Raw genomic sequence first — 288,358 nt, forward strand, 5'->3', positions numbered from 1 at the left:
TGAATGTTGAAATCTGATTGTAGTTCAGCAGAGAGAATGAGTCTGTATTTGTGTAAAATATTGTAATGTGAATGGCAGTTTTGTGTGAAGAATTCTAGTGATTGGAACGAGGATAATTGTATGCTAAAAGTTGTGAGGGCGTAGTATTACAGTTGGAGATTATGAGGGTGAATATATTGGTGGAAATAGCAGTTATTGGTATGATTGAATTGCTATAAAGAAGAGACCGATAAGGTGAAAGAAGAGATTATAGTTTCCTTCTGTGTTCAGATATTGGAAATAGAGACGATACATTCACGAGATATTTAATTGTGTGACCCTAACATGAACGCTTAAGCAACTAGTCATTTCTCGTGTTCGAATCTCCCTATATGGATTTATTTTGGGAAGTTTCTTCCAGAATAAATAAAACGAGTAATCACAATAGTTTATTATAAAATGAATTAGCTGAATTCAAAGAATATATTGAAGAAAATCTGGCTAAGAATTTTATACGCCATTCCAAATTACCAGCAAGAGCTCCAATCTTATTTGTGAAGAAGAAAAATGGATCATTGCGAAAGTATGTTAATTATCAAGGACTCAACAAGATCATTGTTAAGAATAGATATCCTCTATCTTTGATATCCGGACTTCTCGATCAATTGAATCAAGCTAAGATCTATACAAGAATAGATCTATGGAGAGTATGAAATCTAATACGTATTAAGGAAGGAGATGAATGCATTTTGAACTAGATATAGGCATTTTGAATACAACGTCATGCCTTTTAGACTTATAAATGTATCGACAGCTTTTCAACATTTAATGAATGATGTTTTTTTGAGAATTTTTAGATGATTTTGTTGCCTGTTATCTGGACAACATCTTGATCTATTCTAAAAATACATATGAATATGAACTTCATGCTCGACATGTGTTACAAAAATTAAGAGATGCACAGCTCTATGTCAAGATAGAAAAGTATGTATTTCACACTACTGAAGTTGACTTCTTTGTATACATTATTTTAAATGATGAACTTATGATGGATTCTAAAAAAGTTCAAACAATTATAGATTAGAAGATCCAAAAATGGTAAGAGATGTCTAATACTTTTTGGGCTTTGCCGACTATTTTCGAATCTTCATCAAAGACTTCTCTCGAGTTGCAGCTCCCTTTATATGTTTGACTTGCAAAGACAAACTTGAGTGGAGTAAAGAAGCTAAAGCATCTTTTGAAACTTTGAAGTTAGCCTTTACTTCTACACCAATCTTCTATTGTGTCAACTTTTTTAAGGCATTTTTAATGGAAACAGATGCAACAGACTTTGCTTTGGGTGTTGTATTATCACAAATGGAAGTAAATGATATACTTCATCTAGTAGCTTTTTATTCCTAAAAAATTTCAGCAATCGAGATTAATGATGAAATTGTAGAATAGATATTAATTTGTTTTTGAATTATATTGGTAAAATATACTAATAGTCCATAGAATAGGCAATTCAGGAGGATGGATGATTGATTTAGTTATTAAATGTGATTAATTGCAGAATTATGGTTAGAATCTAGAAAATCAGAAGAAATTATAAAGGAGTTGTAGAAGTTAGTTTAAGGACCAGATTGTGCTAGTCATGAGCCAAGGTAAGCTTGGTGCTACTTCTTTCTTTGTTTATTTTTTGGATTTTTTTTTCTTTATAAAAAAAGAGTTATAGATAGTTTCTCAAAAATGTGAAGTAATGTTTTGGAATGAAAAGAGATTTGATATTGTCAAAAGAAGAATTTAATTTATTGAATGTAGAGTTCTACAGTGGTAAATTAAAAGAGAATAATTAGAAATATTTGTGAAGAATAGATATGAATGGAAGGATTATAATACATTAAGTATTGAGAATTGAGAGTGATTCATTAGAAGGAGTCTGTAGAGTTTGGAATTCTGTGAAGAAGTGTATTGAGAAGGATAGTTAGTGGTGAAGGATTCTAGTGTTTGAATTATGAAACGATTATGTACTATCTTTTAGGATAATGCGGGGATACACATTGTTGTTATCAATGATGGTAGAGTACTATTAGGAAGTGGAAAACATTGTGGTGTTCCTTGGTATTTTTAGTGATTTGAAATATGGTTAATTGTATGATCTTAAGAAGTAAAATTCATGTGCTTAGTCTTTCCCTGCATTTGAATCTCCCTCTACAGGTTTATTTTGAAAGAAATTTGTAGAATAAGTAAAACGATAATTACATTTTGGCGCCATTGCAGGAGATTGACAATAATATTGAGCATTAAGAATTAGCTACCGATTGAATAGATAAAAAATAAAAAGTAGACTGAGTAGAATATAATGAAAGAGTATGATTATTAAGAATGAGAACTCAACAATAAAGAAAATACGATAGTCAAAAGAAAGAATATAAAGATCATAAGCAAGAAATTTGTTACGTAATGAGCAAGAACAAAAGTTAAAAAGGAATCATCGACAAAGTTAGATTAAGCCATGGTTGTATGCCTATCGGCATATCCAAGTATATCCAAAAGTTGATCGACATCTAATATTTCAGAAGTATGTACCGTTAGAGATATTGCTAAGAGTACTCGCAAAAAATTTGGTCAATAGTCTAGTGTTTCCCTTGAGGCTGTTAACTACAAGTGGGGGCATCATAGAAAAATTGGATACTCCATTGGGTATATTTTCAATAATAGAAGTTGTCGATTCTGTCAAAACTGGTTCTATAGAATGGCATAAATTACTGGTTAATAAGGGCCAATTCAATGGATTTCAAAATCCATCATTTTCATCCACAATTCGAGCAAATAACTTATTTAGAGATAATATTAGCAAATTAAGGAAACTTGAAAGTTTAGAACAAAGAATTGGAGAAGGTGTCAGTTATGTTAACAAAAGATTATATCATACATTATTCTCTTCAATAGCAATGGATGGTCAAGCGGTTCCAATAGCAGTATAAATGGATGACATGAGCGATTGTGTAACGAGCGTGGCTCCATTATTTATTTTTTGGAGCTTCCCGGATGCAGATTTTGATCAATATTTGTCTTAGTTTCTGACAGGAAGTATAGCCAATAATGGAAGAACCAAAGATATTTGGTTATGATGGTTGCTAGCAACCTTAAAGGACATGGCATTTGAATGGGACAACCGCCAACCAATGGATCAATTTTCGAATTAGAAAGTATTGAAGAATGTATTTTTAATCCATTTTTGGCATATTGGTTTTGAAGACCACCTTGCAAAGAGATTAATGAATTGTAAAATGATCCTGAGGGAGGCAATGGAATCGTACTATGGCCAAATGGTTGATATACTCAATAAAAAGGTCGAATCACCTAATGTCAGAGGTATTTATCTTATTCATATTAATCAATGGTTTGCACTTACTAGAGCTAAAAATGTTTGTAAAGGAAGCTCAACATGTTATGGTATCTGCATCCCTTAATAGAACCAAGGTTTGGGAGGAATGCCATTATGATCAGTTTTTAAATGTGGGAGCCATGATGATTCCAATTCAAGGTAGATATCAAAATCTAACTTAGAATGAATCAGTGGGTAGTTATCCATTGTTGTTAGAAACATGGGCCAATTACAGTGTCAATATTCAAGGGTCAGTTAATGTCACCTCATTGTAAGCTATACCACCAAACGTGACAACGGTGTATGCTCCATATTCTCTGTATCAACAACAAGCATTAACTACGATAAAAATATCAATAATAGCAGCTCTAAAAGATTTTAATGAAACCTTATTATTGAACCTGATGAAGAAAATAGAAGAAATGGCCATCTATATGGCCAAGGATAAGGAAAAGAGATAAAAGCCTACCAATACTAGGACCAATGTATGGTGTAGTAATTGTAAGGGCTACGGTCATTTGATAACAAAATGCCCTTCACCCTCACAAATAATGGATCAATGTACATTTTGTTGAGGACATCACTTAACAGCTAATTATTGGAATTAGCAAAGGCAACAACAATTCAATAATGAGACAATGATTCCACCAACTCAGTGAAACATCAATCAAGTTTAAATGAAAAATATATTTGGATGGAATGGAAATCAATTTAATTGATAAAATCAAGCATTTAATAACTTTCAAAGTTTCAATTTTAATGATGGATCTGCAACGAATTTCCAGAACTATGATAAGGAGCAGTAGAAGTATCAGCAATATGCTCTATTCATGCCATCAAATCAAGTTCCCTCTGTACCTATGGGACAACTAAAATTATTTTCTAACCCTACATAGAACAAGCATAGTAGGTATATACTGATGGAGACACCCAATATGCCTTATGGAGGTACAAGAAGACCACTTCATTGTTACCATTGTAGACAGATTGGTCATTATGCTAGTGAATGTCTCTATCCCAAAGCCAGTGAGAATTATGCACCAATTTGTGGGAATTGCAAGCAATCGGGGCATTTGTATCAGCAATATAATGCTCTATTGTCGTACTGTAAATACTTACAGTATGTAAAAATTAGTTAAAACATATTATATGTTAATAAATTTAGATGTGTATTAGAATGGCTAGTAGATTAAATTAAAAGGAATTGGTATAAGAAACTTTACTTTGTTTCTTTACTTGTTTTGATTTTGACATTAAAAAAAAATATAAGACCTAAATGTTTAATATGAAGCCTTAGGAGAAGGTGGAAGCCTAAGGATGAAAATCTAAACTAATAGGAAGCTAATTGGGAGAAATGAAAGCAAGGCCTGGTCGGATGAAGGTAAGGAATGGGGAACTTCATCCCTATTGATCGAATACCATGTTCAATGGGCTTTGAGGAGGCTAACTGCGATCTTAACAAGGATTTCAATGACTTCAAAGAAGGAACTCGAGCTTTGGAGGCTAGGATCAGTAAGTTTAGGATTTTGGGTATAATTTGGGTGAAGAGTTTGTGTGATTTCAAGTTTTTGTGAAGGAAATATAGGTATTCAAAGTTAAGGTATTAATTTAAGACATATTATTATTCTTTTGAGGATACGAGAAGTTATACGATAGTTTTTGAAGATCTAAAGGTGTGGTTGGAACAACGATTTTAAGGCCTACACTTTTTATAAAAGAATTAATGATTTTAGAGTTTATATGAAAGAGTTATAAGGAGTTGAAGGCTACGCTTTCAAATCAAAGGTAGTAAGTGAGTGGTTTTGTTTACAGTAATGGTTGGAGCCATAATTTGAGTTTTTGGACAAATTTTTGGCTCAAGCTTTTTTTGGAAAATATAAAATTTTGTGTTAAAAAGCTATACATATAAATTTTGTAGAATTTGAGCTTATATTTTGTGAGATATGAAGAAAATTGCACGTGGATATATAAAGATAAGGGTTTGAAGTGACTATTAGGGTTTTCAAGATATCTCAAGATCCACAATAAATTTGTAGTTGAAATTTGTTGTAGAAGTTAATAAAAATACATCAGTATCTCATGTAAAATTTGAGTTTGTTTGAATGGTCAGATTAGAAGATATGACGTGTTGAAGTTTGGAAAAATTTCCACATGAGGATATACAAGGTTTTAGAGGATTTTATCATATTTTGGGTATTGTTGGTTACTTGAGACTTGTGTATTTGGTATAATTGCTCAAAAGAAAAAATTTATATATAAACTTAGGGATTTTCTTATTTTAAAGCTTGATTGAATAATTAGTGACAATGAGAAGCTCAGCGTTTTCTTGAGGCAAATTCTCTCTACCCCGACAACGTTCAATTTCAATAATCAAGACGAGTAGATACCAAAGCCAAGTAAAAATTGAGGAGATAAATCAAAGTCCTCAAAATTCTCCAGTAAATCGAGTAGAATGTGTCTAAGCTATTATTACTAGAAGTCAGCAAAAAAAAAAAAGACCAATTCAACATTTGAGTGATCCTGATGCGAAGGGCCAATTTGATCCAATTACGGGGCCATCCAATCCAGCTCTTGTTATGGGCTTCTTACCTAATATGAGACTTGATTTGGTTGCGCAATCCAATGATGTCTCAATCATGGAGGCTTTGATTTTGTTCCAAGCAGTCTGGTTCTCTATGTAGTTTCAAGAAACATCCTATCTGTTGAAAAATCCTCTCAGGGGTGGAAATTCTAAGAATGCTCTGACTGTTGTTCTACTTCCAAGTCTAAGATGAAAGAATATCTTACCTCACGGAGTTAAACTCAAACCAATGAAAAGAAAGAGGGCCTTGGAAATTATCCTAAATATAAAATCTTATGACATTTTGAAGGATCTGGATACTATTTGGCCTTCTATTTCTATGAAGTAACTTCTAGCGGTTGCACAAGAGTGCCATTCTACATTGAATTCATTGTTAACACGGCATAGGCAACGTAATAAGAAAGTTTGTGAAGTCAGTTTGAACCTTGATCCAGGTGCACCAACCATCAATTTTCAATTGATGGTATTATGATCTCGGGTGTTCAAGTGGATGGTGGTTCTAGCATCAATTTAATAAACATTCATACAATAGATGCTTTAGATTTGGAACACTTAGTATCCACGATATTATTATTATGAATGGCAGATCATTGCCGGGTTAAATTAATGGATATTTTACGGAGTGTTCAAATTATAATTGTTAATATTGCATATGAAATCGACTATATCATCTTTCGGTTATAACATTTGATTTTATTGTATCCAATCTTATTAGAATGACCTTGGTTTTATCAAGTAAAGATCAATAATGATTAGGATCAAAGTACTTTGAGAATTGGCATGGGCGGAGATAAAATGGTATTACAAATGTATACAGTATACTATCACGGGGAGTCTCAATTACCAGCGTTTGAATTGGGGTTGGACGATAAGTTTAGCTCCAATAATGAAATAGTAGCACCAATTACGAAGGTGCTCATAGAGGCAACACAATACCGTGGAGTGATATATCAATGTGGAGGTACGGAGGAGTACGTGATATATCCAATGGATTCAAAAAACTTTGATTATGTTAATATTGATTAGATGACCAAATATAATGTGCATAATATCAGTGTTCGAGACATAAGATTCAGTACTTTGAACATGTCAGACTTATCAACTAATTTTAAACTAGTACGGAGATTGAAAAATAATATTGCCGTTGTACCTTTATGTCAAACTATCAACTTGGCGACCAAAAAAAATTCTTAGACAATTAAGGTCTATGAAGGTATTAAGGAGTAGGAGTTGACCTATTGGATAGAATTTTTTTTGTATCATAAATCTATTTTTGCTTGCACTTATAATAATTTAAAAGGCAGCCTTGTTAAGATCTATGAATATCATATGATTTTAGAGAAGATCCCTAATCCAGTATGGCAGAGGCAACATCGCCTTAATCCTAAATATTTCTTCATGGTGAAGGAAGAATTAGACAAGCTTCTTGTGGTTGGTTTTGTTTACTTAATACCATATAGTGAGTGGATTTCTCTAATTGTGATGGTGCTGAAAAAGAATAGAAAAATCCAAATTTGTCAGGATTTTTGGAAACTTAATGTAGCCACCAAAAAGAATTACTTCCCATTACCTTTCACAAATAGTATATTGGATGCCATAGCAGATCATGAATGTTATTCTTTCCTAGATGGATTTTTTGGATGTAATCAAGTTCAAATTGTAACAAAAGATCAGCTCAAGATGACCTTTATTATGAATTGGGGCACATTTGCCTATCGCTTGATGCCTTTTGGATTAGATAACACTCTACCACATTTCAAAGAGTGATGACTCGAGCCTTCCAAGACTATCTCTGGATATTTATGGAGATCTTTTTAGATGACTTTTGTGCATTCAGTACAAAACAAAATCATCTTAATTATCTAGGAAAATGTTTGATTAAGTGTGCTAAGTTTGGAATATTATTGAACTTGAATAATTATCAATTCAATGTTCCATCAAGAAAATTATTGGGACATATTGTCTCCAGTCATGATATTGCTACAGATCTTGAAGCATATAATAAACTTATTCACACTAGAGATGGTCTCTGGTGTTCGAGAGTTCTTCGATCATGTCAGTTATTATCGAAAATTTATTCATTTATTTACAATTATTTGTCAATCTTTGACAAACTTATTGAAGAAACCTCCATCAAATGGGACTAGTTCCATCTGGACCATGGAGTGTATTGTGGCCTTTAAAGCATTGAAATCAAAATTGGTCTCTAGACTAATATTGGTAGCCCCTCGTTAGATGGAGCCCTTTCATATATACATTGATACATGCAATGTGGCTATTGGATTGGTGCTAAGTCAGAAGGATGGCAAAGGTCTCGATCATCCTATCTATTATGCTAATTAGCAATTAGTGGCTGTCAAATGTAATTATACTATTACTCAAAAAGAAGCGTTAGATATGATATACTCAGTTAAAAAATTTCAGTACTATTTGCTTGGGTATCCGTTTGTATTTTATGTGAATCATGATGCCCTCAAATACATTATTAATAAGTCTCAATTAAATAGGTACATTGTTCGATGGATATTACTCCTACAAGAATTCAATTTTACGATTGTCATACAATCTAAGAAGAAACATGCAAATATTGATCATTTATCCTGGTTGTCTAATATTCTTGCCAACGAGCCTGTCCTTGATGCTTTTCTCAATGCCAAATTATTTGTGGTGGATGTGATTTCTTCCAAGTATAATATAATCATTCAGTTTTTGACCTTCTACACCTTTCCACGGACTTTCATTGACTAACTTAAGAAGCAACTCATTCTGAAGAGTGCTCCGTATATGATGATTCTTGATGCTTTACATAAACAAGGCAAAGATGGTATTTTAAAACGTTGTATCTTTCCAACTGAAGTACAATTGATACTAGAGGATTGCCATTTGGATAGTTGTAGTGGTTATTTTACGAAAGATATTCTTGCAAGGTTTTAATGACCAGATATTAGTGGTCCAAAATATTTTTTGATGTGCACCAATTTATTCATTGTTGTGATCCCTATCAATGAATTAGTCGACCCACGGGTACTTCAGTGATGCCGATAGTACCAATCTTGGCACATACATCATTTGAAAAATGGAGTATTAATTTTGTCAGTCCCATCGCTTTAGCATCAAAACTTGAGAAGAAGTAGTATATTTTAATTGCCACGGACTATGTAACAAAATGGGCAGAGGCTATTGCTACCCACAATAATAATACTAATATAGTAGCCACTTTTCTATACAAGAATATTATAACTTGATTTGGGTGTCTAAAGGAATTGGTTAGAGATTGCGGCACCCATTTCATAAATGCTACCATAGCAGCCTTGCCAAACACATATGAGATCACGCATCAAAAAATCACTCCATATCGTCCTCATACTAATGGACAAATAGAAAAGACCAATGGAATTTTGTGCAAAGTCTTGACTAAGACAATTTTGGGGGTAGGTACTGATTGGGAGACCAAACTCTTTGTGGCTTTGTAGGCATATTGTACCGCATATAAAGTAACTACCAAGTCTACCAATTAGTTTATGGGCAAGAGACAATTTTATCCATTGAGTTAGAGGTTAAAAGTTTACGGCTTGCCTTGGATGAACGACTCAGTGATAAAGAGTCAATACACTTTCGGTTGGCAAAATTGGAGGAATTGGATGAAATATGGGCTATAATTCTTTTCAATATGGAAGCAATTCAAAAATGGAAGAAAAATTACTATGATAGTAAACTGCGTCTAAAGAGTTTTATGCCCAATGATTTGGTATTACTGTATAATAGCCAGTTTAATTATTTTTTGGGTAAATTTTAAGTTCACTGGTATAGGCCGTATTGCATGGTTGAAGGTTTTTTCAATGATTTATTTAATTGAAGGATTTCATGGGCTTACGATTCAGTATCCACATTAATGGGAACCGATTATGGTTATATAATACATAAAACTCGAGACATGTTTTCATTTTTTTAGAGGAGGTGTCTTTGAATGGACTCATGGTAGACTTAATTATGGTATAAGTGCAGTAGGATATAGAGGCAATAGAAAGGATAGTTAGTAATTACTAATGTGTTAGATGGGACATAGGTGAGAAACAGATAGTATGTATAACATGTTGTCATTATCACCAAGTACTAAGAGAATAAGAATGGGGCACTAGTTAGTGATCATTCTGTGGTATCGTTTTGGGTTGTTTTTTTTAGATTGTCATTTCTTGTGTTTTTTGTATATTCAAGAGTAGTAGTTCTAGTTAAGAGCTTGACCGAGGGAGCATCATGGCAATTGAAAGTGTAAAGCAAGCTACAAACAAAGAAGACAGTGGCCAAAATGTGAGAGCTAAACGTCCATCAAAACCGCCTTCTATAATAATGGTTCAGCAATATGAGGCTTGGACAAAAGAAAAAGAACACATCTTATGAATTGTCAAAAGAAAATGGAACAAATTGATTCAGAATTGCAAGACATGGAATTTAGAACGGGAGAAACTCAAATGTCAGTTGCAAGCAAAAAAGGACAAGGTAAAGTTATTGGGAAAAGTGAAAGCGGTATTGAATGACCAATCTAGATGTAAAACAAAGAAATTGAGGTCTAAAATCAAAGTTTTACAAGTTGAGGTGCCAAATTGATGGAAGGGTTAATTGTGAGGAGTTAGTCACAAGTGTCGATTGAAAATATCTTAAAATAGATGAGTCAGCAATAACATTAGCTGGTTTTCTAGGATGCCCAGATCTTGAAATTAGAGGCTAAAGTCCGTGAATTGAGAGAATATAATGAAGATCTCTCAGCCCAGTTGACAAAGGAGTTGATGGAAGGATTGGAAGAGGAGGAAGATTTGCAATTAGAATTAGAATTGATGAAACCAATAACAAATAATACAGCAATTGATCAATTAGGAGGGCCAAAGAGGATAATAATTTTATAGAGTTTTATTAAGTAGTTTTTAGATAGGTATCAATTGTGTGTTTGTGAAGATGCTGCACAGATAGGAGTGGGGCTATGTAGAATCAATATTAATTTGTTTTTGAATTATATTGGTAAAATATACTAATAGTCCATAGAATAGGCAATTTAAGAGGATGGATGATTAATTTAGTTATTAAACGTGATTAATTAGAGAATTATGGTTAGAATCTAGAAAATCAGAGGAAATTATAAAGGAGTTGTAGAAGTTAGTTTAAGGACCAGATTGTGCTAGTCATGAGCGAAGGTAAGCTTGGTGCTACTTCTTTCTTTGCTTATTTCTTGGATTTTGTTTTCTTTGTAAAAAAAGAGTTATAGATAGTTTCTCAAAAATGTGAAGTAATATTTTGGAATGAAAAGAGATTTGATATTGTCAAAAAAAGAATTTGATTTATTGAATGTGGAGTTCTACAGTGGTGAATTAAAAGAAAATAATTAGAAATATGTGTGAAGAATAGATTTGAATGGAAGGATTATAATACATTAAGTATTGAGAATTGAGAGTGATTCATTAGAAGGAGTCTGTAGAGTTTGGAATTCTGTGAAGAAGTGTATTGAGAAGGATAGTTAGTAGTGAAGGATTCTAATGTTTGGATTATAGAATGATTATGTACTATCTTTTAGGATAATGCGGGCTTACACATTGTTATTATCAATAATGGTAGAGTACTATTAGGAAGTGGAAAACATTGTGGTGTTCCTTGGTATTTTCAGTGGTTCAAAATATGGTTAATTGTATGATCTTAAGAAGTAAAACTCATGCGCTTAGTCTTTCCTTGCATTAGAATCTCCTTCTACAGATTTATTCTGAAAGAAATTTGTAGAATAAGTAAAACAATAATTACAAAAATCCACGACAAAGAGCTTCTTGCAATTGTAGATTTATTTTGAGAATGGTGTCATCATCTAGAAGGTACTTCTAACAAAATCACCGTATATATGAATCACAAGAATCTCGAGTATATCATGTCAATACATATTTTAAATTATTGCCAAGTCCATTGGAGCATGTCTTTATCAAGATTTGATTTCAAGATCACATATCGACTCAAAAAACAACAAGGTTTGTTAGACGCCCTTTCTAAACATTCTTATTTTGTACCAAAAGAAGGAGATGCATCTTTTGATTAGCAAAGAACAATCTCTTGAAGCTAGAGCATTTTCATCTTCGAGTAATGAAATCAACATTGAATGTTGATTCGACCTTTATAAAATAAATCCAATCAAGTATGTCTTCTGATTCTCTTGTTTTGAATATTAAGAATCCTTCTTCTAAGTCCCAGGATACTTCTAAGTTTGAATTCAAAAATAACCTACTCTATTTTGAAGGTCAATTATATGTTCCAAAAGGAGAAGTACGATTACATTTTTGTGATGTGGTTTGGCTACTATATGAAAAAAATATAATTATGTACTTAATATATAATTCATTAAGTAACATGGTGAGAGCCATGTTAGTAGATTTTAGTTGATTGTAGAATATAATTTGATTATTATCTTAACAAGAGGTTGTTTAAAAAGATTACTATAGAATTTATACAACTTTAATTTCTTTTGTGATAGTCGCTTTTAAGATTGGTTTTGGTTGAAAGTAACTTCTAAATATTTAGAGTCACCTTTGTTAGACATTGGTGACCTTTGAAAACTTATATTGGTTCTTTTATTTGGTGTTTAGAGTATAAATTATATAAATCTTATAAAAAAAAGGATTGAAGAAGGATTTTGGTAGCAAAGGGAGTAACTAGGGCACCAATATAGATGAATGGAGATGGATGATGAAAATCTACATTCCTATTGGCCAAAAATCATGACTAATGGGCTTTGAGAAGGCTGCCTGAGGCCATATTAGAGATTAGGGTTAGTTTGTCGAGGCCATTTGAGCTTTGAAGGATAGGGTCAGCAAGTTTAGATTTTTGGCTATGGTTTTGGTACAAATCTTGTATGATTTGGAGTTTATATGAAGGAAATATAGGCACTCAAAGTTAAGGTATTAATTTGGGAGCTACTATCACTCTTTTTGACATAACTCACTGATACAGATGGCAATTATAGATCGGCGACTACGATTCCAAAGACCACTTTTGCGGCTATACTTTTTGCATACTATTTGCTGGATTTTAAGTTGGGGTAAAGGAGTTATAAGATTTTGAAGTCAGTGCATGCAATCTAAGGGTGGTAAGTTATCCAATTTACTAGTGGTTGTGTCTTGAGCTATATCTTGGGAATTTGAAAAGGTTTTGGCTCAAAATTTTAGAAAATGTGAAATTTTATGTAAGTAAACTTTGTACATAAGTTTGATGACATTTGAGTATTGGATTCTTAATATATTAAAAAAATAGTGCTCAGGTGCTTGTAAATTAGGATTTAGAGCATATGCTAGTGTTTCTTAGATGCCAAAAGTTTAGGAGTGAATTTACAATTAGCTATTTTTGTTGTAAAATTGAAGGGTTTTTTCTACCTATTCTATAAATTTGAGACAAGCTAAATAGCTAGATCAAGAATTATGAATTTTTAAAGTTCAGAAAGAAAAAACCTTTTGTGGAAAAAATATGTTTTGAAGGGATTCTGTTATATTTTGAGTTTTATGCAAATCAAAGGAGTTTTGAAGCTAAGACAAGATTCATATAAAGGTTTTAGCTAAACTCTCTACAACTAGATACCTAATGTATTCCCAAATATCAAATCACGCTGTACGACAACGTGTTCTTCAAGCATGTCATAACTTTTCAATAGCAAGATATTTTGAATACAATAAGACTTTGGAGCTTATATCTAGAGATTTTTGGAAGCCACAAATGTGAAAAGATGTGAAATACTTTGTTCATTCATGTGATATTTGTTCAAGATCAAGAACTCCTCCTCATCAAGCTTATAGACTTCATCAACCATTATCCATTCCAAAACAACAATGATCTTCAATTTCTATAGATTTCATCATGGATTATTCAATCTTAGATTTTTATGACTCTATATTCGTGATAGTAGATTGTTTTACTAAGATGGCATATTTTTTACCATGTATAAAATCTATTATATGTAAAGAAATAGCTAAGCTATTTCTTAACAACATCTATTGCTATCATGGATTATCCAAAGATATTATATTGAATAAGAAAACTCAATTTGTATTAAGATTTTGGTGGACTCTTTTTAAGTTTCTAAAAGTGGATATAAAACTATCTTCGACATTCCATCTTCAAACTGATAGACAAACGAAGTGTATTAATCAAGTTTTAGAGCAGTATTTAAGATGTACCATTAACTACCAACAAGATGATTGGACAACTCTTTTGCCATTGGCAGAGTTTGCTTACAATAACAGAATATATTCTTCTATAAAAAAAACATCTTTCTTTTCCAATTATGGTTATCATCTATGACTTGATACTTTTGACTTTTTAAAAGCTGATAATCTTACGGTGAAAGATTTGGTAAATCATTTATCAAAGCTACATGCAACAATAAAAGCGCAGTTAAAAGAAGCTCAAGAACAACAAAAGATCAATGTAGATGTCTATCAAAAGGAAAAACTACCATTCTATGCGGGTGATAAGGTATGGTTACTTTGTCACAATATCAAGACCACTCGTATTTGTGATAAGTTGGACTATCAAAGACTTGGACCAATTTCTATTTCTATACAAATCAATCCAGTTGCATATCGTTTACACCTATCGGAGTCAATAAAAATCCATCTAGTATTCCACGTGTCTCTTCTTGAATCATACAAGACAATGGACATATCAAGAAGAAGACAAGCTCTACCTCCTCCCATAGAAGTGGACAATAATGAAGAGTTTGAAGTGGAAGAAGTCTTAGATTCAAGGTGACACCGAAATAAATTAGAATATCTTGTTCATTGACACGGATATGATATTAGTGAACGCACATGGCAGCGAGTAAAGAATCTTACAAATGCAGCAAAGGCGATGGAGGCTTTTCATCGATGACATCCATCAAAATCAAGATGAAAACCTTCTCTATAAAAGAAAAAAGATCTAGGCAAGATAACATTCTACTTTCAATCCTTATTTGTAGCTTCTTTATAGTTGTGATGCTTAAGAGATGGAGAACCAACAACCAGTGGATTCAACTCAAGAGTCTTGATTTGTTGACTTGTCGAACGAAACATTGTGATTGTGATAACCTTCAAGATGATGCAATCAAGATGAAGATCCTCAAGAATAACATATTTTTCCTCGAATTGATGGCAAAATACAATGCGTTTGATATCACGACCTTAGAAGAGACTCCCAATGTTTGGTAATTTCATTAGAGGTATGAACAACTCCCAACTGTTTTTTAAATATTTTATTTGAAGAAAGTTATGAAGGCATCAACAATGATCTGATAACTGGGTGGTCTTCTCGCCCTGATATAGGATACTATCAATGGTTGAGAGGCCCTATCAACTATCTTCAAAGAGAATAAAAATCTAAATATGTAGTAAATATAATTTGTTGCATCATACATTTCCTCAATATATGATGACCACTCCTTGTGGAACTCGTCCCTAGAAGGAGTGGTAATGTCATGGACATATACATGTAAGCGAGTAATTACATGTATAAATAAATAGAAGTAAGTAGAAATAAATAAAAATAAATTAATTCTATAATATCTTCTACGAAAGCTTTTTAGAAGCTTTCTAAAAATTGCTTTGACTTTATAGGTATCTTTAATTGACTTTTTGGATAAGAAATATAATAAACAAGTTGGCCATGTGCCACACATGTTGTTGGATTGAAGACCAAGCTAACTATGTGGCCCACACATAAAAAAAGTTGCCTTGTAAGTCAAGATATGTGTCCTACTGTTAGGGATATAGTCCTTAGAGCCTTCTAGAGACAAGTTTCTAGAACCTTCTAGAAGCAAGTCTCTGGAACCTTCTAGAAGCTTCTTAGTTGGTAGAAGATATTAGGGACATAGTCCTTAGAACCTTCTAGAAGCAAGTCTCTGGAACCTTCTAGAAGCTTCCTAGTTGGTAGAAGTTGCTTGAAAAGCTTCCTAAATAAGAGTATATATTGGAATCGAGGCTGAAGAGTTCTTCAGTCTTGACAACACATCTCTTGGAGCTCTAGCTCACCTCTTTGGTGTTATTTTTGTATTCATTTGATTAATCTAGTTCTTGCGTGTTCTTCTTGAACTTCTTATTAGATCTCAAGTCTGTATTTTTGTGTCCGTGACAATTTATCGAGACTTCACTCACCTCAAATATAAGAGCTAGTTTCTTCCTCGTTAGAGTGCGGATTACCCCTCTGCTTGGAAGTGTACTAGCATTTTAGAGGTTGCGGATTACCCTCCTCTAAACTGATACTTCTTTTGTTATAATATTGGAGTCTTATTCTTCTTGGAGAGAGTGGATTACCCCTTTTCTTGAAGTTCTTAAGGCATTTTAGAGGTTGCGGAGTACCCTCCTCTAAACCAATATTGTCTTCTTGTAGAGTCATTTCTGTCCTTCTCTTAGAATGGCCGGAGGCCAAGACATTAGTATGATGGAAAGTTCGGAGTCCAAGTTGGATGCTATCATGAATGCCCTCGCTACGTTATCGCAAAGAACTGTAGAGATTGAAGGAGTTGTGGTAAGGCTTCATAATGATAGAGCATGTGGGATGGCACAATCTAGGTTACATCAGCCTCATACTTCTACACTTGGAGAAACAACTTTGCCTCACGTTTGACAAGCACCACTGGTTCTACAACATAATGAGTCGCGAGTTAGCCTTTCGGACAAGTTTGATGGTATGCATTCCAAGTTTCGAGGATTCGTCATTCAAATCAAGTTGATAACAATTTTACAGCCAGAACGCTATCCAACAGAGGAGTCACGTGTTGGGCTTGTTGGAACCTTACTTACAGGGCAAGCTCTATCATAATTTGCTCCTTTGTTTGAGAAACGATCGTCCATACTAAACAACTTTGAAATCTTTTTGGAGGCGTTTACGGAAGCATTTGGTAAACATGACAAGGTTCGATGGGCTACAACAAAGATCCGATCACTATGACAAGGGATGTGCTCTACATCAGTCTATGCATCGGACTTCACGCAATTAGCATACGACATCAATTGGAATGAAGAAGCGTTGATGAGTCAATTCTATTGGGATTTAAAAGACAATGTGAAGGATTTGCTGTTAACTCTTCTTGATCTGCAAACGCTCAACGAAGCTATTAGTCAAGCTGTAAAGTACAATAATCGCCTATTCCAACGCCGCCAAGACCAATGTTCAAGGCAACATACGGTTCACCACGTCCCAATTATGTGGGCAAGCAGCATGAATTCATATTCAGAAGTAGAAGACATGCAAATTGATGTAGCTAGTGTCAAATCCCTTACTCTAGAAGAAAAAAAGCGGTGCATGGAGGAAGGTCTATGCTTGTATTGCGGTGAAGAAGGCCACAAAGTTAGAAACTATTTTAAGAAGCAAAATCCACGTATTGTCAGGACTAAGGGCACATTTGTTCAAGAAAACGAAGATGCCCAGCCACAATAGGAACCGTGCGACTGGACAATGAAATATCGCAACAACAACTAGGTTCTTTTCTTTCCGCTCAACGTGCCCTTTGCTTTACAATCCTTTTGCTTATTAGTCCTCAAAAACTGAGAACCTTAGCATTATTAGATTCAGGAGCATCTGCTTGTTTCTTAGACGAAGAATTTGCGAAGCGTCATAAGATCCTTTTAGTACAAAAATCCAAACTTGTTCACGTCGAGGTCATAGATGGACGACTTTTATTGTCTGGTAGTGTCATCTATGAATTAGAATAAAGAAATCTTTATTCATTGGAGCAAGAGCGTTTATAAGATCATCTAAGGAAGGTACACTATTTGTCATTTATGTGGCTCCAACTATCGGGGAGAAGATCTCGACAGCAAGTATACCTGAGCAATATAAGGATTTTAAAGACGTGTTTTAAAAGAAGAATGCCGACATGCTACCGAAACACCAACCATATGATTGCGCCATAGATTTATAGGAAGAAGCACAACCACTTTTTGGCCCAATCTACAATCTATCGCACATGGAGTTGGCAGAATTGCGAAAGTACATCGATGAGAATCTAGCCAAGAACTTCATCCGTCATTCAAAATCGTCAGCTGGAGTACCCATCTTATTTGTGAAGAAGAAAGATGGTTCGTTGCGGATGTGCATGGACTATCGAGGCCTCAACAAGGTAACAAAGAAGAATCATTGTCCGTTACCCTTGATTTCTGGTCTCTTAGAACATCTTGGACATGCAAGGATCTTTACAAAAATTGATCTAAGAGGAGCTTACAACCTCGTAAAAATCAACGAAAGAGATGAAGGGAAGACAGCGTTTCGTATAAGGTATGGCCATTTTGAGTATAATGTCATGCCCTTTGGTCTTACCAATGCTCCAGCGGTCTTTCAACATATGATGAATGACATTTTCCGACAGCACCTTGACAATTTTGTTGTCATTTATTTGGATGATATTTTGATATTCTCCAATAACGAGGAAGAGCATGAAAAGCACGTTCGTTTGGTCTTAGAGAAACTACGCAAGCAAGGACTATATGCCAAGTTGGAGAAGTATTTATTTCACCAAATAGAGATGGAGTTTCTGGGATTCGTTGCGACTACGAAAGGCTTGAAGATGGACCCCAAGAAGGTGGAAGCAATTGTATCTAGGGAGGTTCTGAAGATGATTAGAGACGTACAATGCTTTCTTGATTTTGCCAACTTCTATCGGAACTTCATCAAGAATTACTCTCAAGTTGCTGCTCCTCTCACTCGGTTGACATGCAAGGATAAGCTGGAATGGGAACCTCTAGCAGAGAAGGCATTTCAAGACCTGAAGATCGCATTTATTATGGCTCCAATCTTGGTACATCCAGACTTTATAAAGGCCTTTTATTTGAAAATTGATGCTTCGGATTTAGCTTTGGGAGCTGTACTTTCACAAATGGGAGAAGACAAGAAGCTCCATCCAATTGCATTCTATTCTCGAAAGTTCTCTGCTGCTGAAATCAATTATGAGATCCACAATAAGGAACTTTTTGCTATAGTGGATTCTTTCCAAGAATGGCGTCACTTTCTTGAAGGAGCTGTACACCTAGTGATCATATACACAGATCACAAGAATTTGGAGTATTTCATGTCGACTTCAGTTTTAAATCGACGTCAAGCTCAGTGGAGTATGTTACTATCTAGGTTCGATTTTGTTATCACTTATCGACTTGGAAAGTAGTAAGGACTATCTAATGCCTTATCGAAGAGATCGTATCTTGTATCAAAGGCTGAAGAAGCAAAGTTTGATCAACAATATATGACATTGTTGAAGCCAGAGCAATTTTGGCTTTGTGCTACTATTGTGTCAATTGATGCTGGCTTCCTAAATCAAGTACATGTCGTGACTATTGAAGATTCAATAGCCATTGATATTAAGCAGTGTGCCAATGATGACAAGTTCAAGGTGGAGGAAGATCTTTTATACTTTGAGGAGCGGTTGTATATCCCAAAAAGACCAGCACAACTCCGAGTTCTTCAATCTCACCATGATTTTTCAACTGTGGGATATTTTGGATTCAATAAGATATTAGAGCTTATTTCTCGAGATTTTTGGTGGCCCCAAATGTAGAAGGATGTGAAAGATTTTGTCCTCTCCTACGACATCTGTTCAAAATCCAAGAATCCTCGATATCGCCTTTATGGACTCCTACAACCATTGTCGATTTTACGTCGACCATGGTCTTCTATTTCCATGGACTTCATCACGGACCTGCCTTCATCGAACTCATTTGACAGCATCGTTGTCGTGGTAGATCGGCTTACAAAGATGGCACACTTTATCCCTTGTAAGAAGACATCATCCAGTGAAGTCACAACAAGGTTCTTTCTCGATAATGTGTATCGATATCATGGACTATTAGATGATATCATATCAGATCGAGGAACCCAATTCGTATCAAAGTTTTGGAGATCTCTCTTTGAGATACTAAAGGTGGATATCAAGCTTTCTTTGACTTTTCATCCTCAAACTGATGGCCAAACGGAACGGGTGAACTAAGTCTTAGAACAATACTTATGATGCAGCATCAACTATCAATAAGATGATTGGACCACATATCTGCTGCTAGCCGAGTTTGCATATAACAACACCTTCCATGCGTCAACTCAATATACACCATTCTTTTCCAACTATGGGTATCATTCGAAGCTTGATTTATTGAGTCTATCAATAAATAACAATCCAGCAACTGAAGGATTTGTGAATCAACTATCAGAGCTTCAAAATATGTTGAAGCTTCAATTTCAATCCGCTCAAGAATCCTACAAGGCATCTGCAGATAGATTTCAAAATCAAGCACCTACTTTTAAAATTGGAGATAAAGCATGGCTTCTTTGACAAAATATCAAGACCAAGCGACCATGTGATAAGTTGGACTATCAAAGATTGGGACCATTTATCATCCAGAAGCAAATCAATCCAATGGCATACCGTTTAGAATTACCGGCTTCTATGAAGGTACATCCAATCTTTCATGTTTCTCTGTTAGAGCCTTATCAAGAGTCGTCTTTTTTTGGAAGAGTGCAATGTCTGCCACCTCGTATTGAGATCGAGAACCACAAGGAATATGAGGTTGAAAAGGTGCTGGATTCACGACAAAGGTGGGACAAGTTAGAGTATCTTGTTCATTGGTGCGGCTACGACATTAATGAGCAAACGTGAGAGCCAGCTGAAAATCTTGCCAATGCACTGCAAAAGGTACATGAGTTTTATCAACAACATCCTCATAAACCTAAGCCGGTTCGACGATAGCTTCTTTCTAAAACTTGCTCACCGAAGAATATAAGAAAGAAAAAGAGCACCACCAAAATTCACAGTTGATGTAGTTATTTTCTCTAAGATAAAGTAGAATTTTTTCAGTAGCCATAGTTTGGTCTTCTGATATGGATAGCCAAGAGATAGATACTATGCCAGTCAGATTATCTCAACCGACTAGCTCACGAAGGCGACCCCGAGATGAAGAACCGCCTATACCACGATGACGACGGAGGATATCGAGTAACTGATCACTGGTGATTGTATTTGAGTTCAAGGCTACTTACAATGGTTAGCCAGAAGGCATATTTATAGGACAATTTCACAATGAGGACACGGAAGTTCATACTTGGTCTAAAGTTGAAGAAGTGGGCCACTACCGTTGGCTTCAAGGACCGATGAACCACTAGCCTCGTGAACAACAGTTGGAATTCATAGCAGACGTTATGCGACAAATCTTCATTTTCTTGCATTGGTACTGATTAACAATAATATTGCTTCTCACAGACCTCGAAGTTAAAAGAAGAGGTGATGTTAGAGACATAGTCCTTAGAAACTTCTAGAGATAAGTTTCTAGAACCTTCTAGAAGCAAGTCTCTGGAACCTTCTAGAAGCTTCTTAGTTGATAGAAGATGTTAGGGACTTAGTCCTTAGAACCTTCTAGAAGTAAGTCTCTGGAACCTTCTAGAAGCTTCTTAGTTGATAGAAGATATTAGGGACATAGTCCTTAGAACCTTTTAGAGACAAGTTTCTAGAACCTTCTAGAAACAAGTCTCTGGAACCTTCTAGAAGCTTCGTAGTTAGTAGAAGTTATTTGAGAAGCTTCCTAAATAGGAGTTTATATTGGAATCGAGGTTGAAGAGTTCTTCAGTCTCGACAACACATCTCTTGGAGCTCTAGCTCACCTCTCTAGTGTTGTTCTTGTATTCATCTGATTAATCTAGTTCTTGCCACTTCTTCTTGAACTTCTTGTTAGATCTCGAGTCTGTATTTCTGTGTCCGTGACACCTACAAAGTCAACATATATTAGAGGTTCTATAAAATATCGCCATGTAGTCCCTAGTTAGATATTATATATAGAGAGAAGAGTGAAGCCTCCTTCACTCTTATAAACTCTTTTTTTGCTTCTAGTCCAGTTTCAAGAGTTCTAAGTTTCCTTGTCTTTGGGCAATAGGTGTCACAGACATATGCATCTAAGCCAATAATTACATATATAAATAGGTAGAAATAAGTAAAAGTAGATAAAAGTAAATTAAATCTATAGTATTTGATATGGAAGCTTCTTAGAAGCTTTATAGATACTACTTTGACTTTATAGGTATCTTTAATTAACTTTTAGGAATGAAAAACGTAGTGAACAAGTTGGCCATATGCCACACATATTATTAGCTTGAAGACCAAACTAATTATGTGGCCCATACGTAAAAAAACTTGCCTTGTAAGTCAAGGCATGTGTCCTATAAAGTCAACCTATATTGGAGGTTCTATAGAATGTCGCCACGTAGCCCTTATTAAGATAGTATATATAGAGATAAGAGTGAAGCCTTCTTCACTCTTGTCAACTTCTTTCTTACTTTAAATCTAGTTTCAAGGATCCCTAGTATTTTTGGCTTTTGGCAATAGCCATTCCAATTTCTTTCTTAATACACATATGAAGTTATTTCTATTTTGTTATCTTTCGTTGAAAAAAGTCTCACTTGTTTATTTATCTTTATCATATTCTTGTCCTTGACAGATTGATAAGAGTATACTTACAATATCAAAGCTTTGTCTAATCTTAATTAAGAAAAGATTACCCCTTTTTCTTAATAAGACACAAGTATATTAGAACTTACGGATTACCCTCTTCTAAACTGATATTGTCGTTAGTATTTTCTTTATTCTCAAGTCTTCTCTTCTATTTGTCTTGAGTGATATTAGACATCTTCTCTTTTCTAAGTGTTATCATGGCAGAACTTGCTGAAATGAAGAGTGCAATGGCACAAATACAAGAGCAATTGAGGGAATTAATGTTTGCGATGCATCAACTCAATTTACCACCATAAGAAGCAATAAGATTAACAGGAAGTGAAGATATAGAAATGATTGGAGCTACTTCAAGATCTGCACCAAATTATGTCCCTTCTCCTATGGTGGAACGTCCTTCTAGTGTTAGAGAACCAAGAATTATCCTACCCGAGAAGTTTGATGGTACCAGATCTAAGTTTCAAAGATTTATCAATCAAGTGTAACTTGTGATTGAACTTCAATCTCAAAGCTATCCAACTCCAAGATCACAAGTTAGATTGATTAGTATGCTTCTTTCAAATTCAATGCTATCATGGTTTTCATCTTTTTTTGAACGAGAAGATCTAATATTGGATAATCTAGAGATTTTTCTGGTAGAGTTTTCATCCATGTATGGAGAAAATGATGAAATTCATGTTGCAACCAATAAGATCTATATTTTACGACAAAATAATCGATTAGTAACGTTGTATGCTTCACAATTTCATCAACTTGTAAATGATATCAAGTGGGATGATGCCGCACTTATTAGCCAATTTCTCTACAGATTATAATATGAAGTAAAAAAATTAATGCTCAACTCACCTGATCCTCAAACATTGAGTCAAGCAATTCACTTTGCTATCAAGTGCAACAATCGCTTTTTTGAATTTCAATCTGAGAACCGTACAAGTAGACCTCAACATAACTATAATTCAATAGCAATACCAATATCTCTTTAATACATACATTTGGAAGTAGAGGATATGTAAATTGATGCGGTACGTTTCAAACCTCTTACTAAGCAAGAAAAGTCTCGTTGTCGTCAGGAAGGATAGTGCTTATATTGTTAAGAACCTAAGCACACTGCTCAACAATGCTCAAAGAAGCGATGTAACCATAAAATGAGGAGTATGGCGATCAAAAGAGATAGCATGTTGGAAAACGAGTTTATCTAGCTACAATAGGGACCGTGCGACTAGAACCTTATACAACACCTAGTCAAGGTCCTATCTTCTCTTCAGAATCCTCTCCATGTTTTATAATAAATATTATTCTAGGACCTAAACATCTCGAAGCCTCTACCTTGCTAGATTCAAGAGCCTCAGCATGTTTCTTAGATGAAAAATTTACTAAAAGATATAGCATATTTTTTAAAAAGAAAACTAAATCTTTTCATATAAAAATCATAGATGGTGGTGCGTTAACTTTAGGAGATGTTACTCATGAAATCCTTCCTATAGAAATAGCAACTAATGGTCATAGTAGCTTTGTAATATTTAATATCATTAGATTTCTTTCTAATCCAATCATTTGAGGTTTATCATGGCTAGAAAAATATAATCCTAAAATAGATTGGACTTCTCATAGTCTTAACTTTTCTGAAAGTATAACTAAGAGTGTAGTTAATCAAGTAAAAAGTCATAAGTCTAGTATAATTAAACCTAAATTTGTAGGTACAAGTGCTTTCTTGCATGCTTCAAAAGAAGGATCATCTTGTGTCATTTATGCCATACCTGTTTCTATTCGTGGAAAGACTTCAAGTAGCATTCCAAGCCAATATCAAGATTTTCAAAATGTATTTGAAAAAAAGAATGCAGATACTCTTCCAAAATATCGTTCCTATGACTGCTTAATTGATCTTCAAGAAGGAGCACAACTACCATTTGGACCAATTTCCAATTTATCTCAAAATGAGTTGGCTGTACTCAAAGAGTATATTGAAGAGAATTTGGCCAAGAACTTCATATGCCATTCCAAATGTCTAGCAGAAGCTCCAGTTTTATTTGTAAAGAAAAAAGATCGATCATTGAGGATGTGTGTTGATTATCAAGGACTCAACAAAACAACTATCAAAAATAGGTACCCGCTATCTTTGATATCTGGACTTCTTGATCAGTTGAATCAAGCTAGAATCTATACAAAAATAGATCTACAGAGAGCATACAATTTGGTACGCATCAAAGAAAGAGATGAATGAAACACTACATTTCAAATAAATTATGAATATTTTGAATACAACGTTGTAGAATAGATATTAATTTATTTTTGAAATATATTGGTAAAATATATTAATAGTCCATATAATAGGAAATTCAGGAGGACGGATGAGTGATTTAATTATTTAAAGAAGTTAATTACAGAATTACGATTAGAATCTGGATAATTAGGGGAAAGTATATAGGAGTTGTAGAAGTTAATTAAGGTGCCATCATTGTGATAGTTATGAGCCGGGGTAAGTTTGGTGCTACTTCTTTTCTTTTGTTTGTTATTTTCTTTGAATAAGAGGATTGAAAGTTTCAAAATATTGTGAAGTGAATTATGGAATGGAAATATGATTGGTATTATTTGAAAAGAAGAAAGATTGAATGCTGAAATCTAATTGTAGTTCAGCAGAGAGAATGAGTCTGTGTTTGTGTGAAACACCGTAATGTGAATAGCAGTTCTGTGTGAAGAATTCCAGTGATTAGAATGAAGGTAATTGTATGCTGAAAGCTGTGAGGGCACAGCATTACAGTTGGAGATTATGAGGGTAAATATATTGGTAGAAATAGCAGTTATTGGTATGATTGAATTGTTGTAAGGAAGAGATCGATAAGGTGAAGGAGGAGATTATAGTTTCCTTGTGTGTTCAGATATTAGAAATAGAGACAATACATTCAGGAGGTAATTGATTGTGTGATCCTAATGTGAAAGCTTAAGAAACTAGTCATTCTCCATGTTCGAATCCCCTATACAGGTTTATTTCCATTAGATTAATTTGAAATAAGTAAAACGAGCAATCACATTTTGGTGCTCGTGTCGAGGAGTGATAATAGCTGTGAGTATTAGGAATTAATTACCAAACATGTGAAAAAATTGGCAATAGAAGACGATTTCAGTAGTGTTTGAAGTAAGAGTATAGTTATTAAGAATGAGAATTTAACAGCAAAGAAAATAAAGCAATCAAAAAAAAGAATAGAGAGATCGCAAGTAAGAAATTTGTTGCGTAATGAGCGAGATCGCAAATTAAAAAAGAAGCATCGAAAAAGTTGGATTAAGCCATGGTTGCATGTTTGTCGGCATATTCGATGGTATCCAGAAGATAATCGACCTCTAATATTTCAGAAGTACATATCGTTAAAAAAATTGCCAAGAGCACTCGTGGGGAGCATTGTTAATAGTCCAGCATACCTCTCGAAGCCATTAACGAAAAGCAAGGAAGGCACAGAGGAAATAGGTATTCCATTGGGTATTTTTTCAATTGGAGATACGTCCAATTCTAACAAGACTGCTTCTGAAGATTAGCATAAATCACTTGCCAATAAAGACCAATTCAGAGTATATTTAAACTTATCATTTTCACCTCATATTCAACCAGTAAAATTATTTAGAGATAATAATAGTCAATCGAGAAGGCCTGGAAGTCTGAAAAAGACTTTTGCAAGAGATAATTTTTATTTTAATAAGGAATTGAACAAAACACCAACATCTTTAATGGGATCTAGAGGACCAGCAGTTCTAATTGCAGTTCAAATGAATGCAGTAGGCGTTCGTATGTCTAGTGTTGTGTCACTACCTACTTTTCAAGGATTTCTGGGTACAGATCCTGATAAACATTTATCTCGGTTTCTTATAGTATGTGTAGCTAATAATGGCAAAATTGAAGATATTTGGTTGCGATGGCTGCCAGTGACATTGAAAGACATAGTATTTGAGTGGTATAACTGCTAACCTGTGGGTCAATTTCTGAATTGGGAAGCATTGAAGAATGCATTTTTATCTCATTTTTGGCTAATTGATTTTAAGGACTGCCTTCCAGAGAAGTTAATAAACAGCAAAATGATCCTAGAGGAGGCGGTGGAATTGTACTATGGCCGAATGGCTGATATACTCAGTAAGTGGTCAAATCACCAAATACAGGAGGTATTTATCTTATCCATATTAATCAATGGTTTGCACCTACCAGAGCTAAAAATGTTTGTAAAGGAAGCTCAAATCATTACGGTGGTTGTGTCCCTTAATAGAGCCAAGGTTTGAGTAGAATGCCATTATGATCAGTTTTTAACCGCGGGAGCTACGATGATTCTAGTTCAAGGTAGATATTAAAATCCGACTTAGAACAAATGAGTGGGTAGTTATCCACGGATGTTAGAAACATGAGCCCATTCCAATACCAATATTCAAGGGCCAGTTAATGTCACCACATTACAAGCTATACCATCGAATGTGACAACAACATATGCTCCATATTATCCATATCAACAACAAGCATTAACTACGGCAGAGATACCAATAATGTCAGCGTTAAAAGATTCCAATGAAACCTTGTTATTGAATTTGATGAAGAAAATGGAAGAAATGGCCATCAATATGGCCAAAGATAAGGAGAATAGGCAAAAGCCTACCAATACTAGGACCAATGTATGGTGCAGTAATTGTGAGGGCCATGATCATTCTATAACACAATATCCATCATCCTCACAAATAATGGATCACTGTACATTTTGTAGAGGAAAGCACCTAATAGCAAATTGTTGGAATTGGCAAAGACAACAACAATAATTTAGTAATCAGACCATGATCCCACCAACCCAATGAGACGTCAATCAAGTACAAACAAAAAATACGTTTGGATGGAATAGAAATCGATTTAATCGATAAAATTGAGCATTCAATAACTTTCAAAGTTCCAATTTTAATCAGGAGTTTGCATCGAACCCTCAAAACTACGGTAAGGAGCAACAGAGGTATCAGCAATATGCTCCACCGACGTCATTAAACCAAGTTCTCTCAGTACCAACGGGACAACCAGGATCATTTTTTAATCCTACATGAAACAAGCCTAGTAGGTATATACCAGTGGAGGCACCCAATATGCCTGATGGGAGTGCAAGAAGACCACTTTGTTGTTTCCATTGCAGATAGATTGGTCATTATGCCAATGAATGTCTCAATTCCAGAGCCAGTGATGATTATGCACCAGTTTGTAGAAATTGCAAGCAGTAGAAGCATATGTATCAGCAATGTAATGCTCTATTCAATTTCAATAATCAGGATCAGCAAATCCAAAGCCTAGGAAATATTGAGGAGATAAATTGAGGTCCTCAAGATTCTCCAGTAAATTGGATGGAATGTGTCCAAACCGTTCTTACCCAGAGTCAGCAAAAGAGAAAAGGACCAATTCAATATTTGGATAATTGTAGAATAGATATTAATTCGTTTTTGAAAGACATTGATAAAATATATTAATAGTCTATATAATAAGAAATTCAGGAGAACAGATGAGTGATTTAGTTCTTAAAAGTGGTTAATTACAGAATTATAGTTAGAATGTGGAGAATCAGGAGAAAGTATATAGGAGTTGTAGAAGTTAATTAAGGTGCCATCACTGTGATAGTTGTGAGCCGGGGTAAGCTTGGTGCTACCTCTTTTCTTTTATTTGTTATTTTCTTTGAATAAGAGGATTGAAAGTTTTTGAATATTGTGAAGTGAATTATGGAATGGAAATATGATTGGTATTATTTGAAAAGAAGAAAGATTCAATGCTGAAATCTGATTGTAGTTCAGCAGAGAGAATGAGTCTGTATTTATGTGAAACACCGTAATGTGAATGGCAGTTTTGTGTGAAGAATTCCAGTGATTGGAATAAGGGTAATTATGTGCTGAAAGCTGTGAGGGCCCAGTATTACAATTGGAGATTATGAGGGTGAATATATTGGTGGAAATAGCAGTTATTGATTTTACTGAATTGCTGTAAAGAAGAGATCGATAAGATGAAGGAGGAGATTATAGTTTCCTTGTGTGTTCAGATATTAGAAATAGAGACAATACATTCAGGAGGTAATTGATTGTGTGACCCTAAAGTGAACGCTTAAGCAACTAGTCATTTTTCATGTTCAAATCTCCCTATATGGGTTTATTCTGGGAGATTTCTTCCAAAATAAGTAAAATAAAAACCACATTTTGGCACCGCTATCGGAGATTGATAACATAATTGAGTGTTAGGAATTAACTGTTGAAGCAGTAAAGGAGATTAAGAAGCAAATTCAGTAGAAATAATGAAAGAGTATGGTTATTAAGAAAATGAGAATTTAACAGCAAAGAGAATAAAGCAATCAAAGGAAAGAATAGAGCAATCGCAAGCAAGAAATTTATTGCGTAATGAGTGAGATTACAAATTAAAAAAAAAACATCGATAAAGTTGGATTAAGCTGTGGTTGCATGCTTGTCAACATATTTGATCGTACCCAGAAGATGATCGACCTCTAATATTTTAGAAGTATATACCATTAAAGAAATTACTAAGAGCACTCACGAGGAGCGCTGCTAATAGTCCAGCATACCTCTCGAAGCCGTTAATGAAAAGCAAGGAAGGCACAGAGGAAATAGGTACCCCATTGGATATTTTTTCAATTGAAGATACGTCCAATTTTAACAAGACTGGTTCTGAAGATTGGCATAAATTACTTGCCAATAAAGACCAATTCAAAGTATATCAAAACCTATCATTTTCACCTCATATTCAACCAGTAAAAATATCTGGGGATAATAATAGTGAATCGGGAAGGCTTGGAAGTCCGAAAAAGACTTTTGTGGGAGACAGTTTTTGTTTTAATAAGGAATTGAGCTGAACACCGGCATCTTTAATGACGTTCGGAGGACCAACAGTTTTGATTGTAGTTCAAATGGGTGTAGTAGGTGATCAATTGACTAGCGTCGCGCCATTACCTACTTTTTCGAGTTTACCTAGTCCGGATCCAGATCAATATTTTTCTCAATTCTTGACGACATTTGTATCCAATAATAGAAGAACAAAAGACATTTGGCTGAGATAGCTGCCAGTAACATTGAAAGACACAGTGTTTGAATAGTACAACTGCCAACCTGTGAGACAATTTATCAATTGGGAGGCATTGAAAAATATATTTTTAGCCCATTTTTGACCAATTGGTTTTGAAGAACGTCTTAGAGAAAAATTAATGACTAGCAGAATGGTACCAAGGGAAGCAGTACAATCATATTATGGTCGTGTAGCAAATATACTTCAAAAATGGCCAAATAACCAAATACTGGAATCGTTTGTGTTGTCTATATTGGTTAATAGACTACACCCACCAGAATTGAAGATGTTTGTAAAGGAGGCCCAATCAGCCACCATTGCATCATCTCTTGAGCGAGCGAAAGTATGGGAGGAATGTCACTATGACCAGAACTTAATAGTTGGAGCCAAGATGATTCCATCTCAAAGAGGTTATCAAATGACAACTTGGAATGACGCATCAAGAAGTTATCTGGGAAAGAATGAATATGGTACAATTCCACAGGGAATAGTAGAAGTCGTTCCATTGCAAGTTGTACCACCATCATCATCACATTCGTATGCGTCTTATTTCGCATATGAGAACCCAATACCTACAAAAGAATTGTCAAATGCATTAGTATCAAGAGATCCCAATGAGTCATTGCTGTTAATATTGACAAAAAAAATGAATGAATTGGTTGTGAATCTGGCCAAAGATAAAGAAAAAAAGCATAAATCAACTAATATGCGTCCCAATGTCTGGTGCAGTAATTGTAAGGGGCAAGGTCATTTAGTAACAGAATGTCCTTCACCACCCAATTGACTGTACAATGTACCTTTTGCTGGGGCAAGCATATTACCACCAACTGTTGGAATTTACGGAAGCAACAAAACCTGAATAACCAGATAATGACTCAACCAACTTCATGGGATGTCAATCAAGTACAAACGAATAATAGGTTTGGTTGGAATGGAAATCGAGTGAATAAACAAAACAAGAATTATTCTAGTTTCCTAAACTCTGAATTTCACCAAAAAGGTGTATCCAATACTCACAGATTGGCGATGAACCAAGCAAGATATCATCAATATCCATCCATGACGAAGCCAATGCCAGAATCTATAGTAACAATAGGTCAACCAAGATCCTTTACTCATCTAACATAGAACAGACCTAGCCGTTATATACCAGTAGAGACACCCATTATCCCTGAAGGAGTTGGCACGAGACCACTTGATTGCTATTGTTGCAGACAAATTGGACATTATGCAAATGAATGTCCTAAATCCAAGGGCCAGTGATGACTATGCTCGAATATGTGGAAATTGTAAGCAGTTTGGTCACACTTATCAATAGTGTAATGCATCCCTTATTTATAATAACCAGGATCAGCAAATACAAACAAGCCAATCGGTGGAGGACAAAGGCCTTCTTCAACGAGACTCACCAGTACATCGTGTCGAGATGGTGAATGCAGTGCTTACCAGAGGCCAACAAAAAGATAAGAATCTAATTCAGGACCTGGATGAACCAATTAAATGAGAGCAAGTAGCACCATCCATGAAGCTAAACGAACCCATATCAGTATTGGAACGTATCCCAATAATGAGACCTCAACAGACTAAGAAATTCAATTCGGTTCCACGTGCCAATTTGTCGAGACCATCAAGATCGATCCCAACTGACCAAGTACTAATACTTATACAATCCAATAAAAGATCTTACACATTAAAGGAACCTTTAGTGATAGAAAAGTTGATGAAGTTATTAGCGGTAATTTCAATCTCCAAGAAGAAATTGCTACCAAATGGAATAAAATCGAAACCAATGAAATGCAAAAGAGCATTGAGAATTACTCTCAATATGGAATTCTACAACATTTTGAAGGATTTGGATGTTATTCAGCCTTCAATTACAATGAAGCAACTTTTGGCTGAAGCACCGGAATGTCGATCTACATTGAATTCAGCGTTAATACGACGAAGATCTCACACTAAAAAAATTCATGAAATTAGCTTAAATCCAGATCTGGGAGCACCAACAATCGATGTATCAATTGATGGCATTTTAATTCCAGAGGTACAAGTTGATGGTGGCTCCAATGTGAATTTAATGAAAGCAGATACAATAGAGAACTTGGATCTAAAGCAATTGCTACCTATGACATTGGTCTTGCAAATGGCAGATCATAGTCGAGTAAAGCCAATGGAAATCTTATGCAATATTGCCACTGTAATCATGGGATTGACATATAAAATTGACTATATTATATTTCGATTACAGAATTCTACATTATCGTATCCCATTTTATTGAGCAAACCTTGGTTTTATCAAGCCAAAGCTAAGAACGATTGGAGCCGAGGTACATTGACAATTGGAAAAGGCCATGACCAAATTGTTCTACAGATGTACCCGGTACAATATCATGGAGAATCTCAATTGCTAGAATCAAAATTTACATCGGATAACGAGAGTCAATTGATTGAGGTAGATGACAATGCTATAGATTCAGTGCAATTTTGAGTAGGACAAAACACTTCAACAGTAAAGGCAGGAGTCTACCAATGTGAAAGTCTTAGCAAATATTTACTACATTAGGAGGATGCGACTAACTTAGATCATGCTATTGTCGAATGGATGAATAATTCTGCAGTCAATAGAGTCAGTACATTGGAACCAGATTTGAGTGGTTCCCATATGTCAGATAATACAAGATATTTAGATCAGGAGAAGACAATTAAATCAGAGGTTGTTGAAGATTCTGTGTGTCAATCTATAAACCTGGGCACCAACGAAACGCCACAGCTAATTAAAATATATGTCGGTATTATCGGTACAGAATTGGATGCTTGAAAATAGTTTTTTGTCCGTCACAAATCTGCCTTTGCATGGTCGTATGTGGATTTGAAAGGGATTCCAGCCAACGTGTGTGAGCACCAGATTATTCTGGAGGAGGGTGTTATATCAGTTCATCAAAGACAACATCAACTTAATCCAAAATATTCTCTTTTAGTGAAAGAGAAATTAGATAAACTTCTTGACGTGGGTTTTATTTATCCTGTTCTGTATAGTACATGGATGTCGTCAATCATGATGGTACCAAAGAAGAGTAGAGAAATCAAGATATATCAGGATTTCAAGAAACTTAATTTGGCCACCAAGAAAGTTTACTTTCCTTTACCTTTCACAGACAGTATGAGTAACATATTGTCATTATCACCAAGTAGTAAAAGAATAAGAGTGGGGCACCAGTTAAAGTCATTTTGTGGTATTATTTTGGGTTGGTTGGAGTGCCATTCTTTTGTATTTCTTGTGTTTTTGAGAGTAGTAGTTCTAGTTAAGAGTTAACAGTGAGGAGCCAGTCACAAATATTGATTGAAGATATTCCAACATGGATGAGTCAGCAGCAATAACAATTGGAACTTCGAGATGTCCAGATCTTGAAATTGGAAGCTCAAGTCCATGTACTAGATGAGTATAATGAAGATCTATCAAACCAGTTGAGGAAGGAGTCGATGGATTGGAGGAAGAAGAAGAAGATTTGTAATTCGAATCAGATTTGGTCGAACTTACATTCGATAATGCAACAAATGATTAATTAGGTGGGCCAGAGGAACTAGTAACTTCGTTGAGATTTATAAAGTAGTTATTAGTTAGGTATCAATTGAGTGTTTGCGAGGATGCTGCACAGATAAGAATGGGGCTATGTAGAATAGAAATTAATTCGTTTTTGAAAGATATTGATAAAATATATTAATAATCCATATAATAGAAAATTCAGGAAGACAGATGAGTGATTTAGTTCTTAAAAGGGATTAATTACAAAATTACGGTTAGAATTTGGAGAATCAAGGGAAAGTATATAGGAGTTGTAGAAGTTAATTAAGATGTTATTGCTGTGATAGTGTCAGCCGGGGTAAGCTTGGTGCTACCTCTTTTCTTTTGTTTGTTATTTTCTTTGAATAAGAAGATTGAGAATTTCTGAATATTGTGAAGTGAATTATGGAATGGAAATGTGATTGGTATTATTTGAAAAAAAAAAAGATTGAATGCTGAAATCTAATTGTAGTTCAGTAAAGAGAATGAATCTATATTTGTGTTAAACACCTTAATGTGAATGGCAGTTCTGTATGAAGAATTGTAATGATTGGAATGAAGGTAATTGTGTGCTGAAAGCTGTGGGGGCACAGTATTACAATTGGAGATTATGAAGGTGAATATATTGGTGGAAATAGCAGTTATTGGTATGACTGAATTGTTGTAAGGAAGAGATCGATAAGGTGAAGGAAGAGATTATAGTTTCTTTGTGTGCTCAGATATTGGAAATAGAGATGATACATTCAGGAGGTAATTGATTGTGTGACCCTAAAGTGAACGCTTAAGCAATTAGTTATTCTCCATGTTCGAATCTCCCTATACGGGTTTATTTTGGGAGGTTTCTTCCAGAATAAGTAAAACGAACAACCACAGTAATCTCGATGTGAAAGACCAATTTGATCCAATTAGGGGACCATCTAATCCAGGTCTTGTTACGAGCTTCGTATCCAGTATGAGGCCTGATTCAGTGGCACAATCCAATGAGGTCTCAATTACGGAGGCTTCGATTCCATTCCAAGCAGTTTCGATCTCTACGCAGTACTAAGAAATGTCCTATCCGTTGAAAGATCTTCTCGGAGGCGGGAATTTCAAAGAAACCCAAGCTATTGTTCCAATTCTGAGTCTAGGGTGGAAGAATATCTTACCTCACGGAGTTAAATTCAAACCAATGAAAAGAAAGAAAGCATTGAGAATTACCCTAAATATGGAATCCTATGATATTTTCAAGGATCTGGATGCTATTCGACCTTCTATTTCTATGAAGCAACTTCTAGCAGTCGCACCACAATACTGTTCTATATTGAATTCATCGTTAATACAACATAGGTACCATAATAAAGAAGTTTGTGAAGTTAGTTTGAACCGTGACTCACGTGCACCAACCATCGATGTTTTGATTGAGGGTATTATGATCTCAGGTATTCAGGTGGATGGTGGTTCCAGCGTCAATTTAATGAACGTTGATACAATGGATGCTTTAGATTTGGAACACTTAGTACCCACGACATTGGTATTATGGATGGAAGAGTCATAGTCGGGTTAAACCAATGGGTATATTACGGACTGTTCAAACTATGATTACCAATATTGCATATGAAATCAACTATATCGTCTTTTGGTTACAATGTTTAATTTTATCGTATCCAATATTATTGGGACGACCCTAGCTTTATCAAGCAAAGACCAAGAACGATTGGAATCGGAGTACTTTGATAATTGGCAAGGGCGGAAATAAAATGGTGTTACAAATGTACCCAGTATACTATCACGGGGAGTCTCAATTATCAGCATTTGAATTATCGTAGAACCATGAGTTTAGCTCTGATGACGACGAAGTAGCACCAATTACGGAGGCGCCCATGGAGGCAGCACTACACCCTGGAGTGATGTACCAATATGGAGGTCCGAGGGAGTACTTGATATACCTGGCGGACTCAAAAAACTCAAATTATGTTAACAGTGATTGGATGACTAAGTATGATGTGCACCATGTTAGTACCTTGGATACAGGATTCAGTACTTCGTACATGTCGAACTTACCGACTGACTTTAAACCAGTATAGAAATTGAAATAAAACATCACCGTTGCACCTTTATGTCAAACTATCAATTTGGTCACCATAGCAAAACTTTGGACAATTAAGATCTACGAAGGTATTAAGAAACAAAAGTTGACCTGCTGGACCAAATTTTTCTTGCATCATAAATCCACTTTTGCTTGAACTTATGATGATTTAAAAAATATTCCCGTTGAAGTCTGTGAGCATTGTATCATTTTAGAGGAGAACGCTAAACCGGTACGGCAGAGGCAACATTGCCTTAATCTTAAATATTTTCTCATGGTGAAGGAGAAATTGGACAAGCTTCTTGTAGTTGGTTTTATTTACCCAGTCTCAAATAGTGAGTGGGTTTCTCCAATCGTGATGGTGCCGAAAAAGAATGGAAAAATCCAAATTTGTCAGGATTTCTGAAAACTTAATGCGGCCACCAAGAAAGATTACTTTCCATTGCCCTTCACGGATAGTATATTGGACGATGTAGTAGGTCATAAATATTATTCGTTCCTAGATGGATTTTTTGGGTATAATCACGTTCAAATTATAATGGAAGATCAGATAAGGACCACCTTTACTACAAATTGAAGCACATTCACTTATCGCGTGATGCCTTTTGGATTATGTAACGCCCCAGCCATATTTTAGAGAAAGATGACTCAGGCCTTCCAAGACTATCTCTGGCTATTTATTGAGATCTTTTTAGATGACTTCTGTGCATTCAATACAAAATAAGATCATCTTAATTGTCTCGACAAATACTTGACTCAGTGCGCTAAGTTTGTGATATCGTTGAACTCAGATAAGTATCAATTCGGTGTTCCATTAAGAAGATTATTGAGACATATCGTCTCTAGCCATGGTATCGCTACGGATCTAGACAAAGTGACACATATCATGAACTTGCCTAGACCAGAGACGGTCTCCAGTGTTCGAGGGTTCGTCAGCCATGTCAGTTATTATCGACAATTTATTCATACATTTGTAGTTATTTGTTAACCTTTTACGAACTTACTAAAGAAACTTCCATTAGATAGGACTAGTCCCATCTAAACCATGGAGTGTACCGTGGCCTTTGAAGCATTGAAGTCAAAATTGGTTAGCGATCGCGGCACCCATTTCATAAATGCTACCATAGCAGCCTTGACAAACACATACAAAATCAAGCACAGGAAAACAACACCATATCATCCTCGGGCCAATGGGCAGACGAAAAAGACCAATGGTATTCTATGTAAGATTTTAACCAAAATAATTTTGAGCGCGAGAACGAATTGGGATACTAAATTGTTTGGAGCATTGTGGGCATATTGTACTGCATATAAAGTGACTACCAATTCCACACCATTCCAATTGGTGTACGGGCAAGAAGCAATATTACCAATTGAATTGGAAGTTCACAGTTTGTGCATTACGTTGAATGAATGTTTTGGAGATAAGGAATCACTCTAATATCAGTTGGCAAAGTTAGACAAATTGGATGAAATATGGGCTACAGCTCTTTTTAACATGGAAGCAACTCAAAAACGGTGGAAGAGTTACTATGATAGTAAACTGCGTTCGAAGAGTTTTATGCCCAATGATTTGGTATTGTTGTATGATAGCAGGTTTAATCATTTTCCAAGCAAATTTTAAGTTCGTTAGCATAGGCCATATTGTGTGATTGAAGGGTTTTTCAATGGGTCTGTTCAATTGGAGGATTTCATGGGTCATTGATTCAGTACCTGCATTAACGGGAATTGATTATGGTTATATCATACATAAAACTCGGGACGGGTTTTTAATTTCTGGAGGAGGTCACGTCGAATGTACTTAGGATAGACCTAATTAAGTGCGTTAGGATGCAGAGGCAGCTGAAAGGATAGTTAGTACTTACTATTGCGTCAGATGGGACGGAGATGAGAAACGGACAATAGGGGTAGTATGTTGTCGTTATCACCACTAGGTAAAAGAATAGGAGTGGGGCACCCATGTACGATCATTCTCAGGTGTCGCATTCTGTTATTGTTTCTTTTTGGTGTTACAATTTTGGGTGTTTCGGAGTAGTGGAGCATAGTATTGACGGTTAAAGCTTCAAAAAGTGTGCGTCATGACAATTGAGAGTGCGAAGAGAGCTACGGACAGAGAGGAAAGTGGCTGAAATGTGAAAGCTAAATGCAAATTAGGACTACCATCCATAGTAATTGTTACCAATATGGAGCCTATGAAGCTGGAGATTTGCTAGACGCTAAAGAGAATACGAGATTTTGAAAACGTACAAATGTTTCAATTTTTACGAAGGTCAAGTAGTTTGCCTTCAATTAATGTGGCATTAGTGGAAGAATACATCGTAAACTATGACCCACAGGATGGATCAAGTGTAGTACAAGGACGCGTTATCAGTATTGATGAGAAGATCTTCGAAAAAGTATTATTTCTTCCAGTTGGAGAGATTGCGGTGGGTGTTGAGGAGTCTAGTGACTTTTGACTGGGAAGTTATTTCAAAGGTGGCATGTCATCGTTTGAGAAGAACCAAGATTGACAAACGACTGAGACAATTACACCAGAGCTCATGGAATGGTTGCGCTTTGTATTGAGGCTTCTAGGATTGTATTGACACAACACATATATGTCAAGATGATTAATGTTTGCAGCGGTAGGGACGTTTGAAGGGATAGTATTCAATTGGGCAGCTTATGTAGCAACCCATATTCATGCGAAAATGGGACCCAAGCACAAAATAGGGAAGTTTACAGTGTTGCTATGTTCCAATTATGTGTATGCTGTGATTGCGTACACATTGCGACAAACATTGCCAGTAGAGGGAAGTTCTGAACCAGTGCCAGTACCTCCGTAGCGAGAATGGAATTCATTGGCACAGAATGTCAATACAATAGAGGTAATATATGAAATTGGAGAATCCAGTCGTCCAATGGCACCGAAATCGGATCCGATTCATTTGGTGGTGGAGGAAGAGAATGAAGTCTCAACGTTGTTAGATATCAATCAGTTAGCATTTCTACAAGGCCGACTATCATAAGACATACATCTTAAAAATGCTCTATTGAAGTACATTTCACAAATATATTACATGGTACGACCATTGGACATAGAGGGCAATGGTAAACAGGAATTAGAGGCAAGCAAAAAGGTGATATCTGAGCAGACCCAAAGAATTGAAAGATATTGATAAAATATATTAATAGTCCATATAATATGAAATTCAAAAGGACGAATGAGTGATTTAGTTCTTAAAAGCGATTAATTACAAAATTACGGTTAGAATCTGCAGAATCATGGAAAAGTATATAAGAGTTGTAGAAGTTAATTAAGGTGCCATCATTGTCATAGTTGTGAGCCGAGGTAAGCTTGGTGCTACCTCTTTTCTTCTGTTTGTTATTTTCTTTGAATAAGAGGATTGAAAGTTTCAGAATATTGTGAAGTGAATTATGGAATGGAAATGTGATTGGTATTATTTGAAAAGAAGAAAGATTGAATGCTGAAATCTGATTGTAGTTCAGCAGAGAGAATGAGTCTGTGTTTGTGTGAAACATCGTAATGTGAATGGCAATTCTGTGTGAAGAATTCCAGTGATTGGAATGAGGGTAATTGTGTGCTGAAAGCTGTGACGGCACAGCATTACAGTTGGAGATTATGAGGGTGAATATATTGGTAGAAATAGTAGTTATTGATATGACTGAATTGTTGTAAGGAAGAGACCAATAAGGTGAAGGAGGAGATTATAGTTTCCTTGTATGTTCAGATATTAGAAATAGAGACAATACATTCAGGAGGTAATTGATTGTATGATCCTAACATGAACGCTTAAGCAAGTAGTCATTTCCCATGTTCAAATCTCCCTATACAGGTTTATTTCCATTAGATTAATTTAGAATAAGTAAAACGAGCAATCACAAATCTCATATCTTTTGGACTTACAAATACACCAGCAGCATTCTAACATCTAATGAATGATGACTTTCGGGAGTTTTTAGTTGATTTTATTGTCTATTACCTAGATGATATCTTAATCTATTTTAAAAACTCAAAAGAATATGAACTTCATGTTCGCTAAGTATTACAAAAACTAAGAGATGCGGGACTCTATGCCAAGATAGAAAAGTGTGTATTTCACACTACTCAAGTCAATTTTTTAGGATACATCATTTCAAATGATGGACTTATGATGGATCCTAAAAAAGTTCAAACTATTATAGATTGGAAGATCCCAAAAACGGCAAGAGATGTCCAATACTTTTTGAGATTTGTCAACTATTATTGAAACTTCATCAAAGATTTCTCTCATCTTATAAGTCCACTTATATGTTTGACTTGCAAAGACAAACTTCAATGGAATCAAGAAGCAGAAGTAGCATTTGAAGCTTTGAAGATAATTTTTGTTTCTACACCAATCGTATATAGCGTCAATTTTTCTAAGTCAATTTTTATGGAAACAGACGCATCAAACTTCGCTTTGGGTGCTGTATTGTCATAAATGGGAATAAATAATAAACTTCATCTAATAGCTTCTCATTCCAAAAGAATTTCAGCAGCCAAGATCAACTACAAGATCCACGACAAAGAACTTTTTATAATTGTGGATTCATTTCAAGAATGGTACTATTATCTAGAAGGTACTTCTACCCAGTCACAATATATACGGATCACAAGAACCTTGAATATTTTATGTCAGTACATATTTTGAATCATCGCTAAGCTCGTTTGAGTATGTCTTTGTTAAGATTTGAATTCAAGATCACTTATTGACTAAAAAAATAATAAGATTTGTCAAATGCAATTTCTAGATGACCTTACCTTGCACCTAAGGAAGGAGATGCTGCATTTGATCAATAATGAACAATTCTCTTAAAACTAGAGCATCTTCATCTTCGAGTAATGAAATCAATACTAACTGTTGATTCAACATTCATTAAGCAAGTTCAGTCAAGTATGTCTTCTGATCCTCTTGTTAATGATATTAAGGAAAATCCTTCAAAGTCTTATGATACTTCCAAGTTTGAATTGAAGAAGAAACTACTATATTTTGAAGGACACCTATATATTCTAAAAGATGAAGCTTGATTACGTATTCTTCAAGCTCGTCATGACTTTGCAATAGTAGGACATTTTAGGTACAATAAAACTTTGGAGCTAATATCCATGGACTTTTGGTGGCTCCAAATGTAGAAAGCAATGAAAGATTTTGTACAATCTTATGATGTTTACTCGAGATCAAAAACTCCTCGTCATCGACCTAATGGACTTCTTCAGCCATTACCCATTCCAAAACAACCATGGTCTTCAATTTCTATGAATTTCATCATGGATCTTCCAATCTTAGGTTCTTATGACTCTATATTTGTGATAGTAGATCGTTTTACCAAGATGGCATATTTTGTACCATGTACAAAATCTATTATATGTAAAGAAATAGCTAAGCTATTTCTTAACAACATCTATTGCTATCATGGATTATCCAAAGATATTATATTGAATAAGAAAACTCAATTTGTATCAAGAATTTGGTAGATTCTTTTCAAGTTTTTAAAAGTGGATATAAAACTATCTTCGGCATCCCAACTTCAAACTGATAGACAAACGAAGCGTATTAATCAAGTTTTAGAGCAGTATTTAAGATGTACCATTAACTACCAACAAGATGATTGGACAACTCTTTTGCCATTGGCAGAGTTTGCTTACAATAACAGAATACATTCTTCTATAAAAAAAACATCTTTCTTTTCCAATTATGGTTATCATCTACAACTTGATACTTTTGACTTTTTAAAAGCTGATAATCTTACGGTGAAAGATTTGGCAAATCATTTATCAAAGCTACATGCAACAATAAAAGCGTAGTTAAAAGAAGCTCAAGAACAACAAAAGATCAATATAGATGTCTATCAAAAGAAAAAACTACCATTCTATGCAGGTGATAAGGTATGGTTACTTCGTCACAATATCAAGACCACTCATACTTGTGACAAATTGGACTATCGAAGACTTGGACCATTTTCTATTTCTACACAAATCAATCCAGTTGCATATCATTTACACCTACAAAAGTCAATAAAAATCCATCTAGTATTTCACGTGTCTCTCCTTGAATCATACAAGACAATGGACATATCAAAAAGAAGACAAGCTCCACCTCCTCCTATAGAAGTGGACAATAATGAAGAGTTTGAAGTGGAAGAAGTCTTAGATTCAAGACGACTCCAATATAAATTGGAATATCTTGTTCATTGATACAGATATGATATTAGTGAATGCACATGGGAGCGAATAAAGAATCTTGCAAATGCAGCAAAGGCGATGGATGCTTTTCATCAATGACATCCATCAAAATCAAGATGAAAACCTTCTTTATAAAAGAAACAAGATCTGGGCAAGATAACATTCTACTTTCAATCTTTGTTTATAGCTTCTTTGCAGTTGTGACGCTCAAGAGATGGAGAACCAACAACCAGTGGATTCAACTCAAGAGCCTTCATTTTTTGACTTGTCGGACGAAACATTGTGATTGTGACAACCTTCAAGACGATGCAATCAAGATGAAGAGCTTCAAGAACAACATATTTTTTCTCGAATTGATGGCAAAATACAACGTGTTTGATATCATGACCTTAGAAGAGACTCCCAATGTTTGATAATTTCATTAGAGGTATGAATAATTCCAGACTGTTTTTCAAATATTTTATTTGAAGAAAGTTATGAAGGCATCAACAATGATCTGATAACTAGGTGGTCTTTCCACCCTAGTATGGGACATTATCGATGGTTGAGAGGCCCTATCATTCATCTTCGAAGAGAACAAAGATCAGAGTATGTGGCGAATACAATTCGTTGCATCATAGATTTCCTTAATATATGATTACTGCTCGTTGTAGAACTCGTCCCTAGAAGGAGTGGTAATGTCATGGACATATGCATGTAAGCCAGTAATTACATGTATAAATAGGTAGAAGTAAGTAGAAGTAGATAAAAATAAATTAATTCTATAGTATTTGATATGCAAGCTTCTTAGAAGCTTTACAGATGCTGCTTTGACTTTATAGGTATCTTTCATTGAATTTTTGGATTAGAAACATAGTCAACAAGTTGGCCTTGTGCCACACATGTTGTTAGTTTGAAGACCAAGCTAACTATGTGGCCTACATGTAAAAAAACTTGTCTTGTAAGTCAAGGCATGTGTCGTACAAAGTCAACACATATTAGAGGTCCTATAGAACATTGCCACGTAGCCCCTAGTAAGATAGTATATATAGAGACAAGAATAAAGCCTTCTTCACTCTTATCAACTTCTTTCTTGCTTCCAGTCTAGTTTCAAGGGTCTCTAGTTTTCTTGGCTTTTGGCAATAGCCATTCCAATTTCTTTCTTAATATACATATCAAGTTATTTCTATTTTGTCAACTTTCATTGAAAGAAGTCTCACTTGTTTATTTGTCCTTATCATGTTTCAGTCCTTGACAATAAGCCATTTCAGTTTTTTTTAATATATGTACTTCTTTATTTTTATTTTGTCATTCTTTCTTTGACATGGATTTCATTGGTTTATGCATCATCTTTTAGTTCATGTCCTTGATAATGTGTCTTATTAATAAGATACATATTGGAAGTCTTATTGGATGTCACTACATAGCTCATAATTGAAGAGTATATATAGAGATAAGAGTAGAGCCTTCTTCACTCTTATCCATGCCTTACATATCCTTTCAAAAGACATTAATGACTTTCAGAACTTTTAGGTCTTCTTGATTTTGACAGTTATCATTTGAATTTAATATTATACCATATTTCAATATTTATCTAGTCTTTTTTGAATAACATAAGAATGTATTGATATTTTAATTCTTTAAAATTGATATCTTTAAGTATAGACAAAATCATAAGAATGATGAATATAGATTTATCAAAAATAGTTAATTTAATTTGAACAATAGTATCAAGGATAAACACTCAATGAAAGAAAATAAACAAGTCAGACTTTCTCAAAGAAGTATGGCAAAATAGAAATAGGAAAGTATATATATTATAAAAGAAACTAAAATGACTATTACTAAAAGACAAGGAAACTAGAGACTCTTGAAATTAGACTATAAGCAATAAAGGAGTTTACAAGAGTGAAGAAGGCTTCACTCTTGCATCTATATATATTAACTATGTAAGAGCTATGTAGAGATGTTCTATAGGACCTCCAAAATATATTGACTTTGCACAACACATATCTTAACTTGCAAGGCAAGTTTTCTACATGGGAGCTACATAGTTAGTTTATTTCGCAAGTTATCAATATATGTGATATGTGGTGATCTTGTTGACCAAGTTTCTAACCTACCAATCAACTACAAATACATGTTAAGTCAAAGTAGAGTTTATAAAGCTTCAAGGAAGTTTTCTTAGAAGATATTATGAAATTAATCTATTTTTATTTTCTTTTACTTATTCATATTATCTAAATAACAATTATAATAAATATATGTCAATGACAAATAGAGATTACAAAAGTAGGTTTGAATTGTGTAAAAAGAGCAAGAAAAATAACCTTTGCTGCTTGGTATTTCAAAAATATGTTTGCTATGATATAATATTGGACATATTGTTGATAAGAATAATCTTGAATCTCCTATTAAACAAGTCAATTTTAGAATCAAAGCTCTTCTAATAACATCATCGTTTTTGGAATTCATTGTCTAAGCATAAATTGTAGATATCCTACTACTGCTAGTATTTGAAAAAAACTAGAATCAAAGACTTTGATTGACCTAAACTTGGTGCTAATATTGTACTTAGATATGTAGATTCACTTGTGAAAATCTGAATTCAACTTATACCAAGAAGATTAGTTTGTTTCAATGGACATGAAGAATTTGATGCTAATAAGATTTTCAATGATAGTCTCACTAATACTCCATCAATATGAGATCTTTTCTAATCTTATTGAGTGAAACTTGTGGGTGCTTTATAAATATGATTTATAAATAGAAATCATAATAAGCTATTCATTTGAGATATTTGATAATATATATATTGAGTTTATTTATAAATTTTATATAATTACTTAAAATATATATATTATTTATATTGATATTTTAATTGGATTAAAATTATAAATAAAATAATTATTATATTTAAAATTTTATTTAATTTTTAAATTAATTTTTATTTAGGCTCATTTATATTATGAGCATAAAAACAAATAAAGTAGTTAAATTCATCTTACTCCAAGTATAAATCAAATGGATCATCTATCTTAAATTAATTATAATTAATAATTTTTAATAATTTTATTTCATTAAAATTTTCATATGAATATAACTTATTTTGAGATTTTAAAAAGAATCAACAAAAAAAAATGATGTTTAATTAAAGTATAATTAAAATTTTGATTAGATTTTTTGAATCTACTATTAAAATTTTAAATGATATTAAATATTTTATCATTATTCATATGCAATTTATGATTTTATTTGTGATAATTTCGTATTTAAAGATTATAAAAATATATAAAATAAAAATCTAATTTTATTTGAGTTTTAAATTTGAAGTAATAAGAATTTAATTTACATATATTTATTAATAGAATATATAAAAATAATATATTAAAAACTTTTTAGATATATTTAAAAATTATTTATAAAGTTGTATATAGAAACCTTATTGTTGAAGTATTAACAAAGAATTGATTTGCTTAAGAAAATAAAAATCAGTAGTAAAACTCTAATTTTATGGATAAACTAATTTTCTTGAAGATTGCAACTAAAATTACTAGATTTAAAAGAGTACATAAAATGTTTGAAACATTTACTCACATAATAAATTGAAATTGAATTGAAAATTTAAAATACACCTTTTAGATTATATTGACAAGATTTAGGATTAATATCTTTACAACATTAAAAATCAAACTAAATAATACAAAAGAATTAATATTGAATGTATTAAATTAAAGTATATTAAATTTAAAAATAAAAACTATTTTTATTTAATTTTTTTTAAAAATGATGATATGAGCTCTATTAAAATTTTAAATAGTAATATAATATTTTTTAGATAAAAACTTGAATCAAAATATTTTTTATTTTTAATTTATATATTAGTATAAAAAATGATTCTATAAGTCACAAGAGTCTTATCAAATAAAAAAATCATAAAATAAGAGTTTTATGAATTTTTAGAAGCATTATCCTAGTAAATTTAGTATCTTTGCAGTTTTCTCTTATTGATAATAATTTATATTTGATTCATGAAAATAACGTTAGAACTAGTCTCTTATATATGTATGAATTTATTTTTATAAATTTATAAATAATAATTAGTAGGTTGATGAATTATAATATTAAAATTATATTTTAATAATTTATGTTGAAAAAAAATGGCTAATTTAAATTAATTTTAGTGCAATATTTTGTAAAGTAGTTTTAGTTTATTATTACCATATTAAATATATATATATATATATATATATATATATATATATATATATTATGGATTGTTTTAGTAATTTTTAAAATAAATATTAAATATTTTTGTTAAAATATTACATTTTCTTTCAGAAATAGTTATAGTAAATTCGAGCAAGATTCGAAGGTTATTTAAGGGTATAATGTTAATTTGGTGTTTTTAAACATCATGGTATAGCCAAATTTTCTAAAAAAAAATAATTTTATTAAAAATCTAGAATTACCAACAACAAATCATAGAAATAGTAATAAATTAGGTGAATATGTCAAAATTGGTTGTAGCACCTTAGGGATAATTAAGAGGATATGATAAAGGCTTTATTAGTCTTTTATAATATCTTACTTATGACTTATATGCCTTGGAGAGATTAAAAATTTTTAGATACATAACTAAGTTATACGTGAAGTAAATCTCAATTACATAATTTTTCATTTTTAAATTATTATAATATTCTTATCATAATTTATATTTACTTTCTTTTCTATTTTATTAGAAAATATAAAAAATAATTTTATAAATATATAATTTCCTATTTTTATTTATATCATTTAGTAAATAAAAATATAACAAAATAATTGAATTTAGTTTTAGAATGTATTTAGTCGATTGTTCTTCTTAACTTGTTATTCTTCTTTCTTGTTCATTATACTTTGTAAATTCATGCTAGTATTTTTAAACAATTCTTAATTGAAACCACCTTATAATTAAGATTGAAAGACATATTTTACTATCACAAGTGATTCAAAAATAAACAATGGATGTTGAATCTAACTCAAGCAATAATAAATAAAAATCTAAAGTCATAGATTTGGACAATGACAATATTATAAAATAAAATATAATAAAATATAGAAAAAATTTCATACATGACACAAAAATTTGCCAAAATATGAAGAATACCCTTGTATTCTTGATAATATCAAATTTATCCCTACCTCTTGAGATAATTGCAAGTTTGCCTTTCAACTTGATAAGCTGTTTCTTCCTATTTTTTTAGTTGCAATTGGGGCCCAAAGTGCATGCGGCGCAGATTTAGGCCCTACATCTTTTGCTCACATCTTAAGCACCTCACGATATATACGCCGACCTCCGGACGTCTTCGGTGATGTTGTACCTTGAACGTGAGCGATATAAAGGTGAGTGGTACCAAGTCCATCGATGGCTTGAAGTAGAGAGTGTGGGCAATCAATTTCCTTGTTTTGGTAGGATTTCTGCGATAGCAGAGAGGGACGTTGTTCTCCTCGCCTGGTAATTGTCCGTTCGTAATCCATTTGCTCGTATCTGAACCGTAGTAGCTTGTTGTCAAGCGTCTAGGAAACGTTCACAATAATCAAGTTACCGTTTTCGTCAGAATTTCTTGTTCTTGCCTGGCTTCATCGATGGCTTTAAAAAGTGAACGTGCTATGCGTGGTGCCTCTGTTTGTGGCGTGATTGAGTTCTTTTTGCTCTTGAAGATTTTGCTGGCGTGGCTTCTGTGAATGCTGATCTTGCATGTCTGCTTATCACTGCAGAATGGAATGAGTTGAGTTCGCTGCTAGAAATCTTGTGTGCTTGCAATGATTTGGTTGAAACATATAACATTAAGGAAACATTCTCATAGAGACTGTCTGGACAATGTGGATCACTGCTGGAGATGTACTATCATCAAAATTCGAACTTTTTTTCGTTTGTAATTATTTGATTAAACAGTCTTGAAATGCAATAAACTGTGGTCGGCTGAACTGCGAAAACAATGTTGCGATGGTTTGAATAAACGATTCAGTCTAACCGTGGTCGGGCTGTAAGAATTGCTCAGGTTTAGAGAAAACTGGAACGATGCGGAACAAACCAACTTGTGATAATCAAATCCACACACCGTACAGTGAGATGGTCGGCGATGCAACCTCAGCTCTGAAGGACCGCCCAGGCTCTACTCAGAAAAACATCAACTCCTTACGTGAATGCATTATAATCTGCAGTTGGCAACCGCTGAGTCCACAAACTTGTCTCCAGGCGTGAGTGTTCAAATACAGAAACTGGCGAACTTGTCACAAGGCGTTGAAGTGAACTGAGATATTGAGAGATTCATTTTAGTTTGCGCTCAAGACAACACCACGCTCCTTGAAAAATGCTTTTGCTCCTCAATGTCCTTTTGCAGTAGGATTTCTTCCTCAACGCAAAACCGAAATACCATCATGCCGTAACTCAGTACACCCAACCTACAACACCCTAATGACATTATCACAAACATTGAGATGTATGGAACGATGAGATGCACCGAGGAAGCCAGATCCTTGGCGAGAAGCAACAAAATCCAGACCACCACGACGGCCGTGAAGATGCTGCAGATCTTCCACACCAGCTTCATGGCAATGCAGTGCAGAATTTGACCAATCTCGTGGAGGCGTCCATTTCGTGCGGTGCTCGAGATGTGTGAAAAAGATGTGGGGCCCAAATCTGCGCAGCATGCGCTTTTGGCCCGAGTTGGAACTGAAAAAACAGGAAGAATATAACTTATCAAGTTGAAGGGCAAATTTGCAATTATCACAAAAGGAGGGGTAGATTCGATATGATTCTTGATATATATTTTTAAATTTTAGGGGCATGTATGATATTTTTCCTTAAATATGTCTATTTATATACATTTTCTAATAAAGAAATTCAATCACATACTTGTATTATTAGATTTTTAAAATTAGAACAAAAAATCTTATTTCTTATCTATTTATAATTTTATTAGTATTAAATTATTCACAAATATAAAAATATATATGCAACTAATAAATCAATATTGATTTAGGTACTTTTTATGTCTTTTCTTACTTTTAAAAAACATAGATTTTTTTTGTTTTGTACAAAGATCAATTAATCAATTAATTTTACTTGGATTTTTAAAATAATAATACAAAAAGTTGGAAACTTCATAGATTGAATATTATAGATTTATATTATTCATTAAAATAGATAAATAAACGTCTAATTTTTTAAATTTATTGTAGAAGATTATATAAAAAATAAAGATTGTGATAAAAAAAATTGGTCTAATAGAAAAGACAATTTTAAAAGAAAGAAAATAAGTTTTTAAATAATACAATGATATTAGAGTTTCACAAAAAAAATTAGAACTATTATTAACATTAAATTTTACACTAACTACATTTGATTAATAGAATTATTTAGGTTAGCAATATTTGTCACTAAAAAAAGAGGATAAAACTTACTACTTAAAAGATTCAAAAGTCTGCATTCTAATAGATATAAGTAGTTCTAATATCTAAGAAATTTGAAGCTTCTTTATAAAATAAGCTCTAGCTCAAAGACGATGTGTTGTTACCTTAATAAAACATTATGTGATAATTCTTCTTGTTAAATATTAATATACTACTAGGACTCCAAAATTAATCTTTCTTATATTAAAGTTGATAAGTTATTAGAAATAATTCTTATTAAGAGAAATTTTGCACCAACCATTGATTTGAATTGGATTCCATGCAATTCAACTTTAATAGAGACTACAAAGTCTTAACTTGTATAAAATAACCATAAAAAAAAAAAAAAAAAAAAAAAAAAAAAAAAGTTTTAAGAAATAATTTGTTATACATATCAATGTTATATAAGTAAATAGGAATAAATAGAAATAAGTAGAAATATATAAAAACATATTGAAAAGATTATATCTTCTTTTAAAAGCTTTAAGAAAATTTTCTAAATATAGTTTAGATATTTAGATTTTTATAAATATGCCATGTGGCTATTGAACTTATGCCATAATTTTTTTATTTTTAAGAAGTTGTGTTGGAATCAACCTACAAATAGATGCTTGAGCCATATGTCTTGTATTTCTAAAACGTTTTTAATTATATCATTAAAAAGAGTCAAGAACTAAGATTTAGTTGAAGAATATATAATCATGTAATAAAAATAACTTCTAAGTTTTCAAAAATCTATTCATCAAGGTCAAAATTTATATGGTTTGATTGAAATTAATTCAAGCAAGCAATTAAGACTATAAGAAAAAACTAAGTACCATTATGAAAACTTATGTTAATATTACAAAAACATATGTTATATGGTATAAGATTGTTGCATCAAATCAAGTGAATTTAGGAAAAAGAGCACATATTTAAATATAAAAAATTTGAAAAAAAAAAAAGACATTTAGTTGTACTAAAGATCTTGCAATTGAATACCTTTAGACTACAACCATCATATATATGTTTTATACTACCATCAAATCCAATGATTTATTTTAAACTTCTTATTTTTGTTAAAACTTCAAGTTTAATTTTTTTTTAGCTTAAGTATTTATAGATATTAGAGCCTTAACATATTTTATAGACAAATTTTATATTGTAATAAAAATTAATCTTTTTAAAGACAATTTGATCCATTACAATGGAGATAATTTACAAAGAATTAATTGTATTTAATGATATCATAGAAGAAACTAACCTATTTAAATTGATGTTAAAAGATTAAGTATCTAATATTGTCTTTAATATAATTCTATGTTCTTCACATCTAGTAATACTTTCTATTCTTTGATTTAAATTATATATTTATTATATTTATTAAAAATTATCAAAGGTCACTTCATAAATTAGTCTAAATACAAGCAAAATATCATGATTTTAATTTTTAGAGATAAAAAATTTATATAAGGAATAAAATGAGATTTATTTTTTATTTATATAGCACCAAGTTTTTATTTAAATAAAAATTAGAGTAGAATTCAAAAGTAATATAAGAAATATTGAGATGTCTTTGAAAAAATATTTATTAATATGTCACTAAAAGACTAATCATATAGTTATATAATTTATCTTTAAAAAGAAGTTAAATTAGCATTTGGATCTAACTTATTGCAAAATGAAATTTTATTTTGATGGAATATATTAATGAAAATTGTGCAAAAAGTTTAATTTACACAAGATTAATTTATACAAAGTTATATAGAACTTTGTTGTGTATTGTTTAAACATAATTCTTATCTATTCCAAGAATATGGATGAACTCAAATAATATGTTTGCATTATATTTCAAAAACTTAGAAATGGAAGATAATACATTAAGATAGAGAAATGTGTATTTCACACATGTTAAGTAAAATTTTGTGATTATATTATATAAAATAATGATTTGCAAATAGTTTTTAAAAATATATAGATTATCATAGATGAGATAGTATGGTATACTTAAAGTTATTTTATATTCTATAACTATTATTAGATATTTATAAATAAATTATTATTTTACTTATATATATTTAGAATAGAATAAAGATACAAAAATAGAATTTAAAGGCTTAAAAATAGCTTTATCTTAGATCTTATTTTTATATTATCTCAATTTATCAAAATAAATTTTATATAGAAACTTTTGTTTTATTTTTATATTTAGTAAAATTCTATTATAAATAAATGCAAATAATAGACTCAATCTTTATGCCTTTTATTTAATTTTTTTTTAGTAATTAAGATTAAATATAAAATTAAAATTGACAAGTTTTTTTCTATTATAAATTAATTCTAAAATTAGAATTTTTTTTTGAAGAGGTGATTTTCATCCAATTTCAGTTTATACCAATCAAAAGAATCTTAAATATTTTATGCCAACTTGTACCTTTAATCACTACCAAGCTTATTGGAGTATGTCTTTATTAAGGTTTTTATTCAATACTATATATTACCTTAAAAAATAATAATGCTTATCAAATATCTTATTTAGACATTTTCATCTTGTATCTAAAGAAGATGTTGCATATGTTCAATAATGAATTGGTTTTTTGAATCCAAAGAAATTGCACCTTGGAGCCATTGAGTCAAAAATTCTAATTGATACTACTTTTTTTGATGAATTTTCTTTAAATATATTAATAGATTTTTATTATGTTAAAAATAAGTTTTATAATGACTCTAAAAAAATTGAATCTAAAATAAACCTATTTTATTATAAAATATATTTATATATTCCAAAAGATCAAATACAACTACATACATTATAAACACAATATGACTTTCTAACCACAAGATGTCTTAGGTACAATAAAACTTTGGATCTTATTTTAAGAGATTTTTGGTAGCTTTAAATGTAAAACGAAGTTAAACCATTTATTCAATCTTGTGAAACTTTTTGTAATACAAAGACTCTGTATCATTGATCCAAGAGAATTTTTTAGCATCTAATTAATGCAAAATAACTTTAATTATTTATTTTTATAAATTTTATTACTAATCCTGAAAACTCAAATTCTTACAAATCTATTTTTTGATGGTAGATTATTTAATCAAAATGGTACATTTTACAAATTTAAGTAAAAAAACAACCAAACTTTTCTTTAACAATGTCTATTAATATTATAGACTTTTAAATGATATTATATGTAATTCAGGATTCTAATTTATATTAATATTTTGGAAAAAAAGCTCTTTAATATATTAAAATTTTAAATTAAGTTATATTTTATTTTTTATCTTAAAATAGATGAATAAATAAACTATATTAATTAATTATTGGAGTAGCACTTGCAATGCCTTATCAACTTTCACTAATATAATTAGATAAATTTCTTATTATTAATTAAAATTTTCAAAATAATAATATAATATATTTTTTTTATTTAATAAAATTTAATTTTTTCTAATTATATATATTATCTATAATTTAATACTTTTATTTTTTAAAATTTAAAATTTAAGCAATAAAAATATTAGTAAGTAAAATAGAAGAATTTTATATTAAAATGAAGATACAACTAAATGAAGCTAAAGAACAACAAAAAGCTAATGCACATGTTTTTAGAAAAGAACAACCTTTATTCAAAGTTGGTGATAAGATATGGTTACTTTGTTACAATAACAAGACTAATTGATCAACTATTAACAATATAATGATATGAATTAAGGAGAAATAAGTTTATCAATTAATTTGTATAATTTCTTTGCAAAAATAGATAACCAATATCAAAGAGACTTAATTTAAGATTTTTTATTTATAAAATTGCTATATAAGCATTTAGCTCATCTAAACTTGTACAATGTCACAATTTTGATGAAGATTCTCAAAAGACACACATCATTTGAATAGATAGAAAGATAAAATATGTTAGACATCACAATCTTAGAAGAGATTCAAGATGCTGAATAATACTATTAGAAGTGGATCTTTGACATGATCAAGTGCAAAATATGTTGTTTGAAGATAGTTATAAAGACCTCAATAGTGATTAAATAACTAAGTGATCTTCTTTCCATACTATAGAATATTATCAATGTCTAATAGGATATATCAATAAACTTTGTAAAATCTAATACTATTCAATAGATCTTTGATTTCATAACTTTACAAATTAATTTTTTATTCTTAATAAAACTTGTTGCCTAAAAGAAAAAATAATGTAAAAAATATATTAATTAGTTAATTAATTAATTAATTAAAAATATATATATATATATATATATATATATACATAAAAAAAAGTAGAATTATGTTTGAAAGATAGTTTCTTTATTAAGAAGCTTCAAAGAAAAAAATTAATCAAAAATTTGATGTTTAGACTTTTATAGATATGCCACATATTATTAAAACTTGGGCCATAAGTTTTTTATTTTTAAAAAGTCATATTGGAAGCAATCTACAACTAGACACTTAGATCATAAGCCTTGTAATTCTTAGAAAGCTTCTACAAGACCTTCTTCATAGCTAACATACATGGAGGCAAGACTAAGATCATCTTTAATTTTATCAATACCTTTCTTAGGCTCTAGTTTGAGTACAAGACTATCTAGTATCTTTGTATTTGGAAATTATCATCTTAATTATTTTTAATCTTATAACTATATATATATATATATATATATATTTATAATTACATTATTTCCTTCTTTAGTATTATAAGAATATATTATCTTCTTTGTAATTTGTTTTTTAAACATATTCTTGATTAATAAAAAATTCAAAGAATTTTTTTTGTATTAAATAAAATAGTAATAATTGGATTAATTAACAATTTTTAGTAAAAATCAAAGATTTATTGTGGAAAAAACAAGTCCAATATTTTATGTTCATACTAAACAAATTAAAAAAAAATTATTATTTTGTAAAATTATAAATGATAAAAATATTAATTTAATTTTTTTATAAAATTAAAGATATGTTTGTAGATGTATTTATTACAAGTTTAACTCATAAAAATTATTTTAAGATCAAGGAAATAAATAAATAAATAAAAATTAATTTTAAAAAATATTTCATATATGTATAATTTTAAATTAGATGTTATATGAGTATATAAATAATTGATATTACTTATTTGCAAGTTGATAATTTGGTTGTTATAAGTCAATGCTAATATTATATAATTATATGGCTTACTAAAGTTGTTGTGTTGGCTAATACAAAAATAATTTCTAAATTAAGTAGATCCTTGGTAGTAGACTAATTACTAGTATCCTTAGACTAAAGAGTTATTATTATTGGACTACAAATTTATATTTTTATTACTTCTTTTTTATAGTTTGTAATTGAATTATAATATTATATATTTTTATTGTTTAAGTTATGGCAAAATTATTTAAAACATATAATTTCAAATAAAATTAAAATAATTTAAACAAATATATATATATATATATATATATAGTTTAATTTTTTTAATCAAATTAAAATTATTAAAAACCTAGTAATACTATCATTGCATATCAAAATTATTCTTATATTATACACATATACTAGCAAGAACTTGTTTTAGTAAGCATAAAAATTTTGTAATAGTTTAACTAATTGAGACAAAAACCGACTAATTTTCATGATATAAAAAAAATCAAATAAAAATATTTTGTATTTTTAGTATACTTGGTAATAGCAATTCTTATTTACTTCTATAACTAAAATAATTAGTTTAAAAAAAATCAATAAAAAAAACTACATTGAATGTGGTGTTTTTGATTTAACTATCTTTGGAGTAAATAATCTTGATTTTATTTTATTTGGAAAAGTGCATTTTGAAAGGTCAACATATGTAAAAAGAAAACATACATGAAAGGACAACATTTATTTATTTAATTTTACATTGTGAAAGGACATTTGTTTTTAGTGATTTTGGCATAATTTTTAGTTATTTTACCAGATAACAATTCTCTCTCTCTCTCTCTCTCTATATATATATATATATATTATGGATTTTTCTTTTGTTAAGCACACAGTATGGAAAATTATTCATATCTGAAAAAAAATTAAATTAAATACAGAAAAAAAAACTATAAGTTACAAATAAATGTTGTTGTATGAGGTCAAGAACCATTTACTATGTTGTAATTGTTTTGTAACATTATTAATTAGACTTCATAGTAAATCTCAATGCAAATACATCATTCCTGAATCAAAACAAGAAAGAGTTTTGTGTGAAGGAATATCATTCTCATATACAGTAAGAAAGAAACAATACTTTTCTTCGTCTGTTTCTATTTGGATAATTAGAATGAACAACCAGAATGAAGGAGTTGTGTGTGACTGCCTTACAAGAACTGAACGTAAGGAGGGTGGATGTGGGTGGAAGGACAAGACATGGTAGGGACCGACGTGCTGGAAACCCTAGTTCGCCTGGAAGGGGCCGGGGATTCGGGGAGAGTGTTGGGGGTTAATTGGAGAAGCTGGTCGCCCGCTTCCTTCTTTCGCCGTCGCGCTCTTCTCTGAGTGCTTGGGGCACCCAATCCCCGCAACCATGAAGGTACACGCATACGGGGGCTCCCTCTGCCCTCCCCTGTTTCCTTTCCATCTTCACATGCCAATCTTCGCATTCACTGCTCTCTGTGGGTCAGTTTCCTGTCTTTTTAATTTAGTTCAGTTCCTGGCTGCAGCTCAACATCGCCAACCCCACCACGGGGTGCCAAAAGAAGGTTGAGATCGATGACGACGCCAAGCTGTAAGTTGCTTGGTTCCCTGCGACCTCTTCAGTCAGACGGTGGATTGTCGCTTTGGATTTTACGTGCACTCTTGTTTATATCTGCGTTTTGCACTCTTTTTAGGGTATAGGGTTTACGATTTTGCAAACGAATCGTCCCTTACAGATAGGCAGTTGGGAATCAAGGTTGCTTCGCCTTTACACACACACACACTTAGCCCGACAGTTCTCTTATCGGTCGTCGATTTCCTTTGGTGTTTGTGTTTAGTCGTCAATTCTACGACAAGAGACTGGCTCAGGAAGTTAGCGGTGACCAGCTGGGAGATGAGTTTAAGGGGTATGTCTTCAAGATTATGGGAGGTTGCGACAAGCAGGGTTTCCCTATGAAGCAGGGAGTTCTCACACAAGGCCGTGTGCAGCTCTTGATGCACAGAGGTATGGATATAAACACAGCTGGTATGTCTGAGTAGATCATTTATCGCGTCACTGCCTCGCTGTGCAGAAAGCGATGAGTTGCGTTGAAGTACCTTTGATGCACTCAGTACGGCCGCGAGGTTATGATTTTCATCTGTAACGACTCTTGCCTGTTGTCGCAGGGGTCTCTTGCTTCAGGGGGTACGGGAGGCGCAACGGGGAGCGGAGGCGCAAGTCTGTGAGGGGATGCATCGTTAGCCCAGACCTCTCGGTTTTGAACCTGGTTATTGTCAAACAAGGTCAGTTAACTTCTCTGTTAGAATTAGTGATTAACGTCCACGGAGCGTGTCCGGGAGACACTGCTAATGTCCTTTCTCCGTTCGTGTTAAGGCATTGAGGAGGTTGGTGGTTTGTGGGTACATTGGGGCCATGTTGTTAATAGACAAGGTCTTGATTAGGATATGCGAGTTTGTTGAGTTGAAAATGCATTTTTTTGGAGGGATGACCATGCATCACTTCTGGCTATGGTTGTCGCAGGTGACAATGACCTGCCTGGACTCACTGATATCGAGAAGCCCAGAATGAGGGGTCCGAAGAGAGCTACCAAAATCCGAAAGCTCTTCAATCTCACCAAGGAGGACGATGTGAGGAAATACGTAAACACATATCGCCGCAGCTTTGTGTCTGCCACAGGTATGGTCTTGACTCTTAAAATGAGTGTTGTATTTTAATGTGTTTTCCTTCATTCAGTTGCTGGTTTAGAGCCAGGGGATGTGACTGCGAGGGGCTGACTACTGACGGACGCATGCGTGCTTTCAGGCAAGAAGAGGAGCAAAGCTCCGAAAATCCAGAGGCTTGTAACTCCCTTGACTTTGCAGAGGAAACGCCGAAGAGTGGCAATCAAGAAGGCACGCGTCGCCAAAGCCAAGTCTGAGGCAGCAGAGTACCAGAAACTCTTGGCTCTTCGCATCAAGGAGCAGCGGGAGCACCGCAGTGAGAGTTTGGCTAAGAAGCGTGCTTCTCGTGCGTCTGTCGCCAAGCCTGAGGCCTAGGCTAAATAGTCAGGCTATCTGGTTGTTTCGGCATGTAGACCCAAATTGAGTCAGGTGTTCAATTCCTTATATTCCATTTCTAGAGTTTGTTCACTGTTGTGAATACTGGGTATGACAGCGGGACTATGTCAAACTATGTTTTGAGGGCAATGTCTTCTCCTCTTGGATTCTAATGCTTGGAATGAGAGATGGCGGTGAGGTCGAATTCAAGGTTTTGTTCATTACTGAAAATAACGATATGTGACGAAATACGTCAACACAACGGCAAGCTACGTCAACACATATATCTTATGATATTATTAACGATGTCTTCCAATTGATGAGTAAAAGCACTTCACAATTCCACACTCAGTTTGTGCATTTATGTTACTGATAAGTACAATCTCACAAGTTGTTACTATTCTGACCATGTGTTTTTGGCAATAGAATACATAACGTCATATTTGTGTCGACGGGCTTCATAATAAGACTTTGTTTTTTGATTAGTGACTTCATGTTGAATATGCTAAATGTATTAACTGATCTCATTCAAGTACCCGATAATCACTTGAGTTAATGGAACTGTTAATTAAAGCTGCCAACTCTAACCAGAATTGACGTGTGGGGATTTCTTCCGCATGTCATGTACTTTATCAGCTTTTAAAGCCAGAATTGCACATTTTAAAATGCACAAATTGATACTAAAAATTCTCGAATAATATGATTTGATGTACCTTATTATACCGAATCATCACACTCGTTACCAGTATGTAATAAGTCCACTACTTCATAACAAAAGAATCAATACATAGTCTTTAAAGACTTGCATTGAAGCAGCTGATAGGTGGAAATTTGTTCTATCCAGTGAAGTGTAATCTGTGTTGTCAATGATATCACCATATGCATTAATACGCCAGAGGACACTGAAATACAGATTTAAGCACAAAGCTTTAATGCTATGTTTGGTAATAGTGCGAAAACAAAATTCTACTAATGTATCCTCGCTCCCTCAAATTGCACTTTCTTTGCGTCTCAACATTCGCGTGAGAGATCTCTGCGACAGTGGAGGTTGGAAAACTTCCCAATTTCGCTTGCAGCGCTTCACCAACCATCTCATCAACTCCCGAAATCAACTGGCATGGTTTAACTCAGTAACCGCGCTCAGGTACCAAGACACTTCCTCTCATGTCCTCTTTGCTACTCACGGATGTGGCGATTGTTGATGAGGAAAAAAATGAGACATTGCGCAGCTATGATCGCTCCTGTCAGACGGAACCACAAAACACATTGGCTGATTCACGCGGTCACCACAGACATGAGAAGGCAACCCGCGAATACCTCAGTAAACCTCAACGTGCCACTGCTGGTTCTTCTTGAGCTTGGCAGGCTTCTCTTCCCATTTCTCGCCCCGAGATTCCGCCACTCTCTGCAGGGTGTCCCGAATTCCGGCCATCATGCCCCTCAGTCCACAAAAGTAGATGTGTGCGCCCGTGTCGAGCAAGTTGAACAGCTCCTCGCTGTACTCCTCGATCTTGTCCTGGACGTACATCTTTCCTCCCTTGCTGATGGTCTGCTCTCGGCTCAATGCCACATCGTTTCTGAAGTTATCGGGATGATCCTTCAGGTACTTTGTGAACTCGTCGTGGTACAGTAGACTGTCGGAGTGGCCACACCCAGGAAGAGCCAGGTAAGGCCCGCGAATTTTAAAGTGGGGACATCCTCCATGAACATACGCCTCAAATACCCTCTGTATGGAGCAATCCCAGTGCCGGTGGCCACCATGATGTGGGTGGCATTGGGATCAGACTGGGGCAGGAGCATGACCTTCCCAGAAGGACCTGTGATTTGCACCTTGTCGCCAAGTTTGCACAAAAAGTTGCTGAAAATTCCCTTCTTGGCAGGGTCCTCGGCCTGCAATTCTGGGCACCAATACATGGCCCGGCGGACGCAAAGGCTGGCGGTCTTGCCATCGAATTCATCGTCCTACCTAGAGCATGCAATTGAGTAGAGACACACGGTGTTGGGCTTGTTGGCGGTAAACCCACACGTCAGCAAGAATGTCCACCTCAGTCATCACTTGCAAAATCTCTCCCATGTTGACAAGTAGATCGAGCAAGTAGAGACCTAGTTCAAATCTTCTTTGCACCCACTAGGTGTAGAATTACTCTAAATAAGTACAACATATAAGCACAAGGAAAGCATATTGTCACCAACATACTTCACTAAATTAGCAACTTATAAGAACATATAAATGCCAAAGTATCTAATTTTCATTCCACATTCAATTAAGAGTAAATGTGCCATATTTCCACATGATATGAGAGCAAGATCTAATCTCAACATAATAGATTCTACTTAAAGTGCAATTTCTCTTATAATACAAATACATGTCACAAATATAATGACAATTATTAAAGATCCCAAACCTCACGGGAATTTTATTTATGTGGTAATGTCTTTTGGACTTTGTAATGCTCCAACAGCATTTCAAAGGGCCATGTCCTATGCCTTCTTCGACCTTTTACACAAATCAATGACAAAGTTCATTGACGACTTTAGCACCCAATCTTCTAAAACAAAACATTTGGAATGTGTTTGGGCTACTCTTCAACATTGTTGAAAGACCAAGATTGCACTAAACCCTGACAAAATATTCCTAGCAGTTCAAAAGGGAGTTCTACTAGAATATGTGGTATCAAAAAAGGATAGAGAACTTGATCCAGAAAAGGTCAAAGTTATTGTAGACTTAAAACCCCCTTCTATGGTGAAAGAGGTACAAAGGACATTGAGACACATAAGATGGTATCGGGAAGTCATACAAGATTATGCTACACTTTCCATGTCCATAACTCGACTAATACAAAAAGAGGTGAAGTTTGAATGGGGTGAAAAATACGAAGAAGCATTTGATATCCTTAAAGAAAAACTTAGTACTTTTCCTATCTTAAGACCTCTCAATTGATCATTGCCCTTCCATGTGCTTTGTGACGCTTCATCAATAGTCGCAGGGAGCACATTGTGTCAAGCAAGTGGAGAAAAAGGTAAAGATTATCCCGTAGCCTTTGCTAGTAGGCAATTGAATCCTACAAAGAGGAATTATACTACCACGGAATGAGAATGCCTTGCCATGGTTTTTTCCATTAAGAAGTTTAGACATTACCTTCTCTTAAATCTAGTGGTATTTTCTGTAGACCACATAGCAATCAAGTACCTTGTAAATAAGGCTGATTTAAGTAGTAGACTTGCAAGGTGGGTACTTCTATTAGAAGAATTTGATTATATGGTAGAATATAAGCTAAGAAGGATGCACAAGCAAGCAAATCATTTATGTAGGTTGTCAGATCAAATTGGTGAAGTTCCAATTGATGACACATTGATAGATGAAATCTTGTTTATTGTTTCAACCATGTCCACTTGGTATGCATTAATTACCAAGTTTCTGACAACTCAAGCCTTGCCTCCTAATCTTTCTAAAATAGAACATAGGAAGATAAGAATTAATAGTAGATACTTTGCCACAATTGGTGGCAAATTATATAGATGTAGAGTTGACGGGATGTTAAGGAGCTATGTAATGGAAGAAGAAATTCCTACCATTCTATTGGCATGTCATGATAGTGCATATGGGGGTCACTTTTGAGGAACCTTAACAGGCCAAAAAATACTGAGAGCAGGTTATTATTGGCATACATTATTTTAAGATGTGCATAGATATACTAAGACTTGCGATGCATGTCAACGATATGTTAGGAATGACCTAAAGATGAGTTTGCTTCTCCATATTTTCCTATCTTTAGTTTCCTTTAAAAAATGGGGAATTGATTATATTGAAGAGGTTCATCTCAATTCCACTAGTGGCATAAAATTTATAGTAGTAGCAACCAAATACTTCACCAAGTTGGCTGAGGCAAAGGCAATTAAAGCGAGCGATGCCAAACAAGCTGCCAAATTTTTCTATGAATAAATCATCACTAGGTTTGGATGTCCAAAAATCCTAATTAGTAATAGAGGCAAGCATTTCTTAAATGAAGTGATAGAAGATTTGACCTCCCAATTTAAAATTGATCATAGAAAAACTACTCCTTATCACCCTCAAACAAATGGGAATACAAAAAGGATAAATCAAACCTTGGTCAATATCCTTAGAAAAACTGTTAAAATATCTAAAAGAGATCGGGATACAAAGCTCTTTGCAGCCTTATGAGCTTAGAGAACAATGCTTAAAGTGACAACCCAAGCAACTCCATTTTCCTTGGTTTATGGGATAGAAGCTATTTTACTAATTGAATTTGAAATTCCTTCGATTCGAATTGCTTTGAAAGAAAGATTATCAACTAAACAATCTTTAATTGATAGACTAGAGCGATTAGAAGGTCTAGATGAGATCAAAAGAAAAAGTGCTCAAGATGTAGAAGCCATCCAAAGAAGAAGAAAAATTGCCTTTGATAAGCGACATAAAGTTAGAACCCTTAAGCTTGGCATGTTAGTTCTCTTACAAGATGCTAGGAGACTAGATTTTCCAAGAAAATTTGATGCTTTATGATTGAGCCCCTATTTAGTTAAGAAAGTCTTTCCAAATAATTTAGTTTGGCTACAAATATTCAATGGCAAAGATTTTTTCACTATAACATTTGGAAATAGATGTAAAGAATATAGAGTATGATTTTTATCATATACAAAGTCAAACGACTCATCTTCAAATTCACCCTTATTCAATTTCTCAAGGAGCAAATTATCAAATCTGGGTGGAATTTAGAAGCTAAAATATTAGAGCTCAAGATAAGCTATAGTCATTGTTGTTCTCATTATGTTCAAGCTTCAATATACCAAAGCAATTGAACTAATAGAGGTGGGTTCGAACATGGGGAAAGACTGGTTATATGAATTGGGTGTGTTAGTGTCACAATTGATGGTACTCTAGCTATCTGAAATCAATTATCAAACTACAAAATACCAAGGCTTACTACTTCCGTCTTAATTCAACACATAATCCATTCTACGAATATCAATTCAACAATACTTCCATATTCTTATCGGTTCATCTCCCACTTACTCTCTTTGCAGTTTATATATATTCAATTACTGATCTCCAACTTACTTATTATATTTAGTTTCTTAATTCATGACACAGAATTCAATATCTTTACTTAATACAACACAATTTGATAATCTCAATTCTCAAGGTCATAGATTTTCTCCAAAACGGTCAGTCCAAAGTCATAATCCACAATATTCTAATCATAGTTTCAACAATACTTCTCTCAATTACAATTCTTTATAAGTAAATAATAAAAGCAAAAAAAATAAAGAGGTGGCATCAAGCTTATCTCGGCTTATGACTCTCATAGTCTGGCCCCGATCTCCCTTTTCTCAACTTCTTTATCCTAATAAAAGATGGACCGTTAGCCAGTAGATTCCAAAGGTTATGAACCTTTGAATTCTTAACCATTTGTTCTACTAACAACCTATTGTTACCAACTAAACTGCCTAACCATAAGTCTAATTTTTAAGGTTGTCAATAACCAACCAGTAACTAACTACAAAATTTATTTACATATTTTACATAGCCTCACTCCTAATTGTGCAACGTCCTCACAAACACACAATTGATTCCTATCTAAAAACTATTTAATAAAACTCTACAAAATTACTATTTCTTTTGGTCCACCCATTTAATCTTTTTCTGTATTATCGAATGTAGATTCTACCGAATTTGATTCTAAATATAAATCTTCTTCAATTAGTTTGATAGATCTTCATTATACTCTCTCAATTTACTAACCTGAGCTTCCAATTTCAAGATCTGGACATCCCAAAGTTCTAATTGATGCTACTACTGACTCATCCACTCTAGAACATCTTCAATTGATACTTGTAACTAAATCCTCACTATTAATTCTTAATTAGAACTATTACTCTTGAATATACAAGAAACACAAGAAAATGGTACTCCAACCAATCCAAAACAATACCAAAGAATGTCTTTAACTAGTGCCCTACTCCTATTCTTTTACTACCTAGTAATAATGACAACAATTTACCCATACTATCCGTGAAAGGTAATGGAAAGTAATCTTTCTTCGTGGCCACATTAAGTTTTCAGAAATCTTGAAAAATTCGGATTTTTCTATTCTTTTTTGGCACGATCACGATTGAAAAAATCCACTCACTATTCGGTACCGGGTAAATAAAACCAACCGCAAGAAGCTTGTCTAATTCCTCCTTCATCATGAGGAAATATTTAGGATTAAGGCGATGTTGCCTCTACTGTACTGGTTTAGCGTTCTCCTCTAAAATGATAAAATACTCACACACTTCAGCGGGGATATCTTTTAGATCATCATAAGTCCAAGCAAAAGCTGATCTATGATGCAAGAAAAATTTTGTCCAGCAGGTCAATTCTTGTTCCTTAATACCTTCGTAGACCTTAATGGTCCGAGGCTCTATTGTGGTCGCCAAGTTGATAATTTGACATAAAGGTGCAACAGCAATGTTCTGTTTCAACCCTCATGTGGGTTTCAAATCAATGGATAAGTTTGACATGTGTAAAGTACTAAATCCTGTGTCTAGGGCACTCATATGGTACACATCATACTTGGTCATTTAATCAATACTAACTTTAGCAGAGATTTTTGAATCCGGCGGGTATATTAAGTATTTTTCCGAACCACCATATTGATACACCACTCCAGAGTGTTGGATTACTTCCACGGACGCTTCCATAATCGGTGCTACTGCATCATCATTGGAGCTAAGCTTATCGTCCGATGTCAATTCAGATGTAGGCAATTGAGACTCCTTGTGATAGTGTACTAGATACATTTGTAATACCATTTTATCTCCGCCCTTGCTAATTATCAAAGTACCTTGATCCCAATCATTTTTGGCCTTTACTTAATGAAGTCAGGGTTGTCCCAATAAAATTAGATACAATAAAGTTGATCATTGTAACCGAAAGATAATATAGTCGATTTCATACACAATACTAGTAATTATAGTTTGAACACTCCGTAAAATATCCATTGGTTTAATCCGGCTATGATCTATCATCCTTAACACCAATGTTGTGGATACTAAGTGTTCCAAATCTAAAGAATCCATTGTATCAACGTTCATTAAATTGATGCTAGAACCACCATCCACTTGAACACCCGAGATCATAACACCATCAATTGGAACATCGATGGTTGGTGCTTTTGGATCAGGATTCAAACTGACTTTTCAAACTTCTTTACTACATTGCATATACCATCTTAACGATGAATTCAATATAAATGACACTCTAGTGCAACCGTTTAAAGTTTCTTCATAGAAATAGAATGTCGAATAGCATTTAGATCCTTCAAAATATCATAAGATTCCATATTTAGGATAATTTCCAATGCCCTCTTTCTTTTCATTAGATTGAGTTTAACTCCAAGAGGTAAGATATTCTTTTGTCTTGGACTTGAAATTGAAACAGTAGCCGGAGCTTCCTTGGAATTCGTGCCCTTGAGAGGATCTTTCAACGGATAGGATATTTTCTGAAACTGTGTGGAGAACGGAACAACTTAAAATGGAATTGAAGCCTTTGTCATTGGGACTTTATTAGATTGGCCAACCAAGTCAGGTCTCATATTGTATAAGAGGACCATAACAAGATATGGATTGGATGTCCCCGTAATTGGGTCAAATTGGCCGTTTACAACAAACTCACCCAAATGTTGAATTGGTCCTTTTCCCTTTTGTTGACTCCTGATTTGAACGGCTTGGACACATTCCACCCAATTTATCAGAGAATCTTAACGACCTTGATTTATCTCTTCTATTTTTCCTTGGTTTTGGATTTATTGATCTCAATTATTGAAATTAAACGGAGCATTACATTGCTAATAAGTATGCCCTGATTTCTTGCAATTCCCACACACTAGCGCATAATTGTCACTGGCTCTAGGATTGGGACATTCACTGGCATAATGACTAATTTGTTTGTGATGGAAATAATAAAGTGGTCTTCTTGTACCCCCATCAGGCATATTGGGTGTCTCCATCGGTATATACCTACTAGACTTATTCTATATAGGGTTAGAAAATGATCCTGATTATCCCATTAGTACAGAGGGTACTTGGTTCAATGACGTCGATGAAGCATATTGTTGATACCTCTGCTGCTCCTTCCCATAGTTTTGGAGGTTTGATGTAGATCCATGATTAAAATTGGAACTTTGAAAGTTATTGAATGCTCAATTTTGTCGATTAGATCGATTTTTATTCCATCCAAACATATTTTCCATTTGAACTTGATTGACATCCCATTGAGTCGGTGGGATCATGGTCTAATTACTGAATTGTTGTTGCCTTTGTCAATTCTAACAATTAGCTATTAAGTGCTTTCCTTCGTAAAATGTATATTGATCTATCATTTGTGAGGGTGAAGGACATTCTATTACCAAATAATCGTAGCCCTTATAATTATTGCACCATACATTGATCTTAGTATTGGTAGGCTTATGCCTCTTGTCCTTATCCTTGGTCATATTAACAGCCATTTCCTCCATTTTCTTCGTCAGGTTAAATAACAAGGCTTCATTGAAATCTTTTGGGGCTGGTATTATTGGTAACTCTGCTGCTTGTTGTTGATATGGAAAATATGGAGCATACTCTATTGTCACATTCGGTGGTGTAGCTTGCAATGGGGTGACATTAACTGGCCCCTGAATATAGGTACTAAAATTGGCCACTGTTTCTAACATCCGTGGATAACTACCCATTGATTCGTTCTAAGTTGGATTTTGATAGCTGCCTTAAACTAGAATTATCGTCACACTTGTAGTTAAAAATTGATCATAATGGCATTCCTTCCAAACCTTGGCTCTATTAAGAGATGCAGTTAATGTATTTGGTTGAGCTTCTTTTATAAACATTTTTAGTTTGGATGGGTACAATCCGTTGATTAATATGGACAATACAAAAGACTTTGGCATTTGGTGATTTAGCGACTTAAGGAGTATATTTACCACTCGACCATAGTATGATTCCATTGCCTCTCTTGGACCCATTTTGTTAGACATTAAACTTTTTCAAAGTTGATCCTCAAAACCAATTGGACAAAAATGGATTAAAAATGCATTCTTTAATGCTTTCCAATTAGAAAATTGATCCACTGATTGATAGTTGTACCATTCAAATGTCATATCCTTTGAAGTTACTAGCAACCATCGTAACCAAATATCTTTAGTTTTTCTATTATTGGCTACACATACTGTCAAAAACTGAGACAAATATTGATTGGAATTTATACACAAAAAATTCCTAAAAGTAGGTAATAGAGCCATGCTAGTTGTGCGATCGCTCACGTCATCCATTTGTATTACTATTGAAACTACTAAACCACCCATCGCCATTGAAGAGAATAATGTTCCACTTAATCTTTTGTCAAAATAACTAGCGCCTTCCCAAATTGATTGTTCTAAATTTTTAAGTTTCTTCAATTTGCTATTATTGTCCCTTACTAAGTTAGTTGGTTGAATTTGGGGTAAAAATGATGGATTTTGAAATACACTGAATTGGCCCTTATTAATCAATAATTTATACTACTCTACGGAATCAATTTTGATGGAATTGGAAGCTTCTGTTATTGAAAACATATCCAATGGAGTACCCAATTCTTCTGTGATTCTTCCTCTCGTAGTTAACGGCCTCAAGGGAAACACTGATCTATTGACCAAATTTCTCGTGAGTGCTCTTGGCAATTTCTCTAACGGTATATACTGCTAAAATATTTGATATCGATCAGCTTTTGGGTATACTCGGATGTGCCGACAAGCATGCAACCATGGTTTAATCCAACTTTATCCATGATTCCTTTTTAACTTTCGTTCTTGCTCATTACATAATAAATTTCTTGCTTGTAATCTCTCTATTCTTTCTTTCCACTGCCGTATTCTCTTTACTATTAAGTTCTCATTCTTAATAACCATACTCTTTCATTATATTCTACTGAATTTGCTTCCTATCTCCCATCTAACTAAACTAGTAGTTAATTCCTAACACTCAATGCTATTGTCGATCCCCAACAGCAATGCCAAAATGTGATTGTCATTTTGACTTATTCTACAATTCTTTTCAGAATAAACATGTATAGGAGAATTTGAACACACGGAAAGACTAAGTGCATGAGTTTTACTTTTTATGATCACATAATTAACTATATTTTGAACCACTAAAACACTAGAAAATACTACAATACTTTTTCTCAGTAACAATACTCCTTCATCAACTGATAACAATAGTGTACAACCCTGCACTTTCAAAAGATCACTCAAATCACATAATTTTCATCTCTAATTGCTCGTTTTACTTATTCAAAATTAATCTAATAAAAATAAATCCGTATAGGAGGATTCAAACACGGGGAATGACTAGTTGCTTAAGCGTTCACGTTAGGGTCACACAATCAATTACTTCTTGAATGTATTGTCTCTATTTCCAATATCTAAACATACAAGGATACTATAATCTCTTCCTTCACCTTATCGGTTTCTTTCTTACAACAATTCAGTCATACCAATAATTGCTATTTCTACCAATATATTCACCCTCATAATCTGTAACTGTAATATTGCGCCCTCACAACTTTCAGCACACAATTGCCCTCATTCCAATCACAAGAATTCTTCACACAGAACTGCCATTCATATTACGGTATTTCACACAAATACAGACTCATTCTCTCTATTGAACTACAATCAGATTTCAGCATTCAATCTTTCTTCTTCTCAAATAATACCAATCACATTTCCATTCCATAATTCACTTCACAATATTCAGAAACTCTCCATCTTCTTATTCAAAGAAAATAAAAAATAAAAGAAAAGAGGTAGCACCAAGCTTATCCCGGCTCACAACTATCATAGTTTAGCCCTCGGCTCATGACTATCACAATCTGGCACCTTAATTAACTTCTACAACTCCTATATACTTTCCCATGATTTTCCAGATTCTAACCGCAATTCTGTAATTAATCACTTTTAAGAACTAAATCACTCATCCGTCCTCCTAAATTTCCTATTATATGAACTATTAATATATTTTACCAATATCTTTCAAAAATGAATTAATATCTATTCTACATAGCCCCACTCCTATCTGTACAATGTCCTCGCAAACATTCAATTGATACCTATCTAAAAGTTATCTAACAAAACTCCACAAAGTTTTTAGTTCCCCTGGCCTACCTAATTAATCATTTAATGCATTATCGAATGTAGGTTTGAACAAGTCTGGTTCCAATTGCACATCTTCTTCTTCTTCCTCCAGTCCATGGACTCCTTCCTCAACTGGTTTGATAGATCTTCATTATATTCACCAAGTACATAGACTTGAGCATCCAGTTTCAAGATCTGGACATCTCGAAGTTCCAATTGTTGTTGCTGTTGACTCATCCATTCTGGAATATCTTCAATCGATACTTGTGACTGACTCCCCACTGTTAACTCTTAACTGAAACTACTACTCTCGAAAACACAAGAAATACAATGGCACTCCAATCAACCTAAAACAACACCACAAAATGACTTTAATTGGTGCCCCACTCCTATTCTTTTACTACTTGGTGATAATGACAACATGTTATCCATACTGTCTGTGAAAGGTAATAGAAAGTAATCTTTCTTGGTGGCCACATTAAGTTTCTGGAAATCTTGACATATCCTGATTTTCCCATTCTTCTTCGGTACCATCACAATTGACAACACCCATGCACTATGTGGAACATGATAAATAAAATCCATGTCGAGAAGTTTATCCGATTTCTCTTTCACTAAAAGAGAATATTTTGGGTTAAGCCGATGTTATCGTTAATGAACTGGCATAATATCCTCCTCCAAAATAATTTGGTGCTCACACACGATAATTGGAATTCCTTTCAAATCCGCATACGACCATGCAAAGGCAGATTTATGATGGATGAAAAATTATTTCTAAGCATCCAATTCTATACCGATAATACCGACATATATTTTAATTAGTTGTGGCATTTCATTAGTACCCAGGTTAATAGATTGACACATAGAATCTTCAACAACCTCTGATTTAATTATCTTCTCTTGATGTGAATATCTTGTATTATTCGACATATAGGAACCATCCAAATCTAGTTCCAATGTGCTAACTCTATTGACAGCGAAATTATTCATGCATTCGGTAATAGCATGATCCAAGTTAGTCACATCCTTCTAATGTAGTAAATATTTGTTGGGACTTCCTCATTGTTAGACTCCTGCCTTTGCTGTTGAAGTATTTTGTCTTACCTCAAATTGCGGTGAACCTATAATATCAGCATCTTCCTCAATCGATTGACTATCGTTGTCCGATGTAAATTTTGATTCAAGAAATTGAGATTTTTTATGATATTGTACCAGATACATCTGTAAAATAATGTGATCATGACCTTTTTTAATTGTCAATGTGCCTCGGTCCCAATTGTTCTTAGCTTTGGCTTGATAAAGCCAAGGTGTGCCTAATAAAATGGGATACGATAAGGTAGAACTCTGTAATCGAAATACAATATAATCAATTTTGTATGTCAATCTCGTGATTATAGTGATAATATTGCGTAAGATTCCCATTGGCTTTACCCGACTATGATCTGCCATTCACAAGACCAATGTCGTAGGTAGCAATTGCTTTAGATCCAAGTCCTCCATTGTAGCCACGTTCATTAAATTCACACTAGAGCCACCATCGACTTGTACCCCTAGAATTAAAATACCATCGATTGATACATCGATTGTTGGTGCTCCCAGATCTAGGTTTAAGTTAACTTTATGAATTTCTTTAGTGCAAGATCTTCGTCATATTAGTACTGAATTCAATGTAGATCAACATTCCGATGCTATAGCCAAAAGTTGCTTCATTGTAATTGAAGGCTGAATAACATCCAAATCCTTCAGAATGTGGTAGGGTTCCATATTGAGAGTAATTTTCAATGCTCTTTTGCATTTCATTGGTTTCGATTTTATTCCATTCGGTAGCAATTCCTTCATGGCGATTGGGATTGCTGTTGGTAACTTTACCAACTTTTCTACTACTAAAAGTTCTTTTAATGCGTAAGATCTTTTGTTGGGTTGTATAGGTATTGGTAGTTGATCAGTTGGGATCGTTCTTGATGGTCTCGACAAATTGGCACGTAGAACCGAATTGAGTTCGTTAGTCTGTTGAGGTCTCAATATTAGAATATGTTCAAATATTGATATTGGTTCGTTTAGCCCCATGGACGGCGCTACTTGCTTTCTTTTGATTGGTTCATCCAAGTCTTGAATTGGATTCTCATCTTTTTGTTGGCCTCTAGTAAGCATTGCATTCACCACCTCGATATGATGTATTGATGAGTCTCTTTGAACAAGACCTTTGTCCTCCGTCGGTTGGCTTGTTTGTATTTGCTGGTCTCGGTTATTATAATTAAAGGGTGCATTGCACTGCTGATAAGTGTGACCAAATTGCTTACAATTTCCACATATTGGAGCATAGTCATCACAGGCCCTTGGATTAGGACATTCTTTTGCATAATGTCCGATTTATCTGCAACGATAGCAATGAAGTGGTCTCCTGCCAGCTCCTTCAGGGATATTAGGTGTCTCTATTAGTATATAATGGCTAGGTCTGTTCCATGTCGGATGAATAAAGGATCTTGATGGACCCATTGTTATTATAGACTCTGGCATTCGCTTCGTCATGGATACATATTGATGGTATCCTGGTTGGTTCATCGCCAATCCGTGAGTATTGGATACACCTTCTTGGTGAAATTGAGAGTTTAAGAAATTGGAATAGTTCGTGTTTTGTTTATTCGCTCAATTTCTATTCTAGCCAAACCTATTATTTGTTTGTACTTGATTGACATCCCACGAAGTTGGTTGAGTCATTATCTGATTACTGAGTTATTGTTGCTTCCGTAAATTCCAACAGTTGGTGGTAATATGCTTGCTCCCACAAAAGGTACATTGTATAGTCATTTGGAGAGGTGAAGGACATTCTGTTACTAAATGACCTTGCCCCTTGCAATTGCTGCACCAATCATTGGGATGCATATTGGTTGATTTATGCCTTTTTTCTTTATCTTTGGTCAGATTCACAGCCAATTCATGCATTTTTTTGGTCAATGTTAATAGCAATGACTCATAGGGATCCTTTGATATCAATGCATTTGACAATTCCTTCGTAGGTATTGATTTTTGATACATGAAATAAGGTGTATACGAGTGTGATGATGATGGTGGTACAGCCTGCAATGGAACGATATCTACGATTCCCTGTGGAATTATACCATAATCATTCCTTCTCAGATAACCTTCCGATGCGTCATTCCAATTTGTCATTTAATAACCTCCTTGAGATGGAATCATCATGGCTCCAATTGTTAACTTCTGGTCATAATGACATTCCTCCCATACTTTTGTTTGCTTAAGAGATGATGCAATGGTGGCTGATTGGGCCTCCTTTACATACATCTTCAATTCTAGTAGAAGTAGTTCATTAACCAATATGGACAACACAAACGATTCCGACATTTGGTTATTTGGCCATTTTCAAAGTATATCTGCGATGCAACCATAATATGATTGTACCACTTTCCATGGTATCATTCTGCTGTTCATTAATTTTTCTCTAAGACGTTCTTCAAAACTAATTGGTCGAAAATGGGCTAAAAATATATTTTTCAATGCCTCCCAATTGATAAATTATCTCACAAGTTGGCAGTTGTACCACTCAAATGCTGTATCTTTCAATGTCATTGGCAGCCATCTTAATCAAATATCTTCAATTCTTCCATTATTGGCTACACATACCGCCAAGAATTGAGATAAATGTTGATCTCGATTTACACTTGGAAATCCCTGAAAAGTAGGTAGTGGCATGATGCTAGTCGTTCGATCATCCACTGTATCCATTTGAACTGCAATCGAAACTGTTGGTCCTCCGGATGTCATTAAAGATGCTGGTGTTCTGCTGAATTCCTTATTAAAATAAAAAATTTCTCCTGTAAAAGTCTTTTTCAGACTTCCAAGCCTTCCCAATTTACTATTATTATCTCCAAATAATTTTATTGGTTGAATATGAGGTAAAAATGACAAGTTTTGATATACTCTGAATTGGTCTTTATTGGCAAGTGATTTATGTCGATCTTCAGAACCAATCTTGTTAAAATTGGACGTATCTCCAATTAGAAAAATATCCAATGGGATACTTTTTTCCTCTATGCCTTCATTGCTTTCCGTTAACGGCTTTGAGAGGTATGTTGGACTATTAGCAGCGCTCTCCATGAGTGCTCTTAGCAATTTTTTTAACATTATGTACTTCTAAAATATTAGAGGTCGATCGTCTTCTAGGTACAATCAAATATGCCGACAAGTATGCAACTATGGCTTAATCCAACTTTATCGATGCTTCTTTTTCAATTTACGATCTCGCTCATTAGGTAATAAATTTCTTGCTTGCGATCGCTTTGTTCTTTCTTTTGATTGCTTTTTTCTCTTTGCTATTAAATTCTCATTTTTAATAACCATAATCTTACTTCAAACACTACTGAAATCATCTTCTATTGCCAATTTTCTCACATAATTGTAATTAATTCCTAACACTCAAAGCTATTATCACTCCCCGACAGCGGTGCCAAAATGTGATTGCTTGTTTTATTTATTCAAAATTAATCTAATAGGAATAAACCCATATAAGGAGATTGAAACATGGAGAATGACTAGTTGTTTAAGCGTTCACGTTAGGATCACACAATCAATTACCTCTTGAATGTATTGTCTCTATTTTCAATATGTGAACACACAAGGAAACTATAATCTCCTCCTTCACCTTATCGGTCTCTTCCTTACAACAATTCAGTCATACCAATAATTGCTATTTCTACCAATATATTCACCCTCATAATCTCCAACTGTAATATTGTGCCCTCACAACTTTCAGCACACAATTACCCTCATTCCAATCACTGAAATTCTTCACACAAAACTGCCATTCACACTACAGTGTTTCACACAAATACAAACTCATTCTCTCTCCCGAACTACAATCAGATTTCAGCATTCAATCTTTCTTCTTCTCAAATAATACCAATCACATTTCCATTCTATAATTGACTTCACAATATTCAGAAACTCTCAATCCTCTTATTCAAAGAAAATAACAAACAAAAGAAAAGAGGTAGCACTAAGCTTACCCTAGCTCACAACTATCACAATCTGGCCCTCGGCTCATGACTATCACAGTTTGGTACCCAATAAACTTCTACAATTTCTATATAACTGCTTATACTTCCTAGATTTTAATCGTAATTCTGTAATTAATCACTTTTAATAACTAAATCAATCATTTGTCCTCCTGAACTGACTATTCTATGGATTATTAGTCTATTTTATGAATATCTTATAGAAACAAACTAATATCTATTCTACACTTATCATCAATTAATATGTCATTAGCGGAGGAATATATCATGAATTACAGCCCGGAGGATGGATCGAGTGTCGTACAAGAGCAAATTATTAGGATTGATAGAACAATCCTAAAAAAGGTGCTATTTCTTCCCATTAGAGAGATTGCGACAAGGGCTGATGACTCAAGCGACTTCAGTCCAGGAAGATATTTCAAGGGAGGTATGTTGGCCTTTGAGAGGAGGTAAGGTTGGCGGACTACTAAGGCAATATCACCAAACCTTGTAGAATGGTTCCGTTTTATGGTGAAGTGTTTAGGATTGTACCAACACCCCACAAATATGTCCAAACAATTATTATATGCAGCGGTAGGGGTACTTAAAGGAATGATGTTCAACTAGGTAGCTTACGTAGCCACTCGTATGGATGCGAAGATGGGAGTCAAGTAGAAATTGAGGAAGTTCATATATTTGCTTTGTTCCAATTATGTGTATGCTATGATCACACACAAATTGCATCAAACACCACCAAAAGAGAAAAGTCATGTACTAGTGGTAGTGCCTCCATAGAGAGAATAAAATTTGTTGGCACAGAATATCAATACAATGGATGTAATACATGAAATTGGAGAGTTAAGTCGTACAGTGGTACAAGGAGTCGTTTCAGTTTGTTCTGAGATGGTGGAGGAGAATGAAACTCCAATTTCAATGGATATTAATCAGTTGGCATTTCCATAGGGTCAATTGCTCGAAGAAATACCTCTTAAGAATGCTTTATTGAAGCATATTTTACAAATATATTGTATGGTGCGAGCATTGGATGTAGAAGGCAGTAGCAAACGAGATTTAGAGGAGAGTAAGAAGGTGATAACAGAGTAAAACCGAAGAATTAAAGAGTAAGAATGGAATATAAAAGAAATTGGGAAATCCAAGGTGGTATTGGAGCAAAAATTGGTTCACCAATATGAGTCTTGGATGAAAGAAAAAGAACACATCTTATGAATTGTGGAAGGACAACGAGACAAATTAATCTAGAATCGCAAGACATAGAATTTGGAATGAGAGAAACTCAAATGTAAGTTACAAGCAAAAAGAGACAAGGCGGAGTTATTGACAAAATAGAAAGCGACATTGAGTAACCAATCTAGATACAAAATAGAGAAGTTGAGGTCCAAAATTAAAGTTTTACAAGCTGAGGTGGCAAAATTGATAGAAGAGTTAACTGTGAGGAGCCACTCACAAGTATCAATTGAAGATATTCGAGAATGGATGAGTCAGCAGCAGCATCAGTTGGAACTCTATGATGTTCAAAACTTGAAACTGGAGGCCGAAGTCCATGAATTAGGAGAGTATATTGAAAATCTCTCAAACCAATTGAGGAAGGAGTCGATGGACAGATTAGAGGAGGAAGAAGATTTGAATTTAGACTAGAATTGATGGAACCCACATTAGATAATGTAGCAAATAATTAATTGGGTGGGCTAGAAGAAATAGTAACTTTGTAGAGTTTTGTTAAGTAGTTTTTAGATAGGTAGCAATTGTGTGTTTGCAAGGATGCTGCACAGATAGGAATAAGACTATGTAGAATAGATATTAATTTGTTTTTATAAGATATTAGTAAAATAGACTAATAGTCCATAAAATAGTTAGTTCAAAAGGACAAATGGTTAACTTAGTTATTAGAAGTGGTTAATTATAGGATTACGATTAGAATCTGAGAATAGGAAGTAGATATATAAGAGTTGTAGAAGTTAGGCTGAGTGTCAGACTGTATGTCACAGACATACTCATGTAAACCAATAGGTATATATAAAAATAGGTAGAAGTAAGTAGAAGTAGATAAAAATAAATTAATTCTATAGTATTTGATATAGTAGCTTTCTAGAAGCTTTATAGATGCTGCTTTGATTTCATAAGTGACTTTAATTGATTTTTTGGATTAGAAACGTGGTCAACAAGTTGGCCATATACCACACATGTTGTTAGCTTAAAGATCAAGCTAACTATGTCGCCCAAATATAGAAAAGCTTGCCCTATAAGTCAAGGCATGTGTCCTATAAAGTCAACACATATTGAAGGTCCTATAGAATGTCGCCATGTAGCTCCTAGTTAGATAGTATGTATAGAGACAAGAGTGAAGCCTTCTTCACTCTTGTCAACTCCTTTCTTGCTTCTAGTCTAGTTTCAAGAGTTTTCATGTTTTCTAGTCTTTGGCTATAGCCATTCCAATTTCTCTTTTAATATACTTACTTATTTATTTATATTTTTTTACCTTTCTTTGAGTGAAGGCTCACTTCTTTGAATTGCTTTTCATCGAGTTCTTATCCTTTACAGATTGACAAGAGTACACTTACAATATCAAAGCTTTGTCTAATCTTGATTAAGAGTGGATTACCCCTTTTTCTTGATAAGACACAAGCATATTAGAAGTTGCAAATTACCCTCTTCTAAATTGATATTGTCCTTAGTATTTTCTTTATTCTCAAGTCCTCTCTTCTATTTGTCTTGAGCAATATTAGACATTTTCTCTTTTCTAAGTGTTATCATGGCAGAACTTGTTGAAATGAAGAGTGCAATGGCACAAATACAAGAACAATTGAGGGAGTTAATCCTTGCGATGCGTCAACTCAATTTACCACCACAAGGAGCAACAAAATTAGCAAGAAGTGAAGATATAGAAATGATTGTAGCTCCTTCAACATCTGCACCAAATCATGTCCCTTCTCCTATGGTGGAACGTCCTTCCAATGTTAGAGAACCAAGAATTATCCTACCCGAGAAGTTTGATGGCACCAGATGTAAGTTTGAAGGATTTATCAATCAAGTGTAACTTGTGATTGAACTTCAACCTCAAAGCTATCCAACTCCAGGATCGTAAGTTAGATTCATTGGTACGCTTCTTTCAAGTTCAGCACTATGATGATTTTTATCTTTTCTTGAATGATGAGATCTAATATTAGATAATCTAGAGGTTTTTTTGGTGGAGTTTCAATCCATGTATAGAGAACATGATGCAATTCATGTTACAACCAATAAGATCTATATTTTACGACAAGACAATCGATCAATAATGTTGTATGCTTCATGATTTTGTCAACTTGTAATTGATATTAAGTAGGATGATGCTGCACTTATTAGCCAATTTTTCTAAGGATTATAATATGAGGTAAAAAATTAATGCTCAACTTATCTGATCCTCAATCATTCAGTCAAGCAATTGACTTTGCTATCAAGTGCGACAATCACCTTTTTGAATTCCGATTTGAGAACCGTACAAGTGGACTTCAACGTAACTATAATTCAATAGCAACACGAATATCTCTTCAACACATACATTCGAAAGTAGAGGATATGTAAATTAATGTAGTACGTTTCAAACCTCTTATTGAACAAGAAAAGACTTGTCGTCTTCAAGAAGGATTATGTTTATATTGTGGAGAATCAAAACACACTACTCAATATTATCCAAAGAAATGATACAGCCACAAAATGAGAAGTATGGTTGTCAAAGAAGATAATATGTTGAAAAACAAGTTTATCCAGCTACAATAGGAATCGTGCAGTTGGAACCTTGCACAACATCTAGTAAAGGTCCTATTCTCTCCTCAAAATCCTCTCCTTATTTTATATTAAATGTTATTTTAGGACCTAAATATTACAAAGCCTCTGCCTTGTTAGATTCAAGAGCCTCAACGTGTTTCCTAAATGAAGAATTTACTAAAAGATATAGCATATCTTTAATAAAGAATACTAAACTTGTTCATGTAGAAGTCATAGATGGTCGTCCATTGTCTTTTGGAGATATTAACCATGAAACTCTTCCTATAGAAGTAATAATCAATGGTCATAATAGCTTTATAGTATTTAATATCATTAGATCTCCTACTAATCTAGTCATTTTAGATTTATTGTGGTTAAAAAAATATAACCCTCAAATAGATTAGATTTCTCAAACTCTTACTTTGTCTAAAAGTATAACTAACAGTGTAGTTAATCAAGTAGAGAGTCATAAGTTTAGTTCAATTAAATCTGTATTTATAGGTACAAAAGCTTTCTTGTATGCTGCTATGAAAGAATCACCATATATTATTTATGCCACACCTGTTTCTAATGGTGCAAAGACTTCACGTGGCATTCGAAGCCAATATCAAGAATTTCAAGATGTATTTGAAAAAAAGAATGTCGAAACACTCCTAGAACATCGTTCCTATGATTGCTTAATTGACCTTCAAGAAGGAGCACAACCGCCATTCGGACCAATCTATAATTTATCACAAAATGAGTTGACTGAACTCAAGGAGTATATTGAAGAAAATCTAGCCAAGAATTTCATACGCCATTCTAAACCTCTGGCAGGAGCTCCAATTCTATTTGTGAAGAAAAAAGATGGATCATTGTAGATGTGTGTTGAATATCGAGGATTCAACAAGATTGCCATGAAGAACAGATATCCACTACTTTTAATATCTGGACTTCTTGATTAGTTGAATCAAGCTAAGATCTATACAAAAATAGATCTCCGAAGAGCATACAATTTTGTACACATCAAAGAAGGAGATGAATGGAAGACTGCATTTCGAACTAGGTATGGACATTTTGAATACAACGTCATGTCTTTTGGACTTATAAATGCACCAACAGCTTTTCAACATCTAATGAATGATGTTTTTTGAGAGTTTTTGGAAAATTTTTTGATCTGTTAACTACATGACATCTTGATCTATTCTAAGAATCCAGAAGAACATGAATTTCTTCTTCGTCATGTATTACAAAAATTAAGAGATGTGGGATTCTATGCGAGGATAGAAAAGTGTGTATTCCACACTACTCAAGTCAACTTCTTAGATTACATCATTTTAAATGATGGACTTATGATGGATCCTAAGAAAGTTCAAACTATTATAGATTGGAAGATCTCAAAAATGATAAGAGATGTCCAATGCTTTTTGAGATTTTCCAACTACTATCAAATCTTCATTAATGACTTCTCTCGAGTTGCAACTCCACTTACACATTTGACTTGTAAAGACAAACTTCAATGGAATCAAGAAGTGGAAGTTGCTTTTGAATCTTTGAAGACAACGTTTATTTTTGCACCAATCTTGTATCATGTTGATTTTTCTAAAGCATTCTTTATGGAAACAGATGCATCACACTTTACTTTGGGTGTGATTTTGTCATAAATGGGAACAGATGACAAACTTCATCCAGTAGCCTTTCATTCAAGAAAATTCTCAGCAGTAGAAATCAATTATGAGATCTATGACAAAGAACTTCTTACAATTGTGGATTCTTTTTAAGAATGGCATTATTAACTAGAAGGTGCTTTTAGTTCAGTCACCGTATATACGGATCACAAGAACTTTGAATATTTTATGTCAACACACATATTAAATCGTCGTCATGCTTGTTGGAGCATGTCTTTGTTAAGATTTGAATTCAAGATCACTTATCTGCGAGAAAAATAACAAGGTTTGTTCGATGCCTTGTCTAGACGTTCTTATCTTGCACCAAAAGAAGGAAATGTAGCTTTTGAGCAAGAAAGAACGATTCTCTTGAAGCCGGAGCAATTTCATCTTTGAGCAATAAAATCAATATTGACTGTTGATTTAACTTTTGTCAAGCAAGTCCACTTAAGTATGTTTTCAGACCCTCTTATTCATGATATCAAGAATAATTCTTCTAGATCTCATGATTCCTCTAAATTCGAGTTCAAGAACAACCTACTGTCATGGACATACATTGGAAGATTCTTTGAATATTCTTCTAGAATATTCTCTAAAGATCCTCTAAAGATTCCTTTAGAAGGTTCTAGAAGATTTTTAGAATATTCCCTAAAGATTCTATTAGAAGGTTTTAGAATATTCTTAGAAGATTCTAGAATATTCTGATAGATTCTAGGAAGTTGCTCGAGAAGTTTCCTAATTAGTAGAAGTTGTTGGAGAAGCGTCCTAGTTAGCGGAAGTAGCTCGAGAAGCTTCCTATTCAGTAGTATATATAGGAGTCGAGGCTGAAGGGTTCTTCAGTCTTGACAACACATCTCTTGGAGTTCTAGCTCACTTTTCTGGTGTTGTTCTTGTACTCATCTGTTTAATCTAGTTCTGCCACTTCTTCTTGAACTTCTTGTTAGATTTCAAGTCTGTATTTTGTGTCCGTGACAGTTTGTCGAGACTACATTTTCACTGGTATCAGAGCTAGTTCCTTCTTGTTAGAGAGTGGATTACCCCTCTTCTTGAAAGTGTGCTAGTGTTTTAGAGGTTGCGGATTACCCTCCTCTAAACTGATATCTCTTCTTTCTCAATATTGGAGCCTTATTCTTCTTGGAGAGAGTGGATTACCCTTCATCTTGGAGTCTTAAGGCGTTTTAGAGGTTGCGGAGTACTCTCCTCTGAACCAATATTGTCCTCTTGTCAAAACTCTTTTTTCTTCTTTCTGAAGGTTAGCCGAAGGTTAAGACGTTAAAATGGCTGAAAGTTTGGAATCCAAACTAGACGCCATCATAAATGCTCTTGCCTCGTTGTCACATAGGACAACAGAGATCGAAGGAGTCGTGGTAGGACTCCATAACAATGGAGCATCTGGGATAGCGCCATCTAAAGCATATCAGCCTCAAACTTCTGCGCCAGAAGAAGCAATTCTACCTCCATTTCAACAAGATCGAGTAGTCCTACAACGAAAAGAGCCTCGAGTTAGTCTTCCGGATAAGTTTGATGGAACTCGTTCCAAGTTTCGAGGTTTTGTCAACCAAATCAAGTTGATAACAATTTTACAGCCCGAACGTTATCCGACGGAGGAAGCGCGTGTTGGGCTTGTTGGAACCTTGCTTACAGCACAAGCTCTGTCTTAGTTTATTTCCTTGTTCGAGAAGCGATCGCCAATCCTGAGTAACTTTGAAACGTTCTTGGAGGCGTTTGTAGAAGCATTTGGCGAGCATGATAAAGTTCGATGGGCTGCAACAAAGATCTGATCGCTATGACAAGGAACTCGCTCTGCATCAGTCTATGCCTCGGATTTCAGACAATTGGCAAGTGACATTAATTGGGGTGAAGAGGCGTTGGTGAGTCACTTTTATTGGGGCTTGAAGGATGATGTGAAGGACTTGCTGTTATCTCTTCCTGATCCTCAAACGCTCAACAAAGCTATTAGCCAAGCTGTAAAGTGTGACAACTGCCTATTCCAGCGTCGCCAAGACTAACGTCCAAGACACCAAATGACTCGTTACGACGTGACTATGTCTGCAAATAGCTTAAACTCACATTCGGAGGCAACAGACATGCAAATTGACACGGCGCGTGTTCGATCTCTTACTCCAACAGAGAAGAAACGGCGTATGGAAGCAGGGTTATGTTTGTACTGTGGAGAAGAAGGTCACAAGGTTGGAAATTGCCCAAAGAAGCAAAATTGGCACCCTGTCAAGACTAGAAGTGCGATGATTTCGGAAAACGACGACGCCCAGCCACAGTAGGAACCGTGCGGCTGGACAATCTAATATCACGACAACAATCAGAATCCTCCTTCTCTGTCCAACCTGCCCGTTGTTTTACAATTCCTTTGTTTTTAGGCCCTCAAAAACAAAAAACTTTAGCTTTATTGGATTCGGGGGCATCTACTTATTTTTTAGATGAAGAGTTTGCTAAACGCCACAAGATCCATTTAGTACAGAAGTCCAAACCTGTTCACGTAGAGGTGATAGATGGACGACCCTTATTGTCAGGCAACGTTACCCACGAATCAGAACCTATAGAAGTGGTGTTTAAGGACCATAGTAGTCACGTTATTTTTAATATTATTAGAACCCCATCAAGCCCTGTTATCCTTGGTCTTTCTTGGTTAGAAGATCATAATCCGTCCATTGATTGGAGGCTACGAAGGATAACATTTCTTGAAAAAAATAATAATAAACCTGTTGGTAGAACCTACATGAAGAAATCCATGTTTATTGGAGCGAGAGCGTTCCTAAGATCGTCCAAGGAAGGCGCACCATTTGTCATTTATGCAGCTCCAACTAGCGGCGAGAATATCTCAACATCAAATATACCAGAGCAATATAGGGATTTTGAAGACGTGTTTCAGAAGAAGAACGCCGATATACTGCCGGAACATCGACCATATGATTGCGCCATAGACTTAGAGGAAGGAGCGCAACCACCTTTTGGTCCAATATACAACCTATCGCAGACGGAGTTGGCAGAATTGCGGAAGTACATCGATGAGAATCTAGCCAAGAATTTTATTCGACATTCAAAGTCGCCAGCTGGAGCACCAATCCTATTCGTGAAGAAAAAAGATGGCTCACTGCGGATGTGCGTGGACTACCGAGGACTCAACAAGGTGACCAAGAAAAATCGCTATCCCTTACCTTTGATCTCCGGCCTCTTAGATCAACTTGGACGTGCAAGGATTTTTACAAAGATTGATTTAAGAGGAGCCTACAACCTTGTGCGAATCAAAGAAGGAGATGAATGGAAGACAGCCTTTCGTACAAGGTATGGCCATTTTGAGTACAATGTCATGCCTTTTGGTCTTACCAATGCTCCAGTGGTCTTTCAGCATATGATGAACGACATCTTTCGGGAGTACCTCGATGACTTTGTTGTCATCTATCTGGATGATATTTTGATATTTTCTAAGAATGAAGAAGAACATGAGAAGCACGTTTGTTTGGTTCTTGAAAAACTACGCGAACGAGGACTCTACACCAAGTTGAAAAAGTGTCAATTTCACCAGAATGAGATGGAATTTTTGGGCTTCATTGCGACTACAGAGGGCTTGAAGATGGATCCAAAAAAGGTAGAAGCAATTATATCTTGGGAAGTTCCGAAGACGGTTAGAGATGTTCAGTGTTTTCTTGGATTTGCTAATTTCTATCGGATCTTCATCAAGAATTATTCTCAAGTTGCTGCACCACTCACGCGTCTAACAAGCAAAGACAAGCTGGAATGGGGATCACAAGCAGCAAAAGCATTTCAAGATCTCAAGACGGTATTTACTACAGCTCCAATCTTGGTACACCTTGACTTTGCAAAGGCTTTCTATTTAGAGACCGATGCTTCAGATTTTGCTTTGGGAGTTGTGCTTTCACAGATGGGCATAGACAAGAAGCTTCACCCAGTTGCGTTCTATTCACGGAAGTTCTCTGCTGCTGAGATCAACTACGAGATCCACGACAAAGAGCTGCTTGCTATAGTGGATGCCTTCCAAGAGTGGCGTCACTTCCTCGAAGGAGCTGCACATCCAGTGACTGTTTATACGGACCATAAGAATTTGGAGTACTTCATGACAGCTCGAATTTTGAATCGTCGTCAAGCTCGATGGAATATGTCTCTATCACGATTTGACTTTATTATCACCTACCGTCCTAGAAAACAGCAAGGATTATCTGATGCATTATCGAGGAGATCGTATCTTGCGCCAAAGGCTGGAGAAGCAGCGTTTGATCAACAATGTACAACATTGTTGAAACCAGAAAAATTCAGGATTTTTACTACTGTTGCAACTATCGATGACGACTTCCTTAGCGAGGTACGTACTGCGACCATTGAGGATTCTATAGCTCTTGACATCAAACAACGTGTCGATAATGACAAGTTTAAGGTGGAGGGAGATCTTCTGTATTTTGAAGAGCGGTTGTATATCCCGAAAGGACCAACTCGACTCCGAGTACTTCAATCTCGCCACGACTTTCCAGTTGCGGGACATTTTGGATTCAAAAAGACTTTGGAGCTCATTTCACGAGATTTTTGGTGGCCCCAAATGTGGAAGGATGTGAAGGAATTTGTCCTTTCTTGTGATGTTTGTTCAAGATCCAAGATCCCTCGACATCGTCCGTATGGACTTCTCCAGCCATTGCCTATTCCGCACCGACCATGGTCTTCAGTTTCTATGGACTTCATTACGGACCTACCGCCATCGAATTCATTTGACAACATCTTTGTTGTGGTGGATCGATTTACAAAGATGGCGCATTTCGTGCCTTGCAAGAAAACATCGTCAAGTGAAGACACCGCAAGACTCTTTCTTGATAACATATATCGTTATCATGGCCTACCAGATGATATCGTGTCGGATCGAGGTACTCAGTTTGTATCCAAGTTTTGGAGGTCCCTCTTTGAGATATTGAAGGTGGATATTAAGCTCTCTTCGACTTTTCATCCTCAAACTGACGGTCAAACGGAGCGGGTGAATCAAGTTTTGGAGCAATATTTATGATGCAGCATCAACTACCAACAAGATGATTGGACTGCATATCTGCCGCTTGCTGAATTCGCATACAACAACACTCTTCATGCGTCAACTCAACAAACACCATTCTTCTCCAACTACGGATACCACCCCAAGCTCGATTTATTGAGTTCTTCAGCAAATAACAACCCAGCAGCTGAAGGATTTGTGAAGCAACTATCGGAGCTTCAAGCGACGTTGAAGCTTCAATTGCAATCTGCTCAAGAGAATTACAAGGCATTTGCAGATAAATATCGAAATGAGGCGCCTACTTTTAAAGTTGGAAGTAAAGTATGGCTTCTTCGACGGAATATCAAGACCAAGCGGCCATGTGACAAATTGGACTATCGGAGATTAGGGCCATTTGTTATCGAGAAGCAGATCAATCCGGTGGAATATCGTCTGGAGTTACCAGCTACTATGAAGGTACATCCAGTCTTTCACGTGTCTTTGTTGGAACCTTATCGAGAGTCAGCTTTTCCCCAAAGAGTACAAAGTCCGCCACCAAGTATCGAAATTGAAAACCATGGGGAATACGAGGTGGAAAAGGTACTAGATTCATGGCGTAATAGGAGAAAATTGGAGTATTTAGTGCATTGGAGTGGATACGACATTAATGAATGAACGTGGGAGCGTGCCAAAAATCTTGCCAATGCACCAAAAAAGGTACAAGAATTTCATCAACGATATCCTCATAAACCTAAGCCGATTCAACGATAGCTTCTTGCTGAAGCTTGCTCATCAAGTAGCATAAAAAGGGGGGAGGGCACCTCCAAAACCCATAGTTCGATAGTGTAGAACTTTGTTAGCAACTATAGTTTGCTCTCATCATTTTAGCCTTTGGACATGGATAGTCAAGATACTACACTTGTTATGTCATCTCAAGCGACTAGCTCACGAAGACGACCGCGAGATGAAGAACCGCCTGCACCACGACGACATCGGAGGATACCGAGCAACAGATCGCTAGTAATTGTATTTGAGGTCGAGCCTGCCTACGACGGTCAGCCAGAAAGTGTGTTTGGAGGACAGTTTCACAATGAAGACACAGAAGTCCACGCTTGGTCAGAGGTTGAAGGTGTTGGTCACTACCGTTGGCTCCAAGGGCCGATGAATCATTTGCCTCGCGAACAACAATTGGAATTCATAGCGGATGTGATGCGACAGATTTTTCATTTTCTTGCGTTGGTATTGACTGATAACAACATTGCTTCTCGGAGACCTTGAAGTTAGAAGAGGAGGTGATGTCATGGACATATATTGGAAGATTCTTTGAGTATTCTTCTAGAATATTCTCTAAAGATTCTCTAAAGATTCCTTTAGAAGGTTCTAGAAGATTCTTAAAATATTCCCTAAAGATCCTATTAGAAGGTTCTAGAATATTCTTAGAAGGTTCTAGAATATTCTGATAGATTCTAAGAAGTTGCTCGAGAAGTTTCCTAATTAGTAGAAGTTGTTGGAGAAGCGTCCTAGTTAGCGGAAGTAGCTCGAGAAGCTTCCTATTCAGTAGTATATATAGGAGTCGAGGCTGAAGGGTTCTTCAGTCTCGACAATACATCTCTTGGAGTTCTAGCTCACCTTTCTGGTGTTGTTCTTGTACTCATCTGTTTAATCTAGTTCTGCCACTTCTTCTTGAACTTCTTGTTAGATTTCAAGTCTGTATTTTGTGTCCGTGACACCTACTCTATTTCAAAGGATGCCTATATGTTCCAGAAGGAAAAGCACATTTACGTGTTCTTCAAGCTCGTTACAACTTTGCAACAACAAGTCAATCAATCTTGTTGTCTACTCTTCACAAAGCTTTACTTGTCATATCATCTTTTTAATCTTTGCCATAAATAAAGAAAATACTTCATAAATGCTTGCAAAATTAAGATCAAAATACATATCGTGCCTTCTAGAAGTACCTCAATCTATAGTTTTACTTGTAATTTTACTTGAAATTCTAATTAAAGCTATATTCTTAATTCTACCTTCAATTTTCTTGTCTTCTTGTTCTATAATTTAAAAATAAAAATGAAAACAAAACATCTTTTGTCTCAAGTTGTTTATAACTAGTTTACCAAATATTTTATAATACATATTATCTTGCTTAAGAATTCACTAAGAACTTAATTATATAAGGTAAATTTTTATTTTATAATAACCAAAGAATATAAAATCTTAATATAATCTTACATGATTTTCAGTTTATACTTAACAATTCAAATAAAATCATATTCAAATCCTAAAAAGATCTTAAAGAAATTCTAAAAAATTCATAAAAAAATCCTCAACTATCAAGTTGGCACAATATTAGAGAGTGATAGAAAATTAATCTAAGATTGTAGGATCCAATAAAATATTTTTTAAAATTGAAAAGTAGATATTACAAAAAGGTATGAATCTCTATACTAAAATTCATCCTCTATTAAATTGTAAGATTAAAAAATTTAAGAAATAAATATAGGATACATTCTTAATTTAATTTAATACTTTTTAAAGATATTTAAGAATAATTCTTAAAAATATCATATTTATATTTTTTATTCTAAATATATACTTATAATAATTTTGCAAGCAAGACCTAATAGTTATGAGACTTCAATAAGCTGTGATAGCCACGAAATCTTCTTAAGCAAATTAGATACATATTCTTATAATAGTTTGATCAACTAAAGACTTCCAAAAATTCTTTTTTTTTGTCATTTAACAATGCAAATGGAGTGTCCTATATAATTTTTTTTTTTTTTTTGAATCAATTAGCTATAGTCATAAGTGTAAATATTAACCTTTTATTTGTAGGTCTTTTTTAATAGTTGAAATATCTTCATTTCTAAAAAGAATCTTTATTATATTCTTAGAATGTTTTTTATAATGCATGATATCTAAAACATAAAAATTTATTTAAAGTTGCACAATTCTATAATAATAATAGTACATTTATTATTCTAGTATATAAAATTATACTTGAATTTCATAGAGCATATATTACCATAAAGATACATTTAATTTATATAATTCAATACATAATTTTAAACTAGAAGTACAAAGAAAATATTAATGGTGTTTCTTATTGATATCTTATCTTAATGTATGAATAGTATCAAGGCTATAAAGAATTTTTTGTGAATTATTTAAGAAAGAAATTATAAAAAACCATTAAAAAAGACTACAAAAAATGCTATGATAACTCATGAAAGTATAAATTTACATTGTCTATTACTAGGCCAAACTTGTAATTTAACTTTACAATAATAAAGTTATTGTATTTCTATCTATATCACTTCATTACTTATTTTCAACCATATATTGTATTTTTTTTCTTTCTTGTCTAATTATTAGTATGCTATTTTATTATCTTTTCTAATTTTAGTGATTTAAGTATATAATTAAGCTTGTTAAAAATATAAAAAAATAATACGAAATTCTTGAAAATAAATTGACATATATTGCATTATAAACATGCATTTTTAATTTTGGTTTATTTGTTTTTATAGAAAATGTACCCATAAGTAAAATAAAAATTTTCTTATGTTTTAATTCTATCTTTATTATTAAGTTCTTATAGCCTTAATAATTTAAAGCATATAACTTAATTAGTATAATAAGTCAGCTGATAAAAACATAAATACATCATTTATAAATATATTTGGTATTCTATACATATTAGATATATTAAATAATACTATAATTGATTACAATTAATTTTAAAATGAGCCTTTTAAATTTGACTGTATAGACTCATTTTTAAGATCTTACATGTCATCATCATCCAATATGACTTTCACATCCACTTAAATTGCCTTATCTACTATAGGCTTTTTATCCTCACAATCTAAAATATAAACATAAATATGGTTGGCTATAGTAAAATCCTCACAAACTATATCTTTTACATCTATTTTTATTTTAGGAAGCCAAAATAATCTACAACAACCATCTCTACTAACTAAGATAAATTGCTTCTTATTTTTTGGAGTCCTTAGAATGTTTTTTAAATATTTTTTCTAACCTTGACTTGTATAATGTACTAATTTAAATAACTCAATTGCATATGTTTTTTCTTGAAAGATAAACTTGTTAGTACTTATAATAATAAGATTCTTTAAATATATCAATCATAAAGCAAAAACATCTAAATAAAATATAACTTCATTCTTATGATGATTGATTTGATCAAGCAAAGAAGATGGAATTAAAGTTTGTAGTACCTTTCCTTTCTTATTTCTAATTCAAGTAGAACATTTTTTTGTATTTGTATTGATTAAAAATAGACTGTTTATTACAACATTCTTTGTCAATTTAATTTTCTTTTTCAACTTAATTTTTTTCTTATAATTATAGTATGCTAGAAAATTTTAGATATATTAATTTCTAAACCTCAATGACTTGCTATCCTAATTACCATTTTGATTAAATTACTACTAATTTGAATAATAATATATATAATTCATATCACATATTTTTTTTATTAAATTTCTACACTATAATTAATAATATAAAACTTCCCTTAAACATTTATTAATAAAAAAAACTTTAAACTTATTGAGGTTTAAAGAAGTATAATATGTTTCATTTCTTCCTATGAATTCCATCATTTACAATAGTTCGAATAATAAAAGTTGATATTCTTTGAATTGATATACATTCCAACTTGATACATGTCATCCCAATGCCTCAATAATATAAATATAAACTGATTTTTTTCACTTCTTAAAAATATACAAGTCAATTCTAATCTTATCAAGTTTCATCACAAATGTAAAATTTATAGATGAAAGAAGAGGAATATATTATGCTAACTACTATGACCACAATACATTATTCCTATAAACTTATAATATTAAGGTTAGAAGCATTGATATTTGTATTACATTTTTTTGGTCAAAATTACAAATACTTACAAGATCATTAATAAAATTCATAAATATTACAAAGCTCTAATTTGGTTCCACCTTCTATCATAAATATAATATTAATTCCTAAATTATATTACTTACATTAATTTCTAAATTATTATTTAATTTACTTGCAAAATTTTCTTATCTTTTGTTTCAATTTTATCTTTGTAATATAAAAGGCTATATTTTAAAGTATTATTATGTTGTAATACAACTTTATGTTGTAATACAACTTTATGTTGATAGATAAAAATATAGGTTTTTTTTTAAGAAGAGCCTATTTCAACAATATTATAACAAAATATGGATAAAATATATTTGAAAAGAAATTTGATGCTATTTTGTAGCAAAAATTATCTTAAAAAACCACGAATTGATACATGAAGAAGAGAAATTATGAATTAGAATCAAAATCAAATCTAAAAAATAAAAAAAAAAGTTCATTTGGTGATTAAAAAATAAATTTAAAGAACAGAATTCAAAGAGATTTTTTTGGCATTCAATATAAATAAATTAGATGAATATTGATTTTTTAAAAGCTTTTTAAAATAAAAGATATTATAATTAATTTTGAATTTTTAGAAATAAAAATAGATTTATATATTTGAGAATTTTATAAATATTGTAGTATAAATATTTGTGAGATTTTGTAGATTTGTAAATGTACTTATCTTGAGTGTAATAGAAAATTTTAGATCAATTGAAAAATTAATTTGAAGAAAATGAGAATTTGATTAGATAAAAATCTTAAATATTTGATTTTTGTAATGAATGAGATTTTTTATGATTTTGAATAATCTACTAGTTTGATTGAGGTAATTTTTTTGTGAGAGCATAGCGAGCTTGAATTTTTTATAATTCAATTAATTTAAAGAGCTATTAATTAAATCAAGAAAGAGTAATTGCTCCTAGATGAACAATATAAAGGTTGAAAAAAGATGACAATCGACACTTGATTGCTCGTTTTATTTATTCCAAATTAATCTAATGGAAATAAACTCGTATAGGAAGATTCGAACACGGGGAATGATTAGTTGCTTAAGCATTCACGTTAGGGTCATACAATCAATTATCTCCTAAATATATCATCTCTATTTCTAATATCTGAACACACAAGGAAACTATAATCTCCTCCTTTACCTTATCGGTCTCTTCTTTACAACAATTCAGTCATACCAATAACTACTATTTCCACCAAAATATTCATCCTCATAATCTCCAACTATAATACTGCGCCCTCACAGCTTTCAGCACACAATTACCCTCATTCCAATCACTAGAATTCTTCCCACAAAATTGTCATTCATATTATGGTGTTTCACACAAACACAGACTCATTCTCTCTGCTAAACTACAATCAGATTTCAACATTCAATCTTTCTTCTTCTCAAATAATACCAATCACATTTCCATTCCATAATTCACTTCATAATATTCAGAAACTTTTAATCCTCTTATTCAAAGAAAATAACAAACAAAAGAAAAGAGATAGCACTAAGCTTACCCCGGCTCACAACTATCACAATGATGGCACCTTAATTAACTTCTACAGCTCCTATATACTTTCCTTCGATTCTCCAAATTCTAACCGTAATTTTATAATTGACCGCTTTTAAGAACTAAATCACTCATCCGTCCTCTTGAATTTCATATTATATAGACTATTAATATATTTTATCAATATCTTTCAAAAATGAATTAATATCTATTCTACATAGCCCTACTCCTATCTGTGTAGCATCTTTGCAAACACTCAATTGATACCTATCTAAAAATTATCTAAAAAAACTCTACAAAAATTACGATCCCTCTGGCCTATCTAATTAATCAATTGCCACTGTATCTATTATTAGTTCCACCGATTTCGGTTCCAACTGCAAATCTTCGTCCTCCTCCAATCCTTCTATTGGCTCCTGCCTCAACTGAGCTGAAAGGTCTTCATTATACTCGCCCAGTTCATGGACTTGAACTTCCAATTTCAAGATCTGGACATCCCAAAGTTCTAATTGTTATTTCTGCTGATTCATCCATTCTAGAATATCTTCAATAGACACTTGTGACCAGCTCCTCACTGTTAACTCTTAACTACAACTACTACTGTTGAAAATACAAGAAATACAAGAAAATGGTACTCTAGTCAAACCAAAATAACACCACAGAATGACTTTAACTGGTACCCCACTCCTATTCTTTTACTACTTGGTGATAATGACAACATGTTATCTATACTATCCGTGAAAGATAATGGGAAGTAATCTTTCTTGGTAGCCGCATCAAGTTTTTGGAAATCCTGACAAATTCAGATTTTTCCATTCTTATTCGGTACCATCATGATTGGAAAAACCCACTCACTATTTGGTACCAAGTTAATAAAAGCAACCGCAAGAAGCTTGTCCAATTCCTTCTTCACGATGAAGAAATATTTAGGATTAAGGTAATGTTACCTCTGCCGTATCGATTTAGCGTTCTCCTCTAAAATGATACGATGTTCACAGACTTCAGCAGGAATACCTTTTAAATCATCATAAGTCCAAAGAAAAGTGGATTCATGATGCAAGAAAAATTCGATCAAGTAGGTCAACTCTTGTTCTTTAATACCTTCGTAGACCTTAATTGTTCGAGGTTCTATTGTGGTCGCTAAGTTGATAGTTTGATATAAAGGTACAACGGTGATGTTCTGTTTCAACTCCCGTGCTGGTTTAAAGTTAGTCAGTAAGTTCGACATGTATAAAGTACTGAATTCTGTGTCCAGGACACTAACATGGTACACATCATACTTGGTCATCCAATCAATACTAACATAATCTGAGTTTTCCAAGTCCATCGAGTATATCAAGTATTCCCCCGGACCTCTACATTGGTGCACCACTCCAGAGTATAGTATTGCCTCCATAGGTGCCTCCGTAATTGGTGCTACTGCGTCGTCATCGGAGCTAAGCTCATGGTTCGACATTAATTCAGATGCTGGTAATTGAGACTTCTCATGATAGTGTACTGGGTACATTTGTAATACCATTTTTTCTCCATCCTTGCCAATTATCAAAGTACCCCGACCCTAATCATTCTTGGTCTTTGCTTGATAAAGCCAGGGTCATCTCAATAAAATTGGATACGATAAAGTCAAACGTTCTAACCAAAAGAGGATATAGTTGATTTTATATGCAATATCAAAAATCATAGTTTGAACACTCTGTAAGATATCCATTGGTTTAACCCGACTATGATCTGTCATCCGTAATACCAATGTCGTGGGTACTAAGTGTTTCAAATCTAAAGCATCCATTGTATCAGCGTTCATTAAATTGATGTTAGAACTACCATCCACCTGAACACCCGAGATCATAATACCGTCAATCGAAACATCGATAGTTGATGCACCTGGATCAGGGTTCAAATTGACTTCAAAAACTTCTTTATTATGGTGCCTATGCCATGTTAACAATGAATTCAATATAGACCGACACTCTGGTGCGATCACTAGAAGTTGCTTCATAGAAATAGAAGGTCGAATAGCATCCAGATCCTTCAAAATATCATAGGATTCTATATTTAGGATAATTTCTAATGCCTTCTTTCTTTTTATTGGTTTGAATTTAACTCCATGAGGTAAGATATTCTTCCGCCGTGGACTCAAAATTGGAATAGCAACCAAGGCTTTCTTGAAATTCTCGCCCCCGAGAGGATCTTTCAATGGATAGGATGTTTCTCACAAACTGCGTAGAGATTGGAACTGCTTGGAATGGAACTGAAGCCTCCATAATTGGAACCTCATTGGATTGTGCCATCGAGTCAGGTCTCATATTGGATACGAAGCTCGTAACAGGACCTAGATTGGATGATCCCTTAATTGGGTCAAATTGGTCTTTCGCATCGAGATTATCCAAATATTGAATTGGTCCTTTTCTTTTTTGCTGACTCAGGATAAGAACGGCTTTGATATATTCCACCCAATTTATCGAAGAATCTCGAGGACCTCGATTTATCTCCTCAATATTTCCTTGGCTTTGGATCTACTGATTCTGATTATTGAAATTGAATGGAATATTACATTGCTGATACGTATGCCTCGACTACTTGCAATTCCTACAAACTAGTGCATAATCATCATTGGCTTTGGAATTGAGACATTCATTGGCATAATGACTAATCTGTCTACAACAAAAACAACGAAGTGGTCTTCTTGCACCCCCATCTGGCATATTGGGTGCTTCCATTGGTATATATCTACTAAACTTGTTCCATGTAGGATTAAAAAATGATCCTAGTTGTCCTATTGGTACTGAGGGAACTTGGTTTGATGACGTTGGTGGAACATATTGCTGATACCTCTGTTGCTCCTTACCGTAGTTTTGAGGGTTCGATGCAAACTCCTGATTAAAATTGGAACTTTGAAAGTTATTGAATGCTCAATTTTATTGATTAAATCGATTTCTATTCCATCCAAACGTATTTTTTGTTTGTACTTGATTGACGTCTCATTGGGTTGGTGGGATCATGGTCTGATTACTAAATTATTGTTGTTGTCTTTGCCAATTCCAACAATTTGCTATTAGGTATTTTCCTCCGTAAAATGTATATTGACCCATTATTTGTGAGGGTGAGGGACATTTTGTTACAGAATGACAGTGGCCCTTACAATTACTACACCATACATTGGTCCTAGTATTGGTAGGCTTTTGCCTCGCCTCCTTATCTTTGGCCATATTGATGGCCATTTCCTCCATTTTCTTCGTCAAATTCAATAACAAGGTTTTATTGGAATCTTTTAGGGCTGACATTATTGGTATCTCTGCCATAGTTAACGCTTGTTGTTGATACGGAAAATATGGAGCATAAGCTGTTGTCACGTTCGGTGGTATAGCTTGCAATTGGGTGACATTAACTAGTTCCTGAATATTGGTATTGGAATTGGCCCCTGTTTTTAACATCTGTGGATAACTACCCACTCATTCGTTCCAAGTTGGATTTTGATATCTATCTTGAACTGGAATCATCATGGCTCCCGCAGTTAAAAACTGATCATAATGGCATTCCTCCCAAATCTTGGCTCTATTAAGGGACGCAGCCACCGTAACGGGTTGAGCTTCCTTTACAAACATTTTTAGCTGTGGTGGATGTAAATCATTGATTAATATGGATAAGATAAATACCTCCAGTATTTGGTGATTCAGCCACTTACTGAGTATATCAGCCACTCGGCCATATCACGATTCCACCACCTCCCCTAGGATCATTTTGCTGTTCATTAACCTCTTTCGAAGGCGGTCCTCAAAACCAATTGGCCAAAAATGAGATAAAAATGCATTCTTCAATGCTTCCCAATTTAAAAATTGATCCAATGGTTGGTGGTTATACCATTCAAATGTCGTATCTTTTAAGGTTATTGACAGCCATCGCAATCAAATATCTTCAGTTTTGCTATTATTAGCTATACATGCTATAAAAAATTGAGACAAATATTGATCGAGATCCGCACCCAAAAATCCCCAAAAAGTAGGTAGTGGCATGACACTAGTCATACGATCGCCTACTGCATCCATTTATATTGCAATCAAAATGACTGATCATCCTGATGCCATTGATTTTCTTGTTCTGCTAAACTTTATTTTAAAATAATCTCTTCTTTCTTTATTCTAATTTTTGAGCTCCCAATGCTCTTTGATTTACTGTTATTTTCTGCAATTAATTTTATTACTTGAATTATAAGTGAAAACGTCAGATTTTAAAATATAATATAGTTATCTTTATTGACGACCAATTTGTGCCAATATGAAGAGCCACTATTGCTCATTTCAGCAGTACCCCCTACTGAAAAAATATCCAATGGAGTACCAAATTCTTCTATGCCTCTTTTTCTTTCAGTTAACGGCCTCAAGATTTCCACTGGAATGTTAACAAAATTTTCCGTGAGTATTCTTGGTAATTTTTTTAACGGTACATACGACTGCAAAATTAATAGTCTGTCCGGTTCTTGATATGCTAGGATGCGCCAACAAACTTGCAATCATGGTTTAATCTAATTCTATCAATGCTTCCTTTTAAGATTACGTTCTTGCTCCTTTCTAAGTAATTTCCTTCCTTACACTCTTCCCTGTCTTTCTCTCAACTGATTTATTTTCTTCGATGCAATGCTCTCGTTCTTATTAACCATAATCTTGCTTTAAACACTATTGAAATCATCTTTCATAACAAATTTTTTACATGTTTGGTAATTAATTCTTAACACTCAAAGCTATTATCACTCTCCAATAGTCGTGCCAAAATGTGATTGCTCGTTTTACTTATTCCCAATTAATCTAATGGAAATAAACTCGTATAGGAAGATTCGAACACGGGGAATGATTAGTTGCTTAAGCATTCACGTTAGGGTCACACAATCAATTACCTCCTGAATGTATCATCTCTATTTCTAATATCTGAACACACAAGGAAACTATAATTTCTTCCTTCACCTTACCGGTCTCTTCCTTACAGCAATTCAGTCATACTAATAACTACTATTTCCACCAATATATTCACCCTCATAATCTCCAACTGTAATACTGTGCCCTCTCACCTTTCAACACACAATTACCCTCATTCCAATCACTAGAATTCTTCACACAGAACTGCCATTCATATTACGATATTTCATACAAACACAAACTCATTCTCTCTATTGAACTACAATCAGATTTCAGCATTCAATTTTTCTTCTTCTCAAATAATACCAATCACATTTCCATTCCATAATTCACTTCACAATATTCAGAAACTTTCAATCCTCTTATTCAAAGAAAATAACAAACAAAAGAAAAGAGGTAGCACTAAGCTTACCTCGGCTCACAACTATCACAGTTTGGCCCACGGCTCATGACTATCACAATCTGGCACCTTAATTAACTTCTACAACTCCTATATACTTTCCTCCAATACTCCAGATTCTAATCGTAATTTTGTAATTAACCGCTTTTAAAAACTAAATCACTCATCCGTCCTCCTGAATTTCTTATTATATAGACTATTAATATATTTTATCAATATCTTTCAAAAACGAATTAATATCTATTCTACAGACACCTAAAAATATTAGGAGTTTTTTTTTTTTTAAATTAGTATATTCAATTTTTTTTACACTTTTGATGCTTAATGTTTGCTTGAAGATTTAAATGTCATAAAAAATATAGTCAAAATTAACAATTTAGATAATAGTTATTAGGATTTTAAAACTACTATAGGAATTTAATTAGGATTTATTTAAGATATATTTAGAATTACTTTAAGATTTGAATAGGATATTTTTAAATTATATTTAAAATTTATTAAAATTTATTTAAGATTATGTTATGATTTGAATATGATTTATTTAAGATTTAATAAAGATTTAATCAAATTTTATATTTTTATTATTTTTGAGTTTTTTTATTATTTTTAGAATTTTATTTTTAGAATTTTTAAAAGATTTTTTAAAAAACGATTAAGATATGATTAAAATAACTAAAATTTAATTGAAATTTATTTAAGTGTTATAGACATATATATATAAACTAGTATTTACTTATATAAATAGGTTGAAGTAAGTAGAAGTAGATAAAAATAAATTAATTCTATAATATCTTCTATAGAAGCTTCCTAGATGTTGAATTAAAAGTGAAAGAAGAATAAGTTAACTTGTAGAAGATATTACCTTAAGTAAGTTGCTAATGGTCAAAGGATTGACTCTTGGAGTATATAAAGAGCATTTTATGGATATAAGACAAGATTAAGGATCAAGAGTCAAAATCAAGAGAATAAAGTATGAACTAGGGAATATCTAAAGAGTAAGTAAGAGTAATTAGTATTTGGTATAAGATACCTTTGTGGTTAGTAAGATGCCAAAAGATCTAAGGACCATAAGATATCCTCGAGGTATATTATATACCAAAAGATTTTAGGACCTAAGATCATGTGTGTAAAAGTTAAAGAGAGGAAGTTGTCATGTAGGGCAGCAACTAGAATCTATAGGTATTGAGTGTTGGAAGTGAGAGACATCTTACTCCATACTCTCTTTGTGTGTAACTTTGCTGATGCTATGTGTTGTCACTTCAAAGTTCTATTTCTTCAATAGGTTATAGACCCATTCACCTTTAGTTGTGAGTTTTGAAGTTTTTTGAATTTTTTTTGTTATTATGAGGAGTAGATCTTATGGTGGTTGCTGATGTTAGAGTTTGTTATCTTCTAAATCTCTTTTTGCATCTAGTTGTTGATGTAATTATGCTATTACTTGTTAAGTACATTTATGATCTTAGAGATTGTTATACACTTTAGAATGTTATTTTAGAACACTAGTGGTATGTTTCTTTGTTAAACTATCCTATTGATACACTAACATTAAACTTTCATGTGCTTAAATTCCTAATAGATCTTCTTATTGTCAAAAAAGGTGTTATGAGACATTAGAAGTGATAAAAGAGTGGCAAAGAATGTAAGAGAGGTTTTGATAGTGTGTAAGACTTGTAAGAAGGCTTATACGTGAAGTTGACAGTGATCAAAGAATGAAATCACTAGTTTACTCACAAAGAGGGCATTTTGGGATTCTAAGGCAACAATATTTTTTGTTGATTTTGAGAGTTCTATCTTTTCTTTTCTTGATTTTCTTTGATACACTCCTTCTTTAGACATGGCTTCAAGTAAGGGTGAGGATTTGAGAGTGATTGAGAAATTTAGAGGTAACAACTTCTACCATTGGAAGAAAAAAATGAAGCTTTTGTTGGCTGCATTGGACCTTTGAGACATTATTGATGAAAGTGAAGAGCCTTCTAGTGATGATGTTGATGTCAAGGTGAAGAAGGAGTAAAAAAAACGTAAAAGGAAGGCTTTTGGCATGATTGCAATAAATCTTGATGATGCCAACTTTTCACATATAATTGCTTGCAATGGACTAGTGGAAGCATGGAAGACTCTTTTCAACATCTATAAGAGTAGAAACCTTGCCAATATTCTATGGACAAAGAAGAAGTTCTTAACAATAAAGATAGAAGAAGGAGATGACCTCGTGGCTCATGTCAACAAAGTAAAAGTACTTGCAAATCAACTAGTAGTTGTTGACATGCTAGTTGATGATAGAGAAATTTTGTTGATATTGCTCATGAGCCTTCCTGAATCCTACAACTACCTCATTGTGGCATCGAAGTCTATCAACATGAAGGAGCTTATCATGAATTATGTCACATCAAGACTTGTATATGATGTAATCAAGAGGAAAGAAAAAAGAGCTTCAAAGTGATGATTCGGTTCTATTATCAAGACAAGACAAAGGTAGCTTTCCACACTAACATGATAATTTAAAAAGTAACATAAGAAATTACTATATTTATAAAAAACCAAGTCATTTTGCTAGAAATTGCTACAAGGCTAAAAAAGGAGATAGAAAAAATACAAATAATGCTAGTGATAGTTTTAGTGGAAATGATTATGCTTTCAAAGCAAGTAAAGGAGCCTCCATGGCTACCATGTCTAAGAAGATTATAGATTTTGGTGCCACTAAGGATATGACATAGCACAAGTATTCATTTGACACTTATAAAGTAATTCTAGTAACAAAAATATGGTTGAGAGATAATGGCATGGTTCAAGCCATTGGAATTAGCTCCATTGTGGTGGAAATTGTGGTGAAGGACCAAATCAAGAGGATTAGATTGAAAGAAGTCTTATATGTTTCAAAGATAAAGAAGAACCTTCTTTCGTTGAGCAAGCTTGTATCACATGGTTGTAAAGTTCAATTTAACATAGATGGATATTTTGTGAAGACATTGAGTAGACAATATGTTGCCAAAGGCCTTAGAGATGGCAACCTCTACTTCATCAATTGTAAGAAGGTGAATGGAGTTGAAGTGGCGGCATATGCTGATTTTCCACAAAATCAAGACAAGTTTGGCATTTGGCATTAACAACTTAGTCATTTAAATGTCAAAAGCATGAATGAGCTCCAATCTATAGTAAGTGGCTTGGACATTGGTGAATTCAGCCACAATGCTATGATACTTGTTTGTGAAGGTTGTATCCAAGGCAAACAACAAAGAGCTTCATTTTCAAGTAGAATTGCAAAATATGCAAGCAATTTATTAGAGATAGTTCATTCTGATGTTTGTGGATCAATGAAGACACCATCAATTAGAGGAGCAAGGTACTTTATGACATTTATTGATGATTTATCAAGAAAAGTGTGGATATACATCATTAAAGCTAAGAGTGAGTATTTTTTAAGGTTTAAAGAATTCAAGGTACTTGTGGAGAAGGAATGTGAGTGTAAGATGAAAGTATTGTAGATAGACAATAAAGATGAGTATATGTCAAGGCATTTTAATGACTTTTTGAGAAACCAAGGAATTACAAGACAAACCTCAATTTCTTACATTCTATAATAAAATGGAGTTGCTAAAAGAGAAAATTGTACCATTGTAGAGATGGCAAGGAGTATATTTCATACACAAAATCTTGGGCATGAATATTAAATAGAAGCTATGGTCAATGCAATGTATACAAGAAATAGATGTCCAACAAGTGTACTTATATCAATGACTCCCGAAGAAGCTTGGAGTGGCACAAAACCTTATATTTCATACATGAGTATCTTTGGATGCATTGCTTATGCAAAGAAATCAGATTGCATGAGGTTCAAATTTGATGCAAAAGGAACAAAATGTGTATTTATTGGATATTGTGAAGGTACCAAAGCATATTTGCTCATATATTTAGAAACCAAGAAAATCATTAAAAGTCGTGATGTAGAGTTTTTGGAGCATAAGAGTACTTGTGTACACTTGGAGATGTGTCCAAGTAGGAGTAGTAATGTGTTTGTGGACACATCTTTAAATCCAACAATGAAAGAAGAAGAAGCAAATGATGATGATAGTGAAGACAATGGAATTTCAAATCAAGTTGAAGAATCAAAGACGATAGATCATGAGGTGCCTACAATTGCTAAAATCAACAATGAAGACAATCAAGATGTTGAAGATGGTAATGGTTATGAGGAGTACCAACCTTTAAGTGTAAAGAGACAAGTTTTAAGAGAAAAAAAAAAAGATTGCAAGAGCTATTGGAGTGCATGAAGGTGAATCTTCATCAAGTGAAAAGAAATATCTTTTAAGAGATTGTAAACAACTTAGTGCATGGTGGAAGAATCATATCTTTCTTCAAGTAAATAAAAAATATGTCAATATTGCACTATTTGCAGATCCATTGAGTTTGTATGATGTAATGAAGTCCATAGATGCTATGAAGTCGGAGAATACCATAGAGGAAGAGTATAAATCCTTCATAGACAATGGAACATAGAAATTGACTCAACTTCTACCAAATCAATCTTTAATTGATTGTAAGTCGATGTTTAGAACCAAAAGAAATATAATGGATAATGTTATGAGATATAAGGCTAGGTTGGTTGCCAAAGGATATTTACAAGTTTCTAGAGTTGATTTCAATAAGATATTTTTTCTCGTGGCTAAATTCACCACCATTGAAACCATTGTGGCAATTGGGGTAGCAATGGACTTAGAGATATATCAAATATATGTGAAGACAGCTTTCTTAAATGGAAAGTTGGAAGAAGATATCTACATGGATCAATCTCAAGGATTTGTTAAAGATGGCAAACAAGACGTTATTTATAAGTTGAAGAAATCTTTGTATGGGCTGAAGCAATCTCTAAAGGCATGGTACCAATGTATTAATACATTCTTTGTAAATGAAGGGTTTATAAGGAGTGAAGCTGATCATTCATTATATGTCATGCAATCAAATGAGTTCATATTGATTATCATCCTCTATGTTGATGATTTGATTATCTCAACCAATGTTATAAAGATGATAGATTGGTTGAAGGCAAAGTCAGAAAAAGAATATGAGATGAGTAATTTGAGAGAGCTTTACTATTATTTAAGAGTGGAATTTGTGAAAGATTGTACTAAAAAGACCATTACAATGAGCCAAAATAAGTATATTACAGAAGTGCTAAAACGATTCAACATGGAGGAGTGGAAGCCTATTGAAACACCTTTGGAGGCCAATTTCAAGTTGATGAAGCTCATAGAAGAAGAGTTTGCTGAGGTTGAAGGATAAATATAAGGTGTTCCATACAAAATAGCATTGGGCTCACTAATGTATGCAATGGTTGGTATAAGGGTGGATCTTGCATATGTGGTGAGTGTTGTAAGTCAATACATGTCAAAGACTGAATCAATCTATTGGGTAACTATTAAAAGGATCATGAGGTACTTAAAAGGTACTTTGAATTTCAAATTATATCTTGGAAGTGATAACATTACTATGTATGGTTATTGTGATGCGGATTGGGCTAGAGATATAAATGATAGAAGGTCAACAATGGGATATGTATTCTTTGTTAGAGTAGGAGCAATTTCATGGAATTACAAAAGACTACCAACAATTGCAATATCAATAATAGAGGCGGAATAGATGACAACAAGCTATAGTGCAATGGATGCAATATGACTAAGATAACTTTTGGAAGACATTGGAGATGTACAAATGGAAGCAAGTCTAATGAAGTGTGACAACTAAGAATGTCTTATATTTACAAAGAATACAAAGCATCATTCAAGGATCAAACACATTAACATTTAACATCACTTCATAAGAGAGAAGATTAAAATGAGAGTGATTGATATGAAGTATTGTACAACGAAAGACATGCTTGCTGATTTGTTGACAATGACATTAGTAAAGGATAGACACCACATGTTAAGAAAGGCATTAGGATTAAAATTTTTTTGTTCAATAGTAAAGTGAGTGTTGAAGTAAAAGTGAAAGTAGAATAAGTTATCTTGTAGAAGATATTACCTAAGATAAATTATTAATGGTCAAAAGATTGACTCTTGGTGTATATAAAGGACATCTTATGGATATAGGATGAAGTCCAAGACCAAGACTTAAAGTCAAGAGAATAAAGTATGAACTAAAGAATAATCAAAGTCTAGATAAGAGTAATTAGTGTTTGGCATAAGATACCTTTGTGGTTAATAAGATGCTAAAGGATCCAAGGACTATAAGATATCCTTGAGGTATGTTACATATAAAAGCATCTTAGGACCTAGGATCATATGTGTAAAAGATAAAGAGTGAAAGTTGTCTTATAGGATAGCAATCATAATCTATAAGTATTGGCTATTGGAAGTGAGAGACATCTCATTCTATACTCTTCTTGTATACAACCTTGCTGATGGTATGTATTGTGACTTCAAAATTCTATTTCTTCAATACTAGAAGTTTCATAGATGCTACTTTGACTTTATAGGTATCTATAATTAATTTTTTGGATTAGAAAAGTGGTCAACAAGTTGGCCATGTGCCACACATGTTGTCAGCTTAAAGACCAAGTTAACTATGTGGCCATCATATAGAAAAACTTGCCTTATAAGTTAAGGTATGTATCTTACAAAGCCAATACATATTGGAGGTCTTATAGAACATCCCCACATAGCCCCTAATTAGATAGTATGTATAGAGACAAGAATGAAGCCCTCTTCACTCTTGTCAACTCTGTTCTTACTTTTAATCTAATTTCAAGAGTCTCAAGTTTCATTATCTTTTGGCAATAAGCCATTCCAGTTTCTTTTTAATATACTTACTTCCTTAATTTTATTTTTTTACTCTTTCTTTGATATGGATTTCATTGGTTTCTGCATCAATTTTTAGTTCATATCTTTAATAAATTGAAAAGAGTACACCTACAATATCAGAGCTTTATTTTATCTTGATTAAGAGTAGATTAATCCTTTCTTATGATAAGACACAAGCATATTAGAAGTTGTGGATTACCCTCTTCTAAATTGATATAATTCTTAGTATTTTTTTTAATCTTCCAGTCCTTTCTTCTACTTGTCTTGAGTCGTATTAGATATTTTTTTGAGTGTTATTATGGCAGAGCTTGTTGTAATGAAGAGTGCAATGGCACAAATACAAGAACAATTGAGGGAGTTGATGCTTGCAATATATCAACTTAGCTTACTATAGAATAGGTAAATAAACTTTGTAGTAAGTTACTGGTTGGTTATTGATAACCTTGAAAATTAGACTAATGATTAGATAGTTTAGTTGGTAACAATAGGTTTTTTGTAGAATAAATGGTTAAGAATTCAAAGGATCATAACCTTTGGAATCTGCTAGCTGACGGTCTATCTTTTCGTAGGATAACGAGATTGAGAAAAAAGAGATTGGGGCCAGACTGTGATATTCATAAGCTGAGGCAAGCTTGGTGCTACCTCTTTTTGTTTCTTTGTTATTGACGAGTAATGCATATTTTTTGAATACTGAAGAGTTAGTCTAGAAGGCGAGACTGTGATAGTCATAAGCCAAGATATTGAATTCTGTGTGATGAATTGAGAAACTGAATACAATAGGTAAGCTGAAGATCAGTAATTGAATATATATAAACCACAAACACAGTAAGTGGAAGATGAACAAATAAAAATATGGAAGTATTATTGAATTGATAGTCGTAGAATTGATTATGGGTTGAATTAAGATGAAAGTAGTAAGCCTTGTTGTTTTGTAGTTTGATAATTGATTTCAGATAGCCAAAGTACAATCAGTTGTGACACTGATAGATCCAATTCATATAACCATTCTTTCCTCGTATTCGAATCTAATTCTGTTAGTTCAATTGCTTTAGTATACTGAAGCTTGAATACAACAAGAATAACACTTACTACCACAAGAATCAACAAAAATGGTAGGAAGTCAAGATATAGAGATGATTACAACTACTTCAATATCTTCACCAAATCATGTCCATCCACCCACAATAGAACATCCTTTAAATGTTAGAGAACCAAGAGTTGCTTTGCCTAAGAATTTTGATGGTACAAGATCCAAATTTCAAGGATTTATCAATCAAGTATAACTTGTGATTGAACTTCAACCTCAAAGCTATCTAACTTCAGGATCATAAGTTAGATTCATTGGTACACTTTTTTTAGGTTGAGTAGTATTGTGGTTTTCATCTTTTCTTAATCAACAAGATCCAATATTGAATAATCTGGAGACATTTTTGGTAGAATTTCAGTCCATATATGGAGAACATGATATAACTTGTGTTGTAACCAATAAGATCCATATTTTGTAATAAGATAATTGATCGGTAATATTATATGCTTCACAATTTTGACATCTTAGAACTGATATGAAATAAAATGATACTACATTTATTAGTCAATTTTTCTATGGATTACAATATGAAGTAAAGAAATTGATGCTCAACTTATCTGAACTTAAAACATTGAGTTAAGCAATTGACTTTGCTATGAAATGTGATAATTAATTTTTTGAATTTCAATCTGAGAGTCGCACAAAAAGGCCTCAATATTATTATAATTTGATAGCAACATCAATATCTCAATACATACATTCAAAAGTAGAGGATATACAAAATGATGTAGTACGTTTTAAACCTCTTATCGAGCAAGAAAAGACTTATCACCATCAAGAAGGATTATGCTTATATTATAGAGAATCTAAACACACTACTCAACATTGTTCAAAGAAGCAAAAAAAATCACAAAATAAAGAGCACATTTGTCAAAAAAGACAATGTATTAGAAAACGAATTTGTCCAACTACTATAGGGATTATGCGGTTACAATCTTGTATAATTTTTAATAAAGGTCCTATCTTCTCCTCAGAATTCTTTCCTTGTTTTATAATAGATATACGTTTATAATAGATGAAACTCTTTTATTATCTTAAAAAATCCATAAATTGATAAAATTTGGTTAGAAGAGGTAAACAATTAGTATAGTTATACTAAGATTAAGTTAAGGATAGGATTAGACTAAAAAATCCTTAAGATAGGATAGATTGATATCCGAGTATCAACCATTTTTGAAACAAGGTCAAAATTAGATCTCTGGCCATTAAAACAACTACCTAGGATAAAATAGGGTTTCATTCAAAGATTAGAGATTAAGATTTGAGAGCTAGGCTAGAGCTTATTTCAAAGACGTAAGGTTGATTTTGATAGGTATAATTTTTGTTTTACTTATTTCAAACTAATCTAATCAAAATAAATCTATATAGAGGAATTCAAACATAGAAAAAGACTATCTACATAAGTTTATATAATTAATTGTCTCTTGATCAACTAAAAATACATCAGAATGCTACATTATCCTCTGCATTCTATTAAATATTACAATCAATAATTCTATCTTCACATTCACTATCTCTTCTCTTTTTCTAATTTATGACAACAATATATAATACTATATTGTCTTAAAAGACAGCATACAATTACTTCATAATCCAATCATTGGAATCCTTCATATTTAACAATCATTCTTGTTATACTTCTTTACACAAATCTAGACTTCAAAGATTCCTTCTCAAACCTCAGTATTATAATTCTTCGATTCATATCTATTCTTTACCAATACTTCTAATTGTCTACTTACAATTCTCCATTGTATTCATCCACAATAAATTCCATACTTCATATATAATATTAAATCTCCTTTTCATTTCAAAATTTTACTTCATATTATTCAAAAACTATACATTACTCTTCAACTACAAAGAAACAAAGAGATAGCACTAAGCTTATTGTGATTGTTGTTTTACTTATTTTACAATTTTTTTTAAAATAAACCTGTATGGAAAGATTTGAACATATGAAAAGACTAAGTGCATGAGTTTTACTTATTAGGATCACACAATTAACCGTATTCCAAACCACTAAAATACTAAGAAATACTACAATGCTTTCTTCCAGTAACAATACTCCTTCATCAATTGATAACAACAGTGTGCAACTGTGCACTCTCAAAAGATCGCTCAAAACACAATAATTTCATCTAATACCACAAATAACACACTTCACTCCAACCAATCTGAATTCACATAATTTTTGTAATCACAGACTTTTTCTATCAAAACACATACAACTCTCAATAAACAACAATCATAATCTTTCAATTACTCCTTATATAATTCAATCACTCAATGCTTCAATTACATAATCAATAACTCATAAATCAATCTCTGATTTATTCTACAGACTCACTTCTTAGTATTCAAAAACTATATATTATTCTTTAACAACAAAAAAAACAAAGAAACAAAGAAGTAACACCAAGTTTATCCCAGCTCATGACTATCACAGTCTAGTATCCAACAAACTTCTACAACTCCTATATATCTGCTCATGATTTTCAGATTCTAATCGTAATCCTATAATTAACCACTTTTAATAACTAAATTAACCATCCGTCCTCCTGAATTAACTATTTTATGGACTATTAGTCTATTTTACCAATATCTTAAAAAATGAACTAATATCTATTCTATATAGCCCCACTCTTATTTGTGCAGCATCCTCGCAAATACCCAATTTTTACCTATCTAAAAACTACTTAACAAAATTCTACAAAGTTATTATTTCTTCTGGTCCACCCAATTAATTGTTTGCTACATTATCTAATGTGGATTCCACCGATTCTTGTTCTAAATTCAAATCTTCTTCCTCCTCTAATCTGTCCATCGACCCCTTCCTCAATTGGTTTGAGAGATTTTCAATATACTCTCTCAATTCATGGACTTGAGCCTCCAGTTTTAAGATTTGGGCATCATAGAGTTCCAACTGATGCTATTGCTGACTCATTCATTCTTGAATATCTTCAATTGATGCTTGTGAGTGGCTCCTCACGGTTAACTCTTCTATCAATTTTTCCACCTCAGCTTGTAAAACTTCAATTTCAGACCTCAACTTCTCTATTTTACATCTAGATTGGTCACTCAATACCACTTTCTATTTCGTCAATAACTCTGCCTTGTCTCTTTCTGCTTGTAACTCGCATTTAAATTTCTCCCATTTCAAATTCTATGTCTTGTGATTCTGGATTAATTTGTCTCGTTATCCTTCTACAATCCATAAGATGTGTTCTTTTTCTTTCATCCAAGACTCATATTGGTGAACCAATTTTTACTCCAATACCAGCTTGGATTCCCTAATTTCTTTTATATTCCATTCTTATTCTTCAATTCTTCGGTTTTGCTCTGTTATCACATTCTTATTCTCTTATAAATCTCATTTGCTATTGCCCTCTACATCCAATGCTCGCACCATACAATGTATTTGTAAAATGTACTTCAATAAAGTATTCTTAAGAGGTATTCCTTCGGACAATTGACCCTATGGAAATGCCAACTGATTAATATTCATTGAAATTGGAGTTTCATTCTCCTCCTCCATCCCAAAACAAATTAGAACCCATTCTGATTCAATAACTAGAACGACCCCTTGTACCACTATACAACTTGACTCCCCAATTTTGTGTATTACATCTACTGTATTGACATTCTGTGCCAACAAATTTTATTCTCTCTACGGAGGCACTACTATTAGTACATGACTTTCTTCTTTTGGTAGTGTTTAACACAATGTGTGCACAATCACAACATACACATAATTGAAATAAAGTAAATATATGAACTTCTTCAATTTCCACTTGACTCCTATCTTCGCATGAATACGAGTGGTTACATAAGTTGCTTAGTTGAAAACCATCTCTTCAAGCACCCCTACCGCTGCATATAATAATCATTTGGACATATATGTGGGATGTTGGTACAATCTTAACCGCTTCACCACAAAATGGAACCATTCTACAAGTTTTGATAAAATTACCTTAGCAGTCTGTCAATCTTAGCTCCTTTCAAAGGCCAACATATTTCCCTTGAAATATCTTCCTGGGCTGAAGTTGCTTGAGCCATCAGCTCCTATCGCAATCTCTCTAATAGAGAGAAATAACACCTTTTCAAAGATTGTTCCATCAATCTTGATAATTTACCTTTGTATGGCACTCGATCCATCCTCTGGGTTGTAATTTGTGATATATTCTTCCACTAATGATATATTAATTGATAGTAAGCGATCTGACTGGTGTAAAAATTGAAACAACTCCACATTTCAAAAGTCTCTTATTCTTCTCGACGTCCAGCACATATCTAACTTCATCAGCTCTATATTGGTAATGATTATTACAGAAGGTGGTTTTGATGCACGTTTAGCTCTCACATTTTGGCCACTATCTCTTTCTTTGTACCTCACTGTGCACTTTCAATTGCCATGACGTTCCCTCTCTCAAACTCTTAATTAAAATTATTACTCTGGAATACACAAGAAATACAAGAAATGGCAATCTCAAAAAAAAACAACCCAAAATAACACCATAGAATGACCTCTAACTAGTGCCCCACTCCTATTTTCTTATTACTTGGTGATAATGACAATATGTGACCTATATTGTCTGTTCCTCACTTCTATCCTATATGATACATTAGTAATTACTAACTATCTTTTCAGCCGCCTCTACATCCTAAGGCACTTATACCATACCTAGGTCTATGCTGAGTCCATTCGAAATCACCTCCTCCAAAAAAATAAAAATCCATTATCGTGTTGTGGTTTGGCTATTATATGAAAATAATATAATTATGTACTTAATAGATAATTTATTAAGTAACATGGTGAGAGCCATGTTAGTTGATTTTAGTTGGTTGTAGAATATAATTTGATTATTACTTTGAAAAGAAGTTGTTTAAAAAGATTACTATAGAATTTATTTAACTTTAATTTCTTTTTGATAGTGGCTTTAAAGATTGGTTTTGATTGATAGTAACTTCTAAATATTTAGAGTCACCTTTATTAGACATTGGTGACCTTTGAAAACTTATTTTGATTCATTTATTTGGTGTTTAGAGCATAAATTATGTAAATCTTATAAAAAAAAGATTGAAGAAGGGTTTTGGAAGCAAAAGGAGTAATTAGGGCACTAATATAGATGAATGGAGATGGATGATGAAAATCTCCATTCCTATTGGCCAAAAATCATGACCAATAGGCTTTGAGGAGGGTGCCCGAGGCCATATTAGATATTAGGGTTAGTTTTTCGGAGCCATTTGAGCTTTGAAGGCTAGGATTAGCAAGTTTAGGTTTTTGGCTATGATTTTGGTATAAGTTTTGTATGTTTTGGAGTTTATATGAAGGAGTTATAAGCGCTCAAAGTTAAGGTGTTGATTTGGGAGCTACTGTCATTCTTTTTGGCATAATGCACGTATACAAATAGCAATTGAGGATCGGCGATCGTGGTTGAAGAGAGCACTTTTGCGGCTATACTTTTTGCATACTGCTTGCTAGATTCTAAGTTGAAGTGAAGGAGTTATTGGATTTTGAAGTCAGTGCATGCAATCTAAGGGTAGTAAGTAACCCGATTTACTAATGGTTGTTTCTTGAGCTATATCTTAAGAAATTTGATAAAGTTTTAGTTCAAAGTTTCAAGAAATGTATAATTTCATGTTAATAAACTTTATACATAAGTTTTATGATATTTTAGTATTGGATTTATGAGATATTAAGAAAATAAAGCTCTGGTGCTTATAAATTAGGGTTTAGAGCATCTCATAAGATTTCTTAGATATCAAAAGATCGAGAGTGAATTTACAATTGGTTTTTTTTTTAGTAAATATTAAGGGTGAATTTTACCTATTCTATAAATTTGAAACAAATTGAACGGCTAGATCAAGAGTTATGAATTTCTAAAGTTCTTGTTAAGGAAATCCTTCAGGGAAAAAATATGTTTTGAAGGGATTTGATTATATTTTGAGTTTTATGCAAAATAAAGGAGTTTTTGGAAGCTAAGACAAGATTCATATAAAGGTTTAAGCTACACTCTCTACAACTAGATACCTACTATATTCTCAAATAGCAAATCACACCAAATGACACCTTCCTGATTTTAATGTTTTAAATAACTGTAATCGATTCTCGTTAATGCGGGTACTGAATTGATGGTCCATGAAATCCTCTAATTGAACAGACCCATTGAAAAAGCCTTCAATCACCTGATACGGCCTATACCAGTGAATTGAAATTTGTTTGAAAAATGAGTAAATCGGCTATCTTACAGTATTACCAAATCATTTGGCATAAAAATCTTCAGACGCAGTTTACTATCATAGTAACTCTTCCTCTCTTTTCGAGTTGCTTCTATATTGAAAAGAGCTGTAGCACGTATTTCATCCAATCCCTCCAATTTTGCCAACCGAGAGTGTAATGACTCGTTGTCACTGAGACGTTCATTCAAAGAAATCCGTAAATTTTGAACCTCCAACTTGATAAGTAAAATTGCTTCTTTTCCATAAATTAGTTGGAACGGAGTAATGTTGGTAGTTACTTTATATGCGGTACAATACATCCACAAAGTTGCAAAGAATTTGGTCTCCCAATTGGTAGCTGCCCCCAAAATTGTCTTAGTCAAGACCTTGTACAAAATTTTGTTGGTCTTTTCTGTTTGCCCATTTGCACAAGGATGATATGGAGTAGTTTTTTGATGCTTAAACTCATATGTGTTCATTAAGGCGGCTACGGTAGCATTTATAAAATGGATGCCGTAATCACTAACCAATTTTTTTGGATACCCAGATCAAATTATAATAAACTCGTAAAGAAAAGTGACCATCGTATTGGTATTATCATGGCAGGTAGCAATAGCCTCTGCCCATTTGGTTACATAGTCCATGGCAACTAAAATATACCACTTCTAGCTAGGTTTTGATGCTCGTGCAATGGAATCGATAAAAATAATACCTCATTTTTTAAATGGTGTCTGTGCAAAGATTGGTACTAATAGCATGGCTGAAGTACCTATGGGTCGATCCATTCGTTGACAGGGATTACACCGACAAATAAATTGGTATGCATGAGAAAACATTGTGGGCCACCAATATCTTGCTATTAAAACCTTGCGAGCAGTACTGTCGCCTACAAAATGACCACTACAACTATCAAAATGGCAACCCTCTAGTATCGATTGTACTTCAATTGGAAAGATACAGCATCTTAAAATACCATCTTTACCTTGTTTATACAAAGCATCACAAATCATCGTGTACGGGGCACTCTTCAGAATGAATCGCTTCTTAAGCTTCTTGGTGAAAGTTGGAGAAAAAGTGTGGAAGGTAAAAAACTGAATGATTTCACTATACTTGGTAGAAATCACATCTACCACAAATAATAAGGCATTGGGAAGAGGATCAAGAATAGCTCGTTGCTGAGAATATTAGACAACCGAGATAAATGATCAACATTTGTATATTTTTTTCCAAGTCGTATAACAATCGTAAAATTAAATTCTTGTAGAAGTAATATCCATCGAGTAATACACCCATTCAATTGAAGCTTATTAATCATGTATTTCAGGGCATCATGATCCACATAAAATACAAATAGATATCCAAGCAAATAGTGCCAAAACTTCTGAATGGAATATATCATATCCAACGCTTTCCATTTAGTAATGGTATAATTACGTTTGACAGCCACCAATTACTGATTGGCATAATAGATAGGATGATCTAGACCTTGATCATTCTTCTCACTTAGCATCGATCCAATACCACATTGGATGCATCAGCATACACATAGAAATGCTCCGTCCAACGAGGTGCCACTAATATTGGTGCACAGACCAATTCTGACTTTCATGCCTCAAATGCCACGGTACACTCTATGGTCAAGAGGGGACTAGTTCTATCTGATGTAAGTTTCTTCAGTAAGTTTGTTAAAGGTTGACAAATAATTACAAACAAATGAATAAAACAGTGATAATAATGACATGGTCGACAAACCTACAAACACCAGAGCCCGTCTCTAATCTCGCCAAGTTCATTATATGCTCCACTTTGTCAAGTTCTATAGAAATACCATGGCTAGAGATGATATGTTTCAAAAATTTTCTAAACAAAATATTAAATTGACAATGATCCGAGTTAAACGATATTCCAAACTTAACGCATTAAGTCAAACATTTGCCTAGACAACTAAGATGATCTTATTTTATACTAAATGTACAAAAGTTATCTAAAAAGATCTCCATAAATATCCAAAGATAGTCTTTGAAGGCTTGAGTCATCACTCTCTAAAACATGGCTAGGACATTGCATAACCCAAAAGGCATCACGCGATAAGCAAATGTGTACCAATCTGTAGTAAAGGTTGTCTTGAGCTAGTCTTCTAGTATAATTTGAACTAGATTATATCCAAAAAATCCATCGAAGAACGAATAACATTTGTGATCTACTACAGCATCCAATATACTATCCGTAAAAGATAATGGAAAGTAATCTTTCTTGATGGCCGCATTAAGTTTCCTGAAATCTTGACAAATTCAAATTTTTTCATTCTTTTTCGGCATCATCACAATTGGAGAAACCCACTCACTATTCAGTACCGGATAAATAAAACCAATTGTAAGAAGCTTATCTAATTTTTCTTTCACCATGAGGGAATATTTAAGATTAAGGTGATGTTGCCTCTACTATATTGGTTTAGCATTCTCCTCTCAAATGATACGATGCTCACAGACTTTAGTGGGGATACCTTTTAGGTCATCATAAGTTCAAGCAAAAGCTGATTTATGATGCAAGAGAAATTTTGTCCAATAGATCAATTCCTGTTCTTTAATACCTTCGTAGACCTTAATTGTTCAAGGCTCTGCTGTGGTCGCCAAGTTGATAGTTTGATATAAAGGTGCAGTAGCAATGTTCGGTTTCAACTCTCATGCAAGTTTCAAATCAGCCAATAAGTCCAACATGTGTGAAGTACTGAATCGTGTGTCTAGAGCACTCACATAGTACACATCATACTTCGTCATCCAATCAATACTGACTATAGCAGAGACTTCCAAATCCAATGGATATATCAAGTATTCCTTTGGACCTCCACATTAGTATACCACTCTAGGGTATTGGGCTGCTTCCATGGGCGCCTCCATAATCAAAGCTACTACGTCATCATTGGAGCTAAGTTCATCATCCGAAGTCAATTTAGAAGCTGACAATTGAGACTCCACGTGATAGTGTACTAGGTACATTTGTAACACCATTTTATCTCTATCCTTGCCAATTATCAAAGTATCCTGATCTCAATCCTTCTTGGCCTTTGTTTGATAAAGCCAAGGTCATCCCAATAAAATTGGAGAGGATAAAGTCAAACATTGTAATGAAAAGACAATGTAGTCGATTTTATACGTAATACTCGTAATTATAGTTTGAATACTCCATAAAATATCCATTGGTTTAATCCGCCTATGATCTGCCATCCTTAATACCAATTTTGTGGATACTAAGTATTTCAAATCTAAAGCATCCATTGTATCAATGTTCATTAAATTGACACTGGAACCACCATCCATTTGAACATCCGAGATCATAACACCATCAATCAAAACATCGATGGTTGGTGTACCTAGATCAGGGTTCAAACTGACTTCACAAACTTGCTTACTATATAGCCTATGCCGTGTTAATGATGAATTCAATGTAGAACGGTACTCTGATGCGACTGCTAGAATTTACTTCATAGAAATAGAAGGCCAAATAGCATTTAGATCCTTCAAAATATCATAAGATTTCATATTTAAGGTAATTCCTAATGCCTTCTTTTTTTTCATTGGGTTGAGTTTAATTCCGAGATGTAAGATATTCTTCTCCCTTGGACTTGGAATTGGAACAGTAACTTGAGCTTCTTTGAAATTTGTTCCCCAAAGAGGATCTTTAAATGGATAGGATATTTTCCAAAACTGCATAGACTCACTGGTTGACGATTGTACCATTCAAATGCCGTGTCTTTTAAGGTTGTTGGTAACCATCATAACCAAATATCTTCAATTCTTCCATTATAGACTACACATGCTACCAAAAATTGAGATAAGTGTTGATTAGAATTTGTACTCAGAATACCCTTAAAAATAGATAATAAAGCTACACTCGTTGTACGATTGCTCACGTCACCCATTTATACTACTATTGGAACTGCTAAACCACCCATCGCCATAATAAGAAAATAATTTTCTACTTAATCCTTTGTTAAAATAACCAGCGCCTTTTTCAATTGATTGTTCTGAACTTTCAAGTTTCCTCAATTTGCTATTATCATTCTTTACTAAGTTATTTGATTGAATTGGAGGTGAAAATGATGGATTTTGAAATACACTGAATTGGCCCTTATTGATCATTAATTTATGCCACTCTATGGAACCAATTTTGATGGAATTGAAAGCTTTTGTTATTGGAAACATATCTAGTGGAGTATCCAATTCTTTTAAGATGCTCTTACTCACAATTAACTGCCTCAAGGAAAATACTGGTCTATTGACTAGATTTTCCATGAGTGCTCTTGGAAATTTTTCTAATGGTATATACTTCTAAAATATTTGATGTCGATCAGCTTCTGGATATACTCGGATATGCCGACAAGCATGTAACTATGGTTTAATCCAACTTTGTCCATGATTCTTTTTTAACTTTTGTTCTTGCTTGTTACGCAACAAATTTCTTGCTTGTGATTTCACTATTCTTTCTTTTGACTTCTGTATTCTCTTTACTATTAAGTTCTCATTCTTAATAACCATACCTTTTATTATATTCTACTGAATTTGCTTCCTATTTTTCATCTAACTAAACCGGCAGTTAATTCCTAATACTCAATGCTATTGTCTATCTCCAGTATTGTCACCAAAATGTGATTGTCATTTTACTTATTCTACAATTTTTTTCAAAATAAATCTGTTTAAGAAGATTCAAACACAAGGAAAGACTAAGTGCATGAATTTTACTTATTAAGGTCATAAAATTAATCGTATTTCAAACCATTAAAATACTAAGAAACATTATAATGCTTTCTCCCAGTAACAATACTCATTCATCAATTGATAACAACAGTGTGTAATCCTACACTCTCAAAAGTCCGCTCAAAATACATAATTTCCATCCAACACCAGAAATAACAAACTTCACTCCATCCAATTTGTCTTCATGCAATTTTTGTAATCACCAACTTTCTTTGTCCAAAATACATACAGCTCTCAATAAACAACAATCATAATCTTTGAATAACTCTTCATATAATTCAATCACTCAGTGCTCCAATTATATAATTAATAACTCATAAAACAATCTTTGATTTATTCCTTAGACTCACTTCTCAATATTCAAAAACTATCCATTACTCTTCAAGAACAAAGAAACAAAGAAACAAAGAAGTAGCACCAAGCTTATCCCTCCTCATGACTATCACAGTATGGCCCTCAAACTAACTTCTACAACTCCTATATATTTACTCCCTATTCCCAGATTCTAACCATAATCCTATAATTAATCACTTTAAATGACTAAGTTAACCATCCATCCTCTTGAATTGACTATTTTATGAATTATTAGTCTATTTTATCAATATCTTATAGAAAAAAACTAATATCTATTCTACACTTACTGCGACTCACAACTATTACAATCTGATCCCTCCTACTTCTTTTTCAACCTACTTATATTTATCTCAAAATGCCAACTACTACACAATATGATGATAACTACTTTTTCTAATTGAATCATCCATCCTGCCTTCTAAACTATCTATTCATCAGTTTAATAGCTTCTCTTAACCCTACATATTATATATTGTAAAACAAAAAAATCCTATTCATTCTATATAGCCCCACTCCTAACTGTGTAGCATCCTTGCAAACTACTATCTGAGTTTATTAGATTGATCAATTCCAACATTGTTCATAGATGGTCTCACAGATTCTAGTTCTAATGATAAGTCTTCATTTTCTTCCAATACTTCTATTGGATCTTTTCTCATTTGGATTGATTAATCTTCATTATACGCTCCCAATTCATGAACTTGAGCTTTCAATTGCAGAATCCTAATATAGTTCACTTCCAATTGGTATTGTTGTTGCATCACCTTCTCCTCTAATTCATCAATTGTTGAAAATGACCAGGTAGATATTTGTGACTGACGAATACTGGCTAAATCATCTTCTAATTTTTTTACTAACTCTTTCAAAGTTCCAATTTTTGCCCTTAACTCTTCTATTTCAATTCTATATTGGTCATTCAATTTTTATTTTTTTTATTTTAGTAATGTTATCTTTTCTCATTCTATTTTTAATTTATACTTTACCTTTTCCAATTCTAAAATTGATATACTACGAATCTGAAATAGGTCTTACCTTTTACCTTCTACAATACATTGAATGCATTCTTTTTCTTTTTTCCAAGCTTCCTATTTTTTTTCGAATTTATACTCCAATAACAACTTGAATTCCATATTTTTCTTTATCATGCAATCTTATTCTATCATCATGCGGCTTTGCTCTAATAATTCTTTTCTGCTTGCCTTCAATTACTGCCTTAAATTTCCTTCCCCATCCATTTTATTCACTCTGAGCTACAATTGAGAAATTTGAGCCAATAAAACCTCCTTAAGATTTATTTCTTTCAGTGTTCTATCCTATGGTAATGCTAATTGGATTATGTCCATCAAAATTGGAACTTTAGGTGCCACCTCGATTGCTAAAAAAATTAGAATCTAACTTGGTGTAAACACTAATATAGCCTTCTATTCTATTGAATTACTTGACTCCCCAATTTCATGTACTATGACCCCTGGATTAGTTGTCAACACCATTAAATTCCAAACACCTTGTTCAGACACTAAGGAAGATATATTTTTCTCCTTTGTTGACAGTGTTTGACTAAACGTATACACAATCACAAAATGCTTATAATTGAAGCAAAGTAATGATGTAAATTTTTTCGTCTTCCACTTGGCTCCCATCTCTACATGGATTCTAATTGCTACTAAGGTTGTTCAATTAAACACCATTCTTTCAAGCATTCATACTATAGCTATGGTTATTGTTTTACTTATTCTACAAATTTTTTTTAAAATAAGTACTTAGAAGGGGATTCAAACACAAGGAAAGATTATTGTATGAACTTACATATTAGGATCACACAATTAATCATAATCCAAACCATTATAACATCCAAAAATACCACAATACTTTCTTCCAGTAATAATACTTCTTCATCAACTGATAACAATAATGTATAATCCTGCACTCTTAAAAGACTGCTCAAAATACATAAATTCTATCCAATACCAGAAATAATAGACTTTACTTCAACCAATCTTGATTTACATAATTTCTATAATCACAGACTTCTTCTTTCGAAACACATATAACTTTCAATAAACAACAATCATAATCTTCTATCCATAATCAAACTTTCAATAACTTCTCATATAATTCAATCATTTAGTACTCTAATTATATAATCAATAACTCATAAATCAATCTGTAATTTATTCTAAAGATTTACTTCTCAAAATTTAAAAATTATCCATTACTCTTCAATAACAACGAAACTAAGACATAGCACCAAGCTTACCACCGCTCATGACTATCACAGTCTGGCCCTTCTTACTTCTTCCTCAACCTATTCATGATTACTTTTGAAATTCTAAATTTTAACCATCATCCTTTACTTAACTGTTTTTTTATAACTAATTCAATTACCCATCGTACTGAATTGACTATTCTAAAAATACTTAATCTACTTTATCAATATCTAACAAAAAAAAATTCTACCTCTTCTATATAGCTCCACTCTTAACTGTGCAGCATCCTCGTAAATAGAGAATTGATACATATCTAAAAAAAACTAAACAAAACTCTACTAAATTACTATCCCTCTAGCCCACCTAATTGATCAACTATCACATTATCTATTATTGGTTCCACCAATTCTGCTTCCAAATATAAACTTTTATCCTCTTCCAATCCTTCTATTGGCTCCTTCATCAACTGGGCTTAAAGGTCTTCATTGTGCTCACCCAATTCATGAACTTGAGCCTCCAATTTCAAGATCGTCCCGTTGACCTTCCATGATCTCTAAAATGTATACTTTTTCTTTTGTCTAAGCTTCCTCTTTTTGTAAAAACCTCCATTTCATTGTCAACTTCGACTTTCCATTCACTTAGATAATCTGTTCTTTCTCTACAATTCTTTGGTTCTGCTCCAATATCACCTTTTTGCTTGCCTCCAATTCCTATTTGATACTGCCTTTTGTATCTAATCCTTGTACCATATAATATATTTGTGAAATGTACTTTAATAAAGCATTCTTAAGATGTATGCCTTTTGATAGTCGACCCTACAGAAACGCCAATTGATTTATATCTAACAAAATTGGAACTTCATTTTTCTTCTCTTCCACCGAATTAATTGGAGTCAATTCAAGTGTAACTTCTGGAACTGCCTCTTGTACTAATATACGACTGAATTCCTCAATTTTGTGTATTACATCCCTTGAATTGGCAGTCAATGCTAATAAATTCCTTTCATCTTATTGAGGCACTAGCAAGGGTACATTTCTAGAAAAGTATTAAAACAACTATCATAAAGCAAGCCCAAATCATTAGGCATAAAATTCTTAGGTTGTAATTTATTATTATAGTAACTCTTCCATTATTTCTATGTAGCGTCCATAGTTAAAAGAGCAGTAGCCCAAATTTCATCTAATTCTTCTAATTTTACTACTTGGTAGTGCAAACTCTTTATCACTCAGTCGTTCATCCACTGCAATGCGTAAACTCTGGACTTCTAGTTCTATAGGTAAGAGTGTTTCTTATCCATAAACCAATTTGAATATGGTGGAATTGGTTGTCACTTTATACGCTATACGATATGGCCATAAGGCTCCAAATAATTTGGTATTCCAATCCGTGCCCGCTCTTAAATAGTCTTAATTAATATCTTGCATAAAATATTGTTGGTCTTTTCTATTTGTCCATTGGCTTTAGGATAATATGGAGTTATTTTCGTATGCTTGAACTCATACATATCCATCAAAGTTGAAATTGTAGAATTAATGAAATGGGTTCCGCAATCACTAACTAATTCTTTAAGACACCTAAACCAAATAATAATATTTCTATATAAAAAAGTGGCGATAGTGTTTGCATTATCATGTTATGTTGCAACAGCCTCTACCCATTTGGTTACATAGTCCATGGCAACTAAAATATACTGCTTCTATCTATGTCATGACACTAGTACAATTGGTCCAACAAAATCAATTCTCCATTTTTTAAACAGTGCTTGGGCCAAAATTGGTACTAATGGCATGGCAAAAGTATCAGTTGGTCGACCAATTCTTTATACTGATTACAACGGCAAACATATTAGTGTACATTTGAGAACATTGTTGGCTTCCAATATGCGACCATTAAAGCTTTTCGAGCAGTACTATCACCGACAAAATATCCACTACAACTATCTAAGTGGCAACTATCTAATATCAACTATACTTCACTTTGAAAGATATAGCATTATAAAATGCCATCATTTCCTTACTTATACAAAGTATCATCAATCATTGTATATGATGTATTTTTCAAAGTTAAGCGTTTCTTAAGCTTTTCGCTAAATACAAGTAGAAATATTTGGAATATCAAAAATTGAATTATTTCACTTTACTTTGATGAAATCACATCCATAGAAAATAAACTAGTATCAAAAAATACATAAAATACAGGTTCATTACCCAAGATATTAAATAATTGAGATAAATAGTCAACATTTTCATGGTTCTTCCCAAGTCTTACGATAATAATAAAATTAAATTCTTATAGTAGTAATATCCATTTGGCAATATGTCCACTCAATTGAGGCTTATTAATCATGTATTTTAGGGCATCATGATCCACATAAAACATGAATGAATAATCCAACAAATAATTCTGAAATTTCTTAACCGAATATATCATGCCCAAAGCTTCATGTTTAATAGTAGTGTAATTTTTTTTGGCAGCCACTAATTGTCAAGTGGCATAATATATAAGATGATGGATTTCTTTTTCATCCTATTGACTTAATATAGATCCAATAGCAACATTGGATGCATCAACATACACATAAAATGGCTTTATCCAATAAGGGACTACTAATATTAGGGTAGATACGAATTTTTGTTTCAATTCTTCAAACGCCACTGTAATTTCTTTAGTCCAAACTGGATAAGTCCGAGCCAACAAAGGTTTCTTTAAAAGTTTAGTCAAAAGTTGATAGATGACTACAAACAAATGAATAAATTATCGATAATAATTGATATGGCCAACAAAATTGTGAACACTTGACATTGTCTTTGATCTTGGTAGGTTCATTATGTGCTGAATTTTATCTAGATCTGTGGTAATAGTGCTTCTAGAGACTATGTGTCCCAAGAGTTTTCTAGACGAAACACCAAATTGGTATTTATCAAAGTTCAATGATATTCCATATATAGTATATTAGTCCAAATATTTGCCTAGGTATTTTAGATGATCATGTTTTGTACTGAAAGTATAAAAATTTATTTAAAAATATTTCCATAAACATTCATAAATAATCTTGAAATGCTTGAGTTATCATCCATTGAAACATGGCTGAAGCATTATATAATCCAAACGATATAACACAATAAGCAAATGTTCCCAGTCCATAATGAAAGTAGTCTTTAATTGATCTTCCTTTAAAATTGTAACTTGATTATAATCAGAAAATCCATCTAGGAAAGAATAACATTCATGCCCTACTATAGCATCAAATATACTATCAGTAAAAGGTAATGGAAAGTAATCTTTATTGGTAGCCTCATTTAGTTTTTGGAAGTCTTGACAAATTTTGATTTTTCTATTCTTCTTTCGCACCATCATGATTATAAAAATCCACTTACTATTTAGTACCAGATAAATAAAACCAACCTCAATAAGCTTGTCTAATTCTTCCTTCACCATTAGGAAATATTTTGGATTAAGTGGATATTGCCTCTGACAAACATATTTAGCATTCTCTTCCAAAATGATCCAATGCTCAAAGACTCTCATGGGAATACCTTTCAAATCACCATAAGTCCAAGCAAAAGCAGATTTATGGTGAATGAAAAATTCTTTCTAATATGTTAACTCTTGATCTTGAATACCTTTGTAAATTTTTATTATTTGAGGCATTTCATTTATTGTCAAGTTAATAATTTGACATAAAGGTTTAGATGCCTTTTTCTATTTTAACTTTTTTACCAATTCTGATCCATTTATGACGTCTGACATAGTGAAGGTATTCAATTCTAATTCCAATGCATTAATCCGATGGACATTATGTTTGATCATCCAATCTGTAATAATATGATCTAAATTTTTATTATGTGGCTAGTATATCAAATATTCTCCTAGTCCTTCACATTGATACACCTCCCCATGCTGCTAAATTGTTTCGAAGGATGCTCCCTCCTTTGGTACGATGGCATCTTCATCAAAATTGAGCTCATCATCAGATGTCAATTCAAATGCTGGCATTTGAAATTCTCCATGATAGTGTACTAGATACATTTGTAACAGCATCTTGCTATCACCTTTTTTGATCATCAAAGTACTACGATCCTAATCATTCTTGACTTTTACTTGATAAAATCAGGATCATCTCAATAAAATCAAATATGATAGAGTTAAACATTATAATCAAAAAATGATATAGTCTATTTTGTATTCAATATTGATAATTATGGTTTGAATATTTTGCAAGATACCTATTGATTTAACCCACCTACGATTTGTCATCCATAATATTAATGTTGTGGGTACTAAATGTGTTAAGTTCAAAGCATCCATTGTATCAAAGTTTATTAAATTGACGCTGGAGCCACCATCCACTTAGACTCTAAAAATCATAATGCTGTCGGGGTAGAGAGACTTTGCATCAAGAAAGCACTAGGCTTCTAGCTACCACTAAATGCTCAATCAAGTCTACTATATAAAAATACCAAGTTTATATATATAATATATTTTTTTTAGGGCAATTATATCAAAATATAAATCAAGTACCAAAAAAACATCCAAATATATGATAAAGTATCTTAAAACCTTGTTTATCCTTATAAAAAATATTTTTAAAATTTCAATAGCTCATATCTCACGATCGGACTATCCAAAAATTCTAAAAGTTTACATGAAGTATTTATATATATTCAAAAACTATCACAAAAAAATTCAATTGTAAATTCATTATAGATCTTGAAATATCACTAAAATCCTAATAATAGCTTTAAATCCTAGCTTATATACACTTGCATGCTAATTTCTTTATATCTCACAAAATAAGTATTTAAATACCATGAAACATTAATCTATAGCTTTTTAACTTAATAACTCACACTTTTAGAATTTTGAGTCAAAAATTCGTCCAGAAACTCAAGATATGGCTCCAACCATTACTATCAACAAAATGACTCACTTATTGCCTTTGAATTACATGTGCTATCTTCAATGTCCTATAACTCCATCTAGACTTAGAATTTATCAAATAATATATATAAAGTATAGCCAAGAAAGTGTTCTCTCCAACTCCATTTGCCGATCTTTCATTACTCTATGTATGCATATGTTATGCTTTAAAGAGTAATAGTAGGTACAAATTTGACACCTTAACTTTGAACACCTATATCTCTTTCACAAAAACTCAAAACCACACAAACTCTTTACCTAAATTATATCCAAAACCCTGAACTTGCTGACTCTAGCCTCCAAAGCTCGAATGACTTCGAAAGAAAAACCCTAATCCCTAATAAGGCCTCGGACAGCCTCCTTGAAGCTCATTGGGCATGGCCTTTGACCAATAGGAATGAAGATCTCCATTCTTTGCCTTCATCCAACCATGCCTTGCTTTCATCCCTTCCAATAAGCTTTCTATTAGTTAAAACTTTCTTCTTGAGGCTCTTATCTCCTCTCAAGGCTTCATACTAATATTTAGGTTATATAATTTTTTTGAAATGCTATAATTAAAAAGATGAAATTCAAAATAAATTTTCTTAAATCCACTTTCTTTAAATTGATTTATAAACTATTCTAACATACACCAAGACTTATGAACATATTATATATTCTAACTAATTTTTACATATTATAAGCATTTACAATATGACAATGCCATCTATTGACTTGTCGATAGTTGGCATGCCTAAGTCATGGTTCATATTGACCTCATGAACTTTTTTGTTGCATTGCCTATGCTATATCTATGATGAACTCAATACAAAATAATACTCCAATACTATTGCTAAAAGTTACTTTATTGAAATAGAAGGCTGAATAGCATCCAGATCTTCCAGAATGTCATAACGCTCTATGTTTAAAGAAATTCTTAATGCCTTCTTTTTTTTTATTTGTTTCAGTTTTATTCCTTGAGATAATATAGTTTTCTTTCTTAGACTCGGACTTTGAAACAATTGAATGAACTTTCCTGGAATGTCCATCCATAAGAAGATCTTTTAATGGATAAGATGTCTCCTAGAATTGCACAAAGGACCAAACTTGTTTAGACTGAGCTGAGACCTCAGTGGTTGGGACCTCATTAGTTTGCATAGACAGACCAAGTCTGATCATTGGTAAGATATTCCTTATAGGTACTCGATTTGACATCTCCACAAATGGCTTGAATTGATCCTTCGTAACTAGTTCACTGAAGTATTGAATTGGTTCTTTGTCCTTTTATTGGCTCCTGATAAGTACTACTTGGATACATTCTACTTAATTTACTGGAGAATCTTAAGAACCTCGATTATTATCCTCAATCTTACTTTGTAGCTAGATTTGTGGATTACGGTTGTTGAAATTGAATGGAACATTACACTACTAATATATATGCCTCGAGTACTTAGAATTTCCACAAACATGAGCATAGTCATCATTGGCTCTTAGATTAGGACATTCACTAACATAATGATCAATCTGCCTACAACGGTAACAACAAAGTAGTTTTCTTCTACCTCCATCAGGCATATTGGATGTCTCTACCAGTATATACCAGCTGCACCTATTCCAAGTTGAATTGATAAATGATTCCAATTATCTTATTGATATGGAGGAAACTGGAATTGATTGTGATAATGGAGAATATTACTGATATTTTAGGTGTTCCTTCACATAATCATGAGAGTTTGATGCAGAACCTGCATTATGATTTGGACCTTGAAAGTTATTAAAGGCTCGATTTTACGTATTTGAATGAGTCCCATTCCAGCCAAATTTATTTTCTATTTGAACTTGATTGACACCCCACTGAATGGGTTGAATCATGGTTTTATTACCAAAATATTGTTACTTTATCTAATTCCAATAATTATCTGCCAAATGCTTTCTTCTACAGAATGTATATTGTACCATTATTTGTAGAAGAAATGGGCATTCTGTCACAAAATGACCTTAGCCCTTATAATTACTACACCATACATTGGGCCTAATATTGATAGCTCTTTGCTTCTTTTTTTTTATCCTTTGCCATATTGACTACCATTTCCTCCATTTTTTGAGTCAAATTTAACAACAAGATTTCATTAGAATCCTTCAAAGCTAATACTATTGGCAACTCTATTGTAGTCAACGGTTGCTGCTAATAAGAGAAGTATAGAGATTGTGATGTTGTCGTAATTGGTGGTATAGCTTGCAACAAGGTGACATTAACCATATCTTGTGTATTCGTACTTGAATTGAATATTCTCAAATAATTAACCAGTGCTCCATTCCATGTCAAGATTTGATAACCTCCTTGAATTAGAATCATAGTAGCTCCCATAATTAAAAATTGATCATAATGGCATTCTTTTCAAACCTTGGCTTGGTTAAAAGATGTAGTTATTGTATTTGATTGAGCCTCTTTTACAAACATTTTTAGTTCAAATGGGTGTAATCCATTAATTGATATGGACAATACAAAAACCTCCGACATTTGATGATTTAGCCACGTGCATAGTATATCTACCATACGGCCATAATATGATTCCATTGCCTCTCCTGGATTTATTTTGCTATTCATTAATCTTTCTCAAAGTCGATCCTCAAAACCAATTGGGCAAAAATGGATTAAAAATGTATTCTTCAATGCTTCCCAATTAGAAAATTGATCCGCAATTTAGCATTTATACCATTCAAATACCATATCTTTTAAAGTCGCTAGTAGTCATCACAACCAAATATCTTTAGTTTTGCCATTATTGGCTATACATGCATTTACAAACTGAGACAAGTGTTGATTTGGATCTGCACCTGGTAAGCCCCTCAAAGTAAGTAATGGAGCCATGCTAATTGTGCAATTGTCCATGTCACCTATTTGGATTGCTATTGGAACTATTGGACCACTTTTCATCATTGAAGAAGATAATATGCCGCTTTATCTCTTATAAAAATTACCATTACCTTTCCTAATTATCTTTTTTAAACTTTCTAACCTCTTCAATTTTCTATTATTATCTCTAAATAATTTTATTGCTTAAATTGGAGGTAAAAACAATGGATTTTGAAGTATGTTAAATTGGCCCTTATTGGCAAGCAATTTATGCCATTCTATAAGACTAGTTTTGATAGAATCAATAGTTTCTACTATTGTGAAGATATCCAATGGAGTACCCAATTCTTTTAAGTTTTCTCTACTTGCAGTTAACGAGATCAAGAGATACACTGGGCTATTGACAAAAATTCCCGCGAGTACTTTTGGTAACTTTCTTAACAATATATATGTCTGAAATATTAGAGGTCGGTCAGCTTTTGGATATGCTTGGATATACCGACAGGTATGCAAGTATGGCTTAATTCAACTTTATCGACGCTTCTTTTTTAATTTACGTTCTTGCTTATTTTCCAATAATTCTCTTGCATGAACTTTTTCTTATCTTTCTTTCGACTAGCGTGTTTTCTTTACTATAATGTATATATTCTTAATAACTATAAAATTTCATTATATACTACTAAATTTGCTTCCTATCTTCCATCTAATTATATAATTTTTTTCACTTTTGAAGCAATTTTAATTTTATAAACTCATCACATAACATCCAAAACTACTCGTTCGGTTGTTAATTCCAAATGCTCAATACTATTGTCATTCTCTGGCAATGGTGCCAAAATGTGGTTGTTCTTTTATTTATTCTACAAATTTCTTTCAGAATAAACCTGTAGAGGGGGATTCAAATACAAGGAAAGACTAATCGCATGAGCTTACACATTAGGATGATACAATTAATCATAATCCAAACTACTAAAACATCCAAAAATACTACAATATTTTTTTCCAATAATAATACTCTTTTAGCAATTGATAATAATAATGTGCAACCTTGCACTCTCAAAAGACCGCTCAAAACACATAAATTCCATCCAACACCAGAAATAACAGACTTTATTCCAACCAATTTGGAATCACAAAATTTCTGTAATCACAAACTTCTTCTTTTGAAACACACACAACTCTCAATAAACAACAATCATAATCTTCCATCCATAATCAATCTTCCAATAACTTCTCGTATAATTCAATCATTTAATATTCCAATTATATAATCAATAACTCATAAATTAATCTCTGATTTATTCCAAAGATTTTTTTCTTAGTATTCAAAAACTATCCATTATTCTTCAATAACAAAGAAACAAAGAGATAGCACCAACCTTACCTTAGTTCATGACTATCACAGTCTGACCCCTCCTACTTTTTTCTCAACCTATTCATGCTTACTTCTGAAATTTCAGATTCTAACCATCATTCCCTACTTAATCATTTTTTATAACTAATTCAATTATCCATCCTACTGAATTGACTATTCTAGGAATGATTAATCTACTTTATCAATATCTCACAAAAATAAATTTCTATCCCTTTTACAGTAGCAAACAATAATCGTTTGGATATATACAAGGTGTGTCGATTCAAGCCTAAACACTTTTGAACAAAACGCATTCACTCCATAAGTTCTAGTGTAAGTGCCTCTGTCGATTTCTAATCTTGATTCTTTTCAAATGATGACATTTCACCTTTGAAATAGCTTCCTAGTGTCATATGGCATGATTTACTATCTGAGAATATACTGGGTATCTAGCTTTAGAGAGTGTAGCTTAAACCTTTATATGATTCTTGTCTTAGCTTCCAAAACTCCTTTATTTTTGTATAAAACTCCAAATATAACAAAATCCCTTCTAAACATATTTTTCCCGTGAAGGATTTTCTTACCCCGAACTTTAAAAAATCATAACTATTGATCTAATTATTCAATTTGTTTCAAATTTATAAGATAGGTAGAATTCACCTTTAAATTTTACCACAAAAAAGAAAAACCATAAATTCACTCCCAATATTCTGGCATCTAAGAAACCCTAGCAACACTCTAAACCCTAATTTACAAGCACTTGAAAATCTATTTTCCTTATATCTCAAAAACCCAAACTCCAAATGTCATAAAACTTATGCATAAAGTTTACTAACATAAAATTACACATTTCCTGAAATTTTGAGCCAAAACCTTGTCAAATTGCTCAAGACATATCTCAAGAGACAACCACTAGTAAATCAGATTACTTACTACCCTTAGATTGCATGCACTGACTTCAAAAACCAATAACTCCTTCATGCCAACTTGAAATCCAGTACGCAGCATGTAAAAAGTATAGTAGCAAAAGTATTCTCTCTAGTTGTAGTCACCAATCCTCAATTGCTGTCCGTACGCTTGCGTTATGCCCAAAAGAGTGACAGTAGGTCCAAAACTAATACCTTAACTTTGAGCACCTATATCTTCTTCATAAAAACCCCAAATGACACAAAACTTGCACCAAAACCATAGCCAAAAACCTAAACCTTATGACCCTAGCCTTCAAAACTCGAATGGCCTCGAGAAACTAACCCTAATCTCTAATATGGCCTCGGGCAGCCTCTTCAAAGCCCATTGGTCATGATTTTTGACCAATAGGAATGGAGATTTTCATTATTCATCTACATTCATCTATATTGGTGCCCTATTTACTCCCTTTGCTACCAAAATCCTTCTTCGATCCTTTTTCTTATAAGATTTACATAATTTATGCTCTAAACACCAAATAAAAGAATCAAAATAAGTTTTCAAATGTCACCAATGTCTAACAAAGGTGACTCTAAATATTTAGAAGTTACTATCAACCAAAACCAATCTTAAAAGCCACTATCAAAAGAAAATTAAAGTTATACAAATTCTATAGTAATATTTTTAAACAACCTCTTCTCAAGGTAATAATCAAATTATATTCTATAACCAATTAAAATCTACTAATATGGCTCTCACCATGTTACTTAATAATTATATATTAAGTATATAATTATATTATTTTCATATAGTAGCCAAACCACAACACGACACCGGTATCATATTGTATGGTTTTCTATCTAGAAATACACTAGGTACGTAATTGTAGAGAGTTTAGTTTTAAGTTATTGGCCAAGCTCCAATAAGTTATTTAATCTTAAAAGTAAAAGATAAATAAATACTACAATATCAAAAAGATATTGTATTAATAAAATCTTTTATATTTAAGAAGGTTTTTACATAAGACTTTCTAAAATATCTAGAAATTTACTAACATTCTTGCCTATATCAAATCATAGATTACCATTTGCTAGTAGATTAGGTTTTCAATAACTTCAAAGGAAATCCACAATCTCCTCTCAAAAACTCATCTTTATACAAAAATTCAACCATAGCTCCATATGTCTATCTTCAAAATATATATAAAGTCTTGGCTTCTAAAATACTCCTATAAATTTTATAAAATACTCAAATTATAATAAAATTCCTTCAGAATATAATATTCCTACAAAAGATTTTTTCTTTCCAAACTTTAGAAATTCATATCTCTTGATTCAACTATTCAAATTTTGCCAAATTCACGAATATCATAGAATTCATCCTTAAGCTTTATCTTTCAAAAATTCAACCATAAATTTGCTACCGATTGTGTGGCATCTTAGAAAACCTAGTAGGTGCTCTAAAACCCTAATTCACAAGCACCTAAGTACTATTTTCTTCATATCTCACAAATCCAAAATCCAAATACCACAAAACTTATGTATAAAATTTGATTACATGAAAATAAACATTCTTAAAAGTTATTAGCCAAAATCTTGACAAATTGCATAAGATAAAGTCCAAAACACAACTACTTGCAATTTTGATCACTTACTACTCTTAGATTTGTAAGTATTGATTTCAACCTCTAATATCTTCTTTACTAAAACTTAAAATCCATCAAATAATATGCCAAAACTATAGCCAAGAGAGTGCTTTCTTCAACCCTAATCACCGATCTTCTGTTGCTTTTTATACCCGTGCGTTACATCCAAAAGAGTGACAATAGGTACAAAATCAGAACAGTAATTTTGAGTGCCCATATCTATTTCATATAAACTCCAAATGACTCAAAATTTGCACCAAAACTATAGCCAAAAACCTAAACATGCTAATCTTAGCCTCCAAAGCTCAAATAACTCCAAAAAACGAACCCTAATCTCTAATATGGCCTCGGGCAGCCTCCTTGAAGTCCATTGGTCATGATTTTTGACCAATAGGAATGGAGATTTTCATCATCTATCTCCAATCATCTATATGGATGCCCTAAACTCTCTTTTTGCTACTAAAACTCCTCTCCAACTTTTTTTATTACAAGATTTATACAATATATGTCCTAAACACCATATAAAAGAAATAGAATAAGACTTTAAGGGTCACCAATATTTAACAAAGGAGACTCTAAATATTTAAAATTTACTATTAATGAGATCAACTTCAAAGTCACTATCAAAAGAAATTAAAGTTATATAAATTCTAATAGAAGCCCTTTTAAACTACCTCTTTTTGAGGTAGTAATCTATCCACATTTCATAACTAATAAAAATCTACTAACATAGTTCTCACCATTGTCTAGTATATTATGGATTAAATATATGAATATATTATTTTCACATGGTAGCCAAACCACAAAACGACATTGGTCTAAAATTTCTAGATACTTTAATACCCACAACAAGTCCACCAATTGGAAGATGCAGTACATTTTACAAGGTAATTTCATCAATCTCAATAATTCTCTCCTTTATCATACTCGAATCATCTTTCGAGTCATAATTGAATATATAATCTATCAAAAATTTTATATCAATTGGTGGCAAGTTATCAAACCCTCACAAAAACACATATAACTGTACATTTCTAAAATCTATCTCTTTTTTTGTGCTCTAGCAAAATTTGATCTTCATTGGTTTTATGTTTGTGATAACTACTAAAGATGGCAACTCCAAATTGCTCTTAGGTCTCACATTTTGGCCTCTTATTTCTTTGTCCGTAGCTCGCTCCATTCTTTCCATTGACATTGTACAATACTGGCTTTTAATTCTTTACTTGCACTTACACTACGCTCTTGTTTACTAAAGTAAATCCTACTCTCCAAGCTGGTATGTTCCAAATAACAATATAAGAAATGCTAAAAACAACTGCTATTGAGTACTCAACTCCTAATCTTTACTTAGGTATGGATCCAGAATCTCTAATTTTGTTGATTATAGTCTTACTTTTGATTTTGTTACTAGTGATTATTAGTATCCAAAACTTACGATTAGCCATCTTTACTTCAACATACACCTATGGGTATAGATAATCTATTATTAATAAATAAGCCTTTTTCCTTGTAATTTTTAAAATCCATCCTGGACTTACGTATAAAAAAGTAGTAATCTTTTTTGTTGATATATGTAATAAATTAGGTACCCATAAAATCTTCCAATTAAATGGATCCATTAGGAAAACCTTCTACTATATAATATAGTTCATGCCAATAGACTTGAAATTTCTTTAAAAAATTGTTAAATCTGCTATCATAAAGAATTATTAGATCATTGGACAAAAATGACTTAGGACATAATTTACTATCATAATAATTCTTACATCGATGATGTATAGCTTCCATAGTCAATAGAGTCGTAGCCCTAACTTCATTAAATTTTTTCAATTATACTAATCGATATTGGAGGAATTCCTTGTTACCAAGATATTGATCTAATACAATTTTCAAACTCTATACCTCCAATTCAATTGGTAAGATTACTTCTTGCCCATATACTAATTGGAATGGTATAGAATTGGTAGTCACTTTATATGCAGTGTGATATGCACATAATGCTACAAATAATTTAATATCCCAATTTGTTTCCGCACTAGACATTGTCTTAGTTAAAATTTTACACAGAGTACCATAGGTCTTTCTAGTCTGCCCATTGGTTCGATGATGATATGGAATTATTTTCCAATGTTTGATTTCATATTTATCCATCAAAGCTATTATAGAATTGGTAGAAATTCATTTTTATAAGATATGGATAAAGTAGATTAATCAGTCCTAGGATTGTCAATTCAGTACATTGGATGATTGAATTAGTTGTGAAAAATGGTTAAGTAGGGAATGATGGTTAAAATCTGGAATTTCAAAAGTAAAGCATAAGTAAGTTGAAGAAGATATTGGAAGGGCCAGACATTGATAGTCATGTGCCGGTGTAAGCTTGGTGCTACCTCTTTGTTTTCTTTGTTTTCTTTATAGTTGAAGAGTAATGGATGGTTTTTGAATATTGTGAAGTGAATCTATAGAATAAATCAGAGATTGATTTATGAGATATTGAGTATGTTATTAGAGGACTATGTTATTGAATTATTATGAAAAGATATTAGAAGTTTTTTATTACATTCTATATAAGATTAATTCTGTTTGAAAGATTATAATTGTTGTTAATTGAGATTTGTATGTGTTTTGATAGAAGAAGTCTATAATTATAAAAATTATGTGAAGCGAGATTGGTTGGAGTAAAAGTTTATTATTTTTGGCATTGGATAGAATTTGTGTGATTTGAGCAGTCTTTTGAGAGTAAGATTACACATTGTTGTTATGAATTGATGAAGGAGTATTATTAGTTGAAGAAAGCATTGTAGTATTCTTTAGTATTTTAGTGGTTGAGAATACGGATAATTATGTGATCCTAGTATATAAGCTCATGCGGTTAGTCTTTCCTTGTATTTGAATCCCCTTCTATAGATGTATTCTGAAAAGAATTTATAAAATAAATAAAATAACAACCACATTTTGGCATTGCTATGGAGGATTGACAATAGTATTTAGTGTTAGGAATAAGCTCCCAAATAAGTAGTTTTGAATGTTGTATAAAGAGGTTATAAAATTAAAATTGGTTCGAAAGTGAAGAAAAGGAATAGTTGGATGGGAGTTAGGAAGCAAATTCAGCAGTATATATTGAAAGATTATGATTATTAAGAATGAAAACATTACAATAAAGAAAACACACTAGTCAAAAAAAAGACAAGAGAGAGCACAAGCAAGAAAATTATTGTAAAATAAGCAAGAAAATTAAAAAGAAAACATCGACAAAGTTAGATTAAGCCATGGTTACATGCCTGTTGGCATATCCAAGCATATCCAGAAGTTGATTGACCTCTAATATTTCAAACATATATATTGTTAAGAAAATTATCAAGAGTACTTCCAAGAAATTTTGTCAATAGCCCAATGTATCTTTTGAACTCATTAACTGTAAGTGAAGGAAACAAAAAAAAATTGTGTACTCCATTAGATACTTTTCCAATAGCAAAAACTACCAATTCTATCAAACTTGGTTTTGTAGATTGGCATAAATTGCTTGTCAATGAAGGCCAATTCAGTATGTTTCAAAATCCATCATTTTTACCTCCAATTTAATCAATATACTTATTTAGAGATAATAATAGTAAATTGAGGAGGTTGGAAATTTTGAAAAGAATATTTGGAGAAGGCAGTGGTTATTTTAATAAGAAATTAAGTGGTACATTGTCCTCTTTAATGAAGACAAGTGATCTAGCAGTTTTAATAGCAGTCCAAATGGGTGACGTGGGTGATCACACAATTAACATGGCTCTATTACCTACTTTTAGGAGCTTACTAAGTACAAATCTAGATCAATACTTATTGTAGAATAAGTAGTTATTTTTAAAATGTAGATACATAGTGTATAGTGTAAACAGGGATAGATAACTGCTGAAAAGGTGGTTCAGCAGGTAAAATAGATGAATAGCCAGGAAAAATAATTATCATCTATAGTATAGGAGTTGATATCTTAGGGTAGTATAAGGAGGATGGGAGAGGGGAAGAAAATGCGGGACTGTGAGAGTTGTGAGCCGGGGTAAGCTTAGTGCTACCTCTTTTCTTTTGTTTGTTATTTTCTTTGAATAAGAGGATTGAAAGTTTCTGAATATTATGAAGTGAATTATGGAATGGAAATGTGATTGATATTATTTGAGAAGAAGAAAGATTGAATGCTGAAATCTGATTGTAGTTTAGCAAAGAGAATGAGTTTGTATTTGTGTGAAACACTGTAATGTGAATGGTAGTTCTGTGTGAAGAATTCCAGTGATTGAAACGAGGATAATTGTATGCTGAAAGCTGAGAAGGCGCAGTATTACAGTTGGAAATTATGAGGATGAATATATTGGTAGAAATAGCAGTTATTGGTATGACTGAATTGATGTAAGGAAGAGACCGATAAGGTGAAGGAGGAGATTATAGTTTCCTTGTGTCTTCAGATATTGGAAATGGAGACAATACATTCAGGAGGTAATTGATTGTGTGACCCTAACGTGAACGCTTAAGCAATTAGTCATTCCCCGTGTTCGAATCTTCCTATACGGATTTATGCTGGGAAGTTTCTTCCGGAATAAGTAAAACGAGCAATCACATTTTGGCGCCGTTGTCAGGGAGTGATAATAGCTTTGAGTGTTAGGAATTAATTATCAAACGTGTGAGAAAATTGGTAATAGAAGATGATTTCAGTAGTATTTTAAGAAAGAGTATGGTTATTAAGAATGAGAATTTAACAGCAAAGATAATAAAGTAATCAAAGGAAAGAACAGAGCAATCGCAAGCAAGAAATTTGTTGCGTAATGAGCGAGATTGTAAATTGAAAAAGAAGCATCGATAAAGTTGGATTAAGCCGTGGTTGCATGCCTATTGACATATTCGATTGTATCCAAAAGATAATCGACCTCTAATATTTGAGAAGTACATACCGTTAAAGAAATTGCCAAGAGCACTCGTGCAGAGCATTGCTAATAGTTTAGCAAACCTCTCGAAGCCATTAACAAAAAACAAGGAAGGCACAGAGGAATTAGGTATCCCAATGGGTATCTTCTCAATTGAAAATATGTCCGATTTTAACAAGACTAGTTCTGAAGATCAGCATAAATCATTTACCAATAAAGACCAATTCAAAGTATATCAAAACCTCTCGTTTTTACTTCATATTCAACCAGTAAAATTATTTGGGGATAATAATAGTCAATCGGAAAGGCCTGGAAGTCCAAAAAAGTCTTTTACGAGAGACAGTTTCTATTTTAATAAGAAATTGAGCGAAACACTGGCATCTTTAATGACATCCAGAGGACCAGCAGTTCCGATTGCAGTTTAAATGGATGCAGTGGATGATCAAACGACTAGCATCGTGCCATTACTTACTTTTCGGGGTTTGCCAAGTGTAGATCTAGATCAACATTTGTCTCAATTCTTGATGGCGTGTGTAGCTAATAATAGAAGAACAGAAGACATTTGACTGAGATGGCTGCCAGTGACATTGAAAGATACAGCATTTGAGTGGTATAACTGTCAATCTGTGGGACAATTTATCAATTGGGAGGTATTGAAAAATATATTTTTAGTCCATTTTCGACCAATTGATTTTGAAGAATGTCTTAGAGAAAAATTAATGAACAGCGAAATGGTACCAGAGGAAGCAGTACAGTCATATTATGGTCGTGTAGTGGATATATTTCAAAAATGGCCAAATAACCAAATGCCAGAAACATTTGTATTGTCCATATTGTTTAATGGACTACATCCACCAGAATTAAAAATGTTTGTAAAGGGGGCCCAATCAGCCACTATTGCATCATCTCTTAAACAAGCAAAAGTATGGAAGGAATGTCACTATGACCAGAACTTAACAGTTGGAGCCACGATGATTCCATCTCAAGGAGGTTATTAAATGACAAATTGGAATGACGTATCGGAAGGTTATCTGAGAAGGAATGATTATGGTACAATTCCACAGGAAATCATAGATATCGTTCCATTGCAGGCTGTACCACCATCATCATCACACCCGTATGCACCTTATTCCATGTATCAAAAACCAATACCTACGAAGGAATTGACAAATGCATTGATATCAAGGGATCCCTATGAATCATTGCTATTAACATTGACCAAAAAAATGCATGAATTGGCTGTGAATCTGGCCAAGGATAAAGAAAAAAGGCATAAACCAACCAATATGCATCCCAATGATTAATGCAGGAATTGTAAGGGGCAAGGTCATTTAGTAACAGAATGTCCTTCACCTCTCCAAATGACTATACAATGTACCTTTTGTGGGGGCAAGCATATTACCACCAACTGTTAGAATTTACGGAAGCAACAACTCAGTAATCAGATAATGACTCAACCAACTTCATGGGATGTCAATCAAGTACAAACAAATAATAGGTTTGGCTAGAATAGAAATTGAGCGAATAAACAAAACAAGAATTATTCTAATTTCTTCAACTCTGAATTTCACCAAGAAGGTGTATCCAATACTCATGGATTGGTGATGAACCAACTAGGATACCATCAATATCCACCTATAACGAAGCTAATGCCAAACTCTACAGTAACAATGGGTCAACCAGGATCTTTTATTCATCTAATATGGAACAGACCTAGCTGTTATATACTAGTAGAGACAACCATTATCCCTGAAGGAGTTGACAAGAGACCACTTTATTGCTATCGTTGCAGATAAATCAGACATTATGTGAGTGAATGTCCTAATCTAAGGGCCAGTGATGACTATGCTCCAATATGTAGAAATTGTAAGCAGTTTGGTCACACTTATCAGCAGTGCAATGTGCCCTTTAATTATAATAGCCGGTGTCGTATTACATGCTAACTTGCTTGAGAATGCGTTGGACGTCTGGTTGTAGGAGGTAGTATGGTGTTTTGCTAGTACTCAAGCAGTCTATTGGGTTCTTGACTACCCAAATATAATCTATATTGGATTGCAATATAAAAGCTTAATTCCAATATAAAATACCTAGAGACCCTATATAACTTCAATCTCTTTTGTTATTTTTATTTTATTTTATTTATTTTATGTTTTTTATTTTATCTTTATCATTAATTACCTTAATCTTAGACCGTGAATTTCGGCAAGCTGTGATCCTCAATCTGCCGTTTTGACTTCTTGTGAAACATCTATCGCTAGTGTCTCTACAAGCCCTTTCGAATGCTCAAGAAGTTCCAATTCAACCCCGCTTACAGATTGTGAGGCTATGCTACAATCCGCACCGATGTCCCTTGGCCGCTCACCAATATTCCTCTTATCCTTGTCGGTAGGTCCCCAGTTATCATAGAAACCCTAAACAAACTCCAATTTGCCAACTCCCAAAACCTCTTTAAATTATTCACAAATATCCTCTATCCATACAGTCAGATTAATACAACGACGCATGCATTCAGTATATTCAACCTTCTAGACAACTCTAAATTTCAACCACAAAAGTATCCCCCATTCTAACAACAATCAAGAGTACCAGCCTTTTCCTCTCTTATGGAAAATCCAGTTCACCAATATATCATTGACTTTTAGCAATGATTGCCTCAGTCTTTCCAAAATCCTATGAAGAAAAAAAATCTCCAACTTTCTACCTTTTCGAGTATGAAGCTAGCTCTCCGACCCTTAAAACCTTGATTCTTCCCTCCTCATTTCTTAACCTATCCTTCCCTTTAACCCTGAGAAGATCCTATTCTTTTGCTTTGAATTCTCCGAATTGGAATAGTCGACGGAGCTTTTTCTCCCCCATATTTACTTTTAAGAGATCGTTTTACCGAAAGGACGTTCCCGAAACGGTACAAAAAATCGAAACAACCTGAAATGAAATCGAAGCCCATAATCAGACCACATTGGGTTGCTCGACCAAGTTAGGTCTCATATTGGATAAGAGGCCCACAATAGGACCTAGATTTGAGGTCTTCTAAAATTAGATCCAATTGGCTCTTCGAACCAGGCTCATTCGTCCTTGAATTGGTCATTTTTTTTTTCTGCTGACTTCTGTTATTGGAATCGAATGGAGCATTTTGTTACTGGTGAGTATGCCTCGGCTGACTGTAATGGGGTGACTGAACCTAGCCTCTCAGTATTTGTACTAGAATTGGCCACCGCTTCTAACATCCAAGGTGACTAAATATTAATAAGTCTTTTTCATTTATATTTTCATCATATAGACGAGTTACAACACGACATCCACTCCCTCTGAACCTGTGCATCCTCCGATATGTACTAATTAACCTAGTTGCCATTTGATTCATAATATGTTCTCCAAATCTTTGTCTAGTCCATCTCCACCGTCTCTGCTATCCAAATCAATTTCATCTTCTCACTGCAGAATATCTATGTCTTCATTAAGGTCTTCTATATTTATTTCTGCATATCTTTGTTTAAACAATTTCACTCTCGTCCCTGCAATTGGTATTTTTAACCTTGTGCCATCGAACTCCTGCATGAAGAAGTCGCATTATCATGAACAGTTGTTACTACATACGGTCCAAACCAACGTTTCGAAAACTTTCGTAAAGTGCTATATTGGTTGTCCAGACTACTATCATAAATAAGTATCCAATCACCTTCTTCAATTGCTTTAGGTCTCAATCGATGTTGCTTATCGAATCACGCCTTGTTTTGTAACCTTGCTCTTTTTAACCTTTCCAATGCTATCAGTATATCTTCCAATCTTTGCTCCAATTGTCAAATCCTAATAGCCAGAAGTTCTTCTCTTGTCAATCTATCTTCCCATAATAGCATACTCCAAGTAAGTATCCTTTCTTCAATCGACATAATTGATTTTCGACCTGTCATAAGTTCTACTGGCATATATCTTGTCACCGAACTATGTGTTGTTCGATCAGCCCATAATGCAAATGATAAAAGTGGTCGCCACTCTCTAATTTTTCCATAATAAGCTTTAACTAATGCTTTCACAATCGGTAGGTGACCACATTCACTTTTTGCATTCCCTTTCGGATTATAAGCAGTAATCAGTGATAGTTTAACTCCACATCTTTCAAAGATAGCATATTTGCTACTAAATTATTCTTCCCAGTAATATGCTTAAATTCTGGATTTAGTGACTTAATATAAGCAATCCATCTCAACATTGCAATATCTAGTGTTGAACAGTTAGTAATTATTCCAAGCAATGGCAAGCAATCTGTTTCAATTACTACTACTACCCCAATCAAATAGTCCTTTTTAGCTTTCATAGCCGAAACAACTCCCCAAAGTTCTCTTTTGACTTGCGAATATGTACGCTGATGAATACTTAAAACTTAAGCTCCAAATCGAATTGCAAATCTATTCCCACTTGAATCATCTTGACCAACAGTCCATCCAATGGCAATTGGACTAGTGTCCACAGTAAGAATCATTGGTCTATTGCACTTATAATCAACCTTCCTCAATATTAGAGGTGACATCAATAATTTCTTCAATCTTTGCATTGCCTGAATATGCCTTTCTTCCCATTTAAATCGGTAGCCCTTGCATAACAGTTCATATAATGGATCTGCTATGTAAGCATAATGAGGGATCTAGATTCAATAAAATACACATGCACATAAAAACTAGCGAATCTCTGTTAAAGATTCACAATCTTCTTTCATCCTTCTAATTGCATTAACTTTAGTTGGATCTGGTTTTCTTCCATAAGATCCACATAAATGTCCAACAATCACAACCTCTTGTACTCCAAATACGGACTTCATACCCGATAATATAAGATGAACTTCTCCAAGCCGAGTTAAAATCTTTTCACAATCTTGTATATGATCAACAACATATTTACGACACTCCCTCTTATCTAAAGTTTCACCCTTGTCTTCTTCTCTGCACCCTTTTATAGGAACATCATCCAGAAAAGGTATAGTCTTCTCCAGAATAAAATCTCTCAATACCTTATTCATCCCATTCATCATATGCGCAAGTGAGTTGGTCGCGCCTTGAGGAAGAGTGCACATTCTAACCAATGCAAGTGGTGTCTTCATCGTTGTCATATCTCTACTTCCTTCGACAAGTTGAAATTGATCATAACCTGAATACAAGTCACCCATTGAATAGATCGCTCTTCCTATAAACACCTCAGCAAATTCATCCACAATAGGTCCAACTTTTTGCATTCTTGACAGTTACTGCATTCACCGGTTGCATATCTTGAATAAACCGTAGTGATCCATTCATCTTAGGTACTGTAAACCATCAACTAGAATATGGTGCATATGAAGGTTTCAATATTTTCATCTTCATTTTTCCTTTAATAATTCCACCAATTTAGGTAAATGTATCCTTGGTACGAGAATCGGTCTTAGATTCTAAGGTACATGTGGTACAGTGAAGATAACCATAGGTATTATAATATTTGGATCCACACACCCAATTTCATAAGATTCAAAGACAAATGATCTACCTTGTTTAGCCAACATCTTTTTGAAGCAAGTAATTTCCTCCGGCAATAAAGAACCATCAGAACCAATCTTCAATTCTTCAAAAGTCTCTTTAGTAAACTGATGTCCAATACTCATTAGATCTCTTAAATTTACTTCTTTTGATGCTTCTCCCATTTATTCATTAAAATCTTCTGGTAATGGTTCGACAACGGGCTTTACCTTCTTATTTGTCGTTTTATATCTCGTCTCTACAGTGACTTCTGGTGCTTGAAAAGATTCAAGTATGGTATAAACTTCTCTTGAATAAATCTCAACAATCTTATCATTATTCCCTAACCCAATAAATGTAATCAATTCCAATGAATCTTCTAGTCTATTTTCTTCATAAACACCTAAAATCCTCTCATCATCTTGCAATGTACCTAACTTGTGTAATTCTCCTTCAATATTATATAATCTTTTTCTTTTTTTTCTTTTAAAATCATCAACTTTCTTATACATAATATTTCCATTCTCCAAAATACCAATAAAACTAGCATCAAAGGCACCTTTATCTCATGAGAGTACCTCCTCTTCTGTACCTCTATAATCTCGCTTTATATTTTACTTCCCCAAAATCCTTAAATCCTTCAACAATCTTTGGCAATGGTTTCTCCCTCAACCTATCTCGATTCCGTTCATGGTTAGGAGGTATTGTTAGAAATTGTACAGCTTTCCTCCCATCTTCGCTACGTACCCTTGCATAAATAGAACCATCGTCAAGTACTTTTGTTTCCATCCGTGTTGTCATAATATAAGGTTGTCCTAAAATCAATGGATAAGACGTTGTATCTTCAACAAAGAAATGTTATTCCATTGCAACATCTCCAATCCGAATTTTGACATCTGGACAAGCTCCATATAATTCGCCCCATGTCTTATTAGCTGCTCATATTGCCCATCTATGTTCCATATCAATTGGCCATTTTTGCTTCTTATAAAGATCTTTAGACATAAGATTTATTTCAGAACCATGGTCGACAAAAGCAACAATTGGTTCTTCTATATCTCCTACTTTCACCAATACCTCAATAGTTGCCTTTGCCCAATGCTTTCGAGTATAATGGCTCAAAATTTCTATTTCCTTATCACTATAATCTTTGAAACGTACTTGTTGATTATATCCATTCTTTTCATTTGTTGATTGCTTGTAACCAATATCAACCTCTTCTTCATCTTTATACATTCTTGCATCAATAGCATGACTCTTTCCAGTTTCGCCCATTAATTACCTCTTTTGCTTAATGCTGTCAATGATAATATCATGAAACTCCTTCTCTGCAATTCCCAAAACTTCTTTCAATGTGAATTCTACCTTAGCATTTAATATACGTTCTTCCAACACCCCTTCCAAATTTGTTGCCGCTTCAATGTCAGAAAGTAGTTTATAAGCAATTGATTTGCCCTTATCTTTTGTTTTCCTTGCTTTTTCTTCCAATGATGGTGAGGTATCCTTTACACGCAATTCTTGTGAAGCTGCCTCCGAAGCCTTGTCTCCTCGAGTTTGCCTCTTAGAAGAATTTCCTTCTCTCGTATCATCAAAATTTCCTCGTCTCTTTTCTTCCATCAAAGCTTCATGTTGGCTCTTAGCAATATATGCATGAACTGAAAGAGACTCAACAGGATCCTCCCAACCTGTTCTACCTCGTATTGTAGCTGCAGTCCTCAATAATGCTTCTCAAGGTAAGTTCCCTTCTTGCATTATAGAAATGGCAGAAGCCCAAAACTCACTAGTTTCCGTACTTCCACCAAGGTCATCATCTACTCTAGCACCATAACTTGTACTTTCTCGTGCGACTATTTTATACTCTTTTAAGTAATCTTGAACCAATGCTCTCATTCCTCCCTTACCAAAATTGGATTGAAGAAAATCCTCCTGTCACAAACACAAAATACAGACTTGAAATCTAACAAGAAGTTCAAGAAGAAGTGGCAGAACTAGATTAAACAAATGAGTACAAGAACAACACCAGAAAGGTGAGCTAGAACTCCAAGAGATGTGTTGTCGAGACTGAAGAACTCTTCAGCCTCGATCCCTATATATACTCCTACTTAGGAAGCTTCTCGAGCTACTTCTATTAACTAGGAAGCTTCTAGAAGGTTCCAGAGGCTTCCTTTCTAGAAGGTTCTAGAAACTTCTTGAGCTACTTCTATTAACTAGAAAGCTTCTAGAAAGTTCCAGGGGATTCCTTTCTAGAAGCTTCTAGAAACTTCTCTTCTAGAAGGTTTCAAAGACTTCCTTTCTAGAAGCTTCTAGAAACTTCTCTCTAAAAGGTTCCAGAGGCTTCTCTTCTAGAAGGTTCCAGAGGCTTGTTTTCTAGAAGGTTTTAGAAACTTCTCTCTAGAAAGTTCTAAGAAATATGTCCCTAACATCACCCCCTCCTTTAGCTTCGAGGTCTCTGAGAAGCAATGTTGTTGATCAGTACCAACGTAAGAAAATGAAGATCTGTCGCATAACTTCTGCTATGAACTCCAACTGTTGTTCACGAGGCAAGTGGTTCATCGACCCTTGAAGCCAACGGTAGTGGCCCAAGCCTTCGACTTCTGACCAAGCATGAACTTCGGTGTCTTCATTGTGAAATTGTCCTGCAAACACGCCTTCTAGTTGACCATCGTAAGTAGGCTCGATCTCAAATACGATCACTAGTGATCGATTACTCGGTATCCTCCGTCGTCGTCGTGGTACATGTAGTTCTTTATCTCGGGGTCGCCTTCGTGAGCTACTCGATTGTGATACTCTGACTGGCAAAATATCTATCTCTTGGCTATCCATATCAAAAGACTAAACTACGATCTATCTTGGAGAAAATAACTACATCAACTATGAATTTTGCTGGTGCTCTCCCCTTTTCTTATATTGTTGGGAGAACAAGCTTCAGAAAGAAGCTATCATTAAATTGATTTAGGTTTATCGGAATGTTGTTGATGAAACTCCTGTACCTTTTGTAGCGCATTCGCAAGATTTTCAGCTGGCTCCCACGTTCGCTCATTAATATCATAGCCGCACCAATGAACAAGATATTCTAACTTTTCCTACCTTCGCCGTAAATCCAATACCTTTTCAACCTCGTATTCTTCGTGGTTCTCGATTTCAATACTAGGTGGCGGACATTGCACTCTTCCAGGAAAAGATGACTCTCGATAAGGCTCCAACAAAGAAACATGAAAGACTGGATGTACCTTCATAGAAGCCGGTAACTCCAGCCGGTATGCCACTGGATTAATTTGCTTCTCGATGATAAATGGTCCCAATCTTTGATAGTCCAACTTATCACATGGTCGCTTGGTCTTGATATTTCGTCGAAGAAGCCAGGCTTTGTCTTCAACTTTGAAAGTAGGTGCTGGATTCCAAAATCTATCTGCAGACGTCTTATAGGATTCTTGAGCGGATTGTTATTGAAGCTTCAACATAGTTTGAAGCTCTGATAGTTGCTTCGCAAATCCTTCAGCTGCTGGATTGTTATTTGTTGACGGACTCAATAAATCAAGCTTCGGATGATACCCATAGTTGGAAAAGAATGGTGTTTGTTGAGTCGATACATGGAGGGTGTTGTTATATGCAAACTCGGCTAGCGGTAGATATGCAGTCCAATCGTCTTGCTGATAGTTGATGCTACATCATAAGTACTGCTCTAAGACTTGGTTCACCCGTTCCGTTTGGCCATCAATTTGAGGATGAAAAGTTGAAGAAAGCTTGATATCCACCTTCAATATCCCAAAGAGAGATCTCCAAAACTTTGACACGAACTGGGTACCTCGATCTGATATGATATCATCCGGTAGTCCATGATATCGATACACATTATCGAGAAAGAGTCTTGCTGTGACTTCACTCGACAATGTCTCCTTACAAGGAACAAAGTGTGCCATCTTCGTAAGCCGATCTACCACGACAAAGATGCTGTCAAATGAGTTTGATGATGGCAAGTCCATGATGAAGTCCATAGAAATTGAAGACCATGGTCGACGTGGAATTGGCAATGGTTGTAGAAGTCCATAAGGGCGATGTCAAGGATTCTTAGATTTTGAACAGATGTCGTAGGAGAGGACAAAATCTTTCACATCCTTCCACATTTGGGGCCACCAAAAATCTCGAGAAATAAGCTCCAAGGTCTTGTTGAATCCAAAATGTCCCGCAGCTGGAAAATCATGGCGAGATTGAAGAACTCGGAGTCGTGCTAGTCCTTTTGGAATGTACAATCGCTCTTCAAAGTATAAAAGTTCTCCCTCCACCTTGAACTTGTCGTCATTGGTACGTTGCTTGATATCAATGGCTACTGAATCTTTAATGGTCATAGCACGTACCTGGTTTAGGAAGTCAGCATCAAATGATACAATAGTAGCACAAAGTTGAAATCTCTCTGGCTTCAATAATGTTGTACATTGTTGAACAAACGCTGCTTCTCCAGCCTTTGGTGCAAGATACGATCTCCTTGATAAAGCATCGGATAGTCCTTGCTGCCTTCTAGGTCGATAAGTGATAACAAAATTGAATCTAGATAGCGACATATTCCATCGAGCTTGACGCCGATTTAAAACTCGAGCCGTCATGAAATACTCCAAATTCTTATAATCCGTATATACGGTTACTGGATGTGCAGCTCCTTCAAGAAAGTGACGCCATTCTTCGAAAGAATCCACTATAGCAAGAAGTTCCTTATCGTGGATCTCATAATTGATTTTAGCAGCAGAGAACATCCGAGAATAGAATGCAACTGGATGGAGCTTCTTATCTTCACTCATTTGTGAAAGCACAGCTCCCAAAGCAAAATCTGAAGCATCAGTTTCTAAATAGAAGGCCTTTGTAAAGTCTAGATGTACCAAAATTGGAGCTGTAGTAAATGCTATCTTCAAATCTTGAAGCGCCTTCTCCGCCAAAGGTCCCCATTCTAACTTATCCTTGCATGTTAATCGAGTGAGAGGAGTAGCAACTTGAGAATAAATCTTGATGAAGATCTGATAGAAGTTAGCAAAACCAAGAAAGCATTGTACGTCTCTAACCGTCTTCGGAACCTCCCAAGACATGATTGCTTCTACTTTCTTGGGGTCCATCTTCAAACCTTCTGTAGTCGCAATGAACCCCCAAAATTCCATCTCCGTCTAGTGAAATAAACACTTTTCTAATTTGGCATATAGTCCTCGCTTGCGTAGTTTCTCTAAGACCAAACCAATAGGCTCTTCATGCTCTTCTTCATTTTTAGAGAATATTAGAATATTGTCCAAGTAGATGACAACAAAATCGTCAAGGTGTTCTCGAAAGATGTCATTCATCATATGTTGGAAAACCGCTGGAGCATTGGTAAGACCAAAAGGCATGACATTATATTCGAAATGACCATACCTTGTACGGAATGCTGTCTTCCACTCATCTCCTTCCTTAATTTGTACGAGATTATAAGCTCCTCTTTAATCAATTTTTGTAAAGATCTTCACACGTCCAAGTTGTTCTAAGAGACTAGAAATCAAATGTAATGGGTAACGATTTTTCTTTGTTACCTTGTTGAGGCCTAGATAGTCCACACACATCCGTAATGATCCATCTTTCTTCTTCACAAATAAGATGGGTGCTCCAGCTGATGATTTTGAATGACGAATGAAGTTCTTGGCTAGATTCTCGTCGATGTACTTTCGCAACTCTGCCAACTCTGTTTGCGATAGATTGTAGATTGGGCCAAAAGGTGGTTGTGCTCCTTCTTGCAAGTCTATGGCACAATCATATGGTCGGTGTTCCGATAGTATGTCGGTGTTCTTCTTTTGAAACACGTCTTCAAAATCCTTATATTGCTCCGGTATACTTGCTATTGAGATCTTCTCCTCGGTAGTTGGAGCCGCATAAATGACAAATGGAGTGCCTTCCTTAGATGATCTTATAAACGCTCTTGCTCCAATGAATAAGGATTTCTTTTTTCGAGGTTTTTTACTAGGTTTTTTCTTGGGTGGTTTTGTGGGAAAAGTCATCTTCCGCAACCTCCAATCTATCAATGGATTGTATTTTTCCAACCAAGAAAGACCAAGAATAATAGGATTTGATGGGGTTCTAATAATATTAAAAATAATATGATTACTATGGTCTTTAAACGTTACTTCTATAGGTTTTGATTCATAGGTGATGCTACCAGTCAATAAAGGTCGCCCATCTATGACCTCAACATGAACAGGTTTTGATTTTTGTACTAAAGGGAACTTATGACGCTTTGCAAATTCTTCATCTAAAAAACAAGCAGATGCTCCTGAGTCTAGTAGTGCTAAGGTTCTCAGTTTTTTAGGGCCGATAAACAGAGGGATTGTAAAACAAAGTGCAAGTTGGGCAGAAAGAAAGGAACCTGATTGTTGTTGGGATATTTCATTGTCCAGCCGCACGGTTCCTACTGTGGCTGGGCATCCTCGTTTTCCTGAACAAATACTCCCCTAGTCTTGACTATGCCTCGATTTTGCTTTTTGGGGCAGTTTTTGACTTTGTGGCCTTCTCCACCGCAATACAAGCATAAATTTTCCTCCATACGTCGCTTTTTTTCTTCTACAGTAAGAGATTTGATACGTACCACATCAATTTGCATGTCTTCCACCTCTGAATGCGAATTCACACCGCTTGCCGATATAGTTGGAGCATGGCGAATTGTATGTTGTCTTGAGCGTTGGTCTTGGCGACGTTGGAATAGGCGATTATCGCACTTCACAGCTTGGCTAATGGCTTCATTGAGCATTCGTGGATCAGGAAGAGTTAACAGCAAATCCTTCACATCATCTCTTAAACTCCAATAGAATTGACTCATCAACGCTTCTTCATCCCAATTGATGTCGCATACTAATTGCCTGAAATCCGAAGCATAGACTGATGTAGAACGCATCCCTTGTCGTAGCGACCGGATCTTTGTTGTAGCCCATCGAACCTTATCGTGTTCACCAAATGCTTCCACAAATGGTTCCAAAAAGGTTTCGAAGTTGTTTAATATGGATGATCGTTTCTCAAACAAAGGAGCAAACAATGATAGAGCTTGTCCCGTAAGTAAGGTTTCAACAAGCCCAACACGTGACTCCTCCATTGGATATCGTTTGGGCTGTAAAACTGTTATCAACCTGATTTGATTGACGAATCCTCGAAACTTGGAACGTGTTCCATCAAACTTATCTGGAAGGCTAACTCGAGGCTCTTTATATTGTAGAACTAGTGGTTCTTGTCGAACCTGAGGTAAAGTTGTTTCTTCAAGTGCCAAAATTTGAGGCTGGTGTAGTTTAGATTGTGCTATCCCAGATACTCCATCATTATGAAGCCTTGCCACCACTCCTTCAATCTCTGCAGTTCTTTGTGATAACATAGCGAGGGCATTCATAATAGCATCTAACTTAGACTCCGAACTTTCTGTCATACTAATGTCTTGACCTCCGGCCATTCTAAAAGAAAGACAAAAATAATCCTATAAGAGGCAATATTGGTTTATAGGAGGGTAATCCACAACCTATAAAATGCCTTAAGAATTTCAAGAAGAGGGGTAATCCACTCTTTCCAAGAAGAATAAGACTCCAATATTGTAACAGAAGAAGTATCAGTTTAGAGGAGGGTAATCCGCAACCTCTAAAAAATGCTAGTATACCTTCAAGTAGAGGGGTAATCCACACTCTACTAAGAAAGAACTAACTCTGATATCTTAAGTTAGTGTAGTCTCGACAAATTGTCACGGACACAAAATACAGACTTGAAATCTAACAAGAAGTTCAAGAAGAAGTGGCAGAACTAGATTAAACAGATGAGTACAAGAACAACACCAGAAAGGTGAGCTAGAACTCCAAGAGATGTGTTGTCGAGACTGAAGAACTCTTCAGCCTCGATCCCTATATATACTCCTACTTAGGAAGCTTCTTGAGCTACTTCTATTAACTAGGAAGCTTCTAGAAGGTTCCAGAGGCTTCCTTTCTAGAAGGTTTTAAAAACTTCTCGAGCTACTTCTATTAACTAGGAAGCTTCTAGAAAGTTCCAGGGGATTCTTTTCTAGAAGCTTTTAGAAACTTCTCTTCTAGAAGATTTCAGAGACTTCCTTTCTAGAAGCTTCTAGAAACTTCTCTCTAAAAGGTTCCAGAGGCTTCTCTTCTAGAAGGTTCCAGAGGCTTGTTTTCTAGAAGGTTCTAAAAACTTCTCTCTAGAAAGTTCTAAAGAATATGTCCCTAACACCTCCCTATCTTTTAATGCTATCTTCCCATCTTTTCAACAAATAATTTCTTGCCATATCATATTATTAAATTGATTGCAATCTTTCCTAGTGTGTGAAGAGTCATCACACCAAATGCATCTTTGTACATATCTTTGTTTTGAAACATTCTTCAAATTATTTGTAGAAGTATTCTCTTCAAGTTTTGTTAATTTTATTTGAAGATCTCGCATTCCTCGTATAATTTCTTCCATCCCCATATCTGCTTTATTTGATAAGAATGTCAAAAGTTGAACTGTAGGCATTGTTGGTGGTGTTGTACATATTGGAGCTTTGGGTGCTTGTACTCTTTTTGGGATATTGCTCCTGTCCTTCTTCCTTTCTCTTTTTACAAGCAACTCCACTGCATCTTCAACGTTCTTCTACTTTGTTGTCAATCCTTCATCTTCTTCTTTGTCTTCAAGAAGGAGTTCCAATTTTCCTTGCAATTTTCCATCAGTAACTTGTTGAAATAGATCAACTTTGTTCAGCTCCAATGTCAATTTTTCTACCTTAGATAATTGAGAGTACTGCCTCTCAAATTCCCTTAGTAGCTATGTTGCTTGCAAATTCTTATTAGGTCGTTCAATCTATTCCAAAAACAGCTTCTTAGTAACGTGATCAACATCTTCCAAGAATTATTCGTCTTTCAATGCATGTGAAAAAACCTCCCATGAATTCCCATAACAATCCGTAATCGATGTAATATGGTCTCTTATCTCCAGTATCGTGGCAAGTTCAAATAATTCAACCATTTTCTTGTCAAAAACTCGATTTAATTCCATTTCACAAATATAGCATCTTAAATACCTTGAAATATTCCTTCCATCAAATTGATCAATTTTATTGACCACTGCTTACAATGCTTTAGTTGCCAAAGCTTCTTTTTGATCATTGCTTTGTTGTTGCTGCATTGATAATGAGAAGGCTTGAAACATACAAGTAATAGACGGATCCATGTGCATACCTTGTTCTTTAGAAGAACCCCCACCAGAAACTCCTCCCAAAGATCTTTCAAAATTTTTATTTTCGTTCTCCATAAAAATAAAAATAAAATCAAACGAAATTCAATACCTTTCACGTTAAGCTTTCACGTTGGGTTCACCACTTATGTCGTATTACGTGCTAACTTGCTTGAAAACATGCCGGGCGTCTGGTTGTAGGAGATAGTATGGTGTTTCGCTAGTACTGAAGCAGTCTATCAAGTTCTTGACTATCCAAATACAATCTATATTGGATTACAATGTAAAAGCTTAATTCCAATATAAAACGCCTAGAGACCCTATATAACTTCAATCTCTTTTGTTATTTTTATTTTATTTTATTTATTTTATATTTTTTATTTTATCTTTATCGTTAATTATCTTAATCTTAGACCGTGAATTTCGGCAAGCTGTGATCCTCAATCTGCCGTTTTGACTTCTTGTGAAACATCTATCGCTAGTGTCTCTACATGCCCTTTCGAATGCTCAAGAAGTTCTAGTTCAACCCCGCTTACAGATTGTGAGGCTATGCTACAATCCGCACCGATGTCCCTTGGCCGCTCACCGATATTCCTCTTATCTTTGTCGGTAGGTCTTCAATTATCACAAAAACCCTAAACAAACTCCAATTTGCCAACTCCCAAAACCTCTTTAAACTATTCGCAGATATCCTCTATCCATACAGTCAGATTAATACAACGACGCATGCATTCAGTATATTCAACCTTCTAGACAACTCTAAATTTCAACCACAAAAGTATCCCCCATTCTAACAACAATCAAGAATATCAGTCTTTTCCTCTCTTATGGAAAATCTAGTTCACCAATATATCACTGACTTTTAGCAATGATTGTCTCAGTCTTTTCAAAATCCTATGAAGAAAAAAAACCTCCAACTCTCTACCTTTTCGAGTATAAAGCTAGCTCTCCGACCCTTAAAACCTTGATTCTTCCCTCCTCATTTCTTAACCTATCCTCCCCTTTAACCCTGAGAAGATCCTATTCTTTTGCTTTGGATTCTCCGAATTGGAACAGTCGACGGAGCTTTTTCTCTCCTATTTTTACTTTTAAGAGATCCTTTTATCGAAAGGACGTTCCCGGAACGATACAAAAAATCGAAACAACCTGAAATGAAATCGAAGCCCATAATCGGACCACATTGGGTTGCCCGACCAAGTTAGGTCTCATATTGGATAAGAGGCCCACAATAGGACTTGGATTTGAGGTCTTCTGAAATTGGATCCAATTGGCTCTTCGAACCAGGCTCATTCGTCGTTGAATTGGTCCTTTTCTTTTTTGCTAACTTCTGTTATTGGAATCGAATGGAGCATTTCGTTACTGGTCGGTATGCCCCGGCTAACTGTAACGGGGTGATTGAACCTGGCCTCTCAGTATTTGCACTAGAATTGGCCACCGCTTCTAACACCTAAGGTGACTAAATATTAATAAGTCTTTTTCATTTATATTTTCATCATATAAATGTGTTACAACACGACACCAGGACCAACAAATGCAAACAAGTCAAACGGCGGAGGACAAAGGCCCTGTTCAATGAGACTCACCAGTACATCGTGTTGAGGTGGTGAACGCAGTGCTTATCAGAGGCCAACAAAAAGGTAAGAATCTAATTCAAGACATGGATGAACTAATTGCAAGAAAGCAAGTAGTGCCATCCATGGGGCTAAACGAACCAATATCAGTATTGGGACATATCCCAATATTGAGACCTGAACAGACTGAGGAACCCAATTCAGTCTCACGTGCCAATTTACTAGGATCATCAAGATCAATCCCAACTGACCAAATACCAATACATATATAGCTCAATAAAAGATCTTACGCATTAAAAAAACCTTTAGCAGTAGACAAGTTGGCAAAGTTACCAATAGCAATCCTAATTGCCAGGAAGGAATTGCTACCGAATAGAGTAAAATCGAAACCAATGAAATACAAAAGAGCATTGAGAATTACTCTCAATATGGAATTCTACAACATTTTGAGGGATTTGGATGTTATTTAGCCTTCAATTACAATTAAGGAACTTTTGGCTATAGCACTGGAATGTCGATCTACATTGAATTGAGCGTTAATATGACGAAGATGCCGTACTAAAGAAATTCATGAAGTTAGCTTAAACCGAGATCCGGGAGCACCAACAATTGATGTATCAATCAATGGCATTTTAATTCCAGGGATACAAGTCGATGGTGGCTCCAGTGTAAATTTAATGAACGCAGATACAATAGAGGACTTGGATTTAAAGTAATTGCTACCTACGACATTGGTATTACGAATGACAGATCATAGTCGGATTAAACCAATGGGTATCTTATGGAGTGTTCAAACTATGATTATCGATATTGCATATGAAATCAACTATATCATCTTTCGGTTACAACATTCGACTTTATCGTATCTAATTTTATTAGGACGATCTTGGCTTTATCAAGTAAAGGCCAAGAACGATTGGAGTCAGGGTACTTTGACAATTGGTAAGGACAGAGACAAAATGGTATTACAAATGTACCCAATACACTATCACGGGGAGTGTCAATTGCCAGCATCTGAATTAACGTCAGATGATGAGCTTAGCTCTAATGACGACGCAGTAGCACCAATTACGGAAGCGCCCGTGGAGGCAACCCTACACCCTGGAGTGATGTACCAATGTGGAGGTCCGGGGGAGTACTTGATATACCAGACGGACTCGGAAAACTCGGATTATGTTAGTATTGATTGGATGATCAAGTATGATGTGCACCATGTTAGTTCCCTGGACACAAGATTCAGTACTTCATACATGTCAAACTTACCGACTAACTTTAAATCAATGCGGGGATTGAAACAGGACATCGTCGCTGCACCTTTCTGTCAAACTATCAACTTGGCGACCACAGCAAAACCTCGGACAATTAAGATCTACAAAGGTATTAAGGAACAAGAATTGACCTGCTGGACTGAATTTTTCTTGCATCATAAATCCACTTTTGCTTGGACTTATGATGATTTAAAAGGTATTCCCACTGAAGTCTGTGAGCATCGTATCATTTTAGAGGAGAACGCTAAACTGGTACGGTAGAAGCAACATCGCCTTAATCCTAAATATTTCCTCATGGTGATGGAGGAATTGGACAAGCTTCTTGTGGTTGGTTTTATTTACCCAGTACCAAATAGTGAGTAGGTTTCTCCAATCGTGATGGTGTCAAAAAAGAATGGAAAAATCCGAATTTGTCAGGATTTTTGGAAACTTAATACAACCACCAAGAAAGATTACTTTCCATTGCTCTTCACGGGTAGTATATTGGACGTTGTAGCAGGTCATGAATGTTATTCATTCCTAGATGGATTTTTTGGGTATAATCAGGTTCAAATTGCAATGGAAGACCAGCTCAAGACGACCTTTATTATGGATTGGGACACATTCGCTTATCGCGTGATGCCTTTTGGATTATGTGCCCCAGCCACGTTTTAGAGAGTGATGACTCAGGCCTTCCAAGACTATCTCTGACTGTTTATGGAGATCTTTTTAGATGACTTTTGTGTATTCAGTATAAAACAAAATCATCTTAATTGTCTCGGCAAATACTTGGCTCAGTGCGACAAGTATGGGATATCTCTAAATTCAAAAAAGTATCAATTTGGCATACCATCGGGAAAGCTATTGGGACACATTGTCTCTGTTGAAGGTATCGCTATGGATCCCAATAAAGTTACTCGTATATTGGGTTTACCAAAGCCAGATACGATGTCAGTCGTACGCAGTTTCATTGGCCATGTCAGCTACTATCGGTGTTTTATTGAATCCTTTGTGGTTATCTGTCAACCGTTAATCTACTTGTTAAAGAAACCCTCGTCACATGGATCTAGCCCAATATGGACTGTAGATTGTACTTTCATATTTGACGAATTGAAACAGAAATTGGTATCTGCCTCAATTCTTGTAACACCTTGTTGGACAAAACCGTTTCATGTTTATGTGGATGCATCCAATATTGCTATTGGATCCGTTTTCAGTCAAAAGGATGAAAAAGAATTATATCATTCCATATAGTATGCGAGCCAATAATTCGTTGCTGCAGAACGAAATTATAATACTACTGAGCGAGAGGCCCTCGGAATGATCTACTCTGTATAGAAATTCTGCCACTATCTACTTGGATACCCATTTGTGTTCCACGTTGATCATAATGGGCTCAAATACATGATTAATAAGCCTCAATTGAGTGGATGCATTGCTCGATGGATGTTATTACTTCAAGAATTTAATTTTACTATTAATGTATGACCAGAAAAGAAACATGCCAATGCAGATCACTTATCTCGTTTATCTAATATACTAGATAATGAGCCGATAAATAATGCTCTTCTAGATGCACAACTATTCGTTGTGGATGTCATTACACCCGAATATGGTGAATTGATCGAATATCTAACGTTTCAGACTTTTTTCATTTCTTATAATGAAAAACTAAAGAAGCATCTGATTTTAAAAAGTGTGCCGTATACCATGATTGGAGATGCCTTATATAAACAAAGGTGGGATGGAATTTTACGTCATTGCATCTTTCAAAGTAAAGTTCGTATAATTTTGGAAGGATTTCATTTGGATAGTTGTGGTGGATATTTTACGGAAGACAATACTGCTCGCAAGGCTTTAATGGTCAAATATTGGTGGCGCACAATGTTTTCTGATGCACACCAATTTGTTCGTCATTGTGATCCCTGTCAACGAATTGGTCGACCCACGGGTACTTCAGCGATGCCGTTAGTACCAATCTTGGCATAGGCATCATTTGAGAAATGGGAAATTGATTTTATTGGATCCATTGCACCAGCATCGAGACATAGATAAAAGCGGTATATTTTAGTCACCACGAACTATGTAACCAAATGGACGGTGGCTATTGCTGCCCGCAATGATAATGCCAGTACAGTGGGCATATTTCTATACGAGAATATTATTACTCGATTTGGGTGTCCGAAGGAATTAGTTAGCGATCGCTGCACCCATTTCATAAATACTACCATAATAGCCTTGACGAATACATACGAAATCAAGCACAGGAAAATAACACCATATCATCCTCGGGCCAACGGGCAGACGGAAAAGACCAATGGTATTCTATGTAAGATTTTAACCAAAATAATTTCGGGCGCAGGAACAGATTAGGATACTAAATTACTTACAGCATTGTGGACGTATCGTACTGCATATAAAGTAACTACCAATTCCACACCATTCTAATTGGTGTACGGACAAGAAGCAATATTATCCATTGAATTGGAAGTTTAGAGTTTGCGCATTGCGTTGGATGAACGTCTAGGAAATAAGGAATCACTCAAATATCAGTTGGCAGAGTTGGACAAATTGGATGAAATATAGGCTACAACTTTCTTCAACATGGAAGTAATTCAAAAACGGTGGAAGAGTTATTATGATAGTAAACTGCGTCTGAAGAGTTTTATGCCCAATGATTTGGTATTGTTGTTTGATAGCAGGTTTAATCATTTTTCGGGTAAATTTCAAATTCGCTGGCATGGGCCATATCGTGTGATTGAAGGATTTTCCAATGGATCTGTTCAATTGGAGGATTTCATGGGTCATCGATTAAGTACCCGCATTAAAGGGAACCAATTACGGTTATATCATACATAAAATCCGGGATGGGTTTTCAATTTCTAGTTGAGGTCACATTGAATGTACTTAGGATAGAACTAATTAAGTGCGTTAGGATGTAGAGGCGGCTAAAAGGATAGTTAGTAATTACTAATGTGTTAGATGGAATGGGGGTGAGAAGCGGACAGTAGGGATAATATGTTGTTGTTATCACCACTAGGTAAAAGAATAGGAGTGGAGCACCCATTTATAGTCATTCTCAGTTGTCGCATTTTGTTATTGTTTCTTTTCGGTGTTACAATTTCAGATGTTTCGGAGTATTGGAGCATAGTATTGATGGTTAGAGCTTGAAAGAGTGTGCGTCATGGCGATGGAGAATGCAAAGAGAGCTACGAATAGAGAGAAAAGTGGCCAAAATGTGAAAGCTAAACGTAATTTAGGACCACCATCCGTAGTAATCATTACCAATATGGAGCCTATGAAGCTAGAGATTTGCTGGACACCAAGGAGAATACAAGATTTTTGAAATGCGCAAATGTTTCAATTTTTGCGAAGGTCAGATAGTTTGCCTTCAATTAATGTGGCATTAGTGAAAGAATACATCACAAACTATGACCCACAGGATAGATCGAGCGTAGTACAAAGGTGCGTTATTGGTATTGATGAGAAGATCCTTGAAAAAGTATTATTTTTTCTAGTTGGAGAGGATGCGGTGGGTGTTGAGGAGTCTAGTGACTTCTGACCAGGAAGTTATTTCAAAAGTGGCATATCATCGTTTGAGAAGAACCAAGGTTGGTGGACGGCTGAGGTAATTATACCAGAGCTCATGGAATGGTTGTGCTTCGTGTTGAGGTGTCTAGGGTTGTATCGACAGAATACATATATGTCAAGACGGTTAATATTTGTAGCAGTAGGAACATTTGAAGGAATGGTGTTCAATTGGGCAGCTTATATAGCAACTTGTATTCATGCAAAAATGGGAGCCAAGCGCAAAATAGGGAAGTTTACAGCGTTGCTATGTTCCAATTATGTGTATGCTATGATTGCATACACATTGCGGCAAACATCGCTAGTAGAGAGAAGTTTTGAACCAGTGCTAATGCCTCTGCAACGAGAATGGAATTCATTAGCACAGAATGTCAATACAATGGAGGTAATACATGAAATTGGGGAATCCAGCTGTCTAGTGGCACCAAAAATGGATCCGATTCGTTCGGTGGTGGAGGAGGAGAATGAAGTCCCGACGTTATTAGATATCAATCAGTTAGCGTTTCCATAAGACCGACTATCGAAAGGCGTACATCTTAAAAATTCTTTATTGAAGTATATTTCGCAAATACATTGCATAGTACGAGCATTGAATGTAGAGGGCAGTGGTAAACTGGAATTAGAGTCAAGTAAAAAGGTGATATTGGAGCAGACACAAAGAATTGAAGAACAAGAACGGATCATCCATGCGAATGCGGAATCCAAGCTACTATTGGAGTGACAAATTGGGAAACAACAAAAAGCTTGGGACAAAGAAAAAGAGCGCATGGTGGAGACCTACAGGCAAGAACTATTTCGAACTTGTAGTCATTCAATTTTGGAACTGAAAAAAGTGAAGGGTCAGTTGATAATAGAACGAGAAAAGACCGAGTTATTGGTGCAAGAGAAATTGGTATTAAGTGACTAATACAGATGTGAAATGGAGTAGTTAAGGGCTAAAATTGAGGCCTTGAACGTCGAGGTGACAAGATTGGCAAAGGATTTAGTCAATATTGGTCAAGCACAAGTATTCATGTTGTCACTTCTTAAAGTTTCAGAAGAGAGGAGTCACTTTCAGTGCCAGTTGGAATTGAGAGATGCCCAGATCCTAAAATTAGAAGCTCAAGTCTGTAAACTGGGCTAGTATAATGAAGACCTTTTAGCTCAATTGAGGCAAGAGCCGATGGAAGGATTAGAGGAGGACAAAGATTTGCAGTTGGAACCGGAATCGGTGGAACCAATAACAGATACTGGGACAATTGATTAATTAGATAGGCCAGAGGGATCGCAATTTTTGTAGAGTTTTGTTAGATAATTTTTAGATAGGTATCAATTGAGTGTTTGCGAGGACGCTGCATAGTTAAGAGTGGAGCTATGTAGAATAAGTAGTTATTTTCATAATGTAGATACCTAGTATATAGTGTAAACATGGATAGATAACTGTTGAAAAGGTAGTTCAGCAGGTAGAATGGATGAATAGTCAGAAAAAGTAGTTATCATCTGTAGTATAGGAATTGATATCTCGGGGTAGTATAAGGAAGATGAGAGAGGGGAAGAAAATGCCAGACTATGAGAGTTGTGAGCCAGGGTAAGCTTGGTGCTACCTCTTTTCTTTTGTTTGTTATTTTCTTTGAATAAGAGGATTGAGAATTTCTGAATATTATGAAGTGAATTATGGAATGGAAATGTGATTGGTATTATTTGAGAAGAAGAAAGATTGAATGCTGAAATCTGATTGTAGTTCAATAGACAGAATGAGTCTATGTTTGTGTGAAATATTGTAATGTGAATGGCAGTTCTTTGTGAAGAATTCCAGTGATTGGAATGAGGATAATTGTGTGCTGAAAGCTGTGAGGGTGCAATATTACAGTTGGAGATTATGAGGGTGAATATATTGGTAGAAATAGTAGTTATTGGTATGACTGAATTGTTGTGAGGAAGAGATCAATAAGATGAAGGAGGAGATTATAATTTCTTTGTGTGTTCAGATATTGGAAATAGAGATGATACATTCAAGAGGTAATTGATTGTGTGACCCTAACGTGAACGCTTAAGCAACTAGTCATTTCTCGTGTTAGAATCTCTCTATATGGATTTATGCTGGGAGGTTTCTTCCGGAATAAGTAAAACAAGCAATTACACTTGTCTCAATTTTTGACCACATGTGTAGCCAATAATGGCAGAACTAAGATATTTAGTTGTGATGGCTGCTAGCAACCTTAAAAGACATAGCATTTGAATGATATATTTGCAAATTTGTGGGTCACTTTTCTAATTGAAAGACATTGAAGAATGCATTTTTAATCCATTTTTGTTCAATTGGTTTTGACAATCAACTTCGAAAAAGATTAATGAATAACAAAATGAGTCCAAAAGAGGCAATAGAATCATACTATAGCCGTGTAGCAAATATACTCCGCAAGCAGCTGAATCATCAAATGTCGAAGGCTTTTATATTATCCATATTAATCAATGGATTACACCCACATGAATTAAAAATATTTGTTAAAGAGGCTCAATTAAATACGATAATTGCATCTTTTAATAGAGCCAAGGTTTGGAAGGAATACCATTATGACCAATTTTTAGCTACGGGAGCCATTATAATTCTAATTCAAGGAGGTAATCAAATCTCGACATGAAATGGAGCAGTAGTTAGTTATCCCAGAATGTTTGATACAATTACCAATTCAAGTATCAATACACATGAAACAGTTAATGTCACCCTGTTGCAAGTTATACCACCAAATATGACAACGTTGCAGTCTCTATACTTCTCTTATCAGCAACAATTGTTGACTTTGACAAAGTTGCTAATAGTATCACCTCTGAAGGATTCTAATGAAACCTTGTTATTAAATTTGACTGAGTAAATAGAGGAAATGGAATTCAATATAGCAAAGGATAAAGAAAAGATGTAAAAAACCTATCAATATGAGGTCCAATGTATAGTGCAGTAATTATAAGGGCTAAGTTCATTTGGTGACAAAATACCCCTCTCCTCCATAAATGATGGTGCAATGTACATTCTGTAGAAGAAAGCATTTGGCAGCTAATTGTTGGAATTAAAAAAGCAACAATAATTTAATAATCAAACAATGATCCCATCTACTCAATTGGATGTCAATCAAGTTCAAATGAGAAATATATTTTGCTATTCAAAGTCCGAGTCTAGGAAAGAAAAATATATTACCTTAAAAGGTAAAGCTGAAACAAATGAAAAGAAAGAGAGCATTGATAATTTCTTTAAACACGGAGCCTTACAACATTTTGAAAGATCTAGATGCTATTCAACCTTCTATTTTGATGAAGAAACTTCTAACAGTCACCTCGGAGTGTCATTCTATATTGAATTTATTATTTATAAGGTGTAGGCAACTCAATAAAGAAGTTCTTAAAGTTGGTTTGAATCCTAACTTAGGCATATCAACCATCAATGTATTGATAGATGGCATTATGATTTCTGAAGTCCAAGTGGATGGTGGCTCCAATGTCAATTTAATGAACAAAAATACGATGGATGCTTTAGACTTAGTACATTTAGAACCCACAACATTTGTATTACAGATGGCAGATCATAGCTAAGTTAAACCAATAGGTATCTTACAAAATATTTAAACCATAATTATTGGTATTGAATACAAAATATACTATATCATTTTTTAGTTACAATGTTCAATTTTATCATATTAACATGAAGCTCGCTTTATCAAAAAAAAACCAAGAATAATTAGAATCATGGTACTTTGATAATCGAGATAGGAAGAGACAAGATGGTATTATAAATATACCGAGTATATTATCATGAAGAATCTCAAATATCAATATCTGAATTGACATCTAATGATGAGTTCAGTTCTAATGAAGATGTCATTGTACCAAAAGAAGGAACATCTTTCAAGACAGCTTAGTACGATGGAGTGGTGTATCAATGTAAAGGATTGGGAGTATATTTGATATATCCATTGGATATGGAAAATTTTGATCATATTATTATACATTAAATGAACAAATATAATGAACACCAAGTCAGTACACTAGAATCAGAATTGAATACCTCCAATATGTCGAACTTGATGAATGGATTAGAATCGACAAGAGAGTTGAAACACGAAAAGCTAGCTAAACTTTTATGTCAAATTATTAACTTAGCAATAAATGAAATACCTCAAACAATTAAAATTTATAAAGATATTCAGGATCAAGAGTTGATATATTGTCAAGGACAAGAACTCGATAAAAAAAACAATTCAAACAAGTGAGCCTTCACTCAAAGAGAGGTAACAAAATATATATAAACAAGTATATATATTGAAAGAGAAAGTGGAATGGCTATTGCCAAAAGACAAGAAAACTAGAGACCCTTGAAACTAGACTAGAAGCAAGAAAGAAGTTGACAAGAGTGAAGAAGCCTTCACTCTTGTCTCTATATATACTATCTAACTAAGGGCTATGTGGCGACATTCTATAGGACCTCCAATATGTGTTGACTTTGTAGGACACATGCCTTGACTTACAAGGCAAGTTTTTCTACGTGTGGGCCACATAGTTAGCTTGATCTTCAAGCTAACAACATGTATGGCACATGGCCAACTTGTTGACCACGTTTCTAATCCAAAAAGTCAATTAAAGATACCTATGAAGTCAAAGCAGTGTCTATGAAGCTTTTAAGAAGCTTCCATATTAAATATTATAGAATTAACTTACTTTTACCTCCTTTTACTTACTTCTACCTATTTGTATATGTAATTATTAGCTTACATGATTATGGCCGTGACATTATCCCTCCTTCTAGGGATGAGTTCCATGAGGAGCAGTCATCATATGTTGAGGAAATCTATGATGCGACGAATTATATTTGCCACATACTCTGATCTCTGTTCTCTTTGAAGATGATTGATAGGGCCTCTCAACCATCTATTCGAAGAAGAACATGTTGTTCTTGAAGATCTTCATCTCGATTGCGTCGTCTTGAAGGTTGTAACAATCGTAATGTCTTGTCCGGCAGGTCAGCAAATGAAGGCTCTTGAGTTTAATCCACTGGTTGTTGGTTCTCCATCTCCTGAGCGCCACTATTACAACGAAGCTATGAACAAGAATTGAAAGTAGAATGTTATCTTGCCTAGATGTTGTTTCTTTTATAAAGAAGGTTTTCATCTTGATTTTGATCGATGTCCTCGATGAAAAGCCTCCACTGCCTTTGCTGCATTTGCAAGATTCTTTATTGGCTCCCATGTGCATTCACTAATACCATATCCGTGTCAATGGACAAGATATTCTAATTTATTTCAGCGTCGCCTTGAATCTAAGACTTCTTCTACTTCAAACTCTTCATTATTGTCCACTTCTATAGGAGGAGGTGGAGCTTGTCGTCTTCTTCATATGTCGACTGTCTTGTATGGTTCAAGAAGAGACACGTGGAATACTGGATGGATTTTTATTGACTCTGCTAGATGTAAACGATATGCAACTGGATTGATTTGTATAGAAATAGAAAATGGTCTCAGCCTTCGATAGTCCAACTTGTCACAAGGACGAGTGGTCTTGATATTGCGACAAAGCAGCCATACCTTATTACCCAAGATGAATGATGGTTGTTCCTTTCGATAGACATCCGCATTGGTCTTTTGTTGTTCTTGAGCCTCTTTTAACTGCGCCTTCATCGTTGCATGTAGCTCTGATAAATGAATTGCCAAATCTTTCGCAGCAAGATTATCAACTTTTGAAAAGTCAAAAGTATCAAGTCGTAGATGATAACCATAATTAGCAAAGAAAGATGTTTGTTTTGTAGAAGAGTGTACCCTGTTATTATAAGCAAACTCTGCCAATGGCAAAAGAGTTGTCCAATCATCTTATTGGTAATTAATGGTACATCTTAAATATTATTCTAGAACTTGATTAACACGCTCCGTTTGTCCATCAGTTTGAGGATGGAATGTCGAAGATAGTTTTATATCCACTTTAAGAATCTTGAAAAGAGTCCGCCAAAATCTTGATACAAATTGAGTTCTCCTATCTGATATAATATCTTTGGGTAATCCATGATAGCGATAGATATTGTCAAAAAAGAGCTTAGCTGTTTCTTCACCTGTGATAGTTTTTGTAAATGGTACAAAATGTACTATCTTGGTAAAATGATCTACTATCACAAATATAGAGTCATAAGAATCCGAGATTGGAAGATCCATAATGAACTCCATCGAAATAGAAGACCATGGTTGTTCTGGAATGGATAATAGCTGAAGAAGTCCAAAAGGTCGATGTCGAGGAGTTTTCGATCTTGAGCAAACATCACATGATTGTAAAAAATCTTTAACTACCTTCCACATTTGAGGCCACCAAAAATCCCTAGATATCAGCTCCAAAGTCTTATTATATCCGAAATGTCTTGCTGCTGGGAAGTCGTGACGAGCTTGAAGAACATGTAAACGTGCTTCCCCTTCTGGAACATATAAGCGTCCTTCGAAATAGAATAGGTTGTTCTTGAATTCAAATTTAGATGGATCATGAGATTTAGAAGAATTATTCTTGATATCATGAACAAGAGGGTCTGAAGACATACTTAATTGGACTTGCTTAAGAAAAGTTAAATTAACAGTCATTGTTGATTTTATTGCTCGAAGATGAAATTGCTTTGGCTTCAAAAGAACTGTTCTTTGTTGCTCAAAAGCTGCATGTCCTTCTTTTGGTGCAAGATAAGAACGTCTAGACAAGGCATCGAATAAATCTTGTTGTTTTCCTGACCGATAAGTGATGATGAATTCGAATCTTGATAAAGACATGCTCCAATGAGCTTGGCGACGATTTAATAAGCGTGGTGACATAAAATATTCAAGGTTCTTGTAATCCGTATAAACGGTGACTGGACTAGAAGCACCTTCTAGATAATGACGCCATTCTTGAAAAGAATCCATAATTGCAAGAAGTTCTTTGTCGTGGATCTCATAATTGATTTCTGCTGCTGAGAATTTTCTTGAATGAAAGGCTACTAGATGAAGTTTGTCATCTGTTCCCATTTGTGATAAAACCGCACCCAGAGCAAAGTTCGATGCATCAGTTTCCCTAAAGAATACTTTCAAAAAATCAACACAATACAAGATTGGTACAGAAACAAACGCTGTCTTCAAAGATTCAAAAGCAACTTCCGCTTCTTGATTCCATTGGAGTTTGTCTTTACAAGTCAAACGTGTAAGTGGAGCTGCAACTCGAGAGAAGTCTTTGATGAAGATTCGATAGTAGTTGGCAAATCCCAAAAAATATTGGACATCTCTTACCGTTTTTGGGATCTTCCAATTTATAATAATTTGAACTTTATTAGGATCCATCATAAGTCCATCATTTGAAATGATATAATCTAAAAAATTGACTTGAGTAGTGTGGAATACACACTATTCTATCTTGGCATAGAGTCCTGCATCTCTTAATTTTTGTAACACACGACGAACATGAAGTTCATGTTCTTTTGGATTCTTAGAATAGATCAAGATATCGTCTAGATAACATACCACAAAATCGTCCAAAAACTCTCGAAAAACATCATTCATTAGATATTGAAAAGCTGCTGGTGCATTTGTAAGTCCAAAAGGCATGACATTGTATTCAAAATGTCCATACCTAGTTCGAAATGCAGTCTTCCATTCATCTCCTTCTTTGATGCGTACTAGATTGTATGCTCCCCGAAGATCTATTTTTGTATAGATCTTAGCTTCATTCAGCTGATCAAGAAGTCCAGATATTAAAGATATTCACATTTTTTTTTTCAAATACATCTTGAAATTCTTGATATTGGCTTGGAATGCCACTTGAAGTCTTTTCACCAATAAAAACAGATGTAGCATAAATAATGTATGGTGATTCTTTCATAGCAACATGCAAGAAAGCTTTTACACCTATAAATACGGGTTCAATTGAACTGGACTTATGACTCTCTACTTGCTTAACTACACTGTTAGTTATACTTTTAGAGAAAGTGAGAGTTTGGGAAATCCAGTCTATTTGAGGATTGTATTTTTCTAACCATGATAAACCTAAAATGACTAGATTAGAAGGAGATCTAATGTTATTAAATACTACAAAACTATTATGACTATTGATTATTACTTCTAAGGAAGGATTTCGTGAGTAATATCTCCTGAAGACAATGGACGACCATCTATGACTTCTACATGAACAGGTTTAGTTTTCTTTACTAAAGATATGCTATGTCTTTTAGTAAATTCTTCATCTAAAAAATACGCTGAGGCTCCTGAATCTAACAAGGCAGAGACTTTGTAATGTTTAGGTCCCAAAATAACATTTAATGTAAAACAAAGAAAGGGCTCTAAGGAGAGAATAGGACCTTTACTAGAAGTTGTGCAAGGTTCCAGCCGCGCGGTCCCTATTGTAGCTGGACAAACTCATTTTTCGACATATTATCTTCTTTCACAGCCATACTCCTCATTTAGTGATTGCGTCGTTTCTTTGGACAATGTTGAGCAGCGTGCTTTGGTTCTCCACAATATAAACATAATCCTTCTTGACGACGATGAGTCTTTTCTTGTTCAGTAAGAGGTTTGAAACGTACTACATCAATTTGCATATCCTCTACTTCCGAATGTATGTGTTGAAGAGGTGTTGGTGTTGCCATTGAATTATAGTAACGTTGAGGTCTACTTGTACGGTTCTCAGATCGAAATTCAAAAAGGCGATTGTCGCACTTCATAGCAAAGTCATTTGCTTGACTCAATGTTTGAGGATCAAGTAAGTTGAGCATTAATTTTTTTACCTCATATTGTAATCCGTAGAGAAATTGGCTAATAAGTGCAACATCATCCCACTTGATATCAGTTGCAAGTTGTCGAAATTATGAAGCATATAACGGTATTGATCGATTGCCTTGTCGTAAAATACGGATCTTATTGGTTGCAACACAAATTATATCATGTTTTCCATACATGGATCGAAAATCCGCCAAAAAAACCTCTAGATTATTCAATATTGGATCTCATCATTCAAGAAAAGATGAAAACCACGATAATGCCGAACCTGAAAGAAGCGTACCAATGAATCTAACTTGTGATCCTGGAGTTGGATAGCTTTGGGGTTGAAGTTCAATCACAAGTTGCACTTGATTGATAAATCCTCAAAACTTGGATCTCGTGCCATCAAACTTCTCGAGTAGGACAATTCTTGGTTCTCTAACATTTGAAGGGTGTTCCACCATAGGAGAAAGGACATGATTTGGTGCAGATGTTGAAGCAGCTCCAACCATTTCTATATCTTCACTTCCTACCAATCTTGTTGCTCCTTGTGGTGGTAAATTGAGTTGATGTATTGCAAGCATTAACTCCCTCAATTGCTCTTGCATTTGTGCCATTGCACTCTTCATTTCAAGAAGTTCTGCCATGATAACACTTAGAAAAGAGAAGATGTCTAATATCGCTCAAGACAAATAGAAGAGAGGACTTGCGGACAAAAAAAATACTAAGGACAATATCAATTTAGAAGAGGATAATCCGCAACTTCTAATATGCTTATATCTTATCAAGAAAAAGGGGTAATCCACTCTTAATCAAGATTAGACAAAGCTTTGATATTGTAGGTGTACTCTTGTCAATCTGTCAAGGACAAGAACTTGATAAAAAAAACAATTCAGACAAGTGAACCTTCACTCAAAGAGAGGTAACAAAATATATATAAACAAGTATATATATTGAAAGAGAAAATGGAATGGCTATTGCCAAAAGACAAGAAAACTAGAGACCCTTGAAACTAGACTAGAAGCAAGAAAGAAGTTGATAAGAGTGAAGAAGCCTTCACTCTTGTCTCTATATATACTATCTAACTAGGGGCTATGCGGCGACATTCTATAGGACCTCCAATATGTGTTGATTTTGTAGGACACATGCGTTGACTTACAAGGCAAGTTTTTCTACGTGTGGGCCACATAGTTAGCTTGATCTTCAAGCTAACAACATGTATGGTACATGGCCAACTTGTTGACCACGTTTCTAATCCAAAAAGTCAATTAAAGACACCTATGAAGTCAAAGCAGTGTCTATGAAGCTTTTAAGAAGCTTCCATATTAAATATTATAGAATTAACTTACTTTTACCTATTTTTACTTACTTCTACCTATTTGTATACGTAATTATTAGCTTACATGATTATGGTCGTGACACATATTAGAAAGAATTTTTCATTCACCATAAATCTGCTTTCGCTTGGACTTATGTTGATTTAAAAGGTATCCTCGTGAAAGTCTATGAGCATTGGATCATTTTAAAAGAGGATGCTTAATATGTTTGTTAGAGGTAATATCTACTTAATCCAAAATATTTCCTAATGATGAAGGAAGAATTAGATAAGCTTATTGAGGTTGGTTTTATTTATTTGGTACTAAATAGTAAGTGGATTTTTATAATCATGATGGTGTGAAAGAAGAATAGAAAAATCAAAATTTTTCAAGACTTCCAAAAACTAAATGAGGCTACCAATAAAGATTACTTTCCATTATCTTTTACTGATAGTATATTTGATGCTATAGTAGGGCATGAATGTTATTCTTTCCTAGATGGATTTTCTGATTATAATCAAGTTACAATTTTAAAGGAAGATCAATTAAAGACTACTTTCATTATGGACTGGGAACATTTGCTTATTGTGTTATATCGTTTGGATTATATAATGCTTCAGCCATGTTTCAATGGATGATAACTCAAGCATTTCAAGATTATTTATGAATGTTTATGGAAATATTTTTAAATAAATTTTTATACTTTCAGTACAAAACATGATCATCTAAAATACCTAGGCAAATATTTGGACTAATATACTATATATGGAATATCATTGAACTTTGATAAATACCAATTTGGTGTTTCGTCTAGAAAACTCTTGGGACACATAGTCTCTAGAAGCACTATTACCACAGATCTAGATAAAATTCAGTACATAATGAACCTACCAAGATCAAAGACAATGTCGGGTGTTCGCGATTTTGTTAGCCATGTCATTTATTATCGACAATTTATTCATTTATTTGTAGTCATCTATCAACTTTTGACTAAACTTTTAAAGAAACCTCTGTCGGATGGAACCAATCCAGTTTGGACTAAGGAGTGTACAGTGGTGTTTGAAGAATTGAAGCAAAAATTCATATCTGTTCCAATATTAGTAGGCCCCTGTTGGACAAATCCATTTCATGTGTATGTTGATACATCCAATGTTGCTATTGGATTTGTATTAAGTCAAAAGGATGAAAAAGAAATCCATCATCCTATATATTATGCCACTTGATAATTGGTGGATGCCAAAAAAATTACACTACTACTAAACATGAAGCTTTGGGCATGATATATTCAGTTAAGAAATTTCAGCATTATTTGTTGGATTATCCATTCATGTTTTATGTAGATCATGATGCCCTAAAATACATGATTAATAAGCCTCAATTGAGTGGACATATTGTCAAATGGATATTACTACTATAAGAATTTAATTTTATTATTATCATAAGACTTGGGAAGAACTATGCAAATGTTGACTATTTATCTCAATTATTTAATATCTTGGGTAATGAACCTGTACTTGATGTACTTTTTGATACTAATTTATTTGCTATGGATGTGATTTCACCAATGTAAAGTGAAATAATTCAGTTTTTGATATTCCAAATATTTCTACTTATATTTAGTAAAAAGCTTAAAAAATGCTTAATTTTAAAAAATGCATCATATACAATGATTGATGATGCTTTGTATAAGCAAGGAAATGATGGCATTTTACAATGCTATATCTTTCAAACTGAAGTAAAGTCAATATTAGATAGTTACCACTTCGATAGTTGTGGTGGATATTTTGTCAGTGATAGTACTACTTGAAAAGCTTTAATGGCTGGATATTGGTAGCCAACAATGTTTTCAAATGCACACTAATATGTTCGCCGCTGTAATCAGTGTCAAAGAATTGGTCGACCAACTGACACTTTTGCCATGCTATTAGTACTAATTTTGGCCCAAGCACTATTTAGAAAATGGAGAATTGATTTTGTTGGATCAATTGCACTAGTATCATGAAATAGATAGAAGTAGTATATTTTAGTTGCTATGGACTATGTAACCAAATGGGCAGAGGCTCTTGCAACACGACATCATAATATAAATATTCTCGCCACTTTTTTATATGGAAATATTATTATTTGATTTAGGTGTCCTAAAGAATTGGTTAGTGATTGTGGAACTCATTTCATTAATTCTACAATTGCAACTTTGATGGATATGTATGAAATCAAACATAGGAAAATAACTCCATATCATTCTAAAGCTAATGGGCAAATGGAAAAGACCAATGGTATTTTATGCAAGATATTAATTAAGACTATTTTGGGGGTGGGCATGGATTGGGATACCAAATTATTTGGAGCCTTATGGGCATATCATATAGCATATAAAGTGACAACCAATTCCACTGTATTCAAATTGATTTATGGGCAAGAAGCACTCTTATCTATGGAACTTGAAGTCCTAAGTTTACGAATTGCAGTGGATGAACAACTTAGTGATAAAGAGTCAGTACTATACCGGTTGGTAAAATTAGAAGAATTGAATGAAATTTGAGCTACTGCTCTTTTAATGATGGAAGCTACCTAAAAACAATAGAAGAATTACTACGATAGTTAAGTGCAACCTTAGAGCTTTATGCCCAATGATTTAGTCTTGCTTTATGATAGTCGTTTTAATAATTTTTTAAAAAAAATTCAAGTCGAATGGCATGGTCTATATTGAGTGGTTGAAGGATTTCTCAATGGATTCATTTAATTAGAAGATTTTATAGGCTATCAATTCAGTACACATATTAATAGAAACTGTTTAAGGCTATAATATACTTAAAATCTAGGATGGATTTTAATTATTGATATAGATTGACTAGGATATAGAGATGGCTGAAAGGATAGTTAGAGATGTAATTAGTAGTAGGTCAGATGGGACGGCGGGAGAAATGGACAGTATGGATATCATGTTGTTGTTATCACCACTAATAAAGGAATAGGAATGGAGTACCTATTCAAGGTGATTCTATGGTATTACATTTTGTTGTTGTTTTTTTGTGTTACAATTTCTTGTATTTTGGTGTTGTATTATAAAAGCTTATAGTATGTAAAAATTAGTTAGAATATATAATATGTTCATAAGTCTTAGTGTATGTTAGAATGATTAAATAGATTAATTTAAAGAGAATGGAATTTAGAAACTTTATTTTGAATTTCATCTTTTTAATTATAGCATTTCAAAAAAAATTATAGAACCAAAATGTTTAGTATAGAGCCTTGAGAGGAGATTAGAGCCTAAAGAAGAAATTCTTAACTAGAAAGAGGCTTATTGGGAGGGATGAAAGTAAGGCATGGTTGGATGAAGGTAAGGATTGGAAAACTTCATTCTTATTGGTCGAAGGCCATACCCAATGGGCTTCATGGAGGCTGCTCGAGGCCTTATTAGAAATTAGGGTTTTTCTTTCGAAGTCATTTGAGCTTAGGAGGCTAGAATTAGCAAGTTTAGGATTTTAGGTATAATTTGGATGAAGAGTTTGTATGATTTTGAGTTTTTGTGAAGGAGATATAGGTGTTTAAAGTTAAGGTGTCAAATTTGTACCTATTATTATTCTTTGAAGCATAACATATGCATATAGAGAGCAATAAAAGATCAGCGACTAAAGTTGGAGAGAACACTTTCTTAGGTATATTTTACATATACTATTTGATAAATTCTAAGTCTAGATGGAGTTATAGGGCATTGAAGATAGCATATGTAATTCAAAGGCAGTAAATGAGTCATTTTGTTGATAGTAATGGTTGGAGCCATATCTTGAGTTTTTGGACGAATTTTTGGCTCAAAATTTTCAAAAGTGTGAATTATTAAGTTAAAAAGCTATAGATCAATTTTTCATAGTATTTGAATACTTATTTTGTGAGATATAAAGAAATTAGCATGTAAGTGTATATAAGTTAGGATTTAAAGCTACTATTAGGATTTTGGTGATATCTTAAGATTTATAATGAATTTGCAGTTGAAATTTTTTGTTGTAGTTTTTCAAAGTATATTACTACTTCATGTAAAATTTAGAATTTCATGGATAGTCCGATCATGAGATATGAGCTGTTAAAGTTTGAAAAACATTTCTCATAAAGATATATAAGATTTTAAGATACTTTATCATATATTTGGATGTTTTTTTGGTACTTGGGCTTATTTTTTGATGTAATTTCCCTAAAAGAGAATATATTATATATATAAACTTGGTACTTTTATATATTAGACTTGATTGAGCATTTAGTGGTAGCCAAAAGCCCAACGCTTTCTTGAAGCTAACTCTCTCTACCCCAACATTGGAAATACGAGAAAGTAAAATCGATGGTTAGACCTTGGAAGGGTGTGCAACATGGTGATTGAAGGCACAAAGAGAACTATGGATAGAGAGGAAAGTGGAAAAAATGTGAAAGCTAAACGTAATTTGAGACTACCATCCATAGTAATGGTTACCAATATGGAGATTATGAAATTAGAGATCTACTGGATGCCAAGAAGAATATTAGATTTTTGAAATGTACAAATGTTTCAGTTCTTGGGAAGGTCATATAGCTTGCCATCATTTAATGTGGCATTAGTGGAAGAATACATTACAAACTATGATCCAAAAGATGGACGTAGCATAGTACAATGACACATTATCGATATTGATGAGAAGATCCTAGAAAAAATATTGTATCTTCCAGTTGGAGAGCTTATGGTGGGATCAAAGAATCAAGCAATTTCACCTCAAGAAGTTTTTTTAAGGATAGAATGTCATCATTTGAGAAAAATCAAGGTTAACAGATGGCTGAGGCAATTATACCAAAGCTCATGGAATGGTTGCGCTTTGTGCTGAAGCATATAGGCTTGTATCGACACACTTCATATATATCAAGGCGATTATTGTTTATAGTGGTAAGGACGCTTAAAAAATGATATTTAATTAGGCAACTTATGTAGCAACCTGTATTCATGCAAAAATGAGAGCCAAGTGCAAAATAGGGAAGTTTACAGCATTGCTCTATTCTAACTATGTGTATGTAGTGATTGCATTTATATTAAATCAAGAAATGCTAATAGTAGAGAAAAATATATCCTTATCAATACCTTAATAAGGTGAACACAATTTATTGGTATTAACTACTAATTCAAGGGATGTAGTATATGAAATTGAGAAATCAAATCATATATTGGCACAAGAGACAATTCAAAAAGTTGCACCGGAATTAGCTTCGATTTGTTCGGTGGTAGAGGAGGAGAATGAAGTCCCAATTTTTTTAGATATCAATCAGTTGGCGTTTCTATAGAGTCGACTACTATAAAGCATACACCTTAAGGATACTTTATTGAAGTATATTTCATAAATAAATTACATGATACGAGCATTAGATATAGAGGACAGAATCAAATAGAAATTAGAAGCAAGTAAAAAAGTGATATTGGAGCAAAACCAAAGAATTACAGAGAAAGAATGAATCATCTAAGAGAATGCAGAGTCAAAGATGACATTGGAGTGGAGTTTTTTACAAAAATAGGAAGCTTGGATAAAAAAAAAAATAACATATCTTACAGATTGTAAAAGAATTGTCAGATATGGGATTTGGAACGGAAGAAAGTCAAGTGCTAGTTGCAAGCAGAACGAGAAAAGACAGAATTATTAGTACAAGAGAAAGTAATATTGAGTGACCAATACAGATATGAAATGGAGCGATTAAGGGCTAAAATTGAGGCCTTGAATACTGAGGTGACAAAATTGGCAGATGATTTAGTCAATAGTAGTTAATCACAAGTATCGATGTTGCCAGTTTTTGAAGTTCCAGAAGGGATGAATCAAAATCAGTACCAGTTGGAATTGAAAGATGCCTAGATTTTGAAATTAGAGGCTTAAGTCCGTAAATTGGGAGAGTACAATGAAAACCTTTCAGTCTAATTGAGGACGGAGCCGATCGAAGGATTGGAAGAAGATGAGAGTTTGCATTTGAAACCAAAATTAATAGAATCAACAACAGATAATACAAAGGTTGAACAATTGGGTGGATCAGAGGAATAGTAATTTTGTAGAGTTTTGTTAAGTAGTTTTTTTTTTAAATATATATCAATTTTTTGTTTACAAGGACACTGTACAGTTAGGAGTAGGACTATGTAGAATGGATAGACATTCATTTTTATAAATATGGATAAAGTAGATTAATCAATCCTAGGGTTGTCAATTCAATAGGTTAGATGATTGAATTAGTTATGAAAAATAATTAAATAGCAAATGATGGTTAAAATCTAGAATTTCAAAAATAAAGCATAAGTAAGTTGAAGAAGATATTAGAGGGACAGATTGTGATAGTCATGTGCCGGGGTAAGGTTGGTGCTATCTCTTTGTTTTCTTTGTTTTCTTTGTAATTGAAGGATAATGGATAGTTTTTGAATACTTTGAAGTGAATCTATAGAATAAATCAGAGATTGATTTATGAAATACTGAGTATGTTATTGGAGTATTGTGTTATTGAATTATTATGAAAAGATATTGAAAGTTTGTTATCACATTCTGTATAAGATTGATTCTAAATAGAAGTTTATAATTATTATTAATTGAGAGTTGTATGTATTTTGACAATAGAAGTCTATGATTATAAAAATTATGTGAAGCAAGGTTGGTTGGAGTAGAAGATTGTTATTTTTGGTGTTAGATAGAATTTGTAAAATTTGAACAGTCTTTAGAGACTGCAGGATTGTACATTATTGTTATGAGTTCATCAAGGAGTATTATTAGTGGAGGAAAGTATTGTAGTATTCTTTAGTATTTTAGTAGTTGAGAATACGATTAATTATGTGACACTAATGTATAAGCTCATGTGTTTAGTCTTTTCCTATGTTTGAATTCTCCTCTATAGGTTTATTTTGAAAAGAATTTATAAAATATTAAAATAGGTTCATCAATCGCTAATTAATTTTTATCCATTTTGGGAGGCTGGTACAATTGATCCTACAAAATCAATCTCCTATTTTTCAAATGGTGCTTAAGTCAGAATTGGTACCAATGTTAGATACATATTCCTTAGAACTTTCTAGAGAGAAGTTTCTAGAACCTTCTAGAAAACAAGCCTCTGGAACCTTCTAGAAGAGAAGCCTCTGGAACCTTTTAGAGAGAAGTTTCTAGAAGCTTCTAGAAAGGAAGTCTCTGAAATCTTCTAGAAGAGAAGTTTCTAAAAGCTTCTAGAAAGGAATCCCCTGGAACTTTCTAGAAGCTTCCTAGTTAATAGAAGTAGCTCGAGAAGTTTCTAAAACCTTCTAGAAAGGAAGCCTCTGGAACCTTCTAGAAGCTTCCTAGTTAATAGAAGTAGCTCAAGAAGCTTCCTAAGTAGGAGTATATATAGGGATCGAGGCTGAAGAGTTCTTCAATCTCGACAACACATCTCTTGGAGTTCTAGCTCACCTTTCTGGTGTTGTTCTTGTACTCATCTGTTTAATCTAGTTCTGCCACTTCTTCTTGAACTTCTTGTTAGATTTCAAGTCTGTATTTTGTGTCCGTGACAATTTGTCGAGACTACACTAACTTGAGATATCAGAGCTAGTTCTTTCTTAGTAGAGTGTGGATTACCCCTCTACTTGAAGATATACTAGCATTTTTTAGAGGTTGCGGATTACCCTCCTCTAAACTGATACTTCTTCTGTTACAATATTGGAGTCTTATTCTTCTTGGAAAGAGTGGATTACCCCTCTTCTTGAAATTCTTAAGGCATTTTATAGGTTGTGGATTACCCTCCTATAAACCAATACTGCCTCTTATAGGGTCATTTTTGTCCTTCTTTTAGAATGGCCGGAGGTCAAGACATTAGTATGACAGAAAGTTCGGAGTCTAAGTTAGATGCTATTATGAATGCCCTCGCTACGTTATCACAAAGAACTACAGAGATTGAAGGAGTGGTGGCAAGGCTTCATAATGATGGAGTATCTGGGATAGCACAATCTAAACTACACCAGCCTCAAATTTTGGCACTTGAAGAAACAACTTTACCTCAAGTTCGACAAGAACCACTAGTTCTACAATATAAAGAGCCTTGAGTTAGCCTTCCAGATAAGTTTGATGGAACACGTTCCAAGTTTCGAGGATTCGTCAATCAAATCAGGTTGATAATAGTTTTACAGCCCGAACGATATCCAACGGAGGAGTCACGTGTTGGACTTGTTGGAACCTTACTTACGGGACAAGCTCTATCATTGTTTGCTCCTTTGTTTGAGAAACGATCATCCATATTAAACAACTTCGAAACCTTTTTGGAAGCATTTGTGGAAGCATTTGGTGAACACGATAAGGTTCGATGGGCTACAACAAAGATCCGGTCGCTACGACAAGGGATGCGTTCTATATCAGTCTATGCTTCGGATTTCAGGTAATTAGTATGCGACATCAATTGGGATGAAGAAGCGTTGATGAGTCAATTCTATTGGAGTTTAAGAGATGATGTGAAGGATTTGCTGTTAACTCTTCCTGATCCACGAACGCTCAATGAAGCCATTAGCCAAGCTGTGAAGTGCGATAATCGCCTATTCCAACGTCGCCAAGACCAAAGCTCAAGACAACATACAATTCGCCATGCTCCAACTATGTCGGCAAGCGGTGTGAATTCGCATTCAGAGGTGGAAGACATGCAAATTGATGTGGTACGTATCAAATCTCTTACTATAGAAGAAAAAAAGCGACGTACGGAGGAAAATTTATGCTTGTATTACGGTGGAGAAGGCCACAAAGTCGGAAACTACCCCAAAAAGCAAAATCGAGGCATAGTCAAGACTAGGGGAGTATTTGTTCAGGAAAACAAGGATGCCCAGCCATAGTAGGAACCGTGCGGCTGGACAATGAAATATCCCAACAACAATCAGGTTCCTTTCTTTCTGCCCAACGTGCACTTTGTTTTACAATCCCTCTGTTTATCGGCCCTCAAAAACTGAGAACCTTAGCACTACTAGATTCAGGAGCATCTGCTTGTTTTTTAGACGAAGAATTTGCAAAGTGTCATAAGATCCCTTTAGTACAAAAATCAAAACCTGTTCATGTTGAGGTCATAGATGGGCGACCTTTATTGTCTGGTAGCATCACCCATGAATCAAAACCTATAGAAGTAACGTTTAAAGACCATAGTAATCATATTATTTTTAATATTATTAGAACTCCATCAAATCCTATTATTCTTGGTCTTTCTTGGTTGGAAAAAGACAATCCATTGATAGATTGGAGGTTGCGGAAGATGACTTTTCCCACAAAACCACCCAAGAAAAAACCTAGTAAAAAACCTCGAAAAAAGAAATCCTTATTCATTGGAGCAAGAGCGTTTATAAGATCATCTAAGAAAGGCACTCCATTTGTCATTTATGCGGCTCCAACTACCGAGGAGAAGATCTCAATAGCAAGTATACCGGAGCAATATAAGGATTTTGAAGACGTGTTTCAAAAGAAGAACGTCGACATACTACCGGAACACCGACCATATGATTGTGCCATAGACTTGCAAGAAAGAGCACAACCACCTTTTGGCCCAATCTATAATCTATTGCAAACAGAGTTGGCAGAGTTGCGAAAGTACATCGACGAGAATCTAGCCAAGAACTTCATTCGTCATTCAAAATCATCAGCTGGAGCACCCATCTTATTTGTGAAGAAGAAAGATGGATCATTATGGATGTGTGTGGACTATCGAGGCCTCAACAAGGTAACAAAGAAAAATCGTTACCCATTACCCTTGATTTCTAGTCTCTTAGAACAACTTGGACGTGTGAAGATCTTTACAAAAATTGATTTAAGGGGAGCTTATAATCTCGTACGAATCAAGGAAGGAGATGAATGGAAGACAGCATTCCGTACAAGGTATGGTCATTTCGAATATAATGTCATGCCTTTTGGTCTTACCAATGCTCCAGCGGTTTTCCAACATATGATGAATGACATCTTTCGAGAACACCTTGACGATTTTGTTGTCATCTACTTGGACGATATTCTAATATTCTCTAAAAACGAGGAAGAGCATGAAGAGCCTGTTCGTTTGGTCTTGGAGAAACTACGCAAGCGAGGACTATATGCCAAATTAGAAAAGTGTTTATTTCACCAGACGGAGATGGAATTTTTGGGGTTCATTGCGACTACAGAAGGTTTGAAGATGGATCCCAAGAAAGTAGAAGCAATCATGTCTTGGGAGGTTCCGAAGACGGTTAGAGACGTACAATGCTTTCTTGGTTTTGTTAACTTCTATCGAATCTTCATCAAGAATTATTCTCAAGTTGCTGCTCCTCTCACTCGATTAACATGCAAGGATAAGTTGAAATGGAGACCTTTGGCGGAGAAGGCGCTTCAAGATTTGAAGATAGCATTTACTACAGCTCCAATTTTGGTACATCCAGACTTTACAAAGGCCTTCTATTTAGAAACTGATGCTTCAGATTTTGCTTTGAGATCTGTGCTTTCACAAATGAGTGAAGATAAGAAGCTCCATCCAGTTGCATTCTATTCTTGGAAGTTCTCTGCTGCTGAAATCAATTATGAGATCCACGATAAGGAACTTCTTGCTATAGTAGATTCTTTCGAAGAATGGCGTCACTTTCTTGAAAGAGCTGCACATCCAGTAACCGTATATACGGATCACAAGAATTTGGAGTATTTCATGACGGCTCGAGTTTTAAATCGGCGTCAAGCTCGGTGGAATATGTCGCTATCTAGATTCGATTTTGTTATCACTTATCGACCTGGAAGACAGCAAGGATTATCCGATGCTTTATCAAGGAGATCGTATCTTGCACCAAAGGCTGGAGAAGCAGCGTTTGATCAACAATGTACAACGTTATTGAAGCCAGAGAGATTTCAACTTTGTGCTACTATTGTATCATTTGATGCTGACTTCCTAAACCAAGTACGTGCTATGACCATTAAAGATTCAGTAGCCATTGATATCAAACAACGTACCAATGACGACAAGTTCAAGGTGGAGGGAGATCTTTTATACTTTGAAGAGCGATTGTACATTCCAAAAGGACTAGCACGACTCCGAGTTCTTCAATCTCGCCATGATTTTCCAGCTGTGGGACATTATGGATTCAACAAGACCTTGGAGCTTATTTCTCGAGATTTTTGGTGGCCCCAAATGTGAAAAGATGTGAAAGATTTTGTCCTCTCCTACGACATCTGTTCAAAATCTAAGAATCCTCGGCATTGCCCTTATGGACTTCTACAGCCATTGCCAATTCCACGTCGACCATGGTCTTCAATTTCTATGGACTTCATCATGGACTTGCCATCATCAAACTCATTTGACAGCATCTTTGTCATGGTAGATCGGCTTACGAAGATGGCACACTTTGTTCCTTGTAAGGAGACATCGTCCAGTGAAGTCACAGCAAGACTCTTTCTCGATAATGTGTATCGATATCATGGACTACCAGATGATATCATATCAGATCGAGGTACCTAGTTCATGTCAAAGTTTTGGAGATCTCTCTTTGGGATATTGAAGGTGGATATCAAGCTTTCTTCAGCTTTTCATCCTCAAATTGATGGCCAAACGGAACGGGTGAACCAAGTCTTAGAGCAGTACTTATGATGCAGCATCAACTATCAGCAAGACGATTGGACTGCATATCTACCGCTAGCCGAGTTTCCATATAACAACACCCTCCATGTGTCGACTCAACAAACACCATTCTTTTCCAACTATGGGTATCATCCGAAGCTTGATTTATTGAGTCCGTCAACAAATAACAATCCAGCAGCTGAAGGATTTGCAAAGCAACTATCAGAGCTTCAAACTATGTTGAAGCTTCAATTACAATCCGCTCAAGAAACCTATAAGACGTCTGCAAATAGATTTCGGAATTTAGCACCTACTTTCAAAGTTGGAGACAAAGCCTGGCTTCTTCGACGAAATATCAAGACCAAGCGACCATGTGATAAGTTGGACTATCGAAGATTGGGACCATTTATCATCGAGAAGCAAATTAATCCAGTGGCATATCGGCTGGAGTTACCGGCTTCTATGAAGGTACATCCAGTCTTTCATGTTTCTCTGTTGGAACCTTATCGAGAGTCATCTTTTCCTGGAAGAGTGCAATGTCCGCCACCTAGTATTGAAATCGAGAACCACGAAGAATACGAGGTTGAAAAGGTATTGGATTCACGGCAAAGGTGAGGAAAGTTAGAATATCTTGTTCATTGGTGCGGCTATGATATTAATGAGCGAACGTGGGAGCCAGCTGAAAATCTTGCAAATGCGCCACAAAAGGTACAGGAGTTTCATCAATGACATCTCGATAAACCTAAATCAATTTGATGATAGCTTCTTTCTGAAGCTTGTTCTCCCAACAATATAAGAAAAGGGGAGAGCACTAGTAAAATTCATAGTTGATGTAGTTATTTTCTCCAAGATAGATCGTAGTTTGGTCTTTTGATATAGATAGCCAAGAGATAGATACTATGCCAGTCAGAGTATCGCAACCGAGTAGCTCACGAAGGTGACCCCGAGATAAAGAACTACATGTACCACGACGACGACGGAGGATACCGAGTAATCGATCACTAGTGATCGAATTTGAGATCGAGCCTGCTTACGATGGTCAACCAGAAGGCGTGTTTGCAGGACAATTTCACAATGAAGACACGAAAGTTCATGCTTGGTCAGAAGTCGAAGGCGTGGGCCACTACCGTTGGCTTCAAGGGTCGATGAACCACTTGCCTCGTGAACAACAGTTGGAGTTCATAGCAGAAGTTATGCGACAGATCTTTATTTTCTTGCGTTGGTACTGATCAACAACATTGCTTCTCAGAGACCTCGAAGCTAAAGGAGGGGGTGATGTTAGGGACATATTCTTTAGAACTTTTTAGAGAGAAGTTTCTAGAACCTTCTAGAAAACAAGCCTCTGGAACCTTCTAGAAGAGAAGCCTCTGGAACCTTTTAGAGAGAAGTTTCTAGAAGCTTCTAGAAAGGAAGTCTCTGAAACCTTCTAGAAGAGAAGTTTCTAGAAGCTTCTAGAAAGGAATCCCCTGGAACTTTCTAGAAGCTTCCTAGTTAATAGAAGTAGCTCGAGAAGTTTCTAGAACTTTCTAAAAAGGAAGCCTCTGGAACCTTCTAGAAGCTTCCTAGTTAATAAAAGTAGCTCGAGAAGCTTCCTAAGTAGGAGTATATATAGGGATCGAGGCTGAAGAGTTCTTCAGTCTCGACAACACATCTTTTGGAGTTCTAGCTCACCTTTCTGGTGTTGTTCTTGTACTCATCTGTTTAATCTAGTTCTGCCACTTCTTCTTGAACTTCTTGTTAGATTTCAAGTCTGTATTTTGTGTCCGTGACATCTTCAAGCATGATTTTATTTAACTTAAATTGGTAAGAATCGCAATTCAATAATCTAAATTAGAATGTCAATTAGATCCATGATTTCTGCATTTATAATGCCTGATGTTTATGGATCTAAGAAAAATTATAACTTAAAATTATGTGTATATACACAGACATACATATATACTCATACATGCCTAATTTGGTGGCATTCCATTTTACTTGATATGATTCTCCTACATAGTATTACTTAAATGAGATTTTTGCTCCAAATTAGTTTTACAATGACTTCTTTGGCGCTAGGTTGTTTTTTTTCTTCCATAATCTCTTTTCAACCCCCTCTTCAATTAATTTATGCTAAAAAGTGGTATTACAAATAAGATTTTGTTAAATTAAAGAATATTCAATTTTAGTGCCTCAATAAGTTTTTTTTATAGTGATGGTGTTTAATGGGTCTTTTCAAGTAAAGAACAATATTTAAGCAAATCAAAGAAAGTGGTACTTTGAACAAAATATTCATTAGATAGAGGTCTATTACAACTAAAACTAAGACTTTTTAGTTTTTATTCTTACTCCTGCAACTTTAAGAGTAGCGGGATTTTTTGGCATTCTACTATTTCAATACTTGTCATGAGCTTTTGCACAACATTATCATTATTATTCAAATCGATAACTTTTGTAACTCTAAACATCAATTATAACATAGCATATTATTATTAGAAAGAAAATATAAATAATTCTTGATCTAATATAAATAATAATGAAAATCCCTCTTAAAATGATAAGTAGTGAGTTTATTACAACTAACATGTATGCACAAAAGTTCAATTTGCAAGTGCAGTGTTGTTTTTTGCTATATAAGTATAAAATTCAATGAATTTGTATAATGCAATAAGTTACTTGGAGGTACTTCTTTGTAGATCCTTTATAAAGGACATAGATAATTATAAGTGCTTCCTATGTCACAAGTTTAATAGTATAATTTTAAACAAAATACCTAAATATAAATATAAAGAAAATTAAACTCTTATTAGTTGGTAGTCTATTCTAATTTACAACTATTAATTGGCTTCCAATTTAATTACTTAAGTTATCTTCTACTTCATCTTAAATTCTTGATGCTCTTAACTAATAAAAAAACACTCACACACACCACAAAAACAACATAATGCACTCAAATAACTCAACAAAAATTCACATTTGAAAAAAAAAAATTATATGATTTAATTTAAGTCTATAGAATTTTTAATTTTTAATTTTTTTTATCTAGTATTAATTATCATCCAAAATTCAAAATTCATCTAATGAATGTATTTTCGTCCAAGTATGAGTTTTCATCCACAAGTGAGAATCCATCCAATTTCAATCAACCTTCATCCATAATTTATCATCTACTTCAAACCTTAATTCAACCAATTTAAAATCTCATCCACAACGGACCTAATTCTAATCTAACCTAATTCTTCCAGATCTACTTCAATCGACCTAATGTAGCTTCATCCGTCCGGGAGTCTCACCAGGTCAGAAGATGTTGATTCTCTAGTCACCACTTGATGAATGAGCTTGCCATTGTCGATTGCAAGCCCACTCCTTTCATTGGAAGTTGCAGAACGAGCTTGCCGCCGTCGTCCATATGTCAGATTTCAGCAACCAACATGAAGATGAAAATACTTGCGTCATTCAATATAACAAGGTGCCCAATGCACGAATAAATCTACCAATTTTACACTCCAACTCGCAATGGTGGCGATTTTTAAGTTCGAATCGACACTGCGTCAACACAGCAGCTATAGCAGTTATGACAAAACACCTTGCTGCCACGCCAAGCTTGCAACTTTGATTTTTATTTATTTATTTATTTAATCTTTTGTTTATAGATCTATATAGATTAACACCAATGTGAGCCAAAGCACAAGGTCAAGTATTTTTATTTTTATTTTAAAATCCTAAGTATTGATCTGGGCCTTACGGAGTTCTACTATCAATCCTGCATACAAGCCAAGACGGTAATACGAGAAGGAAAACCTCACTAACAATACCTCATCTACATCAAGCAATTTGACTACTCTACAGCAGTGCAACCCTTGTCACAGAACAACGAAAAGACATCAGCAAATGTCTCCATGATTTCACAAAATTATGAGACCCCAAGATGCAAAGTTTAATACTTGAACATTGTAATCAGGATCATCCAACCGTAACCAAGAGCGTCCTTCGCTCTACTATGCCTCAAACTGCAACAATGAAATGATGCCAAGGCTTTTCTGCACTCCAGTCTTTGGCAGCACAACTCACCTTCTCCTACCTATTGTTTGCTGAATTTGCTTCACCTTCTTGCACTAAGTGTTTGCTACTACTGCCCCGTTTGAAGTTTGATAAACAATTTAGAATGTTGCCATTGTTCGCCACTTAGATCCATCTAGGAAGAGAAGTGCTCATACTAGATGTGCTCAGTTTGATCCCTACTAGCGAAGCAACCACTTTGCCAATCCGCAGCTACTGATCAGATATTGACGACGATGCCGCCGCACATACAGTTTGAGAAAAAAATGAGACGCCACCTGAGAGCACCCCAAGAACTCTACCGCGCAGGAGGACAAATCACCGCACGTAGTCGACAGGAACATGGAAGCATATCCAAAATGCCCTCGATGAAGGAGCACACACGTCAAAAATAGCCGAGACGCCGCAAGGAAAAAAAAACAAAAAAAAAAAGGAGAGAACAAAGAAGTGCTGCATCGCAATGCGAAGGAGAACAAAAACCAGTTTCGGAGAGCCCAGAGCTCGTGAATTGTGAAGAGGAAAAAAAAACGGAACCAAGAGAGTGGGAGTCCTGGGCGGCCCCGACTCCTATCAGCAGAAAGGCTGCCGCCATTCAGGGGCAGCCTCTCGCCTTTTTGATTGTCTTCCTTTTCTTTTCTTTTCTTTTTTCCTTCTTTTCTTCTCCTCTTTTTTTTGATTTTTTGATTTTTTGATGTTTTTTTGGATTTTTTTGAATTAAGGATTCTATTTTAGCTCCCAGTCGATTAAACCTTTATTAATAATAAATTATTATATTAAAAAAATCCTACATATATATTAGCTAAATTAAAGAAAAAATATTTATTTTAAAACTCTTTTTTAAGAAAAATTCTACAAGGAACCTAGTCTTATATTGAAATCCTATTTTTTGCTTTTTATCTCAAAATCTCTATATTGGTTCACTAGATTGGTGATTTTAAGCACTATAAGTATATTTTTGTACTAAACACATAAGTAAGTCAACTATATGACTCACATATGGCGACCATCTGGGACAACTTGAAGAAATAGAGAATCCAAAACTTTTACTTCATAGGCAGGTCTTTATCTAAAGTTAGTCTTATTAGTTATAATATAATAGAACTAAGAGAAGTAGTTCTAAAAAACCAAAATAAAATGGTCTTAGGAAAGATTGTAGTTGGTATTAAGTTTATTCCTATCTTTCATTGCTATTTTTTTTGAAATAAAAAGACTATTAAAAAATATAGTCTTCTTATTGAGCTAAGTGAAGTAATTCTATGAGATAAGAAAAGAGACAAAACAAAAGAGGTAGAACAATAAAGAAGGGAAGAAAAATAAAATACTTGGAAGCAAAAAAATCTAAAAGTTAATACTATGTAATTCTCTTTTAAGGAGAAGAATTGAGACTAGAAGTCATAAAGTCTACACATCCTCTAGGTTGCACAAATTGGTTACTTTCTTACTCTAACACTAGTTCATATAGATAATTGCCTATATAAATTGGATTCAAATCCAAGTCACTTCTTGTATAACTAATTTTCTGCCCAACTATCTAATAATTTGAAGATGCTAACTTATTCCAAATTATCTCTAAATACTATAAAATAAAGTTTTTCTTTTTTCTTTTTTCTTTTTTCTTTTGCATAGGATTCATTACCTTCAACTAAGTAGAAGAGATAATATTCTAATAGAACTAAGACCATATAAAGAATTATTCTAGCCTTCTTGATTAATTAAGATCCACATTTTTTTTGATAAAAATCAAGTTTAAATAAGTTATTTAGCTAGATCATTACTCATTTAGGTAAATAGAGAGTATATATATATATATATATTTTTTTTTATAAGATGATTTTTTTATACTTTATATTTCTTACAATTATTCTCCAATGTCCTTATTGGAAATAATTCACCATTTGATGGTTCTAATTGTAAAAATTTGTTTTCAAAAACTTCTTAAATGAAATACTGACTTAATCAAAGAGCATTAATTTTGCCAAGGAAATCCAATTTTTGAGCATCTTATAATATTACTAGACTTCTAAATTTTAGAACCTTCATCTTATGGTTTTTATTAAAAGATTTTTTTTCTTTTTTGAATTCATCCAAGTCTTTTAATTGTTTTATTCTATTTAATTAATCTATGATCTATTTGATTCTATTCTTCCAAGGATCAAACATGATATGAGGCTTGTTTATTTTCTAATTAACTATAGCTTCTAAATCTATCAACTATAGCCTACCTAGTAATAAGAAAAAAAAATCCTTTGACATATGTATCCAAATGATATAGTATGTCAAAGCATATTTTTTTCTTTCAATCCAAGTCTTACAATTTTATATTTGGCCCACTTGGATAGATGGGCTTTGATTTTCCATCTTGATAACAATTAAAAATAGGCTAGTCACATTCAATTCTAATTTTTCTATAGTTTAAAAGAGCATAATATTTAAACAACTTTTGTCATCTATAATAGTATAAGAAATTATTTTTTCTACAATAAAAACTTATCACGGACATTCATATTTATTCCAATATTTACCTATTTGATTAAGTAGAAATAAATAAAAATATGTTTAATTTATAATATTTTTTATAAAAGCTTTTTGGAAGCTTTATAAATATTGCTTTGACTTTATATATATATATATATATATATATATATATATATATTTGTAATTGATTAATAGATTAGAAACTTAGTTAACAAGTTTATCATGTATTGATAGCTTGTAAAACAAGCTAACTATGTAGTGTATATATAAAAAACTTGCCTTAAAAGTTAAGATATGTGTCTTGCAAAGTCAATATGTTTTGGAAGTCCTATAGGACATTACCATGTAGCTCCTAGTTGAAAGCATATATAGAGGCAAGAATGAAGCCTTCTTTACTTTTGTCAATGCCATTCTAGTCTTAAGTCTTTTTAATCTTCTTTTCTTCAATAATAGCCATTTTAGTTTAATACTATATCATCTATGAATGACTATTTAATTCTTTTGAATGACATAAGAGTATACTGAGGATTTCTTTCTTTGAAATTCATGTCCTTGATAAAATTTCAATTTTTATTGCTTTCACTTCACTTCATTTAATATAGGCAATCATTTTAATAACCTTAAGCCTTCTTTGGTATCTCATGAAAATATAATTTTTTAATGCCTTTCTAATCATTAAAAAAATATCCAATAGTTAAAAAAATGTGGTATTAGTCTTTAACTTGTTAAAATCATTCCATAAGTTATACTCTCATATATTAGATTCTTCCACATCCTTGTATTAAGGGATTTTATAAGTGAAAAATTTGGAACCTTCTCAACTATGGTTCTTCAGATTAAGACTTGGATTATACTTAATTTTAGGATTTTGAAAGGATAATTCTTCTATCAAAGGTGAAATCTTACAAATTTGATAATACTATTTTGAATTATCTTAATTGAGTCCCTCATAACTTATTTTAAAATTAAAAAGCAAGATGGACTTTTTAAGGCATGATTTTCTTCTTCTTGATGGATATATAAAGATGCAACTCTAAATCTAGTCATTACTGCAAGAATTGATACTACAAATAAGTTTTTTATTTTTAATTGATTTTTTCAAAGATTATTAAATTCAATTCAAGAGAAAAGATTTGATTGAAATTAAGTTGTAAGAAATTTTGAATCTCTTCCAACTATCCTATGAATTCAGATACAAATTACATGTCTTGAAATCCTTGATATGGTTTAATTAGTTAAAAAGATTTTGACTTTGATTAAGATTTAATGGAATATATTGATAATTAATTCAATTGGATAGAATTCCCTAATAGATAGAATCAAAATACACAATCTTTGATTCTCTTTATTTATTTATTTTACTTCCTTTGCTGTATTTTTAGCTACTATAAGATCTTTAAAGTAAACATAGAAGATTTTTTTTTATCATTTCTTCTTTAGCAAATCTTTGAATAAAAAAATATTTTACGATGTCATCAATGATGAAGTTTCTTATGAATCTTATCATTATTAATTAAAAAAGCTAAATATAGGATATAATATCTTCATCCTTTCCTTATCTAAGAAAAAATAAAGTAATTAAGATTTAGTTTTGTCCTACTTTAGGCCGGAAATATTTTAGAAAAGAATATTGGATCATATTCCAACTTAAAAAGGTATTAGAAGAGTGGTTGTGATATCATTTATATGACCTTTCTTTTAATGTAGTTAGAAATCATATTAAATAATAATAGCCATTTTTTATTAAACACATTGTGAGTATTTTTATGAAATACTCTACATAGGCCAAAGGATCTTTATCCCTTATACCTTTAAAGATAGAAATATTAAGAGGTATAGGAACAACACTAAGTTCCTCTTAAAGTCAAATAGGTAAATTTTTTAGTTCATCCAAGGAATTTATTGATATGGGTAGTAGTTTTTTTTTTTTTTTTTTTTTTTTTTTTCTATTATATTTGGATAAATTATCACTTGTGATCAAGGTGAATGAATACTCCCTTAATTTGAGTTACTTTTAATATCTATCAAAGGATTTGATAACACATTTTTTGAATCTTCTTGAAGGTCTTTTAAGGAAAAGTTTTCAAATTTTTTGAATAGATTTTGAGGCGTTTTTAAATCAAATTCACAAGTTGGCCCCTAATATTTGGCAAAGGGAGTCTAATAATTCTTAAAGATTTTGGATTTTCTAAAGTTTATATTAATATGAGTTCATGAAACCTAATAGAGTAAAGCATTAAACTTCTACAATCATAATGTCATTTCTAAAAATTAAACAATGATTAAATCAAGTCAAACCAAGTAACTATGGAATTTAATTTTTTAATATTTTTTATTTATCATCATGCATTCGATTAAAAAATTCCTTTCAAAAAAGAAGAGAAATCCAACAAAAATAATCTAAAAGAAGAATGCTTATTTGAGTATCACCTCAAGCAAGGCTTTTTTTCTCTTAGAAAATTATATGGAATGACTTTGTGTAGAAGTGATCGTAAGCAATATTTAATACAAAGATATTTGGTTGCCAATAAGAAGCTTGAGCTCTCTTTTTTATTTCATCTTTTACACCAATGTAATTAAGAAATTATTTGCTACTTAGTTAATGATAAAATATACTAAATAAAAGAACTCCTTATATATATCAAACTATTTTGAAAAAACTCTCTTAATTAAATTACCAACTTTCTTATCACTCATTAACAAATCACCAAAAGAAAATTCTAAAAAATTCCATTAATTCATTGAGCTAAATCTAAAGATAGGATCAAATATAAAGATTCTATTTTATTCTACTATACTTAAGTCTTAAAAAAAAGAATAGATAATTACTTCTTCTATTTCTTCTTCTTAAGTTCTTTCACCTAATTTCCTATTTCTTCCTTTAAGTGTATGCATTAAAATTTGAATAATTGAAATAATTGACAAATCTTAAAAAACTTGAATTTTTACTCTCCAAGTATTAACTTTCTTCTTCAAGCCCTTTAATTTTTAACTTATAGCTTATGTTAATTTAATAATAAATTATAAATCTTAATTAATTATCTCAAAAGAACTTACTTTAGAATTTAGCTTTTTAATTTTAAATATTTTTTCTTATTTTATTTATTTAAATTTTTTTCACTACTATTTTTTATTTTTTTATTTTTTTCAAAACTTTTCTTGAATTGATGGTGAAATACTCTTGAAGTTTTTGGAGAATTCTTTTCTATATTACACTTGTGAATAAGAGAGGTATTACAAGTGGAGAAGGTGATTAAATCCTTCTACTATTAGAGATGGGCCTTCAACAAGAAATTGACAAGGAAGAGAAGTGATGACCAAATTGAAAGAAGACCTCTTCTATTAATAAAGACCCTTATTTAATTCTAGTCTAATTCTAATTCTTAAAATAATCCTAAGTCTATGACTAAGTTTTTTTTCTACTTTGTCCTAAATTCCTTCAAGCTCTTTTTTTACTTGGAGTTTCTATACAATAACAATCTATTATAATACTAGAAGATTTTATTAATATAAGATAAAAAAATTAAAAAATATAATTAATAAAAAAATTATCTTTCAAGAAAGCCTAAGACTTATAAAATAATACTTCTAAAAAATGTACCAAAATGTGAAGTAAAATTAACCTTCACTAGTTGAAAGTCCACTCTAATTCATAGTTATTAATTGGCTTTTAATTTAATTATTAAAATTAATTTTTACTTCATCTTAAATTCTTAATGATCTTAATTAATAAAAAAATACTTATATATACTACAAAAATAACATAATATACTGAAATAATTCAATAAAAACTTACACTTCAAAGGTAATTTTTTATATGATTTAATTAAAGTCTATAGGATTTTAAGATTTTTATTTTATTTTTATTTTTATTTTATTTTTTAAAAAAAATTATCTAGTATTAAATATCTTCTAAAATTTAAAATTCATCTAAAAAATATTTCTATCTATGAATGAATTTTCATCCACAAATATCTTTCCATCTATGAATAAAAATTGATCCAATTTCAATCAAACTTTATCTATAATTTATCATCTACTTCAAACCTTAATTCTACAAATTTAAAATCTGATCCATAATGGATCTAATTCTAATCTAACCTAATTCTTTTGGATCTACTTCAATTAATCTAATGTAGCTTCATCTCTTTAGAAGTCTCATCAGGTCAGAAGATATAAACTTCTTAGTCACTACTTGTGATTGCTCGTTTCACTTATTTCAAATTAATCTAATGGAAATAAACCCGTATAGGAGGATTCGAACATGGAGAATGACTAGTTGCTTAAGCGTTCACGTTAGGATCACACAATCAATTACCTCATGAATGTATTGTCTCTATTTCCAATATCTAAACACACAAGGAAACTATAATCTCCTCCTTCAACTTAACGGTTTCTTCCTTACAATAATTCAGTCATACCAATAACTGCTATTTCTACCAATATATTCACCCTCATAATCTCTAAATGTAATACTGTGCCTTCACAGCTTTCAGCACACAACTACCCTCATTTCAATCACTGGAATTCTTCACATAGAACTGCCATTCACATTACAATGTTTCACACAAACACAGACTCATTCTCTCTCCTGAACTACAATCAGATTTCAGCATTCAATCTTTCTTCTTCTCAAATAATACCAATCACATTTCCATTCTATAATTTACCTCACAATATTCAGAAACTCTCAATCCTCTTATTCAAAAAAAATAACAAACAAAAGAAAAGAGGTAGCACCAAGCTTACTCCGGCTCACAACTATCACAGTGATGGCACCTTGATTAACTTCTACAACTCCTATATACTTTCCCCTGATTCTCCAAATTCTAACCGTAATTTTGTAATTAACCGCTTTTAAGAATTAAATCACTCATCTATTTTCCTGAATTTCCTATTATATGCACTATTAATATATTTTACCAATATCTTTCAAAAATAAATTAATATCTATTCTACATAGCTTCACTCCTATCTGTGCAGCGTCCTCGCAAACACTCAATTGATACCTATCTAAAAACTACTTAACAAATCTCCACAAAGTTATTAGTTCCTCTGATCCACCTAATTAATCATTTGCTGCATTATTGAATGTAGGTTCGACTAAATCTAGTTCCAATTGCACATCTTCTTCTTCTTTCAGTCTATGGACTCTTTCCTCAACTGGTTTGATAGATCTTCATTATACACACCAAATACACGGACTTGAGCATCCAGTTTCAAGATCTCGACATCTCGAAGTTCCAATTGTTATTGCTGCTGACTCATCCATTTTGGAATATCTTCAATTGACACTTGTGACCGGCTCTTCACTGTTTATTCTTAACTAGAACTACTATTCTTGAAAATACAAGAAATACAAGAAAATGGCACTCTAGCCAACCCAAAAAAATACCACAAAATGACTTTAACTGGTGCCCTACTCCTATTCTTTTACTACTTGGTGATAATGACAACATGTTACCCATACTATTCGTGAAAGGTAATGGAAAGTAATCTTTGTTGGTGGCCACATTAAGTTTCTAGAAATCTTGATATATCCTGATTTTTCCATTCTTCTTTAGTACCATCATTATTGGCGACACCCATGCACTATGCAGAACAAGATAAATAAAATCCACGTTGAGAAGTTTATCCAATTCCTCTTTCACTAAAAGGGAATATTTTGGGTTAAGCCGGTGTTGTCTTTGACGAGCTGGCGTAACACCCTCTTTCAAAATAATTTGGTGCTCACACACGTCAACTAGAATCCCTTTCAAATCTGCATACGACCATGCAAAGGTAGATTTGTGATGGACAAAAAATTGTTCCCAAGCATCTAATTCTGTACCGATAATACCGACATATATTTTAATTAGCTGTGGCATTTTGTTGGTGCCTAGGTTAATGAATTGACACACAGGGTCTTCAACAACCTTTGATTTAATTGTCTTCTCCTCATCTGAATATCTTGTATTATTCGACATATGGGAACCACCCAAATCTAGTTCCAATGTACTGACTCTATTGACTGCAAAATTTTTCATCCATTTGGCAATAGCATGATCCAAGTTAGTCGCATCCTCTTGATGCAATAAATATTTGTCGAGACCTCTACATTGATAGACTCCTGCCTTTGCTGTTGAAGTGTTTTGTCTTACTCCAAATTGTGGTGAACCTATAGTACCGGCATCTTTCTCAATCGATTGATTCTCGTTGTTCGATGTAAATTCTGATTTTACATATATAGTTCCAATGTGCTGACTCTATTGACTGCAAAATTTTTCATCCATTCAGCAATAGCATGATCCAAGTTAGTTGCATCGTCTTGATGCAGTAAATATTCACCGAGACCTCCACATTGATAGACTCCTGCCTTTGTTGTTGAAGTGTTTTGTCTTACCCCAAATTGTGGTGAACCTATAGCATCAGCATCTTCCTCAATTGATTGATTCTTGTTGTTTGATGTAAATTCTGATTCTGGCAATTGAGATTCTCCATGATATTGTACCGGATATATCTATAGAACAATCTGGTCCCCGGCCTTTTCTAATTGTCAATGTGCCTCGGCCCCAATCGTTCTTAGCTTTGGCTTGATAAAGCCAAGGTCTGCCCAATAAAATGGTATATGATAACGTAGAACTCTGTAATTAGAATACAATATAATCAATTTTGTATATCAATCTCACGATTTTAGTAGCAATATTTTGTAAGATTTCCATTGGCTTTACCCGACTATGATTTGTCATTCGCAAGATCAATGTCGTAGGTAGTAATTGCTTTAGATCTAAGTCCTCCATTGTATCCGCATTCATTAAATTCACACCAGAGCCACCATTGACTTGTATCCGTGGATTTAAAATGCCATCGATTGTTGGTGCTTCCGAATCTGGATTTAAATTAACTTCATGATTTTTTTAGTATGGAATCTTTATTGTATTATCGCTGAATTCAATATAGATCGACATTCTAGTACTATAGCCAAAAGTTGCTTCATTGTAATTGAAGGCTAAATAACATCCAATCGTCTTTAGGTATCAATTTTTGATAATTTAAAATAAGTTTTATTTTAATATATTTTTAATTCTCTTTTAAATATGTCTATAATAATTTCTTATCTTATTGACTTTGATTTGACTCATTTATACCACTACAAATTAAGTAGAAGTTTCTTCTATAAAAAATAGCATCAAAACTAAAAATTTTAATCCCTTTCTATAATTTATCATTATTTTTCTACTACATCTTTTTACTAGGCTCTTTTATAATAAAATCTATTTTATTTTTATTTTTATTTTTTACTATATAATTATATTATTATACAATAGTATGGCAACAAGTTATTTTATCATAACTACTATAATTACTTTATCAACATTCATAGTGTCAATACAAACTTATAAATTGCGAACATATCAAGAACTGGACAGACTGTTAATTTTACAATCATATGTACCGTTAGAAAAACTGCCAAGAACATTCGCGAGAAATTTTGTTAACATTCCAGTGGAAATCTTAAGGCCGTTAATTGAAAGAGAAGGAGGCGTAGAAGAATTTGATACTCCATTGGATATTTTTTCAATAGGGGGTACCGCTAAAACGAGCAATAGTCGCTCTTCAAATTGACACAAATTGGTCGCCAATAAAGATAACTATATTGTATTTCAAAATTTGACGTTTTCACCTGTAATTCAACCAATAAAACTATTTGCAAAAAATAACAGTAAATCGAGGAGCACTGAGAGCTTGAAAATTAGAATAAGGGAAAGCAGAGATTATTTTAAAATGGAGTTTGGCAGAAAAAGAAATTCAATGGCATCAGGAGGATCAGTCGTTTCGATTGCAGTTCAAATGGATGCAGTAGGTGATCGTATGACTAGTGTCATGCCACTACCTACTTTTCGAGGATTGCGGGTGCGGATCCCGATCAACATTTGTCTCAGTTTCTTATAGCACGTGTAGCTAATAATGGCAAAACTGAAGATATTTGGTTGCGATGGCTACCAGCAACCTTAAAAGACACAGCATTTGAATGGTACAACCGCCAACAAGTGGATCAATTTCCGAATTGGAAAGCATTGAAGAATATATTTTTATCTCATTTTTGGCCAATTGGTTTTGAGGATCGCCTTCAAGAAGGGTTAATAAATAGCAAAATGATCCTAGCAGAGGCGATGGAATCGTACTATGGCCAAGTAGTTGATATACTCAGTAAGTGGCCAAATCACCAAATACCGGAGGCATTTATCTTATCCATATTAATTAATGGTTTGCACCCACCAGAGCTAAAAATGTTTGTAAAGGAAGTTCAAACCATTATGGTGGCTTCGTCTTTTAATAGAGCCAAGGTTTGGAAGGAATGCCATTATGATCAATTTTTAACTACGGGAGCCACGATGATTCCAGTTCAAGGTAAATATCAAAATCTGACTTGGAATGAATTAGTGGATAGTTATCCATGGATGTTAGAAATAGGGGCCAATTCCAATACCAATATTCAGGGGCCAATTAATGTCACTCCATTGTAAGCTATACCACCAAATGTGACAACAGCACATGCTCCATATTTTTTGTATCAATAATAAGCGTTAATTACGGTAGAGATACCAATAATGCCAGCCCTAAAAGATTCCAATGAAACCTTGTTATTAAATTTGATGAAGAAAATCGAAGAAATGGCCGTCAATATGGCCAAAGATAAGGAGAAGAGACAAAAGCCTATCAATATTAGGACCAATGTCTGGTGTAGCAATTGTAAGGGGCAAGGTCATTTAGTAATAGAATGTCCTTCACCTCCCTAAATAATTGTACAATGTATCTTTTGTGGGGGCAAGCATATTACCACCAACTGTTGGAATTTACGGAAGCAACAACAACTTTGTAACAATATAATGACTCAACCAACCCAATGGGACATCAATCAAGTGCAAACGGGAAATAGGTTTGGCTAAAATGAAAATCGAGCGAATAAACAAAACAAGAACTATTCCAATTTTCTAAATTCTAAATTTCACCAAGAAGGTATATCCAATACGCACAGATTAGCGATGAATTAACCAAGATACCATCAATATCTATCCATGATGAAGCCAATGCCAGAGTCTACACTAACAATGGATCAATCAGGATCCTTTACTCATCCGACATGAAACAGACCTAGCCGTTATATACTAGTAGAGACACCCAATATCCCTGAAGGAGCTAGCAGGAGACCACTTCATTGCTATCGTTGCAGATAAATTGGACATTATGCGAGTGAATGTCCTAATCTAAGGGCTAGTGATGACTATGCTCCAATATGTGGAAATTGTAAGCAATTTGGACATACTTATCAGCAGTGCAATGCATCCTTTAATTATAATAATCGGGACCAGCAAATACAAACAAACCAACCGACGGAGGACAAAGGTCTTGTTCAATGAGACTCACCAATACATCGTGTCAAGGTGGTGAATGCAGTGCTTACTAGAGGCCAACAAAAAGACAAGAATCCAATTCATGACTTGGATGAACCAATTGAAGGAAAGCAAGTAGCGCTGTCTATGGGGCTAAATAAACCAATATCAATATTCAAACATATCCCAATATTGAGACCTCAACAGACTGAGGAACCTAATTTGGTTCTACGTGCGAATTTGATGAGACCATCAAGAATAATCCCAATTGACCAACTACCAATATCTGTACACCCCAATAAAAGATCTTATGCATTAAAAGAACCTTTAGTGGTAGAAAAATTGATGAAGTTATCAGCAGCAATCCCAATCGCGAAGAAGGAATTACTACCAAACGAAGTAAAATCGAAACCAATGAAACGCAAAAGAGCATTGAGAATTACTCTCAATATGGAACCCTACGACATTCTGAAGGATTTGGATGTTATTCAGCCTTCAATTACAATGAAGCAACTTTTGGCTATAGCACCGGAATGTCGATCTATATTGAATTCAGCGGTAATACAATAAAGATCCCATACTAAAAAAAATCATGAAGTTAATTTAAATCCAGATTTGGGAGCACCAATAATCGATGGCATTTTAATTCCACCGGTACAAGTCGATGGTTGCTCCGGTGTGAATTTAATGAATGTGGATACAATGGAGGACTTGGATTTAAAACAATTACTACCTACGACATTGATCTTACGAATGACAAATCATAGTCGGGTAAAGCCAATGGGAATCTTACAAAATATTGCCACTAAAATCACGAGATTGATATAAAAAATCAATTATATTGTATTCCAATTACAGAGTTCTACGTTATCATATCTCATTTTATTGGGCAGACCTTGGCTTTATCAAGCCAAAGCTAAGAACGATTGGAGCCGAGGCACATTGACAATTGGAAAAGGCCAGGACCAGATTGTTCTATAGATGTATCCGGTACAATATCATGGAGAATCTCAATTGCCAAAATCAGAATTTACATCGAACAACGAGAATCAATCGATTGAGAAAGATGCCGGTGCTATAGGTTCACCACAATTTGGAGTAAGACAAAACACTTCAACAGCAAAGGCAGGAGTCTATCAATGTAGAGGTCTTGGCAAATATTTATTGCATCAAGAGGATGCGACTAACTTGGATCATGCTACTGCCAAATGGATGAAAAATTTTGCAGTCAATAGAGTCAGTACATTGGAACTAGATTTGGGTGGTTCCCATATGTCGAATAATACAAGATATTCAGATGAGGAGAAGACAATTAAATCAAAGGTTGTTGAAGACCCTGTGTGTCAATTCATTAACCTAGGCACCAACAAAATGCCACAGCTAATTAAAATATATGTCGGTATTATCGGTACAGAATTAGATGCTTGGGAACAATTTTTTGTCCATCACAAATCTACCTTTGCATGGTCGTATGCAGATTTGAAAGGGATTCTAGTTGACGTGTGTGAGCACCAAATTATTTTGAAAGAGGGTGTTACGCCAGCTCGTCAAAGACAACACCGGCTTAACCCAAAATATTTCCTTTTAGTGAAAGGGAAATTGGATAAACTTCTCAACGTGGATTTTGTTTATCCTGTTCTGCATAGTGCATGGGTATTGCTAATCGTGATGGTGCTGAAGAAAAATGGAAAAATCAGGATATGTCAAGATTTTTGAAAGTTAAATGCGGTCACCAACAAAGATTACTTTCCATTATCTTTCATGGACAGTATGGATAACATGTTGTCATTATCACCAAGTAGTAAAAGAATAGGAGTGGGGCACCAATTAAAGTCATTTTGTGGTGTTGTTTTGGGTTGGCTGGAAAGCCATTTTTTATATTTCTTGTAATTTCGAGAGTAGTAATTCTAGTTAAGAATTAACAATGAGGAGCCAGTTACAAGTGTCAATTGAAGATATTCTAGAATGGATGAGTCAGCAGCAACAACAATTAGAACTTCGAGATGTCGAGATCTTGAAACTGGATACTCAAGTCCGTGTATTTGGTGTGTATAATGAAGATCTATCAAACCAGTTGAGGAAAGAGTCCATAGACTGGATGAAGAAGAAGATGTGCAATTGGAACCAGATTCGGTTGAGCTTACATTCGATAATGCAGCAAATGATTAATTAGGTGGGCCAGAGAAATTAGTAACTTTGTAGAGTTTTGTTAGATAATTTTTAGATAGGTATCAATTGAGTGTTTACGAGGACGCTGCACAGATATGAGTGGGGCTATGTAGAATAGATATTAATTCGTTTTTGAAAGATATTGGTAAAATATATTAATAGTCCATATAATAGGAAATTCAAGAAAATAGATGAATGATTTAGTTCTTAAAAGTAATTAATTACAAAATCACAGTTAGAATTTGGAGAATCAAGGGAAAGTATATAAGAGTTGAAGAAGTTAATTAAGGTGCCATCGTTGTGATAGTGTGAGCCGGGGTAAGCTTAATGCTACCTCTTTTCTTTTATTTGTTATTTTCTTTGAATAAGAGGATTGAGAGTTTCCGAATATTGTGAGGTGAATTATGGAATGGAAATGTGATTGGTATTATTTGAGAAGAAGAAAGATTGAATGCTGAAATCTGATTGTAGTTCAGCAGAGAGAATGAGTCTGTGTTTGTATGAAACATTGTAATGTGAATGGCAGTTCTATGTGAAGAATTCCAGTGATTCCAGGAGGTAATTGATTGTGTGACCCTAACATGAATGCTTAAGCAACTAGTCATTCCCCATATTCGAATCCTCCTATATGGATTTATTCCCATTAGATTAATTTGGAATAAGTAAAATGAGCAATCATACTTGCAAATTAAAGAGTAAGATTTTTTATAAGACTTTATAGGTTTTTTTTATGTGTTAGTTTTGGATAATTTGATTTTATAATGACTTTATAAGAGCTTTACAAAATCAAAGTTGTTTTTGGTGAATTTAGTTTTGTAAAATAAAAAAAATATATATTTGAAATAATTTTATGAATTCTGTAGTATATCTACAAGTGATAATTTTTTTGTTTGTGATTATATTTTTTTTATTGCATGCTATAAATTTGAACATAATCAAATGGTTAGATTGAAGGTTATTAAAGTTCAAGTAGATTGGAGTTTCAAAAATGAGATTTTAAAGATTAGTGAAGGTTTTTAAGATCATCAGCAATTTGTCAATCGGATTGAAATGAAATTTTGTGCATGTAAGTAGTAGACTTGATGTTTAACATATATGTGAATTTTAAGAGGTTTTTAATAGTGGAATTAAGAGATTTTTCCTTGGAGAGATTGGTATTAAGCTTGGAAAAGGAGGTAGGCCAATATCTAAACAGATTTTTGGATATATCATCTATTTGGAATGTGTGATCTTCTTCAAAAAAAATTTATTTTTTGTTAACTTAGTTTTTACAAGGTGTGTAAAGTTTCAGTCAAAATTAATGGTTCAATTATTTTTTTTTGAATTTTTAATCTACTATAGAATTGTTAAGAAATTTGATTAAGATTTAAGATTTGATTAATGATTGATTAGGATTGATTTAGGATCAAAGATTTGATTAGAATTTAGAATTTTATTTAAGTTTTATTAGGATTTAGCTAATATATGATTTGAATTTGACTAAAAATTAATTAGGATTTGTCTAGGATTCATCTAGGTTTTATTAGGATTCATTAAGATTAATCTAGGATTTAGGATTTTATTAGGATTTTATTAGGATTCATTAGGATTCATTAAGATTGGTCTAGGATTTAGGATTTCATTAGGATTTTATTAGGATTCATTAAAATTAGTCTAATATCTAAGATTTTATTAAGATTTTATTAGAATTTATTTAGATTGATCTAAGATTTAGGATTTCATTAAGATTTCATTAGCATTTGATTTAGGATTTGTTTATGGTCTATTAGAATTTTAATTAAGATTTAAATTAGGATTTGACTTAAAATTTGGTTAAGATTCATTAAGATTTTAATTAAGATTAAATTAGGATTTGATTAAAATTTATATAATATTTATTTATAAATTATATTTTTAATATATTTTTAAGATTTGTTATTTTTTAAAAAAATTTCTATTTTAATGTTCTTTTAAGATTATTATTATTTAAAAAAAATATTTTTATATTTCTTTAAGATTTCTTCTTATTTTCTTTAACGTTAATTTAGGATTTTTTTTTAATTTCTTTTATAATATCTTTTAAATTTATTTTGAATTAATTAGAATTTTATTAGAATTATTAAAATTTACTTAAAGTTTATTAAAGATTTTAGTAGACTTGATAGAATTGTTGTTGTATTTTTACTTACCTTCTACAATTAGGTGCTCAATGCATTCTCAAACAAGAATACATATAATACAACAATGCCAAATTTATAATTTTAAATAGATTTTTATATTTTATTTTTATATTTTTTATTATATCTTATCTTTTATTTATAGATCCATATAGACTAATACTAATGTGAACTAGAATGTAAGGTATCAAAGCCATGAATCTTAAAAGAAAAAAACATCAGTATACTCTTGTGTCACTCAAAAAGACTAAAACATTACTTAAAGATGATATAATATTAAAATACAATGGCTATTACCAAAGACAAGAAGACTAAAAAGTCTTAAAATAAGACTATGGATTAGAAAGACATTAATAAGAGTGAAGAAGGCTTCACTCTTACCTCCATATATATTCTTAATTAGGAGCTACATGGCAATATTCTATAAGACGTCCAAAACGTGTTGACTTTGCAAGACACATATCTTAACTTGTAAGGTAATTTTTCTATGTAGATACTACATAGTTAACTTATTATGTAAGCTATTAATATGTGGTTCATTTCTTGATCAAGTTTCTAATCTATCAATCAACTACAAATACATGGAAAGTCAAACAACATCTATGAAGCTTTTAGAAAGCTTCTCTGAAAAATATTATAAAATAAATCTATTTTTGATTAATTCTACTTAATCATATAAGTAAATATTAGAGTAAGTATATATGTTTGTGATATTATCTTCCCTTCTAAGAATAAATTCTATAAAGAGCGGTTATCATCTTTCATGGATCTTGTAATTTTTCATCTTAGTTTTGATAGATGTTGTCAATGAAAAAGCTCAATCTTCTTTGCTATATTTATAAGATTCTTTGGTGGCTTCCATGTGCATTCACAAATATTATATCTACAATAATGAATAAGATATTCTAACCTATTTTGGCATCACCTTGAATCTAAGACTTCTTTTATTTCAAATTCTTATTTATTATTTACTTTTATGGGAGGAAGTGGTTTTTGTCTTCTTTTTAAGATATTTATTATCTTATATGACTCAAGAAGAGATACATGGAATATAATAGATGTAAGCAAAAAGAAACACAATTTGCTTATTCACAAATAAGAAAAGGTCAAAGCCTATGATAGTCCAACTTATCACTAAAACAAATAGTCTTAATATTGTGACAAAATAGTTATATCTTGTTATTCACGTCAAATTATTATTATTTTTTACAATAAGCAATTGCATTGATCTTTTTTAATTCTTAAGCTTTCTTTAATTGTGTCTTCATTGTTGCATGTAATTCTAACAAAAGATTTGCCAAATCTTGTATCTTAGGATTATCAACTTTTGAAAAGTCAAAAATATCAAGTTATAGAAGATAATCATAATTGACAAAGAAAGGTATTTATTGAGTAAAAGAGTGTATTGAATTATTATATGTTGTTGTATTATGTGTCATCTTGTTTGGTAATGTACTAGGCATATAGCTGTGGAAGGTGGAATTGTGTTTTATAAGTATCCAAGAATCTTAATATGTTTCATCCTTATAAGAAAAATATAATTTGAATTTTAATTTAAAAGTGCTTAAATTCAATACAAAGTGCTCAAAAAAATTCTTTTTAATAATCTCAACTATACATAAACTCCAATTGCCTTCTTACTTTCATAATTAGGCAATTTTGTATTTTTTTTGTAAACCTTAATCCTAATAAACAAGCTTTAGGAAGTTGTAGCTCCTAATCTAACCATCCATTTTAAGAATTTTTTTGATTCCAAATACCATTATAAGTCTTCTATGTGTTCAAAAAGAATTTACTTCAATCTAACTTTTAAATTGTAAAAAAACGCCCAAAAACTACACTAATGTTACTTGGTTGCTAATTTAAAAGTTGATACAAATATACTAGCAGTGATTTCTCCTTCTCCAACAATTGACTTGAAGTCAAAATTAGTGTATAGCTTGATCTTCAAGTCTTCTAACACCTTACTAAATTTTACCTTAATCCAATTAGTAGATCTATAGATATCATAGAAACTCTATCTAATCCCAAACTGCCAACTTCTGATATCCTCTTGTACCAAAATCCAAATATCTCCTAATCACACTATTAGATTTTTACAAATTTTTTCACACACTTAGCACACCCAATCAACCAAGTACTTTCAAATTTTGAATTGTAGATGTGATACCAATTTCACAATCTAGCTGAGAGTGTTATCTCTAATTATATTGCATAAATTCTAAGTTGTCAATATAAATCTTGATTTTGAATAATAATTTCTAAGTCCAAAAAAATCCTATAAAAACAAGCCTTATATTTTTGGAAGAAGGTCTAAGCTAGCTCTTGAATCGTGATTTCTATTCTTTGAATAAAATCCTATTTTGTCCTAAGTGGTTGTTTTAGTCACCAGAAGTTTAATTTCGACCATGTCTCACAATCGGTCAATCTCTGGGTATTAATTTAACCTATCTTAAGGATATTTTAGCCCAATCTTATTCTCAACTTAATCTTAGTATCAACCATGTCAATTATTTATCTCTTTTAATCTGATTTTACTAAAATATGGTCGTTCTAAGGCAATAAAAGAGTCTCTATATCCTTGAAGATAAAATTACTAACCAACCTTCATTCTACTAACTATTAAGACAAGAAAATAAACTAAGAGGCTTTTGTAAAAGCCATGATTAAATATCTTAAATTATTATTGAACCAAGATAATTAGATATTTAATTAGAAATTTAATTTTGATGATATTTTCACTATATAGTCATATTACATTAAGACAATGTAAACTCTGCCAATAGCAAAAGAATTGTCTAATCATCTTGATGATAATTGATAGTATACACTAAATATTGCTCTTAAAATTGATTCACCAATTTTTTTTGTCTATGAATTTGAAGATAAAAAGTCAAAGAGAGCTTTATATCCACCTTTAGAATCTTGATATAAATTGAGTTCTCCTATTTGATAGAATATCTTTAGATAATCCATGATAACAATAAATATTGTTAAGAAAAAGCTTAGCTATTTCTTCACTTATGATAGATTTTGTATGTGATACAAAATGTGCTATCTTAGTAAAATAATCTACTATCACAAATATAGAATTATACAAATATGAAACTAGAAGTTTTGTGATAAAATCTATAGAAACAAAAGACTATGGTTATTTTGGAATAGGTAATGATTGAAGAAGTCCATAAAATCAATAGTGAGGAGTTTTGGATCTTGAACAAATATCACATGGTTCTAAAAAGTCTTTGACTATCTTTTATATTTGACGCCACTAAAAATCTTTCAATATTAGCTTCAAAGTCTTATTGTATTAAAAATGTCTGGATGGTGAAAAGTCATGATGAACTAAAAAAAAAACGTAATTATATCTTACTTTGTAAAATATAAACTTGTCCCTCAAAATAGATTAGGTTATTTTTAAACTTGAACTTAAAAGTATTATGAGATTTAAAAGAAATATTTTTGATATTATAAACAAAAAAATTAGAAGACATATTTAATTGAATTTACTTAAAAAAGGTTGAATCAATAGTTAATATTGAGTTTATTGCTTAATAGCAAAGATGCTTCGGCTTCAAGACAATTATTTTTTATTGATCAAAAGATACATCTTCTTATTTTGGTCGAAGATAAGAATGTCTAAAAAGAGCATTCAATAAATTTTATTATTTTTTAGATCAAAATCTGAACTTGAAATCAAATCTTAATAAAAACATGCTTCAATAAGCTTGGCAATGATTCAAAATATGTACTGATATGAAGTACTCAATATTCTTGTAATTTCTATATACAATATCATATTACATGTTGTTTTACTTGAGAATGCACCAGGTACCTAGTTGTAGAAGGTGAAGTTGTGTTTCACAAACATCTAAGAAATCCTAATAGGTTTCACCCATATGAGAAGAATATAATCCAAATATCAATTCAAAAGTGCTAAAAAACACTCTTCTTAGTAGCTTCATTATCAGTGTAAATTTTTACTTCTCAACCCTAGTTACAAGATGGCCTCAATTAAGAGTTGCTTGTAATTGGTGGTATGAAGTGAAGTAAGCAAATAACAAGAATAAAAAAAGAACAACCACAAAGCAATTGAAATAAATGACATGAAGCAATTACAACACCTAAAACTAAGTCACAATCCATTCACTATGTTTTCATTCAATAAAAATAAAATTAAAAAAATAAAAAGTATATTTTTAGATATTTAATTTTATTTTATTTCCAATGATATAAAAAAAATATAAATCCGAATTACTATGAGTAAGTTATGAAGTTTTAAAGATATGAAGTAAATAATTAAAAAGTGAAGTGAAAATATTTTATCTCAAAGGTAATTTGCTTATAGATCAAGGATTCGAACTTCGCCAACTAACTACTAATACATGTAGTATATATGGGTGTTTTAGAGAGGCCACAAAGCTTTAGTCTTATCCTCCTAACTACCTTCAAGGTGCTACAACCTATATGGGACTTACGCATTTCCCTTCCTATAAAGACTACACTAGCTGTTGGTCCTCCTATTTTCTACTAGAAGGACCAACATTTTTATAATTTTGACCTCACTATTGTATTAAAAAATATCCAATTAGCCTAGGAACCTCACGAAGCCTTCAAAATCTTCCTCTATTTCTTCATGAAGGCTCCCAAAGTGGTAAAACTCATTTTTACCAAGATCTTAAAAATTGCTCTAAAAATTCCTAAAAAAATTCTAAATAAAATTTTAAATAAATTCTGAAAAATTCTATAATATTTCTATAATAATAATATCTATCTAAGGCTATATTTTTTTATCTTGGTGATTTTTGATAATAATAAAAATTAATTTAAATCCACTATAAATCCTATTTTTTTTTTATACCAATAACTAAAATGACATGAGGTTCTTTCTCATGCTTCTTCTAACTACTAACATTTATAGTTTTTATAAGTAGTACATATAGATAGAAGACCAATATAAATATTGTTCTTAATAAATAATTCTTACTATTCAATAAAGAATAAAAATACTAAACTAATGTAGATAATTACCTCTAAGACTTACTAAGACTCCATTTCTACTACTAACATTTTAATTTTCTATTTCTCTAAGGATTTCTACATCACTTACTATATATTGAAATTTAAAGCATTCTAAATACATATTTTTATCCTAAAATAATAAATGAGTCAATTTGATGACTCACACTCGTTTATACATAAACCTCAATTATCTTGTTACTTTCATATTTAAGTAATTTAGATTTTTCTTGTAAGTCCCAATCCTAATCAGTAAGCTTTGACAAGTTGTAACTTCTAATCTGATCATCTACTTGATGTGAAATTTTGCTTGCAATTTTTAATATAAGTCTTCCATATGTTCAAGAATTTTTAGTCCAATCTAACTTAGAAATTTTGAGAAAACCTCCAAAAATTGCATTGATGTCACTCGGCCACCAACTTGAAAAGTGAAGCAAAAATCCCAGTAGTGATTTCTCCTTCTCTAATTTTTAACTTTGACTCAAAATTTTTTTTTAGCTTGATCTTCAAGTCTTTCAATATTATGCCAAATTTCACCTTGATTTGACTAATAGATCTTTAGATATTATAGAAACCCTATCCAACTCCAAATTGCCAACTTTTGTTATGTACTTGTATCAATATCCAAATATCTCCCAATTGTACTATTGGATTACCACAAAATTTTACATATACTTAAAATACCTAATTATCTAAGCATTTTCAAAATTTGAACTGTAGATGCGATACTAATTTTTACGAACTAGCTAAGAGTATTAATCCTGATTTCATTGCATAAATCCCAAGTTACCAATATAAACCTTGATTTCAATCAACACTTGCTAACTCTCTCTAAATCCTACTATATAATGGGTAGGATTTTTTTGTTTTATAATAAATAGTATGTAAAGTTAAGAGAAGATAGTAAATTGATGAATGAATAGTTTAAAAACCATGATGGATGATTCAATAAAAAAAAAATAATTATCATTGTATTGTATAGTGGTTGGCATTTCGAGATAAGTATAAGTAGGTTGAGGAAGAAGTAGAAGGGGCCAAACTATGATAGTTATGAGCCGGGATAAGCTTAATGCTACTTCTTTGTTTCTTTGTAGTTGAAGAGTAATGAATAGTTTCTGAATAATGTGAAGTAAAATTTTGGAATGAAAAAGAGATTTAATATTGTATATGGAGTATGGAATTTATTGTGGATGAATAAAATGGAGAATTATAAGTGGATAATTGGAAGTATTGGTGAAAAATGGATATGAATGGGAGAATTATAATATTGAGGTTTGAGAAGGAGTCTTTGGAGTCTAGATTTGTGTAAAGAAGTGTAGGAAGAATGACTGTTAAATATAGAGGATTCCAATGATTGGATTATGGAGTGATTGTATGCTATCTTTCAAGATAGTGTAGTATTACATATTGTTGTCATAAATTAGGAGAAGAGAAGAGACAATAAATGTGAAGATGGAATTATCGATTGTAATATTTGATAGAATGCGGAGGACAATGTAGCATTCTTAGGTGTTTTTAGTTGATCAAGAGACAATTAATTGTATGACCTCAACGTGTAAACTTATGCGGATAGTCTTTTCTTATATTTGAATTCTTTTATACATGTTTATTTTGATTATATTAGTTTGGATTAAGTAAAATGATAATTATATTTTGGTGCCACTGTTGGCAATTAATAATAGTATTGAATATTAGGAATTAACTACCAAACGTGTAGTTGCAGATGTTGTATGAAGAAATTACAAAATTAGTGTTGGTTTGAAAGTGAAGCTGAATATGTAGTTAAAGTGGAGATGGAAAGCAATTTCAGTAGTATATGATGAAAGATTATGGTTAATAAGAATGAGAATATTGCATTGAGAAAAATACACCGATTGAAAGGAAGACAAAGGAGAGTGCAAGAACGAAATCTAAAAAAGAAGCATTGATAGAATTGAATTAAACCATGGTTGCATGCCTGTTGGCATATCGAAGCATATCAAGAACTTGACAAACCATTAATATTTTAATCATATATATTATTAAAAAAACTGCCAAGAACATTTACAAAAAATTTTGTCAACAATCCAGCATATTTTTTAAGCCCATTAATTGAAAGTGAAGGAGGTACAAAAGAATTGGGTACTCCATTGGGTTCTTTCTCAATAGCGAGTACAGGCCATTCTAGCAATAGTGGTTCTTCAAAATGGCACAAATTGCTTACCAATAAGGGCCAATTTAGAGTGTTTCAAAATCCATCATTTTCACCCCCAATTCAATCAATAAAATTATTTGTAAATAATAATAGTAAATTGAAGAGGTTTGAAAGTCCAAAAAAGATAATCGGAGAAGATAGTGATTATTTTAAAAGAAAATTAAGTGGAACATTGATATCTTCAATGGAAGCAAGGAGCCTAGCAGTTCCAATTGTAGTTCAAATAGGTACAGTGGGCGATTGTACAACTAGCATAGCTCTATTACCTACTTTTAGAGGTTTGCCAGAAGCAGATCCAGATTAACATTTGTCTCAATTCCTGATTTTATGTGTAGCCAATAATGGTAGAACTAAAGATATTTGATTGAGATGGCTGGTAGCAATATTAAAAGACACAACATTTGAATGGTATAATCGCCAACATGTGGGCCAATTTCTTAATTAGGAGGCATTAAAAAATACATTTTTAACCCATTTTAGTTCAATTGGATTTGAAGAATATCTCAAGGAAAGATTAATGAATAGTAGAATGGTACTAGGAGAAGCGATGCAGTCATATTATGAACGAATAGCAGATATTCTTCAAAAATGGCCAAATAATCAAATCCTAGAATCATTTGTTTTGTTTGTATTGGTTAATAGACTATATCTATGAGAATTGAAGATGTTTATGAAGGAGGTTCAATGAGCTACTATTGCTTCTTTACTTGATCAAACAAAGATATGGAAAACATGTCATTATGACCAATTTCTAACCACATGAGCCACAATGATTTCATCTCAAGGAGATTATCAAATGCTAGCTTGAAATGAAGCAGTGGACAATTATCAAAGAATGATTGATTATGATACTAATATTAGTATAAATCTATAGAGAATAGTTAATGCTATCCCATTGTAGGCTGTACAACAACAATAGAAGTCTTGTATTTCTTATACTCTTGATATCAAAAATCAGTACCTATAAAAGAGTTATCTAATGAATTAGTATCGAGAGGTTCAAATGAGGCTTTGTTGTTAATTTTGACAAAGAAGATGGAAAAATTGATTCTTAATTTGGCATAGAATGAGGAGATGAGGCATAAACCAACCAATATGTGCCTCAATATTTGGTGTAGTAATTATAAAGGATAAGGCCATTTGGTAATGGAATGTTCTTCACCACCCCATATGACTATACAATGTATATTTTGTGGAGGTAAGCATGCCACCACCAATTATTGGAATTTATGAAAGTAACAATAGTTTGGTAATCAGACCATAATTCAACCAACTTTATAGGATGTTAATCAAGTCCAAACAAAAAATAGATTTGATTGGAGTGGAAATCATTCAAATAAACAAAATAGAATTTTTTTTAATTTTCAAAATTTCAAGTATAACCAAGAATGTAGATCCAATGCTCAAGATTTTGTATAAAGTCAGTAAGGATATTTTCAATATCCATCCATTCAGAAATCAACTTTAGATTCTATAATATTAATTGATCAACTGAAATCATTTATCTATCCAATCTAGAATAACCCTGGCTAGTATATACTAGTAGAAATATTCAATATTTCTGATGGAGTTGGAAGAAGACCACTTCGATATTATTGTTGCACGTAGATAGGATATTATGCTAGTGAATGTCCCAATTTAAGAGCTAGTAATGAATATGCTCTAGTATATGGAAATTGTAAGCAATTTGGACATACTTATCATTAGTGCAATGTCCAATTTAGTTTCAATAATTAAGATCAACAGATGCACTCGAGGTAGTAGTCAGATGATAAAGGTTGTGTTCATGAAGAATCTCTAGTACATTGGGTTGAGGTAGTTAATACAATGCTTATATGAGTCAACAAAAAGGACAAGATCCAATTCAAGAATTAAGTAAATCAATTGTAGGGGAGCAATTCCATTTGTTAATAGATAATTTAAAATCAATATCAATACTAAAAAATATTCTAATATTGAGACCCAAATCGTCTAAGCAATTCAATTTGATTCCTAGTACTAATTTTCCAATTCTACCAAAATCTATTCTAAATAAAATATCTTATCTATTAAAAGAACTTTTGGTGAAAATAAACTCAAAGAATATACAGATAGTAATTTCAACTACAAAAAATGATTTAGTATCTCAAAGAATAAAATGGAAACCAATAAAATAAAAGAAGGTATTGGAAATCACTTTCAATATGGAACCATATGATATTTTAAAAGATTTGGATGTACTTTAGTCCTCTATCATAATAAAGCAACTTTTGGTAGTAGCATTCAATATCTTTTTACATTAAATGCCTTATTAATAAGACATAGGTCTCATAATAGAGAAATTCATGAAGTTAATTTGAATCCTCATCTAGGGGTACAAACTATTAGTATATTAATTGATGGTATTCTAATTTTTGGAGTTTAAGTAGATGGTGGCTCTAGTGTCAATTTGATGAATGCTGATACAATAGAGGACTTGGATTTAAAACATTTACTACCTACAACATTGGTATTGAGAATGGTAGATCATAATAGGATGAAATCAATGGATATCATATGCAGTATTGATACTTTAATCACCAAAATTATGTACAAAATTGATTATATTAATTTTTCCTTACAAAGTTCTATATTATCATATCCAATTTTATAAGATGGATGATGGTTATATCAAGCCAAAGCTAAGAATGATAACGATTATGGTACATTGACCATTGGAAAAGGTAGTGACCAGATTGTGTTGCAAATATATCTAGTGCAATATCATAGAGAATTTCAATTGCCAGGATCAGAGGTTACATCAAAAGATGAGAGTCGATTCGTTGAGGAAGGCGACAAAGCTATAGAGACAATGTACTTTGGTAAAGTTTAAAATACCTCAAAGTAGAATAGAGTGGTTTACCAATGTGGAGGTCCAAGTAAATATTTAGTATATCAAGAAGATACAACAAACTCTGATCATGCTATTGCTGATTGGATGAATAATTTTGATGTAAATCATATCAGTGTAATGGGAATAGAGTTGTGTAGTTCTAAGCTATCAAATTGTATGAAAGATTATGAGCCAACAAAAAAAATCAAACAGGAGGTTGTTTAAGAACCTGTGTGCCAATCCATTAATTTAGGTACTATTGAAACACCACAGGTTATTAAGGTATACACTGATATTATGGATATCAAGTTGAAAAATTGAAAAGAATTCTTCTTAGTCATAAATCTACTTTTGCTTAGTTGCATGCAGACTTAAAAAGTATTCCTGCCAAGGTTTATAAGTATTGGATTACTTTGGAGGAGGATGCTATATCGTTTCATTAAAGACAACACCATCTTAATTCAAAATATTTTCTTATGATAATAGAGGAATTGGACAAATTTTTAAATGTGGATTTTATTTATCAAGTCCCGTATAGTGAATGAGTTTTATCAATTGTAATGGTGCCAAAGAAGAATAGGAAAATCAAAATTTGTCAAGATTTTTATAAATTAAATACAGTTATTAAGAAGGATTATTTTCTTTTATCTTTTATGGATAGTATCTTGGACGTAATAGCAAGATATGAATGCTATTCCTTCTCAAATGGATTTTTGGATTACAATCAAGTTAAAATTATAGAAAAAGATCAATTAAAGACTACTTTTACTTTTGATTGGGGCACATTTGCTTATAAAGTGATGCCATTTGAGTTATGTAATGCCCTTGCCACTTTTTGAAGAGATGATGTAATCATTTTAAGATTATTTATAATTATTAATGGAGATATTTTTAGATAATTTTTACACATTTAGTACTAAGATCGAACATTTAGAATGTCTTGATAAAAGTTTGGATTATTGTGGTCATTATGAGATCTCTGTAAATTTGAAAAAATGTCAATTTGGAATACCGTTTGGTAAGTTATTCAGACACATTGTCTCATTAGTTGGTATTGCTATCGACTCATATAAAGTTATTAGTATATCGACTTTATCAAAGCTAGAGACAATATCCAGCGTTAATGGTTTTGGCTGCCATATTAGTTATTATTGATGATTTATTCATTCATTTGCAATTACATGTTAGCCTTTAATTAATCTCTTAAAGAAACTATCATTGGATGGGTCTAGTCCAATTTGAACTAAAGACTATACAATTATTTTTGAGGAATTGAAATGAAAATTGGTGTTTGTACTAGTATTGGTTATACCTTATTGGACGAAATTATTTCATGTTTATATTGATGCATCCAATGTTGCTATTGGATCGGTATTGAATCAAAAAAATGATAATGATTTTGATCATTTAATATATTTTACTAGTCGTCAATTGATTGCAACCAAACAAAATTATACTACTACAGAATAGAAAGCCTTGGAAATGATTTACTTTGTCCAAAAATTTCAGCATTATCTGCTTGGTTATCCATTTGTATTTCATGTCGATTATGATGCTCTAAAGTATATGATTAATAAACCTCAATTAAGTGGATGAATTGCTCAATGATTATTACTACTTCAAAAATTTAATTTTACTATTAATGTTCGACCAGGTGAGAAACATGTCAATGTGGATCACTTATCTCAATTTTTCAATATGTTGAGAAATAAATCTATCCATGATGTACTTTCTAACGTGCAGTTATTTGCTGTCAACATGATTATATACAAATATAGTGAATTGATTCAGTGTTTCATATTTCAGATATTTTCAACTCTATATAGTAAGAAATTAAAGAAATACTTGATTTTAAAAAGTACATCAAATACAATAATTGGTGATGCCTTATATAAACAAGGACAGGATAGAATTTTATGCCAATGTATCTATCAAAGTGAAGTATGTATTATATTGGAAGAATGCCATTTCGATAATTATGGAGGACATTTTGCCGGTGATAATATTGCTCATAAAGCTCTAATGGCTGGATATTGGTGACCAACCATGTTTATGGATGCACACCAATATATCCGATGTTATGATCCTTGTCAACAAATTGGTCGACCTACTATAACTTCTACTATGCCATTGGTTGTCACGGATACAAAATACAAACTTGAAATCTAACAAGAAGTTCAAGAAGAAGTGGCAGAACTAGATTAAACAGATGAGTACAAGAACAACACCAGAAAGGTGAGCTAAAACTCCAAGAGATGTGTTGTCGAGACTGAAGAACTCTTCAGCCTTGATCCCTATATATACTCCTACTTAGGAAGCTTCTCGAGCTACTTTTATTAACTAGGAAGCTTCTAGAAGGTTCCAAAGGCTTCCTTTTTAGAAGGTTCTAGAAACTTCTCGAGCTACTTCTATTAACTAGGAAGCTTCTAGAAAGTTCCAGAGACTTCCTTTCTAGAAGCTTCTAGAAACTTCTCTTCTAGAAGGTTTCAGAGACTTCCTTTCTAGAAGCTTCTAGAAACTTCTCTCTAAAAGGTTCCAGAGGCTTCTCTTCTAATAGGTTCCAGAGGCTTCTCTTCTAGAAGATTCCAGAGGCTTGTTTTCTAAAAGGTTCTACAAACTTCTCTCTAGAAAGTTCTAAGGAATATGTCCCTAACATCACTCCCTCCTTTAGCTTCGAGGTCTCTGAGAAGCAATGTTGTTGATCAGTACCAACGCAAGAAAATGAAGATCTGTCGCATAACTTCTGCTATGAACTCCAACTATTGTTCACGAGGCAAGTGGTTCATCGACCCTTGAAGCCAACGGTAGTGGCCCAAGCCTTCGACTTCTGACCAAGCATGAACTTCCGTGTCTTCATTGTGAAATTGTCCTGCAAACACGCCTTCTAGTTGACCATCGTAAGCAGGCTCGATCTCAAATACGATCACTAGTGATCGATTACTCGGTATCCTCCGTCGTCGTCGTGGTACATGTAGTTCTTTATCTCGGGGTCGCCTTCGTGAGCTACTCGGTTGCGATACTCTGACTGGCATAATATCTATCTCTTGGCTATCTATATCAAAAGACTAAACTACGATCTATCTTGGAGAAAATAACTACATCAACTATGAATTTTGCTGGTGCTCTCCCCTTTTCTTATATTGTTAGGAGAACAAGCTTCAGAAAGAAGCTATCATCAAATTGATTTAGGTTTATCGGAATGTCGTTGATGAAACTCCTGTACCTTTTGTGGCGCATTTGCAAGATTTTCAGCTGGCTCCCACGTTCGCTCATTAATGTCATAGCCGCACCAATGAACAAGATATTCTAACTTTTCCTACCTTCGCCGTAAATCCAATACCTTTTCAACCTCGTATTCTTCGTGGTTCTCGATTTCAATACTAGGTGGCGGACATTGCACTCTTCCAGGAAAAGATGACTCTCGATAAGGCTCCAACAAAGAAACATGAAAGACTGGATGTACCTTCATAGAAGCCGGTAACTCCAACCGGTATGCCACTGGATTAATTTGCTTCTCGATGATAAATGGTCCCAATCTTTGATAGTCCAACTTATCACATGGTCGCTTGGTCTTGATATTTCGTCGAAGAAGCCAGGCTTTGTCTTCAACTTTGAAAGTAGGTGCTGGATTCCAAAATCTATCTGCAGACGTCTTATAGGTTTCTTGAGCGGATTGTTATTGAAGCTTCAACATAGTTTGAAGCTCTGATAGTTGCTTCGCAAATCCTTCAGCTGCTGGATTGTTATTTGTTGACGGACTCAATAAATCAAGCTTCGGATGATACCCATAGTTGGAAAAGAATGGTGTTTGTTGAGTCGACACATGGAGGGTGTTGTTATATGCAAACTCGGCTAGCGGTAGATATGCAGTCCAATCGTCTTGCTGATAGTTGATGCTGCATCGTAAGTACTGCTCTAAGACTTGGTTCACCCGTTCCGTTTGGCCATCAATTTGAGGATGAAAAGCTGAAGAAAGCTTGATATCCACCTTCAATATCCCAAAGAGAGAGCTCCAAAACTTTGACATGAACTAGGTACCTCGATCTGATATGATATCATCTGGTAGTCCATGATATCGATACACATTATCGAGAAAGAGTCTTGTTGTGACTTCACTGGACAATGTCTCCTTACGAGGAACAAAGTGTGCCATCTTCGTAAGCCGATCTACCACGACAAAGATGCTGTCAAATGAGTTTGATGATGGCAAGTCCGTGATGAAGTCCATAAAAATTGAAGACCATGGTCGACGTGGAATTGGCAATGGCTGTAGAAGTCCATAAGGGCGATGCCGAGGATTCTTAGATTTTGAACAGATGTCGTAGGAGAGGACAAAATCTTTCACATCCTTCCACATTTGGGACCACCAAAAATCTCGAGAAATAAGCTCCAAGGTCTTGTTGAATCCAAAATGTCCCGCAGTTGGAAAATCATGGCGAGATTGAAGAACTCGGAGTCATGCTAGTCCTTTTGGAATGTACAATCACTCTTCAAAGTATAAAAGATCTCCCTCCACCTTGAACTTTTTGTCATTGGTACGTTGCTTGATATCAATGGCTATTGAATCTTTAATGGTCATAGCACGTACCTGGTTTAGGAAGTCAGCATCAAATGATACAATAGTAGCACAAAGTTGAAATCTCTCTGGCTTCAATAACATTGTACATTGTTGAACAAACGCTGCTTCTCCAGCCTTTTGTGCAAGATACAATCTCCTTGATAAAGCATCGGATAGTCCTTGCTGCCTTCCAAGTCGATAAGTGATAACAAAATCGAATCTAGATAGCGACATATTCCAATGAGCTTGACGCCGATTTAAAACTCGAGCCATCATGAAATACTCCAAATTCTTGTGATCCGTATATACGGTTACTGGATGTGCAGCTCCTTCAAGAAAGTGACGCCATTCTTCGAAAGAATCCACTATAGCAAGAAGTTCCTTATCGTGGATCTCATAATTGATTTCAGCAGCAGAGAACTTCCAAGAATAGAATGCAACTGGATGGAGCTTCTTATCTTCACTCATTTGTGAAAGCACAGCTCTCAAAGCAAAATCTGAAGCATAAGTTTCTAAATAAAAGGCCTTTGTAAAGTCTAGATGTACCAAAATTGGAGCTGTAGTAAATGTTGTCTTCAAATCTTGAAGCGCCATCTCCGCCAAAGGTCTCCATTTCAACTTATCCTTGCATGTTAATCGAGTGAGAGGAGCAGCAACTTAAGAATAATTCTTGGTGAAGATCCGATAGAAGTTAGCAAAACCAAGAAAGCATTGTACGTCTCTAACCGTCTTCGGAACCTCCCAAGACATGATTGCTTCTACTTTCTTGGGATCCATCTTCAAACCTTCTGTAGTCGCAATGAACCCCAAAAATTCCATCTCCGTCTGGTGAAATAAACACTTTTCTAATTTGGCATATAGTCCTCGCTTGCGTAGTTTCTCCAAGACCAAACCAACAGGCTCTTCATGCTCTTCTTCGTTTTTAGAGAATATTAGAATATTGTCCAAGTAGATGACAACAAAATCGTCAAGGTGTTCTCGAAAGATGTCATTCATCATATGTTGGAAAACCGCTGGAGCATTGGTAAGACCAAAAGGCATGACATTATATTCGAAATGACCATACCTTGTACGGAATGCTGTCTTCCATTCATCTCCTTCCTTGATTCGTACGAGATTATAAGCTCCCCTTAAATCAATTTTTGTAAAGATCTTCACACGTCCAAGTTGTTCTAAGAGACTAGAAATCAAGGGTAATGGGTAACGATTTTTCTTTTTTACCTTGTTGAGGCCTCGAAAGTCCACACACATCCATAATGATCCATCTTTCTTCTTCACAAATAAGATGGGTGCTCCATCTGATGATTTTGAATGACGAATGAAGTTCTTGGCTAGATTCTCGTCGATGTACTTTCGCAACTCTGCCAACTCTGTTTGCGATAGATTGTAGATTGGACCAAAAGGTGGTTGTGCTCCTTCTTGCAAGTCTATGGCACAATCATATGGTCGGTGTTCCGGTAGTATGTCGGCGTTCTTCTTTTGAAACACGTCTTCAAAATCCTTATATTGCTCCGGTATACTTGCTATTGAGATCTTCTCCTCGGTAGTTGGAGCCGCATAAATGACAAATGGAGTGCCTTCCTTAGATGATCTTATAAACGCTCTTGCTCCAATGAATAAGGATTTCTTTTTTCGAGGTTTTTTACTAGGTTTTTTCTTGGGTGGTTTTGTGGGAAAAGTCATCTTCCGCAACATCCAATCTATCAATGGATTGTATTTTTCCAACCAAGAAAGACCAAGAATAATAGGATTTGATGGGGTTCTAATAATATTAAAAATAATATGATTACTATGGTCTTTAAACGTTACTTCTATAGGTTTTGATTCATAGGTGATGCTACCAGACAATAAAGGTCGCCCATCTATGACCTCAACATGAACAGGTTTTGATTTTTGTACTAAAGGGATCTTATGACGCTTTACAAATTCTTCGTCTAAAAAACAAGCAGATGCTCCTGAGTCTAGTAGTGCTAAGGTTCTCAGTTTTTGAGGGCCGATAAACAGAGGGATTGTAAAACAAAGTGCAGGTTGGGCAGAAAGAAAGGAACCTGATTGTTGTTGGGATATTTCATTGTCCAGCCGCACGGTTCCTACTATGGCTGGGCATCCTCGTTTTCCTGAACAAATACTCCCCTAGTCTTGACTATGCCTCGATTTTGCTTTTTGGGGCAGTTTTTGACTTTGTGGCCTTCTCCACCGCAATACAAGCATAAATTTTCCTCCATACGTCGCTTTATTTCTTCTATAGTAAGAGATTTGATACGTACCACATTAATTTGCATGTCTTCCACCTCTGAATGCGAATTCACACCGCTTGCCGACATAGTTGGAGCATGGCGAATTGTATGTTGTCTTGAGCGTTCGTCTTGGCGACGTTGGAATAGGCGATTATCGCACTTCACAGCTTGGCTAATGGCTTCATTGAGCGTTCGTGGATCAGGAAGAGTTAACAGCAAATCCTTCACATCATCTCTTAAACTCCAATAGAATTGACTCATCAACGCTTCTTCATCCCAATTGATGTCGCATACTAATTACCTGAAATCCGAAGCATAGACTGATGTAGAACGCATCCCTTGTCGTAGCGACCGGATCTTTGTTGTAGCCCATCGAACCTTATCGTGTTCACCAAATGCTTCCGCAAATGCTTCCAAAAAGGTTTCGAAGTTGTTTAATATGGATGATCGTTTCTCAAACAAAGGAGCAAACAAAGATAGAGCTTGTCCCGTAAGTAAGGTTCCAACAAGTCCAACACGTGACTCCTCCGTTGGATATCGTTCGGGCTGTAAAACTATTATCAACCTGATTTGATTGATGAATCCTCGAAACTTGGAACGTGTTCCATCAAACTTATCTGGAAGGCTAACTCGAGGCTCTTTATATTGTAGAACTAGTGGTTCTTGTCGAACTTGAGATAAAGTTGTTTCTTCAAGTGCCGAAATTTGAGGCTGGTGTAGTTTAGATCATGCTATCCCAGATACTCCATCATTATGAGGTCTTGCCACCACTCCTTCAATCTCTGCAGTTCTTTGTGATAACATAGCGAGGGCATTCATAATAGCATCTAACTTAGACTCCGAACTTTCTGTCATACTAATGTCTTGACCTCCGGCCATTCTAAAAGAAGGACAAAAATGACCCTATAAGAGGCAGTATTGGTTTATAGGAGGGTAATCCACAACCTATAAAATGCCTTAAGAATTTCAAGAAGAGGGGTAATCCACTCTTTCCAAGAAGAATAAGACTCCAATATTGTAACAGAAGAAGTATCAGTTTAGAGGAGGGTAATCCGCAACCTCTAAAAAATGCTAGTATATCTTCAAGTAGAGGGGTAATCCACACTCTACTAAGAAAGAACTAGCTCTGATATCTCAAGTTAGTGTAGTCTCGACAAATTGTCACGGACACAAAATACAGACTTAAAATCTAACAAGAAGTTCAAGAAGAAGTGGCAGAACTAAATTAAACAAATGAGTACAAGAACAACACCAGAAAGAATAGCTAGAACTCCAAAAGATGTGTTGTCGAGACTGAAGAACTCTTCAGCCTCGATCCCTATATATACTCCTACTTAGGAAGCTTCTTGAGCTACTTCTATTAACTAGGAAGCTTCTAGAAGGTTCCAGAGGCTTTCTTTCTAGAAGGTTTTAGAAACTTCTCGAGCTACTTCTATTAACTAGGAAGCTTCTAGAAAGTTCCAGGGGATTCCTTTCTAGAAGCTTCTAGAAACTTCTCTTCTGGAAGGTTCCAGAGACTTCCTTTCTAGAAGCTTCTAGAAACTTCTCTCTAAAAGGTTCCAGAGGCTTCTCTTCTAGAAGGTTCCAGAGGCTTGTTTTCTAGAAGGTTCTAGAAACTTCTCTCTAGATAGTTCTAATGAATATGTCCCTAACAAAAGATGGGAGATTTTGATTTGCTACTGAACCACGATGTAATCTGTAAAACTTGCAATTAGTTGTTAATTTTATTTGAATGAGACAAAAAAGGTCTAACAACTAGAGCAACATTCCAATAGTGGTAACTATTGACATCATTAAATGTAGCCGGCACTCTCCATAATATTTACTATAGATTGTAGTAAATACTATAGCTACAATATTTAGAGTCTAGTGGAAAAGTATTGTTTATCCTCTCATCTTTCTCTTCTTGTATACGACACACATCCACATCAATAGATTTTTATGTGTGAAGCTCTCTCTTCTTAAAAACCCTCTTATATGTATGACTTACTACTACTCTTGTGTGTGTATTACTTACTATTATTCTTGTGCCTTTCTAAACATTCTCAATACGTTATCAGCATGACCCTCTTCTATACACTATCATAATTTTTTTTGCTCTAGACTTGACTTTTCAAACCTGTTGTTATTCTTACACAATGTCACCTTCATGATCTTGCTACTCTTCTTGATGGCCCCTCACACATTAGCTGCTTGCTTAGAGTACTTATTCCATTCTCTGCCCTGCTTGCTTAGAATACTTTATCTAGCCCAACTTCATCTCAACTTGCTCTCCACTGCACTCCACACCTGTGGCTAAGTTGTCGTCGAGCTGCCAAACTACTGCCAAACTCGCCACTATTGCCATTGACGTTGTTGCCCTATCGTCATTGCAGTTGCCATTGCCGCCTACCCTATCGCCGCCTTATCGCTGCTGATGCTACCACTCGTCGTTGCTACTCACCCTACCGTCCTACAACTGTTGTCTATCGCTACCTGTTGTCGTCATCCTACTGCTGTTCTATTGCTTTAATCTACAACCTTGTTAAATAAAATAAAATAAAATAAATATATATATATATATATATATATATATATTTTTTTTTTTTTCAAATTCAAGTTTATCAATTTATTTGACTTTATATTTTAAGGTACGTTTTACTCAACTTTTCTACTTGATCTTGTATTTTCTTTACAGATTTATTTATAATCAGTGCTTCAACATCTTCAAGTGCTTCTACTATGGTTCCCACTATTATCAATGCATCCCAACATTTTCAAGCTCTTTTATTTCCACCATTGATTGTGGATGGAAACAATTATCTATTATGGACAAAAATGGCATTAATACGTCTCCGCCCTTCTTCTCTTAAAATTGTTTCACAACACGAATTCATTTGGGGTCGTATTCCAAATGTATTTCACTTACAAGTATTTGGTTGTCATGCTTGGATTTCAGTACCAGAACTTCAATGACATACCATTGGAGCTCATCGACAAGAAGGCATATATGTTGGTTTTGATTCACCAAGCATTATTTGTATTGTTGATCCATCAACTGGCACATTATTATGTGCACGTTTGTAAAATTATTGTTTTGAAGAAAATATATTTCCATCTCTTCAAGGAAGGATATCCAATCAACAAAGAAATAAAGTACTCATATTTGAAGCACCAAAAACGTTTATAATAAATTCCAATCCTATGACATCTTTGGCAAAAATTGAAGTTGCTAAGATTTTACATCTAAAATGGATCGCAGATAAAATACCTGATGGCTTCAATGATGCACCTAGAATTACAAGAGTTCCTATTAATGAGGCTTAGAATGCACTTGCTCAGATTGCCATGCCATTGACTACAATACCTCAAGTTATAACAACAACAGTTAAAGAACTTGTTGACCAGATAAGCAACCACATAAGAAGAAAGCTATAAAATTGACTTATCTTGGTATTATTTCTCAAGAAATTGCCACTCATCCTATGGGACTACCAATTCATGATGATATATCCATACATAATATACCTTCAATTCCTATGAAAAACAATCTTGGAATTGGAAGGAATAAGAACAAGTTGAGTGAAGAATTATCTATTCTGTATTGTGCTATAGATGATATTTGGAACAAATCATCTATTACAGTAGATGAATCATTTGCATATATGATTATAGAAGCCTTTTTTTGGGAGGAAGATGATCTTGAACCTCAAACCATCAAGGAGGCGATGCATTGCTCTAATTCATCAAAATAAAAAAAATTGCTATTGAGGAGGAATATGCGTCTTTGCATAAGAGAAAAGTCTTTGGTCCAATTGTAGATACTCTTACATCTCGCCATGTGGAACATAAGATGGTATTAATATGCAAGCGAGATGCTCGAGGTCAAATAATCCGCTATAAAGCTCGTCTTGTTGCTCAAAGATTTACTCAACGATTTGGCATTGATTATGAATTCACATATTCTCAAGTCATGGATTCAATTATATTTCAATATATTATTGGAATGACAGTTCATGCTACCCTTGAGATGCATCTAATGGATATAGTAACTGCATATCTATATGATTCTCTTAATACAAATATTTATATGAAAGTTCCACCTATTCAAGAAAAGAAGTCTAAAAGCTACAAATACTTAGCATCAACAAGGATTGTAGTCTAAGAGAAGTGTGGAGAAAGATATCTCTTACTTCCAACACCCTTTACTTCTAGGTGGAGTTTACATCCCAAGTACATAGACTTCATCTAGAGTCACTTTCATTCTTCCATTCTAGATATAGATCTAAATTCATCTTAACCTAGCCGCCACCTTAAAAATCTAGCCATCGCCATAATAACTTCTTTTAATCCTTTGGTGCCTTTTGACTAATAGCAACTTACTATGATTAATCTTCATATGGTGGTAACTAAGTAAGAACTTGCTGATCTTCAACACTCCCACTTTCTCTAATTTTCAAAAGGCTTTTAATTCTATTCTCTGAATCAAGTCATGATATCTATCCTTCACTAATGCCTTTATAAGCACATCAGCAAGCATGCCATTTGTAGCACAATACTTCATACTTATTATTCCATCTTCAAACTTTTCTAGTATGAAATGATGTTGAACATCAATGTACTTGGTCCTTGAGTGGTGTTTTGGATTCTTAGCAAATGCAAGACATCCTTGATTATAACACATAATTAGAGTTGCTTCTAATTACACTAGATCAATTTCTTCTAAGAGTTGCTTTATCCAACATGCCTCCATTGCACAATGACTTGCTGCCATGTACTCTATCTCCATAGTTGATCTTGTACTGGTAGATTATTTCTTGTAATTCTATGAAATGGCTCCCACTCTAATGAAGAAGACAGATCCTATTGTAGATCTTCTATCATTTATATCTCCAATCTAATCTGTATCATAATAACCTTGCAAATCAATGTTCTTACCACCAAAGCATAATTTGAAGTCCTTTGTACCTTTTAAGTACCTCAATATCTTCTTTAACATTATCCAATGCATTGGTCTAGCCTTAGATATGTATTGGCTTACAACACTTACTACATATGCAAGATCCACTCTTGTGGCCACTATTGCATATATGAATGAGCATACTACTGTCTTGTATAGAACACTTTGCATCTCACTTTCAACTTGTATAAACTTCTCATCCATGAGCTTCATCAACTTCAAATTTACTTCCAAAGGTGTTCAAATGGGCTTGCATTCCTCCATGTTAAATCATTTCAACAATTCTTTAATGTATTTGATTTGGCTCATTGTAATGGTCTTGTTACCATGATCTCTTACAAATTCTACTTCCAAGTAGTAGTGCAACTCTTCCAAAACACTCATCTCATATACCTTCTCCAATTTGGCCTTCATCTATTCCATCATTTCCATATTGTTAGCGAAGATGATCAAATCATCAATATAAAGGATTACAATTAGCAAGAACTATCTAGATTGCATCACAAACAATGAATGATGAGCCTCATTCCTCACAAACCCTTCATTGACAAAAAAGGTGTCAATTCGTTGTTACTATGTCCTTGGTAATTGTTTCAATCTATACAAAGATTTCTTCAATTTACATACAAGATGTTCTTTGTCTTGTTTTACAAATCCTTGAGATTGGTCCATGTAGATGTCTTCTTATAATTTTCCATTCAAAAAGGCCGTCTTCACATCCATTTGGTATATTTCCAAATCCATTGCTGCCCAATTGCTATATGAAAATGGTGGTGAATTTGGCAACGGGTCCATAAGTCTCATTGAAATCAATTCGAGAAACTTGTGAATATCCTTTGGCAATTAATCTTGCCTTATGCCTCACCACCACACCCATTGCATCTCTTTTAGTCCTAAATACCTACTTACAACCAACACTAGATCGATATATTGGAAGAGGTATCAATTCCCATATACCATTGTCCATAAGAGATTGGTACTCTCTTTCCATAGCCTTCTCCCACTTGATTGCATCTTTTTACTTCATAGCATCACACAAAGATAATGGATCAGCAAGAAGAACAACATTTGCATGTTCTTCACTTACTTGAGGGAAGATATAATCCTTCCACTATTTACCACATTGTCTTCTTTCTCTCAAATGATATCTCCTTTCACTTGTAGAAGAATATTCACCTTGTTGTACTCTATCAATCTTCTTATCTCTTAAACATTGTCATTTTTTGCTCAATGGTTTGTACTCTTCATCATTATCATCATTCCAATCTTTAACATCTTCATTTCTTTCATTGCTGGTCCTAGTAATTGTAGGAGCCTTTATCTTTTCAACCTTCTTTGGCTTTTCATCTTCATCATCTTCATTGTCTTCATCTTTTTGTTTTTTTGTTGAATTCAAAGATGTGTCCACAAACACACGATTATTCCCACTTGGACACATTTTGAAGTGCTCACAAGCAATCTTGTGCTCCAAAAACTCAACATCATGACTTTTGATGATCTTCTTGATTTCCAAGCATATTAGCCTATATGCCTTAGTACCTTCAAAATAACCAAGAAACACTCACTTTGTACCTTTTGCATCAAGTTTGGACCTCATACAATCTGGTGTTTTTACATATGCAATGCAACCAAAGGTCCTCATATGGAAAATGCAAGGTTGACTTCCATTCCAAGCTTCTTGTGGTGTCATTGATGCAAGATCACTTGTTGGACACCTATTTCTTGTAAACATTGCATTCACCACAACTTCTACCCAAAAATCATAGCCAAGGTTTTGAACATGAAGCATGCTCCTTGCTATCTCTACAATGGTTCGATTTTCCTTTTTAGCAACACCATTTTGTCGTGGAGTGTATGGAGTTGTGATTTATCTAGAAATTCCTTTATTCTTCAAATAAACATCAAATTGCTTAGACATATACTCACATCCATTGTCCATATGTAGTACCTTGATCTTGCATTCACTTTGTTTTTCAATAAGTGCTTTAAACTCCTTAAGCCTCCAAAAGCATTCACTTTTGGCTTTAAGAATATAGATCCAAATCTTTCTTGAATAATCATCAATGAAAGTGAAAAAATATCTTGATCCTCCAATACTTGTATTTTTCATAGGTCCACATACATCTGAATGGACAATCTCCAGCAACTTGGTAGCACATGCTCCTACACTCCTTGGAAATGAGGCCCTTTGTTGTTTGCCTTGTATGCATCCTTCACATGTAAGTTTTTTTATATTTTGGCTTGTATTGCTAAGATCTAAGCCACTTACCATAGTCTTGAGCTCTCTCATGCTCTTCACATTCAAATGGCCAAAGCGACAATGCAATATATTCAACTTCTCTTGGTTTGATGTAAACTCAGTAAATATGGCTACATCCACTCCATTCACCTTCTTACAAATGAGGTAGTACAAATTTCCCTCTTTCAAGCCTTTGAAGACCTTGTCTCTACTCAATGTTCTTACAAAACATCCATTTATATCAAATTAAACTTTAAAACATTCTATTACAAGTTTACTCACGGAAAGTAGGTTTTGCTTCATCTCAGGCATATGAAGGATGTTTTTGAATCTGATCCTATTGGTTTATCCATTCACAACCACCTTCACCATAATAGAGCCATTTTCAATGGCTTTGCATGTACCACTATCCACCAACACAATGTTTGATGTTGGAATAGCCTCATAAGTATCAAATAAACACTTATAAGGTATCATATCCTTGGAACAACATGAATTTCTAATCCATCTTAACATGGCAGCCATAGAGATTCCATTTGTTGCCATGAATGCATAATCTTATCCTCCAAACTCATCTTGCACACTATTTACATTCTCCTTCTCCATCTATTTGTCTTTGTAGCAATTTCGAGCAAAATGGCCTACTTTGCCACAAATGAAGCAAGATTTGACATTACCTCATTGATTTGGATAGTTACCCTTACCTTGACGTGAGTAGAGTGCTAAATCTTCACTTTGGGGCTTTTTTTTCTTTCTTCTTGATTACTTCATGGATAAGTCTTGCTGTCACATAATCCATTGTAAGCTCTTTTAGCTTGATCGACTCCAATACCACAATAAGGTAGTTGTAGGATTTGGGAAGGCTCATTAGCAAGGTCATGACAATATCACTTTCTTCTAAAAGCTTGTCAACAATTGCTAGTTGGTTTCCAAGAGCCTTTACCTTATTGACATGAGCCATGAGGTCTTCACCTTCTTCCATCTTGCAAGTGAAGAACTTTCTCTTTGTATAGATGATGTTGGATAAGTTTTGGCTCTCATAGATGTTACAAAGAGTCTTCTATGCTTTCGCTGGTCCTTTGCAAGAGATAATGTAGGAGAAGTTTGGTTCATCTACATTAGTTGCAATTAATCCAAAGCCTTCTTTTCACGATGTTTGAACTCCTTCTTCTCCTTCATATCAGCATCTTTGCTTAGATCCTCTTCACTTTCATCTACAATATCCCAAAGATCCAAAGATGCCAATAAAAGATCCATTTTTAACTTTCAATAGTAGAAATTGTCACCTCTAAACATCTCAATACCTCTCAATCCTTCACACTCACTTGAAGCCATATCTAAAGAAGAGTTGTATTAAAAAAGATTGTAAGAAGAAGTCCTAATGCTCTCAAAATCAGCAAGAAGGTTTTACTACCTTAGAATCACAGAATCCTTCTTTTTAAACAAATTAGTATTTTTACTCTCAAAAACACTCTCAACTTCACTTCTAAGACTTTGTACAAGTCTGATGACTTATCTAAGTATCTCAAATCTGATTTTCCACTCTAATATCTCTCTTATGCTTATAAATCTCCTCTATACACTATAAGAGGCCTTTTAAGCACAATCAACAACTTTAGGACATGAAATTATAAAGTTAGATCACCAAGGATCTATTTCAGCAATAGCACAATGCAAACTTTGCCTTTAGGTGAAAAAACAAAACACCAACACCAAAATGCTCTTAATCACAAGTAAGAACAAACCAAGATCTAAATTTAGATCTGAATCTGAAAGTTATATACTTCTAAAGCCTAACATTAGCAATAACAACTTGATCTACTCCAAACTTAGAAAACTTCTTCAAAGAACTTCAAAAAAAATACTTAAGCAAATGTGAGTAGACCCATAACCTATTGAAGAAAAGAAGTCTAAAAGCTACAAACACTTAGCATCAACAAGGATTGTAGTCTAAGAGAAGTGTGGAAAAAGATATCTCTTACTTCCAACACCGTTTACTTATAGGTGGATTTTACATCCCAAGTATATAGACTTCATCCAGAGTCACCTTCATCCTTTCATTCTAGATCTAAATCTAAATTCATCTTAATCTAGCTGCCACCTTAAAACCCTAGCTGCCGCCATAGTAACTTCTTTTAATCTTTTGGTGCTTTTTGACTATTAACAACTTACTATGATTAATCTTCATGTGGTAGTAACTAAGTTAGAACTTGCTAATCTTCAATACCACCTGACTTAGAAATAGGAACTCCAAATGGACCCGCTTCTAGATAATATCGTGGTATTAAATTATGTAAGGCCTTGTATGGTTTAAAAAAATGTGGACTCATGTGGTATCAACGTCTTCGAGATTATTTAATTACAAATAAGTTTGTAAGTGATCCATTAATCTCTTGTTTGTTTATCAAATGAGACAAAACTGGTTTTGTGATCATCAATGTATATGTTGATGATCTTAACCTAGTAGGCATTGCATGTGCATGTATTACAGCTACTAACCTACTTATACGCGAATTTGAGATGAAAATGCTAGAAAAAATAACTTTCTACATTGGTCTTCAGATTATGCATCTAACAGATGGTAGCATTTTTCTCTACCAACTAACGTATATTAGACAAATCTTGTGAAGATTTAATATGATTGATGCTTATCCATTGTCCATATCAATAGTTGGATGTGGTCGTGATGGTCATGATCCATACCGTCTATGTAAGGAGGAGGAGGAAATATTGGGAGATCAATATCCATACCTTGCAGCGGTTGGAGCACTTTTATATTAAGCTACATCTACAAGACCAGATATTGCATTTGCAATTAGTGTTCTTGGAAGACATAATGCACGTTCAATACTACGATATTGGAATGATATCAAACATTTATTATGTTATTTAAAAGGTACTGAAGACTAGGAATTATACTACACACAATTTGTAGATCCAAAATTGCTTACATATTGTGATACAGGATATAAATCTGATACTACAACAACTAAATCTCAAACATGATATGTATTTTTAAAACATGGAGCTACAATATCATAGAAATTAGTTAAATAAACAATAACTATAACTTCATCCAACCATGCAAAAATTATTGCCTTACATAAAGCATCTCGAGAATGTATTTGGTTGCGATCAATTGATAAATTCATTCAAACAACCTATAGATTTTTATATGATGATTCTCCAACTATCTTGCATAAAGATAATAATACTTGTATTACACAGATGCGAGTTGGTTTCATTAAAGGCAACAAGACAAAGCATATTGATTCAAAGTATTTTAGTTATATTCCTGACTTGATTACTGATCAAGCACTTATAATTAAGAAAATTGAATCTATAAATAACCTTGCTGATCTCTTCACCAAAGCTCTCTCATTGTGCAACCATAGTCAACTTATTTATAGCATTGGTATGCGGCGACTTATTTTTCTTGAATAAAAAAGTTAATGAGCTCTTTAAATAATTAAAAAAAATGATGTACTCTTTTTCCTTCATCTATGGTTTTATCCTTAAATACAATAAGATTTTCCTAGATAAGGTTTTAATGAGGCAACAATTGTTGATCTTATAAGATCACAGAAAAGTATAGATCATAATTCTATAAAAATTTTATATTATGTAAATATTATGAAGAGTGTTGAAATCATTAAATGTAATCGGCGCTCTCCATAATATTTATTGTAGACTATAGTAAATATTGTAGCTACAGTATTTAGAATCTAGTGGAGAAGTACTGTTTATCCTCTCCCCTTTCTCTTCTTGTGTACGAGACACAACTAGATCAATAGATTTTCATGTGTGAAGCTCTCTCTTCTTAGAAACCCTCTTGTGTGTATGACTTACTACTCTTGTGTGTGTGTATTACTTACTATTACTCTTGTGTCTTTCTAAACATTCTCAACAGTAACAAAGTAAAAAGGATGTGGCAGCAGGGATTGACGAGTCCAGCATGGGATACCTTGGGAACTACAGACGAGTAGAGGGAGACTGATGGAATAATAACCTGGACATGAAGAGGATCAAAGTCTTCGACTGACGCCCAAAGCAAACGTGGAAAACATAAAATTAAAAGAAATGCGACAAGGCAGGACAGACAAGTGATGGAAGGCACGGGTGGGTGGGTGACTGGATCGGTCACGAGGGGATGGAATCTTTGACTCCCCTAACAGAAACCAACCGAACAGCGCGTGCGGATGGATGAACAAATGGAAAGGATTGCAGAGGGGAACTGACCATTGCCACTTAAGAAAGGGCGTTGCAAGCCGCTCACACAACGCGAAGACCACGGGCGCGCCTGCGCGACTATACATTGTGCCGCTGGCCAACCCTACAGCATTGAACTGCGCTTCCATTGCACCGAGTACTCCACTGGTGTCCGAGGAGGCTCCCCTAATTCCTCTGGCCCTCTCTCTCTTTCTCACTCTCTCAAATTCCTCGCTAAGCTTTGTCCCCCCCCCCGCCGGCTCATGCTGTGCTCCCCTCCTCTCCTCCATGCGCCTGTCGCGTCTCCCCCTGCCTCCTCGTCTGCCTGATCGCTCATTCACCATGCCCCTCTTCATGTATGTTTGTCGTTCCCTGCGTCAGCATGGGTGCTCCTCCAAGTTCCCTCTCTCCCTTGGCCATCGTGCCGCTTCGTCTGCTGCCTCAGCTGGCTCCATCCGTTCAGGAGTGCCCTCTTTCCGGTCCACTCCTTCTCAGCCCCGGTTGTCGCCGGATTCCGCAGGTTCCAGATTGTTTCGCACTATAGTTTCTGCTTCCTACTCCGCTGACGAATGCCGAGCAGCAGTCGCTTCTGTTGGTCGATCTAGTCCTCGAGCTCTCTCCCCAACCATGGTTCCCACCACGACCACCGTGCCTGGCTCGAGGATGGCCTCTACCCAAGGTATCTTTGTGTTTTTTGAGCTCACTACATTTATTTTATTTTTTACTTTTTTAAATACACAATTTCACATTAACAAGTTGAAAGATTCGCTCTTTGAAAACTTAAATAAATGAGTTTGTTCTCAATTAGACTCCACTTCTGAAATTTCTAGTCACAAACCACTCCTTCGCATTGTCAATTCCCGTATTTTTGTGGAATATGTAAATAATTATTGATCGTTTGTCATTCGGAGTCATTTCTGTCACCCTGGGTGCACTATCTTGACAGTGCAATAAAATGATTATCTTCATCCCGATTGATATCGATAGTTTTTTCACAAATTTGCATTGGCTTCGATGACGCATGTTGAATGCGTCTAGCTGCCCATGAGGACTGACCAGTCGTCGTTTTCATTGCAGCTTCCGAGAATCCGTTCTCTAGTCTGATTACTGATTTGCCGAAACCTGATGGAGGCAGCTATGGAAAATTCTACAGCCTTGTGAAATTAAACGATCCGAGGGTTGGTAAGTCGCGGGACTAAGGACCTTTTCTACACTGCATTGATGGCGGGTGATGTTTGCTGGTTGGATTGCACGGACTCCTTCGACCTGATTAGGTGGGGTGGATTAGCTGGTCACCAGATTCTGTTGGAAAGCTTGAACGTTAGTTTCGGTGCAGGGAGGCCGAGTTAGACCTGCAGTAACATAGCTCTGGAATTGCATCCGTGTGTGATTCGCAACTTTGTGTAGCGATACTCTGCTGTGTCCTGTTCTGCTAGCCTTAGATTGTAGCTGTGTGCGCAGACTCGCTGCCCTATTCTATTAGGTACCTGCTGGAGGCTGCAATTCGAAACTGCGATAACTTCCAGGTCACCAAGGAGGACGTCGAGAAGATTGTGGATTGGGAGAAGACTGCACCCAAACAAGTCGAAATTCCCTTCAAGCCTGCACGAGTCATTCTACAGGTCTAGTTTTCAGTACTAAATATCTCTTGTTCTGACGGTCGGAGTTGAAGGCTCTGTTGATGCAGCCGGCTACTCCGTAGACATGTTTGGGACGTGTTTTGATTTCGCAAGTCCAAAGATAGTCATGTTCTCTTTCATCACGTGATGAGTTCGCTGCACCGCAGTGGAAGACAAAGGGAGAGTTGGCTGGAAGGGAAGTACCTTTGCAGGTCTTGTTGATGTACATTTAGCTGGTCAGTTCTACGAAACTGAAACTCGTCGTTGTTCTCAGGACTTCACCGGAGTACCAGCAGTAGTCGATCTAGCCGCGATGCGTGATGCGATCACGCGCTTGGGCGGCGATCCGGACAGGATCAATCCTTTGGTGTGTGCTGCCCTAACCCTTGCATCCTATCTTTGCGTTTAGTTTCACCTGTTCTTCCGTTCGAAAGCTGCGGCTTCAAGCTGTTCAACACCGTTGTAGAGACACCTGCGGAATGCCACGGCGGGCTTCAAAACCGCCGACTCACAACAAAGAAGTAACCTGTTTGGTTTGCTCTTGATTGGACCAGGTACCCGTGGATTTGGTCATTGACCACTCAGTGCAGGTTGATGTTGCTCGTTCTGCCAACGCCCTCCAGGCAAACATGGAGTTGGAGTTCAGTCGCAACAAGGAACGATTTGGTTTTCTGAAATGGGGAGCTACAGCTTTCAAGAACATGCTTGTGGTTCCACCAGGGTCCGGGATCGTGCACCAGGTTCGTATTTCATCTGTAATTTGCGAGAGGTGGTTAGCTTAGGAGGAGCTTGCAGGGGTGCAGTTGACGAATGGTTCGGGTTGTGCAGGTCAACCTGGAGTATCTGGCCCGAGTTGTGTTCAACAGTAACGGCATCCTCTATCCGGACACTCTTGTGGGAACAGATTCGCACACTACCATGATCGATGGGCTCGGCGTTGCGGGTTGGGGAGTGGGAGGAATCGAGGCCGAAGCCGCTATGCTTGGACAAGTAAGAGCGTCGTAGGCCACGGGATGGGGGTTTGCGAAGGGGAGTGCGTGAGTGGGGGTATGGGGCGGTTACTAGTGTTTGGGTCAATGCATCGCCAAAGCAGTCGCGATGCTGCAGTATTCAGGGATGATGTCGAGTGACTGACTGATGAATTGTGTGAGTGTGTGTGTTGCAGCCGATGAGTATGGTCTTGCCTGGTGTTGTGGGGTTCAAACTGAATGGCAAGCTACGGACTGGAGTGACAGCCACAGATCTAGTGTTGACTGTAACTCAAATTCTGAGGAAGTTTGGAGTGGTGGGGAAGTTTGTGGAGTTCTACGGTATGTAGAAGTGGTCGTCCTTGTAGCAGATTCTCTTTGCTCGCGGTTTTCCTGTTTACCTTCTGCTGCATTGTTTTATTTATTTATTTTATTCGAGTTCGTTTTTCCTTCCAGTATGTTGGTTTCTTGGGCGTGTTGAAGAGCGGGTTGGATGTTGGTTGCGAGTTTTGTGCACGGTATTGAAGGGTTTCGGTGCGTGTTCAGGAAAGGGGATGTCGGAGCTGACCCTGGCCGACAGGGCAACGATCGCGAATATGTCCCCGGAGTACGGTGCTACCATGGGTTTCTTTCCGGTCGATCGTGTGTCTCTGGATTATCTGAAGATGACAGGACGGGATGAGAAGAAGGTGAGGCAAGGCGCTGTTGGAGTCTGTTAGGAAGGTTCAAACCTTCTTGTCGAGTTGGGCCCGACGCCTTTAAGCTCTGAGCGGTGATCACGACTAGCGGGTCACACGTGTCTGGTGTTGTAGTGATTGGTTGTCAGTTTTTTTGGGTATCCGTTGCAAACGTTCCGTCCATTTTCTGCATCTGCCTGCAAGCGAGAGTTAACGAGGGCATTTTGGTTGATCAGGTCGAAGAGATTGAAGCTTATCTGCGGGCGAACAACTTGTTCATAGACCATGAGAAGGTTATTTCCGTCCACCGGGCACTATATTGCTCTCGGGACTGATATCCGCTACGTACATGACGTTGATCGTGGCTGAAAGCGGCTGCCAAGTGTTGCCGTTTGTTTTGGCTGCTAGCGTGTTGGTACCTTCTCAGCAGTTCGTTAGGAGGTGCGCTTCATATGTTTTGCCAGTCACAGCTTCGAGTGGGTTAGGTTGTTTGATATTGACTGCCCGAGTGTTTGACCTGTCACAATGCAGCCGCGAAAGGATAACACTTATTCAGCCTACTTGGAGTTGGATCTGGACACAGTGGAGCCATGCATCTCTGGCCCGAAAAGGTGCGTAGTAGCCGTCGAGGTCTAAAGATTTGAGTATGTCCGAGGCCGATGCCGTGAGACCGCACGACGTTCTTTTGTAGTTCAACTGTGGCCGGTTGAAATAGCTGGACATGCACGTAATATGCTGGTGCTAGTCCCTGGAAGTTCAGCCTGTGCTTGATGGGAAGGCACTCTTTTTGCGGTGACGGTGGAAGCAATTGACTTGTTCGCGTTGTGGGTCGCAGGCCGCATGATCGGGTTGCGATCAAGGACATGAAGCAGGATTGGCAAAGTTGTTTGGATAACAAGGTCGGCTTCAAGGTAAGAAATTCATGCCGTTTGTGGTGTGGCTGGCCACGGTTTTTTTCGGGAACTTGCTTCTGTGATGTGCGAGCGGATATTGAATCCACGTGTCTTTTTTGTTGGGCTCCCAGGGGTTTGCCATTCCCAAAGATCAGCAGGAAAAGGTTGCGAAGTTCACATATGAAGGAAAGCCTGCGGAGTTGAGGCACGGCAGCGTAGTCATTGCCGCCATTACAAGTTGTACCAACACGTCGAATCCTAGCGTAATGCTCGGGGCTGGCCTAGTGGCAAAGAAAGCGACGGAACTTGGACTGGAGGTTAGTCTGCTGAGCACAATAAATGGAGTGTTTCCGTGTGGCGGTCTGCCTGGCATATCAAACGTTGTTGTCGATTTTGTACAACCATGAGACGGTTGGCATCTGCCGAAGTCGGGGGTCCAGTCAATGCAGATACTCTTGCAGTAGTTGTGGGTGGTTGCCGAGGTTGAATGTTGTATCTGTGGGGTGGATACAATGATTTGGGGGTGCGTGCCCTATGGTATACAAAAGCATGACGACGTTTGTGGATGCTCATTGCTGCGGCTCGTTTGCATCATTCTAAGGGGTTGCTTTTCGACAGGTCAAGCCGTGGGTCAAAACCAGCCTGGCACCAGGTTCAGGGGTCGTCACCAAGTACTTGGAGAAAAGGTGAGATTTGGGATGTCAGACCATGTAGTTCTTGGTCTGTTGCCCTTCTCACAGACCTCCATGGAGAGTCGTGGGAAACGATGCGTTCCTGTCAACACGTTCTCGGATGTTTGTTTGTTTACTCATATATTCTGTATCGTGGCAGTGGATTGAACAAGTATCTCGACAAGCAAGGGTTTAGTCTGGTCGGCTATGGTTGCACAACTTGCATCGGCAATTCAGGCGATGTTCACGAAGCCGTCGCTGAAGCAATCGCAGCAAATGGTGCGAGCGCTTTGGATAGTTTTCTATGCTGGCGTGGGTCTTTACGTGTTGTGCTTGAACTCTGAGACTGGAAGCGTCGTCGTCGCTCCCTTCACCAGACAGCCTCTTCGATGCTATATTGTAGCGGAATGCATACGTTAATTGGTCGGCGGGTTGTGTGAATACTAGTTGTTGCTGATCGGATGTAGTGCCGTGTGTCGTGCAGATATGGTTGCTGCAGCTGTGCTATCGGGCAACCGGAACTTTGAGGGACGTGTTCATCCGTTGACTCGTGCCAATTACCTTGCGTCGCCTCCTTTGGTGGTAGCGTACGCGTTTGCTGGAACGGTAAGATAGCATGAACTCTCTATTGTGGTCAAATGGCAGGGTGTCGATGGGGGATGGCTCGCGTTGCGTTGCTTGGCAGTCTGCGTAGAGAACGTTGAGGCTTAGGAGAGCACGCCGCTTCAATGTATCTGATTTGTGCTACTTGATGTTGCCAGGTGAACATAGACTTCGAGAAAGATCCCATCGGAGTAGGCAAGGATGGGAAGAACGTCTTCTTGAGAGACATTTGGCCTTCCAACCAGGAGGTTGCCGAGGTAAGCCTGGGGGGTTAAGCCGTGTGGTCTGCGTACCCTGGTATAGTGTGCCCGGGGTGGTTACTCGGGGCGTGTTCTCGCCCGGCCAACCCAGCATGGCAGCATGCTTAGCTCTGTGAAGATTGAGTCTTCGCGAGCAGAGTTACTTGCGTTCCGTGGACTGAAGGGTGATGGTTTGCGCAGGTGGTGGCAACCTCGGTCCTACCGGAGATGTTTCAGGAGACATACCAAACCATCACACAAGGCAACACAATGTGGAACGGCTTGGATGTCCCTGCGGGAGCGCAGTATGCGTGGGATCCGAACTCTACATATGTTCACGAGCCTCCGTTTTTCAAGACCATGTCCAAGGATCCCCCTGGTGGTATGAGCGTGAAGGATGCGTTCTGCCTGTTGAATTTCGGTGACAGTATCACCACCGACCACATCTCACCGGCAGGCAACATCAACAAAGACAGTCCTGCTGCGAAGTATCTGATGGATCGCGGAGTGGAGCGCAAGGATTTCAATTCGTACGGAAGCAGGCGCGGCAACGATGAAATCATGGTGAGAGGGACGTTTGCGAACATTCGGATCGTGAACAAATTCCTGAAAGGCGAAGTTGGGCCGAAGACCGTGCACGTGCCAACACAGGAGAAGATGTTCATTTACGACGCTGCCATGGTAAGGGGTTAGTTTTGGTTGCGTCATGTCCGTGAAGCGCTAAATTTATTCCGGCGTGTAGTGGGGGGATGAGACGATTAACGCGTCAGGTTTGATGTTGCAGAAATACAAGGAGGAGGGCCACGACACGATCATCTTGGCGGGGGCGGAGTACGGCAGCGGCAGTTCTCGGGACTGGGCTGCGAAGGGTCCGTATATGCAGGTAAGAGCTATATCGACGGCAATGCGTGATGCATAACCAGCGGGGGAGCGTAGTCGGAGTTGCATGTCTCGATCATGCTCTAAGATGTTCCGCGTCGATCGGGATGGGATACAACACAATCGCGCAGCAATGAGCGTGTGAGTGGGTGACAGAGGCTAACAGAGACATTAACTGTGTTGGTGCAGGGCGTCAAAGCGGTGATTGCGAAGAGTTTCGAGCGGATCCATCGCAGCAACCTGGTGGGCATGGGGCTGATTCCGCTGTGCTTCAAGGAGGGCGAGGACGCCGAGACGCTGGGTTTGACTGGGTTCGAGAGATACACTATAGAGATGCCACCGCTGAAGGACATCAAACCGGGCATGGACATCAGGGTGAAAACGGACAACAACAAGGAGTTTATGTGCGTGCTGCGATTCGATACGCAGGTGGAGCTGACGTACTTTTCGCACGGGGGAATTCTGCAATACGTGTTGCGCCAGCTGCTGAACAAGTGATCGGGTTTCTCCAGGGACTACAGGGTAGGATTACACTGATGACCGTAGGTGCGTAGGTTAGATAGGCAATAGGACCGGGATGCTTCGGCGGGAGATCCAACACAGACAGGACTTTGAAGCCCAGGATACACCTTGGATGTGCACGTGTCTAATGCACTCAGAGGATCGTTCTGTTCCTCATCCGACGACTCATCCAGGTGATTCATGAAGCATGATTCAATAACCCTCCTGTTAGCTCTGCACTTCTCTCCTGTATCTGTATCTGTACCTGTATCCTTTTTGTACATGTACGGAGGGTGGTGCATATGGGTCCTCTTTCCTGTAGATTGGCATCGCCTCCTTTCAATTTGGCCATCGATTCAGTGACCTGATGGATACAAACTAAGACAGAATCATGGTGGCTGGTTTTGAGACTTTAGGCCAGGATAGTGGTGAGCACCTTCTAGGCCAGACATAGCCAGTTGTTACATTGACCATGGTACCTGCCGGTCATAATATTTTTGTGACTCTTTCCCATCACATCGCTTTTGTCGATGCCAATATATGTGAACAAGACCTGGTTCAATCATCGTGCCCGTGGGAGAGTTCATTGTGGTGGTCAATGTGAATGTTGCGCTAGGAGTTGAGTGTGTCATGGTGTTGGCACCAAGCCCAAAACACCATATTTTGTATGCCATGTGAACTGTATGTGCAACATTTGCGAAGTTTTTGAGTGCATAGGGTACATTTTGCAAGTTCTCTTGGAGCTTCCCTTCAATTAAGCCTGCATTCAAAGTGCATTGTCAATGTTGAAGTGGTGAATTTTCTTTCCACCACAAACAACCATGATGGAAGGTATTTATGATTTGAATATTGTTGTAGGCAGACATAATATTGTATCCGTCAGCTTAAATAATCACATGAATTAAAACAAAGAGAAAGCATTGTCTGTCGGAATATGTGTGTAAGGATATATACATACAAATTCAAAAATATAGTTGCTTATTTAGTTACTAGGTCTTAGTAGTATTCCACCAAGAAGCGATGTAGGAAAAAACCACGTACTTCCTTAAAGAAGGTTTCATTGAATCATTTATCATCTTATCATGATTATGATCTAACAATGTTTGTACTTCTTGGCTAATATCATGTTATCATGTTTGTATGCTGCTAGGCTAAATTTGAATTCAGTTAAGTGGTAATTTGTGGTGTCACTAGAAATTTTTGAGGCATCCAATGACTAATACCAATAATGATTCTAGAACACCTTTGATTGTAGATCTTCTATAATCACAAACCATATCTGAGATGTGAAGCTTCAGAATCTGTAGAATTACAGTTGTAAGAAAGTCAAACATTATAGACCTATATACAAATCATTAACCTATATAATGAAGACATTGGTAATACTAAAAGATATTGCACAATAGCACAAAAAAAATTGGTTGTAAGAGATATAACTTTACCAACAGATAATTTTATTTTATTTATTTTATTTATTAGTATCGTTTGAGCATCTAGAGGGAATATAAATATTTAAAATTCTAGTATTATATGGATCTGAATATTATACTAGATATAATGCGATATACTATATATATTGAATTAAATACGGTACTAGATACATATGGAGCCAAATACCTGCGCGGACGGGTATCGAACTGCTCTGTCTTTCGGGGAGAGCGACTGTCGACAGGGATCCCAGTCGCAAAGTGAATCTCCTTTTTTTTTGTGTTTCCTGATTGCGGAAACTGTGGGCTGCTGTTGTCCGATGGCGTTGCTTAGAAACCCCGTTTTCCTGTTTATTTTCTTCTGGCCCTGGAGCTCCGCATTGGTGTGCGATTGTGTTTTCTTCGTGTTGCGGTGTTGTGTGTTGAGCCGGACCGGTGCTGTCAACGGCGCTTCAGGTTCTGTGTTTGGCACTGGTGGCCTGGTGAGCTGGGCATGATTTTGGCTACTAAGACCGGTTTTATTTTTTGGCATTGAGGTTAGATAGCAGCCGTGGAGGGGGTTATATCGACGTTGTTGCTGTGATTTTAAGCAACGAGGTTATTGTTCTTCTTGTTTTGTTCCCCTCGACGACAGGTCGACAAGGTGGTGTCCTATTGACCTGGTGTTTTAGTTCTGTTGTGGTCTTACTGTTGCACCCTTGCAGTGGAGATGTGCGGTGGTTGTCGCCGCCTAGTTCCCTTCGATTGGTTACTTGAACTATGGCAAAGACCGACAACATTGTGGCGGCTGGCTTCTGTTTATGGTGTTTTGGTGGTCGGCAGAACCAAGTCCTAGTTTGGTGTTTTTTCCATTATTTTTGGGTATGTCCTGTTATGTTCTATGATCCTCGGAGCCCCGCACGTTCAAGCATACGGTGGGAGTTTTTTTCCTTCCCCCTTGGTCGTCGGTGTTGTTTGTACTCTTTACTGTTCCAGGCCACGGACCTGTATCTGGACTTGGGTGTTTTGCTGCTGGCGACGGCCTCTGTGCGGGGGAGTGCCATTGATTGGGTTTTGGAGTGTCCTTTGATTGGGTGTGAATGCTAGTTGGCATCACTTCCTCTACCGCACGGCAGTGATTTTGGGATTGCTGATTTTTATCGTTGATAAATTGCTACCAAGGTGGGGTTCTCCAATCCTCACGGTGCGGTGTGACATCAGCCCCCATATTTTCCATTCCTTCCACGAGTCCTTCCACGCGTCGATGTATTGAAAGTCGCTGCTGCTGTATCCACAAGCCCTGTGCAGTATCATGGTTTTTTGCGAATATTGCGGAGTACTGCGTTTTTTGCGTTGATCAGTTGGAATTGCGGTTGGAGTCAAGGGGTGGCGGCTTTGACCCTGTTGATGGCTCTTGAGTTACGGTGGTCGGTGGCCTTGCGGTGGACTGCTCTCGGTGGCCTTCTCGGTGGGCAGTGCAAACAATCCTCGACCCTCCCCTCTCCACCGCTGTGCTAGTGTTTACGCCGTGCATCTCAAGATCAGAATGCGGTTGTGGTTTAATTGAAGAAAATCGTTCTGGTCAACAATTGGTTACAGTTGTCAACTAATGCCCTATTGAAGGGCCTTGCGGTGGTATTACAAGACTGTACTTAACAGTTTATGCCGCTGCTGAATCGAGCAAACATGCAAGGCACATGGTGTAGCAATTGACTCAAGATTTTACACAAGAAGCGAATTGTTTAGAATTGAATGTTTGATCTGAATTAGAATGGCCGCCTTGTGTTGCGGGTGTTTTGATAGCGTACCTAAAACCTGAGCTGACCTAGTACTAGAAATAATCGTTGCCTAGGTAGATTTGGAATTAGCAACTGCAGTGCCCTTCCATGGGGGTTGCAGTTTGTGAACATAGTTAAGAAGGCAGGTTTTAGTTTGTGAGCATTGGTTGGAGGGCATCCAAGCACGATCTCAAGCTTCCATTTTGCCTTAATGAGGCCCTTCTGAATTCCATCGCCAAATAGCTGAGCAAAGGCAGGGACCAAAATTTTAGTATCTATTGAAAGTTCAAATTCAAAAGATCAATTCACATCCAAAAGGCTAATCAAGGATTTTGAGATAGAATTACTATTGTTAAATTTTCCATGCTTGGATGAACTTAGGTAGAATAAACTATTTTGGATGAAATTTGGATATATATATATATATATATATATATTTATTTATTTATTATTATTTTATAGATTTTAAAACCTTATAAAGTCCTAGTCTTAATATGCTAGCCATTTATATCCTTGTGAAAACACCTCTAAGTTTGTCAAGGACAAGAATTTAATGAATGTAAATAAATAAGTGATATTTCTTTCAAAGAAGGATGATAAAAAAAAAAAGAAATAAGTAAATATGTACATTGAAAAGAAACAAGAATGGTTATTGCAAAAAGACAAGAAAATTAAAGACCTTTGAAATTAAACTAAAAGCAAGAAAGGAGTTGGTAAGAATATATATTATCTAACTAAGAGCTATTGTAGCCACATTCTATAAGACCTCTAACATGTATTTAATTTATAAGACATATGTGTTAACTTACAAAAAAAAATTCTTATATATGCACTACATAGTTAATTTGTACCACAAGTTATCAATACATGAGACACATGGCTAATCTTATTATATGATTATTATTGAGGTCTTCATAACTTTCTTCAAACAAAAAATTTGTAATACCATCAAGACTTATATCTATCTCCAATAAATCACTAAATATTGAAAGTCTCTTCTATGGTCATGATACCAAATGCCTTGTATCTTGCTATCTATTTGAGAAAAAATATTATTCTTAAAATTCTTCATTTCTACTATGTCATCTTGAAGGTTATGACAATTATAATGTTTTGACAAGTAAGTTAGCAAATAATAGCTCTTAAATTCAATCTACTAGTTATTGATTTTCTATCTTGTTAGCACCACTAATACAAAGAAATCACAATAAATGATAAAAGATGGAATACAATATATATCAGACATCATTTTTTTTATAGCAAAGATCTGTTTAATTCTTCATCTTGATTTTGATAGATGTTGATAAAAAGTTTAGACATTTTTTGGTACATTTGCAAGATTCTTTATTGGCTTCCATGTGCAATTACTAATATCATGTTTGTACCAATCAACAAGACATTTCAATCCAAGTCAGCATGGCCTTGTCTAAACTTTTCCTATCCTAAACTCTTGATTATTATCTACTTTTATAAGAAGTAGTGGTATTTACCTTCTTTCCAAGATATTCAATGTCTTATATGGCTAAGAGAAAAAGATGTGAAATATATGATGGATCTTTATAGACTCTAATAAATGAGATTGATAAGCGATTAGATTGATTTGTTTACATATAAGAAATGGTCTAAATTTATGGTAATTAAATTTTTTATAAAAGTGATTAATCTTAATATTACAAAGAAGTAATCATATCTTATTGCCAATGTGGAATTAAAATTGTTCTTTGCAATTGACATGCATATTGATCTTTTGTGGTTCTTAAGCTTTTTTTAATTGTACCTTCATTTTTTTATGTAGCTTAAATAAAAAAATTGTCAAATCTTTTGCCTTTGATTTATCAACTTTTAAAAAATCAAAAGCATCAAGTTATAGATAATAATCATAATTAGAAAAAAAATTATTGAATAATAGAATATATCATATTGTTATAAATAAACTCTATCAATGATAAAAAAATTGTCCAATAAACTTGTTGATAATTAATGATACATATCAAATATTTTTCTAAAATTTGATTTACGTACTCTATTTGTTCATTTATTTTAGGACAAAAAGTTAAAGATAATTTTATGTCTACCTATAGAATCTTAAAAAGAATTTTCTAAAATCTTGATATAAATTGAGCCCCTTAATTTGATATAATATCCTTTGACAATCTATTATAGCAATAGATATTATCAAGGAAAAACTTAGATATTTTTTTTATTTATGATAGTTTTTGTATATAATAGAAAATATGCTATCTTGATAAAACGATCTACTATGATAAATATAGAATTATAAGAACGTGAAATTGGAAGATCTATAATCAAATCCATAGAAATAAAAGACCTTAATTATTATAGAATAGATAATAGATGAAGAAGTCTATATATTTGATGATGAGGAATTTTTGATCTTGAAAAAATATCACATGATTATACAAAGTTATTGATTGCCCTATACATTTGAAGCCACCAAAAATCTCTAGCTATTAGCTCTAAGGTCTTTTTGTATTGAATATGTCCTACTATTGGAAAGTTATGACAAACATGAAGAATATATAATTATATTTTATCTTTTAGAATATATAAGCATCTTTTAAAATAGAGTAGATTATTCTTAAACTCAAACTTAGAAGTATCATGAGACTTAGAAGAATTATTCTTAATATCATAAATAAGAGAATTAGAGGACATATTTGACTAACTTGCTTAAGAAAAATCAAATCAATAGTCAATGTTAATTTTTTTGCTCAAAGATTAAAAAAAAAAAAATCTCTAACTTTAAGATTTTTTTTTATTATTATTTTTTGAAAGCTATATCTCATTTTTTTGTATAAGATAAGAATTTTTAGAAAGAACTTTCAACAAACTTGTTATTTTCTTAGTTGATAAGTAATCTTAAAATGAAATCTTGATAAAAACATGTTGAAAAAGATTTAAATATGATTCAAAATGCATTCTCTTAAGAAATATTCAAAGTTCTTATAATCTATATATATGGTGATTGGACTAAAAGTGCCTTCTAAATAATGGCACCATTCTTGAAATGAATCCACAATTGAAAGAAGCTATATATTCTAGATCTAATAATTGATTTTGGTTGCTAAAAACTTTTTTGAATAAAAAGCTAGTAGATGAAGTTTATCATCTACTTCTATTTATAATAATATGACATCTAAAAAAAAGCCCAATGCATCTATTTCTATAAAAAATGGCTTGAAAAAGTCAACACTATATAAGATTGGTGCAAAAATAAATGATGTCTTTAAGGCTTTAAAAGATGTTATAGCTTCTTTGCTCCATTGAAGTTTGTCCTTATATGTCAAACCTATAAGTGGAGCTGCAACTTGAAAAAAATTCTTAATAAAGATTTGGTAGTTATTGTTGAATCTCAAAAAATATAGATTTTTTTTTTTTTTTTTTTTTTTTGAAACCTTTTAATCTATGATAGTTTGAACTTTTTTAAGATCTATCATAAGGCCATCATTTAAAATGATATATCCTAAGAAGTCAACTTGAATAATATAGAATACATACTTTTCCATCTTAGTATATTATTCTCCATTTCTAAGTTTTTGTAATAGAAAAAAACATGAAGTTCATACTCTTATGTATTTTTAGAATAGATAAAGATGTTATCTAAATAATAAACAATAAAATTACCTAAAAGTATTTAAAAGACATTGTTCATAAGATGTTAAAATATAATTGAGGATTTGTGAGTCCATATCTGGCTTGAAATGTTTTTTTTTCATTGGTCACCTTCTTTGATGCATATTTAATTATATGCTTGTCATAGATTTATTTTAGTTTAGATCTTAACTTGATTTAATTGATAAAAAATTCCTAATATGAAAGAAAGATGATATTCTTGATGGAAATTTTGTTAAGTCCTTAATAATCCATATACATTTGAAATAAACTATCTTTTTCTTTACAAATAAGATAGAAGCTTTTATTGGAATTTTTAAATGGTATATGAAATTTTTAGCCAAATCTTTATTAATATATTTCTTTAGCTCAATCAACTCATTTTGCAATAAATTATAGATTGGATAAAATGGCTATTGATTTCTCTTGTAAAGATCAATTGAGCAATTATAGGAATAATTCTTTGGAAGAGTATCTACATTCATTTTGTTAAAAAAACATCTTGATAATCGTGATATTGGCTTAGAATATCACTTCAAGTCTTTTTATCATTAAAAACAGGTCTGGCATAAATAATACAAGGAGATTCTTCTTTTGTAGTATACAAAAAAGTACTTGTACCTACAAATATAAATTTTGTTGCATTAAAATTTTTATTTTTTATTATATTAAAAAAATTAATTATACATTGAGAAAGATAAAGACTATAAAAATTCTAATCTATTTAAAGATTATATTTTTCTATCAACAATAAATCTAAAATTATTAGATTAAAAAGAGATCTAATTATATTAAATATTAAAAAGCTACTATAATCATTATTTTTTTATTTTTATAAGAAATTTTTCATGAATAATATTTCTAAAAGACAATGAATGACTATCTATGACTTCTATATGAATAAGTTTAATTTTTTTTTATTAAAAATATGCTATATTTTTAACAAATTTTTTATCTAAGAAATAAACTGAGGCTCCTAAATTTAATAAGATAGAAGCTTTGTAATATTTAGGTCCTAAATTAATATCTATTTTAAAATAAATAGAAGATTTTAAAAGAAGAATAGAATATTTATTAGGTGTTATATAAGGTTTCAGGCATATTATTTCTATTATAGCTAGACAAACTTATTTTCTAATATATTCTATAATACGTGAAAGATATTCCTCTATAGAAGAAAAAAAATGATTTTTAATAGATCTTGAAGTAACTCCAATCATCTCTATATCTTCACTTCTTATTAATCTTGTTTGTCCTTGTAGTGGTAAATTGAGTTGAAGAATTGCAAGCATTAATTTTTTCAATTGTTCTTACATTTTTCCAATTGTATTCTTTATTTTTAGCAAGTTTTTTTATAATAATACTAAAATAAAAAATATCTAATATTGTTCAAAAAAATTGAAGAAAAGACTTGAAAATTAAAAAAATACTAATAATACTATTAGTTTAGAAGAAGGTAATGTGCAACTTCTAATATACTTATGTCTATTATAAACATATATATTTACATAGATAAGAAGTATTAGGTAGAAGATAAATGTAGATAGATTTGATATTATCTTAAAACAAAGCTTTTTTAAAGCTTCATAGATATATATTTGACTTTATATATGTTTAAATTTGATTGATAGGTTAGAAACTTAGCCAACAAATTAACCATGTATTGCATGTGTTCATAGCTTGTGGTACAAGATAACAATGTGGCACACATATAAAAAAATTCTTTACAAGTTAAAACATGTGTCTTATAAATTGAACACATATTGGAGGTCCTATAGGATATCACCACGTAGCTCTTAGTTGAATAGTATATATGGAAGCAAAAGTGAAGCCTTTTTTTACTCTTGTCAACATTTGTTTAATCTTTAGTTTTGTTTTAAGACTTTCTAGTCTTCTTGTCTTTAGCAATAGTCATTTTAGTTTAATATTATATCATCTTTGGGTGATTTTTTAATCTTTTTGAGTGATATAAGAATGTATTGATCTCTTAGTTTTTTGAGATTCATATTCATAATAGTTTGACAAGGGTAATAATTCATTGTCCTTATTTTGTTAGAAATAAATGAATTACTTTACTTCTATTATTATATTTTGAAGGTTATAGAAAACCTACCTTTAAAGTCACTTTTAGTTTTTTATTATTGATTTTTTTTTTAAAGAGAGTAGACTACTGCTCTTCATAGAAACTTTCATTTGATATTAGAGTTTGTAGATTATCTTCTTCTAATTTGACTTTTAGATTTATTTTAATTGTCTATGGAAGGAAAATTTATATACGCTAATTTTGGTAGAAGTAAGAATAGATTTGCAACTATTGTAGATTTTCTTAAGCTTATCAACATTCTTAGGATAGAAATTTCACATATTTCTAATATCAATCTTTGACATAATATTTTGACACCTATAGAAGATGTTAACAATAAAATTTAAAATCTATGTCAAAAAATTGTACATTTAAAAAAAATAAGTAAATCAAACTCACAATTAAATTCAAAAAATCTTACTATTTCAAATATGAAAGATACAATGATAAGTATGCCAAGAAGTTTGATGGAATATGATCAAAATTTTGAAGATTTCTATGATAAATAATACTTTATTTAAGGTTGCATTCTTCTTAATACTTTGATGGATTTATTCAAATTGGATTCATAGATGTACTTTTCTCTAGAAGTATTTTATTTGGTTTGTACATTTGATAGAAAAGGATTCACATCTTCTTTATAATCTAAATTTATTCTTAAAAATATTTACAATCATTTTTAGAGAAAGTGATCAAAAAAGATAATAAAAATCAAATTTATATCTTTATGATAAGAATCATGTTTAGTCACCATATATACTACAGAACTCTAAAATCTTATTTAGAATATAGATTGAAATAGCAAAGCCCTTATTAATCAATTTTTATATGGAATAAAAGATAATATCAAAGATTTACTCTTAATAATACCAAGAATATATTCATTAAAAAACTATTGTTTAGATCATTGCATAGCACAACTGATTCTATAAAAGATATCAAGAATAAAGATTTGGTTTGAGAGGTACAAACTAAGCCATAGCAATAACTTTTAAATTCATAAAAACTTATTCATTAAGATTAGAACCTATATAAATTGACATGGTATTTTTCAAGCTTCTTACTAAGCAAGAAAAAAATTCAATGTTGTTAAGAAAGTTTATACTTATATTGTAGAGAAGATGAGCACATTGAAAAAAAAGATAAACCTTTATTATTATAAGTGTATACTTATTGATTTATCAAGGACAAAAGCTTGGTGAATGCAAATAAATAAGTGAGGTTTTACTCAAAGAAGGATGACAAAAATAAATAAAAATAAATATATATATTTAAAAAAAACTAGAATGGCTATTTGAAATATGATTGCACTAATTCTAAGATCCAAGATCCTTCCAATCTATGGCAATATAAATCTTGTGATAATGTACATCAATATAGACTAAAATAAAATTAAACAGAATTAAACAAAATAGAATATGAAAAAAAGAACAAAACAAAAGAAAATAGATCGAAATTGAAGAGAAAGATGAAAAATCAAACTTTACTAAAAGAAAGGGATTAAAGCTATATTTGACCAAATATCCAAATGGTCCTAGTTAGTCCTATTTATACTTTGTCCAACCATCTTGGAACTTTTTAGAATGTTCTTAAACATGGGCTCTATCTAGTCTAACCTTAAGTCTTTTCTAGAATGTTCCATAGTGGATCCTATATAGACAACCAAACTAATTTCAATTCTAGAAACTTCTCAAATATGACTCCAATTATCCATTGCTATGTGTCAGCACTACAAATATCTTATCCATACCTTATTATAATTAATCTTCTTTTATTAATACAAAACATCCTATTTTGCTCTCAATAATATCTTTAAATTGATTCTTAACAATAAGTGAGGTTTTGTGCAGGTTTTCACATTATATTGTAGATGACATAACTTTTCTAAAGGACTTTGTACTAAAGTTGTAGATATCCATTGCCATGGCAAAGGTAGCAATGGTCCAAAATGTTGTCCATTTCATACTCATGTTGGTCATCAACCATAATCAATGGTGGTGGTGGTAGTTAATATTGGTCCAAAAAGCACTATGGCCAAATATGAAATTGCTTGAGTTGCAAAATATGAAAGACTTGATGGACTTGAATATATAGCAGAAGCTTAAGGTGGTATGCAACATCAAAAATTACTATAAAATTATGGAAAGGTTTGAGCTACCGACGTGCCAACTTACGGATTTAGATTGATATAATAAATAGAAAGTTGGCGTTAGAGAGTAATACCTCATCACCATTTTAGAAGGTCTTATATTAGTAGTAGTTATCTACATATTACTTTTGTTGATTCTATGCAATATGAAAGTGGTGCTATGCCTCTTATAAGGCCATTATAAGCTATTGTATAAACTTCTCTATTGTTGGATTATTGGTGTTTATAGAATAACAGAAAATTATTGGCATAATTGGATGCTAATCTTTATTAAAAAAAGATGGTGAATGATTGGTACTTACTTAAATACTATCATTATAAGCAAATTCTAAAAACATCAAATATTCATTTCAATTATTATGATGAACCACCACAAATATCCATAGCATATCTTCTAAGGTCCAATTTGTATGCTTTGATTGTCCATTTCTTTGAAGTTAAAAGGTCGTGGATATATCAAATTGTATATCCAATAGCTTGAATAAAGCTTGTGAAGAACTTCTCATGAAGCATGGATTTCAATCTCAAATAATAAGATAAGATAATATATAGTGACAAAAGATAGTATTAAAGAAGACTTATATAAGTTTTGAAGCATCAATATCAAAGCATATTGTAGCAAAGTATAGTTTCTTCAAAAATCAATCTACAAAGATAGTAACTGCAATGAGATTTTGAGTCATTTGCAACTAACACGTAATAAAATATATTCTTTCAATGTATTGTAGGTAAGAAAATTAGTTACAATAATCTAAGAAATATTGCATTGTGTGCTTTATTATATTGACATGACTCACACAAGTATACAAAAACTAAAACATTACAATCCAAACCTACTCAAAATCATGTCTTTGAGATCCATTCTACAATCTTTTCAAGTCCTAAATATCCAGATATTGGAATGTCATGTCCTTCTTGAAGTATGCACATTTAAAATATAACATTATTAATTATAGACATATACTTTTTAAAATAGAACAAGCAATTAATAAGATGATAATCTTGATATTACACATTGTCCATCATTAACCAATCAATAATCATCTCAAAATAAATATTCTAATGCATGGCTTTTTTTTTCATTTTTTTCTTCTAGTTAAATTCAAAATATTACTATTAATAATAGTGACTTCTATCTTATCCTCTAATTTGGGCTTCAAGTCTCATCTGCATGACAAGGTGTCAAACATAATATGTCATCATCTTTACTTATATTCAAGTTGAATGTCAAAGATCTATAATTCTTTTTTTTAACAATAATGTTGTGATTTCATATTTTCTAGAAGCAAATCTTATAGCAAGGGCCAATGGTCAGTCCAAACAGACATTGGCTTCTCTAATAAATAATATTGCAATATTTTTGTGGCATATATAATTATTGGTTGCTTTTGATCATGTATAGAGTAATTGTGCTTTGTTCTTTTAAGCTTGCATAATTCATTCACTATAAGTTGAAAGTCCCTACTAAAGTCTTATTAAAAGACTGCACCAATAGCAAAGTTGGAAGCACCAATGTCAAGTATATAGGGAAAGGTGACATCATATAATTATAATATTGGAGCAATAATGAGTGCTTCCTTTAACTTATCAAAGGATTTTTTTTGTTCTAGATTCTATTCAAATGGGGCATTATTCTCTAATAGACTTATTAGTGAAGTAAAAATAAGTGCAAATTGCCAAATAAAATAACAATAATATCCAATAAGATCTAAAAATGAGTAAATTTTAGAAGCATTCTTGAGGATTGGCGAATCTTCTACTACTTTCACCTTATCCTACTCCATGTGCATGCCTTCAAATGATAGAGCATACTTCAAAAAGGTAACCTTTGACTTCCAAAGTTTACATTTTGATTGCTTGCAATAAAAACAACTATCTTATAATTGATTCAACACTTTTTGTAGATATTGCTCATGTTCTTTAAGAATTATATTATATACTATAATATCATCGATGAAGACAATAATATGCTTATCTAAAATTTTCTAATTTTTTTTGTTCATGTAATCCATAAAGAAGGCTGAAGCACTAGTCAGGCCGAAAGATAATATAAGCCATTCAAAATGTCCATAGCACTGTCGTACTATAGTTACTTATAGTATGTAAAAAAATTAATTAAAACATATATTATGTATATAAGTCTTGATGTGGATTAGAGTGGTTAGTAAATAAATTTAAAGAGAATTGATATAAAAAAAAATATTTGGAGGTTTGTCTATTTTAATTAGAGTATTTATATTATGTAGGATTTAGATATTTAGTATAAAGCTTAAGAGAAGGTTGGAGTTTAAAGATAAAATTTTAAACTATTAGGAGGCTTATTAGAAAGAATGAAAGCAAGGTATGGTTGAATGAAGGCAAGGGGTGAAGATCTTCATCCCTATTGATCGAATGTCATACCTAATAGGCTTCAAGGAGGCTGCTCAAGGCCTTATTAGGGATTAGGGTTTTTTTTCTAAGGCCATTTGAGCTTTGTTGGCTAGGATTAGTAATTTTAGGTTTTTGAATACGGTTCAAATTTAAATTTTGTGTGATTTAGAGTTTTTATGAAGAAGTTATAGGCGCTCAAAGTTAAGGTGTCAATTTCATATCTACTATCACTCTTTTAGGCATAACATATGCTTATGGAGAGCAACAAAGGATTAGTAATTAGGATTGGAGAGAATACATTTTTTGCTATACTTTTTAGATATAATTTGATAAATTCTAAGTCTAGATAAAGGAATGATAAAGTATTGAAGATAGCATATGTACTTCAAAGCCAGTAAGTGATTTGTTTTGTTAAAAGTAATGGTTGGAACCATATCTTAAGTTTCTCAACGAATTTTTGGCTCAAAATTTCCATAAGTATGTACTATTAGGTTAAAAAGCTATAAATTCAAATTTTATAGTATTTAAGTACTTGATTTATGAAATATGAAGAAAATTGCACAAGGATGTATGTAAGCAAGGGTTTGAAGCTACTATTAGGGTTTTGGTGATCTCTTAAGATCCATAATAAATTTGTAGTTGAAATTTGTTTGAATAGTTGTTGAAAGTTTAGTTTTTTTGGATGGTTAGATTGTAAGACATGAATTGTTGAAGTTCACAAAAAAAATTCATAAGAATATAAGATTTTAAGATATTTTATCATATATTTGGATGTTTTTTTGTACTTAGGCTTGTATTTTGATATAATTGCCTTGAAAGGAAAAATATTATATATATATAAAATTGAAACTTTAATATCATAGACTTGATTGAATAATTAGTGGCAACTAGAAGCCTAATGCTTTCTTAAAGCAAACTCTCTCTATCCCAACAATACGTACAAAATATCATCTTTTTTATTTCTTCTTTTATAATTAAAATCTATTAATAGCCACTTTAAAATTTTAATTTGCTAAAAATGGTTGTACTTTAAAGTTAATCAAAAAGATCATCCATGCATAAAAGTTGATGTGCAATCTTAACAACTTGCTAATTGAAGCCTAAATAGTCGATGTAAAGCTAAAGTCTACCATCTTTTTTGGATACAAAGAATACAAGTGCTTGCCATGGTGACGTGTTTTTATTAATGAGGCCCTTCTTCAAGAGTTCGTCTAATATCTTTTGCAGTTCTTCAAGTTTATATGATACTAAGCAATAAATTGATTGACTTGCCGATTTGGTCTTAAACAATAGTTTTATTTGTAAGAAGGCATGTCACTATCAAGTGATGTGCCACTAAGTATATCAAGTGATGTGCCACTAAGTAAATCAATTAGAAAAACATTCCAATATTCACGTACAAATTGTTCTACCCATTCTATTCCTTCGATTATCTTTCCCACCATTGAAGCAAAATTTGGAACTACTATATGTACCAATTCCTTATATTGTATTTGTATTTTCATAAAAGTCATTCCTATAAGTAAGCCTTTATTTTATTTGATGAGGAAGTACAAAGAATCACCTTGCATCTACCATCTTTGAATAAAATTATCTTTATTAGTCAATCAACTTGCTTATTTCTTACCTCTAGCTGTAGCATATCAATGATAACGTCATAACTCAGCTTTGTTACTTTGAAATTCTCTCTTAAGGCATAAGTGTCATTCAATCTCAAGATTTTTTCTTTAAATGTTTCATTCAATACATTCTCTTGATTATTTGCTAGGTATATACTCCATCTTTTTATTACCTTGGTTTTAACTCCAAGTCAATTGGCAATCCTAGTTGAAATGTAATTTTTTGTAGGATCACAATTCACAAGCATTCAAGATAATTGTCCTCTTAGTCAACCTGTTAGATATATCAATTAGATTTTTTGATAATTGTTGAAGGCCATGCCATTTGTCTTTGAGAAATAACAGCTATTTCCAATACTAGCTCTCGATGCCTATACTAAAAAGTCTCATTTCCTTGTTCTATTTTTTTATTAACTTGATGATACTTGAAATTGTGAATCCACTTTCATTTGTTAGTACTTAAATTTGACATTTTAAAATCATCTTTAATTTGGTGGCTTGGCTCTCAATAGTAAAAATACAATCTCTTTTATTCCAATAATTTTTGTGTCTATAATATTAGTGATCCATGAAAGGCATCAATCTCCATTATCATTGATTGTTGTACCATAGTATTAGATAACAATATTCGACTTTGTGCTATAAGTCATACTCCATGATTTTTAAAATCTATAATAGTAACCTTCTTTGTAATCTTAATTATAATCTTAAATATTTATGGATGCCTTAATTCCATTTTTTATTGGACTATAGATTTCAATCCTTATAAAAATCAATCTATCATCTTTGTCTCTAAAATATTGTCAATTTGGAGACATAAGAACTTGGATTAGAAAACATAATCTTGCATTGATTTGGATAGTGTAAGATTAGCCAATTCATTGCATGCTATCTTCTTTGTATTGATAGGCCAAAATTGATTCTTAAATTCAATCTCAAACTCCTATTTATAAAATCCATCTTGAGCTCTATAACATTGAATTTAATATCACTACCAAATGGCTGCTGTATCTTTCAAATAGCTGATTGAATATATAATTTTTTTAGTGGTATTTGTCCTAGATAGTTGGAGGTATTGTCACATGTTGAAGAACCATTAGCATACATCTTCTTGCCTTGAAGTCCTAGAGTATGTATCAAACTTACTCAATTTTAGCTTGACAAATGTCAATTTTTTGTCTTAGAGGCTTCTATTTGTTCTTGCAGAGTAGCTATTAAGCCTAGGAGGTATAATATCTGAGTTTCTATTTTAGATTGTTTTGTCATATCTCCCATGTTATAATTTTGTTACTAAACTCTGCTACTATAATGCCTTTTCTTTTTCTAGTTGACTTCTTAAAAATAGCTCATGGTAGCTCCAAAAAAATATCTAATATAATTATAACAATTAATCTCTAATTATTAGTGGCTATTAACTCACTACCAAAGAACAATCTAATATTCGCTTTGATATTAATGAAATAAAATTGCACTATCTCTAAGATCTAAGATCTATCCAATTTGTAGCAATATAATTTTTTTCATAGTATAGGTTAGCGTCGACTAGAAAAAAATTGAACAAAAATAAACAAAAGGGAACATGAAAAGCAAAACAAAGCAAAAAAAAAAAAAAAAAAAAAAAAAAAAAGAACAAAATTGAATAGAAAGATGCAAAATCAAACTTTATTAAGAGAAAGAAATCAAAGCTATACCTGATCTGATACCTAAATGGTCCTAATCAATCATATTTATACTTTTTTAAACCATCCTAGAACTTTTTAGAATGTTCTTAATGGTGGGCCTTACCTAAATAATTTTCATAAGTCTTTTTTAGAATATTCTATAGTGGAATCCAAATAGATCACCAATCTAATTTCAATTCTAGAAACTTCTAAAAACTTCTTAAACATGGCTTCAACTACCTATTTTTATGTGTCAATACTACAAATATCTTATCCATACCCCATTACACTATTGCTGAAAGACAAAAAAACTAAAAACTTTTAAAACTAAATTAGAAGCAAAAAAAGAATTGATAAGAGTGAAGTAGGCTTCATTCTTGCTTTCATAAGTACTATCTAACTAAGAACTAGATAGTAACATACTATAAGTCCTTCAACATGTATCCAATTTAGAAGATATGTATTTCAACTTGCAAGTTTCTTATATGTGCACAACATGGTTAACTTGTATTATAAGCTACCAATATGCATAATACATGGCTAATTTATTAGACATGAGTTCAACCTATCAATGACCTATAAACACATATAAAGGTGAAACCAAGTCCATGAAGCTTCTAAGAAGCTATTCTATAAGGTATTATCAAATTAATCTACTTTTATTTACTTCTATTTATTCATATTAATTAAATAATTATTAAAATAAATATATAATTTTATGATAATATCTTGTAATATCTCCATATTTAATTCATTTTTCATACTTTATTCATGTGTTCTTGTGTTTCTTTCTTCATAGCTAATAAAAACAATTACTTCCAAAATATAAAGCCTTAAATAATCCTATGTTTTTGAAGTCATTATATTTCTTTCTTTGCAATCAATCAAAAGCTTTTTTATCTTTTTGTATTATATCTATATTATCTTATATAATTAATAAAATTTAAAAGCCTTTGGTACATTAAATAATCTTGTGAATGAAATTATTTTTTGTTAAAAGAAGTAGAAAGTTTACAAAAATTATTAAAGATTTATGGAAGTTTGTTGTATTATAAATTAAAATAAATATACTTCACTGATCATATACATGCAATTATATCTTATATCTATTGATTTATAATAATATTATTTATATTCATTATTCATGCCATATATTAAAAATATATATATATATATATATATATATATGTGACTATAATGAAAAAAAAGAATGTATAATAAAAAATATTTAAATATAATAATTATTTTATATATATTATATAGAATAAAAAGTCTAATATATATAAAATCTAATATATATGAAATGCAAAATCTAATATATACAAAATCATGAATATATTAGACTTAATATAAAAAATTCCAAGTTTGAAGTTCGCTAGTCCAAAATTCTTTTTTTCATGGCGAATCAAATTACTTTTCTATCTCTTTATGTTATACTTAAGTACCATAAATAATAAATATTAAAATAATAATTATATGAATTTATATGCTCTTAAGTAAATTGATTAAAAAATACATAAACTTCTTTTTTAAGATTTTTTTAAATTTTTATATACAATTATAATGATCTATGTGAGTCATCAAATTGACTCACTAGTTTTTTTAAGAAAAAAAGATGCATTTAGAGTGCTTAAAATCATAATATATGGTGAGTAGTGTAGAAATATTTAGAAAAATAGAAAATTAGAATGTTAGTTATAAAAATGGAGTCTTAATAAGTCTTCAAAATAATTATCTTAGTTGTTTTAGTATTTTTATTTATTATTTAATATTAAAGATGATTTATCAAGATCAATATTTATATTGGCCTTATATATATATATATATATATATATATATATATAAACTATAAATATTTTTTAGTAGTTAAAAGAAGCATGAAAAAGAACCTCATGTCTTTTTAATTAGTTATATAAAAAGTAAGATTTATAGAAGATTTAAATTCATTTTATTACTATAAAAAATTATCAAGGTAGAAAAATATAGATTTAAATTGATATTAATATTATAAAAATATTAAAAGTATTTTTAAATTTTATTTAAAATTTATTTAGAATTATTTAGGAATTTTTAGAGTAATTTTCAAGACTTTGATAAAAATGAGTTTTACCACTTTGGGAGCCATTATGAAGAAATGGAGCAAGATTTGAAGGCCACATAAGGTTCCTAGGCTAATTGGATGTTTTTAAATACCAAGATGAAGTCAAAAATATAAAAATGTTGGTTTTACTAGTAAGAAATAGGAGGACTAGTAGCCAATGTAGTTTTTGTAAAACTGGAGGTGGATAAGTCCCGTATGGATTGTAGCACCTTAAAGGTAGTTAAGACGATAAGCCTAAGGCCTTGTGGCCTCTCTAAGATATCTATATATACTACTTGTGAATCTTGGTGAGGCTTGAACTCTTGATCTCTTAAACAAATTATTCTTAAAATAAAAATTATTCATTTAATATTTTATATATTTACTTTTTATTTTTAAACCTTCATAATTTACTCATAATAATTCGAATTTATATGAATCTTACATCATTAGAAAGATAAAAAAAATTATCTATTTAAAAATTTATTTTTTATTTTTTTACTATTATCTTTTATTAGATGAAAATCTAATAAATAGATTGTGACTAGTTTTATAGTGTATAATTACTTGATTGTATTTGTTCTACTTGTTTTGTGTTGTGCTTCTTTTATTTTATACTTGCTACTTTCACTTCACACCACCAATTACAAACAACTCTTAATTAAAGCCATCTTGTATTTTAAGTTAAGGGGTGAAATTTACCTTCATAATCTATATAAATAATTTTGGCTATAGTATTTATTTTTGAAAATAAGTTTTACTACCAATAATGTGTCACAATACCACAAAGCAAAACTAGGCAAAAATCCTAAATCATCCTCAAAGCAAGAAACAATGATCAATCAATTCCTAAGTTTCATATATTCTATTTTCAATAACCAATTAAAATACATCTTTGTCTCTCTATCTTTTATCCAAAATATTTTATACAATAGATATGAATATGTGTCTTGAAAGGAGATGCAAATTGAAAACAATGGAAGAGAGAGAGAAGATAGAAGATGGAGGGAGAGAAAGAAAGGGCAGAGAGACAAAAGACAGAAGTGAGAAGGAAAAAAAAGAGAGATGGCAAAGAAGGAAAGGAGGGCAAGGAAAGAAAAGCAAAGAAAGAAGAGAGAGAGAAGGAAGATAGAGAGAAGGAGAATAAAGAAAGAAAGGAGAGAGAGAGAGGATAAAGAAAAGAAGGAAAAAAGAGGGATGGAGAGAGAGGAAAGATAGAAAGAAGGAAGATAGGAAAGAAAGGAAGGGAGGGCAGGGAAGAGAAGGAGAAAGAGAGAAGAAGGACAAAAGATGGAAGGAGAGAGAGAAGGCAAAGAAAGAAAAGACATGGGAGGAAGAAAGAAAGAAGAAGGACAAAAGAAGGAGGGAGAGAGAGAATGGGCAAAGAGAGAGAAGACAAGAAGGAGAGAAAGCATTAGAAGGAAAGAGAGATAAGAAGGGCAAAAGAAGGAAGGAGAGAGAGAAAGGGTAAAGAGAGAGAGGACAAAGGAAGGAAAGAAGGCATTAGGGGGAGAGAGAGAGGAGGCAAAGAGAGAAGAAGAGAGAAAGAGGGCAAAAAAAAAACAAAGGTAGGAGAGGGAAGGAAAGAAAGAAAGAGAGAGAAAAGAAAAAAAAGGAGAGAGAGAGGGGGAAGGCAAGGGAGGGAGAGAGAAAGAAGGCAGATAGAGAGGGAGCGTGAGGAAAGGAGAGAAGGCAAGGAAAGATAGAAAGAGAGAAGGCAAGAGAAGAAGAAGAAGAGAGAGAAGACATAGAAAGGAAGAACAAATAAAGGAAGAAGAGAAAAGGAGGGTAGAGAGAGGGAGGGCTAAGAAGGGAGGGAGAGAAAAAGAAGAATAACAAAAGAAAGAGGGAGAAAATGGGAGGGCAAAGAGAGGGAGGAAAAGAGAGCAAGTGTAGAAAGAAAGGAGAGAGAAAGATTGAGAGATGAATGGCAGAGGAAGGAGGGAGAGAGAGGGTAGAAAGAGGGCAAGGGAGGGAGTGAGAGAGAGGGTAGAAAGAGGATTGGGGGCTTGGGCTATGCTCCTCCTACGGGGCGGAGACTGGACGTGCCTTGTTTGTTCTCCTCCCCCTCCTGCCTGCTTCTCCTCCTTCCTCCCTCGCGCAACTTTATGACTCTAGTCATAGTAGTGACCACAACATCTACCTGCCTCCATTTTTTTTTTTTTTTTTTTTTTTTTTTTTTCCCCCTTCCTTGTCTTCCGTTTTTCCTCTACAACCTTGTCCCATCACTCCTTCCCCGCCCCTCTGTTGTCTTCATCCTCCTCCTTCTTGGATTTGTGCCCATCCATCATCAGAATTTCATTTTCGGCGTCATTATGCTTGGCGTTCTTTTTGTGGCATCCATCCTTTTTCGCCCTGTTCCTCCTCTGCGTCCAACATTCTCCTTTCTTCCGGGCGTTTCTCTCTCTCTCTCTGCCTCTCAACTCCCATTCTCTTTTGCGGTAGGCGGTCGCTTGCTGTCGCTCGTGAATTTTCTTAGTTTTTGTTTTTATCCATATTCTTCCTTGTAGGTTCTGTTTACTCCGTTCGAGCTTCGTTGCGTCGACAGCTTCAAACAAAAGACTCTCTTTGTGGCTCATTACCTAGTACAGCTACCCGGTCTCTTCGCTGGTGCAGTCATGCCTCCTCTACGGTTAAAACCCTAGGTGGTTGCAGACCGGGAGGGGTTAGAGGGAGGGAAGGCGGTGGTGAAAGTTCTGTGGGCGGAGATTACTTGAACGGAGAACATGGAAGACGAGGATGCCGAGCTCGAGGAAGGAGAAGCCAAGGAGGCCCTCGATCCTGATACCGACTTTTCTTACCTCGTATACGCCTTCCGCTTGTTTTGCATTTAATTATTTGATTCAGTTCTGTCTTTTGTGTTGCAATTCACTCCTCTCCGCGTCTACGTGCTTGTGCAAGTGGGGATGGCCGAATTCTGAGATTCTTGGAGTTTGGATGTCTCCCTATTGCCCTTCTGCTATCTGAATTTGACAGAATCGCCTTCGTTGGTCTTGAAGTCATTTAGCGATATTGATGTGGACTAGGTTTCCCCTGCATTGTTACGAGAACCTTCCAGCCTTCGCATGGCGTCCCGCCGATGCAGCGAAGGTGATCAAGGAAGCTTAATTGTTAGGATCAGCTCTCTCAATATTTCAATGTCGTATTCGTAATGATCGGAAAGTTTATTCTTTTCTGACAAGGTGGATACTGTCTTCAACATTATGTGGATTTTATTGCAAGCCATGTTGCTTGGGAGACGCTATGGTGGTTGTGTAGTGATTGTTCACATGGAAGGAATGTAGCGCAAAATTTCATACTATTGCAAGGATTAAGTGGACCACCGACTTTTCAAAGCTCAAAATAGAAACCGAGATATATTAGCACTTTTTATAACCTTCTTGCATGGTCTTGGGGCAGGGTTACACTGGACATATTCATTAGGTTCTTTGTTTGAGGTTTAAAAGATAATTAGTACTAGATTTAAAGCTTTGCTCACATTCTTTGTAGGATTACCTGCAACACGAAAGAGAGATAGAGAGAGGGAGAGGGAATGAGGGAGAGAGGAATATTAAGTTGCGTCACCTAAAAATACACTCTAACATTGTGGGATTAATGGCTTCACGTGTTCAATTAAATTATGCCTCGAATGTGTGTGGCTCTTAATGAGCGAAATAGATGCCTTTTGGGGTAGAACTTCTACTGATGTCTGGACTGTGGCAGGATACGAGATTGGAAATGTTATTGGGTGACTGTCAAAAGGAGTTTCAAGGGGGCAACCTTTCTACAGAGAAACTGGGTATGCTCTCTCTTTTCTGCAGATATAGAGCGAATTGCTTCTTATATGGCTATATCCTGTCGCGTCCGGAAGGCAGTAAAAGGCACCAAGTAACTTTTTTGTGATATGTGTATCACCACTCCTTGATCTATTTTTTGGCAAATAGTGTCATCTGGTCCCAGCCACGTGATGCTGCCAAGACGGTACATTTCTCAAATGAAGAATCCATTTTAAGATGAACCATACTTAGGGTGCGTATACGCTGAAGTCAAGTTTGAATGATCTCAGGGTCCAAGTACGGAGGCTATGGCACATTCCTACCAACCCATGCTCGTGTCCCATCTATGTTATCCGATCCCCATCCAGCACCGACTGCTGCCGACGCTTCACGGCCTGCGGGAGAAGGATTGAGCATTTCAACAGAGGTGATGAAGTAATTTATTTTCCTATATATGTATTTCTTTCACAAATCTTGTCCTTCTTAAACCTTTGAAAATACCTACGCACATTGTAAACACAGTGCTATGAGTGGGGTGACAGCCTTCGAGGCGTTCCGTGGGATCTTCAGTGCAACAAATCAGCACGAGAGGCAACGGTGTCGTGAGTACTTTAGCAACCAATAATAAGGTGAAGTTAAAAATTAAATTAGGTAAACAATATGTGGATACAGAGGAAGCGAAACGAAAGGCACTCTACAACGGAATTGGCTTGGGCGATTTTTCAGATGATGAACCATCTTTAGACGACGATGATGACAGCCATTCCCGTTCAAACGCGGAATCCCCTGAACCAAGTTTAATGGCCATAATCGAGGTATTTCTGTTATATTTCTTCGTAGTAATTAGATGGTTTTGGATTTGAACTAACAGATCGTGCATGATCTTTGATACAACCTGATGAATTTATTGTCATGGTTATTGTACCAGATGATGACAGCGCTCTGTCCGGAAGGAGGTTTGCTCTCTCCACTGTCGGATAACACAATCGGGATTATGGACGTCAAGAATTCTAATTCTTACATGCATAAATCTGGGATCTCCCCTTCTGCTACTTTAAATACGTATATTTCTGCAAATAAGGTCGATTTGGAATCCCCTTGTGTGCCTGATTCAGATTGTAGGAAAAGCAAAGGGTTTGAGTCTGATAAGCATTCTACAGATGGTAAAAAGGGTGGTGACATCGTTGCCCACTCTAATGGTGGGAGAAAATCTAGAAGGGATTTTGATGCAAATAAGTCATCTGTAAAAGAACGTCAGTTGAAATCTGGCACGAACGAAAACTCTAAATCGGAGCATCTTGATTCTTTCGATGAGAAAGGGATGGAAGTACTTGGGAAAGAGGAATTCGATTTAGTGAAAAGTTCTCGGAAGCAACTTGAAGTGAATAAACCCTCGGCTATGGATGGTCAAAAGGATAGGGAAGCTACAGATGGTAAAGGACCTGAGAAATCTCATGCCTCGAAAAACAGAGACAGTAAAGATTTGTCTCGACCTAAATCAACCGGGAAAACTTCTGCATTGAGGGAAAGTGAGGCCGTTCGAATGATTGACAATGTCAAGGAGAGTAATCACAAGGTCATTAGCCTGCTCGAGTCCAGAAAACAAGGAAAGGACGATTGCAAAAGCTCAGCACTTGGAAGATTCAAAGAGAACCCCAAGGAAAGGCTTGAGGATAACCTAAGGAAGGACGTCGCAGGAGAGACGAAAGCCAAAGATCTGATCCGGGAAGGTTCTAAGCCCGGAAGTGCTACCAAGAAATCTAATAGCAGCGTCACTGCTCGTAAAGGTGTTCCACATGAGCAGAAGAATTCTAAGAATGCTCAGGACAAGAAATCGCTTGTGAAAGACTTTGAGAATGAACGAAAGAGCATGACAGAATCAGTGGTTGGAAAGGAAGAAGAGAAATTTCCAGCACCTGTTGAGGCTGCGCCAGTCTCTTTGGTGGTCCCCCAGCTGGTCTTAGACAACTGGGTCGCCTGTGACAAGTGTGAGACTTGGCGGTTGTTGATGCCCCATGTAGATCCAAAATCACTACCCAAAAAATGGAGGTGCAGGATGATGGATTGGCTGTAAGTGGCTAAAACGGACTATCTTTAAATTTCATCGTTGTCTACGTCTTTTGCATGTTTGCCGTGGTCTGCACATCTAATCGTGTCTCTGAGCGTGCTCCAACATGTTTTGATATTGAAGCATGAATCGGCTGGCAGATTTTACTCCTTTTGGATCCTTATATTTAGTCTTTTTTTCTTTTTTCTTTTTATTTCCTGCTAGTTTTGTAATATCCCAATTGCTATACTCATGTGTTTCATTAGTTTTCTTCACATTGACGTATAGTGGGTTGGAAACAGGCCGAACATGAACAACTGCAAGTGGTTGGAGGCAGAGACCACAGCAGCAGTGTACGCTCTTCTGGGGTATCAGAATCCTGCTCTACCTGCTGCAGGCCTTCCAGCGGCGGGTGCTGCCCCTGTTACATTCCTGGCTCCAATCTCATTGGCAGATCCTGTGGTGGACGAGTGGGCCGGTGAAGTGGATAACAAAAAGTCTTTTTTTCCTAAAAAGGATGTACCAGGGAAGTTGGGGGCCGCTATTGCTAAAGTCGGTGGGGACAAAGAGATTGATGGAGCAATGAAAAGTAAGAATATCAATTATGCCGGTCTTGATAATTCTGGTGATGGTATAGCAGGGAGCGACAACTATAAGCATAAGCATAAGGAAAAAGCCAAGCGTACACGTCCCAGTGAAGGTTGATTTCCGAATTTGATGTGCATGTTCACAACATTTTGCTATAGTCTCTGGAGGACCAACCGCTGTTTTAAATTGTAATTTTACAATTCCTAGTGCATCAGAGGCTTCGATCTGGTTGAGTACCCAGCAGTACCTATTCAACGGCCATTGTAATTTGTATCTATGAAGTCTGGAAATGCTCGCATGGGCCAACGTACATGTGTATATTCATTTTATGTAGTTTGTAAACTTAGGTTTTTGTTGTACTAAACTCTATTTTAAAGCCTGTTTAAGGCCTGAATTCTCTCGGTAAGTAATTATTTTGTCCGCTGTCCCTTTTCACTGAATAACAAAAAAACCAACAGAATTGTCTTTTGTTCCAGGTGAAGACACACGGATCAAGAAGAAAGTTTTGCAGGAACAAGAGCGTAATGTCGACGCACCGCAATGGAGCAAGGAGTCTATGGACCTAGAACTTCCACAGGTTTACAAGGAGAGAACGGGAGTTTTACTACCAGGAGAAACACAGGGTAGTGGTCCAGGCAAGAGGAAGAAGACAGGGACTGCTGAGGATCTGGATGAGATTCAAAATTCGAAGAGGAGCAAGCTTGATAGGTCAAAGTTACAATATGATGACCTACAGGATCCAAGTGAGAACTGTCTGGAAACAGATAAGCGGGTCAATGTACAGAAATTAAAAAGAGAAATTTCAGTTCAGAAGCCAGGCGATAATTTACACACTATCATACACCACAAAGAGACGAATGATATCAACTCTGTCTTGGAAGACCTCAGGGATCATGACGGGGTTGAGAAACGCGGAGAAGTCAGGGATCAAGGCAGAAATTCAAAAGGTTTAGAGAAGCAGAAAAAATCAAAGGAGGATGCCAATGACTCTGATCAAAGAACGTGGAAGAAGCGCAGGGACGATACATCCTACCACAGACCTAGCCAATCGAGTCCACCAGGAAAATCGACGTACGAGAGGGAAGATTTCAATCGTTCAACGTCGTCTAAGGTTTCTAACTCATCCTCAGGATCATCCGGCCTAGGGTTGAGGGGCGTTGGCTCTCCTCTGGAATCTACTGTCTCATCGTCACCTGTGAGAGTAGGAAATGGAAATAGAGACCTATTCTATAATAGAGTTGCTTCAGGTCATGCCACTTCGGGAATTGACACTGGTATGCAGTTGTCACCAGGCCCCAAGCATGCTCGGGCTCCCTCCCGTGGATCATCTTTGGACGAAGGAGAATACCGGCTTCCTGGGGTTATACAGAATACCTCGAGATGTGGTAAGCAAGACTCTGGTGGTGAGGCTCGTGATGATGTTTGGTATGATGGGGAAGATAGAGAAGCAGATCGTGGGCATAATCAACATTCAGAGCGGCTTCTACACAACTCCGGGGATATGGATGATGATGGCCAACAACTAAGACGCCGAGGCAATCGTGAGCGTGATAGTGATTCCAGGCGGTTTGATATCAGGGATCACGATGATGTCGACCATAGTGATCACCATGTTAAGGAGAGAAATAATGCAAGAGATAACAAATGCCGTCCTCCACGAGACTGTGGTCAGGAGAAAATTACGCTGGGGCGCGGGGGTAGGGTTGCTCCTAGCAGCAAAGATATCAATCGAGAAGGAGATAGGATTGTTTCAAACATGTGTAAAGATGGCGGAGGAACCGCGGTAGGACCGGCGGATCTCAATAAAAGGCCAGTCGCTTCTTCAAATACTCGCGGTGGGGTCGATAGAGGGGAGGCATTGAAACGGGAAGTTACAGAAGCTCGGTTAGCAAAGCCCTTGGTCGTGGAGATAGCTACAGTTAGCCCTGCAAAGAAGGAACATGATCACGCTATTCAAACATCAAAGAAATATATGCAAGATGCGAAAGATTTGAAGCACTCAGCAGATCGACTGAAGGTAGGTTTGTGGCTGTCTTCACAAGTTTGTACTCCCAAACTGCAGTTCTTATTTTTATCGATTGTCGAGTTATAACGTCCGGCCCCTCATATTAACGCATGTAAAATGGTATCAACTATTTCTGACTTGGCATAGTCAAGTAACAAATGATTAATCCTCAGGACCACAGATTTAGAAATCAAAGAACGATTTTTTTTTCTGATTCTGATATATGTTTTTGTGATCTACAGATGAAACAGAAAGCACCAACTTTTGCTGATGAAACAGAAAGCACCAACTTGTATTTACAGTCAGCTCTGAAGTTCTTACAATCTGCAGCAATACTGGAACCTCTACAGTCAGAGAGTAGCACTTTAAAGTCGATGGAACTCTACAAGGACACAGCTGGCCTTTGCGAGTATGTCTTGTAACCTAATGCTGTATTTGCCTGATTTCATCTTTTCTCATTAAGCACTATATCTTGGGCTATTAAATTCTACATCTATTTCTAGAGTCTTTCAAACGTTATTTCCCTCATTTGAATTAAAGTTTACGGCGTTATCGTTGCTGACTATTGAAGGATATTCTCAATGAATTATCTGTATGTACCCACCCATGCGACAGGTTCTGTGCTTGCCAGTATAAACGACGGGGGGATCTTAGAGCTACAGCTCTGGCTTACGCATGTGCCGCCGTAGCTCGTACAAGGCTTATGATATCAAAGAAAACATTCTTTGCAAATGACTGTAAGGAGTTCCAGTCTGCTATAGAGTCGAAGTCTGGCCCACAAGTTCCCTCAAACGGTGAGTTCTCATAAATCGTGCATTACCTGCTTCAAATGATGACTTAATTAAGTCAAAATCCTAAATTAAAGACTGGGTTATCTGTTGATCACGCAGGGGAGTCTCCGTCATCTTCTTCAGCCTCAGATGTGGACTATCTCAATAAGCACCACGGTTTAATTTCTGGTAACAAGGCCTTGTTGGGCAAGGCAGCAATTGTATTCCCTCAAGTGGTATCGGGAGCAAATGGCACTTCAGTCAGCATTCCTGCAAGGCTGCGGCCAGTTGCGACTCGATTTCTAAAAGATGTATGGCTAAGTTGGCAAACACTCTGGGTGCTCTATTCAACACCACACTGTTCCAGTGATGGATGTTAAAGCATTAGTTACGAGGATTGATCGTTGAATTGCAATTGCCGGTTTGCAGGCTCAGGACATGAGTTTGCTACTGGAGTCATGGCAGAAAGCTGCAGATGCTACAACAAAGGCGGAAGCAAGTAAGGAGACACAGGGTTTGGCTGCCGTGAAGCACGTGGGGGAGTTGGGCGGTCTGGGTGATATAGATGGAGTTGTACGATTAGTGCGGGTTGCACTGGATGCTATCGGCCACTAGTTAGGCGAGGCACTTGCCAGAGATCCGAGAATGGAGAAGAGGATGGCGGTGAGTTTGTAAAACGATTTTTTAGGGTTTTGCTCAGGACATGAGTAAACGAATCCTGGTTGAGCAAACCTTAAGTGAATACTTGTACCAGTATATTGTTACAAAACAAAGTTTGAATAGGTTAGGACAACATTGCTTCCACCTACCCGATCTCTCAACCAAATGGCTGGAGAGATTCAGACATTAAAATCGTCCACAGTTGGAAATTAGTTACAATTAAATCGTAGATTTTTGTTAAAGTAGATAATTCTTATATACTTCATCGACTTCGTTGCCCAACAAAAGTCGAGTAATGTTTTCAACAGTTGTACAAATTTTCTTTGAGTATATGATACGACCACGAGTAGCAACAAAAAATGTTGCTATAGTTGATTGCTTCTACTGGTCTTTTTGCCACTTTCCATCAGAGCACAGTTGATGTTACCTCTTATAATATCAATTGCAGTCCATTTGAACTGCTGAATGCTGTACTTTAAGAGTGCATCACAGTGTGCATTTTACGTAATTAAACCCAAATTGTTTAATGAATAGGTTTTGTACATTTGCTTTTCCCGATAATTTCATTACCAAATTTGTTGACACCAAACTTCTTAATTTTATCCCGCATTATCCTGACCATTCCAGTAAGTAATAAAGAAGTTTCTTTTCATCAAGATTTGAGATCAGCGCTGCAAAAGTCGCGATTAATAAAAAAACGAAATTTTCCTTAATACTCGGGGTGCTTAACAGTAAACTGATGGGAAAAGGCCAGCAGGACAATGCATTGATAACGAGCGCCAACGAATTATGAAAACAGGTTTCTTTCACATGGATGGGCACATAGATGCATGTACACAAGTTCCAAAAAGAGTTTCCCAGTGACGCAACAAAGCACCCAAGTATAAATATTCATTATGCCTCTTGCCAAATCTAACTGCATATTGCAGATTATATATGTCCTCTCAAATTTACATCGTAGAATCTATACTCAGAATAAAAGCAACAGTCGAGACTCTACTTCCCTCAATACCTCCGAATCGGAACGTAGGATAAGTGCGAACATGGTCTAAGTACTCAAAAGTTGGCTCTGTGGAACCAACGCACAGGCCATTGGTATCCTTATCATCTTTGACATTAAAGCCATTGCTTTTCTGAATATGAGTGAACCGATTCACTTCAGCAACTAGTTCATCCTTGGTGCTGTTACAAGAGGTAATCACCTAAAACATTCAACTACGAAATATTAGATATCACTTGATGAGAAGATGTGTAAAGAAACTGGAAAGAAGATCTGCGTCCAACCATGTTAACTGCGAAACCAACGTATTTTACAATTCTACTATCCTTGACCAAAAGAAGACTTAAATATACTTCCCAATTCAAGGAAAATTACCAGTATTCCGCCAGGGGCAAGCAACTTGGTGAGAGCCTTCCAGTATTGAACCCTGCGATCAATCAAAACCAAGTTAGTACTCACAACCAGTCCACAGTGAGGCTGCGCTGCCATGCTATTGCTAGAGGGATTAAAGCTACACAGCCGCGAAGGTGCTGAACGGAGCATTACACACGTAATGAACTGGAACTATGTAACCAACGCCATTCATGAGTGTGCACCTAGCATAATTCACATGGTTAGTCCTACCTGCGTGAAGGACCATCAGGATGAAGTCCAATGGCATCAAGAGTTCCCTTATCCGTCACCAACTTGAAAAGCTGATTAATTCTCGTGTCTAGAACATCGTCAACCTACAAAAAAACGGGGGCTTAGACATTACCAGCAAATCCTCCAGCATCGTGAGTAAAGCCAACAGATCATAAATAAGAGAAATGGCAGCTCCTACTAGAATGTAATCCTGTCATCGAAAAACATTTTTTCGTCAAATATTCTCCGACAGACAAAGTACAGATATTTCTAATCCAAAAGATGCCATCGAGTCTTCTCAGACGCAATAATTTCAAAAGAACTTTCCAGTTCTTCTACCTGCGAAGGATTCATGGTACTTACTACAAACGTGATGTTGTCAACGTTATTCCGCGCTGATATTGCCCTTGCAAGCTCGATTGCTCCCTCACTATAATCGGTTCCTGTCAAATCTGTGAACCTGCGTCACAGAAAGCGTAATAACAATCTTACCGTTTTCAAATACATCATATTCTCGTTGCTTGTAAGCAAGTTTCCAAAACACCAACATGATTACGAATTTTTTCAGTTAACACTTCAGGACTCATGAAAAGCTTTAATGACCACAATCCAGGATGATGCAATGAATAAGTAAAGAGAAATCGTGTGATGCTAGAGTTATATACCCTTGCTTTGCTAAAGCATGCAGAAGCAAGCCATTCCCAGTACCGAGATCAAGGACATTCCAGCTCGCCAGTTCCAATGCTACTGAACCGACAGCGAAAACAGCCTCCCTCGTCCCTAATACATCTACATCGTCACAGGGCAGGCCTGCTGCAACAGAAACACAAACTCTAGCTGTCCAAGCGGCCATAGTTTCCATCACCTCATCTCCGAACCTTGAATCATCCCAAACGTTGAATCACGTCAGATCCCACCCAAATTTTGAAGGGTCGTTAGTAGCTTCAGAAGTTATACGACTGAGATGTTCCTTAATCATACAAATTCTTCTCCATTAAGAGATCTCAGAAAAAAATTATCAGTTAACACTTCCTGAAATTCTACCCTTTTCGACTTTTGGAGCAACAGAGATAGATCTAAAATCTATAGAATTGGTCGAGCCGCTGACCAGATTTCACCAGCGTCGCCTTGCTCGTGAAAGTTGACGAGTTCGTCTGCATAGGTTGCATCCCAATGCGACTGCAGGCCGAGTACTGAAGGCTCCACATCTGCATCGTTCTCTTCCTTGTCTGATCTGAACCAAGTATAGTAGGAAGTCAGTCGGGAGGACTAACATTCTTCAGACCGACTCATAATCTGGTTCCACGACCACAACTAGAGTCGTCCTCAGTATATCAAGAATATTAAATAATTTCCATATATCAGAGAATGTCACGGTACCATACTAGACAAACAAACAGTTGGGTTGTAGCAATAAGCAAGAATACTAATTTGATGCTACATTGAAGAGTCCGATTAGTCAATGGGCGATCTCCTATTGGTATGAATTTCAAAAAACAACACAGATTCGAAGTTTTCTAATCCCCAAGGATAAGATACTAGAATCATCCAGCTACTCGAGAACTTTTGAGCGCCCTCCAAGATTTTGGTAAAGAAAAGCATCCAATTTGATGCCATAAAAAGATAGAGAATAAGAGAAGGACGCACAGATAATCAGCGGTGCGAAACGAAGAAGCATTGAAAGCATCAACAACGTCGGCATTCCTTTGATCTTCGCCATCCAAGGTGCTACCGTATTCACTGCGGACGGACCAAGAGTCAGCAGCAACGGATCGCTCATCGTCGGAGTAATGCAGGGAGGCAGTGGCATCGAGAGCAGAAGAGTCAGGAGGACGTGTGGCAGCGTGGTCGGCGGGCACATCGGGCGGGCAGCGGGTGCTGGCCATGGAGGACGTTGCGGCGAGAGCTGGGGATGACCTAGACGGAGAGGGGAAACAACAGGAGGGATGGTGGGAGGGAGGTGGAAGTGCAGGGACTACAGCAGCGGAGGCGGAAGGAAACCCTAAAGCAGGGACCCCACGGTGGAGCCACCAGGAGGAGGCGGAACAGGAGAACAGCAGCGAAGGAGTTAGAAGAGGAGGGGGGGAGGAGCAAGAGGAGGACGTGAAAACCGGGCACGACGAGACTGCACCTCAAGGGGAAGACCCTCCCCACCTCACCTGGACGGACTGACGGATGGATGGATGGATGCCATGCGATCACCTCGTGCATCCCCACACCACAGCCTCGGTTTGACGAAATCATCCCTGGAACAGGACCTTTACCGCAGGTTTTCATCCATTCAGATATCAGTCTAGGCACTGCCCCCCCCCCCGCTGCCCCGTGGCAGTGGGCAGTGAGCGGGCAACGAGCTGCGCAGCACCCAAACCTATGTAAATATTGTGATTTTACATTTACAAACAACAGCTGGTGCAAATGGTTACAGATTTTGGCAGTGCAAGTCCTGAGTTCGTCTCTGGCTACTTGCACAGTAGACAAGTATGTTGTGCTGGCTTTTTGACCCCTCCTCTCCACTCTTACCCGCTTCTCTCAATCCTTAGCACTTTGCTTTGCCAAGGCCCCTTTGGTCTGTGCTTCCCTTTACCATTTTCGAATTTTGTGGGCGGAGAAGTAGGCAAGGGCAGGCATACAAAAGTTTTGTTGAAATTGCAAACCATTCTCTTGTGGATGAAAACTAAAAAAAACAAACCAACAAACAAATATTGTCATGTTATGGTTCTTCAAGAAGATCCGTCCTAGGTTTATAGCCTCTTCTCCTCCTCTCTACAACAAATTTGTCATGAATCTTTTATTACACCAAGATCTAAAGTATCAATCTCTTTCTTCAATTAAATTTATTTGGTAGATTTTGTTGTTATTTATGATTGATGAACTTTAATTTAGTTGAAGAGAATAATCACATATTACTTCTGCTATTAGAAAGGTCACTTGACCTTTCAACTTTGTGCTTCCCTTTTACTATATTTCAAAATAGTGAGTATTTTCAACCATATTAGTTAAGACTTATCAATAATATTATATTCACTATCTTCCTTGTTAGTTTAGTATTTAGTTTATTGGCTTTGTTTTTATTTTTTAACTTAGCTAAAGGATTTTTGGTTCTAGAAGGAAAAATTAACATGATATTAGAGCTCTAATATTATTTTATTAAAGTATAGCTATTCACTATAATGACATTTTTTTTAGATTGGAAGAATTATGATCTAATTATTACTTATCTAATATAGACCTTGTATAGTACTTCAATCAAGATAACAAACTTGATGGAGAATTTATTTATTTATTTATTTATGAGTCAATTTTAATAAAATCTTTTCTATAGAAAGATAAAATTTGGAATAAATTGGACTATGAAGCTATCCTTGTAGACAAAGACAATAAAGAAGATGAAGTAGATAATGAGAATAATCATGTAGAAGATCTTAGTGAAAAAATTATTGCTCCAGCAAATAGTATTGTACTTACACAACTACAAGATTAATTTTTTGTTCTTGTTGATCGTCTTCTATCACAACTTTGCATTTGAAAATTTTATATTAAGGCTAGGTCTATTCTAATAGATATTGTGAAAGAGTTGTATAGTCTTAAGATTATATGATTTGATATAGATGTTGTAGGATATTCAAAGCTTATAATCTTGAAGCTAATACCAAGATGAAGAGATGATATCATCTTATTATAAATGCTCTTGTTAATGCTTGTAAAAATAAATCAAAGTAGTAATCAAGACTTCTACTATTTGCATTATGGACAAATAAAACCACTCATTGTATTGTTACTAATTATATGCCTATTGAACTGATATTGGTCCAAAAACTAATTATGCCTATGGAAGATTTTTTGCATAATTGGATATTATTAAATTGAAAGGATGACATCACAGTAGAAAGATTATTCAAACTCTAGATTCAACAAGTTGAAAGATTGCCTAAAAATCAAGAGATTGCATTAAAAAACCTAAAAGATTTCAAGTAAAGCAAAAAAGAAAGATTTGATAAAATTCACCATTTGAGATCCAAACCAATTGAAGTTGAAAAATGGGTGTTTGTGATTGATAGTAGTTTTGAACATCAATATAACATTCTTAGAAAGTTTGTTCAAAGATGGTTTGGTCCATATTTAGTAATGATAGCATATTATTTTTTTAGTCTATTTTTTGCATATAAAGTTTTTATTTTCAATTCTTTCTTAGGTTAATGAAAGTGAGTTCTATCATCATTAGAACTAGTAGAAACTCTTCCTCATAGTAATCCTTGGAATTAAGTGAAGATCTTTGTAAGAGTTTTTATAAGGCCATAATTGATATGAGATTTTTTTCTATTGCAATCATTTTTTGCTTCAATTGCTATCAGCCAAGGGTCTATTTTATACTAATAGGTAGGAATTCTTACTTTGATGGATATGAATAACATGGAAAGTGAAGAAATACTTCTCACCACTTGCGATCATCTTATACCTATTAACCTAGGTTTAGGAAGTGTCTTAGCTTTGATTAGCCATATTAATTATATAGGAAGAAAGGCCAACTGAAACAAGACCAATCTATCTCAAATATCTAGAACCTTTTTAATCCACTGCAACATAAAAACCTCATTACAAGATAGGACAAATTAGACTAGAACAAAACTGAACAAAATTAAAAAAAAATAGGACATGGAAGACAAAATTGAGCAAATGAAAATAATACAAAATAAAAGTGAATAAGAAGATGAAAAACCAAACTTTACTAAGAGAGAAGATTAGAAGCCATATCTGAAAAGATGCCCCAAAAGGCCCTAGCTAGTCCTATTTATACTTTTTTTAGGATACTACCCTATACTTTTTAGAATATTCATAGGTGGTGGATTCTATTTAGATAACCACCTTAAACTCTTTTTAGAAGATTGTATAATAAATCCTACTTAAATAATCATCCTAAGCTTTGTTTTAGAAAGTTCTATGGTGGATCCCACTTAAATAATTACCCTAAATTCTTTCTAGAATGTTCCAAGATGGATCCTATCTGATCCACTAACCTAATCCTAATTCTAAAAAAATTCCATGGTTCTAACTATCTATCTCTATATATCAATCATATAGACATCTTATTTATACCTTGTTATAGTTAATCCTCCTCCATCAATGCAAAATGTCCTTGTTTTCTTCTTGATAGTATCTCCAAATTGTCTCTTTGTAATAGATGAGATTTTGTGTAAGTTCCCACATTGCAGCATGAATGGGATAACCTTTTTAAAGAACTTTGTGTTGAAGTTCTGGACATCCACTACCACAACAAAGATAGCAATGCTCTAAAATAATATCTACTTTATATTTTTGTTAGTCATCTAGTACAACTAGTGATAGTAGTTGTTGGTATTGATCTAGAACGTGCTTTTGCTTAGTATGAAATTCCTTCAATTGCAAAACATAGAAGACTGGATGGACCTAGAGAAATGGTGAAAGCCCAAGGCAATACGCAAAATCAGAAATCATTGCAAAAATGTAAAAAGGTCCAAACCACAGAGATGCTAGTTTACAGATTTGGATTGATGTAGCAAGTTACAAGTTGGCATTGGAGTATAACACCTGATCACCCTCCTGAAAGATCTTGTATTGCCAGTGGTTATCTATATAATACTTCTCTTGATTTTATGCGATAAGAAGGTAATGTTATGCCTCTTATAAGGCCATTCTAAGCTCTTGTATAAATTCCTCTATGGTTTGATTTTTGATGTTGATGGAATGATGGAGAATTATTGGCATACTTAGATGTTGACCAATATTAAGAAAAAATGGTAAATGACCAGTACTTACTTGAATACTATCATTGTAAGCAAACTCCAAGGGCATCAAGTATTTATCTCAATCATTATGATGAACCACCACAAATGTCCATAGCATATCTTCTAAGGTCCAATTTGCATGCTCTATTTGTCCATTTGTTTGGAGATGGAAGGCTATAAGTATGACATATCATGTGTCTAGTAGCTTGAACAAAGTTTGCCAAAAACTTCTCATGAAGTATGGATCCCAATTTGAAACAATGATACGAGATAATCCATGGTGGCAAAAGATTGTATCAAAGAAGATTTGTATAAGCGCTAGGGCATCAATATCTAAGCGCATCGTGGCCAAGTGAAGTTGCTTCAAGAGTCGATATACAAAGATAACAATTGCGATATGATTATAAGGCATCTGATATAAATACATAATGAGATCCATAGCCATCTGCTTTCAATGTGTTATAGGTAGTAGAATTAGCTATAATAGTTCAAAAGATGTTGCTTTGCATGCTTTATTATAATAATATGATTTGCAAGAGCACACAAAGGCTTGAACATCTGTCATGGATATACTCATGTAAGCTAGTAATTACATATACAAATAGGTGGAAGTAAGTAAAAGTAGATAAAAATAAGTTTATTCTATAGTATTTTATATAGAAGCTTCCTAGAAGCTTCATAGATGCTCCTTTGACTTCATAGGTATCTTTAATTGACTTTTTGGATTAAAAACGTGGTCAACAAGTTGGCCATGTGCCACACATGTTGTTAGCTTGAAGATCAAGCTAACTATGTGGCCCACACATAGAAAAACTTGCCTTGTAACTCAAGGCATGTCTTCTATAAAGTCAATACATATTGAAGGTCATATAGAACGTTGCCACGTAGCCTCTAGTTAGATAGTATATATAGAGACAAGAGTGAAGGCTTCTTCACTCTTGTCAACTCTTTTCTTGCTTCTAGTCTAGTTTCAAGGGTCTCTAGTTTTCTTGTCTTTTGGCAATAGCCATTCCAGTTTCTCTTTCAATATGTATACTTGTTTACTTATATTTTGTTACCTTTCTTTGAGTGAAGGCTCACTTGTCTGAATTATTTTTTTTATCGAGTTCTTGTCCTTGACAGATTGACAAGAGTATACCTATAATATCAGAGCTTTGTCTAATCTTGATTAAGAGTGGATTACCCCTTTTTCTTGATAAGATATAAGCATATTAGAAGTTACGGATTACCCTCTTCTAAACTATTATTGTCCTTAGTATTTTCTTTGTTCTCAAGTCATCTCTTCTATTTGTCTTGAGCGATATTAGACATCTTCTCTTTTCTAAGTGTTATCATGGCAAAACTTATTGAAATGAAGAGTGCAATGGCACAAATGTAAGAGCAATTGAGGGAGTTAATGCTTGCGATGCATCAACTCAATTTACCACGACAAGGAGCAACAAGATTGGCAGGAAGTGAAGATATAGAAATGGTTGGAGCTACTTCAACATCTGCATCAAACCATGTCCTTTCTCCTATGGTGGAACGCCCTTCCAGTGTTAGAGAACCAAGAATTGCCCTACCCAAGAAGTTTGATGGCACCAGATCCAAGTTTTGAGGATTTATCAATCAAGTGCAACTTATGATTGAACTTCAACTCCAAAGCTATTCAACTCCAGGATCGCAAGTTAGATTCATTGGTATGCTTCTTTCAGGTTCAGCACTATCGTGGTTTTCATCTTTTCTTGAACGACGAGATCTAATATTGGATAATCTAGAGGCTTTTCTGGCGGAGTTTCGATCCATGTATGGAAAACATGATGCAATTCGTATTGCAACCAATAAGATCTGTATTTTATGATAAGGCAATCGATCAATAATGTTGTACGCTTCACAATTTTGATAACTTGCAACTAATATCAAGTAGGATGATGCTGCACTTATTAGCCAATTTCTCTACGGATTACAATATGAGGTAAAAAAATTAATGCTCAACTTACCTGATCCTCAAACATTGAGTCAAGCAATTGACTTTGTTGTGAAGTGCGACAATCACCTTTTTGAATTTCGATCTGAGAACCGTACAAGTAGACCTCAACGTTACTATAATTCAATGGCAACACCAATACCTCTTCAACACATACATTCGGAAGTAGAGGATATGCAAATTGATGCAGTACGTTCCAAACCTCTTACTGAGCAAGAAAAGACTCGTTGTTGTCAAGAAGGATTATGTTTATATTGTGGAGAACCAAAGCACACTGCTCAACATTGTCCAAAGAAATGACACAATCACAAAATGAGGAGTATGGTTGTGAAAGAAGACAATATGTCCGAAAACGAGTTTGTCCAGCTACAATAGGGACCATGCGGCTGGAAACTTGCACAATATCTAGTAAAGGTCCTATATTCTCCTTAGAGCCCTCTCCTTGTTTTACATTAAATATTATTTTAGGACCTAAATATTACAAAGCCTCTGTCTTGTTAGATTCAGGAGCCCCGGCATGTTTCTTAGATGAAGAATTTACTAAAAGACATAGCATATCTTTAGTAAAGAAAACTAAACCTGTTCATGTAGAAGTCATAGATGGTCATCCATTATCTTCTGGAGTTATTACTCATGAAATCCTTCCTATAGAAGTAATAATCAATGGTCATAATAGCTTTGTAGTATTTAATATCATTAGATCTCCCTCTAATCCAGTCATTTTAGGTTTATCGTGGTTAGAAAAATACAACCCTCAAATAGATTGGATTTCTCGAACTCTTACTTTTTCTAAAAGTATAATTAATAGTATAGTTAATCAAGTAGAGAGTCATAAGTCCAGTTCAATTAAACCCGTATTTATGGGTGCAAAAGCTTTCTTGCATGCTGCTATGAAAGAATCACCATATATTATTTATGCCACACCTGTTTCTACTGGTGGAAAGACTTCAAGTGGCATTCCAAGCCAATATCAAGAATTTTAAGATGTATTCGAAAAAAAAAATGCGGATACACTCCCAGAACATCGTCCCTATGATTGCTCAATTGACCTTCAAGAAAGAACACAACCACCATTCGGACCAATCTATAGTTTACCACAAAATGAGTTGATTGAATTCAAGGAGTATATTGAAGAAAATCTAGCCAAGAATTTCATACGCCATTCTAAATCTCCGGCAGGAGCTCCAATTCTATTTATGAAGAAAAAAGATAGATCATTACGGATGTGTGTTGATTATCGAGGACCCAACAAGATTACTATCAAGAATAGGTATCCACTACCTTTAATATCTGGACTTCTTGATCAACTGAATCAAGCTAAGATCTATACAAAAATAGATCTTCGGGGAGCATACAATCTAGTATGCATCAAAGAAGGAGATGAATGGAAGACTGCGTTTCGAACTAGGTATGGACATTTTGAATACAACGTCATGCCTTTTGGACTTAAAAATGCACTAACAGCTTCTCAACATCTAATGAATGATGTTTTTCGAGAGTTTTTGGACAATTTTGTAGTTTGTTATCTAGACGACATCTTGATCTATTCTAAGAATCCAGAAGAACATGAACTTCATGTTCGTCATGTGTTACAAAAATTAAGAGATGTAGGACTCTATGCCAAGATAGAAAAGTATGTATTCCACACTACTCAAGTCGATTTCTTAGGTTACATCATTTCAAATGATGGACTTATGATGGATCCTAAGAAAGTTCAAATTATTATAGATTGGAAGATCCCAAAAACGATAAGAGATATCCAATGCTTTTTGGGATTTGCCAACTACTATCGGATCTTCATCAAGGACTTCTCTTGAGTTGCAAGTCTACTTACACGTTTGACTTGTAAAGATAAATTCCAATGGAATCAAGAAGTGTAAGTTGCTTTTAAATCTTTGAAGACAGCGTTTGTTTCTACATCAATCTTGTATCATGTTGATTTTTCCAAAGCATTCTTTATAGAAACAGATGCATCAAAATTTGCTCTGGGTGCAATTTTATCACAAATGGGAACAGATCACAAACTTTATCCAGTATCCTTTCATTCAAGGAAATTTTCAATAGTAGAAATCAATTATGAGATCCATGACAAAGAACTTCTTGCAATTGTGGATTCTTTTCAAGAATGGCATCATTTATCAAGATTCGAGTTCATCATCACTTATCGGCTAAAAAAACAACAAGATTTGTTCGATGCCTTGTCTAGACATTCTTATCTAACACCAAAAGAAAGAGATGCAGCTTTTAAGCAACAAAGAACGGTTCTTTTGAAGCTAGAGCAATTTCATCTTCAAGCAATAAAATCAACATTGACTGTTGATTTAACTTTTCTTAAGCAAGTCCAATTAAGTATGTCTTCAGACCTTCTTGTTCATGATATCAAGAATAATTCTTCTAAATCTCATGATTCCTCTAAATTTGAATTCAAGAACAACCTACTCTATTTCGAAGGATGCCTATATGTTCGAGAAGGAGAAGCACGTTTACGTATTCTTCAAGCTTGTCACGACTTTCCAGCAGCAGGACATTTTGGATATAATAAGACTTTGGAGCTGATATCTAGGGATTTTTGGTAGCCTCAAATGTGGAAGGCAGTCAAAGATTTTGTACAATCATGTGATTTTTTCTCAAGATCAAAAACTCCTTGTCATTGACCTTTTAGACTTCTTCAACCATTACCCATTCCAGAACAACCATGGTCTTCTATTTCTATGGACTTCATCACAAATCTTCCAATCTCAGGTTCATATGACTCTATATTCATAATAGTAGATCGTTTTACCAAGATGGCATATTTTGTACCATGTACAAAATCTATCACAGGTGAAGAAATAGCTAAGCTCTTTCTTGACAATATCTATCGCTACCATGGATTACTCAAGGATATTATATCAGATAGGAGAACTCAATTTATATCAAGATTTTAGCGGACTCTTTTCAAGATTCTAAAAGTGGATATAAAACTATCTTCGACATTCCATCCTCAAATTGATGGACAAACGGAGCATGTTAATTAAGTTTTGGAGCAATATTTAAGATGTACCATTAACTACCAACAAGATGATTAGATAACTCTTTTGCCATTGGCAGAGTTTGCTTACAATAACATGGTACATTCTTCTACAAAACAAATATCTTTCTTTGCTAATTATGATTATCATCGACGACTTGATACTTTTGATTTTTCAAAAGTTGATAATCCTACTGCAAAAGATTTGGCAATTCATTTGTCAGAGCTACATGCAACGATGAAGGCGTAGTTAAAAGAGGCTCAAGAACAACAAAAGGTCAATGTGGATGTCTATCGAAAGGAACAACCACCATTCCTCTTGGGTGATAAGGTATGGCTACTTCGTCGTAATATCAAGACCACTCGTCCTTGTGACAAGTTGAACTATCGAAGGCTTGGACCATTTTCTATTTCTGCACAAATCAATCCAGTTGTATATCGTTTACATCTACCGGAGTCAATGAAAATCCATCCAATATTCCACATGTCTCTTCTTGAACTATACAAGATAGTGGACATATCAAGAAGACGACAAGCTCCACCTTCTCTTATAGAAGTGGAGAATAATGAAGAGTTTGAAGTAGAAGAAGTCTTAGATTCAAGGCCACGCCGAAATAAATTGGAATATCTTGTCCATTGGCACGGATATGATATTAGTGAATGCACATGGGAGCCAATAAAAAATCTTGCAAATGCAGCAAAGGCGACGGAGGCTTTTCATTGACGACATCCATCAAAATCAAGATGAAAATCTTCTTTATAAAAGAAACAACATCTAGGCAAAATAACATTCTACTTTCAATCCTGGTTTGTAGCTTCTTTGTAGTTGCAGTACTTAGGAGATGGAAAACCAACAACCAGTGGATTCAACTCAAGAGCCTTCATTTACTGACCTGTCGGATGAGACATTATGATTGTCACAACCTTCAAGACGATGCAATCGAGATGAAGATCTTCAAGAACGACATGTTCTTCCTCGAATAGATGGCGAGATACAACGCGTTTGATATCATGATTTGGGAAGGGACTCTCGATGTTTGGTGATTTTGCTACAGGTAGGAACAACTCCTGATGGTATTCCAAATGTTTTATTCAAAGGACGTTATGAAGGCCTCAACAATGATCAAATAACTAGGTGGTCTTCTCGTCCTAGTATGAGATACTACCGATGGTTGAGAGGCCCTATCAATCATCTTTGAAGAGAACAAAGATCAGAGTATGTGACGAATACAATTTGTCGCATTATAGATTTTCTCAACATACGATGACCGCTTCTCGTGGAACTTGTTCCTAAAAGGAGGGGATAATGTCACGGACATACTCATGTAAGCTAGTAATTACATATACAAATAGGTGGAAGTAAGTAAAAGTAGATAAAAATAAGTTTATTCTATAGTATTTAATATAGTAGCTTCCTAGAAGCTTCATAGATGCTCCTTTGACTTCATAGGTGTCTTTAATTGACTTTTTGGATTAAAAACGTGGTCAACAAGTTGACCATGTGCCACACATGTTGTTAGCTTGAAGATCAAGCTAACTATGTGGCCCACACATAGAAAAACTTGCCTTGTAACTCAAGGCATGTCTTCTATAAAGTCAATACATATTGAAGGTCCTATAGAACGTTGCCACATAGCCTCTAGTTAGATAGTATATGTATACTTGTTTACTTATGTTTTGTTACCTTTCTTTGAGTGAAGGCTCACTTGACTGAATTACTTTTTCATCGAGTTCTTGTCCTTGACAACATCACAATCCAAACCTATCCAAAACTATGTCCTTAAGACCTATTTTAGAGTCTTTTCTTGTCTCAGATGTCCAAATATTGGGATGTCATGTTTCTCTTGAAGTATGAGCATCCAAAGTATATTAATATTAAGTATAAAAATTTGCTTCTTGAAATAAAATAAGCCGTCACTAAAACTATAATCTTGATACTATATATCACTGTCATAGATATTTATAGGTATTTTAATAAATAGTAATATGATTAGGTAGATATATGGAAAAGTAGATAAAAGTAGGTTAATTTTATAAGACCTTTTAAGAAAGCTTCTAAGAAGCTTCATAGATGCTGCTTGACTTTACATGTTTTTGTAATTGATTGATAGGTTAGAAACTTGGTCAACAAGTTAACCACGTCTTGGTAGCTTGTAGTATCTTACTGTAATTGCTAATAGTATGTAAAAATTAGTTAGAACATATAATATGTTTATAAGTCTTGATGTGTGTTAGAATAGTTAATAGATTAATTTAAAGAAATTTGATATAAAAAACTTTATTTTAAATTTTATCTATTTTGATTATGGAATTTATAAAATTATAAGACCTAAATATTTAGTATGAAGCCTTGAGAGGAGATTAGAGTCTAAAGCTGAAAATCTAAACTAGTAGGAGGCTTATTGGAAGGTATGAAAGCAAGGCATGGTCGGATGAAGGTAAGGAATGCGAACCTTCATCCCTATTGGTTGAATGTCATGTCCAATGGGCTTCAAGGAGGTTGCTTGAGGCCTTATTAAGAATTAGGATTTTTTTTCCAATGTCATTTGAGCTTTGAAGGCTAGAGTCAATAAGTTTAGGTTTTTGGATATGGATTGTGTGCAAATTTTGTATGATTTGGAGTTTTTATGGAATCATTAGTACTCAAAGTTAAGGTATCAATTTTATACCTATAATTTCTCTTTGAGGCATAACGTACATTTATAAAGAGCAAAGAAGGATTGACAAATGGGATTGGAGAGAATATTTTTTTTGACTACACTTTTTATATATTGTTTGATGAATTTGAAGTTTGAATGAAGAAGTTATAGAAAGTTAAAGTTAGTACATCCAAATCAAAGGCAGTTAGTAAGTGATTTTGTTCATAGTAATAGTTGGAGCCATATCTTAAGTTTTTCAACAATTTTTTGGCTCAAACCTTTTGAAGAAGGTAGATTGTATTAAAAAAACTAAAAGCTACCAAATATAACAACAAAAAAAAAGATTCGATAAAATTCTTCATTTGAAATCTAAACTAATTGAAGTTGGAAATTAGTTGTTAGTGATTGATAGTAATTTGGAGCATCAATATATCACTCTTAGAAAGTTTCGTCAAAAATAGTTTGGTCCACACGTGGTGGTGATAGTATATGATAATGCCACATATTCTCCTTGCAAGTTAGATGGTACAAGGATAAAGATATATGTGGCTGGAATTTTAAAAATAAATAAATAAATAAAACAAATAAATAAAAAATCATTTAAAAAGAGAGATAATAGATTTAATTCAAATAAACTTATAAAATTTAAAAAACTAAATTTGAAATACATAAAAGATGTAGAGACATCTAAAAAAATAAAGATATTTAGGTTGGCACATGCTAAAAGATGTGCAAGTTTTGAAGGGATAGATGATGTATTGAAAAGTGGTATAATATTTAAAAATAAAATAAAATATTATAAGAATTTAGTTTATAAAAAAGAAATAGGAAAAAAAATATAAAAGAAAAAAAAAATATAGTATTAGATATTGATAGTTTATTTCCAAAGATAAGTCAAGATAGGTTGGTATGGACTTGAGATGGAGTGGTATGGTGCTAAAGTAATGAGACATGAATTGAAGTGGAGTAACATGGGCTTGTGTTGACTTATGGACCTCTCTCTCTTTCTTTTTGCTTAGGCTTTCTCTTTAAATATAACTAATTATTTTTTAGTGTATTTCTCAAAGTAGTTTTTAGTATTTTATTTGGAGATTTTGAGATTAATTCTTCTCTTTGTTAGCTTTTTAAAAAGCTCTCATTTTCTCTAAGAAGAGATATTATGAAAATAGAATATGTTTACAAATTAGAAAAAATCTAGGTAATCTTTAGGATCTTCTTCACAAATTTTTTTGGTAGATTACTCAAAGTGTTTTTAGTATTTTATTTGGAGATTTTGAAGAATGGTTCTTTTTTTTTTTGTTAACTTTTCACAAAGCTCTTACTCATCTTAAAAAGACTTAGCATGATAGAATATATTTTAGAATAAAAGAACAACTAATTGCTCTTTAAGATCTTCTTTAGAATTTTTCTTAGTGGTTCTCTCAAAGTATTTTTAATATTTTATTTAGAAATTTTAAAGAGTGGTCCCTTTATTTGTTAGCTTTTTAAAAAGCTCTCACTTGCTCAAAGAAGAGTTTTTATAATGACATTGTATATTTATAAATAAGGAGAGAGCTAGCCCCTCTTTAAGGTCTTCTTTAAAGTTTTCTTTGATAGATTACTTAGACAGTTTTTAGTATTTTATTTGGAGATTTTGAGAAGTAGTTTCTTTCTTTCTTAGCTTTTCAAAAAGCTCTCATTGGCTTTAAAAAGAATTAGTGAATAAATGGAGTAATTTTTTGGATAAAAAAGAGTCGATTATGTTATGTTAATACAATTATTAGTTTGTTTGTTCATAAATTGTATTATAAAAAAATTTAAGAAGTAAAATTTGATATATATATATAAGAGAATTGATTAGCTCTCCAAAGAATCATTACGTGCTCAAATCTAATAAAATATGGAGCTAGAGCATTTGGTTAAGTGAAGAAGGGATGACAATTTCTTCATATTATCAAGAATATGAAGTAGTGGAGTTCATTTGAATGAAAGGTACTATTTGACCATATCTAATTGCAGCCATAAATCCTATATTTTTTAAAGCAAAGACTCTTACTTCAACATTTGGTGCTTCTATTGAGAGCAACTTTATGGCTATTAGATTGGTCAAGACAAGATTGGAGATACAGAGCAAGGAGACTCAAATAGAAGAGGTTGTTAGAACCTTATAGAGAAATTTTTAAAGACTATGCAAATGATCATAGATCAATAAGTTACCAATGCAAATAGAAAAGGAGCCACCATAGAATTAAGGGACATTATTAGTGAAGTGGAAAGATTTGATAGAAAGAATATCACTAGATTTTTTAGGATCTATACTTGTAAAATAGAAATCTATCAAGTTCTGAAAGATAAGATAATTGAAACCTTTAATTTAGCTATTGTTTCAAAAATCAAAGAAAAGGTGAGACAACTAAATGGGAGCATCTATGTGAATACATGGATTAGATTTGAAGAAAGATTGAAAGATGAATACTTTGATGAGGATATTAAAAGGATTTCCAAGAGAGGATTTCTTGATTTGATGGAGAAACAACTAGATAAATATATAGAACCAAATAAACTACTAAGAAAAATTTAAAAAAAAATTGGACAACTTCCATTATTTTAGAACCGTATTTTATTATATTTAGAAATAGTTGGTGGTCTTCATTAAGATTTTTTGGCAATAGGACATTTACTACCTTGCTTCTTAATTAATATTTAATAAGTAAGATTTTTATTTATTTCTTAGCTTAGCTAAAAAAAAATTAATTGTGGATAGAAAAAAAATAAATTCAAGATATATGTTTTTATTAAAAATATATTACTAATTATTGAAGATAATAGTATTTTAAAAAAACTACAAGTGTATAGGCTTTTAAAAAAATTAACATCTTTTAATTTTTATTCTTTATATTATAAGAGGCTCTACTCAAAAACAAATAGATAAGTTAAATATCATATACTTATAATATTAGTTTATATTTAAGATACTAATAAATCTATTACATTATTAAAATAAAAAATATAATTAATATAAATAAATTTTAAATTCATGTATCTTAAGTTTGATATAAAATTACTACATCTTAATTTATTATTCTTAAGTCTAATATGAACTTCCTACATCTCAAGTTTAATTAGTATTTTGGCTAAATCCTTCTAAAAAAAATATTAAAAATCTTTTTATTTCTTTTCATTTTATTTTTTTGCATTTCAACTTCTTTTCTTATATGTCACTACAAAAAAATTAGATTTTATTCTACTATTGGTATGCATTGTTATCATTTTGAATTTAATAAATTTAATGATTTTTGGTGTCTATTTGAGAAATATATATATAAACATAATTTAATAAATTCATTTAATAAGATTTTTTTATAAGAACAATTTTAGCATGTTCCAACTTTGTCTTCTTTTTCTTTTTTCTAATTTTGTATATATTTTGTAACTTGCAATGTGTGACAAGGCACATACATGTATTAATGCTTTGCACTTTGTAGGAAGAATGGGAGACAAATAATGAAGGGATAAATGAAGGACAAAAAAAAAACCCTTCTTGTGAGTCAAAATCATTGATTTACTTTTACTTTATTAATCAAAATAAATTAAAGATTGTAGAAAATTTCTTCGAAGGGAGGGATATCTCCGGAACAAATTTTAGCTGGAGCACACATGAACAAGGTTAGTGACAAAAGGCACAAATTTCGACAAAGTGGTTAGGATGGACAGTTCATGTACACACAACACAGCAGGGCAATTCTGCGTCTGCAACAGTCTTCTATTGTCCCTGCAGACGAGAGCTTGGGAGCAGATCTGGGACCTGAGAATGGAGTGGAATGGACTGGGAGTGTGGGATCCTGTGGATCCAAAGTAAGACGTGGTCTGCACATCCCCCCACAAGGCGCCGTGTGATATCAACCTCATCGCTCTCCCTCATTTTGCAATTACCGAAGACCGTGCTGTTGGCGTGTTACATCCACTTTGTGTTCTTTCTCACGAGATCATCTGTTTTCTGGGGGCACTTTTCAACCGCCCCATTTTCACCGCGGCTTCGCGCGTGAGTTGACGAATCTAACTTTCGGAACGTGTGAGGAGTGATTCGACTGTTTGGACACGCCAGAATCGCTGATCAGCTCCGATGCAAGATTAACCGAGGAACTAGACTGGATTTCCTGTTTAGAGGAAGATCAGCTGTATGTTCCAATTCAGATTCAGACAGTTGAGTCAAAGATGCTTACTCAGCGTATGGCTCTTCACTTGCAAATCGGTGATCCCGTTGGGGAGGAACAAACCTTCTAAATGCATCATTACTCATCGTGTAGATGCTACAATCTACGACGCATATTACTACTCACTTTTCTACACCATCGAGTCAAGCAAATATTTATTGGAACTTCAAGAAATTAAAAGTAATTCTATAAAAAGGCCACGATGACATGTTCTGGATAACTTGTAGCTGACTTCTACATCTCAATGGTTAAGTGTTTTTTGATTGAGAAGAATCGACTGGGAGCACTCAAAGGTAGCCAAGAAACGTAATCATGCATTCGTCTTCGTGTTCGAGTAATCTCTAATGCCGCATGTGACATGTCACTCTTTGAGCTCTAAAATTTCCGTAGCTGAATCCGGATTATCATAAAGGGGCCAGACTTGCTAATGCTCCCGTTTCAACACACCAAGTAGCCCGATGCAGAAGAATCATGCATGAACGATGCGGAACCATCGTTCCTTTAGATCCCTTGCTCATCGACGTTCAAAGGACCTCCACAAATCTGACATGCAGCAAGAAATCTCTGATTGATATATATTTCGACAAGATATCACAAAATGATAATTGAGGAACACCTGCATCGCCCACTTCATCGCTACTTTTATCCTTCTGCCCACTTTTTCTAGCATTTCATCCGTGTTGCAGTTGGCCATCGCGGTCCCGAGTAGTGTATCGTGTTGTGCTCACACTTCAGTTCGCACTGAACCCATACCTATGCTTTAGAGTGTAGGGTGTAAATTTATCCGTCAACTGAGAAATATGATTGAATTGGAACGCCTGGTAATGCTTCAGGGATCATAACCTGATTCCTTTGATGATGCAATTTAGCATTACAAGTGAAATTCAGGTAGAGTTTTGTCGTCGTGAACGTCGTCCTTGATGTATCTGTATGCACGGCCTGTGCTGCATCTGCGGAGAGACGCACCGGTAAACACCTACTCTTCACCTACAATCCCCCTAAGTCGGGGCCACATATGGATGCAGCTTACTATCTACACACACTAGATAGGTATGTACAGGGGTGGACGTGTACTGTGATCCTACTCGACTATATTATTATCCTGCTGAACCTACTGCTGTCTCTCAGTGAATTGGTAAACCTTCACCGTCCCCAATTCATACCTACTTCTTATCACGCTAACGCCGCCGTCTTCACTTTTGACAGGTTTGCTATAAATTGTACAAGTCTAGGACTTACGGTGGGGCAACTGCGGCGGACTTTTCATATTTGAGAATGACATCGAAGGAATGAAAACCTCATTGCATCAAAGCTCCTTGTCCAAATCACATAAAAATATGATTCTAGGCACTTAATGATCCTTTGCGGTGTTCTCGATCCAGGCTCTCTGTTATGTGCCATGTGAGGCATATGTTTGCATGATATCAACATAGCCTAGTGGGGCGGATCTTGTAAATCGGCTTGCTTTGAATATTGTGCAGGACTTCTGCTCCAACAGGTATGATTTCAAAGGAAAAGACTACTCGATGATAAGCAGGTCCTATCTTATCAGATTCTGGTAAGTTTCGCATCTAGTAGCGTGGGAAGTATACGAAGCAGCTAGTCATCTGGCAATTGGGTTGTTACATGGGTAGCGACATATTGACATCCAATTGTGAAGCTGATCACTGTGATCCGCCAGGAATGCGCCCAACTGGTGGTTTGGTAAAGCTGTGACAATATGTCGATGGGAATTGAAGAGGGGTGGAATGCGCGAAGCATGAGAATTATGTGATAGGATGGGATTTGACTGGATCTGGGGGAAGTCACTGTTGGAATCTGTTTCTGGATCGGTTAGGATCTGGGGCAGGGCGAACGGTTGACAGGAAGCGAGCGTGGGGGAGTTAGACGGAGAGGAGAGGGCAGCGGAGTAACTTAAAGTAGGCTGGCAAAGGGGAGCATGTGCAAGCCATGGCTTGGGCTATTGGCAATGCAGCTGGTGGCCTTGTGTTCGTGTTTGGATATTGTCGGTGGCGCTGATGCTGCTGACGCAGTGTTCATAGGCATCGGGGGGCTGCTTGCGTTCAACTCAACCATCGGAAGAGCTGCCAAGCCGGCTTTGGAGCTCGCTGTGAAGGATGTCAACGATGCCAAGATCTTTGAGAAGTCGCAGTTGGTGCTCCATTTGGGCAACACTAATTGCAGCGCTTTCCAAGGAGCGGCAGCTGGTAACCTAATCTCCAAATTACATGTATTATGGTTATCACAAAATCCTCCTCAAAATTGTATTCCTATAGCATTTCCTCCGTAGCTTGGGTAAATCCCTGGTGCTGTTGGATCATGATGCATACATTAGATGTGACATTTCCTAAAAATTGCCGTATTCCTGAGTTTCTGAGCATGCATGACTCAGCGATGCGATTCATCATGTCCGAGGAATCAATGGTGTCGGTGACGAAGCGTCTCTATAATGTTTTGGGTGATGGGGACAGCGATGAACTTGCTAAAGCAGGAGGTGGTGGCCATTGTGGGGCCTCAGACATCGGTTGTGTCGCACTTCGTCTCGCACATGGGCACCGCCACCCAAGTGCCACTGGTGTCGTTCTCTGCGACTGACCCCTCGCTCTCTGAGGACCAATATCCCTATTTCGTGCGTATGACGCACAGTGATAATGTGCAGATGGCTGCCATCGCAGGTAATATCGCTTTCAATTTCGCTCACATAATACAATAGCGAATTGATACATTGATTGAAGTTTTTACTAAATTCATCGGGTTTAGGCCACAGTATCTTATTGTGTACCACATAATTTTAATACATAATCTTTTGTATTCAAGAAGAACTAAAATATGTTCATATTTTTTATTGATATGTGTTAAAACTAGTTGGTGTTAAAACTAAGTTAATACACCACATTCATAAATTGATATGTATACACATTATCAAGATTATGTGTACACATAACAAATTAACAGGGTATCTTTAAATTGAAACGCGTACACAGTATCTTATTGTGTGTTAAAATTATGTGTACACATATCAATTTAAAAAAAGATTGTGTTAAAATTTTGTGGTACCCTGATCAACATATCAATTCCCAATACAATAATGCGAATTAAGCATTCTTCGGAATGACTGACGAAATTTAGGTGAATTTGTTTAATTTGTGAGTAAAATAAGTCGGCACGTATTCTGTCTTAATGCATGTGAAGCAGGAATTGGCTTTGGTTCTATCTCTCATAATTCTGTTTCTTTTGGGAAACAACTAGGGATCATTCAGTACTACGGGTGGAGAGAAGTGACCGCGCTGTACACAGATGACGATTTTGGCAACAATGGCATCGACGCACTAGGGGATGCATTGAAAGCGATAGGATCTAGTATTGTGTTCAAAGCTGGTCTAGACCCCAAGATTACCAGCGACGGCATCGGTAGAGTACTTACCAAGTTGTCGCAGATGGAGTCGCGGGTGTTGGTGGTACACATGGAGCCCAACATTGGCAAAGAGCTGTTCGTCATGGCGCAGTGGCTCCAGATGATGACCCAAGGATACGTGTGGATTGTCACCGAGGCCATGACCAGCATCATGGACTATCTGGACAAAGACTCAGATTTTCGGCAGGCGCTGCAGGGAGTGGTGGGAACTCGGAGCTACATTCCGTCATCTCCTCAGCTGCAGGACTACAAAGACAGATGGTTGGAATACCACAGTAAGGACCGCTCTCTCGGCCCCGCGCAAATGAACAATGTGTACGCATGGTACGCATACGATGCAGTCTGGATGATTGCGCATGCCATCAAAAACTTCATGCAAAAGGGCGGAGCCACCACGTTTGTACAGCCTCCAGTGTATCCTGTTGATGCCGGAGGGCAATCTGAGCTGGCCGACCTCAAGGTGTTTCAGGATGGCAGGCTGTTCATGAATACCATTCTGGAGTACCAGCAGGTCTCGGGCATCACAGGTCCTTTGCACGTGGATGAGAGAGGAGATCTCATCGGTTCCTCCTTCGAGATCGTGAACATGGGGGATAACGGATTGCGGATGGTGGGATTTTGGTCTAATTCCACAGGATGCTTGGCCTTCGCTCCGGATCGTACTGTGAGGGCCACGCGTGGAGTCAACCATGTGTTGGGTCATTCCTCCAACTCAGGGGTTAGTCATAAATTTGTGCCTGAGTTTATTATCGTCTGACTTGTTGGAGAGAATGGTCTGAGATGAATTGTAGAAAATCTAACCTGCTGCTTTTTATTGTGAGTGATAGCAGATTCAAACTGTCATCTGGCCAGGTGGGGTGACGGAGGTGCCAAGAGGGTGGGTGGTACCCAAGAATGGACGACCTCTGCTGATTGGGGTGCCCAACAAGATCGGGTACAAGGAATTCGTGAGCTCTGCAGTGGATTCCGCAAATCGGACTTCATTTCACGGGTTCTGTATTGATGTATTCCAACAAGCGCTGGCATATTTGCCCTACTCTATCTCCTACAGCTTCATGAAATATGGAAATGGCAGTTCCACCCCCAGCTACGATGCCCTCGTGAACAAGGTTGTTGAGAAGGTACGTCTTACGCATCATCATCTATGATGTTGGCAGTTGAATTCGTGGCTACAAATGGCCCAGCTTGAAATTTCATTGCATGAAGATTGTGAAAATAGAGGAGACGTTCTCGAGTGAGATAAGTGGGTGTGTAGATGGCATGAGCAGGATTTTGATGCCGTGGTTGGGGATGTGACCATTACCACGAAGCGATCCACGACAGTGGACTTCACGCAACCATACACAACATCGGGGCTGGCAGTGGTGGTACCAATCCGACAGGGTGAAGGCAACCATGCGTGGGCATTCATGCGCCCTTTCACACCGCTTATGTGGGTCACCACCGGCACTTTCTTCTTCTTCACAGGCTTGGTGTTGTGGTTTCTGGAGCACAAGAAGAATCGAGATTTCCGCGGCCGCCCCAAGAAGCAGATCGTCACAACCCTATGGTTCCTCTCCCATATCCCTCCCCTATCGATGGTTTTCCAGCAGTAACACTATATCTTAACAAGATTCTTAAAATATATCCTGGCGTGCGGTATTGAATCTGTGGGAAATGTGTTGCAGGTTCATATTTTCAACCCTCTTTTTCTCTCAAAGTGAGACCGCTTCTCTAATCTCCGTCTAATGGACCTGATTTATCATGGACATTCTTTAAGTGTGTGAAATGGCCATTGTTTGACCACGTGTTTTGGGAAAAATCGCAGATGGAGGCATGAGATGATGATGCATGATATTAATTGTGGTGGGTCGGGTTGGGGTGCGGTGGGGTGACATGACAGGGGAGAGAGTGAATAGCACTCTAGGTAGGGCAGTGCTGATCATATGGCTGTTTGTGGTGCTTATCATCATCAGCTCCTACACAGCGTCTCTGACCTCCCTGCTCACTGTACAGCAGCTCCTGCCCACCATTCAGGGCATTTCCAGTCTCCTTACCAGCAATGTCCCTATCGGCTACCAAACGGGATCCTTCGTGCGCGATTATCTGCTCCAGCTCAATGTTGCCGAAGAGCGCCTCGTGCCTCTCGACACTCTCGCAGCGTACTCGGCTGCCTTGACTAAGGGCCCCAACCGCGGAGGGGTCGGGGCCATTGTGGACGAACTCCCCTACGTGCAACTGTTTCTGTCGTCTGAGTGTGCCTTCACTATCGCGGGCCAAGAGTTCACTAAAAGTGGCTGGGGCTTTGTATACATCTACACCTACCGACTCGATTTACATGTCAATATGTATCGTTTGTGTGCAGATTTTGCTACTGATTTGATTTTTGAAGTGTGATCGAGATCTAGAAGGGAAGTTTTTATTTTCCTTGCTCAATATCCCAGTGATGGCTGAATGATTGTTGTCAGGCGTTTCCGAAGGGCTCCCAGTTAGCGATTGATTTTTCAACCGCCATTCTGAAGCTGGCAGAGAATGGAGAGTTGCAACGCATTCATGACTTATGGCTGGTCTCGGAGAGTTGTACTAAGCGCAATTTGGCGCATGATTCTACAGAGCTGGGGCTGAACACGTTCTGGGGCCTATTCCTTATCACTGGTTGTGCGTCAGTGTTTTGTTGTCTCGTGTACTGGACGCGCATGATCATTCGGCACCGCAAGGCGATCCGGGAGCGCGGCGCGAGGGATGGGCAGGTCAAAATGTCACGTCTGCAAGCCAGCAAGAGCTTTCTGAAGTCCTTACTGACTTTCATCGAGGAGGAGGAAGTGTCCACAACTGGAAGACGGTCCATGCGTCGCAAGAAAACCAGAGAGTGGGACGAGTCATCTCCCAACCAGGGCAGCTCTTCCTCCATCGCACCTACTCTATCCAGTCAAAGAATATCCAAGGCGTTGGAATCCATCACTGCCTACGCTACAGAGGAATTCTGTACTCCCCAAGTCACTAACCAGGCATGCGAATGTGTACCAACACCATCCACCACGACGATCACTTCGGTCACTACTTCTGAAGCCGGAACCAATACACGTCCTGCTCAAGCTGACACGTCTATTATGACTGAGGGAGCTTCAACAGATGAGGAGCGACCAGGAAGTGCTGGCCCTACCTCTACTCCCGATCTTGAAATTCAGGACTTCAAATTTAATGGTATCTCTAGGACTTCTTATCTGGGGTTGCAGTCCCCTTCATCATAAAAGTTTCAAGTTAGAGTTCGAAACATGATCATGTGTACTCTGCAGAGAATGGACCACAAAATCAAACAAGTCAGAGCTGCTCGCTTTAGATGTTCAGGTGTAGTGACGTAGTAATACAATAACACCAACGAATATGTTAGGTTTCCGAATGTGCCAAGATAGATGTCAGAATTGTTTCTGAAAAAAGTGCGTTGACAATGCGTCATGAACAGAAGTTACAATTAGTGGGCAGGACAAAATGCTTGATGCTTCGTACATTCCTAGATATTAGAATTTGATCCCATTACTTCTCCTTACTGTTAGGGGTTGGTAAAGACTATTCTTGGATAACTACTAACTTCAGCACTACCAAAACTACCAGTACCAGTAACATTGAAATCTTTTTTCACTGTCGTTGCAACCATTTGCAATGCACAGTGAATCAAATACGGAAACGACTATCGTCTCAAATACAAACTAAGAGGAAATAACCCTCTTGGGTACACATCTCATGGATCTTGGCAGTTGAGTGAACCTATGCATGGGTTGGACCATGGAGGGGGTTCCACCTTTACCCTGTTGACTAGCACAACTTTCAAAAAATCAGGATTGCACGGTGGATATTAACAACTCAAAACAGACCTTGGAAAATAAAAAGTGGCTGAGCATCGACTATATATAAAAACACACACACAGATGTATATGTGTGTGTGTGTAGACATATCTGTATGCCAAATATAGTATTGGAAATTAATAACAATTAAAGCTAAGAAGCTTGTTTAGCACCTGAAATTTGGAATTTACTACTGAATTGTAAGACACAAGTTATCGAACAGCTTCCTTTGAAGCAATGTAGTTGGAGTTTTGTAGCAAGACCCACTTCGGCACGTTATTATAGACTTGTGCATATATTTTGCAAGACGTTTAAAATATTGAAAAAAACTGTGAATACTATTCGACGGTGCAGGCAGAAATGCGAAAACCAAGCATTCTTAGTCCACCAACTTTCATGCCAGTGTCGTAGTCACAACGAACAATCATTAATTCGATTACACGATTTTCGGTCCTACCTATGTTACTGGTACTACCATCACTTCGAATTCCTAATTTCCCGACCTAAATATGAGTACACAGTAAGGACCCATAATTCGGTATCACCGCTCAGGGCAGAAAAGAAAACCTTAAGGGCTAAGGTCCCATGGCCCCCTTCCAATGTTCTACAGTACAGTATGCCTAGAATCTTAGATTAGCTACTCTGCGGTCCTAGTACAGTCTAATAGACTGATAAATTATTGATAGGGTTAATAAACCCTGTTCTTTCAATGAAATGCCTATTGATCGCATGCCCCCTTTTCAGCCCAGAATATTATGCTGTGACAATAGTATTAAAATAACTAGTTGCGACTACAGGCTTTGCGACATCCAAACCTTCACCTGAGTAAGTTCTGTCAATAATAATTTTGTTATCATCCAGTCTCTTTCCTGATACCGTCTTGTTCACATGCTTTAACTCATGGTCTCTCACAGCAGGCACAATTGAGGAACTGCTGAGATCGAAGTCCTTGGAAGTGGCACGTCCACTGCTAACTACAAGGTCACGTATGATTCCAACAAAATCGTCATCACACAAAAGTGTCTCCATAGGAATATGTACTCCTGCAGCCAAACGCCATGTAATTGAGCAATTCGATAAGCCTTGAAAGCTTTTCTTAAACTAACTCCGAAATCAGAAATGCATTTAAAATAAAAGATGTATTTGTACCAAGGTCACGGAAGCGTACAAGAGTCTTTACGCAGGTTCTAGAAACATACTTCAATTCAGATCTAGAACTACCCAAGATGCAATAGCGCAACTTACTGAATCGCCAATAGTGTCTTGGGTTGGTGGGGTCATTGATAGTCTCTTCGTTGGCTGGTCGCTTGGCATACTCATCTTTCAGTGCCATAAGATCCTGTAGGGGAAATATTGCCCACATTGATGGAGATTCCAGGTGCTGCTGGAGAATAAGATGGGAAACATGAGGATCACAAGTTTCGGGTGGGGGATCTGTGAGCCCCAACATATTCCTAAAGAACCGCTCCCTTCTACCTTCATCTTCTTCCCACCATGCCCGCATAGTCGATGAATCATGGCATGATGGAGCACAAACTGTCATGTATTCATAATCAGCTGGATTGCCGAACTCTTGTCCAGGAGCACTGGGCATTCGCTGAATTCTAAGACCCAGAAGCCCGAGTTCGCTTAAGACCTATTCCAAAAGCAAACATGTTCAATCGTTGAGAATTATGACATTTCGGGAGGGGGGGAGGGGGGGGGGGGGGTGTTTAACATGAAATCTAATAAATTCTATCGAACAGCAAGCACAACTACGTAGATCTAATTCCTAAACCGAGAACAGTGAATGTACAACAACAAAATGCTCATCCACGAACTCACTGGTTGAACACAAGCTGGAACCATCCCAAGATCTTCTCCACAGCATAGCATATCAGACGAATTCAGCAAAGCAGGCAAAGTCATCAGAGCATTATCACGCCATAGTTGCTCCTGACGATGAAAAAAGTAATCGTTGTATTTGCTCTTCAGAACATTCTTACTGCAAGACAAAGCAACCA

The 288,358-nt window shown here is 34.4% G+C and overlaps 6 protein-coding genes, 2 long non-coding RNA genes and 1 pseudogene across 16 annotated transcripts in view; 5 read left to right on the forward strand and 4 right to left on the reverse strand.

The window, feature by feature from the left end:
• Positions 1-46,665: 46,665 nt before the first annotated feature.
• LOC149987782 (uncharacterized) lies at positions 46,666-48,024 on the forward strand. Its single transcript, XR_016506502.1, has 2 exons — positions 46,666-46,772; positions 47,320-48,024. It is a non-coding gene; the product is annotated as an uncharacterized LOC149987782 (long non-coding RNA).
• Positions 48,025-55,184: 7,160 nt separating this feature from the next.
• On the forward strand, positions 55,185-57,221 carry LOC112292900 (small ribosomal subunit protein eS6). The gene is made up of 6 exons (XM_024541876.3): positions 55,185-55,230; positions 55,361-55,425; positions 55,673-55,839; positions 56,001-56,117; positions 56,356-56,511; positions 56,638-57,221. Exons 1-6 carry the CDS (start codon positions 55,225-55,227, stop codon positions 56,868-56,870), a joined length of 744 nt encoding a protein of 247 aa, XP_024397644.1. The 5' UTR covers positions 55,185-55,224; the 3' UTR covers positions 56,871-57,221.
• A 517-nt stretch (positions 57,222-57,738) lies between these two features.
• On the reverse strand, positions 57,739-224,560 carry LOC112292133 (ferredoxin--NADP reductase, embryo isozyme, chloroplastic pseudogene; annotated as a pseudogene).
• LOC112292402 (putative aconitate hydratase, cytoplasmic) lies at positions 224,359-231,886 on the forward strand. The gene is made up of 19 exons (XM_024540837.3): positions 224,359-224,949; positions 225,348-225,452; positions 225,732-225,892; positions 226,164-226,256; positions 226,444-226,629; positions 226,718-226,879; positions 227,055-227,199; positions 227,404-227,546; positions 227,771-227,827; positions 228,066-228,145; positions 228,370-228,445; positions 228,559-228,744; positions 229,046-229,113; positions 229,259-229,377; positions 229,583-229,704; positions 229,860-229,958; positions 230,142-230,621; positions 230,725-230,823; positions 231,009-231,886. The coding sequence occupies exons 1-19, from the start codon at positions 224,559-224,561 to the stop codon at positions 231,315-231,317; spliced, it is 3,081 nt and encodes a 1,026-aa protein (XP_024396605.3). The 5' UTR covers positions 224,359-224,558; the 3' UTR covers positions 231,318-231,886.
• A 20,601-nt stretch (positions 231,887-252,487) lies between these two features.
• Positions 252,488-260,306, forward strand: LOC112291975 (cysteine-tryptophan domain-containing zinc finger protein 3). 7 transcript variants are annotated; one of them, XM_024540008.3, is made up of 13 exons: positions 252,489-252,903; positions 253,126-253,189; positions 253,802-253,877; positions 254,145-254,281; positions 254,397-254,669; positions 254,783-255,924; positions 256,204-256,601; positions 256,966-257,600; positions 257,772-258,506; positions 258,737-258,903; positions 259,110-259,288; positions 259,385-259,575; positions 259,694-260,306. In XM_024540008.3, the coding sequence occupies exons 1-13, from the start codon at positions 252,839-252,841 to the stop codon at positions 259,877-259,879; spliced, it is 4,248 nt and encodes a 1,415-aa protein (XP_024395776.1). In that variant the 5' UTR covers positions 252,489-252,838; the 3' UTR covers positions 259,880-260,306. The 7 variants fall into 7 exon arrangements, with proteins under 7 accessions (XP_024395771.1, XP_024395776.1, XP_090112751.1 ...); XM_024540002.3 differs by having other exon boundaries at positions 252,691-252,903; positions 256,966-258,506; XM_024540004.3 differs by having other exon boundaries at positions 252,691-252,903; positions 256,204-256,490; positions 256,948-258,506.
• Positions 260,307-260,785: 479 nt separating this feature from the next.
• Positions 260,786-263,482, reverse strand: LOC112291977 (uncharacterized). The gene is made up of 7 exons (XM_024540009.3): positions 263,196-263,482; positions 262,657-262,782; positions 262,214-262,426; positions 261,912-262,008; positions 261,549-261,652; positions 261,300-261,351; positions 260,786-261,126 (listed from the first exon to the last, which is right to left on the reverse strand). The coding sequence occupies exons 1-7, from the start codon at positions 263,432-263,434 to the stop codon at positions 260,875-260,877; spliced, it is 1,083 nt and encodes a 360-aa protein (XP_024395777.1). The 5' UTR covers positions 263,435-263,482; the 3' UTR covers positions 260,786-260,874.
• Positions 263,483-278,461: 14,979 nt separating this feature from the next.
• On the reverse strand, positions 278,462-280,211 carry LOC149987783 (uncharacterized). The gene is made up of 2 exons (XR_016506816.1): positions 279,128-280,211; positions 278,462-278,992 (listed from the first exon to the last, which is right to left on the reverse strand). It is a non-coding gene; the product is annotated as an uncharacterized LOC149987783 (long non-coding RNA).
• Positions 280,212-280,367: 156 nt separating this feature from the next.
• Positions 280,368-286,117, forward strand: LOC112292047 (glutamate receptor 3.3). Of its 3 annotated transcripts, none has more exons than XM_024540145.3 (9): positions 280,368-280,676; positions 280,800-281,325; positions 281,590-281,793; positions 282,368-283,251; positions 283,364-283,654; positions 283,802-284,082; positions 284,201-284,232; positions 284,416-284,819; positions 284,981-286,117. In XM_024540145.3, exons 2-9 carry the CDS (start codon positions 281,058-281,060, stop codon positions 285,761-285,763), a joined length of 3,147 nt encoding a protein of 1,048 aa, XP_024395913.1. In that variant the 5' UTR covers positions 280,368-280,676; positions 280,800-281,057; the 3' UTR covers positions 285,764-286,117. The 3 variants fall into 3 exon arrangements, with proteins under 3 accessions (XP_024395913.1, XP_090112752.1, XP_024395915.1); XM_090256626.1 differs by having other exon boundaries at positions 280,368-280,616; XM_024540147.2 differs by lacking the exon at positions 280,368-280,676 and having other exon boundaries at positions 281,207-281,348.
• A 646-nt stretch (positions 286,118-286,763) lies between these two features.
• LOC112292049 (4-alpha-glucanotransferase DPE2) overlaps positions 286,764-288,358 on the reverse strand; it is a 7,151-nt gene continuing 5,556 nt past the window's right edge. Inside the window, exons 13-15 of the mRNA XM_024540148.3 lie at positions 288,180-288,339; positions 287,601-287,991; positions 286,764-287,398 (exon numbers count right to left, since the gene is read on the reverse strand). Coding sequence (XP_024395916.1) covers positions 287,109-287,398; positions 287,601-287,991; positions 288,180-288,339 — 841 coding nt within the window. The 3' untranslated portion in view covers positions 286,764-287,108. The remainder of the gene's footprint in view (positions 287,399-287,600; positions 287,992-288,179; positions 288,340-288,358) is intronic.

This window comes from Physcomitrium patens, chromosome 15, assembly GCF_059467195.1.
Source record: "Physcomitrium patens ecotype Gransden chromosome 15, ASM5946719v1, whole genome shotgun sequence".
In the NCBI taxonomy this organism is placed as follows: Eukaryota; Viridiplantae; Streptophyta; class Bryopsida; order Funariales; family Funariaceae; genus Physcomitrium; species Physcomitrium patens.

Bases quoted from the DNA above. Each gene is read 5' to 3' on its own strand.
- LOC112292900 (XM_024541876.3), top strand. The intron at 56,118-56,355 runs GTCAGTTAACTT...TGGTTGTCGCAG, and splicing joins CCTGGTTATTGTCAAACAAG to GTGACAATGACCTGCCTGGA. The intron at 56,512-56,637 runs GTATGGTCTTGA...GCGTGCTTTCAG, and splicing joins CAGCTTTGTGTCTGCCACAG to GCAAGAAGAGGAGCAAAGCT.
- LOC112291977 (XM_024540009.3), bottom strand. From the start codon at position 263,434: ATGGCCAGCACCCGCTGCCCGCCCGATGTGCCCGCCGACCACGCTGCC. The intron at 262,427-262,656 runs GTCAGCGGCTCG...GGATGATTCAAG, and splicing joins GGCGACGCTGGTGAAATCTG to GTTCGGAGATGAGGTGATGG. The intron at 261,127-261,299 runs GTAATTTTCCTT...TGAATGTTTTAG, and splicing joins TTGCCCCTGGCGGAATACTG to GTGATTACCTCTTGTAACAG.
- LOC112292047 (XM_024540145.3), top strand. From the start codon at position 281,058: ATGTGCAAGCCATGGCTTGGGCTATTGGCAATGCAGCTGGTGGCCTTG. The intron at 281,794-282,367 runs GTAATATCGCTT...GGAAACAACTAG, and splicing joins GCAGATGGCTGCCATCGCAG to GGATCATTCAGTACTACGGG. The intron at 284,233-284,415 runs GTGAGACCGCTT...GTGACATGACAG, and splicing joins AACCCTCTTTTTCTCTCAAA to GGGAGAGAGTGAATAGCACT.
- LOC112292402 (XM_024540837.3), top strand. From the start codon at position 224,559: ATGCGCCTGTCGCGTCTCCCCCTGCCTCCTCGTCTGCCTGATCGCTCA. The intron at 227,828-228,065 runs GTTATTTCCGTC...GTCACAATGCAG, and splicing joins TGTTCATAGACCATGAGAAG to CCGCGAAAGGATAACACTTA. The intron at 229,705-229,859 runs GTAAGATAGCAT...TGATGTTGCCAG, and splicing joins CGTACGCGTTTGCTGGAACG to GTGAACATAGACTTCGAGAA.
- LOC112291975 (XM_024540002.3), top strand. From the start codon at position 252,839: ATGCCGAGCTCGAGGAAGGAGAAGCCAAGGAGGCCCTCGATCCTGATA. The intron at 256,602-256,965 runs GTTGATTTCCGA...CTTTTGTTCCAG, and splicing joins GCGTACACGTCCCAGTGAAG to GTGAAGACACACGGATCAAG. The intron at 259,289-259,384 runs GTGAGTTCTCAT...TTGATCACGCAG, and splicing joins CCCACAAGTTCCCTCAAACG to GGGAGTCTCCGTCATCTTCT.